At 41.5% G+C, this 288,358-nt stretch overlaps 2 protein-coding genes across 3 annotated transcripts in view; both read left to right on the top strand.

Annotated features, from left to right (window-relative positions):
* Positions 1–109,058, top strand: part of ttc27 (tetratricopeptide repeat domain 27) — a 140,949-nt gene extending 31,891 nt beyond the window's left edge. The window contains exons 8-20 of the mRNA XM_071899853.2: positions 7,478–7,590; positions 15,787–15,853; positions 41,842–41,955; positions 50,873–50,968; positions 68,712–68,834; positions 76,423–76,650; positions 78,936–79,034; positions 80,404–80,456; positions 84,392–84,557; positions 97,055–97,252; positions 99,053–99,164; positions 105,325–105,425; positions 108,279–109,058. Of these exons, the coding sequence (XP_071755954.1) occupies positions 7,478–7,590; positions 15,787–15,853; positions 41,842–41,955; positions 50,873–50,968; positions 68,712–68,834; positions 76,423–76,650; positions 78,936–79,034; positions 80,404–80,456; positions 84,392–84,557; positions 97,055–97,252; positions 99,053–99,164; positions 105,325–105,425; positions 108,279–108,404 (1,596 nt within the window). The 3' untranslated portion in view covers positions 108,405–109,058. The remainder of the gene's footprint in view (positions 1–7,477; positions 7,591–15,786; positions 15,854–41,841; positions 41,956–50,872; positions 50,969–68,711; positions 68,835–76,422; positions 76,651–78,935; positions 79,035–80,403; positions 80,457–84,391; positions 84,558–97,054; positions 97,253–99,052; positions 99,165–105,324; positions 105,426–108,278) is intronic.
* A 16,141-nt stretch (positions 109,059–125,199) lies between these two features.
* On the top strand, positions 125,200–278,306 carry ltbp1 (latent transforming growth factor beta binding protein 1). 2 transcript variants are annotated; one of them, XM_078288598.1, is made up of 32 exons: positions 125,200–125,906; positions 129,343–129,413; positions 142,258–142,612; positions 160,404–160,546; positions 171,970–172,137; positions 185,798–186,004; positions 187,203–187,507; positions 188,725–188,827; positions 197,437–197,496; positions 206,453–206,575; positions 218,087–218,257; positions 220,804–220,826; positions 221,509–221,611; positions 223,776–223,862; positions 230,954–231,079; positions 232,016–232,141; positions 234,464–234,589; positions 235,048–235,167; positions 236,038–236,157; positions 238,842–238,964; positions 239,500–239,625; positions 241,470–241,598; positions 247,826–247,954; positions 255,788–255,925; positions 259,536–259,697; positions 261,099–261,188; positions 262,711–262,839; positions 267,478–267,618; positions 269,174–269,353; positions 271,571–271,699; positions 273,670–273,819; positions 276,498–278,306. In XM_078288598.1, exons 1-32 carry the CDS (start codon positions 125,536–125,538, stop codon positions 276,677–276,679), a joined length of 4,716 nt encoding a protein of 1,571 aa, XP_078144724.1. In that variant the 5' UTR covers positions 125,200–125,535; the 3' UTR covers positions 276,680–278,306. The 2 variants fall into 2 exon arrangements, with proteins under 2 accessions (XP_078144724.1, XP_078144725.1); XM_078288599.1 differs by lacking the exons at positions 220,804–220,826; positions 221,509–221,611.
* The last annotated feature ends 10,052 nt before the right edge of the window (positions 278,307–288,358 follow it).

Raw genomic sequence — 288,358 nt, 5'->3', positions numbered from 1 at the left:
ATGGATAAACTGACGCCTCTGGTTACTGGTGTTACTGGTGTCAAATAAACTGAAAATACAGGCGATGGTAGCCGCCATATTGGTCTGAAGTAAACGTTACTATGGTTACAGACATTATTTCCAGCCATCGTGAGATCGGACATGCGCAGTCACTCTCATTCAAAAATTCTGTTGTCCCCACCAAATTCTGGTAGTGTGAACATTTAGTGACATTCAGTTATAAAAGCAGCCGGCCAGACAGATGTGAGTAGATGGCTAAATAGCCGGCAGCCGGCGCTAGCAAGTTGTGCAACTCTACAGACTCTACAGGCATATATTGGGCATATATTAAAAGATCGATCTCGGGATTTTATGAATCGATATCGGATCATTCAAATGAAGATCGATTTGAATCAGAAAATCGATTTTTTTAAACCCAGCCCTAGTATAAGCCCTAATATATACTGCTGACATTTTCAACACATTAAGTAGCCTACTGTAAAAGTGGGTATCGGAAAGAAATGGATTACTAATATTTGTCTTCTTCTCTCAAGAAGAACAAACGCTTATAATGAATAAATGTCAGTATTAGAAAACATTACAGCAAAAAGTAACATTTTTTTCTGCTACTGGAGGAACTGCCCGTCATTAGGACACAGTTGGGCATATTTCTATTGATAACATAATTTGTGGAAAAGTAACATGTTTGCCTACCCCTGGTGGAAAAGTATGAATTTGTTTTGTTTTGTCTTTGGCTCTGGCTATACGTCAGTTATAATAGGGCCACTTCATCAATACTAGATGTCCATTTTTGATAATGGAATAGCAAATAAACGCTCCCAAATGGCCTCTACTTTCCCTTGCTCCCACCTCTCCTCCACTCCATTCCTCCCCTCGTCTCTCCCAAGTTACTTCCTGGTCAGAGAGGAAGTATTAGTGAAAAAGTTTTGGGATGCACCCCTGGTCACCAGGTGATTGGCCAGCCCACCCGCAAAGTGCCTGTCCACGTTGGAAACAGCTTGGCACCCAGAAGAGTCACTGAGAGGAAACAAACTACTGGTCTATTAGCTGTGCTGGAATCACAACACACACACACACACCCCTACCTTCTCTCTTATTCCCCCTGCCCATTTTTGCCTTCTCTGACACACACTAAGAGACACACACTTGCACTCACACAATTTCATGTACAATTACACAAAGTACACACTAGCATCCACCCACTGTCACTCATGCACAAATAGACACACATTCGCGCACTTGCACAATTGTACACACACATATACGTACACAGACAGACATGTACGTACACAGACACGCACCCATTCACACACACATACGTGCTACCTGTTGGTCCACATCGTCTCCACTCAGCGCTGCGAGGCTCCTCATCCGCTGGCTGCCTGATCCAACCAGACTCCTCTCAGGCCACATTTTCTTTCAGCCTCTTTGTTCCAAATCCAGTGAGGCGCCGAGCCACACTACAAGGTCACACAGCAATGTGATGTCAGGCTAGGGATGTCTATACTTAAGACTCCCCCTTCCTTATCTTTTATCATGATTGCGGATGTGCACATGCTTATTTTGTCATGTTCGACTGTTCACTGCGTGGTCTATACCAATGTTCAAATATTCAGTGCGTGCCCAAAACAATGCCAGAAACAGGTGGAGAAGTCCTCTAGTGCCTGGTCTACACCACAGCTCTTTGAGTGCTCATTTCAACAGTTCAGTCCCACAATTCATTGTCCTCCACACAATAAATGGATGGATGGTGGGGTGGATAGTGCAAATCGATTCCACTCCCTCTGTAACTTAAACTAAGCAGAACTTGTCTGCGCTCTTTGTCGTAATTTACTTTCTCTGGTGTTCATGCCATTCATCCCTCATCCCATATGTTGAGGAGGCATTCCACCTCGCCTCATCTTGACTCCAAGTTCGTCCTGTTTTGTTTTGTTCATCTTGTTATGCTCAGAGAATAAGTAACTGCTGGCTATCAGATGTCAACATCTGTCTCCTTTCACCTATAAACCTATTTCCTGTAGTTTATTCCTGTACAGTTTGCTTAGAGGAGAACGAAGACGGGCAATTTCAGGTGTCTCGGTATGATTATTTGGTGCCACCTGAGTTCAAATGGCATTGTTCTCACCTGAAGAAATGAACTACACTATAGGAGTAAACACTCCAGAGTTCGAATAAACCGCTTCAAACATGCTTAGTGTGAACACACCTTTACTAGGCCATTTGAGCACTACTTAGTTCGTTCCTTCTGCTAAAATTATTTTAATTGCATTTCAATATAAAAAAACCCCGTTAAGGTTACGTTAACGTAACAGTTAACGTAATGTCTACCGCCAAATTACAAAAGTCAACATTGATTTCTGCAGACAAATATTAAAATATTCATTTATTATGACCCACCCCTAATTGTAATCACGTTATGTTCCTACATATGACCTTTCACCTTTCCTTGACAATGCATTATGGCATTCAAGGATTATGACATTTATGCTGTAAAGGAATTAGTTCCACGGCATCAAAAATCTGGACTTGTTTTTTTGCCCTCACAAACTGACTTGACAGATACCGAGGTCAGGGCCGAAAATCTGATTCTCATTTAGGGACCATGACCCTGCGTTCCCCTGGCCTGAAGTGATTTGTAACAAACCCCTCTATCATGCCACTTGATAGTTTTATGGTCCTGCAGCATCAAGTGACTCCACATACCGGCACCCCCATCCATGGCTGTTTTCAGCAATTGGGTCTCTAAAGAGTTTCATAATAGTAATGTTTTCATAATAATGTATTCATTTTAAACTTGCTCACTCAGTTATACAGTTTTTAATTCATCATGAAGTGCACTGAACTTAATATAAATAATATATACAATATACATATACAATAATAATAATAATATATACTATACATGTTATTGTTTCAAAATCAGTATTGGCCTGTGTGGCGGGTGACCGTTATTGCTAAATTTTACCAACATTTTGTGCTTGGCAGGTGTTAATTCTGGACACTGGGTTCAGTTGAAACTGTTTACGTGATCCTTTGATACCTTGTCATTGAGTCTCCCTGTTGCTATGAATAATCCAGTGAACAGAACGTTCCCCCTGCCTCTTTTACCAAGTATTAGGAAGTTACTTCTAAATATGGGAAAGAAATCATCCCATTCCAATAGTAATCTGTGCGATCTTCTTGATGCTCCTGGCAAACAACCTGATGTTACTGTAAATTCTACTTTTCAACATACTTAATCACAGACTTTAAGAACATCAGGCTATAGTTTCTGCTAGAAATGCACTCACCCCTGGAAATTTAAGTTAAAGTTTTTTATAGCCCATCCCAAATTTTGATAAAAAGCATTATAGATGCACCAACCTTTCACCTTCTCTTGAAGATGCATTATAAGATTCAAAGATGATGGCATTTATGTTTCAGAGTCAGTACTGGTGAGAGAAAAGTGCACAGAGTGTTTACATGCCACAGTAATATGGGAGTAAACCAGACATCTTAACTGGGTTTCTCATAATCAGAGTATGAGCTTAACCAGTTATGACGTTTACATGTGTCAACCCAAAACTAATTTCCTTGAGGAACCGGGTGAAGAAGGGAGTCCATGGATGGACACGTAGCCAGTGGCATTAGTCCTAAGAGTGTTGGGTTAGACTGATTTTTACAGGGTGTATATAGACCTGTATGCAATGCCTTTCATTTGTGTGTGGCGTGTTGAAATGTGAAATAACCCATTTGTATCTGTCAAGACAAAATAATATGTGGTCACTCTGAAATACTCATTGTTGGCATTTAGTACAGCTACATGGTTGAGAGGTGCTGCAGATACCCCCCCCCAGTTGCTAGACTCACCCTAATACCCAGTATGAGTCACCCACCTCATGATGAAGTGCCGATTAGAGGCCCACCACAGGGTGCTCACCAGCAGAAAAGAGCCGGACGGCAAGCACCTCTAAGGGCCTCACGGTGCTGTTTGGGCTTAAGGGAGGTGAGAGGAATGAAGGTGTTTGTGGAGAGTCTTTCAGACGGACACACACGCAATCTCGCGCACACACACTCGCAGAAAAGCCTTTCCAGATGTTTGAAGAGGAAGAGTATGACGTGATGAGGGACCAGGGGGGATGTCGGGGCAGGGTCAGCAGAAGTATCTTGTTGTTTTATTTAGTTTAGCCCCCCTTCAGTCTTTTCCAGTGCTGTGATTTGTCTCGTTTTCCTCGGTCATAACTCATAATTCCCTCTTTCATCTCGTCTCTGCATTTCTCCAGTCTACAGAGGGTCCATTTTGGGTCCCCGCACACTAAATCACTCTCCCACTGACTCCTTTGGACCCTTTTTTGCCGGCGGTGTCTCTGTGTGTTAAGTGTGCTTATATACAGCAGGTTCACTGCTTGGCGCTTCTGTCTGCTTTGGCCCCAAGCCACCCTTGTCAGAAGTGGGGAATTGATTCATAAGAGCATAATTTTGGTCTGACAGTGAAGGGCTTATCTTTAATACACATGCTAGTACTTCATTTTCCTGTCGTTAACTTGTCTTTGGACTATGTCCTCGCGCTAGCTAGCCCCCTTGTTCACCTGCTGTCTCTGGTGTGTTATTTAAACCACCAGGATATTAAGATATTCCCAGACGGGACCTGAACAACGGGGAGGACGTGCTGCAAAGGCTCTGCTTGGCCAATACAGTGGAAATAATCTGCTGTTTTTTTTTGATTAATCATGCTTAAGAGCTTACTCCTCAGGACGCCTCCAAGATGCAGAGAGAATGCCTCAAGCTAGCAAAGAGGAAGAATCTTTACGGGGCTAATTCTTATGCTCTGTGCACTGTTTGTCAAGATCTGAAAGTATTTGAACAGGGTTACTAAGTAAGGCACCTATAAAGTCCATATAGGCCATTACAATAATAATCTGCAACATTTTTACATAAATAAATCTCTATTTTACTATGTCACAATAGTGATTCAACCTAAACACCCGGTGTCTGGTAGGTCTTTTCTGGGGAAAAAAATTCTGTGGTGTGCAGGGAGTGCATTTTACGTTTCTGGGAGCAGCAACAGTGGTTTGTTTTTAATAAATAGAAGAAGAACTGGTTAGTTAGCATCAGCAGCAACAGCCACCATGGCTGAACTGACAAAGGAAGGCCACCTTCAGAAACTCAAACTTAAGCTGAAAATCCAAGGAAGAAGATGTCACAGTACTGGCCACACTGTTTGATTGACAAGTGATCTGTGGGAAGTGCAGTGCAAAAACACCTCAGCAATGACTGTTTGGCACCAAAGATATAAACAAACAAAAAACAAGGAACAACGGATTACTACTTTAAGGTAATTGCGATATAATCACCCTGAAGAACCGAGGGATGAGCCAAGGACAAAAATTCCTCTGGAAATGGACTCGTGTCTCCACATAAATCGGCCTCCTCTCCTTGTATACTTTCCAAAATCTCCCAAAACATTGCTGGCCCTCGTCCACGGCTCCCTCTGTCTCCTGGCCATGGCCGGGATCCAGCCCGGCTCCTTGCGCTCTGCTCAGACCACTAATGCCCTCATTACTGGAGGAGGGGGAGCAAATGGGCTCAATCAAGACTGCCATTAACCAGAGCTCACTGCCCGTCTGGAGTGGACAGAATGAAAGGAGAGAGGGAGGAGGGAGGAGAGGTTAGGTGCTCTTCATCACTGGCCAATCCAAATCACTGGCGGCAGGGAGATCAGGTCCTGCCTGTTGCTGCGGGTTCTGACTGTATTTGGCACTCAGTCTGATTGTAATGAAAGCAAGTCACATTGTCACAGCTTTGGGTATGGAGTCATGTTTGCCATTGGCAACGTGATTTAAGATTTGACCAGAGGAATGCAATCGACTTGTGTGATGCAATGTTCAATCCAAAAGCTCTGAAGGCCTCAAATTTTAATTCATATTTCAAGTTTGTGCACATTGCTTGAAGTTTTAGAAGTTGCAAATAAATCACATATTTAAAGAACAACCCACACATTCTCTGCATAACTGCTTAGCCAGCTCCTCATACCGATCGACCAACAACCTCAGCTCCCTGTCTCCTTTAATCAAGCGCCAAGACTTGAGTCTTGAGCTGCAGACAAAGCATTCTGTCAATCAACGGGTCTCTAGGAACTAAGAATCCTCTCTGAATGTGAGATAGACCTATATTTCCTTTCAACCCTATCGAAGAGCGCTTTCCGTTCCGCACCATCGGCAAAAGGGAGGTCGAGACTGTGAAGTGCCGATGAAGAAGGAGAAGGAGCACTCGATGATAAAAAATACAATATGGGATTAAGCTCCAGATTTGCGATTTGCCACAGATGGCTGCCTCTTTTATCAGGGCAGAGCAAAGCAGACAGAGGTAAAATGATTAGGTGGAGAACATCCCAGCGAAGGAGCAACGGGGAGAATTACAATACAGAAAACAATGAGAGCTGGTGCTTCACTGTTATCTACGAGCGTATGCAAGGTGCGCGTGTGCCTGTGTTCTTGCTCTTTGTGTTGAAGCAGGATCATATCTGTTTGAGGTTACTTACAAGTGATGTGTGTGTATTTGCAGTGAGCATGCTCGTCCAACTGTCAGTCTGTCTCGCAAGCTGACGTACATTATCATCTCTGTGATGCAGGCAAAGCCATCTGGCACTTAATCGGATACTCAACCAGGAGACCACCAAACTCTTCAGGCTCCAAAACTATTTCAGCATGGTCGTCATTTCTCCCGGGTGTTCTTGGCAGTAAAATCCCACGTGTTCACATTAAGCTGTTTTCACCATTTTTGTGCATTTTTCTACATCTTTGCTCGTTTACAAATCAAAGCACCGGATTAATGGGGTAATCCCTGAGAACCTCTTTTTTTATTTTGTTTTTATTTTCCCAGGAAAGACCTACATGACACCAGATGTTTAGAACAGCAAATGTAAAAACTTTCATGAACTGGGTATAGGTTGAATACTACGGTGCTCATAACACTATTGTGTTATATCGGCTGGCTGTAGAGCAAAATGGACATGTATCTATATGGAAATGTAATTTCTCAGTTGCTGTTCCAATGCCCAGACTTAAAGCTTTGTTACTTGGTGGTTGAGTGGTTCTTTGTAATACTGTTTGCCCCCAGTGGGCAAGTTTCGGGTGGATCAGTTGGGATAACACCCCCCAAAATAGCACCAATTATGGATTGTTTCCACCTTCTTACCAGCAAATTTTAGGGTAAAATACCCACCATCACACAATTTCGAGACCCACTGAGTTTGTACAGCATCTTTGAAGGATTCTGTTTTTTAAACCCAACTATTCCACTTTGAATTAAAGTGGCCACAATATACTGGGGCCCCTTTAAAAGATGTCCCAGTATATTGTGGCCTCCATCATTTTCTTAAAGATCTGTAATGCACCTAAATAAACTGGCTTACCTGGTGGCTTGGTTTACTCATATGCCATGGTTTATGGCTGAGGGGTGTGTGTGCACATCTGACTGTGTGTGTGTTTGTTTGTAGGACCATGACCTCGGCGATGACACTGTGCTGAATCAGATCAAGCTAGCTGAGCCGGGTCAGTATGAGGTGCCTGACCTCAGCGCTGAGGAGCAGGCCGTCATCCTGGGCGTCTGGTAAGTCCTCTACCATACAGCACAATGCTTTTTTATCACACCGTCAGGGTGCTCACACCTCTTGGGGAAAGCTGAGAATTTACACTCTTTTACCTGTTTTGTAAAATGAATAAATTGTCATGGAAAACTTTGAATGGTCCTGGAAAATCTGAAGGTTACACGTCTTATCTGTCACATCACCAGAAATTGGCTCTCAGGCCTGGAAGCTATTTAAAATAATTTCCCATCATCTGCTGGATCCATTTAGAGCTAATGAACCACCCAATTCAATCTGCCTTAAACTAAGCATAACTATTATGTGCCGCCATATACTCATAACTGCTTTTTCCTGATGTGTCACTGTAACATTATGGAAATTACAATGATAAAATCTTGAACTGAAGGGACTTCGATTACGTCTTGGAAAATAATTTCCTAAGAGTGGGTACCCTTCGCTATATAGAATATCACAAGCTTACTGCATGATTATTTGAACAAACTAAATAGCCTGGATACCCAATCTGCCTGATTTCTTTTTTTTTTCTAACTCCCAAACACAAAGCCTGGTAGCCTTACCTGTAGACAAGGGCTTTGTAAATTCTTGGCGTGGCAAAAAACACCACACAATGAGTCAATGTTTAATTCCCAACCATTATCAGTTAATGGGGGGAAGAGGGGTTGCTACCATCAGAAGGACGGGAAAGCTCAAATGAAGGTCAACAGAGGAGCCAGTCAGATTGCTGGGAGGTGATTGACGAGCAGCAGGTCCAACTGCTTCTGTCCCCATTTGGTCACGGCTGGAAAGTTCACGTGTGCGTTTGTGTTGGAGTTCATGCTTCCACTTGGCTGGCTGCCACTTTATCATAAGCTGTTTTTTTCCCCCATTGTTGAAACACGTATGCGAGACTCTTTGTCCCTAACTGTCCTTGCTTGTACGCACGGATGTATCGATGTATTAAGGTATGGATGGCATTAAGGGTCATAGTTTATATAGCGGCAGCCGAAGCACAAGTACACTCGCGTGTTCAAGTTCAAGTTTTTATGCCACAGCACCTGTTTTAGGGCACAGGACATTGCCCAAGAGCCTGAAAATGTTGCCCTGCGTCTCATTGACTTTCAATAGGGAGGAAGTATTTTCTGGAACCTACATGAGAAGAGGGTCCAGTATTTATGGACAGAAAGTCATGGGTCAAATGTTTCAGTTCCTGACAGACAGCATTCCCCCACAGGCTGCATTCGTGGTCCGGCTCAACTAGGCTTGCCTAGTCTTGTTGTTTTTTTCTGCCTTTTGTGCGTGTCACAGCTTCATTTTTTAAAAGTCTCCTTGTCAGGGGAAGCAGCCAAATGCTCTTTTTACGAGTATAGTTTTTGCAGTGCTTTTGGAAGAGCCCGCATTTTCATACGAAAGAAAGAAGACATGTCGAGATAAATTAAACAACTTGACCAGCAAATCTTAGAAAAATCTTCTCAAATTTTTTCACAGGGGAGTTTATCTGTTTTTGTGCTTTGTAGATAGGTTGCTTCTTTCTTTCCATCTGTGTCCGTTTTCTGAAACTTCCACTGTAGTCGGCATGCTCATGCATACACACTCTTCTCCTCCCGGCCAGGCGTGGAGTGAAACAGTAGTAATCCTATGCGCTTGCTTTAAGCTGGTTGCAGTACCAGAGGGTGGAGAGTTTTTACTGCATCTGGACAATTCATATAGCAGCAGTAGTCATCCATCATGGATTATGCTCAGCAGGGATGAAGTGGTGGGTAAACTCACCTACACTCAGTTCACTGCCTTATCAGGCTGAGATAAATCAGGTAAATTTACCATATCCATCATAGTAAGTTCTATGGAAATAAGGTCTTGTATCCAAAAAAGCATAAATTAATAATTTTCTGAAAATATATTTTTTTTATAATATTTTTTTTTTATTATTAACAGAGAAAAACAATGCACAACCATAAAAAACAATAAGAACTGACAAATCAAGACTGGCAAAGAGCATAAGAAAAATCTGTGCCCGCAAATAAAAGCAACACAAAATATTGATGGTTGTTTGCCTCATGCCGATTACTTACGGGAGGTGATAGTTTATCCTCTTTTTTAATTTAACACTACATCACTGATGATCTCATATTCAAATGCAATCTTGTAATTTGGAGAGACTTTGTGTTGCTCATTGTGCTGCCCTATGTGGAAAAGTAGGGCTAACCCCATAATGTGTATTGAATTGTATCGTGAGGTAAACATATTGTCCCATCCGTATGGAAAACCCTACCCATCTGATATCTATGCAGGGTTAAAACAAGCCACGAAAACTATTCCTGAATACAATTAGACCCACGATTCCCTTTCTTATTTTCTCCCTTACTTTCTCCCTCCCACCCTCTGCCCTCCTCCCTCTCCTCCCCCTTCACCTCCTCGGAGGTGAGTCAGAGGAATGTCGAGTTCACGGAGGAGCTCTCAGTGGAACTTCCAAGCTCCCGGTGACAGATGCTGAGAGCTGGCTGCAGGCGGTGACGAGGGGAAGGTGAGGGAAGAAGCGCCAAAGTGGCAAAGCTGAACAGAAAGGAAGAGACAGGGAATGGCTTTGGGCTTTCGTAGAGAGAGAGAGTGAGGAGAAATGGGGGGTGGGGGGTGGGGTGAGTTTGAGTCCTCCAGTTTCCTCCAGACCCGGGTCAAATCACATTTTATAAAATCTTCCTAGTGTTTGTTTTAACCTGCTCAGAGCACCGGATGGGGTTTGTCACATAGGGCAATACAGGGAGCATTATTGTTGATATGAAATCTAAGCACTGGTCATAAAGTTTGACCTTTTAAAATACACAAAAAGTAGTTACTGCTAGTAATACTAATGTAAGTCCAGTGGAGCAGGTTGAAGGAGATTAGCACTCATTGTGATCACATTCATTCAGTGATCAGCGAGAGGTCCCTCTGCTTTGAACTAGCTGGGTGGCTCTTTCTCATTCTCCACTCCTCATCTTCCCTCCTTCTCTCCTCCATCACCAGCTCACTACCACAGTGTCTACTGGTCCTTAAAAAAAGTCTTTGTTTTAAATTATGTAAACTCAAGGCCTTAAATGGTCTTAAAGTGGTAATCTTCAAGACTCGTTTTTGCACTACCCAGAGATCACCTGTCAATCAAACTTTGTCCAGTTCTGTGACGTCTTTTTCTTTGGATTTTGTTTAAGTTTCTGTAGGTGGCACTCTTTTCTTTGTCTGTTCAGCCATGGTGGCTATCGCTGCTCATGTTAACTACCCAGTTCTTCTTCTGTTTATTCCAAACAAACCGGAAATGTACAATGCATCACTTCCTGTGCGCCAGAGGATTTTTCCCAGGAAAGAGCTACCAGACACCGGCTGTTTAGAACAGCAAAAGGAAAAGCTTCCATGAACTGGGTATAGGTTGAATCATTGTTGTGTTATATCAATCAGACATAGAGAGTAGGTAGAGTAACAGACATTTATTAAATGAAAATGCCTGTTTTTTGCCTGGGGTTTCAACAGTGCAGTTACTGTAATATTTTGTTAATTTAAGGGCAGGTGCCACACTGAAGTATTTTGACTCTCCCTGAACAGTTTTTTACTTTCCCCGGGCAACTGGGCAATCGTTATTGTTGAACCCTATAAAGAAACAAAATACTAGATCTCAAACTTGACCAATCCAGCCGAAATTGCCATTTTCACCTGTGGCGCCTCGCCTTAATCCTCTGAACCGAGCCTTGTCTTCAGACACTGCTGCCACACAATTTCCTTGCCTCATTAACCTTAACTAACATACAAAAGCTGTCCTGTCGTTCTTCAGGGCTGATGCAGCTCTTTAGTTGGCCATGTAGCGAGGAAGCACCGAGGGTTTGTTGCTTACAAAGGTCCTCAACACGCTCGGCTGCCATTAAGAGTGCGGGAGAGGCAGGCGTGGAATAATTAGCAAACATAATTACGCCAAGGCCAGAATATAATTGGATTGACTGAGCACTCGAGGTGGATTAAGAGGCTGGTCTCTGGAGTGGGAGATCGGCGGTGGTGGTGGTATATGTTGTGTGTGTGTGTGTGTGTGTGGCATCATGCAAACAACCCCCTTTTTATCTGAGAGCAAACAATACACTAGATTCCCCCATCACTCTGTTAAATAATGATCCTACCTCAGCTCTCAGGAGAGTTCTGCATAAATGACTTTTGGGCTATAAGGAAGACAAAGCAACATGTTCTGTGGTGAAAAATGGACATGTAATCGCTCTTCATGAAATGCATGAAATCTCTTTTTTTTTTTCTTTTAGTCACCCCTTTAGTCAACTGACTGAGGACTCGCACATAAACCTCCTTTTCTTGGCTCAGGCAGCCATGCAGAAATGCCGAGGTGGATCCCCCCCCCCCCCCCCCCAAATATTTCTTTTTATGTATTTATTTGATTTTGTGGCTTAACCTGCATTACTTCCCGAGCAAGGTATTTAATTTGTGACAAAATCACACCTGCTTCAAACTCCTTAACCAAATCACGGTCTTGTCGAGAGGGGATTATTTCGGGTTCATGCTCAGGTTTGACGAGTGAAACCAGTAAATAGCTGCGGCACAATGTGTTCTGCCAGGCTCACAGCTAAACAAGCGGTAAGAGGAGCTGAGCAAAGTCTTACCTCTGAAGGTGTGTAAATTTGATTAGTCCTGGCTTGAGGGGGGGGTGGATGTCAAAATGAAGTGAGTTCTGATCCGCAGAGCAAGGCTTAGGTCCTCTAAGCAAACAGTCAGAAAGAAAAATACTCTGCAACAGTCACCCACATGCATATTGCATATGGACTGTAAAAAGAATGGACACAGTAAATTTTGCTTACCTTCTTCACTCTGTACAGTGAAGAAAGTGATGACATTTTCAACACAATCAAAAATTGTGTTGGGAAAAAAAAAAAAGTGTGAAAATCAGGTCCGGGTTGAAAATAACCGGAATAATCCTTTAAGGAGCTGCTAACCTTGAAATAATTTCATTAGTCTGGGTTCCAATGGAGATATGTTGCAGACGCTTTTCCAACCTGACAAGAATAAAATTCTGGGGGGGAATATTTTTTGTCAAATTTAAAGATCTTGAGTATTGGCGCAGTACATTCAGCTGCAGTACAAAAATATCCATTTTCGCCTTTGTTCAATGAGACAACACATCCCTGTATCAACTCATAAGGCTGCACACTCACTTTTATAAATGTGCATACATACAAACAACGATGGAAATTACGCTAGAAAAATTGACAGATTTCGAATCAAAGTATAGGCTGACGTCCAGAATCCTCAAGTTCCATACCTGCATATAAACATATGCTATAATGGAAGACTGATGCTCTCTGTATACGACACCAGTTCTCCTGTCTCTCTTGTTCCACAGGTCTAAAAATTCATCTCTTTTACTATGCGTCAGGGGCATAAAATAGGTCGCAAAACTGTTCCTGGTGGATCCCCCATATGACAAGAGCTCTATTATGTTTTAATGAGCTCACATCCCAGGATGAGGCTACTTTTTATTGAATTTTGGCTGGGGGGGCTTAAAAAAGTTGAAGAGTCCCCAGTCAAGAGGATCAGAGAGTTGAGTTCACCACGCTTCTCTGAGCTCTGGGAATGTGACCTTGTCTGGAATCCCTCTTTTCCCTTCTGTGGACATGCTGAGCACTTGGCAGCTCTTGGCCATATCTCTCCGAGTAGAGATCCCTTTCAGAGTAGGGACATTAAAAAAAGCTCATACCGAATTCTATATTTGATGTAGAATTATATAGTTTTTTCTCAAATTGACAGACGTTAGGGATTGATGCAATTTGAAATCTGATAAATGGCCTGACGCAGGACCGGGATCCTCTCAGCCAATTAGTGGACTGTGTTTCTCTGTCAAGTAGTCAAGTGCTGGTAAAGTTAGCCTCAGGGTATACCGGGTATACCCTGCCCACTACCTGGTCATTACAGGACCCTGGCAAGGTACCAGCAGCCAATTACACCCAGCCAATCTTTCCTCCGTCATCAAGTCATCGTTGGGGAGTTGCGTTGAAGCCAGACCTCTTTTTCTGCCTTCTCTCTCTTTCTTTCTCTCCGTTTCCCTCTGTCTCTCTCATTCTCCCTTTCTGCGGGTCGTAATTAATCACACAGTGTTCGAAAACTTCGAATAAAGACTCATTACCACGATAAACACGATGTAGTCTTTAAGGGAGAGGAAGTAAATAAATTTCATTGCACCCCAACTATAAACTCATAGACCCTTCACTGAATCAAACAGGCTTCACTCTATAGGCAAACTATTTGATTTATTTTAATCGAGTGAAGTAAGCCAAGTGCATACAGTAGTTGACCAAAAGTAGATGTGCAGTCGCTTGATTTGACAATTCCGACTGTAACAGAAAAGGAGGAAACCACAATAAACGCTTGAAAAGGAATGAAATATCTAAATATTATTGCTGGTTTGGCTCATTGTGCAATTTATCATATTGAAAATTCCTCTGTAATGTGACCGTGCCTACTCAGGATGAGCATGGCGCGCCAAGAGAAACCCAGCAAACTCTGTGGCTTTCCCACACTCATAACACACGCGCACACACACACACACACACACACGCACACACACACACACACACACACACACACACACACACACACACACACACACACACACACACAGGAAGTAGTCGTTTCTCTTATATAGGCCGTCCTCCTGATGATCCTTTAATGCAGTGATTCATAAACACAGTCCCATTGCCATCACTTTGCTGATACACATCTCCATCCTGGCCACTGTTTGTTAGATTCTTCCTGAAACCTCCAGCATTCCCTTCCAGAGCTGCACCCATAGGCCCCATCGGCCTTCTATCCACTTGTCTAGTGCTCTCTCCATGCCTCTGCATTGACTAATCAGTGCTGCCTGGTAGGATGAGCACTGTGGGAAGGGATGAGGTGTGGACAGGATCCAAGGACTCAGCGCCACAGGAGCCTTGTATTCCATCCACCTGGCAGACTCGATGGTCAGCACTAACTGCGTTTAAGTGGAAAAATAATAAACAAAATTTGCAAAGGAGCGCTGGTTATTATTGCGCCTAATCTCCCTGAAATCCAAATCCTCTTTGGTCTGGAAAGGAGCCTTTCTCCTGAAACCAATGTCTGCCTTTCTGCCGGTACCTGCACCAGTTGTGTAGCTTAGCAAGATATTCCGACAGTGTTTCCATCAAAGTTGTACACTTTGATTTGGTCAAAGTGTACAAATGTTTTTTTGTAATTTCCAAATCCTGTAAAGCACAATATTATGAATCCTCACAGTCAAGAAAAGCTGTCAAAATTGTTGTGGTGCATTCCCAAACCAAGAGTTGCAATAAATACTTCCAATGGAGAAGCATATGCAGTAATGCCAGAGTAATGTCCAAATTTTTAGATAATTTTTATGGAAGGATGGAAAAGAGAGAGGCGGATGACATGCAATAAAGGTCCCAGGCTGGATTCAAACCCATGATGTCGTGGGTACATGATATGCGCTTTAGCCAAATGAGCCACCGGGATGCCCAAAATTAGTTAAATTCAAAAGTTTGAGCCACATTGGGTGTGTAGGTTAATATGTTGGACAAAACTTATTATAGTATTTTTTGCAGTTCACATGAAGGGCATGAATTTCAGAATTTGCATTAACATCAAGGATGTCATCCTTTCTCATCCCTGCTCAAATCATCCCCTGGTCATTGTAACTTACGCATGTCTGTTGGGAAAATTTGTACTAGAATTGTAGTCTATGAATTCACGCAATTCAGATACACAGGAGGGTTTGGTAATGCCAGAGCACGCTCAAGCTCTTCATAAAAACGAACAACAAACACGATTTGTTCTGAAATCAATCGCCCCTCTTTCACAGATGGTTCAGTGATATAGATTAATGGTCTTTTAGACTCAGGGGGACAATGAAGGGCCTTTCCATCATAACACAGGCACCTCTGTCTAATGGCCAGATCACTGATGGCTCGTCAGCCCATATCGGCTAAAGTACTTGACCGTTAATAAATCAATACAGAGGAATAAAATCACGTCATAACACGATGATCTATTTGACGTCTTTCAAAACAAGCTTGCATCTGTTTGCTGCTGTTTGAAGATTGTATCATCATGTCAGAACGTGCCATGTATAGATCATTTCAGATTGCAGTGCAGTGTGTAAAATGTGTGTATTGTGCATTGAAGATTCTGTAGTGTGCACAATGTGTTGATCAGAGTGTTTTGTCTTGTAGCACTGACTTCCAGAAGAACAACCCAGTCCACAAATTGACAGAGGAGGAGCTCCTGGCCTTCACATCTGTAAGTCATTCTCATTACCTTGAATGGAGAAATTTGAATATGAAATTGAAATTTAGATTTGTTTTCCATCTATTTCTTGCAAACCTAGATAAATGCTGAAAATTTCCCCCCATAATGTGACAAGTGCCTAGTGAAGAAAAATAGCATATAGAAAATACCCAAGTTCTAATGCTCCTACTCAAAGTATAAAGTCGGAAACCCTAACCCTAACCCTATTCCCTACTGTTGTCATATTTACAACCTGGTGGATGGCCATGGGATTTAATTTGTCCAACCTAAAATACTGTTCCCCAAGCAACAGTTACTGTTATGTCTAGCTAGTTTGCATAGAATGTTAGCAACTGTAAGTGTAACTTTACATCTCAAATTTATGTCTCACCATTTACCACACAGGTGTTTTGATGGATTTAAGGACATGCAGTGCTAAAAATCAAACTTAAGTGTATTTCGAGGATTATAAACCTGTTAAAAGTAATGCTGTGTACCGTTTACAGTGTATACCACCATGTTGACAAGATGTAGAATAACTGCATCTCGGAAACCTTGAGCGAGTTTCCTACTTTGAATTCTGACTTGAGGGGCCGTTTCATTGCATTTTTACTAATAAGAAGTTGGGATTTCTGACTTCCAGACATATCTGGAACACAGTATAACTGTTATCATATCTCTATGTTAGTGCATTCCCCTAATGTCCTCCCACTTAGTCTCACGAATGTCATCTCTTAAGAATTTCCACTTCTTTCGAGTATTTCCATTTCTTTCCAGTATATACTGTAGCAACAACAGAAGAAGAATCATGTAGAACAAAAGTTCTCAAATATTTTCATGTCAAGGACCCTCAAATGAACACACATTAGGCCACAGAACCCCATTTGATACAATTTTTTCCTAGGGACCAATATGGAAGGATTTTTGTTGTTGATTTGCTATTGAATGTATTAATGTCTGCATAGGGAGATAATAGTAGTGAGAGCGAAACCTATGATTATAATACTAATTTTGTATATTCTAATAAGGTAGATCATATTTTTCTGAAATTAAACAATTACACTATTCCTCATTATTCTGGGAACCCCCTGGAAATCTCATCAAGGACCCCTGGGTGTCCTCGGACCCCACTTTGAGAACCACTGCCGTAGACACAGGAGTCAGAGAATTATTTGAAGGATATATACGTTACAGCCTCTCTCTATCTTGATCCCACTCTAAGATGAAGGGTCATGTCCTCTCTTGTCCGACCAGGAGGGAAGTATAATTTCCTCTCCGCTCATCCCTCTTCTTCCTTGCACCACCACCCCCATCTCCCATACCCATTCGGTACACAGTGACACACGCCATGACATCTCTTGAATACCTGCACTCTGACCCATCTGGTGAAATGTGTACTGGTGTATCACAAATACAGGACCTGTCCAAAACCATAAGAATATCATGTGAAGTGCTGAAACGAGTGTTATTCTTCTTTTAAGGAAAGGAACAGGACTACGTGCCTTGGCTGCAGTGCTTTTGACGGCAATTTCATATTTCCCCCCCTTTCCTCCTTTTTGCCGGCCCGAGTTTTGGATATTTTTTATTTGTTTGGAATGAAAAGGATGTGGCAGACCTCAGAAACTCTTAGTTGCTGCTGCAGTAATATTGTTTCCACATGGACACGGTCAGAACCTGTCCTTACTTTCATATATATTTGACCGTCCATCTGTTCTTTTTACTCTTTGTGCCGCAATATAAAGACCCATCTAGCGCTCCCAGAGAACTTGCTATGACGTATAAGACAAATGACATCTCAAACAGAAGAGCAGAGTAAAATACTTGATGGCAGTACACAAACTACAATTAATGTACCTTGATACAGCTGAGGTTCAATTAACTTTTCTTATTGGCACTGTGCTCTGATGTGAATGATTGATTAGTCTTTTGGCTTTAGTAGTGTCTTCTGGAATAGCAGCTCTGGAGCCAAAATTTCCTCACAGAAGCTCCAAGTATAATTTGAATCGCCATTTGTTGATATAAACAAGATACACATTTTGGAATTTTACTGTCCCTATTGGCCATGTCCTGTATAACTTAATGGGTAGGTCACTACCAGGGTTAGAGATTCTCTCCCCACTGGCACCATTCATACCAAAAATGTACTGCACTACTATACATGTACCAAGTAGTAGAGCATTAGGCAAAGGTAGGCGACTGCATACTGACTAGCCCCAGCAGCCAGGGGGCCCCACAAAAGACAAGAATTCAACTAATGTAAACTTAATCAATTTAAAAAAAATGTATTTATTGAAAAACACCTATTTTTGTTACAATAAATTATTTCAATCTTGAGTCATGGTCACCCTCCCTACTCAGACTACAGTGGGCTATTCCACTTCTAGTGCGGTTTTGGATTAAAAAGGGCCCCATGCTTGCCTCTGCCTAGGGCCCCCAAATCACTAAGTCCGCCCCTGACCGTAAGGTGTTATGACCCAATTCAGACTTTCACTAAAGCACTATGCAGTGGTGCTCAATTCAGTTTGTACCTACTACCTACATGTCCCACTCTGCCAATTCCAACCCTGGATTTACATTCGGGGATATATTGCCTCCTGCAAGATGCGACCTTGAGATGATGAATATGTAAATCAAGGTGCGTCCTGAAAGTGGAAGATACAAGGTTACATAATTCACCCCTCCCCCATGGTAGCAAAGAACTATCTCCAAAACAATCCACATCCTTGGTAAAGATGACATTAATTTAATGTGTAGAAAATCATCATAAGTAACTACTATATACGGGGGAGTTTCCTGGTGAATGTTTCCAAAAACGTATTATTACTAATTTTCCCCCCAAAGTCCAATATTCCGTAGAAACATCTGTTCACCTTCACATCTGGATGTAGTACAGCCATTCTTTTAAGATGATTTACTAACTTGGACAAACTTTCCATACCATGTCGTGTTTCAGTAACCTGCATAGTCCATATTACACCAAAGTAAATCACATCCATTGACCATAACAGAAATCAGTTGAGAGTAGTTGAGAGTAATTCAAATGCATATGTCCGTACCTGGGACTTGACAGAACATTTCATACTAAGATACCATGACTATCATGATCTAGACGTGGCTGCTATATTAAATCTTATGGAATAAAGCTCCTGACATAGTTTATCACACAGAATGTATCTCATTGTTTGTGGTGTATTTTTTACATCGTTTCTGGCTCATGTTTAGCAAAGGTGCCAATAATCCGTAACTGTAGTATCTTTTTGAACGTTCTAGTGTCAGCATTTAAAATTCTCTATCTTTACCCCTGTCTCTCTATATCCATGTTGTAAATGGATAGTATGCCACATGAATTGGATTAGGTACTGCCTCCCATGTACTTCTTGAATGCCAGTGGCACTCTCACCATCTCCAGTAAGTGAGACTGATATAATTTACTACTACATTAAGGAGCAATTTGCAGGGCTATTGTTTAGGCTTGTCCTTGCTTTTCTTTCCCTCCCATTCTTTAATTTATTGTGGATTTATTGCACTCCTCCAGCCATAGTTTAGGAATATATTTGCATTCATAATAAGCGCTCCGTCGCCTGTTTCTGCAGGAAAAACACTGCCAACTCTTGAGTCCCTGATTGAACCGTGATATCTGGTATATTCTGAGGAGGGGTGACCTTATCCTCTAGAGTCCTGGCATTAAGTCTCAATGCCGAGCAGACTGTCTAAAACATATAGGGGTTTATGCCATATCTCTGCCTTTTAAAAATCTTGGAAATAAATTGTATTATTGTTGGAGAGGCAGCCAGCAGATGCCTTATCCAGACCAGGAAGAGGTTGCAGCATCCCACCCAGCATCTGAACCTGTTCCCCTCAGGCTCAGGTGGATGCAAGGCCACCCTGTTGCGATGGGAAGGGGTCCTAATCCATGAAATTATCCCAAGTACCACAAGAGAGAGCAGGGCTGGGCGCACTTTTCTCACAGCTGTGCTTTTCCATCGCAGTAACTTTGGATGTTTAGCAGTTTTGGCCGAGGTTTCAAAGACGAGCCAGGCTCCTTTTTTTTTTTTCAGCGACTATAAGCTTGTTCGGAGACGTTCCTCTACTCCAGTAACGTCATGTACAGTAATCAGATAGCTCACTTGGCCGAGGCAGTGAGTGGCCTCTGGAAGAGCGTTGCAAGGCTATGAGAACCCTTGTCCATTCAGTGTGATGAGAACCCTTGGCGGAAGGCGGGACAGGAAATTAAAAGCAAAAAGAAAAGAATAAAACAATAATTCTCTCGAGGCTGACCCGCGGGCTGGCACAGCCTTGGGCCAAAACTCCCTGTTGCCTTTTAAAGCTAAAAAAAAAAAGTCTCTCTGGAAAAATAATCACTTCTTTCCGAGAGGATCTGTGAATTTAAACTTCCTGCAACTGCACACTGACATCTTAGCTGCTGTGCCCCAGGCAAGTTGGCAAGCTGATCAGGGAGAGAGAGGTGAGACAGGGGACTGGATGGCCACTTCTGCTCTGTTGCTGCCATCAAGAGCAGCATGCTTAAAGGAGTAGTTCACCCAAAAATGAAAATGTGGTCATCATCTGCTTGCCCTCATGTCCGTCGAAACATTGGTGAAGTTTGTATCCACATAACACACAGCAAGTTTGGCAGCGCTACTCCGTATCAGCCTTCTCCAAAAGAACTAAAGTGACTGGGATCTCTTACTGTACTTGGATTCCATGAAAGATGATTGCATTTGCCTTCACAATTTCAAGTACTCCTTATGTTATGCCAGGATTAGCCCAATTTGTTATTGTTACAACTAATGTCATTATGAGATGATAAATCAGACGTGTACAAAATCTTTTTCTCAAAATCCTTTTTTTTTTCTGCTCCTATATCAACTATGAACCTTAATGTCATCTATACCTTAATACATCCGTGCATACAAGCAAGGACACACCAAACAGTAAACTAAATGAAATGACGATAGCTTACCCCTCGTCTGCAGTTAGCTATTTCCGAATAAACAACAGCTCAAGGGTAAATGTGGAATAGTTATATCGATGGCCTACACAAAGGGACTTACATTAGTTACTTACATGAATTACCACAAGGTAATGATATTGCTTACCGGTAAAGTTTGTAGGGCAGCAGAAGACGTGGACATTAGTAAATTAATGGCAAAAGGTGGGACTCAAAGACGCCCTCTAGAGGCCATCTCACTTAAAAGTTTACCCATTCCAGGCTAATGCCTGGAATGCACTTGCGGCTGCGCTGTGGGAATAGTATTCTTCAGCTGTCTAATTAGAACGTTAGCAAAATGTACTCAGGTGTGGAGTATATGTACATGGAGCAGTGTCAAGTCACTTTCCTCAACATCCATATGATCTAAAGAGAAATCTTATGAAAAATAAAAGTAACAGAATCAATTATTTTTGGGGAACCATCACGATATGTTTGATATATCATAGTGATTATAGCTGTGATTAAGGTGCCTCTTGTTTAGCTTTTATATATCTTTTTCCCTCTATTTTATATATATATATAAACATATATATTTAGCCCAATTTGGATCTCCCACCACTTCATGTAACTCTCAGGCATAATTTAGAAATGCATGAATCGTGATAATGAGATAGATGACAGAAACCCTTACTCACTTCTTGGGATGGGAAGAACAAAAGAACCAAAGCCAAAGACCTACTGAATGGACCCTCATCAGCTCACAGTTCAGAATATTTTTTCCCACATGACTGACGGCTTACTGCCATTTTATTCTGTCTCATATTTAAATGCATGGAATGCACATCCTATTTTATGGGGACAATGGAGTCCAAGAATAACCAGTCCAGTGGTGCAGAAAGAGAGGTGAGATTCATAATTCACTGGGGGATGCTTCTAGTTTTCTCCATCTCTTCTTTCGGATGAACTTTTTTTGGGGGGGGTTGCTGAAGGAGCAGTAAACGATAACCCAGCTGAGCTAGCATTTCTGCTGAAATTAAACCCAGGAGACCGCTTCCATTACCTCAGTTTTTAAATGCTGTAAATAACATTTTGGAAACTGTTGATTTGACTGGGCCGGACTGTGGTAAATGGACTGTGGTAAATGGAATGGCTTGTAATTTCTAATGCCATACAATGACAATGTATTCTTAGACTATATGTGGAGCTGGTGGAGTGGGAATGCATTAGGGCGTGTGAGGTTGGACTTTTCTACCATCAGTGTCTGCGCCTATCTGCAGAGTGTGGGATCTACAGAAAGGTTTGGTTCCTTTATGAATGTAATACAATGTACTCATTCGTATGATTATTATGGCCTATCCTATTCATTTGAATTTAAAGGCAAGCGCTATCAAATTGCCTCTGCTATGAAATAATCCTTGCACATGTGATACTAACATAACATAACTAACTCCTGAGCGAGCTATAAATTTAACCATCGAAAAAAAAAAAGATGCCCTGCCAGTTGCCTTGAGTCACCTGCTGCTGAGAAATTACATTTCCCATAACACAGTTTAAACATGTAAAATTGTTTGTTGCCATGATCACTGTAGTTACACCCTTGAAGGCCCCCAAACTGTTATGATTATGATATGTCCCATTGTACTATTACTGAAAAGGTAATGATCCCTTGGACACAGGGCTTGGCTGCCACTCCCATCAGTGCCATTTACTTAAAACTTGATCTCATGGATTACAATTCCCCTGCTATATGAGGCCACAGAACAGTCAGGATGTCATGGCTTGCTTCCTATGTCAATGACGTGATGTGTTCTGGTCCACAGCCTGGGTGGCGTCATCATCTGATCCAAGTGTTGGCTCAGCTAACCTGGACAGCTTTTATGTTTTGTTTTTTTTTCTTTTTTTCCCTCACTACTCAGCACTTTGTGTCTTGTCCTGGCAACGGGAGCTCTGAGCTGCCACCCATGGGTGTGTCACCCAGTCCTTGCCTTGCTTGCATCAGCAATTTATTTCCTATTATCATTGACTGCTTTGGATCAGCTATGTGGGCCCTACGTTATATTTTCCCAGACTGCTGGAACAATGATGGTGGGCCGTGTCAAGCAGCCTTGGACCGGTTTTGTTGAATTGGGCTGCTTCCCTGGTCTGAATCCACTTTACACTCCCACTATTGTTGATCTCACTATCAAAGCCACGCCAAAGGCAGTGCACTCCCATCAGTTTGATGATGCTTACTGCAAATAAAAGACAGCTGGAGGTAAAAATAGAATTCTTTGTTAAGAATACAGTGAGGGCTGGTTATATTGCATTCTATACTGATAAAGAAGATAACTACATACTTGATCTTCTTCATGGTCCTACCACCTATATCAAGCACTTGGCCAGGTTTGACGGAGGTGTGTACACAACTACCTTGCCGTAGATATAAAACACTGCTTGGTGATGCCAGTTTCTGAGAAAAACCTAACAAGATTCAATTCAGCTCAACCTTAGACGTTTGTTTGGAACACAGATTGACCGAGACATCCATTTCAAATTATATCATCAGAGTGGCCTCAGGGTTGGAAGAAAATAAAAGACCATCAAACACTGATCATCCCTGACCTAACCCCTGTGAAACAGCAATTTTCTCCTGAAGGAAGTTATTGTGAGTGGTAATGCTGTCTTCTCGTTGGAAGTTACATTTTTGTCCTGCTGAAGGAAATATTTTGTCCATCTCTCGCTTGGCTGCTCCCACGCTCTGCCAGACACAAGTCAATTAATGAGAGAGGAATGAAGGGGAAGAGTGTGAGAGGGGGTGAAGGCACTAATTGATAGGTGAGAAAGTGAGTCATGCTGCAGTTTCCCTTCTTGCTCCATCTGTGTCTGCCACAGCTCACGCAGTGACTTCCTTTGAGATGTTAAAAGCATGAAAGACCTTTGGCGATGAAGAGGTAATTACTCTCAGTTGAATTCCAAGCCATCTTTGTAAACCTCTCAACAGGCCACAGCAATTGATTTTTATTCTCAGTTCCCTTTGTTAAATGAAATGTCGAGGCTATAGAGATAATTAACTTTTAATTGCTATTGGATTCTTAGCATTTGTGCGGAAAGTTTAATGATGGCCAAAGGCTACCTTTCAACAAGCCCCCGACATTTTTATTAGTACAGTTTGTTTGGGGAAGTTCTGCTTTAAGGATGTGCAACTCAAAACTATAAATGTTAAGTAGAGGCTGTATCACATAGTATCTATGATGGCTTATAATTCAAGGCGGAGTATGAATGGTAAGTGGGTGGTAGTAGCCTAGAGGTTAGAGAAGCCAGTTTGTTACTGGTTGTACTGGTTAGCCCCCAGTGGCAACAGTGCATGACTGTGGTTATACTTGGCAGCTTTCAGGTGTGAACGTGTAACTAATGTGAAACTGGGTGTTGTTGCAAAAGAGCATGGTGCTCTTTGAATAATAATGGTGAAAAAGTGGCTACAGTTTCTCATTATCTGGCCCCTAGCTGTTGGACTACACCTATGACCAGTGATGAATGCAGTCGATTATGGTCGTCTATGTACAGTAGTGGCTGTGTAGATATAACGGCATATGTTTGTATGTACATGCATGCGTGTCTCTGTGCATGTGTGTGCTCATTTCAGTTAACGGGAGTTAAATTCTTAGAATTGGGATGGTTCCCCAACCGGAGATGAGTTTTTAGAAAAACGCACCTGAGTGATTCTCTTACCTCCCCTTGGACAGCAACTCTCTGGCTGTATAGGTGATTGATTGCCCCCCTGCTATTAAGAGGAAAGGAGAGCTGAGCTATATTGTACATGGGCATTTACAATCCAAATGCTTATTCCATTACAAGGGAACAATACAAGCTTGTTAGAGACTATATAGGGCTTTTTGTCTACACAAGATCACTAATGGGTAACAGCTGGTGAAGAGAGAGGCATTCACTGTGTTCAGTGGAGTTTATGGGTGCGTTCACAACAAGCTTGTTTACTCTTTTAGTTCGGGTTTGTTTGGGCCAGTGTGTGAACAATGCCATTTGAACTCGGTTGCTACCAAATAACTGCACCAAGGCCCTCTTTACACCTGGCAGTAACATGTGTCTTGTATCCGGATTGTGTCTAGATCTGATGTAGCTGGATTACATTTACACCTGGCATTAAAATGTGTCTCCGGTATACACATTGAAATCCGATTTTTCTTTCCCTCAACAGGTGGGCACACATGGCCTTCCTTGTAATATTTACATTCTTTAAAATTGACAGTAAATACCTTGTCTCGCTTGTTCCCCATCTGTGAGACAATCCATTTTTGGTAATATGTTACTGTCCAATCTACATGCTGCCTGTTTATTTTGCTTGTGCTTCCTGGTTGGATCCACACAAAAGTTTATTTCCATTTACGTACAACAGCTCCTGTATGTGGGCTGGAGACGCATTTGCATTTGCATTTACACTTTATTGTTAATGTGGCCAAACGCTTCCCTGACCATCTTTGGAGGTGGTTTGGGTGATTGGTTTACAATTCGGCCTCAGCGCATCTTGGGTGCATTTACACTTGTATTTATTTGTATTTATAAGCGCTACCCAATTACACTCCAATCACCCAAGATGCATACTAATTCCAGGTGTTAAGGGGGGTCCGCGACCGCCTGAAAATGCCGGTCTCAGTCCTCTTCCAAGCAAACTGCGGTGTGGATGTTAGGAGTGAGAATGTAACCAAAACCAACTATAAGAAACAACCACAAAATGCACAAAACATGACAGATGTGTACATCTGATAGCAAGCAGTTATTCATACTTACTGTAGAAAGCCAAGAGGGCAAACCGCTCCTGCTCCTATTCAGCTACTGCTTCATGTGTTCTTAACTGGTACGAACTCCAGAAAAGGTAAATTATATCAAAAAGTGCAAGCAGTCCATCATGCTAAAGTTAGAGCAGCTGGACTCGGATTTGTTTTGACAAGCCACTTTGCCAAAATCTCTAACCTAGCAGGATGAAAGGTTACCAAACTCAGTCCAATAAAAAAGCTACTTTTGAGTCCATGTGACTTTTGTTTATAAGCTTGTAATTGGGCAGTGTGAACCTCAATTAACCAAATGCAAAAATGCAGCAAAGTAAACTTTTTACTATGGTTCAAACCAAAGAAAACAAACTGTAGGTGTGATCGTACCATATGATGTTTTTTGTGAGCATAAACGGTGCAATCCAGCTGTGGTCACCTCAGAGCAATTGTTGCACAGTGCTTTAAAGAGCTCCTAATACCATCATAAGAAACAGTCCAACATACTTCTCTAATTATCCATATTCTAGGTAATGGTACTGTCCAAATGAAATTGGTATAAGATGCAGGGAAAAACATTTTGTGGGGACAATTTAACATATGGTAATCAGGCTCTTCTATGCTCGTGACTGTCTCCGAAGTTGGCCTGAAGTCATTGTCCATCCATCCAGCTGTGAGCTCAGCTAGAACAATGAGCTGGCATAGTATGTCTCATTGTTGCTGAGTGGGACTGGAAAGCTCCTGGCAACTGCTGGCTCTGTGAGCAGGCATCTTCCCAGCCTACATGTAGATCCAGGAATCTGCAGGCTGGTTAGATGGTTGTCACATGTCTGGCCCTCCTCATCAACACCCTACTGTCGCCTCCCTTGACGACCATCTGGAAGTAGTGCTGATGTGTCAGTTATTGTCTCAACTTTCCTTGAAAACTTTTCACCCACATACCAGCAGTTCTTAGTCTCGATTTGAAATGGCACTCTCTATGTATAGTGCTTAATGATATCCACAAAAAAAAGAATGAGGTTTGTGTCATATCCTGGCTAGCTGCAGCAGGTTTATGCTAAAACATTGGCACTTTCACAGACAATTATTTAAATGAGAGTAGATGGGAAATGTTGCTGCCAAGAAGTTGTGGTGGATTCCATCTACATTCATGTATTTTTGGAGAGAAAGGATTAAGAGAGGTTGGCAGAGTGCAGAGGGTTGAATGTCCAGGGGCAGTGGCTACCTCCATGCGTCCCATCTCCACACCTACAGGTGTTGGAAACCAAATGGAGAGAGTGCTTTGTGTCCAATTCCTAGCCCAAACCTCAGGACCATTGGGCATCCACCCAGCTGCATTTCCCCTTGGACTCTTTGAACATGTCAATCCAACAAGAGAAATTAAGAATGCAGCAATGCCATATCAGATCATAAATTGTGGACTAACAGCTAAGGCCCAGATATATTGAACTCCTCTAATGGTGTCGATAAATAAGATGTTCCCTGTAAAGTTTTTGGAGCCTTACACTAATAATGTATGATATTGTCTGCCATTGCCAAGTTGTAGTTGAAGTGTTACAGATGCAACTGGTGAGCTAAGTCAAGGTCCTATACTCTGATCCAGTATTTCAACAACCATACTTAAGTTAATGTAAGTATACGGTTTGTTACAGTGCTTTTTTGAAACACTATTGGAATCATAAGAAATATATTTCTCAATTAAAGGGTACCGAAATGTTACACAGCAATGTAGGTGTTAATAAATACACCATGGGAGCATTAGACAGTGGACTTTGTTTGCTTTGAGGGGGGAAAAAAAAAGCCCAAGTCAGAGAGAAAGCATTAAGTTAGACATGGAGGTTAATTTATTGCCCTGGAGTTTGTGTGGCTTTTATGTCCTAAATCTCCTCAGTCAGCCCCAGTCTAATGTCTTAACCACAGCTGCTTTTTTCATGTATATTGTGACATATACATTTATCAAAATAGTTTCAAGGAGGGCCCGACGGATAGGAGATTTTTGTGTCCAATACAGATAATTTGGAGATAAAATTTACGATAACCGATATGTGGGCTGGCTGATTTTTTTTATTTTTTATTTTTAGCCAGAGTGGCTCTCTCTTCTGAGTAAGGCATTCACTCATTAAAGTGATAGCAACTAAAGTGCATATTTTCTGGAGAACTAACATTACTGAGATAATTAGTGTGTAGTCTGTAATTTTATGCTGCTGTGGTAGTTTTTTGTCCCATATCTGTCGCTGTTCAATGATGTTTCAAAGGTGTGGTTGTAGTGCTAAAAATGCTCATATGATGATCAGAATTAAATCATTACTTCTAAAACATTTGGACTACACTTATTTTAGTTTTAGATGATAGTGGGCTAAAGCTAAATTACAATGCTAATTTTAATTTCACATTTTCTTGAGCAATGGTAGTAATTGCCTTGCTGTAGTGCTGCACCACTGCTAAATGAATACAATGGGTTAAGGATTAATTACTTGTCCTTACCTACAGTGGCAGCAGTGTGTCCAGTGGAATCCAATGATGAACAGGGACAATATGCCAGTCTTCTTTTTACTGTGCTCATGTTAACTATCTGAGTGTTGGGTAGTTTTACACATCTCCGATTAGAAAGTGTCAAGTTATTGTTTACAAACACCGTTATAAATACACGCGAGTTTGGAGAAAATTGTGGAATTTAACTTTCATATTCGCTTTCACGGTGTGAGGCTCTGTCAGATTGAGTGCATTGCCCAGGTAAAGCCTAGGTCTGTGTATGGGAAACACTGTGTTCAGCATGGTGAATAGGCCTGGCTCTACGACTCATGTAGTTGTCAAGGGTAGTTACTTGGTCCTACTTTTGCTGACCAAGGTGTGTCCATCATGTCATCTGCTGCGGAACTTTTGCCGAAACTGATATAGGCCATATCAGCGTGACGTCACAACAACAAGGAACTTACTTCCGGGTGGATAACGTCGGTGGTGCTGCATCGGCGCTACAGTATTTTTCGTCTTATTTAACCCAAGTAAGACCCCTTTTTAAGCTCTTGTGATTAGAAATACACAGACATTATGTAGTTATGGCTGTCCACCAAAAACGAGACGTTCCTGATGTCGTTGCTGTTGATATTTGTTAGTGTATAACCTAACATAACCTAAATATATAGCCTATTTAAGCATTTGTCCACAAACTACTATTTTTTACCAAAATGTTTAGAAATGCTTAAAAGTTCTGTTTTGGCCACTGTCTTATACAAATTAACCATAACTTTATGTTTTTATTTTATATTCTGTTATATAGCCAAACAGTGACAGCCAGTGACACAAAGTAGGCTATGTTAGTGTGATTCAGCGAGCAGAAGTTTAAATTCAAGTGCTGATCTAACAAAGCAACCTCAAACCAGTCATTCTTTAGTGTTTTGCTTTATAGTAGAAACTGTGGACTGTTCGTTATTTACTTTCAGACTCGATTGTAAAGCATCTTGACTGTAAAGCAGGGTGTGATAGCAAAGCCAGATCACAAACCACTGTGTGTGTTGTGCTACTTGTTCTGTGCTAGAACCGCTGTCCATTAAAAACCGTGCGGATAAAACATTTGTGGCACTTTGACAATATGTTTTACTCGTGTAACAGAAAATGGCTCAAGGATTTCAGAAAGCTTATCATGTTGGCAAAATTTCGGTCAGGAAACCTTACCTACATGAAGTGAAAGATTTTACCCGAACGGTTTTTAATGGAACGCCTTGGGACTGGCAGTGCAGTGCCAGTCACAACGGAGCTACTGCTGTGCTAGACCCGAACGAGACTAGCAAAACCGAGAGACTGTATTACTGTCACTCTAGCAAGCTTGCACGTTATGCTACCCAACAGCGACGTTTATAATTGTTATTACTGACCTGTAAGAAAATGCCTGCCGCAAAACCCGGTCATGAGTGGTTGCTGCCAGCCTGTCCTCAGTTCTGTAGATGCAGACGGCCTGTAAACTATTATCTGTATCCACCGATTCCGTTAGGTTGCTTTAAAACTGAAAAAGCCTAAACCTAATCCATTATGTACCAAGCTATATTTGGCATTACAGCCCCAAACACAACCCGATTTCGGCATAATCGCTAATGTTTTGTTTAGTTGACTCGTATTTACCGCTGCTTAAAACGAACCATTTCCGCTGCCGACAGGTGCGAGTTATCCACCCGGAAGTATAGCCAATCTGTTTGTTTACAAACATTCTGATTTGGCCTATATCTGTGAAAGGCTGATATCGGCTGATAATATTTGCTCACCGATTCATTGGCCGAGCCCTAGTTTCAACTGGTTTTCAAAATTTATTAGAGCATTATCTTGTCCATCTTGAAGGCAAGTGTGCTTATACATTTTAGTCCCAGGCAGTCCTTGAGTCTTCATCAAGGTTAGATAAGGTTGTCATTTTCTGCAGTTCATGAGAAATGAAAAGTTTCCACACCATCTTGCTGTTCTCTGGCGCCATTGAAAACACACAGCCAAGTCACAAAATTCTGTGTTGTTCCCCTTTGACACAGCTTGCCTTGTCACTTTTGTCACATCTGAATGTGTTTATACGGCTCAGTGCACACTGCGCAACCCATCCCAGAAGGTTAAATTTCCCCGCCTCTCACATGTCGCCTCAATTTCGATCACCATACCCAGCACCTCAAAACAAATTATTCCTCTCCCTGCCAAGGCAAGTCTCCAGCCAAACAAAAGTGTGTCTCCCCTAAACTGAGTCAGAACTTGGTTGAGAGAGGCGCTTGGGGTTTTGAAGGCGGCCTTGTCTCTCTAAATTAGAGACGCTGGTAGTGTGATGGTGGACTGTTGCCATACCTCCAGACTCTCCAAGAGAAAGACGAAGACATTGTCTAGTCCAATTGGCTCCAAGACCCCTTAGGCCAGTAACATCTTTGCCTCTCTCAGTATGCCTAAATTTTCTGTTGTGAAGCCACTGAACATGAATCATAAATGAAGCATCACTGCAGTGTATTTTTAAGGGTTAGATTATTTTTTGTTTACTGACAAATGCCAACTGAAGTTTCAGTTAGACAGCTCGACATCTCTTGATATCAAGTGAGGCTTCCCAGACAGTGCAAGCTGAAAAGTCTGAAATCTGCCAGTGATTTTGTATACTTATTTGGTTACCTCAAGACTATTAAAAGTGCCCATGATTGTCAGACCAGCCATGTGGGCTGTATACTTAGACTTAATAGTTGGTGGTAAAACAGGCTCAGTTCCTTTTGTCAAAAAACAGCAACAAAACAACATTCTCCTTATTAATATGGCTCCACAACCATTCCTTCAAGCTTGCCCATTTAGTTTAAAGAATCTTAAGGTCACCTGGATTTTCTAGAATAACCTATTTCTAAGAAGTTGCATGAGCAGTCCTTCGTCATCTGTAGTTATGTCCAATAACCTCTCCTTGTTTTAAAATGTCACTGCAAAAACAAATGATATGCCTGCTTTTTACATGGAGTCACTGATTAACAGTTTTTTTTTTTGTAATATAATTTAATTTGGCTTTTACATCACGGATTATTCAAAATGTAGTCATGTAATTGACCAAGCATGAAAACCACCAGCTAGACTTTGCGAAATATGTGGCCTGCCCCTTTGGCCATTTTGTTCATGAAATATGCTGATAAATCTGTGTTGGCTATGAGCCCATGGCTGATGATTATCAGGTGCTCGGGAGGAGCACCTCTGTTAGAGCCAGGCTCTCTGTGTGCGTTTGTGTGTTCGTTTGTTCGTTCATTCATGTGTAACGCTTTTTGCCATGTGCAGTGCTTGGGGGAATTCCGACATGCATGAGGGAAATGCAGTGTGCGCTGGTACACCAGGCATTATGGTAGAAATCACACAAGCGCTAACCAACTGGAGGCTGGTGCGCTGTACATCCACATACCAGGAAGTAACTTGGTGATTGAAGGCAATGCATGAATTCAATATTTTGTTCAGCAATTCCCTTAGTTAAAACACTGTGCTACCACCGCACTTTGGTGTTAACAGGTGGAGTTTTTAAGGTGAACGTAGTTTCACTCACTCCAATTATGCATACACCCCCTCTCTGAGCACCTAAAAAGCACAAGCACACTTTGATATGGTCTTTATCTTGGTATGTACACACTTTGCCCTTGCTCTATCCACTCTGCTCAAACTCAGTAGAATATTCCATCAGTACTTTGATTGAGCACTCAGCTTCATATGGCAATTGGCCAGCTGACCGGTGGATATATTTGAGACAGTGGACTAACTGTCAAGGATAGGTCTGGAGACATTTCCCAGGCTCATGTGTCGGTACACATTCAGGGGCGAATTCACAAAAGGATTGCGCGGCTTTTGCTGACGCTAAACCTGTGCAAATAAGACAAAAAGAAACCGTGTAATTCACAAAGCACTCGCAAAGGGTGAAATGCCCCGCTAACTGCGCTGCCACGCAAATAGTGTCTCGGTGCTCCTGTGCTATTTGCACGTATTTAAATTAGGTAATATGCATACATTTGGCGCAAAATTGTCCCCTTTCTATGCAAATGAGCCTCATTGCAAAAACAGTCCAATTCACAAAGCTCGGCGCTAATTGCCACACGCAGTTAGAGTGAAATTATTAGCGTCTTCAGAGAGTTGGTGGTAACTAAAGCGCATTTATAAGGGGTGTCATGCCCAGACTTTATCACTTGTTGATTTAACTGAGAATTGAATTGAATTGACCTTGCAAATGTCTCTGCAACAATTCCACCTTTGTGTGACCTAAAAAATAAAATTGTCTGTAAATACAGTCTGTAAATAATATTTTGACATTATTATTATTATTAGTATAGAACTTTAACACAGATTGCTTCACAAACAAAAGCAAATAAATCAGTACAACCAAACAATCAATACAACTCAATTTCTCACTCTGAAAATATTTTCACTTATCTCACTAGTCAGCACAGTGGGCTTTATTTTGGCCTAAAGATTCAACACCATGGACAGCCCCGCTCAAACTCATTTACAGTATTACCTCCGCCAAGGAGGTTATATTTTCGGTGCCATTTGTTTGTGTGTTTGTCTGTCTGTCAGCAGGATTACGGAAAAACTACTGGCCCGATTTTCATGAAACTTGGTGGAAGGGTGTAGCTAAATTTTGGAGTGGATCCGTATATTGGTTGCGCTTGCACATTTGCATATCATAGAAGACTGGATTGGCCTTGGCGGAGGTCTGCGCTCTCCGAGTGCCCTTCTAGTTTATTTTGGGATGCAGTGAGATGCAATGACAAACAAAGGATGCAGTGACAGGATGCAATTGTGTCATGAAAAATAAATGAATAAAGCTCCCCTACATTCTCCTTTGTTCTCTACTTCAAATCATGCCATCTTCTTTTGCAGTCTGAAGGTGTGCGTTTGGAAACACCAACAGCACTGACAGACTGGAGTATTAAATCCCAAATATGGTTTCTCGCAGTCCCGGTTAAATTTCTTGCCTGAAGTTTTGAGGAATGCCTTTGCACCTTGTCCGTCAGGATTTGCAGCTCGAGGTCTAAAAAAATCATTTTTCTCTAAGGCAACATTTATACTTTGCCACATTGATAATTGCAATCAGACGCAAAACAGGTGCAAATTGCACTCAGTTGCAACAGGTTATGGGCGTGTTTGCGCTGGCATATCATTAGCGCAATATCTTTTGTGAATCGGTCCTTGAGACGGAGCAAATAGCGGTTGCAAATGATACGCAATTCATGGTGCTATTAGCGGCCGCAATCCATTCTTTGTGAATTCGCCACTCAGTGTCAAAAAAACTTGGCAGCAATATATGTGGCCATTATTTCAGAAGTATTTCCCTTGCCAGCGAAGTATACAGAATATTTAGAGGAAATATTTTATCGTGATTATTAGCAAAGAGCTGAATGTAGTCTTTGAGCCGTAGAGCTGTGTGAGCACTTTGCAGATCAAAGGTAAAATGGACAATGTTCTGCTTGGCTTTTATTATTGATTTGTCAAATTAATTATGCTGTTTCAGAGATCTCTTTCATTAATTGGCTTTATTCTTCCTTGATTTTGTGTACCTTTTCTGGAACATGGGCCTTACTTTGCTTGCAGTGTACTTCTATTCAGAGCTTGTTTTACTGCTACTGCTTCCTACAGACAGCGGCTATACTGTCATGTTTCTCTGAACCAGCAGTGTCCTCAGTTCCTCGACAACCTCCTACAGCTGGGGTGCAAATCAGTGCTATACAGCCAGCTGCAGTTTGTGATCCTTCTAAGAAAAGCCTTTAAATTAAGGTAATAAACAGCCCATGGGCCACTGAGCAGAGCCACTTCTTTGGACACACCAGTCCCTTCAGCAGACACTGTGCTCTGTGGACAGAAGCCTTGGGCTCTGCTTTGCTTACTCTGCTAAATACTGTTTTAGGCCTTCATAGATAGGTGTTACCAAACATCAGCTAAAACACAGTGTACTGGGGATGTCCAGGTGGGTCAGAGGGTCATGGTGCATGCTATGTACTGAGGATATTGTGGGTTTGAAGCTGTATCATGACATTTTTGCATTTTGTCCTGTGTTTCTTATTCCATTCATTCCTGTCATTCTCCAGTGTGTATTATCAAACACAGCAGAAAACGGCTTTAAATAGCTTATTACATGTTACTAGTACACTCACATTAAAAATTTGTGCTGATTTCCAACTTCATTCATTGTACATGTGATGGAATTGTCATGGTCTGTAATTTCATAGACCTTGCTTTTGAGAAGTGCTTATTGCTTGTTTGTGTGATCGGCTGCATGACAAATGCTCGGCATGGTTATCGCTTCCTTTTAATTGTCCAATGATTAATTTTGCTACTGCGACAACTGCATAACGAGCAACATTTACTGTTGCGCTAATGGCTCATTTGAATTCCAGCGTGACTTGCTAAGTGTCCACAAACATGTGATTAGTGTTTGCTCATCTCACCTACAACCATGCATCACTTTTCCTGCATATTTCCATTGTCATCGGTGTATGTAGATAATCATCGCTATGTGACATGTTATGTGTTCTGAGTAATGATGAAGCAAAACCTGAGTTCAACTCAAATGGTAGAGCCTAGTGGGTAGAGCCGTCTAGTGGGATTTCTATCCACCAATATATCCCTTCTAATAAATGGGTATGTAAGTGTAGAGTCGAAATTATCAAATCTAGAATTTAGTAAAGGCATGAAAATATGAAACTTTGATAAAGATATCAATTTACACTCGTAGGGGGCACCACCTTCGTAGATGAAGGACCTTTACTTATACTAATCAGTCATCAGTCTAAAGATCGTGAAATCTTTTCAATACAGGGATTACTTTACTCTGCAAGTAAGGAAACACATAACAACTTCTCTGTAATAAATGGGAATATTTATTTAACTATACAAGCATAACAAATTCAATGAGGTAAGCAATATAAGGCACGTATATTGATCACCAGAATGAAGCACGGAAACTATAGACTAAACATAGACATGAAATGCAATGAAACAAATTAAGAATGACAGGGAAATGATAATGAAATATGGGAATAAGAATTGGCAGCAGTAAATGGAGGTATGTATGGATCAATCAACCAGAGAAACGAGGTGGAAAGCTACGGGGCAACTAAACTATAAAAGCCTAACTTTTCCTGATCTATTTAAGTAATTTGAATCTAAGCTGTTGCATCAACTCTCAGCAGTAAAGACGTGGATAATCAGAGCCTACTTTGTTCAGTTGAGAAGTCCTGCCGGGTCGGGTTGTCTGGTCCAGCTGAGCTCGGAGAGACGGGCTCGGCTTGGCCGGTTACCTGGCAACGGCAGACGCTGGTGGAACAGCTGGTCTCTGATGTGTTATCGTCACGTCGAGGCAAGCAGCGCTACCGGCTTTTCACAGCTGTAGACAACAGGCCTCTCTGGATGTGGAACACTGCGGCGATGTTGCATCAGTGTTTGACTGCTGGTCTTGGAAGAGTTGACGTTTCTAGCTCTTCTAACTGTTATAAAACTAAATTATCTCGTTCCTAAATAGCTTCGAAAATGATCTTCGCTTGGCCGAGCGTTGATAACTTCTTGACTATTAGAGGCGAGGTTCAAACTTCTTGTAAGAGATTCTTAAGTTCATCTGGAGAAGACGTCTCTAACTCCAGGTTCAAACTCTTAAGTTTCAGCTAAGGTCGAATTGTAGCTAAATTGTTGGTCTTGGCTTCAGCAGGTTTCTTGGTGAGGGCGGAATGTTGAACTGTCTGAAAACCCAGATAAGAACATTTTATAGCTCTTTGAATTCTCAGGTGTGGTTTGCCATGCAAATCACGCTTCGCGCTCTTTTTCTGTTTACTAATTAATTTCTTTGTTTGAGAGGATTTCACCCCGAACTGAGAGGGAGGGGGGAAAGGAATGCAAGAGGAATCATTCCTCTAGTCTATTTTATTTTGGGATCTATTACTAAGTGATCTTAATAAAGATTCCTTTTAAAATAATATGTCGGTATTTTACATCTCCACCAATTACTGTTGTCAATTGATCGAAATAATAAAAACCTGTCAACTTACATTCAAACTTATATAGCTAGCACATCAATATAAGGACATCAAATACCTTCCTGGTACAATCTGTGGCTATAAAGTCTTCATCAAGTTAACTCGTATATGTGACTTGGGTCTCTAACTTCGTGATCAATATGAGAAAGACAATTTAAACATTTAAGACATTTGGACGCACTGACATTTTATACGGACCTGTCGTCGCTATAAATGACCACAAGGTGGCAGTGTAGGACCATGAAAATAGGAGAGTGTCTCGGATGAATATCTGATACATTTCAATCATTTAACGCATCATGGTCTGTCCATTCGACACCTTTATGGCCACTTGTTGTGATAGGCCATTTGGTGTTGATTCAAGAAGGCAACAGAAAGGTTGTGGGCTTTCTGCAAATGTCTCCCTGGTATCGCTACATAAGGTAGTACAGTAAAGCTGCTGAATTGCTAATATACAGGAGTTTATCTCCATAGCCATGCAGATAGGGACCTGGAGACTTTATAATAACCCTATCTCTACAGTATACCACTGACAGACGGGCTTAGAGAGCCCCCAGTTGATTGAGATACGATCAGAGAGCTGGGAAGGAGAGGGTGGTGGCAAAGGGAAGCAGGGTCTTTCCTATAGCTGTTGCATTCCAGCAAGTTGTGTAGAGATCTCTATCTGACAGTCATGTCAGTGCAGGCCACCCCCATTCATCCATTGTCTTTGATAGTCGTATGAAAGCCTTTTCTGTGGCGATGAGACATTTGAGACAAAACCTCTCTTTTTTTTCGATCCAGGTTGGAACTAAAGAGGAGAAAAACGTACATTGCTGTGACAGAAATTAGCCTGTTCAATCGGCAAGGGTAATCTTTTACCCATGTCCATTATTTGATTTGGAAAGCTTGATGTCACTGAATGTATCTCACTCCAATGAGATACTTTAGAGAGGCAAAAATAAATGTTGGTTCCTTTTTTGGTTACTTTCTTTCCTTGAGAAAAAAAGTGCAATTTTAGAGTAACCTTTTTCTTATGGTCATCTATTGTTGCTTATTATCCTTATTCATTTATAATATGATATAATAATATTGAGAGAGAACAGAATATAAGATTGACATAACGATGATTCTGATCATTTCACTCTCCTCACTGTTATCTTCCTAAAGATTCTGTACTAAATCAGTATAACAATGAAGATTTGTGATAGGTGCTTAACACATCTGTCAGCTTGCTACAGTAATTGCTAGTTTTCCTAGTAGTTGGAGTTTTTTCTAGACCAGGGCATAACTTTTTGGAATGGTTATTGAATTAAAATTTCACTTTTAACATAAATTTGCATTTGTAATTTGAGGAGGGGATTGTTTGATTTTAGAGTATTCCCTGTATTCTCTCATTTGAATTTGAATTTATTGAAAGGATAGCCCCTGTTCTATTTGTTACTGTGTAGGCTTTCACATCTGGCACAAATTGGTAGCTCTGCTTGTTCACTGATCCCTACCATGTCGGCTTGCTTGGAATGTAATAATGAGACAACCACTAGCCTTGCATAGGTTTTGGATTTGCCTGCCACAAAATAAAAGCACACCCAGTAAGTGGTTTGATACTAGTAGCGGTAGTGGATCAGCCTTGACTGTGCTGATCTACTACCAATCATATGTTTGGTGCAAAAGGAAAGTCATACAACCCAAACTGGTATCACTCACACCCTCACTCACACAGGTATCACCTGACCAATCACAAATTAGACCAAAATCGTATTTTCTAAAAGACATTTTTGGCTCCGACGAAATGAATGGATCCAAGAAAATCAACGAAATATATATATTTTTTCTTCATCGTGGTAGGAGGGGTACCAACATCATCTGGGAGGGCCGTGCTCAACCCAACTCACCCTCCCAACTGCAGGCTCAGCACTCTTTTCGAAGGCTTGTGCCACAACCTGATGTACATAAAGTAAATAAGACGAAGGACGAGTTGGAAAAAAATTTACAAATTGCCTTGCAACACACTCTCTCTCTCACTCTCTCTCTCTCTCGCTCTCTCTCGCTCTCTCGCTCTCTCACTCACTCAAACACACCCCTTGGTCAGCTTCAGAAGTATTTTCCGGATGTCAGCAAATCGCCGGGGGTTATCGCACTGGGCCTGAAATAGGATTTTCTCTGCGTCATTGATAAGAGGCAGTCAAATAGAGTCCAGACCACTCCTCCTCTTCCTCCTTCTCTCCCCCTCCAGCTCCTTATTTCTACCCAGATGTGGCAGCCCCACGTATTACATCACCCAACTCAATAACGGCAGTTCTAGGATCCGCTGTCTGTCCTGTAAACGCCGCTTCTCTCCGTCCGCCTGTCTCCTCTCACCACCTTCTCCCAGGAGCTGAGTGGTGGACGAGTTGCCACGGCAACATGAGGGGATGTGGGAGGTGGGGGAAGGAGGCAACTCCAGGCTTAAATTCGAATTTCTCTTCGAGGAAGTCCCCCCCGGGAGGAAGTTGTTTGTGATAATAATCTCGCAACTTGGCGAGGAAGTTTGCGGGAGGAGAGAAAAAAAAAGCAGAGGAAAGGCTTGTCCTGTGAGGGGGGTTTTCTTTCCAATTCCTGACTCCTCCAGGCACTGCCCTCCCCCCACCACCACCACCGTCTGCACCATGTCATCACCGTGATGCCATCATCATATTTCATATACTCCTCATCTCCCATTTGTTTTTTTCTTCATATCCCTCACTTTGCCTGTTCTGCACTCAACCTCTGGAATCCATCTGGTAGAAGGGTAGACATCTCGCCTAGTCATCCCTCGGTCCCCAGACGGCGACGTTGGCCCCGGCTACTAACGCGTCTGACTGCGATCTGCTCTCATGTTCAGACGAGGCCCCTGCAGGCCGGCCCGGCCTGGAGAACGCCCGGGGGGAAGCACATGTTGATTCAGACATAGAGGAAGTCGGCCTGTGAAGGAGACAAAATATCCCGTTGCCTTTGCGGCCAGATATGAAAGCTCAAAGCACAAAGATTGAAACTCAGCTGGAACAATCACACTTCTGGGGATGTGATGTAATAGGCTATACACTACATTTTACTATTTTCCACATTTTAGAATAACAGTAAAGACATCAAAACTATGAAATAACACAAATGGAATTATGCAGTGGCCAAAAAAGTGTTAAACAAATCAAAACTATCTTATATTTAAGATTCTTTAAAGTAGCCGCCCTTTGCCTTGATGAAAAGGCAAAGGCTTTGGAAAGAAATTCGTACATAGGCATCAACTTCACTATTTATATTTGTCTAAGAAACACATGGGCAGTGTAAGTTGGGAGTTTTCCTTTTTCACAGTGACCTGTCTTGCGGTATGAGGAAATTTGAGTGTTTTTTTAACATAACTATTTATCGCCAAGCTTGCGCTCTTGTTTTGAACTAAATGCATGTGGAAGTCATTTGAGGAAAAAGAAGTAGATGCCTCTTTGGTAACAGTTGATGCAGTTTTGTCTGCCCCCTGGACTTTCGTTAAGAGGAAACAAATGGTTCTCATTGCCGAGTTGTTGTGTTGACTTTTTAATCCCACTTTCTCGTCTCCCAGCCTGTAGATGTCTTGATGCCAAAATAGTGTATTGATGCTTTACAAGCCATGTATTAACCATTAACTAGTAAACATCAGTTGCAACAACAGCGACCCAAAAAAATCATCAATTGGAATTTTATGGCGACACAAAAAATGCTTATGTTTAAAAAAAAAAGTGAACCTTTAACCAATACTTAATGTAGCATTTATTTGTTTAACCAAGATAATAACAAACTGTTAATAAATGGTTAACAAATGGTTAACTAACGTAATCAGGAAGCAATTATCACCTCTTATCAGTTATGATACAATATATAAATGATAAGCTGTTCTTTTTTTATTACATTAATTATCAAATTATATTATTTATAGCATTTGCTGATCCTTAGTAAACTGTTAAAAAATAAAGTAGCCATCAGTTAGTTGATAGTTAACAAAATAATAATATTTAACTAATGTTAAATAATGATAAATTCATCATTTATTAAGGATGATTATTATAAACTGTATTACCTTTCATTCTTATACTCAAACATCTCTCCAGGCAAGGAGGACACAGTACAGATTATAGACTAAATATTTCTCAGGACGCAGTCTGAATGAATCATCTATGAGTTCACGAAGAGGCCAGTAGGAAAACATGAGCTTTAAGTTGATGAAAAAATGTTTTTCAAGGGAATTGATTAGTGCTTTGCATGTCCACATTGATCCATTTGATCCATGTTTCACATTTACATTTCACATTTTGTTGATCCACACAAGTCCAGTTCTCTCCTTTGCATTTTCTTTGATTATGACTATCTATGAATATTCCCCTGCACCCTCATTTAAGCTGCATCAATATGTGTAATGCTATCAATAATTCAGTTAATAAAAGAAGTCCAACATAAAATCCAACGAATAAGATATCACAGTACTGGCCACACTGTTTGATTGACAAGTCATTTGGACATGATAGCAGACACACACTTACTCCCTCGGCCTTCATAGCCACTTCCACTACCATCTCCTTGCTCCTTTATTTCTATGGCAATCAGCCTACAGACATTCTTTGCAAATTTCCTCAGCTACTCCCACTGAGCCAGTCAGCCGTTAGATGACCAGTGATGACTCATGCTTTTATATGGGCCTCTTATGCCCTGTGATGTCTGCAGCCAAACACACTGCAACCTCAGTTACTGTAGATACTTACTGCTCGCTATGTGCTCTATGCTAATACTGGTAGTAATTCATTACTACAGCACTTTATTCAGTGGTTATTAACTATATATTTCATTTAGGCCCAAGAGTTTGCAGCTTTTCATTCCAACTAAACATTACACCAGCTGATTTCACAGATTAGTTCCTCCTTTCTAGGTGAGGAGGTGCAAACACTGAATTCAGCTGCTGTAGTGTTTGACTGGAATTAGAACCTGCAGAGTCTTGGGCCTCTTGAGAAGCAACTGCAGCTTATTTTGTTTGTAGCAGCAATAGCAGTAGTAGTAGCAGCAGCAATAGTAGTAGCAGGAGTAGTAGTAGTAGTAGCAGTAGTAGTAGGAGCACCAGTACCAATACCAGAAGTAGTAGTAGTACCAGTAGTAGTAGGAGCACCAGTACCAATAGTCCAATGCCATGGACAGGAAGAGAGGCCCGCCTACTTCATCCTCCCATGCACAGAGCAAATTGCATGCGTTTCATGAACACACATACACACACACCCCTACGTTAGAGCTTTCTATCCCGCTCTACATAGGGCCTTGTTGTGAAGAAAGGGGCTTAACAGGGGTCTGGAGATCCCCAGGGGTCCTTGAGGGGGTTCCAGGGTGTCCCCAGCCAAATGAAGAAGAGTTTAATTTTACTATGATGAAATTCACTAGAAATTATCCCAATTTTCCCAATCTATGGAACAGCCTCACCCTGAGTGTGAGATCAGCAACAGTTGAGTGCTTTAAACAATGTCTCAAAACTCATCTGTATATGTTGGCTTTCCACTGACATTATTGTCTATCATTTCGATGTTATGCTTCTTTGGCTTATAGTGGCCTTGGAGGTCTTGGTTATGTCATCATGAACCTTCTGTCCTCTCGACTAGTTTGTTTATCGAATGTATAGTTAAGATCGCTTGCATCATATAAGCAAATAAGGTTTGACTTCCATTCAATCACTGGATTCGCACAGACGGAGAAAGACGTGAACACATTTCAGCATTTGCTTCTCAGCTTGAATGACTTAACTGTTGGGTTTTTACTCTTGTGTGATTCAAATGTGTTTTTTTTTTTTCCACCCATGTCTTTCTGCAGTGTATACTGTCTCAGCCCAAGTTCTGGGCAGTGGAAGTCACGGCGCTTTGCCTCAGGACCAAGCTGGAAAGGGGGAGCTCTCGGCGGGTTGAAAGAGCCATGATGCAAACCCAGGTAAGAGCGATATGTGGGTGGATCGTTTCTATGCATTCATTACATTTTGCATTCCAGTCTCACAACCATATAGTCCAGGTAAGGCACATAGAATGCAATTTTACTGCCGATGTTTCAGATGTACAATTTTAATGAAGACGATGGCATTGAATGCAGATAAAGTAAGATGACTTTGAAGTCTATGGTAGTTTTAATTGGTGCTTTCTGACAGCAGTCTGAGATAGTAACTCCCATCAAGATGAGAATGACATGCATAACAAATGTCAAAATCACTGGTTATCTCCTGTAGTTCATGAATGTGTGCCTTATCATTAGCAGAACTCAATGGTAGGATATTTGTCGGGGGTCAGACGTTTGCAAAATCAACGCTGTTCTAGCCTCACCCAGCAAACAGGGGAAGGGGGGGGGTGCATACTGATAATTTACTGTGGAACTGGCACCCTGGGGATATACGGCCCCTCCGGGCTCTGTGATAACACAGGAAAGACGGCTTCCTTCAGCGGAACCCAGGTTATTATTTACTTTCACTTGATGTCACAGCTCCCATCGGTGGCCATTTTGCAGCAGCCGCTTTATGTCTCAGCCCCTAAGCATTGGGTTTAAATCAGTGGCAGGAAAAAGAAACTCACTGCAGGGAAAGGGCATTGTGGCATCATGGCCCTTGTATTGTGTTACTTGTGTTACTTTTTTCATTATTACAGTATGTAATTTAGTGCAAGGTTTTATAGGGTGCTGTTTTGCTGTCAGTTGAGTATTCCCATGTAGAAAATGAATACCTTGATCCATGAATCTATTCACATGAACAGTATCGCGGTTTCTGTGCGACTTTTGAACTGCCGCCATCTAGTCAGCAGTAATTATTGAGAGGGAAATCCAATTGAAAGCAAATAAAAAGGCTTAAATCACTCATCACTGTGTATGGTGGTTTCGTTTTTCATACCATATTTTTTTTTCTTTCTCACTAACTTCTCTCTGTTTAAGTCTCTCTCAATGTCTATTCTTACACTCACAGCACATGCAGAAAGGTATCACACATCATTGAGTGTGTGCGTGATTCTCCAGGTGCCAACACACTGGCCATTCACTTTTTGAGACGACAACATTGAACACCTCAGATACAGTGTTTGGTTTTTGCTTGTTCTCAAACTTTGTCCCTGCTGACCACCGTACACTCTCTCTGACTGTGGGCCACTTAAATTCAAGCAAAACAATGGCTTTGTATCAAACAGGCTCCTGATTGGCTGCCTGGTACACTGGCTCCGCACAAAATGGTGGCATCTACACCTCTGTTTATCTGATGTCTGAATGGTTAGTAGTCTAACATTAGTTCAAACTTAACGTAATTCCAAAGTGGCGATACATAGCAGGTGTGAGGCCACCAAAAAGAAAAAATGAAGACAAAGGCAGCCAGAAAGTACATTTTGGACACGGGTGGGTGGGTTGGGGTGGGGTGGCGAATGTTCAAAGAGGCTGCGGGACAGAAACCACCCTTCCATTGTGGCAGGAGGAAGACGACAAGCGCTCCCCGAGTCCCACCGCTGACACAAAGCCACACCCGGCCGCCACGGGCCTCCGGTCCCCCCAGTGTGACAAACACACTCATCCAACCCCCAGAAGAGAGTACCGTTACACTGGAAGATCGACACACCGATTGGCTGAGGAAGGAGGTGACATTTTTTGAGCGGGAGGAGGGGGTAGGGGGTCACCCTCTGCTTTGTTTCAGCGTCTCTCTCTCTCTCCCTCACCGCAATGTGTTTGGACTTCCCCAGGCTGCCGAAGGGAAAAGAAGAAGGGGGAAGAGGAGGAATATGCCATGTGTCGAGTTCTTTCCTCTCACCATCATCGCCTTTCCTGTGTTTGGGGCAATATATTTATCTCACGATACGATTCGATACGCAATATGGGGTTCACGATTCAATACAATAAAGAAAAAGAATGTAAACAACAGTTTAAAAATGTCAATACAAAGTGCAGATAATGTAATTTGGATGAAGAGCTTGTGAAATTATGATGGTCAAGCATCTCATTTGTGATTACTACAGCAGAATAAAATGTAGCTAATATCACAATTAATTTTTCTGCCCCACGATACGTATTGTCACATTTTTGTATTGAGATATATTGAATTTCGATATACCGCCCCATCCCTAATAGCTAAGCTACAGTTGTTGGTCAACTCCACTTGGTTTGCAACATTATGACTCACCCGCATGAATCCATTTGTTTCCATATCCAGTTTGTTAATAAAAGGGTATATTCCATTCCTTTTGAAAACTAAATATTGAACATTTCATTTCTCTGCTTGCTTTTGGAATAAAAACAAGCTCAGAACAACTTCCCCAGCAGCAGGATTTCAATGATATTATTGTCGATTGCGCTGCTAGATGTAGTTCAGATTCCATGCATAATCCTAGTATGAACTGTGCTTCAGTGGATGTCTGAGCTTTTACTTAACAGAACGAGATTACTGAAGTCCATTAGTAGTGATTACAGCGCCGCGGTGTCCGACTCAGCTGAGGGTGCCAGTGGCCCTGAGTTATTGAATAACCTTGTTCTCCCATTCAAAACAACACAGAGCACAAATAATAGCATAATTCACCGCAGCTCCAAATGTTATTTTGGATGTCGATCAATAATACCCCCCGAAAACCGAGACGCACAGACACAATCGGCAATATGGGATTTTAAAAAGCCAGTGAAGAAGTTATGAGACTCAAATACCTGGCTCGAAGACGACAGCTGCTGAAAGAAATGAAACACGGATGGGTTTTTTTTCCAGACCTTTTTTCCTGCTGGAGGCTGGGTGCTGGGGTGTAAAATAGTAACCGCTAAATGTCAGTTTCTTAGAGAGCTGCAATTTACGCATTTGTGTTCCGAGCGGTCGATAAACGGAATGAAAACTGAGCTCCCGGTTGTGATTAATTGAGTTCCCGAGCTAGATGTAGTTTGTGTAGTTGGAGTGCATTCCTAGAAATGGCCCAAGCTTATATTTGAACATTTTCACTTGTGAAACTTAATAGGAAATGCGCTGTCCGAACGAGGGTTATTATTCATTTTTTTCCCCTGATGTGAAAGACACTATACCCATCTTTCTCTACACAAACTGAAATTATTCTTTCATGTCAGGATAGTGTTTTCCTTCGTTTTTTTCCTCACACAAAATCAGCATAATATATTCTTTGGTTTGACTGATATGGGTTTTTGACTGCCAACAGGCAATTGTTTTCTGCTGATATTCAACATCTTAAAATGTGACCATTTTATCACAAGTATTTGATGTTTCCCCCAGATTTGTGTTTTTGTCAGGGTGGAAAGACTTCTGATACATTTAGACCTTCATAGGACACTAAAACTCTCCACTGAACCCCACACTAATGTTAGTTAATTTAACAAGTTTGCAGCTCGTTAAAGGGTAATTCCGATGTTTTTGTTCTTAGGTTTGTGCCAATTGTCTAGGTTGCCCTTTTCTTTCACGTTATTCCTAGTGGTTTCTGCACACAGTCAGCATAGTTGGAGATATCATGGCTTGTTTTCCTACCTTCAGAAGAAGCCATTTGCTTCATTCTTATACAGAAACAGACTACAAAATAGCCCAAGGTACATGATCCATCACAGTAAACATGAAGCCTTAATTTGGTTTAATCAGAGCTTCTGTTTTATTGTAATTTCACTGTGCCCGAGTTGAGTGCTCTCATATCGATGCGTACATTACGGTACACACTGCTTGCTGTGAATCACATGACACCCACAGGAAGAAATGGAAGTCTCCTCCAGGAAATAATCCCTCAAACATGTTGCCTTACAAAGATTATTATCACATGCATGTCTTTTTATTTAGGGTGTCTTTGTTAGCCGAGACAGCAGTTAACCATAAAGTTTGTATTTTAAAAACTAAAAAATATAATTACATACGATATGCATTGCAAAATGATAGGGGGGGAATGTAAACTAGACATAGACAGTAGTAAATGGGCTGTAACTGTAAATGACACTGGTATTCTTTAAGTCAGGGTGATCCCATCCCACCTTATTCAATGGTAGGGAAAACTCATTTAATTCCTTTAAATGAAGAAATAATTTACAAAAAACACATTTAACAATTAAAAGTAAAAAAAAGTAAATGTGCAAAGAAAATAAAATTTGATAACAGGTTTTACCTGATGTTTTTATGTAGCTGTGGTCAGGGAGGAACCTCCATCATATTGAAAGGTCGATAACCAATATTTATTAAAGCAAATATCAGCAAACCAATATACGGTCTAACCTTAATGTTTACACTTTGATCACTCAGAAATACATTTTCTGTTAGAACAACTAATAATTCAGTTGAATGATTCTCAATTAGTGTAATTCAGCACATTCCACCCTCCCTGTCTGAGCTTCTCTTCAGTAGCATAATCTTGCTCTGTTTATTACTGGTTTACCAGAGCCCACCATATGGCACGCTGTGTTTGTGCTTTGACGGTGTCCATTTGCAGTGGAGGAGGAAAATTAGTTATTAGTCTTCTGCAATCTGCTCTCAAACAAACCCGCTTTTGCCATTAAGGAAAACCAATTGCACCAAGTCAACTGGAAATTCCATTTCCAGATGAGGTACATGTTCATCACAATGGATAATCCTCCTCCTCCCTCCTCCAACGTGGAATAGGAATGGCTCTCCAACACAGCCTGTCATGGAGCCTAGTACCTCACACAGCAGTCAAACCTATACCAGCCATACTAAACCAACGGTTTCTTGGCAAACTGTGTTTTTTTCCAGTCTCTCGACACTCAGAAATGTGCTCTGCACAGCCCTCCCCGACTGTGAAATGTAATGCCGGCAGATATCAGTGGGTGATTGACACATCCCATTTTGTGGAGGGTGGGCGGAACCACAGAAGAAACATTTCATGCCGGAGTGTCAAAAGCTCCGTAGCCAAGAGCTCTTTCCTTTAATCGTGACAGCTGATCAGCTTTACCTCCGCGGAAACCTTGTTTGAGCTCCGGTGAGGATGTCAACCTGCTGACTGGATCATGACAGAAGGACATTTGGACATTTGACAAACCTTTGTTTCTCCTCTATACCTCAGTCAGAGATGCCATCTACCAGCTAACATTGTCGTATGTTGACTCCTAGATGTCCTTTACTCTTGAATATCAGAAGCCCTTTGGTGTTGGAAACTCAAAACAGTTTATTTATTATTAACAGATTATTTTTTGGGGCATTTATTAGATAGTTCAAAGTAGAGAGATGGGAAGGATTGGAAGGATGAGAAGGATGCAAAAAAAACATCAACAGTAAAAGTCAGGTTTTGGTGTCGTCAACTAGATCAGTGATTCTCAACCTTTATACTCCTAATTTAGTCCACATTAGGGCCATGGACCCTCATTTGATGAGATTTTGTCTCTCGACTCAAATTTGAGAATATTTTTATTGTTAGATATGATTTTGTCCAGAATTCCATGACTATCTGTATTGCAGGTAGAGAAATAACAGTGAAACTATGATCAATTCTTCTACATTCTCTAATTCTCTAATTGTGTTAACTTCTTGTAAATGATGACGTTTAATAATTCATCAGTTTGCTGGGGACCCCCTGGAACCCCCTCAAGGACCCCTGGTGGTCCCCGGACCCCACGTTGAGAACCACTGAACTAGATCAGCGACTCATCGGAAGTCTCTGCTGAGCTGATCAACCTGACAAATTCATCCAACGTTCCAATAGAAAAGTTGACCAAAGCTGAACTTTTGGCAGCCACTGACCAACAGCCAATCAGATTTTTGTGTCTACTCTTTTTCCTACCGATGTGACGACAATTCTGTAAATGAACATTCTGCCTCATGACAAAAAATAGATGATGAGAAGTTGATCACCACAATCCAGGCTTTTCCTGTGCTGTTTAATTATTTCTTAAAAGAATACAGGAGTAAAAGATTTCTACTACTTTGACCTTGAATTCGCCAACTTCTCATTTTATAATCCAGGACCAAAAATGGGATTTTTTGTGTCTCTTTCAAGGTCCCCACGGGTCCTTGAAATCCTTGAAAGTTTGTGAATTTGATAAAAAAAAATCAAGGCCTTGAAAGTTTTTGAAAATATACATAAATAGACATGGGTCATTGAAAGTGCTTGAATTTATATTGTATGCTGTGCTGTGTTAGATAAGGCAAGAGACCACATAGTCTGCCATCACTAACACAGCACAGTTGAGAAGTGTTCACACATTCAAGCCTCTCTCTCTTTTTAATTGTTGTCTGTGAGCTTCTGTAAAGCCTGCTAGTTCTCATTATAAAAATTCTCAGTGTTGTAACAGTAATTAACCTTGATCCGTGTCTCAAACTATGCCGTGTTGGGTCCTTGAATTTGAGGGAATTGGGCCTGGAAAGTCCTTGAAAAGTCCTTGAATTTGATGTTTAAGAAGGTGTGGGAACCCTGCTCTTTTTTCACCTTAGAGGTAGCCACCGAAACAGTGTAGCGGGTCAGTATTCATCACAGACTGTTATTATACAGGCATGGGAGGCAGTAGATGCCTCTCTAGGGAATTCAAACAGAATTCCCTAGGAGCTAAAAACAAATCACTTTTTGATCTTCTCTTGAATGGGAGATCTCTTCTATGTATATATATATATGTATATACTTATGTGCTTCTATTTTTTTATTTTTTTTATTTTCCATCTCTGCTTCTGTCCAGAGAAGGAAAAAATGTATTGTCATTTTGAATCACCAGGCACTATTCCTTCCATCTTCCCTTCATGTGAAATGTTGTCTGTTATGCTTATACTTAAATTTCCTCTTCATTTCCTATGCAAGGAGCCCACTCACATCTATGTCTGCAAAATTTAGATGTCATTTGTGATGCATGCAGAACCAGGATCATTTTAAATTGTCTAACTTTCCCTCATATGAGGTCAACAATTATGTTTTTTTTTACCTATTTTGTAAAAATGGTTTGGTCTGCTGAGCATGCCATATCAAAAGTTGAAACAAGATTGTAACTGTGTCATAGGGTGAGCATGCCTTCAATAAATTGACACTAATACAACAGATTGATTGTTTTGGAAATCTGCTATACGCCTTTAAATAAAGAGCAACCAAGATTGTACAGGTGTGGTAATTGCTGGCATGTTTGGGTTGGTTAGGTTAATGTTATTTTATTTTATTGCACAGCGGTAGAGGAGAGCTTATTGTCCGTATGTGAGAAGGTTAATTGGTGAGATTGAATGGTCTAAACTAGAGCTATTAATGCACAGCAATAATTTTGAAACATTCATAAAAAATAACAGTTAATTATGACGTGACGTAGCACGTACGCATGCACGCACACACAACACATAAGCACCTTGCTTGCTGAGATTGATGGAGAAGATGGATGAACTGGTAGGCGGAAAGTTTAATTTCAAAAAGTTGCCCGGTGGCTTTTTGGACAAAACAAAAGTTATATGTACAGTTTGCAAAGCTGAGTTAAGTTACCATGGAAGTACTTCATGTTTGATATATGTCACAGCAAAACATCCAGGTGATGTGACTACTGGAGGGCGATTAGTCACGAATCACGATTAATCACAGCAAACATTGAGCTACTCCTTCAGAGAGAGGAAAGCTCTTGTCTATGTGGGTGCGTCAATTGGATGCATTCTGTTTGTGTGGTATCACCATTGACTGTCATGTTCACAGTTGGGACTGGGGATGGGACGGGGTTAGTCTAGGGAGAGGGAGGCCCACAGGGATAATTTTATCTCTGGTGGGAATTCCACATGGGGACCCTGCCCAGCTGGAACCACAACACCTAGCCTCGTCTAGGAATGAGCTTCTGTATCGCCTCCTCTCATCTCCTCATCACTGTGCGAGTCATAACTGTGAGTCGAACCCAAATTAGGCATTTGATAGACAAATGTACCTCTCTCAGAAAGATCTGGGAATTGGAATGGGAAATGTTGCATCACAGCACTTGGATGGAACAGCTTGTACTGGTCAGAGATGCCATAGTTCAGTGGTTCTCAACCATGTGCCATCGAGACCAAAGAGTCTACAGGTTTTCTTTCCAGCTAAACACTACAGCAGCTGATTTCACTGATTTAGCCTTCAACCAGAGATGGGGAGCTTATCACCTCCCACTCCCATTCTCTGATCTTTCCGAGAGAATGTTTATCATTGTGTAAGAGAGAATATTTGCCTGCTGTCGAAGGAGACGATAACAACTGGGGTGGCAGTCAGCTGTGGCTCATTTGACAAGGCAGCCCGAAGAGAGAGAATTGTGTTGACTGTTTGCTCCTCGTCTTTGCGGATGTTCTCTGCCAGCGTCCATCGAGTGCCTAACAACCCCCTACGCCCATCCACCTCCATCCTGTAAACCTGTCAATACCCAGAGAGATAAAGCACAGAGATGAGAACTAGATATATCAGACCTTGGCAAAAACCAGTCAATGAGACTCCACGCATTTCAGAAACACATCTCAATTGATGACAGTGAGTTTGAAAAACATTCTGAGACATGGGGTGATTCATCTTGCAGGTAAAAAAAAGAAAAACTGTTCTCACTGGATAATGAAATGCACTTTTGTTTTGCAGTACACACTTCAGTTCTGGGTTTGCCATTTAAAATGTGTCTGAAAGATCATGGTTTCACCTGTATATGAAGTCCATATATACATATTACAACTGTAAAATTGCAGTAGGTACCTGACAAATAGATATGACAATTTCATTGTTAATACTTAGGGTTAGGGACTGTGGATTTACAATATTAAAATCAGGATTTGACAATTTGCAGTTTGCAGGAAAGCTTTAATTTCATGGGCAGGTACGCTCATTTGAGTTAATATTACTAATAATAATTGTACAGCTCTAATTGCCTTTTCATTTATGTATCAACTTCTGAATGTTTTTTTTTTTTTTTCAATACGCTGAAGTTTATCTCTTTTTTTCTCCTCCACCAGGCGATAGTGGACTACTTTGAGGACAAGAACTGTCCCGTGACAGAGCGCCTCAAGGTCTTCTACTGCTGTCATGCTCCGCCCAGGTGGGCCGTCCAGGTATGAAACACCTTATTATCATCAACACATATGATTGGTTCGCTCATTTTATGTTGATGGTTTCTTAATTGCAATGTTTTCCATGTTGTGAGTCAGAATGTTTTTCACATTATAGACCAAGAGAGGCTGTACACAATGTCTAGCACTTCGTTAACATCTCCCTGCATTTGTAGTCATGTCCATACACACAAAAAACAGGAAAATATTTCATGTTTTTTATTCACTATTCGTAATATTTAGAAAGCGCACAGTATGTTCAGTTTAGTTTGTGCATCTAATCTTCCACCACAAAGAATTCGGGGATGACTGTGTATCGTAACAGACTGATTGTTCTGTGCATAAATTTGCAACCAAGTTGACCTAACAAATGAACGTATGAATGGTATAAACAAGGGGGTAAATATGACAAATATGGGAAATTCGAAAGTCGGGATTTTCTATGATCCTCAAGTTCCCGAGATGTGACGTTTATGAGCAGAGAGCATGGAAACCTTGTCAACAACTGATGGTAAAATGTTTTTATTATATTTTGAATTAAAATATATTACCCCATATACAAAATGCTAACTCATTTTAAAGATTCTAAAAATAGACTATAATAATACTTTATTCTCTAATAATACTTTTTTTTTTTTTTTTAATGATTGGCCCAAAGGGGGCGCAACTTCGTTAGTTTGTTCATCCATGTGTCATATGCAATTGCAGGCACAACTGATCACATTTTGACTAAATGGCAATGATAGATCTCACCACTGCACTCCAGCATTTAAAAAAATTAGGGGGCGCTACAATTACAGTTAAGAACAAGGTGACATATTTGTTACTGATTGGCTGAGAGGTGGGACTGCATCATTCACCAGGGACAATATATTTATTGTTGCTTTGTTAGATGCTTCTGGTTACACTCTTTTCAATGCGACTTTTATCATCCAATCACACCAGGACGCATAAACCAGGCAGGTCTTAACATTCCCAAATCATATTTTATTCCCGTGAGCCTGACCACATCCTGAGGTGTGATCAAACAATAAAAATTATATTCAAAAGACAAGTATTATCGCGGCATTAGTTGCCATGGAGCTGTCAACTGACCTTCGCCCATAATAGGGTTGAGGCTTTTTCCCCAACTGTTCCCCCGTCTGCTGCTTAGGCAGCTCATGGGAATTCAAGAGTGATTTCACCTCACATTCGCCATGTGGTTCCAATGTTATAGTTGACAACAAGTAATGAGCCACTCCTTTGTAATTTCTAAGGGAGTTGTCCTAGTAGTCCCTCTCTAAAGCCAAGTCTCAACAGAGTGGTGGAACATTCCGAAAGTAACCCACTAATGCAAATCAAAATTAGTGAGTTAAAAGGAAGGTTCAGTGATTTTAGTTTATCACTATGTCCACTATTATAACATTCAAAACATTTTTACATCAGAGTTTTTGTCTCTGAGAAATCAGCACCAGCCTCCTGTTAGCATGTTAGCAATGCTAGTGCAAGTCAATAGGGTATGAAACCACTGCTTTCAAAATCTCATTCAAGTGCTTTGAAAAGTTCTATTACGTATTCTTGCTGCAGCTATGGAAGTATATGGAATGGCTTGCAAGTAATTTTAAGAGGTGTAGTTTCATACTCCATTGACTTGTGCTAGCATTGGAGGAGGTGTTTGCCGATTTCACAGAAACACAAGCTCTAATGTAAAAACATTGTCACATTGTAAGAGGGGACTTCATTAGTGATTTATAAGGCAGGCTTATAAAATCGCTAAACCTTCCGTTTAATCACATCAGCTGTGATTTTTACCGTTTGGCTGTAATATAAAGATTTGATTCATGTTGGGATTTTATGTTTCATTGTGTCAACTAAATAATCGAATAGTTGAAAATCGGGATAATTCACTAGTCACACCACCATCTTGGACCAAGCCAGCTGGGCCGGGATTGACGTTTATGTTAGTACCCTACCTCTGATTGGCAGAGCTGACTGAAGGCTTCACTTGAGTGTCAAATTCAAAGAACTTGAATTGATAGAACGGTCATTCCCATTCAAATCAGCGTTTCAGGATGATTGGAGCGGTGGCCAAATTTATGTATACTGTTGGGCTAGCTTCTGTATAAACCGACTTACGGCAAGTCACTGATAGGAGAGGTTTTGTAGCAAGGACCAAAGGAGCTTCTCCATCGCCTTGCTGCCAATGCTAATGTTGACTAGAAGAGCTAGCAAGAGAAGTACAATCTTTGATACTGCTATGTTAACCTTGTCGCTAACGTCAGCTTTCAGTTGAGTATTGACAGTTTGCTAATCACTCATGTAACAGGCACATCTGCACAGTTCTCAAGCAAGTGTGACGCACTTTACGGCCTTAATGCCCAGACTTGTGTTGTCACCATAGCAAAAATTCCATAATCGCCATTTTATGCTGTACTAGCCAAAATACCATGGCAAACAGTGGAAGGACTGTTCAGTCCATTAAAGTTCTCTGGTCAAAATACTACTAATTGGTGTCGGTGTCTATAGGCTCTTGACTCCAGAATGCCATAATGCAAAAAGGTATAATAGAATAGCTGAAAACTGATGGGAGGCTGAACTACAGAGTTGCATCTGCACGATTTCTAAACGGATAAAGGATAAATAAAGTTTTCCAGTAAATGCATCGAGGAAGGCAATGCAGAAGTCTTGGTTTGCAATGGCATGAAGGAAATAATTAAAGGTATTACTTACTGATGGAGCTTGATACCAACATTTTAGACAGGCTATGCTAATATTACGGTTTCAACATTAGCTAAAGTTGTAACAATTAGGCTAACTTTACTCACACAATGTGATGCTCACGAAATAATATGCTGCTCATTGGTCACAAGGTTGCCTTTGGTCAGCGGATGTCGCGGTTGGGCGCTTTGTTCATTACTGCTTTGAACTCAATGAAGACGTGCATAAATAATAATTGGGCTTTTTTCATAGTTTTATAGTCAAGCCTGTTTAAACCCTGCAGAAAACCCTGATCTGTGTCCTATATATTTCAGACCCAAAGACACCACTATATCTAGTCTTGTGTCCTTTGGATCCATGGCCATCCCGAGGTCCGTGTCCACTAATAGAAGAGCTATCACCATCTATCAGTGTCGGGCCACTCGTCTTTGATTAGCTACTGTGCATCAGCGGCCCTCTACTCTGGACACTTGGCATTCAAGCTATAAATCAGCTGCAGGCCTGTTTGAAGTAGAGGCCGCTCGATGATCTGAACTGTTAAACAGAGACAAGTACAGTACCCTTTTGTCCTCCGTCAGCTGCCAGTGTTGGAGGCCAACAGGTTAGCCGAGTGTGTGTGTGTGTGTATGAACAAGCACATGCTGAAAATATCCATACCTGAGTTTTTGTGAGCCGTGTGTTTGTTTCTACGTCTGTGTATATTTTTGGGAGATCTCGATTGAGCAATGGCTGTTTTTTGTTTGTCTTTATTAGGAATTCCTGGTAAGATGGCTGTGTCGAGCCTGGCTGTGTGTGTTTGTGTTGCTGTAAGCACCTTTCCTGCCACGTATTTCCAATTTCTCTCCTCAGCTCTATAGAAGCGGCAGCCCCCTTGCCAGGTCATTCTTAACACTGGCCGTTTTTAGCTCTGGAGGTCTCCAGTGTTTTTCAGAATACCTTTCAGCTACTCATTGAATAAAGCCCACTGTGTGCCAATGTTGTCATATTCTGCAGCGAGAGCTTCGATGTAACCTGCATTTCTAATGGAAGCTGCAGCGAGTTCTGGAACCTCAGCCTCTAAACTAGGACTAAGTATCTCTTAATCCAAATCCCCTGCCCCTCTCAAAAAGGATTTGGGTTTTTGCCAGGCTTTTGTAAATAAAAAAAATGTTCTTAAATGACTTGCCTGATTGAGTAAAGGGAACCCAGGTAGCATTTATTCATAAATATATTGTTCTCAAAACAGTGGTGTCAGTGTACTTGCAAAAAGCAACTATTACAGTCTCAATCTGTTGCCAAGACAGGCTGCTTCATGCTTTCATTCGGAGAGAGAAGGGAGTTTCAGGTACGATATTCAGCAAAATCTGAAGAATTACTCTCTCAGTCCAGTAAGTGACACCTCCAAAGCAACAGATAGGGGGAAAATTAGATTTGCAGATAAGAAGCGGCGCACAGGGGTTGTAGAACTCAGCAGTAATGGTCCTTTCAACACTGGATGCATTAAGCGAACCACAAAGCATCTTTAAATTGAAATGAAAACCTCAGTTGTCAGGATTCATCTTAAAAATCCAGGCACAGAGATTCGAGAACATAAAGCCAACATAAGGCCACATGCACAGAGCTGGATAGGGAGGAGAGTTCAGAGAGAGAGAGAACAGTAAGTAGAACTAGCAGTAACAGAGAGATTTAGACCCGTAGTCCAAGAGATGGAGGAGGAGCGGCAGAGAGAGAGAGAGAGAGAGGGATCAGTCGGGAAGGAGACATCGCCCAGGCGGCATGTAATAACTGAGAACAGCAATAAAGCTGGAATTGAAGAAGCCCTATTGCCGCCTGGGGAATTGAATGCACAGGCGAGGCAGAGGAGGATCGCAGCAGCCGCCATGATGCATTTCCCCACACTGGGGAGAGGCGTGCCCTGCATGTAGCACAGCTCCGAAGGCCATTTTGTGTGTGTGTGTTCTTATACTTCTGCCTTTATGAGAGCCAGTTTGAGTTTTAGACCTACGGAGTGAGGACATTTTTGCAAAGTGAGGTCATTTTGGCCGGTTCTCACTTCTTCAAGGGGCTAGTTTAGGGTTAAGATTAGAATTAGGATTAAGTTTAGATTAGGGTTAAGATTAGAATTAGGATTAAGTTTAGGTTAGGGTTAAGATTAGAATTAGGATTAAGTTTAGGCTATGTTATTTTAGGATTTGGGTTTAAGGTTAGGGTAATGGTTAAAGGTGTGATCAGGCTTAGGGTTTAGGGAATGAATGTTGTCAATAGAATGTCTTCACAAGTATAGTAAGACAAACTTGTGTTTGTGTCTGTGGGACTTGAGCGTTTTCTGATTTTTATTTTTGTATTTATTATATTATATTCCTGATCACATCCCTTTGTTTGTGTGTGAGCTTGATGAAAAGATTCATCAAGTTGAGAGGGATTTGGTTTGTAGAAAAATCGTCTTTTCAATTTGATTTTTAAGCATTAATACAAACAGCCTTTTGTCAGTATAATGCAACGCTTGACTTGTTCACATCCTGCATTTTGCATTAGCAGGCATTAGCAAGATTCTCAAAAGTACTCCGGAAATTGAGGTACAGGGAAGCTCCTAGCACTCAGCTCCATGTGTTCCGTCCCCCATCTGCGTTTACCCAGTTTACCATTGGTGTCACGTCTTTCCGGCCATGTCTCCCTCGTCACATGATGCAGATCGTTGACAGAAAGAGGGATAAATTCAGATTTATCAGCCCTGTCATTGCCCTGGGGGAATGGGATATGTCACACACCATAACCAGGGAAAGGTGTGTGTGTGTGGTGGGGGGGGGGTTAAAGAGGCCAGGAGGTAAAGATAAAAGCCAGAATCCCTGGATTTACTCTGTGACAACCCAGATGATCAAGACTTGACTACTCTAGTTAAGTTGCCAGGCGGAGTTTGTAGGCAGTTAGGAGGTGTGTGTCGTGTGTGTGTTTGTGCTTGCTGGTGGTCGGTGGATGCACACGTGTGTGTGTTCTTGCATGGGTGACGACACAATAGAAAGAGGTCTTAGGTCAAATGAGAATGTATGGGTGCTTCATAGATAATGCCTTCCAGCCACAGCTGGGAATGAATAGAGTAGGGGTTTTGTTTGTTGGTAGGTGTGTGTGTGTGTTTAAGATAAGATGAAACTTTAATGATCGCTGTGGGGAAACTGGGTCACTGCAACAGCAAATAATTGGATATAGATAAGAATATGACAAATAGAACATTTCGAAGATAATACAACAAATATTTACAACAATAAGAACATATTGAATGTAATAGAACAAATAGGACATATTGAAGATAAAGATACAACATCCTCATCATGCTAATACAGAACTCTATGGAAAGACTTGGAGGTTAACAGATGTTTGCAGTTTATAGATCTTAGGTTTATGTTCAGTCATAAATTATCTGTTTTGCCAGTTGTTGTTTTTTGACAAATCTCTTTATTGGTGAAAATAGTACTGATACAATTCAATTCAGTTTCTGACAGTGTTATCACCACTTTTCTTTTAAATCCCCACCTTCACATCCCTACATAGATCAATCAAAACAAAATAGAAACAAATAAATAAATAATAAATAAAAAAGAAAGAAAGAAATGGAAATCAATAATTAAGATGGGGGAGAACTCTTCTTTAGTCTAAGCCAGTAGGTTACAGAATATCCTTTGACCAGACAGATCAGACTGAATAGACATAGAAGGTACCAGGTTGTCTAACTCAGTGATTCTCAACCTTTTTCATATCAAGGACCCTAATTTAGTCCACATTAGGGCCACGGACCCCCATCGTTAGATATGATTTTGTCCAGAATCCCATGACTATCTGTATTGTAGGTAGAGAGATAACAGAGAAACTATAATCAAAACAGTCATTCTTCGACATTCTCTAATTGTGTTAACTTCTTATAAATGAAATAATGCTGAAGTTTAACAATTCATCAATTTGCTGGGGACCCCCTGGAACCCTCTCAAGGACCCCTGGTGGTCCCCGGACCCCACGTTGAGAACCACTGGTCTAACTGAATGAGTATTAAAACTAGATGTAGGGAGCAGGCCTGTTTATCAGAGTACTCTGTGTCAACACTGTCATCCTTCAAAAAAGCCCTCAAAACCCACCTTTTCACTCTTGCTTTTGACCTCTAATCTTCTACCCCTCCCCTCTCCCCCTTTCCTCCCTCTCGGTTCACGACTCACATTTTTATATTTCCCTTCTTTTCTCATCTATTTTTATCTTTTTATATGTCTATTAAAATTGTTTTATCCTGTGTTTGTAAAGCGTCTTTGAGCACTGAGAAAAGCGCTATAGAAATGTAATGTATTATTATTATTATTATTGTTATTATTATTATTATTATTATTATTGTTACTCTGGGGGAATATTAGGTAGATTATCAAAATCAACAAATGGTTGCCATACCTTGGAAAAACTGTTGTTGGTGCCTCTGAGGGCAAAGTAGATTTTTTCTAAACGTGAAAAACATCACATCTTCTAGCCATGCAGAAAACGAGGGGGGTTTTGGAGATTTCCAAGCTAATAATATTCTCCGCCTGGCCAGAAGTGTAGAGAAAGCGATGACATTGGTATCGCTAGACTTGCATGGTAGATGCTCAGATGGCACCCCAAATATTGCACCAGCTTTTTTTTTTTTATTGTTAAATTGATCTTAAAGAGTAACTAAACCCCAAACCCAAATCTTTGGTGAAGCCTGACACCTAATGTTGAAAAGTAGGGTACTGAACTGGCCTTCTGCCATTGGCTGGTCTTTGTGCCATGTGATGTCACCACCTGTTGTACTCAAGGGAAAGGTGACATCACCTGGCACAAACACCAGCCAATAGCACATGGCCAGTGCAGTACCCTACTTTTCACCATTAGGTGTCAGGCTTCACCACAGCTTTAGGTGGGGTTTGGTTACTCTTTAAAGCCCCTACATGTAGAATATTGACCTCAATATGTCATTCTCAAATTAATTTTGATAGTATAATGGATGTCAAGGAATGTAAAATTAGTTTATTCAATGTGTTGCTTTCTATGTGTTTACTCTATGTGTCCCGGGGTACAATCTGGCACAAAATGTGCAGGACTTACGGCACAAAGGGGCCTCAACCAAAACAGGAAGAGGACTGCCTCACTCTACTTGTTTGTAGCATGGAAGTATTACATTATATTATCGTTGAACAAATACACAGACTTGGCATTAGTACAGACAAGTATTAGCCTGTTAGCCAAAATGTTTCGTTAGCTGCCCAAACTGCACATACTGTATGTAAGGCAAAACTGCTTTGCTAGCTCAATCTAGTTGAAGCTAAAATATTCACCAGCAAAAGTATCTTTTGTCACACAGATTAGCAATCAAACACACAGTGATACAAACACCTTGCGAGCGAGCATTACTGAATACGACGTGAGCATTAGCATTGGACCAACTTAATAAATTCCAAACCTTATATGCAAAACCCTGCTTTGCTTGCTCAATCAATCATACTGTATCATCAAAAATATTTTTTGATCATACAGTATAAAATGTAAAAAAGTAAAATAAAACTAAGCATCTTTGACTGACTGACAGACTGACTGATCTGAATTTATCTCCTGATGAACACATTTTGTGCCATAGGAAAAATAACTCTCCTCCTTACCCAAGTTTATTCCAGTTCCATTAATCAGTTTGCATTAGAACAATTTCACGTCACCTCCTCTGTATACATGTCTTCAGTTGGGATGGGGGGGTGTGAGTTTTTTTGCGACAGCTGTCGTAAAGTACTACCACTAACGGACTCAAGGGGTCGCCAGAGTCATCAAATTTCAAATTCTACAGATAGAATTTGTCCAATTCCAGGTAGCATTGAAACGGTCTTGAAAAGTCTTAAACTTGGGTTTCTGAAACCTCTCTCACTCTTACCCACTCTCTCTTTCTGTCCGTTCTCCCTTCACTGCTCTCCTCTCTTTCCTTCTGTCCCATCGGTTACCCAGGCTTGTTCAGATAAGCCTCATTAATGACCTCTCAGCATTTCACAACAGCCATCCATCCCTTTCTCTGTTGGCCAGAAACAATGGGCCTCGTGCAAGAACATTTTCGTATTCTTATCTTAAATTTCTTGTACTTTTTTCGTGAGATGGACTCGTACGAGTGTGCCACGTCAGATTCACCAAACGCTTGTATCTTCAGAAAACTGTAGTAAATGACCTGCGTAAACATGATGAATGGCACCTGTTCTAAATGAACGCGCGTTCACGAGAATTGTGAATTTGCATAATTGACGCCCCAATAATGCCATATAAGGTTAGGCGTCCAGCCCATATGTCGGGAAGCTTCATTCATAAAAATGACACGGAAGACTAAGAAGTCTACCAGCTCTGAGACTGAAGTCCTACTATCAGAAATAAGTCAACCAAAGCATATAATATTTAATATAATTCAATAATGGAATCAAAGGCCCTGCTAAAGCCAAGGAATGGGAGAAAATAACTTGTGCTGTTAATGCAGTGTTGTCTGTTGTGCGTTCCCTTACGAAAAACAACTATAGTATTCCTATACATTTTAGATGAATACTAAATAAATATCCCAACAAAGCTAATTCCCTATAGGAATATTATAGTGATACTACAGAAGACAAAAATACCATGATAAGGTCACTATAAACTCACTATTGAGTACCACAGACACTCTTAAGTCCATATCTGAGTATTATAGGAATATTATAGGACTATAGTGATTTGTCATTAGGGCACCGTCACAGAAATAAAAAAAAAGAAATGGCTTGACATGAAATTAGATGCAAAAAGCAAGGCGATCCATGACTACAACAGGAGGGGGCCAAGAGGAATTCTCCGTTACACAGACAGATGAAAGAATAATACCTGCCATAATTGGCGATATAGCAGTGTCAGTTGTCCAGCGATGGCGCCCTGGACAGCGACTTGCGAGGTGCAAGTCGCTGTCCAGGGCGCCATCCTGGTAAGACCTAAAGCCATTTCTCTTTTTAAAGTTTAGATTCACTTGCACCCACATTAACGTTATCAACTGGAGTAAAATAGCCTAGTAATCAGATTTATCTCCCTCTATAATGTATTTCCCCCAATACAATCTAACCTTGCCTTTGTCTCATCTGAATGTTTGTCAAATAACCTGGCAATTATTAGTGTTTTTTGTTTTGTCTTTGTATTGAGCGCACTTATAGGCTACTATGTAACCCGCATGGATACTTATGAGATTTTATGCGGCTCTGGTAAAATACATTACGCCCTACCTTCTTTTGAAAAAGCCAACAGTGCTCCCTTGCTATTTTTCCTATGACTATAACCACTGTACTGGTTAATCTCAACATGATTATACATTACTTTACAATGTCATTTATATATTCAAACTCAACATTCCTTCAAAGTGACAGAGATACAATCCATTAGTCAACAACAAATGTTTTTTTTTGCTTTGGAGAACGGCAGGTTGATTGTACGTGACTCGTACGACAGGTCTGGACCACTCGTAAATTTTGTTCGTACCTAAGAGAAAATTCAAAATACGAGAAAATTGGTGAATGCGGCAAGTTCTCTTAAGTTGCTCGTACGAGTAATTTAAGAACGAATCTGGTCGTACGAGTGGTTCTTGCATGAGGCCCAATGTCCACCCCAGTCAGATCTCTCTCACCCCCCACCTCCTGCTATGCGGTATCTCCCTCCCCTTTCCCCCATCCCTACCTCCCTCCCTTTATCACTCCATCCCTGCATCCCACCCTTCTCCATTCTCAAAAGAAATGTTTATGGAAATGGGGAAGGAGAAAATGACTGCAGTCTAAATACTGCCAAACAACAAAGCACATTTGCAAGTCTGGAATGTGTCCCCCATCTAAATAGAGAGAGAGAGAGGGAGAGCTATGTCATTAGCTGGATTTCCATCAAAGCATTTTTTTCAAGTTATGTATCAAATTAGAAAAGCTGAATGGAAATGGCAAAAGTCAATAAAATGTTCTCAATATCGCAAAAAGGTTTTTATGCTCGCTTGAAGCGGAACGTTTTACGTCAATAAAGAAATTCTGCAATAAATAGCAATGGAAACACATTTGTTGAATAAATAATGACATAGGCTTGGCGTGATTGCCCCAACGACTGGTTCGGTTTCATTACACAAAAGTTCAAAAGTGGCTTTGGATCAGTCCATCATGACCTCCCAGAAAAGTCATAACTGCTGTCACTCCCATGTACAAAGTTGTGTGGTACATTAGCATATCATACTAAAATGTAATCAATTATACATGTTGTTTCTAACATGTACAAGTCTCTGCCGTGGTTGTATGACCATTAGTTGGTACATTAGAATTTTGCTTCTTTTTTTTCTCTTTTTCAGATGAACGCATGTAATATGACCAACATTAGCTGACACTAACGGTGCGATCACACCTACAGTTTGTTTTCGTTGGTCCAAACCATAGTTGAAAAGTTTACTTCACACTGCCCAATTACAAAGTGAACCAGGGATAGTAAACAAAACTCTCATGGACTCACAAGTAGCTTGTTTATTGGACAGAGTTTTTGTAACCTGTCATCTTGTGAGATTAAAGATTTTGGTAGCTGGGGAGCGGGAGAGTCAAAACAAATCTGAATCAAGTTCCTGTAACTTCAGCTAAGCATGACGGACTTGTCTTAGCTCTTTGCTGTAATTTACCATCTCTGGTCTTCATACCAGGTAAGAACACATGAGCCTCGTTCACACACAAAACCCATAAAAATGCTGTTTTAATTCTTCCAGTAAAGGTAGCAGTTTCTGTTGTTCACACAAGACATGCCTTTCCGGTTTTTTAACATTATGCTACCATTCACGCAACACTGTAAATATCGTTAAATTCCACTGCTTTCATTTCCCGGAAATTACATTTAATCTTCTGAGTCACTTTGAACTTTTTTTGTCAGTTTGAAAACATGGCGGGTGAAGACGAAATCTCTTTGTCTGCCCGGACTCCGAGGATCTCTCTTATTTCCACATCTGTCCAATTCAACATTTTCATCCAAAAATAAAGCTGCAGCCCAATGTATAGTGGTTTGTATTTCCCTCCTACAGTTCGACAACAGAGCGTCCTATGTCAGAGCGTCCTAACGTTGTGCTGCTCGTACTGGTAATGTTATGGCATTGTTCACACATATGGTCGATATGGAAGTTTACCAGTAATGTCACAACGTCTTGAACAGTGAAATTGGTGGAACTGATTTACCAGCATTTCAACACCGGCTCCTGTTCACATAGGAGCCCTGTGCTGGTAAATTTATGGAACAGGCCACATGTGTGAAAGGGGCTATGAAGAAATAGCTAAATATGATCATCAGTCTAGGCTGCGGTTTGTCCTCAGTTAATTTTGTTAGACTAGGCTTTCAAAACGTGAGTAGACTAATCTCAATGTCATCTTCCATCTCCTTATACCCTTAAAGCCGCATAGAATGACGGTCGAACAGCGAACAACATACTCACAAAAACCAGATGTTTTGCGGTGGTTTCGTGTAGTTGGTACAATTATGTTCTCACGCCTAACAACCGCACCACAGTTCTCTTAGAAGAGCGTTGAAACGTGCTTTTTCCGCTTGCAGTTATTTGGTGCACATCTGAGGTGAAGTGTCATTGTTCTCACCAGCCCAAACGAACCAGAGTAAAGGAGTAAACGCTCCAGAGTTTGAATGAACCGGTCCAGACATGCTTGGTGTGAACGTGCAACAACAACTTGAGTAATACTAATCCATTCTTGAAAGACTTGTTTCTTGTTTTTTGGAAGACTGTTTGTATGCTTGAACCCAGCTGAAGGAACCGCTAATTCGCATTGTATTTTTTGCGACATTTCAAAGGTTTGTGTAAAATTCACTTGACAGTTGGATAGAAACGTAGCGAGAAGGGCCTACGATTTGAAAGGGACCTTTTATTGTCGTGAAATTTGATTGGGGGCATTAACGATAGCTTGGTAGACTCTGAGTTTTGGAGATATAGGTTGGGGAGAGATTGAAAGTGAAAGGAATGTAGCTAACTAGAATCAGAATCAGAATCAGGTTTATTGTCAATTAAAGTTCACAATACAAGGAATTTGCCTTGGTATGTAGGTGCATACAATAAACATGGAGAAAAATAGGAAGTAGAAGTAAAAAAGCACAACAAGTACTGTAAGTCAAGTCAAGAATATAAATATATATAAAAAAAAACAAAAAGAGATATTTACAATACAGAATGTGAAGAAAAATATAATAAAAAGAAACGTGCAATATATCTGCCATTGAAGTGACATGGAAAATGGGAAAGCTGTACAGTTAGTGCAGGGATGTGCAAAATATTGGCCAGAGGAATGTTTACTGTACAGAATGTATAAATAAATGAACGCATTGAGTCGGATGTGGAGACTGTACGTTTCTGTAGCGTGTAGTGCCTATGGGGGGAGGGGGCAAGAGTCCGTGTCAGTGGGGGTCCCGGGCCTTGTTGATGAGGCCAGCTGCAGACGGGAAGAAGCTGTTCTTATGGCGTGAGGTTTTGGTCCTGATGGACCGCAGCCTCCTGCCAGAGGGGAGTTTTTCAAAGAGTTTGTGTCCAGGGTGGGAGGGGTCGTCCACAATCTTTCCTGCTCGCCTCAGGGTCCTGGAGGCGTACAGGTCCTGGAGAGATGGCAGATTGCAGCCAATCACCTTCTCAGCGGAGCGAATGATACGCTGCAATCTGCCCTTGTCCTTGGCAGTAGCAGCAGCGTACCAGATGGTGATGGAGGAGGTGAGGATGGACTCAACGATGGAGGTGTAGAAGTGCGCCATCATCGTCTTAGGCAGGTTGAACTTCCTCAGCTGCCGCAGGAAGTACATCCTCTGTTGGGCTTTCTTGGTGAGGGAGCTGATGTTCAGCTCCCACTTGAGGTCCTGGTTGATGATGGAGCCCAGGAAGCGGACGGACTCCACAGTGTCGACTGGGGAGTCTCTCAGGGTGATGGGGGTGAGTGGGGCCGGGTTCTTCCTGAAGTCCACAACCATCTCCACTGTCTTTACAGCGCTGAGCTCTAAGTTGTTCAGTCTGCACCAGGACACCAGGCAGTCGATCTCCCGCCTGTAGGCTGACTCATCCCCACCAGAGATGAGCCCAATGAGGGTGGTGTCGTCCGCAAACTTCAAGAGCTTGACAGACTGGTGACTGGAGGTGCAGCTGTTGGTGTACAGAGAGAAGAGTAGAGGGGAAAGAACGCAGCCTTGAGGGGAACCGGTGCTGACGGTCCGGGAGTCAGAGACGTGTTTTCCCAGCTTCACGTGCTGCTTCCTGTCCGACAGGAAGTCTGTGATCCACCTGCAGGTGGAGTCAGGCACACTCAGCTGGGAGAGCTTGTCCTGTAGCAGAGCCGGGATGATCGTGTTAAAGGCAGAGCTGAAGTCCACAAACAGGATCCTGGCGTAGGTTCCTGAGGAGTCCAGGTGCTGGAAGATGAAGTGGAGGGCCATGTTTACTGCATCGTCTACAGACCTGTTGGCTCTGTAGGCGAACTGCAGGGGGTCCAGGAGTGGGTCAGTGATGTTTTTGAGGTGTGACAGCACAAGGCGCTCAAATGACTTCATCACCACAGATGTCAGGGCGACGGGTCTGTAGTCATTAAGTCCTGTGGTCCTTGGCTTTTTGGGGACGGGGATGATGGTGGAGGTCTTGAAGCAGGCTGGTACGTGGCATGTCTCCAGTGAGGTGTTGAAAATGTCTGTGAACACCGGAGACAGCTGATCAGCACAATGCTTCAGGGTGGATGGAGAGACAGAGTCTGGCCCGGCTGCTTTGCGGGGGTTCTGTCTCTTGAAAAGCCTGTTAACGTCCCTCTCCAGGATGGAGAGAGTCGTCACTGTGGTAGGGGGGGAGGGGGGCTCTGAGGTGGGCAGCTGTGGAGAGGTGTCAGGACTGTCCCATTGTCTTTCAAAGCGGCAGTAAAACTCATTCAGGTCGTTGGCCAGGCGCAAGTCGTTAGCAGAGTGGGGGGCTCTAGGTTTGTAGTTGGTGATCTGTCTGAGCCCTTTCCAGAGCAGAGTCGTTGGCTGAGAACTGGTGTTGGAGTTTCTCAGAGTACAGTCGTTTAGCTTCTCTCACCGCCTTGCTAAACCTGTACTTTGACTCTTTGAACCTGTCTCTGTCCCCACTCCTGAACGCTTCTTCCTTCTCCGACCTTAGCTGTCTGAGTTTGGCTGTGAACCAGGGTTTGTCGTTGTTGTACCTCACTGTGGTACGTGATGATACACAGCTGTCCTCACAGAAGCTGATGTATGAGGTCACAGCCTCTGTGTACTCGTCCAGACTGTTGGTAGCAGTCCTGAAAACCTCCCAGTCAGTGCAGTCCAAGCACGCCTGAAGATCCTCCACAGCTTCACTGGTCCACTTTTTTGATGTCCTCACCACAGGTTTGCAGAGTTTTAATTTCTGCCTGTATGCAGGAATCAGGTGGATCATGACGTGGTCAGAGTGTCCCAATGCAGCGCGGGGGACGGCGTGATAGGCACTGCTTACTGTGGTGTAACAGTGATCCAGAATGTTCTCCTCTCTGGTCGGGCATTTTATAAACTGTCTGTATTTGGGGAGATCATGGGTGAGATTTCCTTTGTTAAAGTCACCGATGACAATAACTAAGGAATCTGGGTTTGTCCGCTCCACACACAGTATCTGGTCGGCGAGCGTGCGCTGTGCCTCCTGCACGTTGGCCTGCGGTGGAATGTAAACACCGACCAAAATGAATGAAACGAACTCACGAGGGGAGTAGAAGGGTTTACAATTGATGAAAAATGATTCCAGATCAGGAGAACAGTGCTGTAGAATCACTGACACATCCTTACACCATCCGCGGTTTGTATAAAAACAGATACCTCCACCTTTCGTCTTGCCGGAAAGTTCCTTGTGGCGATCCGCTCTGAAGAGTTGGAATCCTGCCAGCTGTAGCGCAGAGTCCGGTATCGATCCACACAGCCACGTCTCCGTGAAGCACAGAACGGAAGATGAAGAAAAGTCTCTGTTCTTCCCAAACAGTAGCTGAAGTTCGTCCAGTTTGTTTCCCAGTGAACGCACGTTAGAGAGAAATATTCCCGGTAACGGTGTGCGAAGTCCGCGTCGGCGGAGACGCACAAGCGCACCGGCGCGTTTTCCTCTCCTCCGTCGTTTCACTGTGTTCACAAAGGTGAGTGCACCTTTGACCAGAATGTCCAGTAATTCCACAGATGGGGCAATGAAAGTGGGAAATAAATCCTCAGGGGTTGAATCCCTGATGTTCATGAGCTCTTTTCTGGTGAAAGAGCTCCTGGTACTGTAGCAAAACACTGAATTTACGAACAAAACAAGACAAAACAATGCGCACCAACACACCGAGGCAGCCATCCGCGGCGCCATCACGATGTTAATCATGAGAGGTTGTGTGTGTGCATGTTGTGTGTGAAAAGACTGAATACTCGACTTTAGAGTTTTTTATTTAAAGATATGGAATATCGGCACAAAATATTGTCTATTGGGAGCTTCAATCCGGAGCATCGGTATCGGCCTTCAAAAACCTATATCGGTCAAACCCTCGTGAATCTGAGCATATATCACAGAATTTCCTTCTTATTCCATAGTGAAACATACAGTAAATGTGTACTGTGCCTTCTATAGAGTAGTGAAGGGAAGGAGCTCAACCGATTCATTTTTCCACTTCTTTCTTTGTTTACAAGAGTCACCAGCTTCGACAGTCTCATACCTAGTCTCTACTCTTTCTTCCCTTCCGATTCTCTCTTTCTGTGTCTCACAGTTTCTCTCCTGCTGTCTATTCTTACCTCGCTCACCAAACTCTCACCCTGTGTTTTCTTTGTTTTTCTGCTCTTTTCCCTGATATCACCTTTTCCTTTCTGTCTCTCTAGGGGGTGGGAATGAATCGAGAGCTACCAGTAAAATATAATCAAGATGACTGAGCCACAGTTCCACCTTTTCTGTGTATGGCAATATACTGTGATTTACCTCCTTAATTTGTATTTCATTTGATGACAGTAAGACGCTGAAATCAAATCCCTTAGTGCACTATCATGCCAAAATCAATTCCACATATCAGTAAAAAGCCATGAATCAGTTATTAGATGAACTTTGGGCAGAGTATCCGGTGGTGGTTTTTAAATTTGTCTTAAATTCAAATTAGTATTGAACAGGTACTAAAAAGTGTTCAATTTGGCTTTCTGAAACCTGCACGTATCCTGTTAAGGCCTTTCAGACTTTCAAGCGCTCGTTCAATACGAATATGAGAGAATGGAGAGTTGTTAGTAGTTTGATCATGGCCGGTATTAAATGTGATCTTTGTGTGACAAATTCAATGTTGTGCTTGATTTCATAAAGCAAACTTAAGGACCGATGTGCTTCGCAACCTGTAACATCTAACAATGTCGGCCTCGGGCATATCAAATAAAGCGATTGACCTTCAGAATATATGTTCTCTTGAGCGTCTTTGATGTTGACGATGCCTTCGCCTTGCCACTACCACTGTCGCCATTGTAACCCTTTTTCATATCATCAGCACAAAACACAGCTGAGACGCCCTAACATAACACAGGACTTCAGGAAAAACACAAAAAATCTGGATCTTTGCTGGGACATCTTCACCATTTGGAAATTATACAAATTAGGGTTCTTACAAATGAATGTTTGAATTGAAACTGCTGATAGATATTTTGTGTTTAATATCTTTTAAAAGTGGAAAAGCCTCTGAAACAGCATTTAGACCATGGGACACTAAAACTCAATGAAACCCAGGATAATAATAATAATAATAAGGGCTTCCCATAGACCACCAGTGTAGTATTGATCAATTCTACAATAAATATGCAATCAATCAAACTGCATCATATCTATCAAATCGGAGGTGGACAACACTGACTGACTCATATCTGATTTTTAATAAAAGGCCAATATCGGAAACCAATTGCCGTCGGCCTTACGCCAGCTAATAGCATATTTTGTACCTTTTTAATTTCACATGTATGATGTGGGTATTGGCGAAGTTAGGAACCCGTCAGTAGGGATTTGAAGCAGAGCAGAGGGTCGCTTATCATTGTTTTTCCCCTCCGTCTACAGAAGCAGCTGGCCAGCCTGCTGACGGACCTCGGCTGCACCAGTTCAGCTCTGCTCATCTACGAGAAGCTGGAGCTCTGGGAGGATGCGGTTATCTGCTATGAGAAGATGGGCCAGCACGGCAAGGTACACTCAAACACACACACACACACACACATAGAGAAATACAGAAATACATTCACACGTATCCAAACAAGTATGCATACATATGTGCAGAAACATTTCACTTGTTCACATAAGCCAGGTCTGAAAAAAGTTTTAAATTATCTAAATGTAAGGCCCTTTGTGCTACATGTCCGCTATTAGATTAATGCAGAACTGGGTGAGTAGTACAATATGCATCCTATCTGCTTTTCTAAGTCTTATTGGACTTCATGTCCCTGAATTAATTTCCTGGTGTCTGTTTTCTTATTCTGCCCATTCCTAGTTTCGCAACTTTCATTAGTGACGTTTGCTCAGAAATAGACTGGTTTTGCAAGTTTTTTTTCTTTATTTTGTTCTTTAATTTTTCTTAAATTAATTTCTAGGAGCATGAAAAAGGTCTTAAAGTCTTGAATTTGGCATATAGCCTGGGCACTCGCCACTTCAGATTAGTTTCTGGATGTATGCAATTATTCACATACATATATGCACACTCTGCCTCTCACAGGGAGGGGTACACACACACAAACACGCTCACACAGTTAGATCTCTGCCCTGTGGGAGCTCCTGCAGAGCTTTCCCAGTGTTCAGCTGAGGGACCACTTAATACCCAATGCTTCTTGGTCCAGACAAGCCCATTTTTCACACTGAATATGGCTGCTATCACCACACACACAAACACACACACACACACACCTTGCACACCGAGCAGGAAGCTCAAAGATAAGTTAATCTGGTGTTTGATGTGGCTGAACTGGCTGTCTTCCTTCACCTCCCCCATCCCTCCATCATCTATCAGTCTATCTGTCCATCCATCTGCCTTGTACAGCTGCATATGCACTCGTCTGGTCTGGCAGATGTGAGAGCCAACGCACACACACACACACACACACACACACACAGAGAGAGACACAAGAGGTCTGGGCAGGTTTCACTTGGAAATATTATTAACCTGTCTGACCCTGTGGAACACCCTTGGGAGAAACACACACACACACACACACACACACACACACACACACAAAATCAATCAATAGATCCAGTGTACTGCACAAGCTTCTAACTCTCTCTCTCGCTCTACTCTTTCTCTCGCACGCACACACACACTGTCCCAGATAGACAGAGGTAGTGTGTTTGACTTGGATCTCATTCACATCCACTCTCCCAGGATTCAGGTTTTCAGCCTGCGGTTTGCTATCAATTAGCTGATTGATAAAACATGGAAGGTTTGTACTGATGTCATTAGGAAACACACTGGTCCTGAGTTTGTTGCTTTGTTTAAATGTAATATCTTGGTTGATGGGTATTTCTTATTTTTTACTTTACCACATATTACCATATTCCTTAAAATCTATTGGTAACCTGTATTAAAGTAAAAAAAATGGGGGAAATATATCTCCAACTTGAAATTTACTTGTGTACATTTCAGGTGACTCGAGTCAGACACGAGCCACGTGAATGGTTAATGCTGCAGTACCCTGAGAATAGATGAAACAAACAATCCTGTGGTCCAACAATGACCCCATATAGTAATATAAAGTGCTAGGTAAAGAAATAAGAGCCAGGAATAAAGTTATTTCCATTATGGGAGCCAGAGCAGATGTGACTTGTGTATGTAGAATGTCTTTACTTAGGCATAGGAAGAAGAAAGAAATTGTGCCTACAAAGGGCATTGTCATCCCGTCCTCATTGTATCCAGATTCTTATCATTGTATGTTAGTCCAAAATAATATAAATGGAGTAAGAACCTGCAGCTGTGAGGGTGTCTATATTTCCATCAAGTACATTTTTCTCAAATCTTTGAAATGTCGCAAAAAATAGAATGCTAAAAGTTTCACGCTCACTTGAATTTTGTTTCGCTAAAGAAATTATGCAATAAATAATAATGGAAATGCATTTGTTAAATAATGACAAATAGTTCAAGTTCATTGCCCAACAGTTCAAAGTAGTTTTGGACTTTCTGCAGTGTTGTTTGTAAGAGTGTTGTTTGTCCACCGTGACCTCCCATGTATGAGTGGCTGGTTTGGTTGTATGACCTTTAGTTGGTACAGTAGAATATCATGTCTTGTTTCTAACATGTTTAACCCGTTCAGGAAGCCTATTTATTCACTTCAACCCAGCTGATGGAAATGCACCTAAGTTTTGCCATTTTCAATTCAGCTTTTCTAAATCGGTACATTATAATTCACAAAAAGATACATGGATTGAAACCAGTTTATGATTGATGCTAAGGAACACCTGACTTAACCCATACAAAAACAAAAGAAAGTCAAAATGTGGCTTTTGGCCAGTTTTTGTTATTGTTGGTCTGCCTCTCATTGCATATCTCTCTCTCTCTCTTTTTGGCATTTAGTTGAAATGCGTCAGTGTTTGTACAGGTGCATTTTCTTCCATTCCCACCTTTGAGTGCTCTGTCCAAATTTACCTTGCCACACATTTGGCCAAAAAAAATACTGGAAAACCCTATATCACCCATTCTTATTCAAGGACCATAATGGGTCATGGGACTGCATACATGGGAGCGTCCTGGCAGCTCAGGGTTCTAAGGCGCATACCATGTAAACGTGACGTCCTGGATTTGAATCCGGACTGGGACCTTTATCACATGCTATCCCTCACTCTCTCCCAATCTTTCCTGTCTCTCTCTACTTTTCACAAACATGGCTACCGTACTTCTGCAGGGTATAGATCACTTCTCAACTTTCTGTCGCCCATAACTGTCTGTGATCACTTATTTTGTGTTTCTCCATAATGTATAACACAATACAGGTGTTGTCACTGACATATCTTTCTGTTTCTGTTGTCAGACAACTGCAAAACTATTAAAACAGTGATTTGATGGTATATGTGAGAACATTTTACTAGTGTATATGAGCCTAAAACATTTCAGTAGTGTATATGAGTGTTTTAATAGTGTGTGGGAGAGGTTTTCAATAGTATATGTAATAGGGTTTCAATTGTGTATGTGAGCATAATACATTTCAGTAGTGTTTGTGAGAGTGTTTCAATAGTGTATGTGTAAGTGTTTCATTACATTTGAATGTGTAAGCATCTCATATGTATGTGAGTGCCGCAATTTGTGTACACGCAAGGTATCGCGCAGGAATTATGGCCTATACGGCACCTCGTAAGAGACCTTCAAACCTGGTCAGGACCTCACATCATGGCAGACGCTTGTGCTGTAACCACTGACTGTGCCAAGCGGTGTCGACTCAGAGGCTAAGCTCCAGCGTCATGACGTAATGGCCATCTGGATCATCTTAGACTCCGATTCTCACAGTAGAGTGGGAATAGATTTGGTCAGCCATCGTCCACTCAGTCATCGACCCGAAGCACTTGACCTCTTGGCCGGAGAGAGCAGATGAGTTCTCATAAACACTCATTAATGGCTACGTTAATTATATCAGTTGTTGATTTAATTTGAACAGGCCTGTATTTTTGTATAGACTGGAATCATCCAAGTGTACCATTTCTTTTATTCTCACAGATGCATTCAGATGTACATATATACAGTATGCATCCAATGTGGCAATAGCAATATAATTGGAACCCGCTGAGACAGTCTCAGAGTATACAATATACAGCAGTGTTATCTATCCATATCTTTACTGGCTGATGTTAACGCATGCACACTGGCAGCCTGCTTTTGATAGAATTATAAACCCACAGACGCATACAAACACACTCACTGATTACAAATACACATTGCGTCTGTCTAGAGATTGAGTACTGACCTGTACTTCTAACCGATCCCCCTGTGTCCCAGACCCCTGAATGGGACTCCTGCAAACTGGCGGGCCTCCCTTATTGAATTACAGCTTGTTTTGTCTCTCCAATTTGATTACCCAGGTGCATTTGGCTCAATAATAAAAGTGTGCTGCTCTATTCTGCTCTCGAACTGTAAGCTGCGGCGGTCCCGGCCAACATGCCATGTAACACAGTCACCGGGGATACAAAATAGCAAGCAATCCATTTGTCTGGAGTGGTTTGGTCTCCTTCCAGTGCCGCTTTGCTCTTGTTGGACAAAACTTTCTGTTCTTGTCTCTGTTCTTTATCTCTCCTCTCACTTTCTCTCTCTTTCTTTGTCTGTCTCTCTCTCTCTAAATTCATGAGTCCGATCCATGCACGCCTGCTGAAAGAGAATTGAGGATAGATTGGCGGGATGATGAGCACTCGTTTCAACTTTTTGTCTTTTTAATCTCTATGTCTGAGTACCAAGGTGTACCTATACAGAACACTGACACAAATGTGTTCTTTTTACATTGATTTTCAAGCTCAGGAAATATATAGAATATGTATACTGCGTTTTTCTAAGGCACAGTTTGATTTGTCTACATTGTAATTTTCTGTGAAATTGATGGTGTATCGCATTGTCTTCAAGCTGAACGAATTCTCATCTCATGAAACCCTTGCAAATTCCATTTTCACAATCATCGACTTTTTCACGGTTTACATCCACTTTCTATCGCAAACCTCCCTTTCATTTTCACGGCTTGACAAAGTTGTAACGCCTCCCTTGTTTGGGCGATCTGTAATTACCTTGTTAGATTGTGAGGGAGAATGCTGTTTTCTTGTCCACCAAGCATAGGCCAATCAAAGAAAAGCACAAGGACATGCTCACACACCCTCAGCACACCGCCGGGCTTGTGTGCACACTGGGAAAACATTTTATTTTTCGATACCAGTGACTCGTTTTCACCTACTGATTTCCCCGACTGATTGGTCGCCATGTACGCTGCTTCGTAATCCAGGCTGATGCAGTACAATACATCCCGAATGCATAGAAGAAGGTCTAATACCATACGTGCTTGGTGGACCATATTGACCTTAATAGTGCTCCTACAGTTGTGGTCCAGGCATGAGTTCATGCAAAACGCGGTTCATCATCAATATGGTAATAACCCAGTCCAAAATGCAAGATTGTGAAATGAATATGTAAGATTGGCAAATGTTTTAAGCACCTCTGCACAGCACAAATGGGATAGTTAATCGTACATCAATATGCCTTTCCCCCCCTCCCCTTGCAAACAGTGAAACCATTCACACACACGACATGTTCACAGCACATAAATGTTATTCAATTTATTGAAATAGTCAAAGCCTGATTGGATTTCCCCCCCTCAGTGTGCTGCTATAGTGTGGAAAATTACACTCATCTTGCAGAGAAGGGGGCCACGACTCGTGCTGCGAGACGAGGCCCATTCAGGAGACCGACAGATATAGCCGAGGGTTGATTCCACCCGAACCCTTTTAAACAAAGGGTCAGCGAGTGCAGTGAACTGCCTATACAGCCAGCCTGGCACAATGAGGCTGCCTGCGTCTCAGTGAACTTCGAGAGATACTGAATCCCTTCCATTTCTCTCTCACCACACCCCGCTCTCTCTCTCTCTCTCTCACTTTCCCTCACTCTTCTTCAATCTCTCTCTCTTTCTCTTATCCCTTTTCTATCTCTATCCAGAGAAGTACACAAGGGGATTCTAAACACTGGCGATGCCCCAAGGTTATAAAAACCTCGCCCCCTTTTTTCCCTTTAATTCCCCTCCCCTGAAAACCAAGCCAAGCTCATGCACTGCTTTACATCCAGTCTGTCCAAAAAGCCAAGCCCATTGTCCTGGTCGTGCTGTACAAAGCATGAAAAGGACACACATAGCTAATCAGCTAATTTGTTATCAGTAGGCAACTCACTGACATCTTGGCCTCTGTAACAGCTTTTCCTTTTTCACCAGAATACTGTGAATTAGTTGGCTGTCATCTAGAAGTGGAAAAAAAAACTAGGACAGTATCATGGTGTGCAGTGAGACTCGACAACACATGCACAGTGGCATGTTTTATCCACTTAGTACATAAATAATTGACCAGGCCATTGAAAGCTCTCACTGGTTAGGTGTCACATCACATATTTGTGCCGGCTCCCTCATGACGTTCAGCAAATACATTGCGGTGTACAGAGGGATTCACTGGGGGTCCTGAAGGACCTTAACTGCATCTCTCACCATGACTGGCCACAACACATTTTCTCCCCTTCTAGGCTGCTGTCACACATTTTCTCTCACTCTCCTGGGTGATCCGGCACATTTCCAATTACCTGAAAAGCTTCAGCCATTCGGCGTGCCCAACTGCTCACCGTAAAACTGTTGGGAAGATTTGTTGAAGGCTGGGCCTTGGATAGGCTCCCTCCCAGTGGATGTGCACAGTCAGGAAAAGGCCATAGAAACTCAGATTCTTATTTGATTTTGATCAGCCATGCCAGTTGTGCTGATAGACTGTGGCAATTTGATGCCCCTGTAGGCTATATTGATGTTAGAAGGCAAATCTAAGGTATGGTTCTGCATGGTACAATCTACAGAACATAATTCTTGCCACAGGGGATTATGGATATATGTTAAGCAATAACAAAATCTGTGAAAAATGCAATATAATGCAATATAACCAAGAACTCCTAATACATCTACTCTAACTTTATATCATTAAAAGGCTCAGCTGTGACAGTCGATAATGATGGGCTTTCCTAATATAATCCTCCAATGCTTCAAAACAAATATCGCATCAATCATCATCAAAAGTGAATAAGACTAATAAAAAAAACTAACACTCCAAATGTTGAAATGATCTTACATATTTGATATGACAAGCGCTTTGCAGTCCAGAAGATATTCCAATTCACATTGATGGATTTTGCATTGTAGACAACTATGAAACCGATCCAGAGTTGAGTAGTTCAGATAAGAATGATAGGGTTTCTTGTTCAAAGTCTCTTAGGCGGAGTATGCTCTTGGCCCAGCATCAGGCCCCGACAAGGGGATCCAGCAAAGGCATGCAGTGAAAACCAAGACTCCCTCATGCCTTGACCTAGCGGCGGTTAGATTGGCACACTTCACAATCTCAAGTCAAGCTAAAAGGATTTGGAGAGCTAAGGAATCTATTTGTTATTCTACTCACACTACAGTGTTTTCACTTAGTGGGCCTCCTTGGAAATCGGCCCCGCTGGAAAGCTGGTGTGTTGGCTTTGGTTTGGCTTGGACAGGTACAGAGGACCAGGGAACCACTAGTTGTTGATTCAGACGGCATGGATGCACTTCCTTACTGGATGTACTATGTGGATTTATAATGACACTAACCACCCTACTATTATCACAATATTAACACAGTTCCAATTGGAAATCAGGGCATTATGCATAATGACATTGTCCTGTTTATAAGTGGGCAGCTCGCTTGCAAACGGAACATTCCAAATAGTTGTGATTTTCTGGCACTGAGTTTGCTGCTCTGATACATCAAGTAGTGTGGATACATTGACACGAGTGGACATTGAATATGTAACAGCTCATTAACATGTTGATTTTCCACCTTGTTTTTATGTCAAATGTTATAACTCCTTCCTTTTTCCCCTCTCTTTTGTGCTCTTCAAATTTCCTCACTTTACATCTCCTTTCTTTTCCTAAATACGCCCTCACTACCACCTGACCCTTCCCTCCTTCCAACTTGCTCTCCCCCTTTGATTTCTTCCACTTTCCCTCTCTATCTCTTCCTCCACCGTGATCCTCTTCCATCTTCTCGGCCTTCCTCTTCTCAGGCTGAGGAGATCCTGCGTAGGGAGCTGGAGAAGAAGGAGACGCCCAGTCTATACTGTCTGCTGGGTGACGTCCTGAGGGACCATCAGTACTACGACCGGGCATGGGAGCTGTCGGGCCACCGCAGCGCCAGAGCCATGCGCTCCAAAGCCCTGCTGCACCTCCGCAACAAGGACTTCCAGCACTGTGTCGAATGCTTCGAGCAATCCCTCCGCATCAACACCATGCAGGTACAAGCAAAGCACTGACACTGCCAGGGTTAAGGATAAGGCCATTCAAATGCTTTCAAAGCATCAAGAGACATTATAGCTGAATCTAGGGTATCCTTAGATGCATATATTACTTTAACATTACTTTGACATTTTGAAAGGCTTGGTGCCCTCTAACAAAACCATTTTGGTCTACAGTAATCAGACAGGAGATATATTACTCTTATCTGAGAGAAAGAGCTTTTGCTATAATTTTTTGGTCAGAATGTAATAACAAGATTGGTCTATTGGAGTCACATTTGGTTGGTTGTTTTCCTGGTTTTTAATGCCTTTTGTAAAGATGGGGGAAGGTAACCTTTTTGGCTCCGGTGCCCCATACTAACACTTAAGCATACACTATGCTGAGTGATCAGTAGGCTCCATGCTAACACTTTAGCATACACTATGTTGAGTGATAGTAGACCAGTGACCTTATCTCAAATGTGAGGAAAAGCAGCTCTAAACCTATGGTCAATAATTTTAAACAATGTGCATTTTTTCTGGAGATGATTAAAATTTATACGAAATATAATTCAGAAACAAAAAATCATGTTATTTTGAACTACCAGGGACTTTTCCCTGTTTCTGTAGGATGTGACGGTGTGGGCAATGGGAGATTGTACAGCTAAAACCAAACACAGACTACATCACATCAGCCATACTGAGTTAATGATATTTCATTTTTAAAATGTATGAATCTACAGGTCATATAATAAAAAATACACCAAGTTTTTATGACTAAAAGGTCAGTCTTCTTGCTTTGAGTAATGCTAGTGGCCTACTATCACTCAGCATAGTGTATAATATAGTGTTAGCATGGAGCACCGGAACTGATGACCTTCCAGGGACACATGGCTGATTTTGATGTCTATGCTCTCATCGCTTAACAGCTAAACTGGCCAATAGGGCAATCTCCCAAAAAGTCAGTGCATTCCCTTAAGAACAGAGAAGAGGAGGAGTAGTATCAGTGAAAGAGAAGGGATGAGAGGAATAGGAAGGGGAGGCAGTGCTAGCAGTATTTTCCCAAGGGGGAGGAGGGAGTTGAGCCGCTTCCTGTTGTCCTGCTCTTTCCTGCCCTCTGTCCATATTTAATCAAGTGGATTGCCCCTCAATAGGAAGTCCGAATTTAACTTGTTAGGCTGTGATGATCTAGTGTCCATTTTTCAACCAATGTGTTGATTGAGTTATAGAGGACTTCCGGAAATTGACCCTTTCAGCGTGCTATGACTTTATAGAACACAGATGAAGGTCCATGCAAACATGCTAACGCACACAAGACGCGCAAATATCTCTCACAGGTCAGGTCAAACACATCAGTGTGTGCTGCAAGAGGAGAGAAGTCTATCATCTAGAGTTGGAGTGTTTTCTGATATATTAGACCAAAATTGGACATTGGCCATTCAGTGTCCACCTCTGATATGATGGATATGATGCAGTTTGACTTACTTATTGTAGAATTGATCAATAGTACACTGGCTCTCTATGGGAAGGCCTTAACCTCATTTGATTCTAATGAGACATTTTGATTAGATTCCACACAAATAGGCATGATATATTTTTTTGTAGTAGTAGTATCTTGGGTTTCAGTGGAGAGTTTTGGTGTCCCTAAATGCTTTTTACAGGCTTTTTTACCCTGCTAGGAATAACATTCTGGGTGAAACACTGAGTACTTTTACAGTTTTATGGAATTTTGGTATGCAAATGGTAATATTTAAAGATACTGAATATCGGCATCAAATATCAGCTATCAAGAGCTTAAATCCAAAATTATTGGTATCGGCCTTCAAAAACCCATATCGGTCAAACTGAGGATGAAAATGAAAGTGGGAGGCAGGGAATTCCTGAAGACTGACACTTGGGCTGATTTGCATAACCCGGGGCTCGGTCGGTCGGTTGGTCGGTCCAGCCAGCCCCGTCACTCTCTGCGTCTGACAGATGGGCCGCCGCCCAAAGAAAACTCCCCTCACACTGAGATTTCCTTCAGGCTTTATTAAAAGTCTCTATATTTATGTCCTGTGTGGCGAGGTACTGAGGTATGGAAGGCAGGAGTTTAAGAAAGCAAAAGAGGCCGTGTTTGGTTTTCTATCAAAAAGAAGTTGGCACATCAACCCCGCAAAGCTAATGTGGTCATATGTTGACGTGCTGGGATGGAATAGTTTGGTTATCCAATGTGTTTTTTTAGCATTTGAATCATCTTATATCAATTTAGAACTACCTGTTTGACCCTGTTTGTTTGTGTGTGTGTCTGTGTGTGCGTGCTTGGATAGCTCGGTGTGTGGTTTTCCCTAGGTTGTGCCTACTTTGCCCTGGAGGGCTATGAGGGAGCTGCCAAGGCCTTCCAGAGGTGTGTGGGACTAGAGCCAGATGTAAGCACCTACACACACACACACACACACACACACAAATGTCAGCAACTACATCATAACGTAGAAAAGGACAAGCAGTCAGTGCACCAGGGGAACATAACAATGCCATAGCTCTCTCACTTTATCACCCCCATTTCCTCGCTTACCGGCCCTTTCCATTAAACACACACACACATATACAGGCTCAAATACACTCCCCCTCCCTAACTTCTATCCATAATACTGCCAATCCTCCAGCAGCCTTTCCAATTCAGCTTCATGACCCATAAGGTACCTGTGCATGCATGTGAGTGAGTATATGTGTGTGTGTGTGTGTGTGTGTGTGTGAAGGCCTATATCAACAGGCAAGGAATGAATTAACTAGCATGTCTTCCCTCTGCTGATCATTCTGTGTCAGAATGAGCACGTTTACCTGGACATCAATAATCCGATATTAACCCGATTAAGACAATAGTCTGACTAAGTAATTGCCATGTAAACAGCTTTTTCCAATTACCTTAACCAGAATAAGGTCATAGCCGGAGTAAGCATAATCACAATAAGACGTGGAGTATTCTGACTGTAGTCGCATTATTTAAGGGCATTTTAGACATGTAAACACCTTAATCCAAGTATGACTATCGGAGTATTCGCGGCTTTTTGCGACACAAGCAGCGATCCAATTGCTTGACGACTCTCGCTCTGCCTTCCAGCGGTTGCAAACTTGTTTACAGAGGAAAAAGATGACTGACACCAGCAAAAGGAAACCCCAACATTTTTGGGGTGGGGCTGAAACTATCACCACTAAATAATGGTGTCACCACTGCCTTTGTCGTTTCTTGACTCTGATGAAGAAATGTTAGTCTTTTTGCACCTTCAATAAAGGCTTAAACTGTCCGTGTACTCCAGTGATTCTCCTTTGTCCTGTTAATCAGACTTTGCCCCGTAGCACATAAACAGCAATATGAATGGAGTACTATAAGCAACCCATGTAAACAGCTTAATCGGAATATTGTCTCATTTAGAATAAGTCCAATAGTCGGATTATTGCTTTCCATGCAAGCGTAGTAATTGTTTTTTATCCGTATTGTTTATTTCCAGTGATGCATCGTTGATATGTGGACATAAGTATTAAAATGTGTTCTTGTGTGTGTGTCCGTGGCATGCTAAGCCAATGTCTTTTAGCAAGCCACACAGCAGAACTCATTTGTGCTCGGCGAGGCCTTTAATGCCGTGGTCACTCCACCGCCACCTCCTGAACAACCCCTGTGCTTACTTGTGTGTAAACTTTAAATTGTGTTTTTCTCTACCTTTCCTCCTCCTTCCCTGACACCTACTCCTTCTCCCCCTCCTCCTCCTCCTTCCCTCTTTTTTTCCCTTCTCCTTTCAGAATGCAGAAGCGTGGAACAACCTCTCTACAGCCTACATTCGCCTCCAACAGAAGTGAGTATGAGCGTTGTCCTGGGGCTGTTAACCCACAGATGGTTGCGGTATGCGTGTGTGTGTGTGTCAATATAATAGAACAGAGGAAGGATTAAGATTTGTCTTAGGGGGGTGTTGTATTCAGTACCCAGATGTCAGTTGTGCCCATGTATGGAACAATGAATTTTAATGAAGAAAGTCCACTAATACAGACAGAAATGTTCTTTGGCCAAATAAGCATGTATTTTTAGCAATCTCCAATCCGAGTAATATCTTCTTGTCTTTTTCCTTGGATTTTCTGTTGATGCAGTTTGAGTTTCTGTAGGTGGCGCTCTTTTCTTCATCTGTTCAGCCGTGGTGGCTATTGCTGCTCATGCTCACCACCCAGCTCTTCCATTTATTCCAAACCGCTGTTGCTGCTGGAATTTTGGAACTCATCACTTACTGTGCGCCAAAGGGTTTTTCCCGGGAAAGACCTACCTGACACTGGGTGTTTAGAACAGCAAATGTAAAAGCTTTCATCAACTGGCATAGGTTGAATCACTACTGTGTATCAGTTGGTATAGACATTTAGTTATATGAAAATGTCACTGATTGTTACTAATTACATGCACACATTTTATACCTATTTTCACACTTTTTATGCAACTTCAGTGCATGTTTAATACATCATATCAGACACAATAACATGTCATGTGCACAAGTTAAAAAAATATTTTTTTTACATACAGGATGCCAAACAACACCTACATATGAGGACCCATGTAGCTTCTCTCCACTATGGACTCACTGTCACTCTCCCTACACACTGTCCTATACTATTCCCTTTCTTTCTCTCTTTCTCCTCTCTGTCCTATTTCTTTCCATGCCTCTCTCCTTTTCTCTTTCCGTCTCTTTCTGCCTCACAAACTTATGTACAGGAACACACACACACACACACACCTCAGACACTTGTGCAAGCAGAGCCACCGCATCCACATTCAGCTCGACAGTATTGATTCAGGATGCCAAGTCTGCAGTGGAGCTATCAGAGAGAGGGGGAGATAAGAGGTTAAGAGAGGAGGACTGGAGAGGAGATGCGAGGGGGGACACGGTCTCTGATTGAAGCGGGACATTACCGCGTATTTATCAAACACAGCATCAGCTGGACACAACACCAGCAGCGGCGCTGCTAGAGTTGATTGATTCACTCAACAAGGAGCTTGGATTGATGCCTTCATGGTGCGGTCCACACATACAGACACACACACACACACACACACACACACACACACACTGAACAGTGGCCCAAATAAGGGGATGAGTTCTTACTTTGTTGCATTTATGTTTCAGTTTGGTTACATTTCATATAGCAAAATTTCAAGTGAACCACAATTTATCAACAGAAGCCATGTGGGAGTTGACTTTTCTTTCATTGGATAGAAATTTGGTTTACCTGGACTATCTTCCAGGTAAACCATCGGCTGCATTTGTGAATCATCACACATATGCGGTCAGTCTTTGGTCAATATACCGATCAGCGGTATGTGAGCAGAATGACGAATATGAGCATATTTCGCGACTACACCTCAAAAACAAATGTGTTGCTTCAATTGATTCAAAGAAGAGGATTCTCTGGCTCCAGATGAAGTCACAGGGAGAAGGCATGGTGCAATGAGTGGTATAAGCTATAACCATACCCTGACGAAGAGTGTTGCTGTCAAAACGTTGGTTTTTTAAATAATAAAATATTCTGCATCAGAGCTATGTGAGTGCGCCCACAATTTTTTACTTTGAATTTTTGTTCCTGTGGGCCAGCACCCTACTAACACTGGTGTGCGTTTCAACCTACTTCCAACATAACCTATAACCTAACTTGCCCTTAACCCATAATGCAGTAATCCTGTAGTTAGGATCACAGTCTGATCACATTTGGTCTTTCTTCTGTGTTCTTGTGTCCTCTGCTACATTTGACGTAGTATCTAATGGCTGAAGTACCACTCCAAAGCAAAAGAACATGGAGGATGGATGAAGATCCCAGAAGTTTACTTCTATGTGTCTTAATTGATCGTGCAACGTCAAGCAAACAGTTCATCTAAAAACTGTAAAGATGTTTGGTTCTTCAGTCCATCAAAATCTGTAAAGATGTTTGGTTCTTCAGTCCATCTAAAACTGTAAAGATGTTCTGTTCTTCAGTCCATCTAAAACTGTAAAGATGTTCTGTTCTTCAGTCCATCTAAAACTGTAAAGATGTTCGGCTCTTCAGTCCATCTCAGACTGTAAAGATGTTCTGTTCTTCAGTCCATCTAAAACTGTAAAATGTTCTTTTCTTCAGTCCATCTAAAACTGTAAAATGTTCTTTTCTTCAGTCCATCTAAAACTGTAAAGATCTTCTGTTCTTCAGTCCATCTAAAACTGTAAAGATGTTCTGTTCTTCCATCCATCACAGACTGTAAAGATGTTCTCTTCTTCAGTCCATCTGAGACTGTAAAGATGCTCTGTTCTTCAGTCCATCTCAAACTGTAAAGATGTTCTGTTCTTCAGTCCATCTCAAACTGTAAAGATGCTCTGTTCTTCAGTCCATCTCTAACTGTAAAGATGTTCTCTGTTCTTTTGTTCTTGAGAAGTTCATTCTCTCTGAGACAACTTGAGAAGAACATTCTCCACAAGGACGCAAGTATCAACTTGGAATTATTGGTCTGAATCTGGGTGTGAGTTTTCTGACTAAGCAAAACCATCTAACCCGCCCAACACCGAACCAGCTGGAAGAAGCTCATAAATGACCTATGCTCCCCAAAGAGCAAAAGGGTTTAAGTAAGTAAGTAAACCCATCTAAGGGAGAAACCATTCTAGTGTACTGCACTAAACCAACTAGATGTGAAAATGCCTGGAGATAGCAAGGGACATCTGTGCATACCAAGAGATCCAGACTTGTTACTTGCCAATTGTTTTTTTGCATTACCAACTTTCACCTATTGCTTTTCAACCACTGCAGTAAATGACACAACACCTCATTTCGCGCTACTGATTCCAACATGGCTGCCAGCTAACCTCTGCTTATCCACAAACACAACCACATTTGTCAAACTCATGACTCTGATTAGCACACAGTTGCCCAAATGGAGCTTACCAGGTGTGTTCTGGTACTTCAGTATGTTTTTTTTAATCCTGGTTTTCAGTGGAGAGTTGAAGTGCCCCCTGGTGTTTCAAAGGCTTTTCCATCCCGCCAAGAAAAAAATTCCAGGGGAAAACTGCATACTTTTTAAGTAAATTTTTTGTCATGAAAGTGCTCAAATACTAGCACAAAATATCAAATATCTACAGCTTCAATCTAAAAATATTAGTGTCAGCCTTCAAAAATCCACATTAGTTAAACCCTATGTTCATGTGAGATGACTGCTGCTGCTCCTTTTCACCCTGAGAAGTCGGGGTGAAAGTTCTCTGGTTTCTGGAACTGGGAGAGAGTTGTTCACAAATAATAGATCGGACTGTCAGACCACAGCGATGACACACATGAACTCTCAAATCGAGCGCTATTCCTCTTTAAAACCGTTTCTAGTGGCGTTTTTCCCGGCAGGAGGAGGCTTTGTGCGAACAGAAGAAGCCAGTGACTCCTGTCTGTCTCTCAGTCCCTGTTCAAATCAGCCTTGTGTGCTTTCAGGCCTGAAATTAAAAAGCAGGGAAGCTTCTATTTAAACCTGGTTAGCGCTGCTGCTAATTCAGCCAGAGCGCTTTTTTTTTTCTTAAATGGGTGTATGGTATCGGTGTGTGGTACCAGTCAGAGAGAAGCTCGCTAGGGTGTGTGTGGGTGGCAGCAATGCATCTTCTCAATCAACAATTCCATCACCAAGTGTTGAATTGAACATTATATGTAACTGCCTGTTTCAGTCTGTTCACTCACTTATAATGACTGATAACATGGGATTTCTCTTTTTTTTTATTCTGTCTCTCCCCCTTTCTCTCTCCCTCGGCGGCAGGAACAAAGCCTTCCGCACCCTGCAGGAAGCCCTGAAGTGTAACTACGAGCACTGGCAGATCTGGGAGAACTTTATCGCCGTGGCCGTCGACGTTGGGGAGTTCGCCGAAGCCATCAAGGCCTACCACCGCCTCATGGACGTCAGGGAAAAGTACAAAGACGTCCAGGTAAACGACTGCAATGAATGCGTTCATGATAGTGATCGTTTTCTGGTGAGGGGTATTCATCTGTAACACCGCACTGTAGGCTTGGGCGATATCCAGAATTTAATATCACGATGCTGTCCCGCCAAAATATCGCGATATACGCTATTATCGCAGGGGAGGGGCGGTGGGGCCGTTTTTTTTGTTATTTGTTTTTTCAGTTTTTTTTATTTTTTTTATTTTTTTCAAAATTACATAAAATTTCTAGGCTATAATAGTAATTATTATTATTACTAACAGCCTAGAAATTTAATCTTACTATTGTATAATTTGCTCATTCCTGCTATTTCCAGAAAAACGGGCTGATTGTGGAAAAGGGAATCTACTTGAATTAAAAAGACAAATTTTTCACTTCAAGTATGATTAGGGCCCGAGCACCGACCGGTGCGAAGCCCTATTGTATTTCAAGGAATTATTATTATTCTCTCCAGTGAATCGCATTTTTGAGGGGCTAAAGGTGCTCGAAAACTCACCAAACTTTGCACATGCCTCACAAGTGCTGAAAAATTTAATATTTTATGGGTCTTGCGCATGGGTGTGGCAAAATGGCTCAATAGCGCCCCCTACAAAATTTCAACTAAATACCCCTCGCCGTACGTTTCACCTACATGTACCAAATTTTGTAGGCACATGTATCATGTCCAGACTTAAAAAAAAAAGTCAATGGGTGCCATGACCTCAGTCAGCCATTTTGCATTTATTGTGGCAATTTTGGCCATTTACAGGGGTCATACTTTAACAAACTCCTCCTAGGAGGTTAATTGGATCCACCTCAAACTTGGTCAGCGTATATAACAGACCTTGACGATTAAAAGTTAGTATAAGCTTGAGTTTTCGTCCAACGGCGTGGGCGTGGCGCGGCGTCGAATTTCCATGTTTCGCCACGAAACAGGAAGTGCTATGTAACTCGACTGTACATGGTCAAATCTGCCCCAAACTTCACATGTTTGATAAGTGTCATGGCCTCAAGACATCGACATGGCAATATTCACTTATAGTCATAGCGCCACCTACTGGCAACAGGAGATGCCATGTTTTATACTTTGATGTACTCCTCCTAGCGGGTTGACCGGATCCACCTCCAATGTGGTCAGAAAAGCCTTAAGACCTTGATGATGCTTCATTGTGAAGATTGGGAGTTTTCATCGAACGGCGTTGCCCTGGCGGCGTGGCGAATTTTGATGTTTCGCCATGAAACAGGAAGTTGTGTTAACTTGAGTGTACATTGTCCAATCTGCACCAAACTTAACATGTTTGATGAGCGTCCCGGCCTGAAGACATCTACATGCCAATATTCAGTTATCGTCATAGCGCCACCTACTGGCAACACAGGAAGTGGTTTGTAACTCGGCTGTACATGGTCAAATCTGCACCAAACTTCACATGTTTGATGAGAGTCCCGGGCTGAAGACATCGACATGCCAATATTCAGTTATAGTCATAGCTCCACCTACTGGCAACACAGGAAGTGGTTTGTAACTCAACTGTACATGGTCAAATCTGCCCCAAACTTCACACGTTTGATGAGAGTCCCGGCCTGAAGACATCTACAAGCCAATTTTGAATCATAGTCATAGCGCCACCTACTGGCAACAGGAAATGACATGTTTTATACTGAAAATTCAGAGCCGCGTCGACTGGTCGGTGTCCAGTAACGACGCTGCGGCTGCGGCACACCCCGAAATGCGCAAAGGTGCGAGGACCCGATCATCGCTGCTTGCAGCTTTAATTATTTTTGTTTTTTTACTATCCTACCGCTAGTAGATTATAGGTTTATAAGTTTAAAAGCTTGTACAATTGTGATCTAAGCAACACATGGTCAATATCACACATGGACACATGGATATTTGATATTGCGGGAAATATCGTGATATTCAAGAAATATCGCAATATTTGATAATATGAAGTATCGGCCCAAGCCTACTGCACTGGCTGACAGTGTATAGTATGAGGGATTACTGTAGGGATTACTTTAGAACCACTTCTCCACTGGGTCCTATCTTATTTGCTTTATATATGCTTCCCCTAGGACTGATTATTAGCAAATTTAAACGTATTTCTTATCACTGCTACGCTGATGATATTCAGCTGTACATCTCTTTTAAGCCAGATAAGACTGACAAACTGTCTGTTTTGCACGATTGTCTGATTGCCATTAAGGACTGGATGGCCAACAACTTTCTACAGCTTAACGCAGACAAGACTGAGGTTCTTATTATTGCTTCAGACAGTATCGTTTCCAAGGTTGCTCAGTGTATTGGGTCCCTTTCCTCAACTGTACGGTCTAACCTTAGAAATCTTGGTGTTATTTTTGATCAGGCTATGTACTTTGATCAACATATTAAGTCATTGTCCCGTACATGTTTTTTCCATCTTAGAAACATTGCCAAACTCAAGTCTGTTGTGTCACAAGCTGAGTTGGAGATGATTATTCATGCCTTTATATCATCCCACCTGGACTACTGTAATTCCCTTTTCACATGCCTCAGCAAGTCATCCTTGGATCATCTACAAATGGTCCAGAACGCTGCTGCAAGGCTGTTGACCAGGTCCAGCAGGACGTCTCACATCACACCCATCTTAGTTTCCTTACATTGGCTTCCCATCAAGTTTAGGATTCAATTTAAGGTTCTTGTAATCACATATAGAGCCCTGCATGGTCATGCACCTGTGTACATCTGCGACCTACTCCATCCCTACATTACCAGCTGGTCACTTAGGTCTTCTGACCAGGGCTTACTGGTTGTCCCTCGCTCTAGGCTCAAAACAAAAGGTGATCGAGCCTTTGAAATTGTGGCACCTAAACTGTGGAATGCTCTTCCACTGGACTTAAGATCTGCGGTGGCCTTTGTCTAGCCTCTTGTGTCTGTATTTCTGTGTGTTTTCATGTCCTTTGTTTTTATGTTTTATTGTTTCTTACTATTTGATGGTCTTATTTTAACTATTTTACTCCTGTGAAGCACTTTGTGACTTTGCTCTGTGAAAGGTGCTATATAAATAAACTTTACTTACTTACTTCTCAGCCTTACAGGTGACATTCCTTTTATCGAGTTCTGAAAATTGAAATCAGACATCTGCTTTGAGATTTGCTCGCACTTGATTAACAGCACCTGCCAGTAATATGAAACAGATGTCGTTTGGTCAAGCGGGGCCTCTACTTCTCGAAGTTGCTGTGAAATGGATCCTAGAGCGCCACCTACAGGAGCGGAGGTCTTCATAAAAGTGAAAAGATGACATGAAACTTTAATGAATGACTGAAACCGGCTCTTGTATAAATGAACGAGGATTAGAGCTATCAGGATTTACACAATCGATTCTAAATTGGGAAAACAAAATTGCAATGTGTTTGTGTATCGATTTTTTTTTTTTTTTTTTTTTTCCCTCCACCCAGCCCTAATCCCAACACAGTTGCACGCAGTAATGAAATTGGATAAGGTGAAGCAAGAGAATGTCGAGTGGAGTTGGAGGCCTGGGTGGTAAAAGAAGCTGAGTTTCTAAGTAAAATGAAAAGACAATTGGCAGAGAGCCCATCATTTTTTTTTATCACCGTCTCCATCATTGGTGAGATGTATTTTTCACTGGGAAATTATTCTGTGAGCGTTAGATTTGACAGTGCGATAGGCCTATGATCCCTAACCAATTATATGTACATTTCTCTCACCATCTCCATCATAATCTTTAGTGGTGAAATCTCATTAAGTTTTGACTTAGAGTAATTACTTGCAGGAGTTGAATTTAACTATAGTTTAGCTATAATATAGTTATAGATTTTTCTGATTCTGAGCGAAGCGTTCCAGTTTTCTGAGATTGGGAAAAAAATCATCGATATATTCTCCTCCACAATATTTAGCAAATTAGTCTCTTTTGAAGTGGAATATTAATACAGAAAAATAACTTGCTTTGCTCTCAATCCCCCATATGTCTGAAGTTTATTTTGGCTCATAGCTATTCAATTATAAAAGCTATAAATTGCGTTTGAAATAGACAAGGAAGAAGCCTTGTGCTTTCTTTTTTTTTAGTTCATAAGGAGAGCAGGTTTGAGAGCACTTCAGGGAATGGGAAATATATGAAGGTGGTTTGAGCATGGCAATAGGCTAGGTGAGAAAACATTAAAGAGATGCCACTCACTACAGTGGCAACTCTTTAATGTTTGAGTGACTATGGGGTCAGGAAGAGTCTTTAATGGATAATTGGGAGGTTCAGAGGGTGAACTTTCATTTTGAGACCTGAATGCCAATATGTCTGCCTCTCCACCCATCTGACACGCTCCATTGGCTGTTAAACAGATAGTTTGTGTGTTTAAAATCTGATTTATCAAGATCTGGGGAAAGTTTCAGTCTTTCCAAAAAGTGCTCACCACCAGATCTTTGGAAGCAGAATTTGAATAATTATCCTTACAAATCAGATGCAATACATTCAAAATATTTTCACAATATAATTAACTGTTTTTACAGGATTTAAATTAGGACATTTTCAAAGAAATGATTTTAGCTCTATTGACTTCCACTAGCATTGCTAACAAAAACATCTGCTTGTGATATCTCAAAACCCACAACAGTGGTGAACATGCTTTTTGGAGTTTGCGATAAGCAAGATAGGTGTCTAAAAAACACCTTGTTAAAACCTTTAACAAGGTGAAAGCTCTCCAATCGCGTGCAAATCCCGTGTGACATACCCAGCGGGTAAAACGTTGTCAAAAGACAAACTAACTGTATTTTCTTTCCCGCAGTGCTAATTAATCTCTTTCATTGTGGTTGCATTTACAAAAACGGAGGCAAAAAGCCTCATTGAATCACGTCTCGCTAATTGCAAATCCGCCAATGCATGCTAAGTAGAAAATTAACCATCGGCTTCAAATAAACAAGGCAAAAACAGCCGACAGTATAGTATTTTCAGCGTTATTATGTCTGTACTCCGCCCCTGTAATAAATGTGATCTTGTAGTTTCTGAGCAATTAACTTTAAAAGAAGACATCTTTTAGCCCGGCCCAGTGGGAATGGTTGAAATGATGATGTTGAGATCTGAGGCCTGTGTGTGTGTGTGTGTGTGTGTGTGTGTGTGTGTGTGTGTGTGTGTGTGTGTGTGTGTGTAGGAGGGGGTGCTCCTTTGGGGGTCACCACTACCCCACCCTCCCCTACCACCTCCCTCCTCCACTGTACACTAGTTAACAAGCGTCGGGTCTGTCTTTTAAAGCGGTTTTGCTGCTTTTCCTAATTATCTTTTCCAGTTCTTCGGGGAGGTAACGAGCTTTTCCGTTGTATTTTTCCTCTCCTCGCCAACATCCTCCTCTCTGTCTGCCCAGCACGCTCATTTATGCCAGCCGCGTTGCAAAGCAGCCTTATCAATTAGGCCGCTAGATGTAAAAAGCGGCTGAGTTGAAAAGGTCAACACCGGCCCGCATGCCGCTCGCCCGCTCGACTGAAGTACATCTCTGAGTAATTGGGATTTGGCTTCGCTCTCTCAAATCTCTTGTTTTCCTAAAGCTCCCCACTCCTCCACGCCTCTTCTCCTCTCATCCGCACACTTCTTCGCTCCCATATCGCGTCAAAAGTGGGAAGAGGTCGCTCCCTCGGGTCTACAGTTTATTTGGCCTTTCCGCAAGGCTAATTAAAAGATGTTCCCGTCCAGCTTATTCACTTTTACAATAGCTGCAGGACAGATTTTCCGAACACATCGCAGTTTTTACATTTACTTCTATCTCCTCCACCCCTCCTTCTTCAAAAACCTGTCAAAACTTCACTTCGAAATGCCACTTAAAAGTAGTTTTATTTCAAAGGGGGCTGTTCTATATTTGCCGTTCTATTTTTACCGACGCCCGACTCGCACCTTTGAAAGGTGCTTTGCATGAACGGCGGCGACAGTCGGCGTCGCACCTCCTTTAACCGCTTAATCAGATCTATTCTCGGAAGCATTCGTTTGTCAGGCGACGTCTCCGCTCCTCCTTCCTCTCCCCTTTCAGTCGTTCTGTTGCTGTCGCTGCCTCCTGCCCTCATGTTTCATGTGTTTATTTTTGCTGTCTTTTAGCACAGACAATGAGATTGATGACAAGTGCTTTGACTGGCTGATACATGTAACACATGGCTGAGCTTTGTGCCTCATGGGGTTAAATGAGATATATAAGAATCCTCCAGTTGTGCACGGTATAGATGCATGGCTATCTGGAGCTTCTCATGCACTATACACACAGACACACACACACACACACACACACTGCATGCAGGCACTATACACAGTACAGAATCCCTGGAGACAGAAAAAGTTGGGCTTTTTCCTCTTCTCCATTGTTCTGATATAAAAAAAAAGACTTCAAAGTGCCATTCAAAATGAGCATCATAAAGCTTTCTAGTCCGTCCATTTAATTCTTTTTCTCTCTCTCTCAATGGGGAGGATATTACTTTTCCCTCTTAATTTCACGCTATAACCGGATCCAGCAGGAATCTGACTGAGCCATCCATTCAGTTTCCGCCTTTTAATTTGTCACTTTTCACCACATTGATGGGCAGCATAGGGAGAGATATATAGAAAAAAAAAAGTCCTATTTACGGATTTAATTTCCTAACACATTCTCCTCACAGAAGGAAAAAGTCAGATCAAATGGATTGACATCAGAGACACTCCAAGCAGAAATTACCCCCCATAGCTAAACAAAGCTACCCCCCCTCCCCCCTCCCACACACACACACACACACCACCCTTCCCCTACCCTTTATGCCCCCTCAGCTACTATACTGTTGAGGCTGGATGACAGCTCATTGATAAACTATATCAACCCCTGTGTGTGGGTCTATGCACCAGTACCTTTGGCCTCCTCTGCTTTCTGCTAATACTATTGAGGATGTGCTGTATTTGCTATCCTAGTCATGCCAACAGCAAATGCAATACGCCCCAAAGCGCTCTCAACATCATTGCCAATTTCAGGCAGGGGTTTAGGCATGTACACACTAACCTTGTGTTATTTCTTATGTCTTTCATCTCATCTCATTTGACATTTGTTTTATCTCCTCATTTTGTATTTGCGCCTTAGACCAGTGATTCCCAACCTTTTTCATATCAAGGACCCCTAATTTAGTCCACATTAAGACCACAGACCCCCATTTGATGAGATTTTGTCTCTCCCAAATCTGAGAATATTTTTATTGTTAGATATGATTTTGTCCAGAATTCCATGACTATCGGTATTGTAGGTAGAGAGATAACAGAGAAACTATGATCAAAATAGTCATTCTTCGACATTCTCTAATTGTGTTAACTTAAATGTTAACTTCGTAAATAAAATAATGGTGAAGTTTAACATTTTAACACCCCCTCAAGGACCCCTGGTGGGCACCACTGCCTTAGACCACCAAGACACACCCCTCCTTTTGTATTTTACCGTTCTTGTTTTTTGTTCCTTGCTGTAAGTCTCTTTGAAAACACTGCTTTTGGATAAATGCTATTAAAATTGTTCATGTTGATTATTATGAGGTATGGAAAAAAGTAATCCTCGGACCACAAATGCATACAGGCGCCTCATTGGAGGGTCAAGAGGTGTGTTTGTGTGTGTGTGTAGAAGGCACCAGTATGGTATGTGGACTGGAATTCAACCAGTGCTTCAAACTACTATAGTTCACAAAGAAAAAGTGTCAATGTGAAAAACTGGAGATGTGGGGGAGCCGGCCACTGAAAATGCTCAGCAGCATCCAGCAGGATTTCTAATATTAAGTTTTAGACTTTTACTGCTCCATAGCGTTCCAGTTGATTTATCTTAATTGTCACTGCAGCGAAGGGGCCTCCCAGTCGCACCCCAAAGAAGCCTGGTAGATGGTTCATTTGTTACTGGTGGGAGGTGGAGAGCTTATAGAAAGCAGATCTCAGCGAGAACTCAACTTGGGAGGCCTATAATTTTCTTAAAGGGAGGGAAAGAGAGAGAGAGAAAGAGGGATGTTATTTTAGGGTGTTGAGACGGCAGGTTGAGACACATGGGTCGATTCATCCTCCCCTTTGCCTATACGCTGTCCCTGCAGCAGACCACACACACACACGCTTGTATTACTATACTTGTGATGACTTTCCATTGACTACGTTGGTTAAACCTAATCCTACTTCTAATCTTAACCCTAAACCCAAGTAAGGACTGGCCAAAATGTCCCCAAAGGTCTAAAACTCAAACTGGTCCCCAAAGATCCAAAACTCAAACTGCTCGCCAAAGGTCTAAAACTCAATCTGGTCCCCAAAGGTCTAAAACACAAACTGGGTCTGACAAGGATAGAAGTACAAGAACACACAGACAGTGACAGGCCTTACGTAAGCGCTCTCCTTTTGCCCCATAGGTCTAGGATTTATAGGCTTCTCTTGGACACATAGAGGCACGTCCGCTCAAATTAAGCACCAATGGAGCGTTTCACAAGCTGCCTCTGTACTCGCAAAGGTACCTCGTCTCCAAAAGAGCATTCATGGCTGCAAGGTTCACCGTGCAAACGCACCGAGTGTGGGGGGTTGGCTTGCAAAACCAAGGTTGTTGGTTTGTACAGGGTATCTGCAGGTCCTTAAAAACCTGAAAAAGTCTTAAATTATCTGAATTTAAGGCCTTAAAATGTCATAATCACCATGTATTGACATTAATACAGTATCAGGTTAGTAGCAGGTTAGTGTTTTACGAAACACAGTTGGATTTCATGTCCCTTCTGTTTCAGAATTAGCCTTAAATTCAATTCCAGGAAGCATTAAAAAGTTCTTAAAAGGTCTTGCAGGTACCATGTTGCATACCGCACAAGTATCGTGTTATTCGAGCATCATAAAAGAATAGTGGAACTGCTGAAATTAGTTAATAGAAAGCAGCTCATAAGGGCAATGGAGCCTAACACTGATACTTGCTATTAGAATTCATTTGGTAATGATATATTTCGAGGAAATCCTACATGGGTTAGTTCCCGGCTGCCGCTGCGGTCTGACTGCTCTGGTGAAATATGTACATGACTGTGTCTCAGAGGGAGATGCCAAGAAACAAATTCCTGTGTGTAATCTGGCGATTGGGTACTCTAAAAAAAAAAATCAGAGAAGACAAAAGTATCTCTTCGCAATGACAGCTTAAAATAATATTAAAGTAGAATTGGACAGGCTAGACACAGATAAAAACAGGGGTGTATCACCTAGTGCAGGATGTTAGTTGGAAGTGAGAATGGTTTGGACCAGGTCCAGGCCTGTCATCCAACACAGCATGGTTTGGAACATGTCTAGACCTCCCCATTAGACCTGTTTATACATTCACACTGGTTTGGAGATGTCAGATCATCTTGCTCGCAAATGCACGGATCATGAACAAAACAGAATTAGTGCATTCGGTGTTGCCTGCTGCTCAGCCCATTCAATGAAGCACAGGGTGATTATACCTCTCTCGCTGTTATGATCCTTCATTGTGGAGATTTAAAAAGACTCTATTTGCTGTTTAAGGTGAAGGACAAGGTCATTAAGTAGAAGGATTGTAGAATTTCCCTTGTTGCCACTGCTGAGCTGCCGCTTGACAGCTCCGCAATGCCCCGATGCCTAACAGACATCGGCTAATAAACCGTGAGCTTTCCATATTAAAGAGCAATCAAATGCGCCGCGTTTCAGACACGTTATTGCATTTTAACAAAGCCATCCGTTCCTGCCCATTTAACTCGTGATGTACAGTAGCCGCTGCTAACAGCGAAGGCCCACCGTGAGCGAGGCATCGGGTTTCCCGTGACCGGCTCCGATGCTCGAAAGGGGGAATCAGAGGGGAAATTATGTTGAAACCCTATATCCCAGCAAACACCTGGGGATCCTGCTGCTCGCCGTTAGTCAGGGCTACAGCTTCAAAGGAACCCGATCTGGTTTCTGTCAAGTGACACCCACCTCCCTTCCATACATTAACTCTGAGAAGACGCACCCCTGACTTCACGCCGCACATGCACCATGCGTGCTTTAGAAAGAAAAGAAACTCCTCCACACACACTTAACCCTAACCCTAATCCATACGTACACAACATGCTCTAACTAGATTCCACTGTGTACTCAACTCTCTGCTCAGTTCACAAAATCTTCACACCAACAGCACCAGAAGCTTCGCATAATCCGCAACATTTTCAGATGAATAAATGTCTGTTTGGCTACTCTCTATCACCAAACACAATAGTGATTCAACCTGTAGCCAGTTCAGGAAAGTTTTTACATTTGCTATTCTAAATAGTCTGTTTTCTCAAGACCTCACCCGCTGCTATTCAAGTTACAGTTCAAAAATGGCTTTAGTTTCTCTGTTGTCTATAAAATATCTGCCACCACGACTGGCAGAAATGTCATAACCACTGTCACTCCCATGTATAGAGTGTCTGTCATGGTTGTACATTACCATTCTTATACATTAGAATATCATACATGTTGTTTCTAACATGTGTATGTCTCCATCGTTGTATGATCATTAGTTGGTACATTACAGTATCGCCAAGTGCATTTCTTTGTTTTCATCTTCAGATGAAAGCATGAAATAAGACCAACATTAGCTGGCACTAAAGAACAAGAGCAACTTGGCCAATACTAATCAATTCTTCAAAGGCTTTCTAGTTTTTTCTAGTGGATTTGTCTTTGATATTCTGGAAGCTTATTTATTCACTTCAAACCAGCTGATGGAAAACGCACCTAATTTGCATGTAGGTTTTTGTCAAATTCACTTGAAAGCTGGATGGAAATAGACACTGCTTTCTCCCACAAACACAGTTTCTCTCTCTTTTAGCACAAACGCTCTCTTTCTCTCTCTCTCAGCTCCACCTCTCCTTCTCCCTTTTCTCTGACGGTACAAGCGTTGATATTCTTGGCGGATGGCGCGGTCCCCTTCCTAAATGACATTCCCGGCGTGGACAGACAGGATGAGGCCCCGAACGCCATGGCTCTTCCTGGGTTTTAGCGGGAGAAAAAAAAACCTCACAGATGTCTCCTTCTGATGCTATCTCTGCTTCACCGACTCGACAATGTGTATTTTATAAAACGCATGTGTTGGGCTATAAATATCTACGTGTCTCTGTAATGTAGTGGGTTCAGGCATGGAAGTGAGAGTTTACTGATGATTATGGCTGTTGGTATGTGTCTCTCTCTGCATATACAGTGGTTTTTGCCTGTGTGTGAGTAAAGTATGTGGATTTCTGTGCATTATCCATAATTCTGCGTGTTTTATGTGTCTGCACTTCTCTAATTTCCCAACTTCATTTAACTTTTTAATCAGATGAAACTTGCCTCTCCATTCCCACGAGTGAATATTTAATTCATATATGTAAACAAGGGGGGAGTGAGAATCATGTTTTGTTATTGCTCAGCCCCGCCGGCTATTTATCCAAGCTGTTTTAATTGCCGTATGAAAATCATGACTACACATACATTACCAATTTTGTTTGCGATGGCAAATGAGCCAAGCAATGAGTTTTATTTGCTCCTCTCATTCACCGATGCCACACATATTGAATGCAAACAGGTCAAACACTGCAGTTTCAGTTGAGTGTGGCGATGTGGAAGTGAAGCTGAACATAGGAACGTCCCCCCCTCCCTCTCCCTCTCTCAGATGGTGGGCTTACAAGTGGAACCAGGCAGAAACTGCCCCTGCAGACGCATAGGAAATTCATACAGGTCCAATATACACTGGGGGGAATCTAGACTGTAATGCTATCCAGTGCGGTTGGTTTCACAGCTCTAGTAATCATTCCTCATTATGTGTCACTGCTTGCAACAATGGCAGTCCACCCACTCTTAATGTGACCAGATGGAGTCATTCTGTTTGGTTTGTGTTTTTTTCCCCATGGAAAGAGCCTGAGGTGGTGGCTTATTGGAAAGTTGCAGTAAAATAAGTGCAGGTCGACAAACGCAATACTCAAACTGTATCCTCTTTTACTCATATCCTCCAGTTAAGGCTAGAATTGTCCAAGTGTGTGTGTTTGAGCTTCAACATGTTGAAGTTCGGGACCAGTACACCCGGCTGCCATTCAGGACTCACACAACGTCTTGAAGGTGCTCCTTGTGTGATTTATAAACATCATTATATCGTTGTCAAATTAATTGTGATACCTTGGTATCGCCAATGAAAGCATGGTGGAGACGATCGGTAGCCTCTATCTCACACCAGTGGTATTGTTGGTGCTTGTGTTTCTCAAAATTAGGATCACATTTCCCATAAACCCTGTTGCTTCAGCAAGATTTATCGATGTAAAAATACCTACATGTAGCACCTTTAAGGGCAGGTAGTGTTCCGTTTTTAATAGTAATTCTGTATTATTAGACTGTATAGTGGAGAGTGACGGGGAAGATGGGAGAATGTGAATGAATAACATAAAGCAAAGGTTGTCGTATACAAACCCATGACATCACATAGCGTATGGCTCAGCCATACGCTATGTATGGCTGAGCCACCAGGAAGTCTGTTTTACATGTGAACACAGTTCTGACATTTAAATATGAATCATACATGTTTCCCTTTGCAGGTTTTACAGATCCTGGTGAGGGCAGTGGTGGAAAACCTGACGGACAACCGTGGCGAGCAGGCGGCGTCTCTCCGCCCGAACCTCCAGGAGCTCCTGGGCAGGGTCACTTCCCGCCACAGCACCGACTCCCAGATATGGCAGCAGTACGCCCGGCTGTACGGCGACGGCCACAGCACCAACCCGGAGGACAACGAAAAGGTCGGCACTTTACAGAGAATGAGCCTATGTAGATGTTCCGTGTATTTTTTGGTCATTCTATTTTCTTTTCTAAATTAGAAAATGAAAAACTAATGGTGATTTGATTTTCATTTTGAAATCCACAAACAAAAAGTGGAAATAGAAGGCATTTTTCGGTTTCCTGGTCAGAAATGGCAGATACAACATTTCTAAAGGACTTGATTTTCCTTTTCTCCTTTGTAAAACAGAAAATAAAATAGTAATAGTAAGAAAACAAAAACGAAAAAAGCCTGTTTTGGGACTGAGAAGTAACCGCTGCTGTGTGCAGCAGCAGAGCGGAAAGAAGAGAGAGACAGACAGGGAGCAAGAGGGAGGCGCTGTTCAATTCAGTCATAACAACAGTAACTTTATTTCTGATAGAAAATATGTTCAAAGACCATTTTACTAATCCAAAACGTCACCTTCCTATTCCTGAGTGCTGCGAGAAAAGGAAAATCAAGTCCTTTATAAATGTTGTATCTGCCGTTTCTGACCAGGAAAACAAAAAATGTCTTCTTTTCATTTATGGATTTTGAAATGAAAATCAAATCACCATTCCTTTTTCATTTTTTCATTTCTGTTTCTGAAAAGAAAATAGAATGACCAAAAAGTACAAACAAAGCACAAGACACACTATAGCAAGTTTTAGCAAGACACAAAACCTTCGAAAAAAATGTTTCTCCATCACTCTCACATGTTCCTCACAGCTTCCCCATGACATTGTGCTGTGACAAACACCAGAGATGATATATCTCTCATACGGTCTGAAAGAGTAATTCATACAATGGACCATTAATAAGCTATTTATAGGCTCATTAATAACTGATAAGTAATAGTAACAAGTGTGAAGCAGATTAATTTCATGCTGTTGCACGTGCCTTGTATAATGATTGATGGGTCCCACGTCTAAATGCCATAAGCAAAGAGCTGTTAGTGATATAACAGATTTTGAATTGTGGCCTCTCATGGCCTCTGGCAATGGCGTGCGATTTGTCATTGCTCTTCCCCTCTCCCTGCGACAGTCTCACCTGATTGGCTAGTCAATGTTGTCATGGGCAAGATTGCTGCCATGACTTCATTTGCTGAGTTTATTTAGTGGCAGTATTTGCTTGGATCATTAGTCCAATAGAGGAAAAAGACAGGCTTCATGGTACAGAAGTTTAGCAAGGAGTGTGTAGGTGTAGGCTCCCAATCTAGGATGTCTTTTTATGAAGGCAGCAGTAAACATGTATTCCTCCATGAAAGATTCAAGTTTACTGTATAATGTAACAATCCAAATACGTTTTGCAGGACCATTTGCATTGTCTGCTAGTCTTGATGCAGTCACCCCTTGGGCCAACCAGTAATTCCATGGAAAAGCCTTCGAGGAAAACTGGTTTTCAGGAAACTCAACATGGTGTAAAATCCATTATGGCGGACAGTGATGGTCCTGGAGGAATATATAGCGCTGGATATGGGCACCAAATTTCATGTCATTCTGGTGTGCAAGATAGGACTGGTCATTAACATTTTTAATTTTGACCTGTAATTATTGTTTTAATTTAAGACAAACTGTCACAAACATGCAGCTTTACCATGCTGCTTGAATCATGTAGTCAGCTGAACCAATGGAAAAACTGACTAAAAAGGAAACGTTTTAATTCTCTTAAAACCGGGCTATAATAGCCTATAAAATTCAGGGGCAAACGAGGAAAGGGAAAGAGAGAAAAGAAAACCATGACTGTGTTTAATGTTTGAGTTTGTCGTCCAAAGTAACAATGGTGTTGGTGTGTGGTTTTGCAGGCGCTGCAGTTTCTGTCCAAGGCCCATCGCTGCGAGGTTCAAGCCAGCGGCTGGGAGAAAGACCCCGGTGCCTTCAAGGACGTGATCAGCAGGGCCGTAGATATAGGCAACGGTGAGAGCCCCGTCCTGCTTAACACACACTCTGGTTAAAGTCTTGTTCAGGTTAATCTGTTTCCATGAACCTTCCATACCCTGTGATTGAGTCTCCCTGTTTCCATGGATACACCAGTTAACAGATTCCACCTCTCTCTTTGACTGAGCAATAGTATCCTAGCTCTAATACAGGAGAAAGAAATGATGACCCTAATAATAATAGTAATAAGAAGTACCCATAATGCTACGTGAGACTGAGTTTGACAGATGGTGAAAACCACAGTGAAAGCAGTAAGATGTTTCCATGCCACAGCAACCAGTTTAATATGGGAGTAAACCAGACATCTTAACCAGGTTTCTCATAATCAGAGTATCAGCCTAATCAGGTTTTTCTAACCCAGTTATGTTGTTTAGATGTGTCGACCCAAAACCAGGTTAGTTAAGTAACCAGGTTAAGAACGGAAATCTCTGTGCTTGTAAACATAGCTACTGTCTTTCACACACACATACACTACAGCCTACGTACACATACCAACACTCACACACACAAGCACACACCATAGCAGTGCTGGGATCAATCCAGTTATTAAGAGGACTAGGTTGATTCTAACCACTACTGTAATAACAATTCTAAATCACTGTGTTGATGCTATGTTGTGAGTGATGACACCAGTGATCAGCCAGTCAGGCTTTTATGATTTTGGCTGTGATGTTTGCTCTGCCAATCGTTTCTGACCAGATATGATGTGAGTTCATAACACAGCCATTTTATTTTCTCTCTCACTTACTCTCTCGCCCACTCACAAACACATTGTTTCACACTCTCTGTCCCTGCGATTTCCTCTACCCTAATAATTCCAATAACGACATTCCTCGGCACACCTTCGCCGGGCGTCATGGGTTTTCGGATGGCGGGCGGGGCGCCACTCCATCAGGCTTAACGCGGCGTCTCCCCCCGGGTGCCCCCTCCGGCAGCCATGATGGATCGGCGACCGCTGCCGGTAAAAAAGAAGACAAACAAGCCGCTTACCCCCGCCGCCCTTGGCCCCGGTCGCCATCCACTGACCGAACAATTACTCCTGAGCTTTTCAGGGGTGGAGGGCAGAGGGAGGGGGGGGGGGGGGTAAAGGATGGAGGGAGGAAGAGAGGGAGGAGTAGGCGGCAGCAGTGCGTCCTAAAGCCTGACTCCAGTAAAGTTGTTAATCTCCAGAATCCCCAGGTTTTTTCATTTCAGCAGGACACAGCGCTGAATTAAACATTAGACAAGGAGTCAGGAGCTAGCCTGAAAAGAATAGCAATGTAGCCAGGTAGCAGTGTGTTTGCTCTGTCAGTTAGTCGGCCTCTCTCTCTCTCTGTCTCTCTCTCTCTTGCTCTCTGTAGATAGATAGATGCTCATTTTTACTCGGGTCACGCCTGGTTCATTGTGTGCTCACTATTACATACACACACCCTGTTCTCAGCAGCCCTCTGTTCTTATCCTCCATACACGCACCATATCACTCAAATTTTTTTCCCCACTTCCCACTTTTATCTGGCTCATACACACACGCATACACACACACACACACACACACACACGCACGCATGCACACAGGAATCCCAATGCCTCCAGTTCCACCAACACCCCTGTGTCCTTCAGCCAGGCAGTAGGAGAGCTGCTGATCTTAATGATTTACCCTGCAGTTACACTGGTATATGGGGCCGATATTGGCCCTTATTAAACATCAGATCTGGTCCGGTCAGTGTCGTCCACCTCTGATATGATGGATACAATTTGATTGATTACATATTTATTGTCAAATTGATCGATACTGCACTAGTTGTCTGCGAGAACCCCTTAAAGGAACAGTTCATTCAAAATGTAAATTCAGTCATGGTCTACTCACCCCCATGTCCTTTGAAACTCCACTGAAGTCTGTACAACCACCAAACACACAGTGAGTTAGCTACTGCAGTTCCATTTCAGCTTTAAAAAAAAGAAAACAATTGAAATGAATGGGGTCTGGTTGGTCACAGTTGTAAAAAGAGCATAAAATGACAATATAATCCAAGTGTTTCGCCACCAAACAAATGCACTATGAGTCCAAAGTGCCTATAGTTACCCCAATATCTTTTATATGTTTAAAGTGTAAATCGTTTCAACCAGAGGTGGTAGAAGTGCACAAATTCCTCACTCAAGTAAAAGTGCAAATACTCATCTAAAAATATACTATGGTAAAAGTACCATTTCAAATCCTTTACTCAAGTCAAAGTATAAAAGTATATGGTCTTAAATTGACTTAAAGTATAAAAGAAAAAGTAATTTCTAATGTACTAAACTGGTTCTCTGTTGAACATTCCTCTGAATCACGGATGAGAAAGTGTCTGCACTTCAAACCACTAATGTTAATTCTAGCACAGCTGAATTCACCGACATTAATTCTAACACATGGGTGAGGTCACCCATATTGCTGGAACCCTAGGCTGATTATCAAATCCAAGAACGCCAAGTCGATACTTGTGTCCTTGTTTAGAACATTCTTCCCAAGTTCTCTTGGAGAGAACAATCTTCCCATGAAAGTAAGCACAGAGAAGCTTCAGTTTGAGATGGACTGTGCGTGATTAAGACGCACAGCTGTTAATTTTCCCACCTGTTAACCGACTCTGTACTGTAGACACAGTGCTGCTCGCCGTTGTTGCAATGAATCTTGGGGCTTTCAGTTTGTTCTCGTCAGTCAAGTCACCATCCCATGCATCCTTGATATTTTGAGGTTGGCAAAGAAACTTCCAGGCTTTCTATCTGTCCTCCGTCCAGTCGTTCTTTTGCTTTGGAATCGTGCTTCGGCGGTTAGATATTACGTAAAAAGCGTCACGGACACAAGAACGCACAAGAACGCGCATTGATAATCAGCCCTAGTGTGCACAAGGGAGTATCTCAGTATCTGAACCCTCACTCCACCCCTCCGCCCCCGGCCTCCCAAAGCTTCCACGCAGCCCCACCAAACCCGCGACGGGCCCCGGACGCCGCTCCCGCAGGGGACGACAAGACTCAGAAAGAAAGCATAGAGGACAGATAAAGCCTAACGGGAGGGAGAGGGAGGGAACCGCCTTCATAAATCACGGCAGTTTGACCTTTCCCATCAACAGCCGAGGCAGAAAAGGGCCCGCGCTGCCAAGGCGAGGAGCAAAGAGAGATAGAGCGAGAAGAAAGGAAACGGCACCAGCACTTTTGTTTTTCCTTCCCAGCGTGCGAAAGGAAGATAAAAGCTGACTTGTTAAACATCGAGATGGAGGAGGGCAACATTGCGCGGAAATGGCCTATCAATATTCTGGCCTCAGACCAGCTGCTATGATACAACACTATTATCATTTGTTTTGGAAAGCTTCTTACGGCATCTGGATGAAGTGCAGGAGCTACTTAGTCATTTTTAATGTGTTTCAAATATATATATATAGATAGAGATCTAAATATGGATATGATTCATGAATACTATACAACTTTATTCCATCTGTTTTAAATAACTTCTTAAAACACACTTTTATCGATTGGTTTTTCGTAATTGCTTTTAATCTTTCATTTTACATATTTATTCTTCTTTTAACCAATTTTCTCCTGAATGTGTTTCCTATATTCTCTCCTCTTATATTTTACTATTCTTGTTTTTATGCTTTCCTATAAAACACTTTAGATATTTGCTTGAATAGAGTTTATTCTAAGTTTATTATTATTAGAACAGAGCTCATACTGTAAGTAGAGCACAGTATAATTCAATACAATGCAAACTTTAAACCTTTTTTGACCTAAAATGTATATAATTCTATTGGGGTGACTGCTTATTCTTAGAGTATATAGAATACAGATGCCTGTGAATTGTGTAGAATACAATAAAATACAATACAGACATCAACGTTTCTGCCATATTTCTAAAAGAGAACGTCACCGGCATCTCATTTGCTTGAGCGCAAATGGACTGAGAGGGTCACGCAGCTGTCGAATATTGAATCTAAATGCCATTTTGATGGTGTTGTCAGGAACGGTGATCATGGGAGTGATGAAACAGTCCCGGCTGGTAAAGGTCACAGTCTCATTATTAATGCGCGAGTCGCCCTGCAGGATCCTGGCTCTCATACAGTCACTTGGTCTTTCACTGCTGTCCTCCTCCCTCTATAATTGTATCTCTTTCTGTCTCGCTGTCTTCCTCTCTGACACTCCCGCACCTTTTCTCATGCACACAGTTCCACACAAACGTCCAAGTAATAATCAGCGACATTGTCACATAAACAAATGTCCGTTTTTCTTCTCTCTATCACCAATTGATGTAATAGTGATTCAACCTATAATTCATGAAAGTTCATGAAAGCGTTCACTTTTGCAGTTATTTAGTTCTTTTATTGATAGTTCACAGTGCAGTGGAGAGAGAGACAGGAAAGGTTGGGACAGAATGGGGAACAATATGCGACAAAAGTCCCGGGCCAGATTCAAACCCAGGATGTTGCGGTTACATGGTACGGACTTTAGCCAACTGAACCACCAGGATACCCCACATTTGCTGTTCTAAACACCCATGTTGGGTTAATCTTTCCTGGGAAAATTCCTCTGGCACACAGGAAGTGTTGTGTATTACGTTAGCATGAGCAGCGATAGCCACCACGGCTGAACAGACAAAGACAAGAGCTCCACCTACAGAAACTCAAACTGCATCAACAGAAAATCCAAGGGAAAAGACGTCACAGTACTGGACACACTGTTTTTTTTTTTTTGCACTGCACTAACCAGAGATCACCTGTCAATCAGAGCAATAACCGCTCAGCACCAAACATGGCAACAAAATTAAAAAAAACAAAAGAATAAGATCTTGCATATTACCACTTTAGTGCAACTGAGAATTCCGCAATTAAAACATATTTTTATAGTAATAGTTGTAGTGGGAACACAGACATTATATTGACATAGAACGATTTCAGTCACTTTACAGTTATAGTTATTGCTCTAGATGTGAACAGGCCAAAATGAGGCAAGTAAATGTGACTCAAACGGAACAAAAGATCACTTTCGGCTCATACAGACATGTGCGTAAACGGCCTAATTGAATTTTTGTCCGAGTAAGGCCAGTAATGAGATTATTGTGTCCGTATGCAGTACATAGTCACCCCTTTCATCTTTCTCACGCTTTCCTCTCTTTGTCTTCCATTCACATTCCTCTTTATTGTCTCCATCTCTCTCATAGTTCTATCATACCTCTGTCTTTCTCATTTACCTGTTCTCTCAGTTCTTCCTCAACTCTCTCACCCTCACTTTCAACCGAGGGTCTTGAGGTGAAGGGTGACCGCTTGTTGCCCAGCCTCAGGAGAGACGGTGCACCCTTCCATACATGCATCATACCCAGTAATGACCATGACTTTTGGATCAGCAAATCCTGTTGTTAACCATTGGAGAGTTGTTTATGAATTGAACAGGAGGCTTTTGTTAGAAGACTTTGTGGGAATGGGGGTTAACAAGGGCACAAGTATATAAAAGAGGTTTTTTTTCTTTTAACCTTTACCATCTCCCATATGATGGATATGGTGCAGTTTGATTGATTACATGTTCATTGTATAATTGATCAATACTAAACTGGTTGTCTGTGGGAAGCCCTTAACCATCTAATTCTAATGACATTTTGATCACATTCCACATAAGTATGCAAGAATATGCTTTATTATTATCATCATCATCATATTATCATGGTTTCAATGGAGAGTTTTTGTGTCCTATGGTCTGAATACTCTTGCCAAAGCCTTTCTTGAACTTAACCGTTCACCAACCTTTTCACGTGATGAAAATAGCGTATCTATCTCAATTTGTGGTATTGTCACATAATCCAATTTGTGGTGGAAAAACATAATCTTCACATAATTCGTGTCCACCATTTCAGAGTTCATGCTCTCAAATTTCACTACATTTTCTGAGACTGTGTTGTGTGATCAATTTACATATTTACATTTTTATTATGGAGAGTTCAATAGGTGCGGATGGATAGTGTCAATACATGCAGGTGTTTTCTCTTTACTCCATGGACAAGCATATCAAAATAATAGCATGGTGCAAAACTAAAACCAGGACAAGAACAAAATACAACACAACAGAGACAAAAGCGGAAGCAAATCCACCAAATGGGTCTTCATCCATCCATCTAAATGCTCTCCTCTCTCTCTCCCAGTTACCATCAGTTGCAGTAAGAAGAAGAGTAATCCTCAGGAAGCTCTTCAGATGCTCTCCTCCACCCGCCTCAGCCTGAGGAGTCTGGCCACCAAAGCCAAGGTACGATCCACCAGTAACAGTCCAGTGTCCACCCTGAAGACCAGTCCTCCTCTCCACAGACAACACTGCTTCCTATCACTCATGGCTGGTGGTAGCCCAAACATATGATGGCCTTTTTAGGGCCACTGTAAAAAGAAAAATTAAATCTAATATTTTGAGAAAGAAGTCATAATATTACGAGAATAATGTCCGAATTTTGAGGAAAAAAGTTGTAATATTACAAGAATAAAGTTATAATATTACGAGAAAAAAGTTTTAATATTTCGAGAATAAAGTCATAATATTTTGAGAAAAAATTCTAAATATTGCCAGAATAAATTATCAGCTCTACGGACCTGACATACTTCATACTAACTGACATACTAAGTCCTGATAGCTGCCAACAGACGTCTTTTCACCTGCAAATGACAAAGCAATGTTTACTAGGGCTGACAGACAAAGTTGCAGAAGTAGTAGGGCTTTTATTTTGAAAGAAATGCACTTCGACGACAAAACCTGAAATGAAACTGTGGCTTGTTTCATGGTCCTGAGTAGTTGGCATATTTTGACTGCCAAAATATTATGACTTTATTCTTGAAATATTACAACTTTTTTCTCATAATATTATGACTTTATTCTTATAAATCTCAAAATATTAGGCCTACGTTTTTGTTCTCGCAATACTATGACTTTATTCTCGTAATATTGCGACTTCTTTCTGGAAATTACGACTTAATTTTCGTAATATTAGACTAGAGAATTTTATTTTTCTTACAGTGGTGCCGTTGTATAAACGGCCTCAAGATGTCGCAGCAATTTTTTTCACATCTTGAGACCAACATGACCCACTGAATATCTTGGAGGAAATCTTGACCACATACCGTGGCGACAAGAAGCGGCTGGTTGAAGACTGTATATGATGCAGTGACTCCTCCTTAAAGGATAAGGCTGGTGTTTTTTAATGCATTGCTTACCGTCAACAAATCCTATGAAAATAACAAAATCAACAATGCGTTTGCTCTACTCCCGTTACTTTCTGACTTCCCACGTACCGTTTTTAGCCGTCAACCCAGAAGTCATTGGCTACAATTGTAAACTAAAAACCTTTAAACACAGCTCACAAAGACGTTGTTTCAATTTTAAAAATCACTAACTGTTACCATGAAAAGTCAGACTGTTGTAGTTATTACCAAATCAAATTCAAATGGGAATAAATTCTTCATTATGCCGGGGACTATTTTCTGTGCTACGGAACTACTTTCCTGAGATCGCAAACGTGTTTACAGCCAACTTATTAAGTTGGCTGGCCCGGTGCATCGCGATGATGAAATATGCTGCCCAGAGCAGCAGCATGGCTCTTTGACGTGTTTTTAATCGTTTTTTTAATACAATGGAGTTCTATGGCTGCTGGGACATGGCTTCATTGGGCACCGGCTACATGGACGAGATTTGTTAGCAAAACAAAATAATTTCTGATTTTGTTATTTTCACAGGATTTGTTGACGGTAAGCAATGCATTAAAAAACACCGGCCTTATCCTTTAAGCCTATACAACTATACAAAACGGATAGAAGCAAACAATAGACATTCAGAAGTTTGATTTCATAGATGGAATCAACTTTGAACTTCTCAGAAACAGAAACCCACCATTCACCCTACTACACAAGCGCTGTTTTCTGCGACACAGCTCTGCCTCTAGAACACCAAGACAAGATTTTAAAAGTCCAAGTGATACACGGGTGAAACAAACCCAATAAACCTTTGCATGTTACGGCATTATGATATTGTGTCTGTGTATCACTTGGACATGGAGTTTTACATTTTTGAGGCAATCAAAGTTCATTTTTACTATGGATCTTTCGTGTGTTTTCACTTCTGTGCCCTGATCTCGTATTCCACCAGCCGCTCCTTGCTGCACGAAGAAAACGCAAATCAATGGCAGAAATATCTTGGCTTTGAATGTGTTTTTTTTTTACAGTATATGCGATAACACTTTACAATAACCATAATTAATAAATAGAGAATCATTATTTAATATTTATGAATTATCATTTAATGTTAACTAAAGTAGGATTCATTTCTTCAATTGTTAATTACAAATATTAAATGTTATAGTGTACATTTAATCATTAATTAGTGGCATTGTAAGAAGTCAATCATTTACACATACTGTAGCAGAACTATTGAGAAATTAATTGTTCTATAATTAACAATGTGTTCATTTGTTACTATCTAGGTTAAACTCTTAAATAATTAAGTAGGCTATTAGTAAATGATTAACAAATGATTTGTCAAACATATATTAACATTATATATGGGCCCCTACTATGAAGTTGTAACTGATCATGATTCATTTTCCATTTTTAATGATTATTTTAAAGTTTCACCCTGCATTCTTTAAACCAGTGATTTTTCATATCAAGGACCCTAATTTAGTCCACATTAGGGCCACGGACCCCCATTTGATGAGATTTTGTCTCTCTGACCCAAATCTGAGAATATTTTTATTGTTAGATATGATTTTGTCCGGAATTCCATGACTATCTGTAGAGAGATGACAGTGAAACTATGATCAAAACAGTCATTCTTCTACATTCTCTAATTGTGTTAACTTCTTATAAATGAAATAATGGTGAAGTTTAACAATTCATCAATTTGGTAGGGATCCTCTGTAACCCCCTCAAGGACCCCTGGTGGTCCCCAGACCCCACGTTGAGAACCACTGCTTTAAATGATGTGCGATGTTCAACACATCTGCATGTGTAGTACATTTAGTGAACAAAGCCATCAATACGGGAAACAGTGTCATCGGCGTTGTGTCTTTAACAATATGATGATAATTTCAGCTTTCTTCTCCTTATCTTCCCCTATCAGCAAATGCACACAGACGTGGCCACCGGGGAGATCCACGCCGACCTGAGGGACGGCGTCGCCGAGCTGGAGCAGCTAATCACAGAGCTGCAGGAGCTGAGCGGCACGCTGCGCGGCCAATCAGAATGAGCCCCCCCTCGCTGACACGCCCCTTGCTGCAGTGACTCTCCAGTCGTGGATACTCAGAAGAGACTGACAGAGACTCTACAGCGCTTCCAGTCCTCCGCCTTACACTTGAGAATGCCTGCTTTCTTGAATTGAAGTCAAGAGTGAACCCACAGATTTACTTGTGATGCAAGAGAATAAAAATAGGTGAAAGTACAAATGTAAAGCCAAAGGAATAACTTTGTATTCTTTCTTTTAAATGTCAAGTATATATGTATATATATATATTGTGACACTTGTGTGAATCATTGTTGAGGGTTTGTGGCTTAACCGATGATGATGATGATACTTTTTATCCACTTTGGAATATAATCAAAAAGTAGTAAAAAACTTTCAAAAACTTGGATTCTCACTGTGTAATCTGTTTTCCAAAATAATACTTTCAATTTCTTTTGCATATTGAAATGTGCCTTCATTCATCATAGACTGGGCTTGAGGAAGGTATTGTTTGTTGAGTTGGTATGAATAATGGAGTGGGAATGAAATGGCCAAGACTCACCCTTTAGTCTGTTTACAACGCAGGCCTTCATGCTCAACTACAAATTGCTGCTCATGTCTGATTGTTTTGGATGACTTTTCATATCTATTCTAGGATGTAACCCATATGCAATACCAATATCAACTGACTGATGTGGAAAAGACACGTGTGCAGAGAATACAATATAATAAAATACAACTTTATTGTCCAACCAAGGCTGGAAATTTGTCTTTGGTCTCACTACAGACTGTAAAAACAATTGTTTCAACACATTTCAGTTACGGTGTGTACCTTCCACTTTTGACTGAATTGAGCCGTCTCCCCAAATACCAGTCAAGTTGGATATTTCTATTTTGTACCAAATCTTTTGTACCAAATGCAACTCCATGCAGTTTTTTGCTGTTCACACTGTTCAGAAACCATCAGATCTTTGACACGAGGGGAAAAAAATCTGAATTGGGACACTTTCAGCTGCAGTGTGAACGTAGCCTTACAGCAACTGCCTTGGGCCCCACAAAAGACAAGAATAGAACTAATGTAAATTTATTTTTTATTAATTTAAAAGAAATTTACTTATTGAAAGATGCCCCTCTATTTGTTACAATAAATTATTTCAATCTTGAGTCATGGTCACCTCCCGTACTCAGGCAGGCTACAGTGGGATATTCCACTTCTAGTAGCTGACAGAGAAGTAAAAAAATAAAATAAAATAGGCAAAGCTACCCAAGTTTATACACTACCAGTCAAAAGTTTGGACATACCACATTTTTCTTTATTTTTACTATTTTCCACATTTTAGAATAATAGAATAGTAATAAAAGACATAAAATAAGTGAAATAACACAAATGGAATTATGCAGTGACCAGAAAAGTGTTAAACAAATCAAAACTTTTATATTTTAGATTCTTTAAAGTAGCCACCCTTTGCCTTGATGGAAAGGCAAAGGCTTTGGAAAGAAATCCATACATAGGCATCAACTTCACTATTTATATTTGTCTAAGAAACTCATTTCAAGCATTTAAGCAGAAGCCTTTAGATCAAAATGGCTTTAAGAGAATGAAAAACATTCAATCAGGTGTGTCCAAACTTTTGACGGGCAATGTATATAGAAAGGATGCATTAAAAAGCAAGAGAGGTGGGATTCAGGGGGCCCCATGCTTGCCTTTGTCTAGGGCCCCCAAATCACTAAGTCCGCCCCTGCCCACCATGAACTCTACAGTTTTAAACCAGCAGAAATCAATCATAAAGTGTGCAGGAGTGCGGCCTTGCCAAGCCAGCCTATATAGCCTTATTGCTGCACTGCACTAGCTCCTATAACAAGTCCCCACCTCGAGCGCTTGGAAACTTGACTCCCGACCCCCCACACCCACCAACCCCCACCCTAGGGCGACGTGAGGGCGATGTCGCCGCTGCTGTGAAGATGAAAAGTGTGAAAGAATGCGAATGAAATCTGAAGAGCTGATCCAGAGACGGCGGTCCTGACTCTGGATGTTCATCACCGCAGAGGCAGTGGCCCATGAAAGTGTCATCCTGAGCGACCGATCACACACACACACACACCCACAGCGAAAAGAAAATTCAATTCTCACCCACACATACTTCTAGTCGGCCATGATGGATCCAACGCGGGCCGCGTCCCTCATCTTCTCGCCCCGAGGCTCCGCCAATCTCTCCTCCAATGTGTTTTCTCACCCAGCAGGAAAATGACCTTGACATTGCTTTGGTTTTTTATCTTTGCTGGGTTTTTTTTACGACCATCGCAGAGCGCATATTTTCTTTCGCCTGGGTCACTTTGTCACAGCGAGCGGTGCTTCTGCCTTTGCTTTTGAAGGAAAAGCCTTTTGTAGCCGGCTGATAAGGATGTAAAGGACATTTCTAAGAGCAGATAGCAGTGTGTAAGTGGTGTTTGTGACTGTTCATGGATGTTATAATGTGTTGTGTTTTATCATGTGATGGATTGGATTGTCAGAACAACGTGCCACATACTGTATGAATCCACAGGTACTGTTATGTTGAAAAGATGCATACTAATGCCCTGGCATTAGTACGTATATAATGGTATTGGTTTGTGTATTAGTCCAGTGGTTCTCAACGTGGGGTCTGGGAACCACCAGGGGTCCTTGAGGGGGTTCCAGAGGGTCCCCAGCAAATTGATGAAGTGTGAAACTTCACCATTTCTTCATTTACAAGAAGTTAACACAATTAGAGAATGTAGAAGGATGACTGTTCTGATCATAGTTTCTCTGTTATCTCTCTACCTACTATACAGATAGTCATGGAATTCTGGACAAAATCATATCTAACAATAAAAATATTCTTAGATTTGGGTCTGAGAGACAAAATCTCATCAAATGGGGGTCTGTGGCTCTAATGTGGACTAAATTAGCGGTCCTTGATATGAAAAAGGTTGAGAATTACTGTATTAGTCTATTCCCACTGCAGCACAATTGTCTACATACCAAACTGTATGAGCTAACACATACTGCTAATCAGGATATGATGCATTATCAAGTCCAGATTTCCAGCCTGAAACACCAGTCATGGAATAATAATGATGAGAAATAATGGCTCATTCGGAGGTCTGTGTCATCATTCATCTCCACATTATATCACACATTCACGAAATTAGTCACCGAACTCTGTCTCGTAATGGTACTGTAAATTTCCCAAATGCTGTTCCCACTCATTAGACTGATTTGCGGCCTTGACATCAGAGCCTCATGGAGGACTTTGATGGAAGCGGACAGAGGTTTGCTTGTTCTGCCTCAGATTCATTCGCCCAGAATTGCGGGTATTCCTCCTCAGTGATGATCCAACAAGGTCCTCTGAAAGCAGCTGAAATCCAGAGCTGATGTAACTGCGAGTCAGAGAAACACCCCATGACATCACGTTTTACCTTTGTAAATCAGGTATAAATGAATAGCAAAGACCCAGTGTGGTAAATGTGGGGAGGGATACTTTTAGTTCAGATTAACTCATGACCAGAATCATTTTTTTGGAGTTGGATCAGAATGGTTTCCCGTCTTCCATTGCTTTGCACTTAGGATATTTTAATGCCTTCAAGTTTTTGTTCGCTCTTACTGTTCATTTGTTCATCATTTGTTGAGATTTATTGTTTAAGCCATGCAGGTGCTTCCTTAAAGGATAAGGCTGGTGTTTTTTAATGCATTGCTTACCGTCAACAAATTCTATGAAAATAACAAAATCAGCAATGATTTTGTTTTGCCAACAAGTCTCGTCCATGTAGCCGGTGCCCAATGCAGCCATGTCCCAGCAGCCATAGAACTCCATTATATTTAAAAAAAAGATTAAAAACACGTCAGAGAGCCATGCTGTTGCTCTGGCAGCATATTTCATCATCGCGATGCACCGGGCCGGCCGACTTTTTCCTCAAACAACTTAATAAGCCAACTATAAACACATTTTCCATCTCAGGAAAGTAGTTCCGTAGCACCGAAAATAGTCCCCATCGTAATGAAGAATTTGTTCCCATTTGCATTTGATTTGGTAATAACTACAACAGTCTGACTTTTCATGGTAACAGTTAGTGATTTTTAAAATTGACTTTTCTTTGTGAGCTGTATTTAAAGGTTTTTAGCTTACAATTGGAGCCAATGACTTCCGGGTTGAAGGCTAAAAAGGGAATGTGGGAAGTTGGAAAGTAATGGGAGTAGAGCAAACGCATTGTTGATCTTGTTATTTTCATAGGATTTGTTGACGATAAGAAATGTATTTAAAAACACCAGCCGTATCCTTTAAGACTGGCTTTTTCATCTCACAAAGGTAGCTCATTTCATAGTGGGGTTGATCACCATGGTTGCATGTTCAGGCTATCTGACCCAAATGTAAAAAGGCCCGCCAGCCCACCAATCAACTCTCTGGAAAAATTACATCACCACTCACTTTTTTTAATAACCTTTGTTGCAAAAATTCCATTTACAAAATACAACACGAAGAGAAACATTACATTCAAATGAATGGGACAAGTAATTTATAATTATTTTTTTCTCCGATACCCAAGTCTAGGGTATGGGAAAGTCTAGGCTACTTAACGTGTTGAAAATGTCTGCAGTATTAGAGCCTATATAATCCCACAATTAGGCCTATTTATAGTCTATGTCTTCTACTATTTCTATTGCTTCTTTTTATATTCTAGTTGTGTGCTAATAATCTATATCCTTTTCCCCGCTGAATCAGTATGTTTGCCGCTGCAACGACCTAATCTCCCCAAGGGGATCAATACTTTCATCTTATCCTAAATTGTCTGATCTGGATCTGTCCTTCTTGCATGTGATTGGCTATTTGTTACAAATCACGCCCCTTGCATACTAACAAACTCATAGCTGGATAGGTAAATCCTGGGTTGACAGAGCCAGTTGATAGCCACCTTTGTGAGTCCAGTTGTCCGGCATTGCCAATGTTGTCCCAATGGTTGCACCTTAGCAGCTGTCCACATTTTGAAACTTTAAAAATTCAATAAAAATCTGTTGCACAAACCATTACTTTCAAAATACATAAAAATCCTGTCAAGTAGTTCTATTACTTACTATAACTAAAGCTACTAAAGTATTTGAAATGGCTTGCGAGCTGTTTTGAGAGAAATGGTTTCATACTCCATTGACTTGCACTAGCATTGCTAACAAATGCTAACAGGAGGCCGGTGCTGTTTTCACAAAAACAAAAGCTCTAGTGAAAAAATCTTCTCAAATGACTTTACATGTGGCTTTAGTGAGTAACAGGATAGGCTGAACTTCCCCTTTTAAACCTAGTTAGCACACTAAGCCATAAGGTGCTAATACTTTTATGAGTGATGTCAAAGAAGGTGGACATGCAGGTCAGGTGGACTGGAGACTCTAAATTAACCTAAGGTGTGAGTGTTTGTGTATTTTATATGAGGTATATGATGTATTATGGAATACGTACTGTATATGATGGTATGTTAAGCCCTATGAGACATGCTTGTGATAAAGGGCTATATAAATAAACATGACTTGACTTGACAAGTGCAACATGGTTTAAAGTTTCAACCCATAGAGAGCAGTGCAGCAGCAATTTTCTGCCTCATGTGATTTAGTACTGATTTACACTTTAATGGCGAGAGCTATAAAGTTCTATAAAGGTTAGCACTTTCAATCATATGCTGCAGTATTATAATAATTCTCCCTTTAATTATTTTACACACATATGTATAGCCTCCTGTAGACCTGGTAATGTGAACACCAGCACAGGTTCAAACATCCTCTATATATTCAGTGTTTGGCATACTGTCTTTTCAATTCAGTTCAATTCAAAGAACTTGGTAACACTTTACTTGAATTGTTGGTTATAACACATTGTAAGTCATAATACGCAACGTGTGTCAAAGGCACATTATTATTACATCGTAACCACATCAGAAAATGTCATAATGTCAATGACCCAGATATAATTAATAATTAATTATACATAAATAAAAATAATAAATAAAAAATAATTTTATAACCTGTCCATGCCAGATTCATGATGCATTGTGGTGTATTATATTTTCTGACAAAGTTATGATGTAATTATAATGTGCTTATGATGCATGTATGATAATGTGTTATAACCACCAATTCAGGAAAAGAGTTACCAGATTTCCCTTCCATCACCAAAGCAGCAAAACATAGATAATATAGGGAATGTTCTAACTATAACTCATCAATTGAACTTTGACCATTTAAGACAGAATTATTTAAATTTGGTTATTCAATTGAATGATGTACAGTAACTACTACTACCACTACTGCTACCACTACTGCTACTACTACTACTACTACTTGGAATTGTCAATTACACATGTTAATATAATCCCCCACTTTCTCTGTTCTGATTTATTTCCTATTCTCATTTGCTGCATCCTGTTACTATTCGCTACTGCAATGACTACATTTCCCCACCTGGAACATTAAAATCTCATCTCATCTCATCTTGGGACGTCTTGATGCCAAGATGTCCTTTCCTGCCCCTGTTCTGTGACAAATAATACTACTACTATACTTCTACCACTACTACTACCACTGCTACTACTAATACTACCACTACTACTATTACCACTACTTCCACTACTATTGCTATTACTACCACTACCACTGCTGCTATAACTACTACCGCTACTTTGTCTACTGCTAAAAAGGTAAAATAAAGTCAAAAGTCCTCCTTATCTCGCCCTGATGTCATTTCCTGCCCCTCTCCTGTGACTCCTGTTTCCCGGGCAGACGGACACTTTGGTCCTCTATGAATTCTATCTCTGTCCCAATGACCCAGTTACAGGCTGCCTGAATCGCAAATTGCATCTCTGTCCAACTATTTAACATTGCATCATCGGTGACGATTATACATCCTGGCTGCAAACCTTTCAGAGCCTTGCCATGTCTTTCCCCACAAATTTGGCAAACGGCTCCCACCCTCCACCCTCCAAGCCCCTTTTCCAGAGGATGCTGTTACACAGTCACTGGGTTCTGGTTACCATCACCCTTCATGGGTCAAATTCAGAGCAGCGTCCTCCACCAACTCTGTCTCACACACGTCTAAACCCTCTAACAAACACTCTTCACGCACAAACACTTAACACACACTTTTCTCTCAAGTGTTCCGTCTCTTTCTCCCTCCCCCACGCATTCTGGAGAGAAAATTCTTGTGGGTTTAATGTTTTTTTTTTTCTTCTATATATACGAGTTTAGGTTGTGTCACTGCTGTATCCACCCACCCACTCCCAAGCCCCAGCGGAGGCCACAGGGGTTTTCAGGAAACAATTACGAGCTCCCTTTCTCCAGAGAAACAGATGTCACAGGACGTAACGTTACTGTCGTTTTTTCCCAAAGCACACACACACTGATTCAACAGGGCTTCGTATTGGTTTTAGGTGTGGGACTGAGGTGAGGACCTCCGCACAGTATCTGTATCTGAAAATGTAGTGGGATGTGGGGGTCCCCAGCAAAATAAATGATAAATCAAAGTTATTTCATTACAGGTTATTCAGAGTGGGAATATTTCATTAAGTAGGTATGTAATACTCTATGTCTTCAATAGTCATTTCATTTACAGCTGCACTCGACAAGATTTGTACAGGTATGTAAAAATCCAAGGTGTATTTTGGTGTGTCCACTCTCTTATATTTGTTGCTTTTTAAAATATGCTTTTTGAAAAATAAAAGTGCGTAAGGTACCTAAATAAATATATTTTGGCATTATTGGTGGCTCCCTCCTCCTTTTTTGATTGCATTTTCGCCTTTGTTTTCCATGCTATTTTTTATGTAAAAATCCAGCCGTCTTTTCAGACTGAATGGCCATTTTGTTTCCACTCCATTATTCAGTCTGACATTGTCTCCATGTTAGCCGTGTGTGGGCGGGGTTGATTATCACTAGTGACTGACGTATCCGGCCACTCTGACGTTATTTTCAGTTACACTGATGCTAACTTTACCAAGAATGTCGGTCGTTTTTGACAAAAATATTGTCTTCGCAAAGACAATGTGTTGATAAAGGGGTGATTTCAACAAATATTATTCTGCCAAAACAGCAATGAAAAGCCGTTGCATGAACGGTTCAAACTTTAGTCCCGCCCACAAAGGCAATGATTGGCCCAATCGTTTTTCCGATCGAGAAATCGCCTTTGAATAGAGCAACACCAGACCCTGAATCGCTCGACCAAATCTGAAGAGTGGGCGGGTTGCGAACCTAAGGCTAACGACCGAAATACATGGGACACGGACGCGGCGCGACACGTCTGCCGCAGAATGCCCGCAGCAGAGCGCGTCCAGTATAATCAACTGAAGCTGCTATACGGACCACGGAAGTTCTCTAGTTTTGCGCGTCTGGTCTATTTTTTCCCCTCTACGCGCGGCTACGCGGCCCTCAAACAGGTAAAAACTCCATAGAACTGTGTAAAAAACGAGTACAATCTGTTTAAAAATGATTAAAATAAATACCTCATTGTACCAGAGGCAATGTGACGCAGCAGAGCAACCTTGTGGGTGCTTTTACATTGCACATTAAAATAAATCAATCAAATCAATGTGTATCCATGATCCTGTAGTTAAAACGATCTAGTTAATTAATTCAGTACCAGTTAATATAGCCTACACTTCCAAACCCTGCAAAACCAACTGCATTATCACTTGGCAAAACTCAACTTGATATCTCCTCAGAAAACCACGGCTGGCACGCAACCACACGCTACAAAGACGGAGTCTGTGTAGCAGGTAAAAAACCCCGCTCCGCCCCGCCTACGTGACGCGTTGCGTCCGTGTCCCATGTATTTCGGCCATTAGCCGTCTCATCAACCTAAAACACAAATGTGGCTGCAACAGAGAAGAGCGTCTTATCCACCCAACTGAGATGCTGTAGATTCTCCCAATTTGCCCAGATTCAATTCTGGTGTTGGCATGGTCACTGGTGGGAAATCTTCTCCACACATAAAGTAATGAATCAAAACTTCAGTGAAATCCAAAAGTGTCTCCTAAATAGCAGTGAGCGAGCGCTCCGTCCAGAGGAACCACCTCCACCCCACCACACAGCTAAGAAGACACTTAGGGGGCGATCACACCGAGAAGCGTCGCTACAGGCGCATCCACTTCAAAAACGCCTAGGCAGACCGCGTCGGGCAAAACAGCTTGGTGCCTGTGGAGCAGGGCTGCGTGTGCGACCGGGTTAAAGACCGCTAATATCAGCTTTTCATCTGTGTTTTCCTCTGTCCCACCGTTCCCATCACATCAAACCGTATCAAAACAGGAAGGAAAGCCCGCCTTCTGCTTGATTTGATTGGCTGCCTGGCCCAAGTGTGACATTGATGAGTGGTGTGACTCCGCGCCTTGCGCTGAAAAGTTGAACATATTTAAACTTTTATGCACGCCTAAAAACCGCCAGAAAAACGTGTGTCGCAGGACAAGAGCGCGCGCCAGGCGCGTCGTACCATTGGACAACAATGGTTTTGGTGGCGACACGTTTCTAGCGACGCTTCTCAGTTTTTTTTTCTTTGATTTGAACCATAGTGGAAAAGGGGGGTCTCCTCCATTGAAAACGAATGAAAGTAATTATTTTTGGGCAGAACTGCAGTTCCTTGACCAGCCACTTGGTTTTGCGTTTGGAGGTCATGTGCTAATCCCTGACCACTGGCTTCTCCTGACTCGCACCGTCATATTTATGACCTCGTTGTCCCTTATGTTCCCCGTCATGCCCTCCGATCACAGGATGCTGGTTAACTTACTGTCCTGAGAATCAAGAAGAAATCAGCAGGCAGTAGAGCGTTCTCCTACTGAGCTCCTTATCTTTGGAATCAACTACCTCTTGCAATTAAAGAAGCTAATTCTTTGAAAATGTCCAAATCCAAACATTTGACCAATCGTAACTGAGCTAGTTCCGGACCAACACAGTCTCTTCTCTTTTGGGAACCCAGTCTAGAACTGCCTCTTAGTCTGTCTGCATCATTACACTCACTGCCTGTCTACTGTCTGTATGAGTGTGTACGGGGGTTGAATATATCTGTGTCCACTTCCAGGCACCTGTTGCACACAATGATTTTACCTGGCAGTTGACGGGGGTGCTGGGCCTAGATTCTGTGAACGCCAATGCTGCCCTAGCTGGCTGAACCCCCATCTATCTGCCTCATCGTGTTTCTCTTTGTCTTATTTGTGTACTGATAACAGTAGCTGTCGTAAAGACAGGTTGAATTGACTGATGATTGACGGCTGTCGTAAAGTGTGTGGTAACTTGATCATCATGAGTAAAGCAGCACTTACCAGCACAGCCGAGTGTGAGACTATTATTTATCTATTAATATAACATTACATGGTACCAGGATTTATAGAACGCACGATAAGGACATACTGCTACGATGGAGGGAATAAAACCTCCTGGTAATCTGCAACTAGAAGGAAATGTGGCCGAAAACTGGCGTGCATTCAAGCAGCGTTTTCTTCTCTACATGACAGCGATTGGTGCCTCGACTACACCTGGAGCACGTAAAGTAGCTTTGTTGCTAACAGTGGCTGGCCCGCAGGCTATCGAGATGTATAATACATTCACATTTGAGGCTGATGATGATAAAAATGATCTGGATAAGGTGCTGAAACTTTTCGATGAATACTGCACACCTTGAAAAAATGAAATCTATGAGAGATTTGTGTTTCGCTCCCGCGTGCAAAAACATAGAGAGTCCTTTGATGCTTTTTTGACTGACTTGAAAACGAAAGCGCAAACGTGCAACTTTGAACAACTCAAGGACTTGATGATACGTGATCAAGTCGTTTTGGGATATTCGACAAGAGGGTGAGAGATAAAATGCTTAGGGACAGTGACCTAACTTTGAATGGTGCAGTGAAACTTTGTCACACGAGTGAACTTTCTGCCATGCACGCGAAAACATTTGGAGGGAGTAGCACCACAGTAATGGGCGCAAGCACGCCGGGACTGGAAAACATGTCGGTGGACGTTGTAAACAAAAAGGACACAAGAGGGCCTGTGGAGCTGAGGAATATGATGCCTTACGACTGCAGACGATGCGGTAATAGACATGTAGCCAGGCAGTGTCCAGCGTACGGAAAGAACTGTGCAAAATGTAAAGGCAGGAATCACTTTGCTAAGATGTGTTTTTGGGAGGAAAAAACTGAAGGTAGGAAGACAGTCCATGCTATTGAGACGGAAGAGGCATTGTTTATTGGAATGGTGCAAAGTGAGTCAGAACAGGTCAGAGATGAAGCAAATGAAGAGCATTCTGTAGGACCAAAGAGTGAAACTTGGATAGCTCCTTTGCTCGTAAATGACACCATAGTTCCTCTTAAGCTGGACACAGGGGCTAAGGCAAACCTAATAAGCTGGAGTGATGCACGGAATCTCAAAGTGAGACCCAAAATACGAAACAGGACAGTGCCTTTGAAGGCATATAATGGACAAAGCATTGAGACAAAGGGAACATGTAGGCTAAAGGTTAAGGGTAAGAATCGCATTCACCACCTGATGTTTGTTGTCGTACCTGATGGACATGAGTCGCTGTTGGGGGATAAGGCATGTGTGGATTTGGGCTTGGTAAAACGAGTCTATACCATCAACGAAATGGCATATATGCAGAGTGTCCAACAAAACAGTACAAACCTGACTCATGATGCTATAGTACACAAATATGCGGATGTATTTCAGGGTTTCGGAGCACTGCCCTTTACATACTCCATCAAACTGAGAGAGGATGCGCAACCTGTGATTCACGCACCCAGAAGAGTTCCAGTGGCTCTCCGGGGCAGACTGAGGGCAGAACTAGACCGCATGGAGGGCCTGGGTCATAAAGAGGGTTGAAGAGCCCACTGACTGGGTAAATTCCATGGTCTGTGTCAACTCAAAGACAAATGATAAATTGTGTGGATCCGAAGGATCTTAACGCCAATATCAAAAGAGAACACTACCAGATTCCGAAAAGAGAGGAAATAATCAGTGAAATGACAGGAGCAAAGCACTTTTCCAAGATGGATGCCTCGCATGGATTCTGGCAGCTGAAGATTGATGAAGAGAGTGCTAAGCTGTGCACTTTTAACACCCCGTTCGGCAGGTGCTCATATCAGTGTTTACCCTTTGGAATTAGCTCCGCCCCAGAAATCTTTCACCGCGCAATGGAGCAAATTATTGAGGGGCTGGACGGTGTGCGGGTGTACATGGATGATCTGGTCGCATGGGGCTCCACTCAGAAGGAGCATGACACCAGACTGGAGAAAACACTCAGGAGAATACAGGAATATGGACTCAAACTAAACAGGGACAAATGTCAGTTCAGTGTCAGCGAGATCAAGTTCCTCGGGGACAAGATCTCCACGGAAGGGGTCCAACCAGACAAGCAAAAGTAAAAGCCATATACGACATGGAAAAGCCACAGGACAGGAAAGGGGTGCAGCGGGCCCTTGGTATGCTTAACTATCTGGGAAAATTCATACCGAATTTAGCAGTGAAAACTGCTAATCTGAGAAAGCTGTTACATCAAGAGACAGAGTTCCAATGGGGACATGAACATGAGACAGAATGGAAGGGGCTGCTACATGTTCTAGCAAGCGAACCCCTACTGAAGTTTTTCTGCCCCGAAAAGAGAACAAAGGTGTCTACAGATGCCTCGAAGGATGGGCTAGGGGCTGTCCTTCTGCAGGAAGATGAGGGAGCATGGCGACCAGTGGCGTATGCGTCACGCTCCATGACGGCTACAGAGTGCAGGTACGCACAAATCGAAAAGGAGTGCCTTGGTTTGGCTTTTGGGTGTGAAAAATTTCATACCTACATCTATGGACTTCCTAAAGTTATCCTAGAAACAGACCATAAGCCACTGCTCGGGATTGCAAAGAAAAACCTGTGTGACATGTCGCCCGGACACAGCGCCTAATGATGAGACTGCAGCGTTATGATTATGAGCTCACATATGTGCCGGGAACACAAATGTTCATAGCGGATACGCTGTCCAGGGCTGCACTGTGTGTCACACACAACAATGAGTCAGAAGAGGATGTGGCTCTTCATGTGGATATGGTCTATGCAGCGTTGCCCGCCACACAGGAACAGCTATCAAAGATAGCCTCAGAGACATCGAAGGACCCTGTTCTGAAGAAAGTGATGAGAAATCTCCAAGAGGGATGGAAAAGGGGGTCATGTAAACAATATTATCACATTCAGTCAGAGCTCTCTGTGGTGGACAGCCTTCTGCTTAAGTGTGATAGGATTGTGGTGCCCACATCTATGCAATGAGAAATGCTCACGAAGGGCAAACGATACACGAAGGGCACCTGGGTGTAGAAAAGTCAAAAAGAAGAGCATGTGAGGCTCTCTACTGGCCAAACATGAACTCTGATATTGACCAGCTGATCAGGGAGTGTGCCACATGTCAGGAGTATCACTATAAGCAAACAAAGGAACCCCTCATTACCACAGAGCTCCCATCACAGCCTTGGGAAAAGGTAGGAACTGATATATTTCACTATGAGGGCAAAGACTATATGTTAGTTATAGATTATTATTCCAATTATCCGGAAATGTATCTCTTGTCCAGTACCACATCAAGAGCCATGATAACTCAATTGAAGTCAATCTTTTCCAGGCAGGGCATCCCTCTGACTCTGGTTTCTGATAATGGCCCTCCCTATGCCAGTCAGGAGTTTCAGGCGTTTGCTTCAGAGTATGAGTTCAATCACGTAACCTCCAGTCCTCTTTATCCTCAGGCCAACGGGAAAGCAGAGAAGGGGGTGCAGATTGTGAAAAGACTGTTAAAGAAAGCAGCACATAGCAACACTGACCCGTACCTGGCCCTGATGTCATACAGGGCAGCCCCGCTGGAAAGTGGCAAGTCTCCAGCCGAGCTATTGCTGGGTCGCAAGATCCATACTCGATTGCCCAGTCATGGCACACGCATGCCTGAACACAGAGATGAGGTGTGGCCAGACAAAGCCAGAAGATTACAGCAGAAACAAAAGACGTGTCATGATCACACAGCCACTGCTCTTGCACCTCTACAGGAGAAGGATGTAGTTCGCATGGAAGGGCCTAGGTCATGGGCTAAAAGAGCCACTGTTCTGCAACAGGTAGCTCCCAGGTCATACAGTGTCATGACAGAGAATGGTGATGTCTTTCGCAGAAACAGGAAGCATCTATTGAAAACCACGGAGTCATTGCAACCACAGGGGGACAGAGAGGATGACCTGATAATGGAGGGCAGACTGAGTGAGGATGAGATAAGAGCAACGGCACAAAGTGACGAAGGACACAATGATGACGAAGGACACAATAATGACAATGTGACAGAGGTCCTGTGTGGTGCAGACATGACCGTAATGGACACATCTAAGGTGGTTCAGCGTCCCGTTCAACTGCACAGGTCAGAGTGGACCAGAAAGCCTGTGGTTAAACTGGACCTGTAGTTGTGGACTGAAAAGACTGTAAACAGTTCATTGACTCTTGGGTGTGGGTAGTGTTCATAATTTACCTGCCAATGTTTTGAACGGTGTAGTTTGTACTTGTTTTTTATATGCTTATTAGTGTTGTTGTTCTCTTCTTATGATAAGCTGCCTGTTGTATGTTGTCTTCATTGAGGGGGAAAGATGTACTGATAACAGTAGCTGTCGTAAAGACAGGTTGGATTGACTGATGATTGACGGCTGTCGTAAAGTGTGTGGCAACTTCATCATCATGAGTAAAGCAGCACTTACCAGCACAGCCGAGTGTGAGACTATTATTTTTCTATTAAAATAACATTACAATTTGGTTTGTTATCTCATTGTAATTGTCCATGTCATTGTCCATTTTATTGTTTTGTCATGCTCAGCTGTCCTGGTGGGGGATCCCTCTTTGAACTAACCTGCCCAAAGTTTCTTCCATTTTCCTAATAAGGTTTCTCTTGGGGAGTTTTTCCTTGCCTTCACTTCATTTTGGTAGGTGTGTTCTTTGTAAAGTCCTTTGAGACATGCATTTGTGATGAAGGGCTATATAAATAAACCTGACTTGACTTAAACCTCAATGGGTGGAGCCAAAGAACCAGTTTTTAGCTAACTGGCAAACTTGAATGGCAGAGAGTGAAAGACGGATTCTTGTAACTAACTCATGGGCTGTCCAACAGCAGTGAACCGATTCAGGACCGGTTTATTTGATTCACAACAACAACAAGCTTTGTCCTGAACAATCGTTTTGTGTTTACAAGTGTGTTGGCTCGCTTCAAACTGTACAGAGCGCAGTCCCATTGAACCAATTTGAAATTTTCACTCGAACAATTGATTCGTAAATCGAGCCATCACTACAGAGAAGGAACTCTGGTCAAAATATAAATAAAAAACATAAATGGCAATTACTTCTTTTTTTTCATTCATTCATGACCTAGGAAGGTCAGCAGTGTAGCTGGCTTACCTAGATAGCAGCTAGTATGGCTAGTTTGAACTTGGAAGGTCAGGAATTTCTGGCTCACAGGTCATAGGCCTGCAAGATTTTCTTTGTCGTGACGTGATGGGTGTTTAATGTTAGTGTATGCTGCCATGTTGAGCACCATGGGCGGTTAGTGTTAAGCCCCTTTCACACATGAAACCCGTAAAATTGCCGTTTTCATTTTTCTGGTAAAGGTAGCAGTTTCTGTTGTTCACAAGACATGCCTTTCCGTTTTTTTTTAACGTAATGCAACCAGTCACACAATACTGGCAATACCGTTAAATTCCACTGTTTTCAGAAATTACATTTAACTGCCAATGCAGTTTGAAAACATGATGGGCTAATCTCTCCGTCCACCCGGACTCCGAGGTTCTCTGTTATTGGTCTGTCCAATTTGACATTTATATCAAAAAAGTACAGCTACAGCCCGTTGTATAGTGGTTTGTATTTCCCTCCTACAGTTCGACAACAGAGCATCCTAACATTGTGCTGATCGTGCCGTTAATGTTACAGCATCATTCACACGTACAGTCGATACGGAACTCAATGTCTTGAGCAGTGAAATTGGCAGAACTGATTTCCTGGCATTTCGACGAAATGCGATTTCACACATGACGGCGTGCCGTCACATTTACAGAACAGACTGCATGTGTGAAAGGGGCTTTACAGCGTATGCCGCCATGTTGACGTGATGATCAGACCCCTTTGGAGTAGCGCAAATTGGCATCAGACATACTTGTTGCCAAATGCTTTGGGAGTCAACACATTAACATTGTTCCCCATGGTAAAAGTTGCTTGATTTATCGCTGGTCACTCTTGAAAAATAAGTCGGCAGGAGGTTCTGAAAAGTTGCTAAAGTCAGCAGACACACTTTAGTTGGCAACATTATTTGACTTCAGCTGGCAATGTTGCTTTGTTAGAATAACTGTTTTCTTTGGCCCCGCCCACTGAAGTTTAACTCAACCAATGAGATTAATTCTGCCTCCAGAGCAGCTGCCTCAGAGAATGTTAGTATAAACTTGCAAAAATGACTGCTATTTTTTTTTTTAGAGTGTACTTATTCAAACTCGATCTCACTATCAACTCATTTGAAAGTGAGAAACCTGACGGGAGAGTTAGTGTGTCGGGATGGGTGGGTGTTGGGTTGCTTTAATATGGCTCCCCTGACACACTTGGCCCCCCCAAAAAACCCCTCAGCAAACTTTTTTTTTTCGGGGTAGTGTGTAGGCTCCCCCTCCTGACGTCATGTCTGGAGGCTGGCTGCTCAGTCTGACACTTTAACTCCGCTTCACCTCTAACAGCGAAACTTTACTGGAGTTTTCAACCTCATCTGACTGCGGACCAAGTCAAGTATCGCTCACAGGAAGCCGCGGCAGCCCGGATCCCCTCTATACCCCGCTATAAGGAGACATAGAGCCGTGCTGTGCTCAGGTCTACACCCTAGGAACAATTTTTTCCCACATGCACTATTTTATTTTTTAACTTTCCCAAGTTAAGCCTGCGTTTTTTAGTTGGATATTTGTGTATCCCCATGCCGGGTTGGAGGTCGATGCCTAGAGGAATATGCTCAGGAATATAGAAGTTTTTCCTTTGCGTTAGAAGTGACAGGAGTTGTTCTTTTATACGGAGCTGAAAGCAATAACTCCTGTTTAAGGAAATTCCCCCCAAACTTTTCTTCTTTTCTTATTCTTTTTTCCCCCCCTCAGCGGACCCCAGCGTGTGGATATGGCTTGGATTAGATGGGACCTCTTACTTTCCATAGGTTTGTTCGTTTTCCCGGTATGCGTGTCCGTGGAGCAGCAGAGCCAGAGCGGCTTCAGGAGGTTGTATGTGCTGCAGCCCGGACCGGGACCGGGACAGGGGCCGGGCGGAGCGGACGGGGTGCGCGTCAGCTCCATCTCGTCGCGTCCCGGCGCGGCGGGGCAGCCGCACTCGTACAACGTGGAGCTCACCGCCAGCTTCGGCGGCCAGATCCGGACCCGCCGGATGGGAAACCAAGCGAATCCGATCCCGCAGTTCAGTCAGCATCAGTCGGTCATCCGGCACAGCAGCAGCCAGACGGGACACCAGCAGAACCAGCAGATGAAAACGACTGGGTAAGAAACTCCTGGAGGGGTTCAGAGCTCCGGGATGCAGTGGGAAATAAAACAAAAAACAATCATAATTATGAACACAATTATGTATTCATTTATGTATTATTATCCTTAAACAATGTATCTTCATATAACTTCCATTAGTTTGACACTAGGCTATAGGCCCACTAATATGAATTTATGTCATAAAGATTTATGTCAGCCTAAAAAGGTGTGCAGATTCTATTCTGCAAATAAGAAAGTGGGTAAACTGAGTTTAGGTGGGTTTCCCCTCCACTACATCACTGCACATCAAATTTCCAGTGTTAATAAGTTGATTTTTCAGTTATTTGGAGTTGTTTGTCCACTCATAGAGCTGATATGGCTTTGGTGTGGCCGGTCCAAACTATCCAAAGTGTAAAATGAACTCTGTCAGCTGAGTTACATTAACTTACATTAACTGGATACTACTATACCATCAATTTAGGCCATAAAGATTCATGCCACCCTTAAAAAGTGGTAAACTCTCTTCCTGCAATTAAAAAGGAGGGTATAGTGAGCAGACTGTAGCTGCAGCAGCTTATTCTGTCAGGTCAAAGCGCTTACTGTGAGGCACTGGTTCCCAATATGGGGGTCCCAGGACACCCAGGGGTGCTTGAAGGTGCTCAGAGCAGGGGTCTCCAGCCAGCAACATAACACTTAGTTGAGTTCAATTCACTCACTATAGAAGTTAAGTTTAGTAGAAGAAACCCTGGTGTAACAGTCAGAGCAGTATGGGGTGCGTAAAGCATCACAATACATGTCCAGCAACATTATACACACTTATCCGACTTATACAAAGTGAGAATTCAGTGTTGGGTAGACCAGTGGTTCTCAACGTGGGGTACGGGGACCACCAGGGGTCCTTGAGGGGGTTCCAGGGGGTCCCCAGCAAATTGATGAATTGTTAAACTTCAGCATTATTTCATTTACAAGAAGTTAACACAATTAGAGAATGTAGAAGAATGACTGTTTTGATAATAGTTTCTCTGTTATCTCTCTACCTACAATACAGATAGTCATGGAATTCTGGACAAAATCATATCTAACAATAAAAATATTCTCAGATTTGGGTCTGAAAGACAAAATCTCATCAAATGGGGGGTCCGTGGCTCTAATGTGGACTAAAGTAGGGGTCCTTGATATGAAAAAGGTTGAGAATTACCTTTAATTTATTATTGAGGAATTTAAATGCAGGAATGAGCTAAATGAGCAAGTAGTGAGTATTGCACCTAAGTAAATAAGTAGGTATGTAACGTTTAGTAAATCCATACATGAAAGTCATCCATACTCTTTCCCATAGGTCCCACTCTTAGTCTTCTCAACGTGCTGAAATTGTCGGCTGCACATGTTTATATAACCGCAATACTCTATGTTGTATTTTAGGTTTAGATCCTATTTTTCTTTCTGTATCCTATTACTATTTTCTTGCTGCAACAGCCCAATCTCCCCACAGGGATCAATACGTTTTCATCTTAAGTAACCAGATTTACGTGCTTAAAAAAAAAATCTAATATATTTAAATGAAATGGTTTAACAGCATGACTCTAACTCTTCAGTTAGTGATTAGTGAGCACAGTTCAGATGTGAACTTCACCTCCACTGAAAGCAAATTCCTCATACCAGAATGTTACAAGGCTCGAGGGGACAGGTGTGTGTATGTGTGGGGTGGGGGGGTGGGGGGGTAGGCCCACCTGTGGTCATGCCTTTGTGTGTGTGTGTGTGTGTGTGTGTGTGTGTGTGCGTGTGTGTGTATGTAATTCCATACTTACGAGAACCAAACGTCCTCACAAGGATAGAAAGATGAAGAAAATCCTCCAAAGTGAAGACATTTTCCTGCTCCTCACCTCTTTAAGGAGATAATTTAGGATTTATCTAAAAAGTTAGTTTAGGACTTGGGTTTAGGGCTAAGATTAGAATTAGGACTAGGTTAGGGTAGGGCTGGGTGTGACGATATTTGACGATATTTGGTTTTCCAATATGAATTACACTTAATGAAAAGTACATCACTCTAGGACACCAACCAATGGGTTCACCCAAGTTTCTCCTCCAGTCAGGTCATTCATACTATGCTGAAGTAAAACTGAACCAAAAATAGTTAAAAAATGAGCTTGTTCTACAAAATATTTATGTCAGGGAGCGAGCAAATGGTAGAAATTTAAGTTTAATTTTTGTTTTGTCACATTGAGTGCAACGCTAGTCGTCTACTGGTCTGTCCATCGCCAAATGACAGCTAGCTCGATGTTCAATGCATGGAAGAAAAATAATTCTCCATTTGATGTATGATTATGTGAGAAAAAAAAGTTTAGCCTCTGGTGTGACGACATAATGTGACAGTGTTAGAGATCAATTTAGATCAATATTCATTTAACATACTTTTTAAATAAAAAGCAATACAACACCGTTGACGACAGCATTTTATGTTTAACGCATACCTTTGCATGAATTCATACCTGTTCAGTATACCATAAAGTAATGTACCGTAAAATAAGGTATAGCCTACCGCCCAGCCCTAGGTTAGAGTAAGGATTAATGTTAAGCATGTAGTGGAGAGGGTTAAGGTTAGGGGTTAGGGAATTAATGTAGTCAATGGAAAGTCCTCACAGGTACAGTAATACAACTGTGTGTGTGTGTTTGTCCATTGGAAGCCAAAGGAACATATGCTGCCTTCAAGTGTTCCTTGTGCGCTCCTACTTTCGAGTTTGGAAGTCGTAAATGCAACTTGTCTTTAATGTTTTAACACTGGAATTTTAAAATTGAAATATCTCAGCTTTCACAATGCCTCCCCCATGGCCATGACTTTTCCTCAAAGCACTTTCTGTCGAAACCACTGTTTTGAAAATTACACAGGGAAGTAATAATAATTATAATTAATTCTATATAATTATATCTACCCTCTTCATTTGATGGCTCGTTGGCTTTCTCTTTGACCCTCAAAATCCATCAGCTTTTCTAGTGTTAATTCATTAAAAACAAAAATGTGTGATAACTAAAAGTTACACAAAGAGCAAAAACAGAAACCCACAACAATACTAATTATAGGATGTAATCAATACGATAAATAAATAAATAAATAAATTCCATGCTCTCCATCCCCTAAACATTACACTGTGGTATCATAGAAAATTCCCACTTTCCAAGTCATATTTACTACTTTGTTGGGTTGTTCAAATGCAGCTCAACTCATAATTCTGATATTTCCGACGGCACCTGAAGGCAGCAATAGAGAGAGAGGGAGAGTGAGAGAGAGTGTTATATCATCAACAATTTGTTTCTGGGTCAGTGTGTGAGCAATGAGCATGAGTGTACCAAATGTGCGTTTCTTTGAGTTCGTGGCCCTCTGAGTGTGTGCGTGTGCGTGTGCGTGTCTGTGTGTGACCGCTCGTGTTTCATCCCCCCTGTGCTTTCTTTGTATTTGCAGGGTAAATGTCTGTGGAGGGCAGTGCTGTCACGGATGGAGTAAAGCCCAGGGATCGCAGCGTTGCACCAAGCGTGAGTTTATACTGAAGTCCATAGTCTCCACATTACACACTAGTACAGTAACTCCATTACACACACACACACACACACACACACACACACACACACACCCTGAATGCCAGCCAAAGCGCTCCAGGCACCCAACCATGTTCTTTCCGATGCTCGACAACAGCTTTGAAACTCTGCACTCTTGTAGTTTTTCTTTTTTTTTTCTGTTTGGCACTTCACACCCTTGTCATCCCTTGGAAGAGGAGGAGTAGGGTGGGAAGGTCAGAGGGTTTAAATGTGGATAGGAGGAAAACTCTTTGTCCCTGTTGTTCACGCACTAGCTCATGTTAACATCATATTAACACAGAATCGTCTGTCCGCTGGAGCCTCCGTTACACTGGTGGACACAATTGAACAATATATCAAGTATCTAATAGGGAATAGGGCTACTCTTTGCCTTCAGAACAGCTTCAGTCCTCCTTGTCCTGCTGTGATGGGATATTGGACTTTTCTTCAAGAAGTACATTTCTTTGAGGGATGAAGGAGGTGGAAATCTTCTTCCCATAAAGGTTCAGTGATGTCTACATCTGTTGATTGGGGACATGAGAGGAGTTTGATGCATACATGGGCATTATCATCTTGGAATATGGGAACATCATGAGGGAACAGTGTTGGCGCCATAAGGTGCTCCTGGACCTATAAAATGACCTCATATTCCTTGGCCATGCAGATCAATCATCAGACCTAATGACTCCCAGTAGATGGCGCTATACCAGTACAGATCCACCACCATGTTTACCAGTTTGCCAACAAACACTGCAGGTTGAAGGCTTCCTTTGTCTTCCAAACAGAAAGCCGTCTGGATGGAGGAAAAAGGCTAAAACACTCATTAGACCAGATTACTTTTTCCACTGCTCAGCGCTCCGGGTTTTGCGCTCCTTACATCAGGATATGCATCTTCGTGAACTGGACTTGGATAGAAGTGGTTTCTGAATCCCTGCCATAAACACCAGCTTGGTGAAGCTCAGGATAGTTTTTGTTGAGACTGTGTCACAGAGGTGTTAGTGTAGTCTTTGAGTCTGTAGTTTTGTGGTGTTGAACAACCGTCTGTCCCGTTAAGTGTCTGTCTATCCCAGTCTCGGAGCGACCGCTGTTCCTCATTGCTAATGCAGTTTGCTGTGGAACTGTCCTCGCTGCCTTATGCTGCTTTGAAAGCTCATGTAAAAGTGCTGATTATCAGGCCTCCTTGACAGCTGACACATACTGCTAATTGGCATTGAACTTCATTTGACTTGCTTGTGTAGCTGCCTTTGTAACTGTGATTTAGCTATTCAAGGTTCTTTCCATTATATTGTCCAACCCTCTTTACATAAACACAGTTTAGTATACATACTGTATATATCATACACACACATATAGAGTACCTAGATTATGTCCTGAGGGCAGTATTGCTTAATTTGTTGTGACAGATTGTTTAACAGTGGTCAGCCTTTATAGAAATAAGGGCTATTTGGCTGACCTGCTGGGGAACAATGACTGGCCTGTCAGTGTTTTCAGTCCCTGCCTCTGCCGAGTCATGAGAAGACTGTTATTACACAGGACCGACTGGCGAGCGCATGTGTGTTAGGGGGCGAAAGAGAAACAGGTTTGGAATGGATTATACCTCTTGGCCCGGGCCTGTTGCCCAGATCGCTTTCTTATTCGACTGCAGGGCCTTGCCAACTTGTTATATAAGAAGCAGACAGCTTTTCTACATCTCTGGCCCCAGTCAGGTGGAGCTCCTAGGGGGGAAGACTGCTAATGTTCAGGCTGTGGGGAGGGAACAGGAGGACCCCAGGGCTTCTGTGTTTTATAGATCCCACAGCGTCTGGCTCTGTCAGTACTGACCTAACGCTCAAATTCCACTAAACGCATTGCGTCGCCGTCAGCGTGGTGTCAATGTGTTGCTCTACCTGCTCCGAAGAGTGCTTTTATTTTGAAAGAGGAGCAAAGGGGAAAAGCGTCTGGACAAAATTCATCAGTACGCAGAAGTATAGCTTTGCTATTTTTTCGCTATTTGAACAAATGGAAACAAATTACAACACAGCCACAAACTACAGCCAGACACTGGTATAGTTGGTCACTAGGGATGGGACGGTATATGGAAATTCAATATATCGCAGTACAAAAATGTCTACAGTATGTGAGAGTACGTGTCTATATTGTATCTGTGTGGGTGTTTGTGTTTGACGATGTGTTTATGGCTCAGTGTTTTATCAGCCACGGTCCATTAGGAGCAGTGGAACAGCCTGTTGATAACATACATGAAGGTTGGGAGGGGTTTGTGACCCAGGTTTCCCACAGCCGGTCGCTTGCCCTTGGCTTCAGGACCGAGCAAGAGGGCAGGGTAGGCAGCAGGTAGTGAATGTGCTTTTATTAGTAGTATTCAGTATCAGATGTCTGACCGGAGAAATCTTTCCACCGTGGTGTGGAAGGATTTTACTCAACAGTCTGTAAAACCTGCAATGAAACCCGCCTCACCCTGCCTTAAGGAGCTGCTAACCCACCTACAAGAATCCCAGCAAACATGTTGATGTTCAGTAGATGTTGATATCTCTCCGATATCAGTGCAAAACAGTTTCCAAAACTGTTTTAATTGAAGGATTTTTTACCATAATATCACATTTGTGCTCTTTTAAGTTGACATTGAATCTGCACATCATGTAAACCTAAGGAGTCAGACTCGGCCTCCTCCTGCATGTCGCGCCCATAAAATGTTTACTAGAATTTAATATATTGGTTTCAGTGGATAGTTTTCGTGTCCCATGGTCTAAATGCTGTTTCAGAGGCTTTCCCACCCTGACAAGAATACAATTCTGGAAGAAATAGTCATTTTTTGGTAATGAAAATGATCAAATTTAAAGTATTTGAGTATCGGCCAGAAATATCGATATCAGCCTTGAGGAACCCAAATCGGTTGAACCCTAGTAGACCATGGGCAGAGGGGCTCTTTGTTTACATGGGCACAGGAAACGCTGTACAAGCCTTCTGGGCAACGACCAGACAGGACTGTAACCCAAGGGGCAATGCTACGCTACAGAGATTATAACATATAGTGAACGTGTTGAACAAAGCAGTCATTTTTTCATGGATTTATATCCCTGCAGATGTGTTCTTTCAGAGAAAATGAATGTGAGTTCTTAACAATTGTTCTAACTCCCCTGAGTTGTATGTTCAGGTCAGGATATTTCTTCTGTATTTCCAGTATGATATGAATGAAGGACGGATTGATCTTCAGCAATGGACTGCTATAGACAAGCCTAATAAATATGATAAATTACGCAACTGTAATTGATGAATTTGAATCTCTTTGTTCTTTCTCCACATGGACAAACAGGACAATAAGTCACTCACTGCCTATAATCATATTGTCAGTCATTTCTTTAAGGTTCTTTCTCCATCCCTCCATATATTTTTGGCTCAATGTCTTTTTCAGAATTGTCTCTTTTGTCTTCTCCCCATGAGATGAATCCCATGATGCCTGAATTCTTAATCGGAGGTTTGATTTCCAGCACTTATGCCCCCCCCACCCCAAAAGTGTTAACAAGAGAGTGTCTTAAGAGAAATTAACTGTTTTTGTTCACTGCCTTACACGTGGCCGCATGAGCACATTAGCCCCCGATGCATAAAGTCCTCTTTCAGGTTGTCAGTCACACCAACACCCCCCCCACCCAACCTCCCACCAAGACAGGCTTTTTTAATATTGTGGGTAGCCAAGTTAAAAGCTGTGAAAATCTCACCCTGTCCAGTGTTACCAGCAGCAAGTTTAATCCTGGATATTTTCCATGTTAAGTCACACATAATACACACGAAGGGCTTTACAGGGCTTTTAGCATGGCTTAAGAGGACTTCAAAAAACAGGACTTAGACCAGGGACAGAGATGAAGAAATTCGATTTTTTCCTGTCTTTACATAGCATGTCTTGTAATTCCCACTTCAAGTTTTCCTTGTGAAGCTGTTCCTAGCATTCCTCCTTGACTGCCATAAGTAAGAGAGGTATGCACACAGACTTATTTTGGACCTTCAATTACTGCTGTAGAACATAGATTTTTTGTGTTTGCTTCTTGTTTTTGGCATCCACAGTTCAGGACATGTGATTTGAATGTCCAACTCATCTCGTTGTCCATAATGGACTATGATTCAATTAAATGACGAGGAGACATTCCAAGTACTGCAGTCTCTTCCAGACTCTGTGGATGAAGTCAAATGTCTGCAGATTATTGAATTGCAGGGCAGAATAGCGCTCTGTCGAATCCACCTAAAGTGAACTCATCATGGCTATCTCTAGAAACAAAATGCGATAACTTTGTGGAATTGCCCAATTTACTTGCCTGAAAGAAAGTAGCAGAAGTGTAGTGAGGAGGACTGGTGTATGGACTACAGTACCTCTGTAACTGATTATGTAACTGGGCTTTCAGATGATGCAACACATAGGTCCTTAGCTCTTAACAGTGGCTGTGAACAGCTGATTGCATTTCTAAATGTGCAACGTCTCGTCAGCTAACTGTCATTGTCTTGTTGTTAACACATCTGTTTGGGCACTAGTTAATGTATCTAGTAGAAGCTAGCATTAATAGTGGCTTGTAGCTGTATGTTAACATTAACATTGGTTGCTTCACTAAATTAGTGAAGAGTGTTTTGGAGTAAGAAGGGCTACAGACAGTTGTAACCTAGATTTTGGAAACAAATCTAATTTGTGGTTTTGGTTAGTAGAAATTTCACTCTTCTAGTGCCCAAAATCCTTAAGTTCCACACCTGCATTTACACATATTTAGCTGCTTAATGTCAATGTGACCAAGTGTTTCAAGCAAAACACTTTCTGCTCTGGTCTTTGGCTGAGTACTGCAGTTCAAAACTCTGTGGATTCTATTTCATCATCGTTGTCATCATCACTATTATCATTATCATCATCATCATGAGGCTCAATCAACCGGCTATAGTGAGCACAATGCGGAATCACACACTTTGTCTGCCCAGCCCCATTCCTCCCATCACCGACTGTTTTTTACCCAGAAAGTAGGCAGAGCTGGCCAGACCAAACAGATCATGACAAAAAAATCAGCTCGCTTTTCATTCTACAACACAGGAACCGCTTTAATTTTTCATGAAGCTACTTTGTCTCGCTCAAAAAAAAAAGTGCTGCCTAAAACTTCAGAATTAAAAGATTGTGACAACGATTTCAAAAATTTCAGCCCTTGTGCCTTTTCCCTCACTTTTTTTTTTTTTTTTTTTCCAAAGACGTCAGAGGACGCTGGAGGCAGCCAAGTAATGCTGACTGAGGATGAGAGGAGACTCATAAAAGTGTCTTTGTGTGCCTTCATCTCTTTGCTTCGACTCGTGTGTGCTCAGGGGGAAGTGAGCTGCTCTTCGGAGGGAAAACCTGTAGATTAAAACATACTCTTGATAGGTTCAGGAGATCCTTGTAACCTCGTTAATTCCTCCCCAATCTAATATACATGTAATATAATACACATCAGCGTTCTCACAACTTTAGTCCGTGAAAATCCCTTCAAGTTCTCTTCAACTTTGTGCCTCTCTTTCTCGCCAGGAGGATTCTGCCTCCTATTTCAGGCTTGACTTCTTTACATTTTCATAGATTTCTTTGGTTCCTCAGAGCCTCCAGGTATGCTTAGTCTCTGGCTTGGCTGTCTCCTATGCATGCATACTTTGCATTTCTCTCTGATGGCCGCTTCTCGCCAATACCGAAAATCAGCACATCTTGCCCTTTCTTTTTTTTATCCAAACGGGAAAGGAGTTAAAACGAGAGCGAGCGAAGAGCGCCGCGAATCTTATCGAGGAAAATCGGGGTAAAATTGAGTGATGTTAGCTTTACCACCTGCAGTGAGTGATTAGCTCTAGATGGGGAGGAAAGCATGGATGGCTGCTTCTATTGTCGCGGAACCCATTCAGAGGCCTCGTGTCGGGAATGGCGGTTAAGTGGGGTGAGCACGGACTTCATCCAGACACAATACCCGGCGACAGGAATGTCTTAATCGACTCGACTCTCCCGGTGGCCCCGCGGACCGAAATGTCACGCGCTTCGCCGAGTGCTCGCCGCGCCGCGCCTCCCCCACTTCACTTTATTGCAACTGCATTCAGCACAGAGCCCTCCTGTGTCAACGCCTGCTGACGGACACAATAATGAGCTGTAATGGGCTTGGCCACCAGGCGAAATGAGGAACAAACCGCTTGAGTCAGCAAGTCGCCAGGTGTTCTTCTGGCCGTCCCACATAGAGAAGAAATGGTTTGCCAGAGAGAGGAAGAGAGAGAGAGAGAGAGAGAGAGAGAGAGAGAGAGAGAGAAAGAACTGTCAGGCAAACAGTCCTCTCTTCTTTCTTGTCAAACATTGCCATACGTAAAAAGACTGTAAAAAAGACGGACGAGGAAGAAATATTTACTCCGGGAAAACTTATTCCACTTTACACACTCACCATCAGCTCAAATAGTATATCAGATTCTTATATCTATTTCTCATAAGTGTGGTCATTAGGCATTGGGAGTGCATTCTAATTCCTTATGAGCGCCCTTATAAAGCGCTATATACATATGGCAGCAGGGATGTAAACCAAGCTAAACCCAGTTTACCCAACTTTTTATTTACAGATACAATTTACCACCTCTTTACACTGACATAAATCTTTAAGACCTAAATTTATAGCGTACATCAGTGGGTCTCAACGTGGGGTCCGGGGACCACCAGGGGTCCTTGAAGGGGTTCCAGGGTGTTCCCAGCAAACTGATGAATTGTTAAACTTCACCATTATTTCATTTACAAGAAGTTAACACAATTAGAGAATGTAGAAGAATGACTGTTTTGATCATAGTTTCTCTGTTATCTCTCTACCTACAATACAGATAGTCATGGAATTCTGGACAGACTCATATCTAACAATAAAAATATTCTCAGATTTTAGTCCGCGAGACAAAATCTCATCAAATGGGGGTCTGTGGCCCTAATGTGGACTAAATTAGGGGTCCTTGATGTGAAAAAGGTTGAGAATCACTGTTGTATATGATAGTACATGGTATCAAGCTGATGTAGGTTATATAAAGATAGAGGAAAAGTATACAAAGTATAATTTTAGTTTTATAATTTTTTTGTGTTGCTTTGTGGTACTTGGAGATCATCTGTGGTAATGTAATAAATGATCAATAAAGTAATAAAGTTATTACATTATGGGCAAAATTGGTATTACATTACAGGTTCAAGATTTTATTAGTTATTTGATTTTATTACATTACAGGCAGTTATTACGTTTTGGTCAATTATTACGTTTGGGGCCTTTACATGGTTGTTTGCCATATGATGATCACCAACTGTTGGTCATAGTTTACCCAACTTTTTTATTTACCGCTACATCACTGGATGGTCGTCATAGAAAGTGTGACTGAAACCATTAATTGATTAAGTGAACTCAAGTCAAGCCAAAGCGGATCCAGTCTGCTATTGTGGACAACTGGGATATTTAATCTTATTGGGTTTATATAGCGTCGGTGGAGGCCAGTGGAAAGATAAGTGTGTCTCTCGCCTGGAGGGATTAGCGAGGTCCACAGGATCTCTACAGACAGGTGTCTTATCAGAGCTAATCTGGACCTGAGGGCCCAGCGGGTGACTCAGGTAAAACGGAATGCAATATCGCGCATATTGATGTCATACCTTTCCCCTCGATGCCTGCTTCTCAACGCGGTGAACATCTGCCCCGGCCATATGCTAAAGTTAAACAGGCTATCTGTCGCAGTTACCCATTTAGTCTAAGCAATCCCGTTCCTTCACTTTGGATTTTTCAGGTCTTGCATCAAGGCAGCGACACAAAGAAAGTCATTATACGCAGACGTGCCTCTTAGTTTATGCTTCTCACCTAGGCTCTCTACCACATGAACACAACCACACACACACACATACATATTTTTAACTCTTGCAGACCTCGGGGGGGGGGGGCATGCTCCCTGCATGCCGGCCGCAGTGTAGTTTGATCAAAAGGGCGACGGCGTCACCTTGACTGATCTATTTCCTGTCCCCAGCTAACAAGTAAATTGCCGTCACTTAGTCCGTCACCCTCATCACAGAACAGAGCTCTTATATAGCTGACCTCAGAGAGAGAGAGAGAGAGAGAGAGAGAGAGAGAGAGAGAGAGAGAGAGAGAAAACTATTCACAAAACAGATGGCAGCCTCAGCTCCAGGCCAGAGAGGGGTTGGGGGGGAAATGAAAACTATTTACGCTAGTCAGAAAAGAAAGCAAAAAAGCTTTGCCCCAAGTGGAAAATTGCAGTGCGGGGGTATTTCAAAACTCAAACATCACTCAGCGCCAAGGGGAAAAACATAGGAGTGATGTAATCTTTGAGGTAATCGTACCTCAATGCTGCCCATGGAAGGCGGTTTGGGGGGTAGAGCTTGACTGCTATGGGTTGTTGAAGACACCCATGCAGATATTTTTGGATTGAAGTTGCCGCTAGCTGACATTTTGTGCCAATGTTCAACGTCTTCAAATTTGACCATTTTCATGCCAAAGTATTCCATTACACTTCTGCGGCAAGCAAAGTCCCAAACGTGTTAAAGATCTTACACAAATTAATATATTTCTTTAAACAAGTGTGGTACTTGCGCTGTTCTGATCCGCTCAGAATCAAATTTTGCAGATATTTTCATAGTTAGGCAAAGATCTGCACTATTGTTTTTTCCCCCAAATTGAGCAAAGATTGTTGGTGCAGTCCACCAAACTTGTCGCAGTAAGATCTTTTTGGAACAGCACTGCCATGTTGTTTTCGAGGCTACTGCCCATGATGCCTTGCAATGTGTTTTTTTTGCAAGGTGCTATTCAAGCTGCTGAAAGCTGATATTTTGTGCCGATATTCATGCCAAAAAGTTCCAAAATTATTCCCCTGATTTTTCCCCAGAATTTTGCCTCATAGAATCAAGCTCACTATCAAAACCCAGATTATTAATAATAATATGAAAAAGAAAGCATATTCATACATACTACAAATTGAATCACATCAAAATCCATCATATCAGAAATAGATGACACTGACTGGACCAGATCTGATTTTTAATAAAACGCTATTGGCCCCATATATCAGCAAAACAATATATCTTCTTGCAGTGGTTTTATTCATTAGGGTCCCACACATTTGTTGTTCTTGCAGAAGTTTTGACACCCAGGGAGGAGGAGAGGTTTTTTCCCCCCAACGTGGTGGCAGATGTCTTTAGTTGGCCTTTTCGTTTCTCTTTCATTAATCATTTTCACAAATCACAAAGCCACTAATTAGGCTAACAAGTTTAGTGAGGAGGCGACACACCCTCAGGGACCCTGGGGGATTATGGGAGGGACCGGCCTCTTTCTGACTCATTTCCCCTGCCAGCTTCACACACACATACACACACACACACACACACACACATACAGTCTTTTGCATTCAGCAGAGCATGTTGTGTGTATCTGTGTGTGTGTGTGTGTGTGTGTGTGTTCTTGTACTTTTATCCTTGTGAGAACCAGTTTGAGTTTTAGACCTTCAGAGTGAGGACATTTTGGCCGGTCCTCACTTCTGCAAGGGGCTTAAGGGTCCTGACTTCTTTAAAGGGCTAAATATTTATAGTATATAGTAAATATTTTGAAATAAACACCGCCTAAATATTACAAGTCACTCCCAGTGAAGAAGAGGGCGCAGATTTTAAGCCGTAATTGTGTAAAATCAGGCTTTATTTTCTGTTTAATTTTTCAGACTATAGCTTGCAGCTTGCGTGTTGCTTTAGTGTCTGTTGGCTTGAATGGGCTGCGATTGACAGAAGGCGGGTCCTAATGTAACCGCAGACAACGTTAGCTATTGGTTGACACTTTATGTATGTAACTGATTTAAAAATATCTTTAATCGTGGCACATGCATGTAAAAACAGCCAGAATTAACATTAAATTGATAGAAAATGTAAAAAAAAACTGAGCAAAAACTCAAATCACGCTGGAATTGTCCTTTAAGGGTGTGGATTTAGGTTTAGGGTTAAGATCAGAATTAGGATTAGGTTAGGAATGAATGTCGTCAATGGAAAATCCTCACAAGTATAGTGAGACAAGTGTGTATGTGTGTGTGTGTGCAGGTGCGTGTGATCTACATCTGCTATCAAGATCCTTTGTATATTTTCACCAAACAAATCTTTGCGTGTATGTGCATGAGTGTGTGTTGGAGTGTGTAAACTTTGGCCACGTTGTCCACGAGGCAGGCTTTGTAGTTGAAAAATGGAAGCCCCTATCATCTGCCTGGGGAGAATAGAGCCCAGTGTAATTACAGGCTGTCTGCCAGCCTCCTGTACAAATACAAGACACACACACCCCCACACACACACATACACACACAGACTTCCGAACCCCATGCCCATAATTTCATTGTTGGGTCCAGGAGTAAACAAGCAATTGATTGCTGGACTGGTCAAGCAAATTGACTGCAGGACGAATAAATACAATCAACTCTGCTTATGAAAAATGAGCATTATGTGTTGCAGTTTGTTTATAGTTGATGTCATGAATATATCCACCGAATATCCAGTGTCCAATATGAAGCTGACTTTGCTCTGGTACGTGAAGCCCACAGCTGAGTGCAACAAGTTCATGCCCATTCTTTGTGGGTTGTCAAAAGGCATTGTGGGAAACATAGGAAATCAGAAACTGAAGTAGAAGTTGATGAGGCAGGTTGAGGGGAAGTGGGTACAACAAATGGAGCATTGCTAGTCATCTATCAGCTGAGCGCTACGCACACCACATCACAATCCATTCTCATAACAAAGCGGTCTATTTAAATGACCTCCTCTTACACTGATTCTTGCTACACCTTTGATAGTGTGGACCATTCTTAACCAATTGACACCTTGCTGAGGGTTGGCTTTGGAAGCAAAGCAGTTGGTTTCAGAGTTAACCAATTTGTAAGGAACACAGTTTGTGAGGTATGGGAATGTTAGGTCTGACCCAATTGTTCTCGCGAAAGGTGTTCCCCAAGGATCAATCCTTGGTCCTCTGCTTTTTCTTATTATTTGTGCTGAGAATAATGACAATATGTACCATCTGTATGCTGATGATACGATCCTGTATTTATGTGCTCCCTCTGGAAAATCTGCTTTTATGAAATTACAGTCTGATTTTAACTCCTTGGAACATGCCGCATTACATTGAAATTTGCTTTTAACTGCAAATAAGACAAAGGCAATGGTTCACCTCCTGCTGTACAAAGGCTTCTAACCTCGCGATCAAAACTCTAGAGAGTATTCCTATTGAATTTGTAGATAGATATAAATACCTAGGTATTTAAATTGGATGGAAATCTTAGTTTCAAATGTGTTTGTCCAAGAAACTGAAGTTCACGCTTGGCTTCTTTATCAGGTTTAAATCATGCTATCCTATGGCTTCATGTAAACAGCTGGTTGCTGGCCTATTCCTGTTACAGCTTGACTATGTGGTACCATTTATAGATTTGCCTCTTTGTCTACTTTGTCCAAACTTGACTCACCATAGCATGCTGCTTTGAGATGCATTATAAATCTAGGTTCTAGGACCTATAATTGCATACTTTATAGTTCACTTGCTGCACGTAGGATGCAACACAGGTATGTTTTTATGTATAAGGCCATCCTTGGCATTTTCCTATGTACATTAATTCTAAAATTTTATTGACATAAGACATAATCGTAGATCCAATAGATGGCTCTATTGCAAGGTACCAAGTGTTGGTACCAAGAAGAGTTTGTTTTATTTTGGCCCATGGTCCTGGAATGAGCTGCAACACTCAAGCGTGAGTCGCTCATCTCATTGGCTGGTTTTAGAAGGAAATTAACTGGCATTGTCACTGAAAGCTGTTCTTGTTTCAGGCTGTATTTTTTTTTTTTTTTATCACACTACATTATGTGTCACATGGCAGATTTTATTTCCATTTCAAGTTTTAAATTTCATTGTTCTTTTTTGTCACTTGTGTGGTGTTTGTGTTTAAAAGTTACTATTGTTAGTGCTGCCTCTTGGAATGGTCTCCCCTGTAAAAGAGAAACTTTTCAGTGAGACTAGGTTGGATTTCTCCAAGTAATTGCAATTTGCTGTTGTGGCTGAAATCACCATCTTGAATGTTGTAGCAACAAAATGTCATCCCGTTCTACTGCTTCTTCCGATTGCAGCCCAAAGAACTGTACAATCCTAAGCATTGCTGTGTGTGCGTACACGCTTGCAAGTGCACATCTAACTTTGACATGTCAAAACTGCTCAGTAGGAGGTTTTTGAGAAATAATGGCCCAAAACCCTCCATAACCAACTTCCATGATAAATGATAAAATTACTGCCAGAGGGATCCCTGCCATGACATCACACATGTGGCATCTCGCATGGGACACTGTGTCAGATTTTGGACAATCTGTGTGTGTGTGTGTGTGTGTGTGTGTGTGTAAATTAATTGTTAAGTGACATGAAGTCCAACTGTTTAGTAAAGCAAATAGGATGCATATTGTACTACTAACCCTGTTCTTTTTTAATTTAAGAGTGAACATGCAAGGAAAGCTGTCATTGCAAAAAGACCCCTAATAACTGGATTGAAGACATTTTAATACTTTTTCAGATCTGAAATTTAGATACTGTAAGATGTCAGATGTTTCGATAACCCTGGAATGCGTGGGTTTATTCATGTGCATGTGTGTACATTCAAATTTATGTAAACTCATGTCCAGTTTGTCCATATGCTTGCATCTGTTTCTCTGTTTTTGTATGAGTGTGTGACCTCGTATCCTCATCACTCGTTCTCATCCACTCTCTCTCTCTCTCTTTCCTCGTTCTCTCTCTCTCTCCTCTGTCTGGGCTTTGTGCTGTAGCCAGCTGTATCCCCCAGTGCCAGAACGGAGGAATGTGCCTCAGGCCTCAGCTCTGTGTCTGCAAGCCTGGTTCCAAGGGGAAGGCATGCGAACAGAAGACGGTGCCCACCCCCTCCTTCCCAGCTCTGCCTGGGAATGGGCCCACCAATGGACACACCAACGGACACACCACCGGTCACACCAATGGACACACCAACGGACACAACGTGGTACCCCAGCGGCCCATACCTCAGCAGGTGCCCCCCCAGGGTTACGCCCCTGCCCCTGGCCTCCCTCCAGTCAGCAACATGGCCCAGATGAGACTGACTGTCAAGCAGGCCCCCCAACTAGTCCGACCGCAGTACATCCAGCAGCAGTGAGTATCACCCTTTTATTCTACCTTTATTTATCCTGCGACGCCCTGCTTCGCAGTCATACAGTTCCGCGCATTCAGACTGGGAGCTGCCCAGTGCAGAAGACTGCGAAGACCGGTACTCAATGGTCATTTTTGCGGTAGGGTAGAGTGATACTCGTTCACTTTCCCTAGCCTGTTCGAGGGGGTTTTGAACAGATGACCCTTCAGCCACAAGCCCAGATCTCGAACGTCTAGGAACGTCACGAACTCCAGGTCTTTGGATAATTGGCAACTCCCGCCACTCCTAATGAATCCCAGTGATGTCCTTGTGAAGCGTTGTTTGGCTAAGTGTCACGATGTTGAGAAAGTGTAAACCCGGTGTAAAGAATCAATCCCCACCAATCTGGTTTTGCTTCACATTCCCTTGCAGTTTATTGATGGATTCCCAATCGTATTTCACGTCAAGCATCGCCCCAAGCTGGTATGAGAGCTCATCTGTTGATAATCATACAGGCGGTGTGTTTAGTGCCGTGCTGACTGTTTGACAGTGTGGTGAATGGCAAGGCCCCCCCAAGCCAACTCTCCATAACAATTAGTTTGACATGAGCTCAGTGAATATTAATGTTTTCCTCAGGACCTTTTTTTAAACAAGGATCCCCCACTGCGCAGACTGTGTTATTGTGGTTTATGTAGCTGGCGCACTCTCATTATCGCCATCCGTCAGTGTGATAGGTAGAATTTCTCCCAGCATTTTAATAAAGTGCAGTTGAAACGCCACTAAGTCCTGCTGTGGTTAACTGTTGGTTTGTTTTGCCTGTCACTACAGTAGATGGCTGGAAAATGTGCAATCGCATCAGACACACCAAAAAAAGGCCCCCTCGCCTTGTCAAGTCCAATCGGAGTGAATGCAGACGCGAAGCAAATCTCCGCTTTTCAGACGAATGTGGGGCAGCCTGTTGATGGAAACGTCCAAAATTACCTGGCAGAGCGTCCAAGTAATGTTGGCACAGATCGGGCCAGACTCCGATATTGATGAATGATATTTAAAATGTTAATGAATACGTTTTATGTGCTGTGTTTTACGTGCACTCGCTGTAAAACGTCAAGGGTTTTTATGCGCTGCACAGGCGAGAGTAATTGCTACCAGATCTGTGTCCTCGAAAGCTGCTCTCAATTTCCAGTGGGGATTTATCTCTCACAGGGAGCTATTCTCCCATTGCTCGTAGCAACAGTGGAACTTGTCATCTGATAGGATGAAAAAATATTGCAATAATCTCCAGGTCAATAACTCCTAATCAGATCAGTTCGGTATGCATAAGCAGCGGAGAGAAAGCGATAGACAAGTTTCATTTTTGTCATACAGAAAGTATTTGAACAAGATCTGCCCAATATGTCTGCAAATTTAGCAGATTTCAGATAATATCTTAAGATATTATTTTGATATTACCGCTAGAGATTATCCAGTGATACAGTATTTTGGCAGCCATCTATAAAACATCAAATTCTCCTCTGAGTCTCAAACCTCTCTGTCTACATCTATCAGGCATAGTAACCCTACCAAACCCCCTTTGTACCAAATTAGGGCAAATTATGATCTTAAATTCATATCACAATATCATTTGAAGCATTGACAATAACGGTATATCATACTATATATGTTTTTATTTTTTAAATGTCAATAAAAATGGTCCTGAAAGTGTGAAAGAATCTGGTATACAGCCTTTAGATCCAATGTTTTCATCATTTTGTTAAAGCTCTCTCAACTGTTTGAAAAGGAAGCATGTCCTTACATAGATAAAGTTATAGTATGTGTAATGTATCTCCACCACTTGCTTTTTTCCTAATAAGGACAACCTTTAGAAAATGCTTGAGCAAGTGACATCTGACTTGTAGAGCAAGCATTTGTTTTCCAACTGCTATAGTCAAAATCCATACTGTAGAGCAAACTCCAACCGATATACCTTTATACCATCAATACTGCCCACCCCTAGCCCAAATAGAGTAAATATAGGCTCATTAAAATGTGCTAGTACAGTGTGGGGACCCAAAAACAACAGGCTTGTGATGCATTTGTGCTCCCAACCCAGTTTAAGAAAAACTTGGCTATGGTCTTCAGTTAAAGGTGTCCCGTAATGGTTGTAGTTCCCGTTTCAACCACCTCATTTCTCCAAACCCTCATTACTGGACGAATACTCAAAGTTTGGCGGCCGCTTTAAGAGAAGGAAAAGCTACCAACCTGCAGTTACAAATGAAATGGGAAAGACAAATGTCCAGGGGAAGCGTTTTGTCTGTGTCAGCACTGCGATGAGCAATTGCAGCGAGATGTCAATGGCACTTTCCTGGAAATGCACGGTTAAAGGGTAATTCCCATTCAGTTTATGTGTGGTTATAAGGCTAAACTGTGATGAAGAGTGCTTCCCCATCATTCTGGTCCAAGCCATAAATCACGGGAGACAGGTTAATGCTACTGTAATGGCTGTCACTAAGGTTCAGCTGCTAGGGTCAAATGCTATAGCCGAACGTGCAGGCGCTTTACGACAGCGAGCCTCTGCTTCTGGTAACCCTTTGAGCTGTCACACCAGGGAAAAAATAAATGGATAAAACATGTTGCCGTTCAGAATAATGCAATTTCCCTCAGGAAGAAAAAGGATAAACATGGGGTTTGATTTGGAATTTGAGCAAGAGAAGGCCCATTATTCGGCACGGGTTTCTACAGCTGACCTCAGAGAAACCCCAGATTAGTTGTTCCGATGCTTGGACAAACGGAGTGAGATTTGTTGGCTGATCTGGGCAAAAATATATTGAAATGAATGGTTTCAGATATTGGAGCTAGTTGAGCTGCACTTAATTTAAGATGCCAGTCAAACTACCCGAGATGTTGACTAAATAGTGTAATGGAGGTTGTAAGCTACACTGGAATGCATCACATACAGGCATACAAGCGCTCCTCATGTTACAGTATCAGTATACGTTCAGCAGTTTTTTTTATGTCTCTTGGTTTTTTCTTCTAGAGATCAAAGAGTAGTTAAAGGGGTTTGGCCATGGATCAGGTTTCTTTATTTGGCTTAACAGGGGAATGAGGGCTCAAGATTTAGAGCGGAGACATTGATGTGCGTGTGTGTGTGTGTCTGTGTGTGTCTGTGTGTGTGTGTGTCTGTGTGTGTCTGTGTGTGTACGTAACCATGTGTACACTGCTACTTATACTGTATCTGCTTTTGTATGTGTGTGTGTATGTGTGTGTGTGTGTGTGTGTGTGTGTGTGTAGTATTCAGTCACATTTGGTGAACATTGAAGAAGGAAAACCTTTACTGAAAGTAAACCAACATGTTTTGGCTCCTATAGCCTTCATCAGGGTAAAAGAACAATAAGACAATTTTCAAAATACATAGAATCAAGCTCCAATCAGACATGGCCACCTATGGCCAATCTGACCAATCATATTGTAACACATCCAAGTCACTGGCTTGGAGGGAATTTCAAATTTAACCCTTTAGAAACATACCATAACACAGCTTAAAAAGAAACAGGACTACAGAGATGTCGAAAATAAATACATAGGATATTATATGAATTAAAAGAGGTCAGTGTGAGGCTAAAAATTCCCAATAGAAACCCAAAAAAACAACAGATCAGGAGACGTTCCAGTACACAAAATGAAGTAATAAAATGAAAACCAATAAAAAAGGAAATCCTTGATATGGAAGTCCTCATTCATCCCATTTGGATAGAGACATTTAAAGTTAAAAATCCAAAAAGCCTCTCTGAGTTGTCTAAAATAATCAACATCTACTCCCCGTTGTCCCAGAGAAATCTTCTCTATACCTATAAAAGAGAATCCAGATAAAGAGTGTTTGGCTTCTTTAAAATGACTGGCTAAAGTATTTTAACATCTTACCTTTTAATAGAACTTCTGTGTGCTGCGATGCATTCCTTCAAAGACTGTTCAGTTTCACCAATATATACTTTACGACAAGGGCAGGAAACCATATAAATACCATTTTTGGTTTTACATATAATAAAACTCTTTATCTCCATGGCTTTACCAGAAACTGTGTGTGTGTATATGTAATGGATGTGGTTAGGGGTGGCATGTCTTCAGTAGGTAGAACCTTATCCATACAGGAAAACAGTGAGGAACATGAAATAGCATTCCAACATACTGTATGTGACGAGAGGACGACACAAATTTCAGGTTTCAACTTTCTTGGTCCCAATCGGCAATCAGGCATAATAGTCAATTGCCAATGTAAGGTGTTAATCCAGAGTTCAGGCAATCAGCAAAAGACAAATCATCAGAACCACCACTGCCATCACCACCAATCATTGCCATCATGATCTCTCTCCCTCCCCTCCAACATTTAGGAGGTCAAAGGCAGTAGACATAAAGGAGTCCTCTACTCATGTTAGGAGGTCTAAGGTAGTAGGATAAAGGAGTCCTCTGCTAATGTTAGGAGGTCTAGGGTAGTAGGGATAAAGGAGTCCTCTACTAATGTTAGGAGGTCAAGGTAGTAGGAAAAAGGAGTCCTCTACGAATGTTAGGAGGTCTAAGGTAGTTGGAATAAAAGAATCCTCCGCTACCAACATTTATGAGGTCTAAGGCAGTAGGAATAAAGGAGTCCTCCTTTACCAACATTTGGAGGTCTAAGGTAGTAGGATAAAGGAGTCCTCCTCTACCAACATTTTGGACGTTTGAGGCAGTAGGGATGAACATTTAGGAGGTTTAAAGCAGGTCTAAAGGAGTCCTTTACCAACATTTTGGAGGGTTCAGGCAGTAGGGATAAAAGAGTACTTAAGCCTGTTTTTCTTGGCAGTAGCAAGACCGATGCAATGGCCAGAGGGTTGTACCTTATACACAGAATGTAAGGGATGGCTATAGTCAGAGATGGCAGTTGCTTTGTTTACCACCTGCCTGCTGTATACGAACTGTACTCCTGCTATCTTACTGGCCACCTCCACAATTTTTGCTTGAGCATTCTTCTCTCTAATGCCAAGATTATCAACCAACAAATAACTGAAAAAGTCAGTACTGTCTTTTAAAACAGAAAAAAATATTCAAAGCATAGTAGGAGAACAGATTCAAAGTGCAATTTAGTTAGGCTGGCTTTCCATGGTACAACTTGAATGCAACTTCAGTTCTGTGCAACTTTGTTGTGTTGGAAATCCATAGTACAACCATCCAATAAAAACCATGAATTGGGTATGTGTCCTAATTTGGAATGTTCTGGATGAGTTTGGTGATGTAGCAACTGTAAAATATGCTAATTTGCAACTAATTGCACGGAAGTTGCATTGTGTAAAGCCAGCCTTAGGCATGAGGCCAACATATACAACAAAAAATGGCAAAAATATGGACAAGAGCCCATATATTACTGGTTACTGTTCATGCCTGAGGGGTGAAGACATACCCCTCTGTGCTGTGCTGATGAAGGGAAATTACATTTTGTGCTTACTTTCTCTTTAGCTACTTAAGAAAGGGAGGAATAGATGAAATGAGGCGAAAGGACCGATTAGAAAGTCGGGCCGCACAGGTGCCTCTATAGGCGGCTTACTTCTCAAATCCGCTGGCTTTACCAAGTAAGCGTAAGGCCTGTCTGTCTGTCTCCTTCTCAGCCCTGCATCCACAGTGAGAGGTTTAAGGATATCCGTTGACACCCACACTATAAACTGTTATGGTCATTAAGCCTTAACTGTATGATGTTGCTTGACTAATGGAGTTTCTTTGGTCAATGCTTGTAGTGTGTGCTGTTCCAAGGGCAAACCTCATAGCTGCCTGTCTGAACTTGCATCCCTGCGGTTTGCAGAGTCCTCACCCTTTGAGAGGGTAGGGAAACATGTCAAGCACTAGGGATCCTGTTAGTAATGTATGAGTCCCTGTTCTGGAGCTGGTCATCGATGAGCATTGTCTCTTTTGCAGCATCTGTCTCTTTGCTCTTCTGCACTTTCTCTCCTTCCCATTCTATTTTTATCTCTCTCAATCCCACTTCCGTCCATCTATGCTTCTCTTTTTACTGAGGAAACCCCCCCTTGCTTAGTGAGTAGGCTACGTGTCATAGACCTACACAAGCATAGGATAACATTCCTTGTTTCCTGTAATCACATCTACCATTACAAACTTTCTATTCCTCTGTCATGGGTGTATTCTTACTCCACTATTTCCTCATCCATTCTTTGTCCTTTGATTTTATTGTTGGGGAAGACTATGGGTCAGTGTCGATTTATTTGTTTGTTCATTTGTTTGTCTGTCCATCACTGCTAATCGGATTTTGACAAAACTTGGGAGAATGATACACCTCAGTACTGCGTTCCAGCAATTTCAAAATGACATTGATTTACCCAAAGGTGGGCGCTACTTTGCTTGGTCCTTCATTGGGCCACGTGTCATACACAATATCACTGATTGAATTTTGACGAATTTTTCCAGCATTTTCAAAATTACACTGATTGGCCCAAGAGGAGCACTGCAATTACAGATCAAAACAAGGTGACGTCTTTGTTACTGATTTGCCCAGAGTGGGTCTGCAACATTCAGAGGGGATGACATGTTTACTGTTGCCTTGTTAAAAGTGGAGCTGCTTGTTGAGGGGTCAGGGTCAGGTTCAGGTTGAGGAACCTCGCCCCTCAACACTGGTGAGAGTAGCAGCAGCAGCAGTAGGCTGAGTCAAAAGAAGAGAGAATACAGCAGGATGACTCTATCTGTCCCATTCCACACACTTATTTCCCCTTGCTTTGGTCGGTGTTGTATGAGCCACAAGAGCACGGTCATTGGGATTTTACTGATGTCCAAGTTTTTTTTTTTATGGGGTGTGTGTGGAAGAGTGGAACCCTCACTGACACAGGAATTTCTTCGCGCAGCCGAAAGCCCGTCAAGTTACTACATCCTTTCAACCTATTTTTCATGACACATTGGCTCAAAAAATGTTGTCTTTGTAATTCACTGGACTGCACTGGTCCAAACACCTGTGCGGAATAGGCAGGGCGCTGGTATTGGTTCAATCAACCAGTCAGAGACCCAACTAGCCGGAACGAAGCGTCGACATACAGGGATATCCTCCCTTTCCCTCTCTGCATTCTGCCTGCCCTCACGTTGTAGTATTGTTATTATCCGAGAGGGCTCTGGTGAGGTTCAGCGGGTTCATTACGGTAGACCGGAGTATGTCAGCTCTCGTGGGGAGGAGGAGGACTTGGAAGGCGAGAGTGTAGAGGCCGGCGGTGGAGTGTGAATGTGGCCAGAGAATTCAGCGCAATGAAGGCCGAGACTGAACAGATTCACCCCCCTGCCCCGGCCCCACCCCCCAGTCACCAATCTGTTTATGCAGAAATAAGTAAGATCTCCTCTCTGATACTCAAGACTCGCAGGCTCTTGTAACCATTCCTTGGACACTGTTCAAAATCTTCTCTTTCTTTCTCTCTTTCTTTTTTTAATTTAATTGCACAGCCATCGCCAACACACCCGGTCGTGCCAGATATTTTGTTGAGACTGGAATGAGGTCCTATGTTTATAACTTCTCTCTTGCCCTCACTATTTCTCTCTCTCTCCCTCTCTCTCTCTCTTTCTCAGCTCAGATTTTCAGCTCTTTCTTGCTGGCATATTTAGGGCTGAGCTTCTGTAGAAACGATTGTATTCATCTGACGCCATAACAATATGCGTACCTGCCACCGCTAGTGAAATCCCTCAATGCCGTGGCTAAACCCTGATTCTTACTGGATTGTACCTTTGTGAGAAATGTTCGGAAACCCCTGACTCACACACACACAATCCTGCATCATTGTTTATGTTGTTCGCTCTTTGCAGGCAGAACAAAGCATTGACCCCAAACCGACCCCGCAGTACACACTGGGTGACAATAGTCTTTCCTCTGCTCCAGACTTCTTAACCACACTTGAATGGTTCAGTCTATAGCCAGCTTAGGAGATGAAGTCAAAGAGATAAATAATGAGGTGATGAAACTTAAGTGCAATAGGAAGACCTGTGCTAAATGTAGACAGACATACAGGGAGAGGTAGAAAGCAAGGGGGTACGGCAGACAGAGACCCAAGGCAATGATCCACGGAGTTTAGCAGCTTAGACAGATACACAGTGGTAAATGACGCCTATTCTCATTTGGCCCGTAACACCCTCTATACTCCAGAGACATAAGATTGGATGAGATTCTTCAGTGATTCCTGTGGGAAAACTGTCATTGCAGAAGGAAATAGTAATAGGATACAACAAGTATCCTATTACACACCAGGACTCCCTGGAAGAAGAGATCCTGTATCTCAGTGGGACCTTCCTGGCTAAATAAAGGATAAATAAAAATAAAATATAAAAAAAGAAGAATAAGATATACATAAGAATATAGCAAATGGGGGTATTACTCTTTTCAACTGACATTTCAACACTAGAACATGTTAAGTAGAATATATAATGTTATATTCATCTCCAAATAGGCTTGGGCCGATATTCGATATTGTGGAATATTTCGTGAAAATCACAATATTTTCCACAGTGTTGAATATCACCACCCAGCTAACATTAGCTAACTTTATGGAACAACATCATGGATGTACGCCTCAGTCCAGTTGCTGTAATCCTTGATTTGGACCTTTTCCAGCTCCAAGTGTCTCCTGACGACATTGAAGGATTTTTTTGGTGTATATTAGTAATATTAGTATATTTATATTTTTTTCATATTTCATATTTTTTTTATCCAAAGACTGGTTGAGTTTGCGTCTTTTTCCATCTGCTTCACTGCCTGCTTCACTGCTTCACTTCCTCATGTCTCCTACCCCGAGTATGACGTAAATCAGTTATAGCTGCAGCGAAAAATGTGAATTCCCACCTTCCAGGAAAAGAGCGAGGGAGAGAGACAGGGACAGACAGAGAGCCAGAGATGGGCACAGACAGAGCCTCTTTAGCTAGCTAGCTTGCCTTATGTCGGCAGGTATTGAGCTGAATCAGCAGAGTGAGGCTGAGGAAAAGCCCTGACCTCTAACCCCCCCCCCCCCCCCCCCCCTCAATGGAGGATGGCAAAGAGATATACACCCCACTCTCTATTCTAGGAATGGATGGCTGACAAACACACACACACAAACATGTGGACTTGTACACACACAGTTGCACACACGCACAACAACAAAGTTGCTAGACTTTTCACCTAATCACACACACACACACACACACTCATACACACAGGCATGTGCACTAAGTGAAGAATCACACACAAACACATACAAACTCACAAAGAAACTTTATCCTAACATACTGTCTAAAAGCAGAGGTGAACATCCCATACAAACAATCATACTTGTATACGCATTATACCATACAGTAGACTCACACACAGCCTACACATACTTGCATAACATCAACAGAATAGCTATTTAAGACATTGTGGGGGAAAGTGGAGCTATTTACAAGGCTATCACATTCTGTTTATTTATACTATGCCAGAGGGGCCTATCGTATGGATGGGCTGAAGATATGAGCCGGTTGCCAAATGGCTGAGTCTTTCTGTGGCCCCTCCACTCTCTTCCCACGCCCCCTTTTGAATCTCCATGGACCTGTTAGGTTCACATAACCCGCAGGTTCAACGTCAACACAAACCAATCCTGTAATCCCTACCTTTTCATAATTGTACATGTTCTGAAATATATATTTTTACATAACCTTTTATTTTTCTTTGTTGCATCCTATTACCATGTGCTGCTGCAATGGCCTATTTTCCCCACAGGGATCGTTACATTTTCAACTCATCTTAGTGATAATATCATATTCATCAGTTCATCATCACTTTTTCTAATGCTGCACTGCTTCACAGCCATTCAGTTACAGGCATTCACACCTGGAAGCTACCCAGTATAGACAGTCTTCTACTGTTGACCATTGAGCTGCTTCACTGGAGAGCTTGGGGGGTGAAGTGCCTTGCTCTGCTTGTCCTCCTCCTTTTGTTCCCGATCTCATCCTATAGCATTCTGGGTGTTCTCATCCATGTCCTGGTTTTCTTTAGACTCCTGTGTAAATATTTGCTCTTTTGGGCAGGGGTCAACTTTGACCTGGATTTGCTGTCGTGGAAGGGATTCCCCTCGTTGTCCCACTGGTACACTTTGCATTTACATTTGCTTGTGAAATAGTCCTACTCACTCCTATCCCTCAATTTACTTTTTAAAACTCTTTTTAATATTTATACAATTTCTCTCTCTTGCTTTTTCTCTCTCATTCTGCCTTTTTTCTGGCTTCCTTGTATAGAGGCAAAGAGCCTGACCTTAAGAGGCGATCGTCTCTTCCCCAGTTTCCAGGCGCACGGTTGTTGGAAGGCCTTTTAATCTTTCCTGGTGTTCCTTAAAGACTAATTATTCTCAGAAAAGGCCTTTGAAATGTATCAGTCATGCCTTATAAAGATGGAGGGAGCCTTTCTACTTCCATTTGTGCCCTTCAACTTCAGCGCAGATTAGCCATTCCTACGCCGCTCCCTAGAAGAGAGGGAATTTGCATTAATTTGGCCCAGACTGACATAAGAGATTATTTGAGGATTTTATAGTCAATATAAATCTAGGCTGAAATGTTCTTGTTTTATTGGCATTGTGCTTCCAAAGTGACCATTTTCATGATGTAAATTACTTGCAGTTTTTATGACTTTTTATCCAGTGCTGCAGACAACATAAAAAGCTACTTTGGGAAGGACTTACTTGCACAGTGGCAGGCTCCTCTGATTTGGTCATTGAATGGATGCATTTGGGAAAGATGCAGCAATCATTAGTCACTATTTTGTACATTGTTAACACCAGAAAATCCCCTGGATTCATTTCAACAACCTTCCCCTTTATCTGCTGGTGCGTGATTCATCTCTGGAACTAAGTGGAGATAAGCTGCTTATCTCTAATAAAGTCATACTGCATGATCGCAATTCAGAGCACATGCCCCATGTGACTGTGAGTGAAGCTCTGGCATTTAGTCTCTAGGTAAACAGGGCTGGGCTGTATATATCTGACCTATTTGAAAAGATAAATGATGGGAAATACAGTACGTCTCCAACCAGACCATGTTTAAATATTAGAGGATGAAGACGATGTGCGGTTGAACCCGTCGCTAACAGCTGACCAAACAGTGAGGAGCAGAGATAGATATATTCAGATTGACTTTTATTTTTACCGCAAGCCCTTGCCAGGAGGATTTGGGGGCTCAAATAGATTTACTGATTATTTTCGCTGCACTCCTGAAGTAATACACAACAGGGTCCAATCTGGCGACGCCACAAGACGACGGAACCTCCAAAAAAACGTCTCAAACTTTGAAAGGCAATGAAAAATACAGTTTGCCTATTCAAAACGTTGTAGCTGCAGACCACACAGGCCCGTCAAACCAAGCAGCTCGCAGTGTGAACAAGCAGTGACGGATTCTGCTGTCTTATTTGGGTCATTATTGCGGTCTTTAATGAGTCATTAAATCCAGCCCTCACACTGAGCTTCACTGTAGACTTCTCCTTACCTGCTGGGGAAGGCCCAGTGGGATGTGGATGCTCAGCGGAGGAAGGAAAAAAAAAACACCTTGCAGAAAATCTGAAAGGCTTTTGTTCAAGAAACTTGACTTGCACTTAAAAAGAAAGTTCCCCTCTGAAGTGAGTCATCGTTTCCTGTTGAGGAGAAAGAGACGGGCTGCAGGAAAGCCACTTTCACAAATACACTTCGGTTTGCGCCTTTGTACCATCGGTTGCTTTAGGATTTATTAGTGTGTGTGTTATCCACTCAAGGAAGCCCTTGGTGCTGTGTCCCTTTTTTCTGCCACTGTACTCTGACATGGTACAAAGTGACTCAGTGCAATAACATTTTGTCAGGCCACAGTTAGTGCTACAATTGAGAATACATAACGCTGGGTGACTCACTGCCTCAGGGAGCAGCAGCTGCAGCCTGGGGAATAGGAGCGTAGGGATACCCACTGCTGCCATACTGCCAGCTCTGCTCACTACTGTCCCCATTTAAAGCAATATTCCACTTAGTTTTAACATGGGGGTTATTCGGCACTTGACCGCCATGAAAACCAGAATATAAACTAATCATAAAGATCGGATGTAGCTGGACGAGTTTGTAGCGTACAGATTTTTACTTCCCATTCATTTGAATGAGGCCACAAAAATAGCCTGAAAACTGACATTTACCACATTGGTGAAACATATTCAACAACAGATTCCGCTACTGTGATTTTCAACTGACTGTGGGTCCAACGAAACATAATTTCTCCAAATAGCATTTTTATTGATAGACGAGAACATAGCGGAGGGATACAATTTAGGAGAGATAGTTCCTGTTTGGGAGACCGGATCTAGTTTTATTTTTAAATACTAATTATAGTGTAAACCAAGAATAGAAATGCAAAATAATGAAGGACCCAAGATTGCTTTATTGTCTTAAAAGCAGGGTCTGTTGTTGAATCTGTTCACCAACGTGTTAAATGTCAGTTTTCAGTCTATTTTCATGGCCTCATTCAAATGAATGGGAAGTAAAAATCTGAACACTACAAACTCGTCCAGCTGCATCTGATCTTGGTGATTAGTTTATATTCTGGTTTTCATGGTGGTCAAGTGCTGAATAACCTCCATGTTAAAACTAAGTGGAATAGTGCTTTAAAATGAATGGCATTAGGGTGTCCTGGTGGCTCAGTTGGCTAAGGCACATCCCATCTGCTCGCTATGTTCTGGGTTCCAATCCAGCCTGAGATCTTCGTCGCATGTCATCCTCCCCTTTCTCTCCCATGTGTCTCTCCACTGTCATCTGTCTGACAAAGCAGAAATGCCAAGCATCTTTAAAAATCAATGATATACTCTCTTAGAAGTAAGGAAGCTACTTTTGAGAGGTTTGGAAAAATAAATGAAGCACATCTCAATTCACTTTAATATTTGAAACTGTACTGAGAGTATGGCTGTCAGATATATTTAGCCCAGGTGGGACTGTATGAGCTGGGTGGGATACACAGAAGGTAATCTCTACTGTTTTTTTGTTGAAACTTGAGGTAACACACTTTTTATTTTGAAAGATTACTTTTGGGCATATGGGCCTAAGGATAGTAGATTCTGATATCAACACAAGCATAGCATTATCACCTGATGCCAAACTCACGGTCATGGTTTTAGTTACTCCAAAGATATTTTACAGCTTGTTGATATCTTACTCGGCAGTGATTTGTGTTCAAACCAGCCTTCGGTAACACGTGGAATGCTGTTCTTACTGTATGTGCACGAGGCATCGTCCAAGAGCAAAATGCAATAAGTTATGAGGGGATAGATGTCCTGAAACAGCCACGCACAGGTGCCGAACTGTCGAAGTTTTCCGAGAAATGTATAAGAGCGGAGCTTCCGTTAGGGCGGGTTCGCTCGTTCGTGTCCAAACTTCTGTCAGCGGTCCGCAGAAAAAGCTCAGTTTGGATCATGCTGTGTTGGGCTGAGAGAGGTGGGATGAGGAACAGGTATCACCTCACCCATCAGGGCCGAGAGAGACCAGCCTGGGGACCAGCAGTCCAACATGGCTCGACATCCATCTCCTATGTGATGGATGTCGACCCTCGCCACCTCATGCCAGCTGGCCCAGGCCGACGTTCCGCGATAGTATTCCTCACTCCTCGACTCTTCACGGGCAGGAAAACCGAGGGAAGAGAGGAGGAAAATGGCAGACGCCCATCAAACTCCCTTGCCACGGGGTAATCAATTGTCCTGCAAATAGTTTGAAGCTATTTTTCTCATGTCAGCTTTTCATTGCCGCCGTGTTTCGATTGACTGTCAAGGCCGGCCATCGCCCCCGGCGCTTCTTGGTCTTTCTGGAGCTCAGTACAGTTCGGCGGGAGCTAAGTATAGTAGCCTTTCGTTTCCTGTTCTTAAGTAGGCATTTTATTTGAAGGTGTAGTAAAAATGGGAGGGTGATTGTAAAAACATTCTCCCTCTTTTTTTTAATACGTTCTTTGTGTTTTCACAGTTGTTTTTCTTCTTGAGCTGGGGCCCAACTGAAGTTTGGCCAACAGGCCTAAGTGAGTTATGGTCTTGTAAATGAAGAATGATACAACAGAGCCTTTACACCTGGGCAAGAGCAGAGAAGAGATTTGGTGGGTGATACAGTACAGTGCTTGGCCTATGTATCTGACATACTCCTTGGTGACAACCTGGTATAGTAAGCAGAACTGAGAGCATCAACTAGTCGCAGAAGGCAAATACAGTTGATGACAGTTTTTTGTCAAAAGATACTCGCTGACCACCTTTCACCTTACAATGATGCAATGCAAGATTTATGAATTCTAAAGCAATTCTGAATTCTGAAGTTTTAGAATGTAATACAAAAAAGTGTGGTGCTCTCCTGCCATAGTCATCCTAAAAATAACATTTTCTCTTTATCTACTCCGTCAGTTCACAATTGAAGTATGTACAACCATCAAACACACAGTGAGTTAGCTACTGCATATCCAAAAACATAAAATTACCATAAAACAACTTGTGCAGCATAGTCCAAATGTTCTGTAGCCAAAGCATTGCTAGATTTACCTCATTACTACGAGCAATATTATATAGTTCTACCAGAAACCTCTGCTCATCTCAACCTCCTCTATTGGTTGGTCAGTTGGAAAAATACATTAAAAAGGTTAGCCCATTTCCTTGTTTTGGTTGCCACTCTACCTAGAATAATGATAAGGTAAATCTAGGCCTTTAGGACTTTCAGTGCAAATGTTTGGCAACAAAACACTTGGGTTATGCTGCAAGAACTGCTTCAAGAAATGTTATGGGCATTTTTTTTTTTTGCTGTTTTTGGATGAGTAGATAATGACTACTCTTACAAGTACAGTACATTATATGCATATGAGCCACCAGGTTGCATAGCCACTAGGGCTGAACGATACTGACAGAAAAATAAAAAAAGTTTTTCTTGTCATACATTTTTTTTTGTTGTTTAAAGAAAAGTGATTTAGTTAAAAAAAAACATAGATGTCTGTGTGCAGGATTTACTGAGTTTGAGTCTGATGAAAGGTTTTCACCAAGTTTGATTCATGGACCATCTAAAACACCTTGTTTAGAAATCCATTTTGGACGCCTCTCTCTCTGAAGCAATTAATTGCAGCCTCTGTGATTTGGAAATTGCAGAAGTTCATATTGTGATTTTTTTTTGTATTAATTGTTCAGCTCTTAATAGCCACTGAGTTTTTTAATGGAGAAATAAATTTAAGACTTCCTTTTCTTTGCTGTGCATAGTGGAGATCAGGGTTTATTATCACTTATCACAACTTCTCAAAGCGGGTTAAGTAATTTTGACGTTGATGTACACCAATCCCTTCTCTCATCTTTCCCTCTTGTGAACTCAATCAGAGATACAAGGGTACAAGGATGCCCTGCCTCTACGGGGAAAACGTCCTTATATGTAAATTACATATACACACCACCCTCAACACACACACACACACACACACACACACACACCCTGTCAATTTTTGATCCGGCTCTCTCAGGAGGTCTAAAATATGACTGGAGGGCTGCAATATATTTCTCCTTTGCTCAAACACATTACATCAGGCAGGCATTTCAAAATGGCAGATCACGCAAATTAGATCACTGCAAAAGAAAGACTAGGGAGAGAGACAGACAACTACCTCTACACCATGGTCCACATTATTCAATTCAATCCTGTTCTTGCTCTCTCTCTCTCTCTCTCTCTCTCTCACACACACTCACTCACACACACTTTATCTCTATCTCTGTCTCTTTCCCCTGTCTTTCTGTTGTTATCCTGCCTCTCCTTTTGTATTTGACTTTCATTGGCAATGACACATTTGTTGTAGTTTTAAGCTCCACCCTCTATGCCCCGGCAGATTTTCCCTGAAAAACATTACCTTACAATTTTGTGGAAGCGTCCTTGCCGGGAATTGAACACAGGTCTCCCGATTGAGTCTGCAATCGAACTCCCTGTGGCACACTTTCACCCACGTGACCAACAACTGTATTCATCCACTGTGTAGTGATTTTTAGCTGTACAGTCTCCCATCGCCCACCACCTTCACTTCCTGGAAACAGGGAAAGTAGTCCCTGCTAGTTCAAAACACTACCATAGTTCATCATATTTTGTGTAAATTTGACCAATAACCTCCACAAAACTGCCAGACTTGGCCACATATCATTTAAGATTACTTACCATTTAGCTTAAGAGCTGCTACAAGTCCTCATTTTCTCACTTCTGAGATAATGCTACTATCACTCAACAGTGCATGCTAAAGTGCTAGCATGCCAAAGTGGAGCACCAGAGCCAAAAATCTTCCAGGGACAGGGTTTTACGTATTAATCTCCTATTAATCCCCCTTCGTGCGCACACACCAGATTCAGAAAGCCTCTTAGCCATATTGCTGCAATAAGACTGTATTGAAATGCACTGTTTTTGACTTTTCATCTGTGCCTTGGCTAACTAGAGGATTTTTCTTGGCCCTGCGCTCTTCAGTCTCCCTCTAGACGGAGAACAATCGGCCCACGGAGCTCTCAGATAAGCACCAGTGTCTCCAATGTTGTGTCACTCTACCCCCCACTCCCTTAAACCATTTATCAACGGCTCTCAACGCCACCCATATTGCTGTCCTCTCTCTCTTTCTCTCTCTGGAAGGAAAAGTATTTGACTACTTATTTTTGTCCTCTTTTGCCAGTGACCCAAACGTGTCTCTATGATTTTCAGTGTGGTGGCTGACAATTTGATACGGTCATGCAGTATGAACAAATTCGTACTAGCGTTGTTTATTGCTTAGTGCAGTAGACAGGTTTTCACTCCAACCGAACACGTTGATTTCGCTGGTTACTTCACCTTTAACCAGAGAGGAGGAACTAATCAGTTGAAACAACTGGTGTAGTGTTTGGTTGGAATGAAAACCTGCAGACTCTTGCAGGTTTTAAAAAGCAACTTTTTGTGATGAACCTTTTCAAAGCACATTACAAGTGCAAAGAAGACAAGGTGTGGTTTCCCAGTCCTATTTTTTAAATGGGCAGTCTCTTTGGCCAGCCTGTGCCTTGCCAGTGCTGGGGGCTTGAGGGGAGTCGCACCTGCTCAGATGGACCTAATCTGGACTCAGAAAGTTTGCCATGAGTCAACAGACTTCCAAAGGTTACTTTTAAACAAAATTGCGCTTTTGGGTGATTCTTTTTGGGATATATAAGTGTTTTGTATGTCCACGGAGGAAGGCATTGTGTCAGAATCGGATGTTGACCAGCTGCTTTCTGCTGCACGGCATCTGGTCAAGTTTTACTAACAGGAAAACAGCAGGCCACTCAAGGTGTGAAGGAAAGTCAAAACTCAACAGTGCCATCTTGAGTCTGTGGGGCTAGCTTATGTGTTAGCATGGAGCATGGAGCCAACAATCTACCAGGGACACATGGATGATGTTGACCTATGTTCTCATCACTTATAGCCTGGGTAGGCAACTTTGGAGAAATTAGCAAGAATTTGAAAGTATACAACAACAACAACAAAAAAATCCCTATCTATGCCCGTCAGTTGAGAGGGGCAAACTTAATAAATTACAAATCTATGCAAAACACAGCTCTGCTAGCTCAGCTTTAACAGCTAAATTGGTCAGTGAGACAATTTTCCAAAAACCTGGTATATTTGTATGTATAATTGCATTGTGGCTATTTAAAGTTACTGCACTGATGCTTTGTTTCAAATGCACTATCAGTATGTACAGTTACAAATGAGTGTATTGTTTTTTTTTTTATTATTTCTTCTGTTCTGGTGATTGTATTTATGTGACTATTTGCACTTATTGTAAGATGCTTTTAAGAGCATCCACTAAATGCCTAAAATGTAAATGTGTTCTTTTCCCCTCCAGGATCCGACCCATGCCCATGCACCCGGGTCAGAGCCAGCAGTATGTTATCAAGCCCAAATATTACCACACACACACCCAGACCCACGTGCAGCCCCAACCTGAGAGGCCAATCCCCCTGACAGTGGGACACAACCCCATCCATGGTGAGTAGATCACGCTACAAATACGACTCTCCTACTCTCAGAGATACAATCCTGAATTTATTTGACCCTCTACATTTTGGATTTATTCATATGTTATTGAAGAGTTGGAATTTCAAGTGGAAAATCTTTAGCCTGGCATAGCTCAAAATATAGGTCCATTAAGCTTTCACACATTTTCAGTCCATCTATCAAAAGTTCAGGTATAAGACAAGAACTTACTGAGACAAAGAAAAATAAATTAAAGTATGTACAAGATGAAAAAAGAAATGATACAGTATGAAATAAGTACAACCCCCCCCCCAAACCCCCCCCCCCCCCCCCCACTATACTTCAAATTATGAAATACTACTACTCAATATTGTGAATCACTGTCAACAAGGCCAGTAGTGGGGTGACTCAAGATAGGGCCTTTAAAGGAATAGTTCACCCACCCTCTTATCAGTTGAAACACTGGGGAAGCAAGTTAGCTGGTGCAGTTCTTGAATGAAATGGTTGAGGGCATTTCAAATTTGAGCTTGTTTTCAAGGTCAGTCAGTCAGTCAGTCATCTGTCGCTTCGTGAGATGGCCTCTAGAGGGTGTCTTTGACTGCGAGATGCAGTGTTTCCCATACAGAGGCACAAAATCAAAAGTTGGTCAATGTATAGAAATTGATCTAAATCGATGTGAACATCACGTCATGTTTGCCATTTGGCGATGCACAGACCAGTACACCAGCAACACTGTAATCCAACAGAGTCGCCCAGTGTGAAAATTAAAATGAAACTTGACATTCCACAATTTGCTCAAAACTCGCCTCTGTTTGTAACAGGATTTGTAAACAGTAACCTGATAACCCGTCTTCTGCTGTCCTACAAACTTTAATGGTAGGTAACGTTATTACCTTGTGGTATTTAAGTTACAACATGGGAAAGAAGTTTCTCATTGGCACTTCTGTTGACCAAAAATGGCTTGTTAGTATTGTTAGCACTTCTCATTGAAACCAAAGGGTACTATTAACTGCAAGATAGCTCATTCACTTGTACTGGTTTCAATAGGAATGCTTTTCAGTTAACTGAAAATCCTATGCAGAAACTTTTCACACTGTGAAATTCATGGTGAAACCTGGTGAAGAAAAATAACAGAATTTTTTTTTGAAATGTCAAATTCTTTTTTTTAGAATCAGGGCCCTGGTGTGTGTTTTCAGAAAGAGTTTCTCCACTGGATGCCAAGCAAAGCTATGACAGTTATTAGGACTGCACCAAAAGTAAAACTAAACCCAGTTGTATATCAGAATTCCTGTTGGCAAATGAGGTTCTATTTATTACGTGATGATTTTGTTCATCTGAAGGCATTCCTTTCATGGCAAGCAAAGTCCCAAACGTGTTAAATATGTTCCAAAAACGCCAAAAATGACTTTAAAAAGTGTTTTTTTTTTTGGCTCAGTATTAAGATTTGTGAGCTTTCCTGGACATGGTAAGGTGAGTGGATGGAGGAAGACAGAAGCCAGATGCAACAGTAGAACTAGTGTTAGGATTTTGAGAGTCAAATGATAGTTGAAACTTTGTGTCACTATTCAGTATATTTTGATTTGACCATTGTCATGCCAAAAAAATCCAAGTATCCAGTGTTTCCCCCAGAATTGTATTCTTGTCAGGGTGGGAAAACCTCTGAAACAGCATTTTGACCTACATGTGGTATTATAATGTGATCTGTATCTGAATGTCTTATCTGGATAAGGAAAATGCATGTTAATGCAAGGTGTAAATGGGTGACACACATTGCAACTGGAATGTGATTGGATCTCAGCCAGAGTCAGTCAGGTGGAAATGCAATCCATACGGTGTGTTTGCATTAGAGAGAAAGTATTCCCCCATGTCTCTAACCACTGGTAGAAACATCATCATCACAGGTAGAAACGTCATCGCAGCAGGTAGAAACGTTGTCTCTGTGGGTAGAAACAGCACCTCCGTGGAATGAAACATCATCGTTGCAGGTAGAAACGTCGTCTTCATGGAAAGGAACATCATCGCTGCAGGTAGAAACGTCGTCTTCATGGAAAGGAACATCATCGCTGCAGGTAGAAATGTCATCTTCATGGAAAGGAACATCATCGCAGCAGGTAGAAATGTTGTCTCCACGTGTGCAAACATCTTCGCTATGGGTAGAGACGCCATCACCGCAGGTAGAAACATTGTCTCTGTGGGTAGAAACGCCGCCTCCATGGAAAGGAACATCATCGCTGCAGGTAGAAACGTTGTCTTCATGGGTAGAAATGTCATCAACATGGGTAGAAACATTATCATCACAGGTAGAAACGTCATCATCACAGGTAGAAACGTCATCACAGCAGGTAGAAATGTTGTCTCCACGGGTGCAAGCATCTTCACCATGGGTAGAAACGCCATCACCGCAGGTAGAAACGCCATCACCGCAGGTAGAAACGTTGTCTCTGTGGGTAGAATTGCCGCCTCCGTGGGAAGGAACATTATCGCTGCAGGTAGAAACGTCGTCTTCATGGGTAGAAACACCATCTCTGTGGAAAGAGACATCATTGATGCAGGTAGAAACGTCATCGCCGCAGGTAGAAACGCCATCAACATGGGTAGAAACATCATCGCTGCAGATAGAAATGTCATCACTTTGGGTAGAAACATCGTTGCTGTGAGCAGAAATGTCATCACTTCTGGTAGAAACGTCAGTGCTGCTGGTGGAAACCTCATTGCTGCAGGTTGCCAAGTTTTTGATGCCACCTCACCACCTACTCGCCGGCTTTGCCAAAAATTAGATGTGGACAGTATGCAGACAACCAGAACGCATACCAAGTGTAAATGAGGTCCAAACTCTCCCTTGAAAACCATGCTAAAGAAATTACTTTAGGTGGGTTAGCAGCTCCTTAAAGCAGGGTGAGGACACCCACATGTATTCAAGCCAAAAGAGAACTTACTGTTGATTCTGGGAAGGTCTCTGATAGACACTCTCTCTCTCTCTCTCTCTCTCTCTCTCTCTCTCTCTCTCTCTCTCTCTCTCTCTCTCTCTCTCTCTCTCTCTCTCTCTCTCTCTCTCTCTCTCTCTCTCTCTCTCTCTCTCTCTCTGAGCAGCGACATTATCCAGTGTTCAGGATCCAAGTAAGCCAATTACATCAGAGGCGGCTTGTTATTTCAGGGCTGCTGGATTGATCCCCGCCAACCATTAATCACTGCCAAATGGACATGGTTGCACCCGCTCTACTTTGGGTCGGCCTGTCATTATTTTAGATCAGTGGGTTGGGCGGCACCCTGTTTCTCACGTTACGTACAGAAGCTAGGCCGATTTCAGCGCTATGCCACAGCCTGACGACCTCCCCCAGACCCCCACCCCCCCTCCACCCTCCCCCAAAATCTTCTCCAACATACACATACCTACATTTATGTACACACACACATACACACACCCACACACACCTCCCAAAGGAATGGCTGCTGCTATTTGCTCATGTCAACAGAGTCAAATAATAACACACCGTGGTCTAATTGGGGAAACTAATTGGGTGTGTTTGTGGTGGTGGGAGATGTGGAGGTTTGTTATTATTATACTGAACTACTTCCCGGTAACAGAGAGAATCAAACTGATTCAACATCTGAAGATTCAATTACAGAATGGTAATTATTTGAGTGTCACTTGCGGTGATACTCAGATAACACATGAAAATAAGTGAAAAGTAGCTTAGAGCTAGTTTCAAGCTTGCCATCTGTTTTGTATGTGAAGCTGATCAATATAACACCTTAAAGTATCAAATCTTAGTATATCAATTGTACATTCAGATTTCCAATAATTCCCAACATCTAGGCTAAGCTGATGACATCACACAAATGACAAAAATGAAGACCCAAGGCAACCTGCTTAGGCATATAAATGATTTTAGTCTCAGAGGGGGTTAATTTTGAAGTGCATGACACATTGCACCCCTCCCAAAAAAAGCATCAACAAAATCTCTCTCTCACATACACACATACACAGCTTCCCTTGAATGTCTCTCCACAATTCTTTCAAGCCTAACCACCACGTAAGTGGCTCACTTGCGCACAATACTACAGATGGATAGTACAGATGAATTACTGACCTCCTCTGTCTGCCTGCCATAGTCCATTATTCCAAGTCCAGGCCTTAATTTTTCCTGCGTCTAATCCCACCCCACAAAAACCAGACTAAAAGCATCCAGCAATAGTCTGCAAAACATTTCAGTGCAAATGTTTTATTGATGACGAACATGCATGCAGACTGAAGTTTTTTACACTTGAAATGTTGCGCGACTAAAGTATGAACTTTCATGCAGCAGAGCAGCGACAGCCAGACTAGCGTTTGATTGAGGTGTTTTTCTTCAGTGTTTTTTATTATTTACCTCATTATAGGTGAGCCATGCATCAATCGGAATGTTGTTGATTTCTTTAAATATTTTAATTGGTCTCCCCCCTCACATTTTTTCATAAAAAATCAGGAACCTGAACTCCTGGCACAATATAAAGGTTACTTTATATATTAATTTATAGGCACAGATAAGAAAGAAGGCTACATCGTAATCTAACCCAGAGAAATAAAAGGTAGGCAAATACAGCCTATTATCAACTGAAATTTTGCCGCAATAAATAAAGAGATCATTTAATATATTGATTTTCTATTTCTTTATTGTGTATAGATACACACACAAGTCAAAATAGTATATTTCCACACAGCTATTGTTTTTGCGGCAGTACACTTACAATGAGCTGAAGATATTCCCACTTGTAGCTGAAAAAGCTCAAATCAATAATATCAATACTAGCCTTTGGCCAAAGCGGAGTGATGCATGCAGTAGGAATATGGGCTCTGATTGGGGGCAAAGACAAACGACCTACACCAAACCCAACACATCAACCTAATACATCACAAGCACACCACTAGGGCTGCAACTATCGATCAATATCAATCGATTAATCGATTAGTTGTTTGGTCTATAAAATGTCAGAAAATGGTGAAAAATGTCGATCAGTGTTTCCCAAAGCCCAAGATGACATCCTCAAATGTCTTGTTTTGTCCACAACCCAAAGATATTCAGTTTACTGTCATAGAGGAGTAAAGAAACCAGAAAATATTCACATTTAAGAAGCTGGAATCAGAGAATTTTGACTTATTTTTCTTAAAAAATTACTCAAACTGATTAATCGATTATCAAAATAGTTGGCGATTAATTTAATAGTTGACAACTAATCGATTAATCATTGCAGCTCTACACACCATTATAAGTGGCTCGCTTAAAAAAAGAAAAAAAAGATGTTGGCGTGAAGACGAGTGGTTTCTCCCATAAGAACATATGTCACATTTTGGCTATCAATTGCCTGTAGTTAGATTTTGTTCTGCATGTTAAAACCATTCAATCTTTGTTTTCTTCACTTTGTTTACCTTGACAATTGATAAAAAAGCGGGTAATTGTTCCTCATGGGCATACACACACACACACACACACACACACACACACACACACACGCACAAACACGCCACATCGCATCTGCTCTAATGCTGTAAGGGTGTGGAGAGAATGTGGAGCTTGAAGTTGGGCAGCAATTGGATTTGTTCAAATTGCAGCCCCAGCGGTAATGGCATAAAGACTTAAGCATTGCCTGCTGCGCGGGGCTGTCGAAAATGAATTATTAGTCTCATTTTCTGAGGGCAATTTCAGATAAAGGCGGGGAGTGTGAGAGAGAGAGAGAGAGAGAGAGAGAGCTAGAGAAGGAAGAGAGGGAATAAAATGACAGAGCAAAGGCGATAAACTGTGTCATCCAGGGGAGAACCCCTCAATTGCTGGAACAACAAGTGCCTCAAATGGATATGAATGGGGGGAGTGGGGGTGGGGGTGGGGGGGTGTCTGGAGTGGAGCTACTGAATACCTGTTATCTGCTCCCCGTTTTAGGCTCTCATCTACTCAATAGCCTTGCCACAGAAGACATATTGTCTCCCATTTACAGTGTATGGTGGAACCCGGCAGTTAAATGGCTTCTGAAACACAAAGCCATGAATAGACCGCCGCCAGCGGCCGGGAGGCTGGTTGGGTCGGAGGCTTTCAATTTATTACCTCCCTTTTCGTGATATGTATTTATAGTCATGCACCTGATTCGGCATATTTCCCCACGCGCTTTTGCCATACACTGCTCAGTTTCCCATGACTGGCTCCATTGGCTCGTGGCTTCGAATTTAAACCAGACACTTTTTACTTGTGAACTGACCAAGTCATTTTTAGAATAGAATAGACTGTTTGAATCAAGTTTGGCTGCCTGCCAAACTGTCTCATAGAATTGACAGATCAACAACAGATAGAATTTACCAGCTTTTGGTTGGTGGTTGTGGCTAGTCACAATTTCAAGCCCTGATTCCAACGTCAGACTTGTATGTGTCTATGAATAAATATTTTTTTTCCAAGAATTTGTAGACTTAAATTTGAGTGGTTCTACCTCTGTCCACACAAGACAGACACTAGGTTAGTATTGGAAAGGTTAGCAGACACAACGGTGTTGACGGTTGTCTATGGCTGCACTTGTGTAGTCTAAAGCAGACCTAGACCTGGCCACAGTGACCCACAGCTACAAATAAAGTCCTTAGTTCACCTTGATTCAGCCAGCAGGTTGTAGCCACCAGAGAAACTGCCAGACATCAAAGGTGGAGAAGAAAGAGGGACAGAGACAGATAGGGAGGAGAGAGACAGGAATCAAGGTAGAAGGGGTGTCAATTCACTAAACCCTAACCTATGGAAAAGTCTTTGTATCTTATATAATTGGCCCGCAAATCTTCCAAACCCTTCATGTCTACTAAATTTCTGAGGAAAAAGTATATCGACTGATGACTAACAAGATATTATTATGTGGTCAGTGCCTTCCAAGTAGATTTCTAGGCAATTTGCTTGATCTTTCCTCCCCATTATAATTATAAAAACTACCAGACACATTTTTTCCACCTTTATTTATTCTGGGGGAGTTTCACTGAGAGCAATGCTCTCTTTTTCAGGAACGCCCAGATCACATTCACACACACATTCACACCTGGAAGCTGACCAGTACAACCACAGTCCGATCTGCTGGCCACTGAGCAGCTCCACTGGAGCAGCTGGGGTTATGGGCCTTGCTCAAGGGCACCTCAGTGGTGGTAATGAGAGAGGGGCAAGCGCTGCTTTTCACTTTTCCCCACCCAGATTTATCCTGCGGGTCCGGGGGATTGAACCGACGACCTTCTGGTCACAAGCTCGCTTCTCTAACCTTTAGGCCACCACTGCCCACTGCCCACCCATTTTGGACACCTTACCATACCCAACTGACGCCTATGCAAGGTAGCAAGGATAGAAAAGGATTGTAATGTAATAATGTGGAAGTTCAACATCAACCCAAACAAGCACGCAGACAAGATTTCACAATATGTTAAAACGGACATCTCAACTTCATTTCTCAACTATATTTACACAGGCTTTCAATGTTGGTGCAGGCCATCGTATTAACATCTATTCAGTGTCAAAATGTTAGGGTGAAGAAACACCTGGGAGAGCACAGAGTGAAATCCTTGGCCAAAGTTGAGCTGACCCACGCTGTCTTGTGAAACACTTACAGTAGAGTTGTGTCCCTGCAAATAGCACTTTGGGCCTGAGCCTAAATTACCGAGGATGTCACTGTTGGTTTTAGCCCAGCATGCAGTTGGCGCTCTGCTTGGTGTGAGTAGCAGACATGTTTGCACTCCTAAATCAGGAAGCCCACAGCCTTTCTGTCAGCCCTGTCCCACGCGACAGACAGCCTGTCAGCAGCTAGCTATGGTGCCACATCTGGAAAAGCCATTCTTCGTCTCTCTTCGGCTGGCCCTCAGCTCTCCCACACTGACTAAACACCCCCAGGCAAAAGTTAGGACTCTCAGGCCCAGAATCACTAAAAATTTGCGCAAAGACGATCGCGTACTATATCATCAAAATGACCAGAATGCCATGCTAATCACTAACTGTGTGCAATGAATGGAAAGCATGCCAAATAGCATTGGTCAAAAAATAAAGCCTCTTTGCGCCTGTCATGGTCATGCATATGTAAATTATATGTGCCCACATAATACTTACTTGTAGGCGAGGCATGCAAATTGAGATTGTGCCCAATTCACTAACACTTCACAGTATCAACTCCCCCAAATTATTGTAGCACATATAAGATCCTTTGAAAGGTGGTGTAAAGAATCTGACAAAGAGTTTGTCCATTCAGAATGGCTGTTATCATTGCTAGACACAGACATCATTGCCAGCGAGTCAGGCAAGTAAGGGAGAGGGTTTTCCAGAAACTCAGATCAGATCAGATCAGAGAATGCTCCAATTATAAAGGGGCTTTAGGTGCATCAGGGTGCCAGCCTTGGATTAGTTTTAAAGCTGAAGCTCGCATTTTGTGCTTACAATTAGTGATGAAGTGGGTATTTGCCTGTGCAGTGCACTTTTCGAAGGCAAAAAAAAAATCTGCTAAATTGCGCAAAAATTGTGCTCTTTACTCAAGCAACTGAAAAAAAAAAAGCGCAAATTGCTGTTGCGATGCAATCTTAGTGAATCTAGACCTCAGTTTCTGTACTGAGACCTGTCCTGGCCTCTATTGCCTCTGTACATTTACTCATCACATGAACCTCAGGTAGTCCACTGGAAAGCCCGAGAGAGAAAGAAATTACCCTCCTTTCTTCTATACTTCTGCTGTCATCCCTCCTCTCTCTTCCTTCCAGCCTGGATGAATCTCAGTCGTCCTTCCATGACTAGCTATATCGTCTCTCGACGTTTTCCTCCTCCAAGTTGATTGATGTCTGTGTTGTGTCTGAGATACTCTCCTGACTCCCTCTCCATATGCTCGACACAACTGAAGAAGTCTGCCAGCACCGTACAAATGATCTGGCACACTTATGGAGGCAAAGAAGTGAGGATGGAGGCAGAAGGGAGGTTTTTGAGGGTCCAGGCATGTTTTATCATTGTTGTGGCCAGGGAGTTTCTGCTCAGAGCAGAAACAAAGTAGTTAAGGGTTGTGTAGAACATGGTGCTGGGGGGGAGCTGTCTGAAAACAATACATTCCTCTCCAGATCTCCATGTGGTTTGAAGTTGAGGCATTTTTCAAGGCGCTTTTCTCCCCTGCTGCACATATCTATGCCACCTGTCAGCAATCATATTCATACTCATTGGGGAAAACAGCCGTAAAAACCCAACTCAAAACTTTCAGACTGATTGGATTCTATGTGACACTCCCAATGCTAGGCCTAAAAGACGTCAGTATTTAAAAAAATATTGGGATCTGATTTAAGACTTGTAGGGAGTGCAAAAACTCAAGGCTGCAAAACACCTGAAGGTCGAGGCAAAACTTTTTCTGTCTTTCCCTAGAGAGAGAAAGAACTGCTTTTTCAGGTCACATTGAAATGAGGTGAGAGACAGAAACTGCCATAAGACAGAGAGGTGGAATGATGTGAGAGGTGATGTCTAAAAAGTGACATTGGGCTGGCGTGGAGAGTTTGAAAAACCGCCTGGACGGTGTGTTGTCCCAGTATAGCCAACACCTTGAGCCCCAGTGGGATACATTTTTGCTGAGGTAAAAGAATGCAGAAGTTGTCAGCAGGCAAGAAGCAGTTGATCCAGAACTTGATGGACCTCTACCAAGACTCACAAGCTGAGTGGAGCCTATTATGTCTACAGCGGTTCTAAAACTGTGTTGGGTGACCTCCAGGGGTCCTTGATGGGGTTCCAGGGGGTCCCCAGCAAAATGAGGAAAAGTTTTTATTCATTATAAATTATCATTAGAATGATCCCAAATAGGAAATGTATAAGAATGAAGAATGTTCTGATCATAGCTTTCAGTCTCACCACTAGTGTCTCCCCACATACAGTGTAGACAGTTATACAATTCAATACTAAGTCAACAACAACTCGGACAAAATCTTATCAAAGGTCCTTGACATGAAAATGTTTGAGAACCCCTGGTCTACAGGACCTTAAAAATGGAGGTTGTAAAAGAAGTAAGACCCCTCGCTTTCCCCATCAAGAGTTCCGCTGCCAGACTCTTTTCCCTGTTTATTTCTCTTTGGAAATGGTCTTCCCTCCAAAGCCAATTGAGCAAACCATGTTTAAACTTGTTTTTGAAATCTTGGATGTCTATATATAATCCTGGCAGCATTTTTGAAACCAACTGTCTATTGGCATTTGGCTTTTAACCACTACATCATATTACGTCCCCCTTTAATCTTCATCTTTTTGCACCTTATAGCAAATATTTAGGCAGCCCGGAGCTTCTAATGCAGTGGTTTTCCTGCCTCTCAGGTTTAGAAAACATCCCTCTCGCTGCTTGACTTAGCTACATGCGTCTCCACTCTGTCTGGTGTGAACAGCTGACGGCCGCAGACAAAGCGTTGAACACTGGAGACTGGGGTTTTTGGGGGGCGGCTTGGACCTGACAGGGGGATGCCAAGAACCACCAGGAGGTAGTAGAGGGAGGGAGGACATTGAAAGATCCAGGAGAGTTGGCAATTTGAGCAGGAGATGGAGTGAATAAGAGGGAAAAGCAAAGGGGATCCAAGGAGAGGTCGAAAAAGAATTTATGTTGTAGGTAGAAAGAAGGAAAGTTTAGAGTAGTTCGAGATGGGATGCGGTAGCCTTGGGAGAGTTTGTGGTCCACACTCCTCTCTTATTCCTCCTGTCTCTCTCTCTCTGTCTGTCTGTACTGAGGGCTGGGTTTGGTGGGGAGGGAGGGGAAGAAGACTGGGCGGACGGGTAGACGGGTAGATAGGGTAAGTTACAGTGCTTCTATGGGCAGCTGTGACTTCGTCGTGATCTCGGTGTTGACACACAGCAAAGGATTTCTGGAGCCCTTTATTCTTTGTTTTAGGTGCCAAAGTCCCTGAGGATAGTTTGGTGGAAGTCAAGAGTAAGAAAAAAGACGGAGGCAGAAAGTGAGAGAGAAAAACTGCTGAAGAAAGAGAAAGCAGGCACAGAGGCTGAAGCTGCCATGCCCACTATTTGTCCGTTTTGGAATAAAGCATGGCATTGTGATATGCCAATACCCACCTCTCCGAGACTTTTGATGAAGAATTGGAGTACATCCCAGAGTTTTGTTTGCTGAGTTCTCTCTCTCTCTCCCAGCATTTTTTTCCCCTCTGTCCCTGCTCATGTTTCAGAGACGCCACCGGATTTAGGAGCAGTGGGAGTGAAGGAGAAACAGATAGAGAGGGGCCACTAGAAGTATACGAGTACAGGGAGGAGACACATCACAAGATTTGCAAAAACAAAAATTACATAGCGGCACCTTTTTGGCATTGTTTTGACTGGAGCCTCAACAGTTCTTTGTGACAAGCTCGAACTTCAAAGTGATTTATCTTTTACCAATGGATCTAAGACTAACTAAACTCTGTCTGCTCTCCCTCCCCCTCCTCTTGGTTTGCACTATGATTCAACTCGCAGTGGGCAACCATACAGGAAGGATCAAGGTGGTCTTCACACCCACTATCTGCAAAGTAACCTGCATGGGAGGCAGATGCCACAACAACTGTGAGCTGGGCAACACCACCACCATCATCAGTGAGAATGGCCATGCGACAGACACCCTTACAGCACCCAACTTCAGAGTAGGTGAGTGATCTTAGTTAGTTGCTCTCCTCCTCTTTGCTTGTATCTCACTTCCTCATCCTGTATCCCCTTCTACTGTATGCAGGATCTGTGACTGCTTGTTCACACTGCGTGCAACTTGATAGGGTTGATGGGTTACTCTGTTCTGACTGATTGTGGGCAGTGCGAGAGGCTCCATTTGCATCTATGTTGTGGTCTGCAGCTACAAAGTTCTGAACAGGCAAATCATGTATTTTTTGCTGCTTTGGTACGGACTTTCATAATGTTACTAGCTAGCTAGCTAGCTAGCTAGGTAGCATTCCTCGAAGATAAAGAGAAAAAAACTCAATAAAATAACTTCAGAGCTTACCATCCACCCCACTGATGGATGCAGCCGTTCTCCAAGCATTGTTTTTGAGATGTTTATTCCTGTAGTCTTTCAAATAAAAGTTGTAAAGAACTGGGAAGCCAGGCGGAACTCTGATTGCGCGGAAATCTGGCTGTTGATGGCCCATGACTGTGAAAAGTACAACCGTGGCCAACTTTTCTCGGCCGACAAGCTTGTTGACCATTCACACATCGGTTCACTCTCCCTGGTCACTCAGCTCTATAGGAAATGAATGGTTGTTGATCGTGTTAGTAGCATCATGCGGTACATCATTCAAGGCTGGGAAGAATGTAATATCTATGCTCTCTCCTGGCTAGCCTATGGGTGTGTCTGTATATATCTGTATTTTTGGATTGCATCCATTTGAGTCTGCTTCAGAAATCTAGATGCGTTGTCTGGAAGTTAAGTATGAAGAAGAAAAATTAGAAGCATGAAGAGCATGGTTTGATTTGTCGAGGAGTAAATCAAGAGAGTAGGGGAAAATGCCCCTGATTTGAGTGCATACAGTAAGACCGCAATGTCAGGATATCATGAGACGACTGCTCTATAATGGAGCATATTAGGTGGGTGTTCTTTAATGTGTTGCACAGACCCTGGCAAACTGTGGTGTCTTAACCTGCCTCAGTCCTTATAAGGAGCAGATCGGTGTCTCCTGCTCTGACACATGCAGACACGTGGGAAGAGCAAAATAAGATGAATTCCTGTCTGACTCAGCAGTACACATCAATATAGCTGGAGCTACACCGGTGCAGAGAGAAAAGAAATCTGATTGTTAACCCTCTACGGCCCAGTAGGATTCTTGTTCTTAACACTTTGTGACCCAGATCTGATCTTTTCATTACTGGATAAACAGAAAAAAAATCAAGACTGCATCAAATAGGGTTAAAAGTCAGATTTTCATTTATATGCTTGTATACATCCAGCTGTAAGAGAACTCTGATGAGTCATTTTTACATTGTACATCACCTAAAAGGTTCCAGACCTGTTGTTTCCCTTTGTTTATTACATTAAGCACAACAGCTTTAGATGCTCTCCATTTTTATCAGTTTTTTGCAACTTTGAACTTTGTTTTCTCTCTGAATGCGCATAAAATATAAATTCATAGCTGTGTAAAGAAAATAACTTTTCATCTGTGCATTTTCAACTTCACCTCAATTTCGCTAAATGGCTAGATACTATCAACATCGAATATAAACTATTAATAATACCAAAGTTATGAGATCATTCTCATGCTTAATTTATTGACCAAATTCACAAGCAGACCTTTACTGTGTGTGATAACAGTATTAAACAGTGTTTGTCAGATGACCAGTCCTCCTATCTGAATAATGCAAACATGATCCAACACCAATGGTTTTAAGTAGTAGTGTTATCGCTGTTAAAATGTCAGTGCTGCTGGAGATTGACAGTAAGCACAAATGTTCCACTATGGGGCTTATTTAAAGTGGTAATCCCCATATTCTCACTTTCTCAATTATATTGCCATCTTTGGTGCTAAACGCTTATTGCTGTGGTGGTTTTTTGTTTTGTCTCCATCTTTGGTGTTAAGCGCTCATAGGCCCTTTTCACAAACATGGCCGCCGTATGTCCTCAGGGTATAGCTCGGTTCTCACCATTGCCAGCAATGTTAAAAAGCCAACTTTCTGTCGCCCATAACTCTGTCTGTGATCACTTATTTTGTGTTTCAACATAATGTATAACACAATACAGGTGTTGTCATTGACATATCTTTCTGTTTCTGTTGTCAGACTGCGCAAGTAACTGTGATCGAGAGTCACAAAATGGTAACTGGCTAACCAAGGCTAACGGTAATTTCTGTACTGTTAGCATTTTGAAAGATATGTCAATGGCAACACCTGTATTTTTTTTTATAGTGTTTCAGTCGTCTGACATCAGAAACGATATGTCAGTACCATGTTCGTGAAAAGGGCCTATTGCTGTGGTGTTTCTGCACTGCACTTCCCAGAGATCACCTGTCAATCAAACAGTGTGTCCAGTACTGTGATGTCTTTTTCCTTGGATTTTCTGTTGATGAATTTTGAGTTTCTGTAGGTGGCGCTCTTTTCTTTGTCTGTTCAGCCATGGTGGCTATGGCTGCTGATGCTCATCCTGGGAAAGACCTACCAGACACCGGGTGTTTAGAACAGCAAATGTAAAAGCTTTCATGAACTGGCTACAGGTTGAATCACTGTTGTGTTGTATCAATCAGACATAGAGTAAAACGGATATGATATTGTGGCAGATTATTTAAACCTTCTGTTGATATTTTCATACTCAAAGAAAATATGTCATCAGCCTGAGATTGAAGGTGCGAGGTGCTGAAATGGAGATTCAGCCTAAACCTGTCCAGGCATGCAAGCCTCTCTCTACTTTCCTCCCCTTCCCTTAGCCTTTCTTCCTTTCCTCCTGCCTTCTTGTCTCTGTGATGGAGTGTAGACCTGAGCCGAGGAACTTGGAAGCCAAACGTTCATTTGCAGTCCAGATCCAGCTCCAAGAACCGAGACGGAATAAATCACATTTGTCTTATTTATCATACCTACCTGATGAGAGAGGCGTTGAGGGAGGAGTGTCGCTCTATGATAAGATGGAAGGAAGAGGTGGATGTGTTTCAACTTGCCCACAGCACACTCCGTGTTGGCCAGTTAACACAGATATCAAGCCCGTAAGAAAAGGATTGTGTTGTTATGGGGTTGGTGACTGATCTGCAGGTCCTTAAAATAATCAGAAAAAGTACAAATAATCTCAATTTAAGGCCATAGAAAGTATGAAAATGTCATAAATACATTTATTATAGGTTATTTTTTCACAATGTAATGCAGGTTTATTTTTAATTAAGTGTCCTTTTGATGCAGCGGAGGTATTGACCGATTCTTTACATCAAGTCAAGTTTTGTCAAGGCAGAGTTGGAAAGTAATAAGGAAACTGAAATAAGGCAAATGCCATGAATTGTGTAGTTTCACCAAAAGATGTGAATGGAACCAGCAGTGGTGTGGGTTTTATTTTCTTCTGTTGTATGTCACATATGTTGTATGACCCACATGCATGTTCACTCACACATTTAACTTCATGGTGTCCTGTTTCTTATCATTAGCTATATTTGGTGCAAAATAGCCTCGTTTTGCCAGTTTTTTGTTTCTTTGTTTTGGTTGTTAAATTGATGTTAAATCCAATTCCAGGTAACATTAAAAGGTTCCTAGAGGATATAATTCTGGTTATTTTCAACCTGCGTTTAATTTTCCTAGTTTTTGCCATCATGACAATTGATAGGCCCTTTTCACAAACATGCCTGCCGTAGCCTACTTCTGCAGGGTATAGATCGGTTCTCACCATTGCCAGCAATGTTAAAAAGCCAACTTTCTGTCGCCCACAACTCTGTGTGTGATCACTTATTTTGTGTTTCAACATAATGTATAACACAATACAGGTGTTGCCACTGACATATCTTTCTGTAACGACTGCAAAACTATAAAAAAAAAAGTGATTTGATTGAGGGTCAGTACAGAAATTAGCGTTAGCCTTGGTTAGCCAGTTAGCATTTTGTGACTCAATCACAGTTACTTGCGCAGTCGTCCGACAACAGAAACAGAAAGATATGTCAGTGGCAACACCTGTATTGTGTTATACATTATGTTGAAACACAAAATAAGTGATCACAGACAGAGTTATTGGCTTTTTAACATTGCTAGCAATGGTGAGAACCGAGTTATACCCTGCGCAATTATGGCAGCCATGTTTGTGAAAAGGGCCTATTGTGTTCAAAATTTCGTCACTTACTTCACTGTAGAGCAATACACACCCACAGGGCCAACACAATCTCCAACATTCCGGATGTGTTTTAATCACTTTTTGGGTTTGACTGTTGAAGATTGAGTTGTAAACAGGATCTGTCCATTTACTTGTTTCACTTACCATTGTACACAAAATGAAGTTGTTACAGGGTAGAGGGCTGTCAGCCTGTCTGGACCTTAAATTGCTGCCATTTTCAGGAACTCAAAACATATTGTGTCCACTAGGAATAGGAATCAGAGCAAAATTGGGGAAATAAAGGCATGGAGATGGGAGTTTAAAAAAGCACTGGGCTCTTTTCTTTAAGCAGTATCCGGCTAGTTTACAAGACAGGAGCTCCACTTTTCACCACATTCCTTCTGGACAGTGATCCTGCCTCGTCAGCGCTGAGGGCTGCAGGCCTGCCTAGTGGGTTTGGGCTGCACACTCACACACATACACACACACACACACACACACACACACAGCCACCAGCCCAGTCTGTGAAAACCCCTTCACCATCCGTCTGTCTGTCTAACTGTCTTCAAGCCTGACTGGCTGTAGTTCTGTTTTGGTTGTTTCTCTTTCTTTCTCTCTCTCTCTCTCTCTCTCTCTCTCTCTCTCTCTCTCTCTCTCTCTTTCTCTCTGTAGTGCTAAATAAGTTGGTGGGGAAAGTGGGGAAAGACACCCAGTCAGTGTTCGTCATAAGCAAACAACCACCAATAGAAACAAAAATCAATTATATTTTTAGAAAAGCATTAATATCTGCCCTTTTTTTCCCTGCCTTTTAACATTTTTGTATTACTATCTATGGCAAGCAGGCATATGGGAAAAGGTCAGTGTTCTCACTTCTCTTAAAATTGGAACTTCATTGTATTTCTTTAGACAGTATAATTGAATTTGCCATTACATGATGATATAAACAGTGTATTTTTTTGGCATTTCTGCTTTATGGGACAGTCACAGTGGAGAGAGACAGGAAAGACGGGAGCGAGACAAAGGTCCTAGATTGGATTTGCACCCTGGACGTAACGATGCATGTTGCATGATGATATGAACTGTTTTCCTCAGTACTATTATATTCCTTGACCCTCTAAACATAGGTGTAGACATATTTTTCAATCCTGTCATGGTCAGTTCAACAGATATAAGGGAAAACCCATTACTTGGCAAAGGTGGGAAAGAAAAATGGCGGTCACGGTCTGAAATTCTGAAAATATTCAGGGCATCAAACAGTGTATGTATAGTACCAACTGTGGTGCTTTTACGCAAATCTGAACGATTCGGCCTGCTGTATTTCTGTCCTATTTGGCCTGCCCTATTCTCTGAGGAGTGAATTTCAGTGTTGTTTTTCCAACTCTTCTGACATATTTTCTCCCAGGTGAGTGCAGCGGCTGGCCAAGTGCTGAGAGCTTTCTGGCTCTCGGCTCTCGGCTCCCTTATTAAAGACGCCTATGGCTGCCAGCTCGTTTGTGTCAGTTGCGGTCCAGACAATATCACAGCATTTACGGTCGGATTAAACCAAATTGATTTTTTGGGGGAGGTCGGGATGGGAGGTGAGTCGAGTGTGGAAGGGAAGGAGGGGCGGGGGGCGGGGGGCGGGGTGGGGGGCTAAGAGGAATAACAGAGGGAGTCGTACTTTTTTTTAGAGAAAAGTATTTTCGACGTTCACCTCCTCTAGCCTTTCATTTTATATATACTGACTCCTGCAAATAATGTGACATTTTTTTGCAGCCATAGACAATGAAGCGGGCTGATTTTCCTTTTCAGTTCCATTCGTTTCTCAATTCCTCAGGTAACCTCTTTGAGTTTGTGTTGAGATGAGCAGGGCTGAAATGGAGGGGATCCTATTCCTTCATTTTGTTTTTGTTGTCCTGGGGTGTTGACTTCGGGCGGAGGGGGTGCTAAGTGTGTGCATGTGTGTTTGCATGCGTGTGTGTCTGGAGTTCTGGAAGAGACTTGATCACTGTAATGGGCATAATGTTCTAATAGTTTCAGGGCTAGCAGACTGCAGTCAGGTGTGGTCAGTGCAAAACTGGCCACAGGTATTAGTTTGTGTATGAGTGTGTGCGTGTGTGTGTGTGTGTGTGTGTATGTGGTGGTATTAGTGAAGGTGGAGCTTTGGTGGCTCTCACATTGCCGCTCTATAAATGATGGCCCCAGATATCGAAGCAAGCATTTGACATGCAGCAGGAGGCCAAGTCAAACCACTTAGGTTTACATGACCTGCAAGTTCAACATCAATCCAAACGAGCACAAAATAGTCACAATATGACCTTGTGACATGACAAAATCATATTGAAACAGCTTTGCAAACTTTTTTGAACTGATGTCAGAAAGGTATTTAGGTCCTGATTTCATTAAATGATGCAGGTCGCAGCTATGAACGACATTTTTTGTCAAAATGTCAATGTCAAAATGTGTGCTAGGACTGAGAGTGCGAGAGTGTGATCATGTGATCATTCGATGGTCAATAAAAATCCATATGGAGCAGTGTCTGAAATTACCACTGGCCAAGCACCAAATGCCAGTAAAATTTGTGTTGGTGGATAAATCAGTAAGGGTCACCCACCACAGTGGCGGCTAACTTTTGGAGACCATAACATTTAATATACAATACAAAAATGTCTATTAATTATTTTGGCCAGTAAATATTGGCATGTAAATCTGTTTAGGCCACCAGGCTTTGGCAGATGAGCCCGAAAGTTCATTTCGGACACTGATGGAGTTGACAGTGGAAAGGCAGGGAGCAAGAGACTATGAAGGTTAGAGAGAGAATGAGAGAGAGCGGAGTCCAGCGCTGGGTTGCCAGGTTGGGAGTGTGCTGGGGAGTTTATTAGCTGTGCAGGCCCAGCCTTATAAGGAGCCTGTGATGGCTGGAGTCAACTGCTCCTCTGGTAGCCGTCATTTCCTCCTTGTCAGGTTTCATTAGCTTCGAATCGACACACTGTCAGTTTTTCCTCTATCCCCATTTTTTTCTACATAAATTACTTTTTTGTCATCCCTATACCTGGCAGCCACAAGGGGAGGGGGGAGTGTGGCCCCTATTTCACTCTTTCAATAGAGTCCACTCCACCCCACCACAGGCTTTTAAAGAGCTGCTGGGGTGACACACACAGACACACAGACACACCAACCCCGTCTGCTTGCCTAGCTGTGGTGGAAGTGGGCTGGTGGGGGAGGTGAGATAGAGGGCTTCTTGGGTTGCCAGATCCTGTACCAGTAGTGAACAGTAGGATCTGGGCTGTCTGGTGAGTCTAGGGTTGCCTGGTCTGGGCCAACCTGTTCCACTACTCCAACCACTAAGTGGGATTTTTGTGAGAATTGCCAGGCAGACGGGGCCGTCTTAAAATCTCATTAGGCACCCAGGGGCCTGGAGACCCGGGCTGCCGTAAGCACCGTCTCCAGGCCTGGAGAGCACTGGAGACCAGGGATTTAACAAACCTCCAGACCCCCATGCCTCCAGCGCTCCATGCCTTCAGGGATCCAGGGCTCAAGGCCACCATGCCACCAGGGCTCCATACCTCTGGGGCTCCAGGGTTCCAGACCTCCTCCAGGCTCCTTTCACATTCACTAAGTTCCATATAATAAATAATATAGGCATGAAATGTACATACACTTTCACTCACTCACTTTCATGTGTGTCTTTGCGTACATGCACACACACATTCTCTCTCCCCTGAGTATACAAATTGACTCAGCTCGGTTGTGTATGGTAGTGAGAGTGTGGAGAGCTGTCTGGATGTGTGTGTGTGTGTGTGTGTGTCACCCCAGCAGCTCATTAAAAGGCTTTTATTGGGGTTCTAGCCAAGGGCCCCATCTGGATCCTATAAGACTGAGCTGATCTGGGCTCTGAGGTCCAGTCGCTCTCTGCTGCTGGTTAAAACATCATGTCTTCTCTTCACATTACAGACGCACCAGTCTACTTCTGCATCAGCACGACTAGTTGCATTTGTCACACAATTTTGTTTGTGAAGTTTTCAGAGCAGTTTTACAGAAATCGTCTCTTGTAAAAATAGGGAAAGTCATGGAAGGACATTCTGAAAGCTTAGATATTTCAATGTTAAATTCAAAACAACTGTCAACTGACGGCGGATTGGCCTGTCTTGTGTTAACGGGTAGAGAAGCTGAATTGTGACTGGAATATTGACCAGGCAGGCAGGAAAAGTGAAGGAGTAAAGGCGCGGTCACACTAGCAAGAAACTATGTGGAAATCACTTTGCTTCCCATTGACGGCAATTGAAACCACGCAAAGGACAAATAAAAACAATTGCTTGTGGCTGCGAATTGCCTTTGCGCAGAGTTCAAATTTTGTGAACTTTGACCTGTTAATTCGCACAGCCGGCCAGTAGAAACACTTGTTTGGCTGTGTCGAAGAAAAAAATCGAACATGGAGGAATCCATAACATTATATAATATAGATGGTACATTCATGGTTTTCCTGTTGTAGTGTAGCGTACAGTTAACGTTAGCTTGCTAACCACATATAGTCGATTGATTGCTACTTAGCTATGTTAACTTTCCAAATACCATAGAATTGGAGTCCATTGATAGCTTGTTAGCTACTTAACCAGCTACTAAACAACGAATAAACATTGAAGCGAGGTTGTTCACAAGGTGTAATTTATTGTAGAAACCATGATAGTTATATTCTAGCGGTCTCTCAGTGGTTGTACTGGTCAGCTCCCAGGGTGAATGTATGGAACTGTATGAATGTGAAGCAAGGAATTAATGGAGAAGAGCATAGAGCTCAGCAAACTTTCCCTGTTTAAAAAAAGGTTTTTAAAAAGAATATAAGACAGAAAGAAATGCTTGGCTTTTGATCGGGTTTATTTGGCAGCCTACATCTGGCCACAAACGCCAAACCACTCCCCTAGTCAACTCGAGCATGTGCATTTTTCCCGTTTTTCTTCTGCATATTTAATACTCATCAAGTAATCATGAAAAAGGAATTAGTGTACTTGATGTGGTCCTCCACATGTGCTCTAAATCTGGCCACAACAGCCAAATCACTCACTATCTGAGTCAACATCAGTCTTACTGATAAACCAAAAAGCAAATTGTATCGGATGACTCTTATCACTTTCCCGTGATTTACTATTATATTTATATCCTGGTCATGACTTTGATTTCCCGCAAGCGTTGAGATGTGTGTGATTCAGATAAGATGAGAGTGTTTTGACGGCTCTTTGAAACAGTGCTGTTTTTCTTTGCCACCTTCAGATCTTTCACCACACTGAGGGCCACAGTAGCATGTGGTCTGGCCACAACAAGATGACTGTGTAACCATTGTGGCTTAGGGGTGGTTGCTGCTGGTAAGAGATGACTCGTAATGAGCTCCACTGCATGCGGCAGGGAGGGGCTAGTGGCCATTTTACCATTTTAGAAATCAGTCACTCTTTTAGGAATCAGTCATGTCTTGATGAGTGTCTCTACCATTGCATGACCGCACACGAAATGGTCAAAACTGCTGTCATCCAACAGGAGGTGCGTGTGTGTTTAAGTGTAGGGGAGAGCGGGGTAAGATGAGCCGGTTTTTACTCAAAATGTTATCTTGGCAAGGAAAAGTGAGACAGAACTAAAACAAATGCTCCCACCTGTATTTCAAGATGTTGACTTTCAAATTAACTGGTAAGAATGCAGCTAAACGAAAGAAGAATGAAAATACAACTTCTTAAAAAAAAGTGGTCCCTTGGCTCAATTTGCCCCAAGGTGGAGGTAAGTTGATCCTAGCAAGGGGGTAAATTGAACCACTGAATTATTCATGTTGGAGTCTGGATAAAATGCTTAGTAGTAGACCAACATTTATTGTGTTTGAATGTAGCTAAATTTGTATTGAGCCATTCAACAATGACTAACAATTTTACTTTTTGTTGCACAAAACAGTTTTATGAGCATAAATATACTTACTACTTGTCCTATGCCCTGGTTCTATCACAGCCATATTGAAATGGAAGTCTCTTCCTTAATGCCTGGTCACATGACACATAATGCTTACCATTGCTAGGATACAGGGAGTGGTTCAACTTACCCACTGGCTAATCTTACTCTGCTTTGCCCTATAAGCGATTTTTTGAGGATTATAAACATATTAAAAGTAATGCGCAGCATTTACAGTGTATGTCACCATGTTGACGTGACGTCAGATCGTCTTGGCAACCTCCAACTTATATCACGCACCATTCCATTGCATTTTTCCTAGTGGGAAATCAGAATTTCTTGCTTTCCGACATTTCTTGAATGCAGCATGAGTTACACATTATCACCTAACACTTCTTGTCATACATCAATTTAGGAAGGTTGGTATCTGTGAAAACGAAACCCACTGTTGTTTTATGCGGCTTATGCCCCTTGACATGATTGCTTCGTTGATTACGGTGCATTACAGACACAAGTACCAAATAAATGAGTTTGAGTTGAAATTTAGATTCACACTATCTGTAACTTATCTCAGCTTATGTGAACTGCGGTAAGTGGTAGTAGCCAGCAGACTTTCTCTACAACACAAGAACTGGTAGAAAGTGGATAGGAAAACACGCCGATATACTCAAAACAGACTTTTTGATGAGAAAGGAGAGAAAGGGGGAATGAAACAAGAGTTTGAAAGTGAGTGAGACAGACAGACAGAGAAAGAGAGAGAGAGAGAGAGAGAGAGACTTCAAAAGGTAGAGGAGAGAAGCTTTGAGCCGCAGATGGCATCAGAGACGGGGATGAGGTTTCTAACAGTGTTATTGTCACTGTAATGACTGGGTTGGGGAGAAACAGATTTATTACCTCTGTCATTATGTGTCACCGCTGCAAATCCTAACAAACCCAGTCCTTTTCTAGAGGGAGAAACACCAAAGTAAACAAAAGGCTGCGGTTTTGTAATTGTAAAACAGTTGGGGAGCTCCGCATGCAAGGCTCCATGCCCTTATGAAAGAATAATACCTCCTTGTTGTGTGGTAGCTATGGCTGGAATGATTGTGATTGCTGTAAAACACACAAATGTAAAATAAAAAAGCAACCAGGATTTTGAAACAGTAGTAGGAAGCCAGTTCCCCCGCTTGCCTTTGAATCTCGCATTTAGGGTGCGATTAAATTACCACACGACACATCCCAGGAATTTCTTTGGATTTGTTTGACGTATTCTCTGACAGCATATAATCAGAGATGTAGTGGAGGGTAAACCCACCTGAATACAGTTTACCCATCTTTTTAAAATTACATAAATCTTTAAAGGACCGGTGCAATGAGAATTGCATTTCTCAAATTATCAATTCTCAATCCCAATTTTATGATATAATTGAACAAATGACCTGTTAATGCAAAGTTACCCAAATTATTATAACTGTCAGCATTGTTGAAATTTGACTAACACCCTTTGAAAAACTCTCCCTCTGGTTGTCAACAGAATCTAACACCACATCTTGGTGTAAATGATGTCACCTAACCCTAACCCTACTGCTCTGATTGGTTGACAGTATGCATAGTTAATGAGGTGTCCCACAGTGAATTAATGAATAGCTGCTATTTTGTTCTGATGTTCGATATCTTTCAAAAAATAAAAAAAAATGACAAGCATTCAGCGTTTCCACAAGAATTAGATTCAGGGACACACTCATATGCACACACATGCATGCACACACAGATACATACATATACACACATGCATGCAAACACTGACAGAGACACACAGGCAACTAGAAACAATGCATATACATATGCCCCAAGACAGTCTTAGGGCTTGCAATTATTGAAAATGGCTGCCAAAATAGAGCCATTAATGGTATATGTACTGTGTATATTCTATTATTCATTTAAAGGTTCCATACTATTCAGTTTTCATAATTTTGTTTTCAAATATACTGTGGCTCAGGATAAAGATAATGCTCTTGACTCTTGATGATGTTTTACAAATAAATGTAGCTTCATTAAAAGGGTATTAATTGAATGAATTTGACGATTAATGCCACATTTACGTCGTATCAGATTTACCGTAAATACAAGCTGCCGACTAACCCTTAATCGCTCAGCCTCCTAGTGGTAATTACATGTAGGGGGAACTTTTTGAAGGTTCTGATATCTCCCATTTGGCTTCACAAATTGCAGAAGAGTGTCAACACAGGAGGCAAACATGTTGGTTTTGCTCCTCACGGTCTTTCAGAAGGAGATAATAATATGGGTTGATTGTAAAATACGACAGTTAAACACGTGAAGGTGTAGCAACGAGGTGTCCTCCTGTTCTTCTGCTTCTTCTGATATGATGGGAACGTGGCATTAGTCCTCAATGGCAGAACAATCACACAATCGCATTAACATTTGAATATAGTTAACAGTACGCTTCCATAAAAAGGGTGAATTTTTAAAGAATGCAAGAACTTTAAATTGAACCACTCAAACAAGATCAAATTGTAACAATTTCTTCATGAAACATCTTTGATTATACATGTATATTAATAGAGGAAAATTTGAATTCCTATAATAGGACCTCCCCCCCCCCTCTTCATTCAAATTTGGCTTGCGAGGGAGTGTGCTGAACTAAGTGGGCTGGGTGGTGTGCACAGCGCATGTGGAGACTAGCTGGAGCGCTGAAGGAAATTCCTTTGTGGGTGAATAAGCCTTTGGGTGGCTGACAGCTCTGAGAGACAGACAGACAGACAGAAAAACAGACAGACACTTTGAGACTGAATGTATGGTTTTCATAGCAGACTTAAAAAAAAAAGGAGGATGGCTAGAGTCTGAACTTGCTCAATTAAGCACTTACTTTCCATGTCCAAAGTGGTACTTTTGAGCAAAATCCATTGTCGAGTGTATCATTCAGTTCTTCATTGACTAGCACTGCTGTCACGGGGTTGATTCCCTGTCATTTTGGACCGACGCCTCAGAACAGCCTTATCTGGGCCTGAACACATATTCTCCTTAAACAGGCACTGCGCGCCTGGTGTCAGCGCTAAGCTGGCAAACAAACCCTCCGACTGAATACATGAATATATTCCTAGGCCACTCAATTAAATGAAGGTTTGCTGAGGAATTATGCAGTCTGCGGGCATAATGGATCATTTGCCGTCCGCCCCACGGTGATGAATATTGATGGCGGGGGAGTGGGGGTGACGGTTTGGACAGCCAGCTGAATGCGTAATGGCGTGGAAACCCCTGGTAGATGACTGTAGGGCGATGCGAGCCATGGGCTGCTGTACAGGGCTAGATCTTTTTTTCATGTTAATCATTAGCATTGGGACGTTCCCCCGCGCAAGACGTCCAGGTTTCCTTGGAATGGAGAGATAAGAACAAAGGAGAGACTAATCAGCGGGAGAAAAGAAATAACATTGGAAGAACTCAGGGAGATGTCAAACAAAGTTTTGAACCAAGTGTCTGTTTTGTCTACGTGTCTGGGATCTTTGTTTAAAGTTTCTTCAGAATTCACAACAGGATTTGGAACAGAACCTGTATGTCGGTGTGTGACTTTTTGTGCGGAAGGCCATTACTTGCGGGTAGTTGGGATGCAGATTCTAAGCATTACATTCATTTGTTTCATTTTTCTTTTCTCAGTGGTGTGTCATCTGCCCTGCATAAACGGTGGCAAGTGCAGCGCCAGGGACAAGTGTCAGTGCCCACCCAACTTTACTGGAAAGTTCTGCCAGATGCCCATTCAGAACGGGCACCAGCAACACCAGCAAACGTCAGGCGGCTACAGCCAAACTCAGGTCCACTCGACACATACGCTGCCTCTGACCTACAACAATGGGCAGAATCCTGGTAAGAGAAAGGCAAGACACTCAAAATACAAATAGAAGACTGTGGTTGTACTGGGCAGCTTCCCAGTGTGAATGTGTGGATTGTGAATGTGAAACACGGTGTTACTGAAAAAGAGGATGCATTCCCTACCAAACTTCTGTGAATGATTAAAAGTTCCAAAAAAAACATCAAACATTTCATGAAATAAAAGAAGAGAGCATGACATTCAGCCAATGCATTAGCCATTGTAGTAGTCCATTGTAGTGCACTGGCATTGCTGGATTTTCCAAGGCCTTTCTCTTGAGGTTGGTACAACAGTATAGCAGTATTGTAGGAAGCATTTAAAAAGTGGGACTTCTATGATAGCTACATCTGTAAAAGGCCTACCTCTTAGATGCAACACAAGCATCAAAATATGGATTTTAAGTTGATTTGCTTTGTTTTTTAAGGATGTAGTGAGTTCTTTGCAGTAATGTAATGCCACGATTCCCTTCTTTGACATCATCCATGTCAAACTCCTTGCAAAGATGCCCTGACTTTCTTCTTTGTCATCATTCAGTTCAGTACTAATGATGATGCACTTCTAGTAAAGTTCAACCCCAACATTGTGAACATGCACATCAAATATTATATTGTGTAATCGCAACTAATTTCACAGGAATATATGAATGAAAACCAGTGAAAACTAGCTCAGCACTAGGTACATACTTGGCAGCTGTGAGCATCTTTGGCAAGTAATGTAAAAAAAAATCAAATCAGCACTAATAGCTCACTACTAGGCTACAACTTACTAGTACTTACTAGTTAGTACCGTAACTGCTAACATAGACTTAATAAGGCCAGCTACACTAACATTACATCCTCAACAAAGGATTAAATCCTCTTAAGAAGTCCAACAAAAATATGCAAAACCTAAATCAAACAATCTAATGTTGACAATGACACAACTTACTTTATAAGGAAACCAGGGAACTTGAAATGAATCTTCTACTAGCTAGCCAAACACTTCAACAAGCAATTCGAATGCAACTGCACTGAACCACCACAGGCATTTCAGACATTTCAGTTAAAAAAAACAAAAAAAAACTACAGTCTTTTAGCCACATTAGCCCTTATGGAAAACATGAAAACCTAAACCTAGCATATTTAAAGATGCTCTACCATTTGTCTTTAATGATAATGTACTGTAATAATGATAATGTTCCCCTTCTGCCTCCAGTGAAATTCAGCCCCAACATTGTCAACATCCACATTAAGCATCCTCCAGAGGCCTCAGTTCAGATCCACCAGGTCTCTCAGTTGGACAACTACCACAACAACGGCCATAAGATCAAGGGCCCCCAGTCGGGCTCCTCTTCCTCCACCAGCTACAGCTACCACCACACAGAGAGCAGCCAGAAGATCCAGCACCATGGCCACAACATGGTCTATCCCGGCCAGCATGGCTACCAGCTTCCACAGTACCAGCCTGTCACCTCCAAGAGCCAGCTGGGCCGCTGCTTCCAGGAGACCACAGGGAGTCAGGTAGCTACACTGCCAGAAATGTCTTACGTTAGCTGAATTTAGCTGAAATATAAACCTGAGGTAACTAGTTGGGAGTAGCAATTATGTTTTACATATGTGCCCAATTTAACTTGTAGGAACTGAAGTTGTCACTAATGGAAATAACACTGAACTGAATTCAGTCTAAACAAATAAAAATTTGCTTAGCACCAGTTACTTGCCAGCTGTGAGCATCTTGGCAAATAAGGTAATAAAATCAAATCACTAATAATAGCTCACTACTACAATTAACAACTAATGTTACTGCTAACATACACATAGCAAGGCCTGCTACACTAACGTTACATCCTCAGCAAGGGATCAAGCCCACTTACAATGAAGAAGTCCAACAAACAATATGCAAAACATAAATCAAACAGACAAAAGTTGTAATGGCATTACTTAGTAGCTAGCCAAACGCTTCTAGCTAGCCAAACACTTCCACAAGCAATATGAATTGTAGGGAAATATGAAATGGAAAAATGCCCTACAAGTTCCATTTGAATAAATCCAATCGGAGAGCTTTTTGGTTTATACCCAGAAAATGAAGATCTTATCTAAAATAACCTTTTGTGTGCATGAAAATAGTCATGTAACCCATGGCAACGCTTCAATCCATCCCACGTTATTAATCCCACTTATCTGCCTCAGATCACCATTCAATTTGGTTTACAATTTGCAGTCAAATTGTTGCTGTAAAGATAAGGGTCTGTCAGCGAGTGAGGGGTGGAGAGGGAGAGAGGTGTGTATTCTTTTCTGTGTGTGTCTGTCGGATCAAGGCTGGATGTGTGTGTTTGTGTGTGTGTGGGTGTGGGTGTTTTGTCATACAGCTGAGTAAAGTGGGATACAGATTTTCCCATTAAAATCCTGAGATTTGTCACTCACTCTTACTTTTCCTCCACCAATGCCTTTTCTTTATCATTTTCTCTCTCTCTCTCTCTCTCTCTCTCTCTCTCTCTCTCTCTCTCTCTCTCTCTCTCTCTCTCTCTCTCTCTCTCTCTGGCTTTTTCCTCCTCCTCTCATTCTTCCCACTGCCTTCTATTCCTCTCTTTCATCTTAACTTTCCTCCCATCTCTCTATCCCATCTTCCCATTTCCATCTTCCCACTCTGTTTTCCATGCGTCTCACTGCGTTTTGTCTCTTTTTTCTCTCCATCCTACTCCTTTCTCTCTGTATCTCTGTCCATCTGTATATATCAGTGTGGGAAGGCTCTGCCGGGTCTCAGTAAACAGGAGGACTGCTGTGGGACCATTGGGACATCCTGGGGTTTCCACAAATGCCAGAAGTGTCCCAAGAAACCATGTAAGTACAGTAGCCAGCCAGTGTTGGGATTCTACAGATTTTGTTCAGGCTTTCTGTCTTTTTGGACACCCGACTCTGATTCATTTCTGTCAGAAACTCCCGCTTTCCCGCTCTCCCCTAATCTTTTGCTGCTTTTTGTATGTTGTCCTAATCACATCCCTGTGTACCATTGCAAGCGTTTCACGGATGGCGATGTGCAGGAGGAGGCCAAATTCACCATTAACCCAAACGAGCAGAAAATGTTCATATTATGATATTATGGCACGGTAAAAATTAAAACAGCTTTGGAAACTGTTTTGAACTGATATCAGAAAGAACTTTAGGTGCCAGTTTCACAAAACAATGCAGGTAGCAGCTGTGGACGACTACAGAACTTTTGGTGCTATAATTACATCTATTCAATGTAGTAGTAGTAGTAGTAGGAGTACTTCTAGGACCTGGTTCCTAAGCTTCATCTTAGGGAAAGATGATCATTATACAATTGTTCAAATGTCTATGGTAAGTGTTCCCAAATTATTCTGTCTAGAACAAAAACACACTTGTACATTTGTCATGAAGAGAACTGACCAGGACGAGGACCGCAACTCTTTCCCGATCCTAACGCATGGGTTAAGAAATTCTGGTCTCTGGAACCGAAATGATCTTACTGCTAAGAAGCTTTTGGTAATCTGTGACTAAATCTGATCAAATGGGGTCTGTGGCCTAATGTGTGTCGATTTGGGAGTCCTTGGCATGAAAACCTCCAGTCTAGACAATCGCTGCTGACTTCATACGTTTAACGATCATGCTCAGTCCAGTTTACAAGAATTGCACTCAACAATTCAGCCTCTTCCAAGAGAGGAGGGAGCATTTTGACACATATTGAAACAAATCGACACACTTGCAAACATTTGGAGGGAGTGCGTGTCTGCGATTGGGCAAACAGTGAAGTTCAGTGAACACATGGGAGCGTTACTGTGCTGACTCACATGGCAGAACAGCAACTCCAGTCCACAGTCCTGTACCGATTTCCAGGAATAATCCAATTCCTCTGAAACATGACCCAGTGGGCATTACGTACTGACTCACTAACTACATTCTTTCTAGAGAATCTCACTTCTCTGTCATCCCTCAACTGTTGGTTATTCTTTTTCTTACAGCATAGCATTGTGATGTGCTGTCCTTTGTCCATATTTGGATGTAATGCCGTTTGAACACTACAGATTCCTAAACCCAGACATAACTTGATCTCTCCCACTCTCCCACTGGTTAGAGTTTGGGAACAAGGGTATGCTGCAATGTTAGCAAAGTTCCAGGACCGAAAACTGTGAAAACTAGTCTCAGGCAGACAACAAAGTACATACAAAAGCTTTCATTTAATTCATTTCAATGGGAGTGGCCATTTAATCTCATACCTTTAGAATTTTTATTGTAAAGCTGCATATGCAACTTTTTTCACATTAAGATAACAATATATAATAAATATAGCTTCAAACAGCCATAAGGTGGCCAGTAACAGCTTAGCCATTTGGTCATGAGGAAAATATGTGAAAAAGGAAATCTCTTAGGCCTAAATAATGTCCTAAATCTATTAGAGGAACTTATAGATCAAAACAATAGGCTCCATTAGTTTTAGTATATCAGAATAGTCTTGGCGTGGAAGATTAGCATAGTATTATGAGTAATCAGCGGGCATCATACAATGAGCTATTACCATATTACATATTAGCAGAAACAAAAATGATATGCTGTACAATAAGATCATACTGTGAATACAGCAACCTAGGGCTATCAAATGATTACTAAATCCAATATTTATTGGATTGTCATAAATTCAATATTGAAGATTCATATAAATAATACATTCTGAAAATCAAGGCACTTTATATACATTTTTTTTGTTATTTTTTGTATTATGTATATATATATATATATATATATATATATATATTTTTACAATTAAGGAAATATAGACATTTGAAAATGCTCCAATTTCCCATTGACTTCCATTGTGTACATGACAAGATGAGATATCATGATGAAACTGCATACAGGTTATGTCTACTCAACATGTAATTTAATTTTAATTACGATTGGACTCATAGTAAGTGAGAATTTACAGTAGATGCATATAGTATTGTTTACATGTGTACATTAAGACATGCACAGCTCAGTAAGTTTTGCAGATACCGACAAGACTTATAGGTTGTTTTTGAAATAGTGCATGAAGATGCCTGTGAGCAATTTTGGTGTAAAGTGGACATAGAGTAAAAAAGTTATGAAAGTTAATTCGTTTTACAGTTTTTGAAAAACTCAGAGTGATGGACTTCATAATTTCCAAATACATGTACTGTACAAATGTTTTCTCTGCACTGAGCCAACAACTTCAGAAAGTTTCAGGCATGTAGCACATTTGGCTGATTTATTTGTGATTTGTTAAAGTTTTAAACTTTGAACTGTTACTGTAGCGCTACCATTAGGCCAATTGTCTCCATATTTCAGTATACCTGGAAAAGACTGTACTTGTCTACAAAGTTTCATGCATTTTCATTCATGGGAAGGCAATTTTAGTAAGAAAGAAAGAAAGGAAGAAAACATACAATAACAATAGGCTGGCAGGCCTATGGGCCCGGCCCCTAAATATAGCCACCAGTGGTGATTGGAGGGTTCAAGCACCTATAGGATTCAGAGGTGGAACCTGAAACCTCTGCCATGATGAACAGATGCACTAACCAGTGCATGAAATAAAGGGATACTTTCTGTGACAGTGCAACCTATGACATGGAAAATCTGGCCTTTTAAAAGATTTGTGATGTTTTCACTTCAAAATGTGCTTCTTTCAGTCACTGAATTTCCAACCATTGAACACGTTAGATGTTGGACATGGAGTAATTGGGATTTGAACTCTGAATCTTTTGTTTGATGGACAGACAGTTTATCCATTAGGCCACTGCACTGGTGCTGAAAAACTCAAGTTTTGTGATAGTGCAACCAAAGATATGGCAGATCTGGCTTTTAAAAGATTTGTGATGTTTTTAATTTTTAAGGTGTGTTTGCCTATATGTTTACTAACCTTTAATCATCCAAATATTTTTAATACTGGACAAATGGTTGTTGAGCTTTGACCACTTTTCTGCATAGCCACTGCCATTTCACTGGTGAATGGCAGCCATCTTGTTTATCTAATTGTTCTCATTTATAGTACATTTTTGTATCTAGGTCTATTTTTTGTGTCAGTTGGTCGAAAATTTACATTTGTGGCGCACCCTAAATGTCAATTTTAAAATACTTTGGTAGGCGTTTTTCTGTCCTCAAGATACCAAGTTTTGTGAAGACTGGACAGTCAATGAGTTATGGCCAATTTTGTGATAGGCCACGCCTGCCAGGAACTTCATTGGCCAAATCATGTAAGATATCAAAACACTAAATGCAATTTTTGATCAGCTCCGTCCACAGATGGTGGCTGCAAATTTTGAATTTTTCAAAATGTATGGGCTGCAGATTATTTGGAAGCTGGTTTGGAGTCATTTGGAATTGGGAGGAGGTTGACTTAATTAGTTTTACACTTTATGCTTAAAAAAAAACAGAGCGATTAACTTCATAATATCCACTAGGTAGCAGTGTACAAATCCTCAGAAAACTGCACTTTGCAGACTAATTTAAACTTTGGACGAATACTATAGCGCCACCATCAGGGAGATTGGCCTCATATGACAGTAGACCTGGCAGGACATTAACAGTCTGTGTATTCATGCCTGAATCTCCTGATTCTACCTGAATTTGGCTTTTCAGTGCTGTTTGGGACATATTGGGGCGTATACCATTTGCTATGGGTGTGGCCAGCGGTGAGCTGGTTGTGGCTATCAAGGTGAAGTTTACGGCTGTAGAACAGGGACGTCATAGCAACAACTTAATAGAGGAAAGCAGGAAGAAACGGTCTCTTTTTCTGTGTCCACCTGTTCTTCAGCACTTTACGGATGCTGGTTACCTCAGTCTCAGATGTCGTTTCAAGGTAGACAGCTGATCAAGATGAGTGAGTAAGTATTAGGGCGGGAAGTGAAAGGGATGGCGGGGCTAACAACATACTTTCCTCACTCAAGGCAAAAAGTTGCATATCGTACCTTTAAAAAGTATAGCAGTGGATACATTCTTTGCTATAATGCATTCTCAAGGTACCTTAATGGGGGTGGGGTCAGGGGCAGGGTTGTAATATATGTTTTCCCAACTGAGCCACTGAGCAACTGGCAGCCTTCCTATATTACCATTCTGGTTTACACTGATATAACATTAGCACCAGCTAGACCCCACTATACGTTCAGACTGACAACCTTAAGCCACTGTCATCCTGCCTCTAAGAGATACACCAACACAGTATTTCACAAATATAGTTTGAGGAGCCTTAGCGTAACGTCTGGTACATCCAAAGCATCTTCCCTAGACACAGTCGGAGCCAAAAGGTCCAGCTGCCCCGGAAATCTACACCCTAAAATGTGTCTTAATGCAGCTTCATCAGTTGCTCTCTCAGTCCTTCAGACAGTGCATCAGTGCAATGGGCAAAATAAAGATGTCGAGTCACGGCAAGTTGGAAACATTATACGACCCTTGTGTTTGTCTGGGTATAAAAAGACAGGCGACTTTCACCCTGGGAGTTATTTCCAGTGGGGTAAAAGCGCTAAATGCCTTGGTGGCACTCAGCGTTTCCCCCCTGCACCTCCTCGCTTCCCCGGCTTATTTTAGAGAGGTTGTTACCCAGAGGAAGCAGGGGGGAAGAAGGTCGGGAGCCCGACTGAGGCTCTGCTCTGTATGTGGTAGCTGGTAGCTATTCAACCCCACTCCATTTATAGAACTATGGAATTTGTCTTCGAAGCCAAAGCTATGGGATCTAGAGCATGAGAAGCACACATGCTTGTGTGCGTGAGCGTGATCTCTTGTGTGTATGTGCGCTGTTTCCCCCTATTCAACTAAAGGGGAGGTGTGGGTGGGTAGTTTCACATGAATAGCTTCAGAGGAAGTTCATAAAAAGCTCATTTGTCCAACAAAACAGGCTGTTACCCTGCAGCCATGAGACAGGTATCAAAGCATCATATCCCATTCAGCTCAGAGAATAATCTTCTGCAAACTGATTAAACCCTTTGATTTGATAGCTATCAGATAATCGCATGACAGCTTATTTAGTTATTACACCGTCCATAGCCTCCCTCCGGTATATCTACCATCTTGATCCACCTCGGAATATGAGATTTGATTCACTTTGTCTCAAATGGCTTTGTACAGATATTGGTTTTCTCCTGAAACTACATTCCTGGTTTGGTTTACACTGATGGCAATTGAAAAAAAACTTTCCTCTTACAAATGTGCAGTAAGAAATAAGTTATAAAAATATGGAGCTATATTTTGCCCGAACAAATTGTATGTAGACTCAACATTGTGAAATGCTTCCAGCGTAAAAAAAGTGATTTGAAAACCCAAAGTCAGTTCTAGAAGTCTATACAGAATTGTAACAGGATCGTAACCTATGTTTTGCAGGTACAATCCTCAGTTTACATTTACAAATCACTATTTACGTCTATAAAGACAGACACGGATTGTGTTTTACAACTCTTGAAACACTCGATTACGTTTCCGAGTTTCGGCGGGTATATTTCAGCCAAAAGAGAAGCGTAACTCATAAGCTGCTTTTAGTCTACAACAAAACTATTACATTGTGGGACATGTAACCTTCAGCGGGAGAAACATCTGGCAAAGCAAGACTGGTAACCGGCGACACTTCTCTGTACATACGGTTAGCTTAGCTATTAGCCTTTATGCACGGTCCTTCGCTAGGTTTGTCTTTAGGGGCCTCCGTAGTACAGTAGCTTTGCTATATTTTATTTACAAATGTGTTGCGGTTTCTGTCACCCTCTAGTGGTCGGAAAATCGCTTATTGCAGCTTTAAAGCTTTCATGAACTGGATACATGAATCACTATTGTGTTATAGCAATCCGAAATAGAAAGTAGCAAAACATAGATGTACTAAAATGTTGTGGATTACTACTTTAAACTCTGCCAACCTTCCTAAATTTCCTCTACTTCCCTAATCCCCCTTCTTTCTATTCACAGACTTCAGTGGGAGGTGCTACAAAGCCCCAGTGTTCTCCTTCCCTCTGTTCCTCCTCAGGAATGACAGGGGCGTAAGGTTAGCATTTCTGTTCTGGTTTGCCATGAACCGCCCCATTGTGCCCCGGAGACACTTGTAGCTGGTAAATAAATTGGCTTTAACTGTCAAACAAACATTGCCTTGTTGTTGCCCGTTGAGCAAGTTAGCAATCTGCTTTCAGGTATTTGGGTACCACCCCTCCACTGGTGCCTTTGTTCACTGCTACAGTAGATCCTAGTCTCTGAACAGTAGCAGAGACTTACAAGGAGAGTTTAGTTTGACTTTCTCAGTCTGTAGCTTTATTGTGAGCCAGCGGTGGCGAGGCTGTTTCAGTAGCTTTCAGTGCTGTGGGCTCAGGCTCTGCCTCTTTCAGTCTGTCTTGTTCTCCCTCTCTTCTCCTGCTTCTCTATCTCAGCTTCTATCAGTCAATTCAGTTCAATTCAGTTCAGTTCAATTCAATATGCTTTACTGGCATTACTTATAATAATAATGCCAAAGTTTCAATAACAATTGGTGATATGATAAAATTCAGTAAAGTAACAATTGATCCCTTCTCTTCCCTTTCAGTATCTCTCTCTGTGTGTGTGTGTGTGTGTGTGTTTGTGTGTGTGTTTGTGAGCATCTCCCATACACAGTGCAGGGTGAGCATCAATGGATCTACAGTGAATGCAACTATATGTTAGCAGTCTTTCTCTCCTTTCTTTGCCTTTGTCTCTCTCTCTCTCTCTTTCTCTCTCTCTCTCTGCATCTTTATTTCAGCTTATCTTCTTTCATTTATCCACTGTTTAGTGTAGTCATCCTTTAAAATTTCAGCCTGATTTGGATGTAGCCAAAATGTAATTGCTCTTTTTTGAATTTGGATATTCAGGGGGAATATCCCAAGTTATGCTCCACATGCATTGTTTGGGGCATTTTGGAGAACTTTTAATATAGTTTTCTCTCTCTTCCTCTGCTGTTTTCTCTCTCTCTCTCTCTCTCTCTCTCTCTCTCTCTCTCTCTCTCTCTCTCTCTCTCATTGGAACCCAACCAAAGTGCTTGTCAACAGATGTTGGCTCCGTTCTATGGCATTTTACAATGCAAGTAATTAACGTCAACCTTTCAGAGATGAAATAGCGTGGATACATAATGTTTGGCAGCAGGAGGAGGGAGGATGCTGCTTTTACAGCTTGTTTTGTCCTTGAGGTTCAAAGGCCGGTGGGAAAAAAGCAGGTTTCAAGGCCTGAGTGGAAGTGGAAGTGGAAGTGAGTGGAAATACACTCATGTCCAAGTTCATCATCAACAGTGTCTGAGATGAACTTGTTGGCTCACCTGCCAGGGGCTGGTAAATAAAATATTTTTTAGAGCCTGATGTCCTCTATATTCACCATTTGTGGATTAGTATATCATTCTTTAGACATCTGCATTGGGCTTCTGTATGAATACTCACCCTGGATTATGGCACAAGGGATTATAATATGAAATCCTATGCACTGGTAAATGCCACATTGCTTGTCTGTAACAGAGATATTCTCCACTTCTCTGGTCATTCAATGTATGTGCTCTTTTCATTGTTCATTTCAATGAATATTGCATGTTTCTGGATATTTTTCTGTATGTATTGTATTCTAAGTCGTGCTGTAAGACAAATTTCCCATTAGTGACAAAGTTTTGAATTTGAACAGGGTCCAAAATTGCCATCACCATGTGCCAAATACTGGTATAATTTGTCTTGGTGGTTAAATGAGTAAGCATCACCCACCACACTGGTTGGTAACTTTTTGAGACAATAATATTTGAATGCCTCTGTATTACAGCAGTGTTTCCCCTATATTCCCCTATGGTAAGATCATAATCCCCATGCTAAAAATATTTTCAAAACAATTTTATATTTGGCTGAAATGGTCTCACTTGGTAGGCTAAGCTGCTGTACACTGAGGACTGTTAGAAGCAGTGTTTCTATAGTCATTCAGTAGCGGCACCGCTGCTGAAAATGCACAGGATTTATGTTTTTTTATTGATCAAATGTATTTCGTACCTTCATGATCAAAGTGAAACACTGATACACAGTCTTTGATAATATGATACAGGATAAGATACATACAAACTTAACTTGATCCATTGCGTAAGTGAGTGAGCAAGTTTGAAATTAAAACTCTAAATCTGCTCTTGTCACGTTATTGAATGTTTGACGCAGTACCTAACGTTTCAGAAAAAAAAAAAATCTGCTGATAAAAACATGCACAATACAAGAGAGGCATCTGAGATGGAGTTTTGGTGCTACATTATCTCCATACAAGAGGGAACATATCAGGGTTACATCTAACCAAAACCTGGAGAAGTCCGTAAAGTAGATTTCTACAATGTGAAGCATGGAGGAGTACATGCACCTCCATGCTTTCTATAATTGCTATAAACAATTCATGAAATGTTTGGGTGAAACAATGACTAAACTCTTGTTCGCCTCTCTCTCTCTCTCTCTCTCTCTCTCTTATATTCTCTATCCTCCTTTCCTCAGCTATCCCTTTGATGGACTGTCCTCAGGGTTACAAGCGCATCAACAACTCTCACTGCCAAGGTAAGAGCATGGAGCACAACACCACACTAGGGCTACATTCACTACTATTCTGCTTTTTTGTAGAAAAAAAAAAGATAATTTTGTGCTGATCATTTGAAAAGTTGGGTTGTGGGAAGTGCCTTTGCTCCCGTAATGACCAGTTGCCACTATCAACCAACAGTACTGATGCCCAACTGTCAAACACTTAAAAGAAATGCAGCACAGGCAATGTGCTCCATATTGACTTTATGATCAGAGTAATAACTACGACCAAAACTAATACCGACGTTTCCACCGCTGCTTTCTCCATTTTCGCTCTAGTTGTTGGTGTCATAAACTGTCTGCTGCCTACATAGCGTGAAACCCCATCTCTTCTTCATTACGATTGGTCGTCTCACAAAAACGCTGTCAACATTATGTATTCTGTAGGCTAAATGCTGAACTTTTCTCAACTTTAGAAAGCACTCAGCTCTGCCTAAAAAGATGCCATTTGGGGGCATCCTTGTTATACTGTCTAATTATAGTTTCACAAATGAAATTAGCTATGTTCAATCAGAAATAGGCTGAATTTGCCAACTTTGTTTGTTTTGGTTTTTGAAACGGTCAATTTCAGTGTGATTTTGCTTACCCTTTTTTTTTTTTTACATTTTCCATCCCTTTAATGTTAAAGGCATACTGAGCAGGATATTCCCCTTTGAATTAGCATAAATTCATTCAAAAATGATCCTACTCAATCATTACTTATGGCCCATTGGTAGTCTGTGACAGTGTGTGTGTCTGCAGAGAGCCTGCCTGCTGCCTGGATTTTATTATTTCTGAATGTTTTGGACATTTCTGGGCATCAACCTTTTGGCAGTGGGTGTGTCCGCCTACAACCAAAACCACTGCTCAATCCTTTTATATATCTAAAAGCCTCGCTGGCTGCAGTAGCAGTCCTGAACTCTAATACAGAGTAACTGGAGTTCTGGTCAGAGCTAGTGTGTGTCGTGAGCTGGCAGCTAGCTACCGTTGTTAGCGTAGCTGATAGCTAAGCTAACTCTGCGTCGCTCTTCATCCCCATTCTCTCCTTCAATACTCTGCAACGGGTGAAAGCCAACCCCAGATTCACTCTCGTTTTGGAATGAGCCTTGTCTGCTTGGCGTTTCTCCTCGCTGTACTTTTTATGTACTTTTTTACTGTTTTTTACCATTCTGGCAACCGCGTTCAGGGGGTGTGCGCTTCGCGTCTTGTTGAGCTACAGCGGTCAACTTTGAAAGTTGTGTTTACAAGCTACAACTGGCAAAATCCTACTCAGTATGCCTTTAATTGTGACAGTTTTACATGCATGCGCCACGATTAAAGATATTTTTTATATCAGTTTTGCCACACCTCTCAGGCTCATTCACTCCCATTCAGTTCCAAATGGCGTCGAAAACAACTCCAGAGACTTCTAATTTGGTCAGTCAAGGTAATCCATCACTGAGAATGAGAAGCCAGCAATCGGGTTTTGAAAAATTGCATCAGAATGGTAATATCAGGCGATAAACAGTTACATTTTGAAGGAAGTTCCGTTCACCGTTTCATATTAATGCACAGGAGGGGTGTCGTACTTCCGCTTTCTGCTTCTCTGATTCCTGGGTTTTCCTTTCCGAAATAAGTGTCCAATAGCTAACATTCTCTGCAGTTACATTCTGTCAGTCACAACCCACAAAAGCACTGGAAAACGATGTACACTGATGTAAAACAGTAAGGGAATGCAGGAAATTAGCCAAAACTCTAATCACGCTGGAACTGACCTTCAAATTCAATTCCAGGTAGCATCAAAACGGTCTTTAAAAGTCTTAAAAGATAACGCTGGTGTTTTTTAATGCATTTCTTACCGTCAACAAATCCTATGAAAATAAGAAAATCAGCAATGATTTTGTTTTGCCAACAAGTCTCGTCCATGTAGCCGGTGCCCAATAAAGCCATGTCTCAGTAGCCATAGAACTCCATTGTATTAAAAAAACGATTAAAAACACGTCAAAGAGCCATGCTGTTGCTCTGGGCAGCATATTTCATCATCGCGATGCACCGGGCCGGCCGACTTTTTCCTCAAAGAACTTAATAAGCCGACCGTAAACACGTTTTCCATCTCAGGAAAGTAGTTCCGTAGCACCGAAAATAGTCCCCGTCGTAATTAAGAATTTGTTCCCATTTGAATTTGATTTGGTAATAACTACAACAGTCTGACTTTTCATGGTAACAGTTAGCGATTTTTAAAATTGAAACTACATCTTTGTGAGCTGTGTTTAAAGGTTTTTAGCTTATAATTGGAGCCAATGACTTCCGGGTTGAAGACTAAAAAGGGAACGTGGGAAGTCAGAAAGTAACGGGAGTAGAGCAAACGCATTGTTGATTTTGTTATTTTCATAGGATTTGTTGACGATAAGAAATGTATTTAAAAACACCAGCCGTATCCTTTAAATTTGGCTTTCTGAAACCTACAGATAGGGCCTGGGAACTTTGTCGCATGTCATCTCCCACTCTCTGTTCCATCCTTCCTGTTTCTTTCTGCTGCCGACTATCAAACAAATATCTAAAATGGGAATAACCCATAACCACCTTCTGTCCACCTTGCGCCCACTCCCCCATTGGCTTTCCTGTTAAAAAAAGAAAAGGTGCTGGCAGTTTGAAAAAAAAGCATAACAGTGTGAACTTGCCCCTCCTCGATGCTGTTGTTTGCTCTCAGCCTGACGCTCACAGGGTCAGAAAGAAAAAAAGAAAGAAAGAAAGAAAGGAGAGGAGGAGAAGGAAGGGCTGGAAAAAGTCAAAGCCTGGTAATGTGGAGACGTCATTTTGACAGGAAGGCGATCTCCTCTCACTTTGCGGCTTGTGTTTGTTTTCACATGTGGTTCTTCTGCCTGACGCCATCGCCGGAGTGCTTCATGAGCTCTACCTGTAGAGAGCGCCATCTAGTGGTGCTGCACTTCTCATTGGTTCACCATGCGTCCTCATCAGAGGGGAGAGGGTGGCGATCCTCATTACCACATCAACGTGACGTCTGTTGTCTCCCTACAAGTCATGAGAAATCCATTTTGGATTGCAATACTTTCTTTCTTTCTTTCTTTATCTGTCTTTCTCTATCTCGGTCGCTCTCCTTTTCTCTGAACTTGATCAAGTCATCTGTTTTCTCCCTACAAGTCGTGTGAAATCCGTTTAGGATGCAATTCTTTCTTTCTTTCTTTCTTTCTTTCTTTTTCTGTGTCTTTCTCTAGCTTGGTCGCTCTCCTTTTCCCTGAACTTGACTTGAGCTTGATCAGTCCCAGTTTATTCAGATCTAGCGACATGGCAGAGAGGCGTGGCGAGGGAGGAGACTATAGCTGATACATCCCTAATCTGTATTGACTTTGGATGGGATAAATGCAGGTGGTGACAAACCTGAGAGGCAGAGCATGTCGGACACTGAATCAAACCTGCTCCACTTCAGTGGCTTTCGCCCTCAACCCGTCAATCACAACCCTCTACTCAAGAGGACGAGAGGGGAGAGTGTGTTTTGGTGTTTCTGCGTATGTGTTTTTCTGCGCAGGCATGAATAAACAGGCCTGTATTCTTATGTACTTGTGTGTGTGTTTGTGTGTACATGTTTGTCCCCGGGTGTGCATATCTTGGTGTGAACCCAGTGGGACAGAAGTGCTGCTTGCAGCTTCAGAAATCATTTATGAGCCCTGGAGCGCTTCCTCGAGCTGGAGAGCAGGCCTTTGCAGTGCTTGGCGTAGGCATAGCTTGTTTGGAAAGGAGGGTCTGTGGTCTGCTCTGAGAGAGAAAGAGAGAGAGAGAATTATAATGCCTCCAGTTAAAACGGCCTATTCCTGAAGGGAATTTCGGGTAAAGATTCCCTCAAATTCACCAAAAACCACAAAACTCTAACACTTTAGATTAGGGAACACATATTCACTATTAATAAGTTGCTTATTAACATGCATATTAGTAGTTTATTAGTTAATTAGTTCATTATTAGTCATTACAAACCACTTATTAGCACCATATTCTGCACTATTGTATTCTACGAGTATAGGCAATTAACTATGAGTTTTCCCTCAATCGCCTCCTAATTAGCGCATGAATTGGGCTTTTAGTCTGCTTTGCTCAGTATGGGGCTTATAAGGTGCTAGTATCACATATTATTGAGAGAAATTATGAAACTATTGAGGGAAAACCCATAGTTAATAGTTAATATGTGTTCCCTAATCTAAAGTGTTACCCATTTTTCCTATGTTCCATTGCATTTTTCCGACGGATGACACATCATGGGATCTTGCTAACAATAACTAATCAAAAAAAAGGCAGCAGTAAGCATGTTATCCTCCACCAATTCTGAGCCAATCTGTACCAAATACATCGTCTTGTTTTGACCTGTTATTGCAGCGCCCCCCTTGGACCAATGAGTGTCATTTCGAAAATGCAGTAGTGATCATTTCCGATCATTTTCCCCACATTTTGTCAAAATCTGATCTCTGGTGTCTGAGATATCACTCGTGACACATGAATGAACGAACAAATGATGTAGCGCCCTTAGGACCAATCAGTTTAATACATAAAATGTCTGTGGTGAGATGCATAATTTCTCTGAGTTTTGTCAAAATCTGATCAGCGGTGTCTGAGATGAATGATGAATGAACAAACAAAAGGACGGAGACCGATCCTTAGAACACCCACTCCAACTTCCTAAATATTATTAATTCCTAAATATGAATACGAAGGCTTGATGTATTAAAATTTTTACACCATAATCAAACTTCCTGGTTAGATAAAAGTTAAGTAAAGAGTCAAATCATTTTTAGTATCCACAAATTGGCAAGCAGAAGATGCCTCACCACTACCACAATGATGTAAGCTTTGTGGTTCCTCACAGCACCAACAGAGGGCGCAGGATTCACCGTCACCACCAGCCGGCTGTGGCACAACGCCACGCCACCCTGGTGTTTGCCAGGCCTGTGGCTGGCGGCACAAGCTCTCTGAAAGGGGAGCTCTGTGTGTATGTGTGTGTGTGTGTGTGTGTCTGTGTTTATTAACCACCGGATGTGGTGCCACTACAGTATGTCTGGTAGGAGAAACAGACATGAGGTCGAAGTGGAGGATTCCTCTGGCTTTCTTAAAGTTAGTGTGAGTGTGTGTTTTATTTATTATTGTGCTGGTAAGGTCAAAGTATCTCCAAAAAAGCCAGTCTGTGAAAACGATATGGTGACCAACCGACATATTTATATCCACAGCCTGGACCATTTCCACTCAGTGAATAGTCTTCTTCCAAACTCTACTGCTTACAATCTGACCTGACCGTCCGCAAAACTAGATCACGCTGTAACACGCTTGCACCCGTCTGTGCTGTGACAGAGTCAAATAGTTCCATGATTTCCTGATTAGTGAAAGTGTGCGTAATGGAGGAACTGTGTTATGTTTACGCTCAACTCCCATGTGGAGCCTACAGATGGCTTTTTGAGATATTTTGACAAACCCCAGTTGGACTCATTGTTAGCAGCAAGAGAGTTCGCTGTTTCAACCGACAGTTGACTCTGGAGCCAATATTTTCTGTGGGTCCAAGTACTACAGGTATGTTAGAGAAAAATTATATATATATATATATATATATATATATATATACACAGCCATATACAGCCAAAGAAGAAGTGTGTGCCACATAGCATCTGAACATTAAAGGGTAAGTTCAGCGATTTTGGACCTATATATATATATATATATATATATATGTGTATGTGTGTGTGTGTGTGTGTATATATATATATATATATATATATATATATAGGTCCAAAATCGCTGAACTTACCCTTTAATGTTCAGATGCTATGTGGCACACACTTCTTCTTTGGCTGAACTCAATCTGAAAATAGTCATAGTGATGAGTGAACCATGATCTCCACACTTTGCCTGTGCAGTCCAGGTCCTCCGCATGGTGGCGGAGGTATGGCCATGAGATTGGGGGTCCCAGCATGCATTGTGTGGAAGGCAGGGAGACACCCTGGACAGGTCACCAATCCATCACAGGGCGAACACAGATACTCCCTAAGGCCAATTTAGAGTCTCCAGTCCACCTGATTGTGGGAGGAAACCCAGGAAAAGATGCTTTTTTTTGTCTTCATTTTTATTTTAAGATCTTAATCCCCCAAAGTTGAATTGTTTTCCCATACCTTCTTAATCCACCAATGGTTGATGTGCAGGGCCCCTGGAGCAGGTTGGGGTATCTTCAAGGGTAGTTCAATAGGTATGACCTAACCTGCTGTTTGGAACCTGGGACCTTCTAGTTGGGAAAACCACTAGGATCGCCTAGTGGTTAGTCTCAAAATGTACTCACAACATCATGTCATTGATATGGTCCAAAGTATACTGGAGCACACGGATTAAGGCAACAAACTTTATTGCAGGACTAACGTTTCGACGCCAGGTGCGTCTTCATCAGAGTCAAACAGTACAAAGGCTTGTATTCTCTTAAATAACCTCCCCTAATTAGGGACTAATCCAGCACAGGCTGGAAGAATGGGGAGGGGACAACAAGCTGCATGCAGGGTTCCCAACTATGCAACAAAAAACAGCAGTAAATACATAAATAGATACATAAATATGATATTTCATCAGTAACCACATCCAATAAACTGTATCAAGATATCAGTAACCATAATAAATAACTTGTATCGAAACGATATACAGTATATTAGTCCGGACTAATATATATCATTTCGATACAAGTTATTTATTACTGCTGTTTTTTGTTGCATAGTTGGGAACCCTGCATGCAGCTTGTTGTCCCCTCTCCATTCTTCCAGCCTGTGCTGGATTAATCCCTAATTAGGTGGGAGGAGGTTATTTAAGAGAATACAAGCCTTTGTACTGTTTGACTGATGAAGACGCACCTGGCGTCGAAACGTTAGTCCTGCAATAAAGTTTGTTGCCTTAATCCGTGTGCTCCAGTATACTTGGACCATATCTCTGAAGTCCCTCCTGATACAAGATTGCTCTACTCTGAGAGCACCGGACAGGCCTACTATTCCTTGTGAGCTGGTTGAAGCGCGTTAAACCTCTTCCAACATCATGTCATTGTCATTCCCCAATGTGTGCTCTCTAATAAGGCAGAAATATCATTAAAATTATCTTAAAAATGACATACCCAGAGATAGTCGAAGGTTTTAAGGCCAACACCTTTGGATCCACAGTGTGCCTCTGCTGGTCTAGGATCGAATTCCACCATAACTTTCTCCCTCTCTGCTTTCCAACTTACTAAATATCTAAAATGACACTAAAGCTGAGTGTACTAGCCAACCTCTTTAATAAATAAAATACACAAAATATGTCATCCATCTTTTAGATTATATAGATTACAGTGTTTTGGAGAAAATTGAGGAAAAATGATGGTTCTCGCTAGTGCTCGCAGATTGATACCAATTTCCTCGCTCTGCTCAGTTCATTCCAGAGGCGATTTACAGCCTCAAGGTAATTTTGATATTGATATAACATGTTCCGGTGCTTTATTTAAACAGGATGCGATAACCGCCGGTCATTGATATTCCTGGTGACGGGATGTTGTGAACAAACGCTGACACTTTTCCTCATCTGACTTTGAGGTTTTGTATAAAGGAGATTTGGATCATCTGTCCCGCGAGGCGAGCGGGGCTGAAACACCCTTGTTCTCACCAGCAATAGCATTCACGGCTTGGGTCCAAGTGATTCTCACACTGTTAGACAGTACAGAATGCAAAGTCCTCTGTGGTGAAGGCATGGCTATAATATATCCCCATAAAATATTAATAGTGCCTGAAACAACTCTTCCTCTCATGAACTAACCGCAACCCAAAATGATCTGATATATACTGTGTGTTATTATATTCACCCTGGTGCTGGAACAATCTCCAGTCAATCAGTTCAAACAAATTATCCACAGTCGAATGCAAGATGTTTGCTCCTGTTTCTGATTTAAATTGTGATCTTTTTTATTGTACATATTTTAATATTTTTGTGTTTTCTACTTTATTGTATGTTTTATTGTGTAACCCCTGCTGCCATTTCCTGGCCAGGTCTCCCTTGGAAAAGAGATTTTGAATCTGAATGGGAAAATAAATCACATTTCCTATATGTTTTATTTTAGTCTGGCATAAGGTGAAATTAAAGCACAGGGAACAGGTCTGTGCACAGCATCCAGGATTATTGAATGCTGGTTGCCATCTTGGACCTTTTTACAGCAGAGGAAGTTGAAAAACAACAGATGGCATCCTGAAACCAAAATTTTTTGGCGGGATCATCAACATCAACACATGCTTCAAATTCAAGCCTCGTCTGTAACAAAATTCACATTGATAAACTGGAAATACCAAAACCAATTTACGACTTGTGTCCACTGCCCTAAAGCAGTGACTGATGTTGAATGGTCAACAGAATTTTCTGCTCGTCTCTGCTGATAAAGCAATCCGCTGAGGAGGCTGTTCTGTTGACTTTCTTCGCTAACTCAACATGCTTTGCAAGCTGTTTGCTTGTTTCTCTGACTAATGTGGATGAATGGTCAGAGTGAGTCTAGAGTTAGCCCTTAAAGGGCCAATAAGTACGTTTTTTACGGTTTAGAGGTCGATAGATTGCATGATACCCCTTTAAAGACATGAAGCTACCTGCAAAGCCAGCCCTGTGACACTGAACCTTGAGCTGAATCAACCAGCTCATATGTTGAAAACAAACACCAAGATTTACAACCAAGGCTTCGAACTGTGTTGAGGTCCTAATTTCTGAATGTAGAATACTAGTACAATACAAAACTGCACATAAATGAGGGTCTTTGAAGGTCTTTTCAAGACCGTTTGATCAATTGTGTTCCATGCATCAGAAATGGCTTGATTGCATGCAGAAAATACATTTTGTCAAATTGAAAATGGAGATTGACACTGTCAGAGTCAGATTGTGTATTCCATAAGTGAACTGTATTGGCATTGATTGTGTTTTGTGTTATTGTGTTGATTCACAGATGTAAATGAGTGCCAGCTGCAGGGGGTGTGTCCTAACGGAGACTGTCTGAACACCATAGGCAGCTATAGGTGCATATGTAAAGCTGGCTACATGCCTGACCCCACGCTCTCCACATGCATACGTAAGTCCTAAAGTCTAACACTGTCTATCACTGTCTCTCTCTCTCTCTCCTTACTTCCACATTCATAATCAGCCAGACCCAGAAGATCCAAGAGTGCAGTGGCAATGCGAGCAGAAATCTTATATTGACATAAATAAATGCATTACATTTGCATGGCAGTTTTCTGAAGTTCAGATTTGCAATTCAATAGCTTTGCTATATGACTTTGATATTTCCCATTAAGACAAAAGACATGGGAAATATAAGTTGTATTTTTCATTAGTTCCACCTGCTCCAAAATACAGGCATAGCAAGGATCGCTGGGAATGCTGCTAAAGCTGTGTGTTTGATGATATGCATATGAATGTGGGAAACAAATGAAAGTGCATGAATGAAAGCATGGTGTTTATCATATCAATCAGATTCCCTCCCTCAAGCATGGAGCACAAGGCACAACATATTGCCAAACCCAATAGATCTCATTTCTCTCAGCTACAAAGGGGGAAGAAAAGGGGGGGGGAATGGAAGAAGGCAGGAAGGGAAATGAGGGAAGAAAGTGTTAGATGAGTGACTAAGATCCTAGCAAAGTGGGTTTTTGGGTGGAGCGTGATTGATTAGCAACGTTGATCGGCAATGTCCCCTCATGTCTTGCCCTGTTTTGTCACAACCATGAGTTTGTGTGTGTGTGTGTGATTGGTGGGGGGGTCGGGGGGGGGGGGGGGGGGGGGGGGGGCATATTTATCTTATGGCTAATCAAAGCCGAGTGCCATTCATCACCATCACCAGTTAATCCAAGGAGCCCGGCAGCCGGCTTGTCCTTACATGGAAAAGGGAGACTCGAGAAATTCATCAGAGACAGTGGATGCCACCATTGACCTCCCAACCTCCCCACAAACACACACACACACACACACACACACACACACACACACACACACACACACACACACAACAAGTCCGATTCCAGTCCCTGTATCTTTAGCTAAGCATGATGGACCTGTCTGCGTTCTTTGCTGCAATTGACCTTCTCTGGTGTTCATACCAGTTATGAACACACAAAGAAATAGCTACATATGAGCATTAGTCCAGACTGCTGTTTGCCCTCACTACATTTTGTTATGCTAGGCTTTCCAAGCATGAGCAACTGCTGCCTATCAGATGTCAACATCTGTTTCTTAGTACTCATAAACCCTTGTGTTTTGGGGTCTTTCCTGTAAGTGGTTCAGATTATGTTCTCACGCCTAATGGACCACACCACAGTTCTTTTGGAAGAGAGTTCAAATTGCATTGTTCTCACCTGGCCAAACGAACCTAACTATAAAGGCCCTGACACACCAAACCGACGTCAAAGAACCAGCGGCGACGAAGGCCGACTGTTGCTTTGTTGGTCCAAAAAGTAGCACTTGAACACACCGCAAAGACTACAGCCGACGGCCAACTAGCACGTACGTTCTGCGCCTGCGTGAAGGGAAATAACCATATGTCTGATAAGAAGTTGCAAATGGCACTGGCGTTGTCAGCCCTTGGTCTTTGGTTGTGGAAGAAGAAAGGAAGAGGCGGAGGCGAAAAATAAATAATACCGCACTAAATGGGTGAAATCATGAATAACGTTACTCCAGCGACAGGCTCAAGGGGCTTTCCCCAACCTGTGTCGAGAGCTGGAGATAAATGAAACCTCCGATTTTAAAAATTTCGCTCGGCTCTTTCCTGTTCAGTTCCACATGTTGAAGGAATTTATCAGTCCAATCATCCAGAGGCAAAACACAAACTACCAATCAGAGTGATCTCTCTCACCGACGGCTCCGACGCCGATTCAACATGCTCAATCGGCCGAAAAGCCGCCAACAGGGTCCGACTAGTGCCGACGGTGCGGGACACACCGCAAAAACTAGGGACACCGACACTTACCGACGGCCCAACATTGGCCGACGGCCGACTGTCGGTTTGGTGTGTCAGGGGCTTAAGACACAATCCAGAGTTCAAATAAACCATTGTAAACATGCTTGGTGTGAATATACCCCCAGTTTCTCTAGCACTGTGCCACGACAATACTTTGTATCTAAGGGTGTGATCACACCTTTGTATTTGGTCCTTTTAAGTTTACACTGCCCAATTACAAGTGAAGCAGGGCTTGTCAGCAAAGGTCACAAGTAGCTTGTTAATTGGACAGAGTTTTGGCAACCTGTCATCCCAGCCTGATCTCCTGAAATGTTTTGAAATGAGCATAATGTCTTAAAATGCAAATACTTGGTGCGAGAAATACATTTTCCCACCAACGTGAAGAAGGCACAACTAGAAACAGGTAGTAGTCTGACATTGAAATAGTGTGGTGGATGGGTGTAAACATTTGCCTTTAACTCTAACGACCCAGGTTCAATTCCCAACTCATAGCAAGAGAATTTCTACTGTGAGTGAAGTTTTAATTTTTAAGTTTTTCTTATTTAACCATGACCAAAGCCTTTCCCTAACCTTACCCAACTTTTTTAAATTGCCTAACGTTAACCTTAACCCAAACCTTAACCAAAGTTGTTTTTTTTTTGTTGCCTAACCTTAACCAAAGTTGTTTTTCTTGCCTAAATGTAACTGTTAGTTAACCTTTACATGTGATGAACAGATGTCCAATTTGTTGGGGAACGTAATCTTCACGTAATTTGTGTCCACAATACGTAGTCTGCATTTCAGCGCTTATTTCATGAAATTTTATGAGACCAAGTTGTGTCATTCCTCAAGATTAGAGAGTTTGGCAGCCAGGAAGAGCCAAAGCCGATTCCTATCCCTGTAACTTGAGCTAATCATGATGGACTTGTCTGTGCTGTTAGCTGTAATTTACTACCCCTGGTCTTCACACCAGGTAAGAACACATGGAAATAGCTGAATTCAAGCATCAGTCCAGACTGCGGTTTGCCCTCGATTTTGTTATTCCGGTCTTTCAAAGCATGAGTAACTTTTGGCTATCAGATGTCAACATTCGTCTCCTTATACCCACAAAATTGTGTGGAACAACAATTGGACAACGAACAACATTAGGTTTGGGTATCAAGAACTGGTTCCAATTTAGTCTCGGTTCCAAATTGTAATTTGACACGTCATTATTTTATTATTTTATCATAATAATTATCTACTCACCCTCATGTCAGTCGAAAACACCAGTGAAGTTTGTATGTCAAAATAATATACTGCTAGATTGCAACACAGTTACCTTGGAGTTCCAAAAACAGCAAAAGAATGACCATAAAATGACTCCAACTGCTTGTGTTGCATAGTCAGTGTTCTGAAGCCAAACGATTGCACTGTGGGTCCAAAAGTCCAATATTTACCTCATTATCTCCAAGATTTTCCACACTTGTTCTGCACCCCGCCAACAGTCACAGCAGTAGCAAGTAGATGCTGCATTCAAATGCCGTCGGAAATATTGTAATTACAGGTAGAGTGCGCCTGAACGACCCAATAAAGTGGTACAAACAGAGTCGGATCTTACATGATACTCAAGATGCCAAGATGGGACATTCTCACTCTTTGTTTAACTTTTAGATGCATGTACAACAACCTTTAGCCAATAAACTAATTAAGATATCAAAACTGATGTGAATATCCTCCTCTTCATCCTACTGTTGTAGCAGGTTATTTTCAGATAATTTTGTTTTGTTCAGTGATGTTGAAATTTTTCCACTTGTTTTTGTATTGTTCTCTCAAGTAAGGCATTATGCCAAATGTGCCTTAGCTGTTTTGAAAAGTAATAAGTAAGTAAAGTAAGTAAAAGTAAGTCTTGAGTAATAAAACATTTAAGTGATGTTGAACTTTGGTAGTTCCTTGGGTTGTGTAGCTTCCTGGAAATGATATAACCCCAAAATCGGTATTAGCCATGGTTGATAGACATAGCCATGGTGATGCTAATGCTGGTGACTAATAAATTAATGCAATCCATGTGTAGTGCTGAGTCAAAACACATTCAATCCTTCTCCCCATTTCACCATTGGGACGAATCCGTACAGTAATTGTGAAACTATTCCGATGGCACAAGACTCAACTTTTCAGACAAAGTCGTAGACTAAAAAGGTTAAAAATACACAAGTAATGTGCGTTTGAAATTCATATACCACGTGCGATTCAGATCCAAATAGGGTAACGCGATGTGGGATCAAATTCCACCACCGTCTAGGAATGAAGAAGTGGACATAGCAGGGTCATCCAATTGGACTCTCGTTCCTTCCCTCCCTCTCCCTCTCCCTTTTTCTATCTCTACCTATCTATCTTTTCCCTCTTTCTCTCCCTCTCCCACTGTACTTGGATGTCCTCCAACTTCTGATAGGGGTAAAAACCTCTTATTGAGTCATTAGTGGACCTATTTAATCAGATATGCCTTTTGGGAGCTGATAGTGCCAATAGAAATTCGAGCCATTTCAGCTAAGTTTGACACTGTCAGGCCCGTTAGATACAGTTTTGGGAGCAGCCGCAGTGGGAAGGCTTCGGACGTATTAATTAGGGACTTTGGCGAGGGTCTGTGAAAGGCATGTATGTGGGTGGTATAGGAGGATAGGGGATGGTGGTGTGGTGAGGCAGGTAGGGGGGTGGAGGGTCTAATGGGGTTTTGGCAGGAAACCAGAGCAGTGGATGAGAGTATCTGTGTTGGCTAGCACAGGAGGTTTTCCCAACCGATCCTTGAGGTTTGAGACTTGGTGGCGCCGTCACAATTGTTACTGAGAAATCGAGTGACAGGGTTATCACTGTTTAGAGTGTGGTGGGAGTTTTCTGTAATAAAGAGACTTGGAGATGAGAAGTTGTCCTTCTGATATCTTTATTGCTTGCAAGCAAGGCGCAATGCTCACCCAGCGAGTGTGTGAGACAAAGAGCGAAGCAATGAGCTTTGTCCACCCTTCTTATAATCATGTAGTAGAAACAGCTGAGTCATGAGAAGTCCGGCACATTCTTATACTTGAAACATTCTACGATTAGGGTACATCTGTGCAAAACAAAGATAAACGGGCTAGAGTTCCCAGGGTCATCTTCACACAGTAGCCATTGTCTGAAGCCAGTGGAAATGTACTGAGAGCAGACAACATAGAAATAAGACAGTGCTTCATGCATAGAGAAAGAGAATGGTATAATATAATTTCCACTACATAGAGCTTGTGTGTGTGTGTATCTGTATTGATACTTTCTCATGCATATATGTATGGTAAATGGACTGCATTTATATAGTGCTTTTCTAGTCTACCGACCACTCAAAGCACTTTACAACAATGCCTACATTCACCCATTCACACACCGATGGCGGCAAGCTACCACACAGGGTGCTGGCAACCATCGGGAGCAATTTGGGGTTCAGTATCTTGCCCAAAGACACTTCGACATGCGGACTGGAGGAGCCGGGGATCGAACCACCGACCTTCTGATTAGTGGACGACCCGCTCTACCTCCTGAGCCACAGCCGCCCCTGTATGTGTGAGTTGTGTACCCATTAGAGTTGCACTGATATATCGGGCTGATATTGGCTTTATTAAAAATCGTCCATCTCCAGCATGATGGATATGATGCAGTTTGATTGATTACATATTTATTGTAGAATTGATCAATACTACACTGATTGTCTAAGGGAAGACCTTAACCTGGATTGATTCTCATATAACATTTTGAGCTGATTCCTCACATTTGCATTAATGTGTGTATTATTTTCTTGGGTTCCAGTGGAGAGTTTTAGTGTCCCATGGTCTAAATGCTGTTTGAGAGGCTTCTCCACCCAGTCCTACACATCGGGTTGGACATTACACGCAAACACCTCTGCCCCAACAGAAAGTGAACAAGTCATACGGACGAGTCATATGAGCTGGCGCTACTTGCTACTTTGCGGAAGTAAACAAAACAACGTGAAAAATTAAGGACAGGAACGGCAATTTAGAGCAGAACCTACAGTTCATGCTCACGAAATACTACCCCGGATTAAGGCATTTCTGCATTTTTTCTCACATGTGCCAAATCTTAGTGTTGTTGTTTTTTCCCCATACAAATTGAACAAATAATCTTCTACAAAACTGTTCCTTCCATCTTTAAGACCCTACCTTGGAAATACTTACCAAACATGAGTTGACGCAGCTAAAACATTTTGCTTCTATTAACGTCCCTGGCATCTGTTCTGCCATGTTTGGTCATTCAACAACGTGTTGGTCTTGGAAATGCGTTATGTCCATGGAACGAAAATGTATCTCCTTCCACAGACAAAATAGTCAATTTACTTTTCGGATATATATATATATATATATATATATGTATCATCAATATATGAAATTCCAAGTTATTGCTGCATTTTCTTTCTAAAGAATTTGGATGTGGAGGTAAGTAAATTGTTACCGTTATAAGGCTCTTTCTGTCTATGTGACGTAGAGTCTGACAAAAAAATAAATTTTGAAGGAAAACAATGATTCCTTGTTTTTTTTTTTGGCTTGAAAATTGCTTAATTTGAAGATATGAATATATGAATATCAGCGCAAAATATCGGCAACATCAATCCAAAAATCTTGGTAATGGTATGGTCCTCCAAAAAATCCTAATACCCATAAATGCATATACACTCTTTGTATCACAAACACACACACACACACACACACACACACACACACACACATACGTAGCCACACTTTAACATAATGAACGGAAACTTGAGAATACTTTCAATCTGTTTTGACAAAATTGTAGCACTAAAACTGCCCAAGGGGCTACATTTTAGCTGAATTAAAACCTCAGAACAAGCGTCAATAACTTTTTACTACAATTAGTCCTAGAAATGACTTCCTCTCGGTAACGTAGTTGACAGAAAGGAAAAGTTAGACTGTCATAGCATTCTTCTTCGTTCCCCTTGGAGGTCAGTGTTCTGTCTGTGTTCCACTGGTGCTTTGCCATAGAGCAGTTTCCAGTTCCCATTTGGTTTTGAGGATGTTGAGAACTGGTGTACACCCCCTCATGATATGTAACACTTGGAAAACACTGACTAAACCAAGCTCTGCTGCATGCCTACATTTGAGCCAGCGTTTGAGTTGATTTGATAGTGCATGAGGCATTGGCATGGAACCCTAGATATTTTCATGTTTTTTCCCTAGAAGAACTTTTTGTCTGTGCTTTTTCTCTGTGTGCGTATGTTTTGTGTTCAGCTTCCACTGTTTTAATGTAGTTGCTCAGAAAATCCAGATGAAAATATGAAATGTCTCGGTGGTAGTCCGACTGTCACCGTGAGATTTCATATATTTTTCTCTTTGCACTTTAAATGTTGTTGTAGAAATGTGTTAGAACTGTGTTGGGGGGGGCCGGGTTTTTGTACAGATGGGAAGGGAGGGTTGCTTCGGTGAAGGGGACCTCTTTATTTCTCCTCCCTCTCTTTTTCTCTCTTTCCCCAATGTATGTGTCTTCTACACTCTGGCGCACCTCCTCCTACGCCTCCCTCCCCCTCCGCCCTCCGCCCTCCGCCCTCCTCCTCTTCGTCCTCCTCCTGCGCTCCTCTTCAGCCAACACGCCTGCCGTCCAAGAGGAGAAAGGGGCTTGCTTCCGTTTGGTCAGCTCGGGGAGGCAGTGCTTACACCCGGTGTCTGCTCAGTTGAGCAAACAGCTCTGCTGCTGCAGCGTGGGCAAAGCCTGGGGGCCTCGCTGCGACAAATGCCCCCTCCCAGGAACAGGTAAGGCCCCGAGCCATGTCAGATCTCAGCCCTGTCAGAGCTCTCTATGGGAGCTGAAGTCCCGGCCTTCTGTTCTCTCTAGTATGGAGAGAACGTCATGCCAAACTCCATTCAACAATCTGGCAGTTCAGTGTGGCCTTGCAAATCGGCAAATACCTCGTAGAACATGGCTTAAGACATTTTACGGATCATTAGGGTCTTCTGCTGAAATGATCCACCGAGCAGCACTTTATGTCTATAAAATCTCAACTTTTAGAATTGGTTCACATTACTCGCTACCGCCCTCCACAGTGTATTTTGTAACAGGTGAACCAGTTATAAACAATGAAATTGTATTAGAATAAGTGCTGCTTGGTGTATTTATCTGATTTATTGAGGAGTGGCTCCTAATGATTCGTAAAAGGTAAAAGTAATGTTATTCTAGGTATGTACAGGTACATTTGCTGATAAGCAAGACCACATTAAATTGACAGATTTTTGAATGGATTTTGGCATGATTCTCTCTCCATACAAGAGAACAGAACGTACTGGGGCTATAAAAACTAATGAAAGACCTCTGTATAAGAGTTGTAGAAGTGGATCTCTATGGAAGTATAGAAAGGATTGTCTTTAAGAATTATGGAAAAGCATTGCTATAAGAAATATAGAGAGGGTTGTCTTTCAGGCATCAGAGCTGTTATTTATTTGGATCCTTTTGAACTTTGAAATTAACAACTGGTATAATCAATAGAATTCCAATTAAGACAAAATTTAGCATCATGTAAGCAGAAAACCAGCTCAACAATGGTCAATTTGTTCACATTTAACAAGGGAGACGAACAGGAGTTAGAACATTGTTTTACTTACATTTGAGGTCCCCAATCAGTATTGATTACAACAGGTAGAGTGCCCCAAAAAGCAGCCTTTTACCTTCACCTGCCACTACTCTGCAGCTGGATGAAACACAGAAAATGACGTCTGGGATACAAAAGATCCTTGGTGTGTCCTATTCCTCTGTCCCCCAATACACACTTCCTGTCTGCATGAGTTTCACAGCTTTGCTAAGTAGTTGCTTTTAGATTTGTTATAGATGCCTTTTACACTAGCTATCACCACACCCACTTTGCTACACTCCCCTTTGATATCTTCATTTCACTGCCACATGCCATGTTATGTCAGTACAATTTGATTGACACATTCTGGACGCATTTTGAATGAGCCTGTGCCTTTTTTTTCAGTGGTTTGGTTGTGGCAGGCACGCGTCTCCAAACTATGCACCTCATGTTTTGTACACAGTGCGTTTTGTGGCGCTGCCCTGGGCGCTCCAAGTTGAACATGTCTCAACGTTAGCTGCGTTGCGCATTACATCAACATCAATAGTAGACAGAGAAAAAATTAGCAGTGCCTGGAGGGAAACAAGCAGCCTCTTACAGTAAGTGAGTAACGTTAACTTTAGCTACTTCCTCCATTTCTGATTGGGCTCCTATCCTCTTACTTCAGGTTAGTTAGCTGACACTAATTAGATAGCTTGCAAGATGTTGAAAAGCTTTGTGTTGCATAGCAACCAGAACGATGTAACGCTCCTTGCGCCCTTTGACCCTTGCTCTCTCTGATACGAGCAACGCTCACAGCTGAGCTTTGCTTTTCAGCAGGAGAAAAAAGCTCCTAGTATCTGATCAAAGCCTTACTGGGAACGTTGCATCCTTTAGAAATATATTTTTTCTTTTATTAGATTGAGGTAACTGCATACCATGTCCTCCACGCAGAGCAAACAAAGGGGTGTTTGCTGCTTCTTCACACTTACAGTTACACAGAAAAATATTTTTGTGTGTTGATCAAGCCAAGCCAAACATTCCATTACGCAAGGGAATTTAGTCCTGGAACAAGCATAAGCCTAGTCTCTGTCTGTGCCTGAGTTGTCTGCACTCCTGACACGTTCCTGGATGCCTTGGCCTGATTTCAATTAGAATCATTGGTTTTTAGATTCTTCAGATTGCCAGATCCCCTGGTTTGCCAGTTCTCTGACAGTTGCCAGCACGGTACAGTAGCCTACAGTAGATGGTTATGAAGACTGGATACAGTCAGGAGATAATTAATTGCAAAGGAAAATGTCAACTTGATTAACAACACCTGTCTAGAATATTGTGGGGTTGCCAGTTATTTTTGGGTTCCCTAGGGTGGTGCAGTAGGCAGTGCAGGGGAGGATGCTTGGCTTGGAATGAACCCATTTTCTCCCTTTTCCAAGAACGGGTCTATAGGCAAGATTAAGGAGTTATAAAAGTAAATAAGAGACATGTGGACTGTAATGTGGTGGCAAACCAGCCAGCTTGAATTAGTGGAACAATTTCATGACTAACTTTGGTATGAAGGGCAGCACAAGTTCTTTTTCCATCTTCTCTCCATGGGAATGCATTGTTTTGTGGTTTGGCGTTTGATTATTGATTGATCTTTGTGATGTGTTTACTATCTACTGTTTTTGTAATTCTTATTAGTTTTTCTCTCGTCAGATGTCAAAAATGTCTTGATTTGTGGGAAATGTTTTGTAGGTGAAAATTGACAGACTTGTTTAGATAAGAGTACAATGTATTCTTCTGAAATGTGCTGATATGAAAATAGAGAGGCGGAAAAGATGGAGCTTTGTTTTCCTTCCTTGCAAAATTAATTGAGACCCTTGGCATTTGAGCCATTCCCACATACATGTTGTCAGGTCCTTTATAAAATGTTAGTTACAAGGATGGAACCGAGTGTGACTTAAGCTCAGTTCCTTTATCAGCAAATTCAAGATGAACTGTTTCATCTTCTCTTACTATTGAGATAAAAGCTTCAAAGCACACAGTGCTGAGACTCAAATTGGTGTTTAAGGTGAATGCATAACATGATTCTGAACAGATTTAGCGCCAATTTGGCCATCCCACGCAAAGTTATAAGATTCAAATAAGAATCCCAGATACTGTACTAGTATTTGACAAGAGATTTTGTTACAGCATCCGAATCTTGGAAATTTGCCTGGGATGGCGACTTGAATGCTTAAAAAATGAAAATTCTGTCATTATCTACTCACCCTCATGCCAGTTGAAACACAGGTGAAGTTTGTTAGTCCATATAACACACAGGGAGGTTGCCAGCACAACTCCGTAGCAGCCTTTCTCCGAAACAACTGAAGTCAATGGGGACCGGTTCTTTAGAGTTCCAAAAGGGCAAAAAATGACCATAAATGAGTCCATACAGCTCGTGCAGCATAATCCAAGTCTTCTGAAGACGAACGATTGCACAGTGAGTGGAAGAGACCTGTATTTACACCATTATTTAGTGCAAATCTTCATTACAGCCGTTGTTTTCTAAAATGTTCACGCTTGCACGCACCCAGACCTTGCGCGTTCACGTGAATCTTCCCCACTTGAGCTTACACTCACGCATACGTCTACCTTACAAAAAACTGCGTCACACAAACTGGCAACCTCTCTGTGTGTTATGTGGACAAAGAAACTTCACCCCTCAACTGGCATGAGGGTGAGTAGATAATGACAGAATTTTCATTTTTGAGTGAACTATTCATTTAAGTACTGTTTCAAATTAGTACTTCTAAAAACCTTGTCCAACCAAAGGAAGTTCTCTAGACTCTGTGTAACCTCAGAGAAGCTGTCACACCAAAAGTCAATGTAATGTGTAAGCTAATGTAATGCAGTACAGTAGACTGTTAATGATTTCATCTTGAACAGCTAGCATGCGCCTTGGGTAAGCCCCTCAAGTTGGAAATTATACCATCAACAGATACTGTATATAATTAACAACATCAGCAGAACAATTTATGTGAAATTGAAAAGAATGTCTTTTTTTCATCATGTTCTGCACTTCTATTCACATAGTATATATATTTTCTTTTATCATGTAGCTAAGTTCAAAGAGATATGTCCTGGTGGGATGGGCTACACTGTTCTGCCAAAGCCGCCTGTCAATAAGCCAGTCATCACCTACCAGGAGCCCGTGGCCCTGCCAACCCCAGAACCCCTGCCATCAGAGAAACCAGTGGAGGCTTTTGGGAAACCAGAGGGGGTTGTACCAGGTGAGTTTATATCATGTAATAATACCAGCAGGTGTTTAACTTAGTTTAGTTAAGTTTGACGTGTAACAAGTGAAAACTAGCTTAGCACTAGCTAGATGCTTGCCTGCTGCGAGCGTCTTGGCGAACAATGTAATAAAACCAAATTGAAGTTTATTTATTTCAGTAGCAGGATAAGCCACTTGAGATGAAGCATCTTGTGTTCGAGGGGGCCCTCCAATAATAGCTCGCTAGTAACTTAACGTCTAACGTTACTGCTAGCATGAACTTAGCAAGGCTAGTGTCATGCTCCAATATTATGGCACACCATTGCCTCAACATCTCTGAGAACATACTGTTTATTTGGCTTGAACTTGTATACTACAGTGTTTCTATTGAAGAGGCAGGATGTGCCATGTCATCTAGAGGTGCTATCACACAGCTTCTAAGAATTTCTTTTATATCAGTTTCAGTGGAGAGGCTTGATTTTTGTAATGAACAGGTGGAAACTAGATTAGCGCCAGTTACATGCTTGCCAGCTGTGAGCGTCTTGGCAATTAATGTAATAAAATCAAATCCCCAATCACCACCAACTACTACAACGTTAACAAGACTGTTAGGCTACTGCTAACATAGGCATACATGCAACATTAGCATAGCAGGCCTTAGCAAGACCTGCTATGCTAATATTACATCATCAACAAAGGTTTAAGCCCTCTTACAATGGAGTCCAGCAAACAATATGCAAAACCTAAATCAAACAATGTAATGTTGTTAAATGACTTACCTTATCAGGAAATCATGGAACTAGAAATTAATCTTATACTAGCTAGTTAGCTAACGGTTCCACAAGCAAAGCAATCTTCCAGTGTAACTGCAGTGAAAACTAGTGTCAGCAGGAGCGTCAGCTGGTCTATAAAGGTTACTACCACAGATACTTCAGACATGGCAGCTCAATAAGGGCCTACAACTACATAAAAACTCGGTCCACGTAAAGAAGCCATAGACTTAATTCTATTGCGGTCCTCAGGAGGACGGGGACATGATAATTTTTCTTTTTCTTCCCAGATTTGACCTTATATCACCATAACACAACAAATGACATTTAGTTTATGCTCATAAATGGTGTCGCCATTACCTTTCAACCACCCTTCAACTTGCCCCGAGTGCAAAATTACAGCCTCTGATTCGTATCTACAGAATTAACCCTACAACGGTTAGGCCAAAGATTTCCAAGATAGTAAAAGACATTAATAAACTTCAGGTGTATTTTACTTGGCACTCTCTTGTGACTGAACGCAATGCCATTTTTGAAGGATTGCCATTAAGGCAGTTGGAGACAGAAACTTCATTCAAACGCTATTGTGCATGACTGATGAAAAAGTAACTGGCATCAAACAGTGTAACAAATTATGCCCACCGTCTTATGTTTTTTGTGCGGTCTCATTGATGTTGATTTATCAACAACACTGTGCCAGTGGGCCACAAAAAATGTCTATGTTATGGGAGGAACAGCAATCTCCATTTAACAAATAACAGCACTCAAGTGACACCAGACACCTTTATTTATGATCCTTCTTGCATGTGATTAGGAACCCAGATCTTTCAAAAAAAAAGAAAAAATCCTTCTCTTTCGTGACATCTGTTTGTAGAGGACAAGGATTAAAGTGCTTTGGCTCGCCTCGCCTTCCCCCCACACCCACCCCACCCCAAACCCCTTCAAAAAAAAAAAAAGAGAGAGAGAGAGAGAGAAACCTGGATGCGGATCTAGGAGATGGAGAGAGGGGAAGGAGCTTCACCCTCTCCTGTTATTATTCAGGACATGCTTGGCAGCCGGCAAGGGAAAGAGAAACTTGGCAGCATCCGAGCCAAAGCCAGACAGAGTCCAAATTACTGCTAAGCTTCTCTGGAGCAGAGGAGTGCCGAGGATCCCAGGCGCAGAGGACAGGCTTCGAAAAACAATCTGACAGAAATCCACTGCCCAAACCTGTGTAGATTAGTGTTTGGATACCACCAGAGGCTAATGTGGCGCCTGGCAGCCTTACACCTTGGCATCTTGGCACAGCAGCGCTCAGAACCTTGCTGGGTATGAGGATGAGAGGGAGGTTTTTTTTTATATCCTCAGATATGTTGTGTCTCAGACCTAACAATGTGATCTGAGTTGGTTTTTATGACCTTTGCAAGGGGATAACGTGAAAACTTGAAGCCCTCTGAATTATGACCTGGCATTATAAGGAAGGTCCTTATTTGCTGATTAACATTAATCCAGTAGTTATGGAAAAGACAGATAGCTAAAATGACTCCAGAATTGAAAATGGTCAGGTCTTTGAATTTCATCGACATCCTGAATAATATTTTAATTGGTAAAGTCAAAGCTGCACTAGGCAAGATTTTTGTGTAAAAAAACACTAGCCATCTTATCAGCCGAAAGTGTGTCCTGTCCCAACTAAATGACATGTTTTACCCAAGATCAATACATCCAAGCAATGTTTTTTGGGTTGTTTTTTTTTTTATTTGGTTCTATTGCAAACCTCTCTTTACATTTTGTTTCATTTTTGTTTTATGGTCAGTAGCGACAACTGCACCAGATCAGGTAGGTTGGGCACTTTTCAAAAGTTGAAATGTAAAAGCAGTTTGCATGCATAGAGACACTCCTTTTTGCCTCCAAGGCCTTCAGGAGTCATCACAGCATCACCTCTGCATGAAGTCAGCAACGTTGCTGCATGTCTTTGAGCTGCTCAACACTGCGAGCACTGAGTCACTGAAGAATATCTTAACGTTTTGTCAATGATCGCTGCTGAGTCGTCGCTCTTTGTGCTTTTTACGCAGCCTCTTCTTCAATATGTAGATGTATGAAAAGTACCAAAAACGAGACAGACACTGATTTCGCAAAATGTCTGTGTGTGTAGTACATCTGCTCGGAGCCTTTTAAATGTCTGGCCAGGATCTGAGTTTAATTCACCTCAGACAATAATCCTGGATGATATCCAAAACAAACTTCAAAAAGATATTTCAAGTCTGTGTAAAAGTGGTAGCCCTGTTTTTGCTTTGCGTCTTGCTCTCCAAGCCGTCCATTCTTGCTCTGTTCTTATTCTGCAGTCGTTTGCCACGCAAGCCGAATGCTAATTTGCTTCCTGTTACACCGCCTATATCGCATGGCAGTAGCAGTGTGCTGCATTGCAAAGCTGAAAGGATTACAGCTAGACTTACGGATACGCATATGGTGCATTAATGACCTTGACCCTTTGGCAATATTGTCTGTCTTGTCGTTGAAGGAGCTGGTAGTTCCTGTGGTTAGTGATAGGCCAGTAGTTGAACCTATCCTGCCCCAGCTCTCTCCTGGTGTGTCCACTGTCAGGATGGAGGCAGCCTTCCCAGGTGTGGCGTTATTAGTATTTTATCTCTTCTTTTTTTTGGTCTTCAAGGGCAACTGGAAATTAGACACTTTACTCCTCTGTAGCTGAGCACTGTGAAACTTCATCACGGTTTGGTGAAAATCATTTTGTACAACTCAACTCTGTTCTTTATCAAGTGATATATAATTAATAAAACAAAATATAAGTTATATTGTGATGAAAATTTAACTTAAGCTATATATCTTCACACCTTAGCTGTGATTTTAATCTCACATAATCGGTAACACTTTAAATTAAAGTGTTCATTAACTAATGTTAACTAATGCATTTATTAACATGAATTAAACATGAATAAGAACATTAAAAGATTAGTTAATGTTAAATACACATGAACAACGGCATTCATTATTGTTATACATGTTTGTTAATGTTAACTAATTGTTTGCTAACATTAATTAAGTATGAACATTGACATTAACAAAGATGAGTTCATATTAAATGCACAATAAACAACTGCATTAAGTAATGTTGTTGTACATGTTTGTACATATACATGTTATACATTAGCTAAAGTGATTAAGTAACAACAGGTACACCAAAAACATGAATAACACACTATTCATGTTAGGTAATGCTTGTTGTGACTTAATCACTTTAGTTAATGCCAGGATATGTTTAAGTAAAAGAGTTAGGGTTTCAATTTAGACAATGCATTGGCATTATCAAACATGTATAACAACATTACTTAATGTAGATGTTAATGGTGTATTTAATATGAACTCATCTTTGTTAATGTCACTGTTCATGCTTAATTCATGTTAGTAAACATTAGTTAACATTATTAACAACATTAATTAATGCAGTTGTTCATGTGCACTTAACATGAACTAATCTCTTTTAATGTTGTTATTCATGTTTAATTCATGTTAATAAATGCATTAGTTAACATTAGTTAATGAACACTTAATGTAAAGTGTTACCCCATAATCTTCTGTGTATGCAAATGAGTTTCAACAACGATGTGAGAACGTACTTCTGGGTTCTTCATCTATTAATTTGCATGGATACAATACCTGCGACATAAGTGATATACTGTATATGTAGCTAAATCGGTAACACTTTAGATTAGGGAACACATATTAACTATTAATAAGTTTCTTATTAACATGCGTATTAGTAGTGTATTGATTCATTATTAGTCATTACAAACCTTTTTCTGCACTATTGTATTCTACAAGTATAGCCAATTAACTATGGGTTTTCCCTTCCTAATTCGTGTTTATAGCAGTCAGTAAGGAAGTTGTTGCACATGAATTATGAAGTATTGAGAGAAATTATGAAACTATTGACGGAAAACCCATAGTAATAGTTAATTTATGTTCCCTAATCTAAAGTGTTACCGCTAAATCTTTTATGATCATAAGACAACACCTACTATAATGAATCGCATTGTTCTATATATGTATGTGATATGCTGTAAGCTATGTTTGCTAACAGTTCAGTTGCTAATGTTAACTAGCTAGCCAAGTAGCCGACCATAACTATATTCTCCATAGAAGAGATGAAGGCAGCTGATCAACTAGGAAACCAGAGAGCTGTGATCACATCAAATATAATGATACTGATAGATAATTAGGTGTTTATGTCACCGCCACGATTGCATGAATGTGGGACTGCACACAATTTGTCTCCCGCGATGAAAGGGGGGAATATGCGATATCAGACTCAAACTCAGGATTGGGGGGAATGATGCATCTCTCCACTACGTTCCAGCATTTTCAAAATTTCACTGATTGGAGCAAGGGGGATGCTAAAATTACAGGTCAAAACAAGGTGACATATTTCACCTTGTGAAATATGGAGGGGGGCTGCATCATTCATGGGGTACGACGTCACATATCCCATGACATGTATATGTTATTCTTTATCTCTATATTGTTCGTTTTTTATTTGGGCTCATTCATTACTTCATTCATTATTATTTTTAACTGTATTTGTTGAATTTTTCAACGACAATGTGATGAGGAAAATATTTGTCATAGTTTTGGTTTGTGTTTCCTAAGTCTGTTGAATCATCAAAATACCATGTTTGTTAACTCTCAGAAAATGTGTTTAATCAAGAAAGAACATATTTGATTACATTCATCTCTTCTACTCTTTTTTCTTTCTGTTTTTTGATTTGTTAGAGGTTGTTGAGAGGAGCTCTCCTCCTGACCCGGTGGAGATCCTCCCATCCAATGCAGGCCAGGACATCGCTCCCACCCAGTCAGCTGGTAAGACGACAACACCCATGCTCTCTTTTCTTTTCTTTTTTCATTTCTTTTAATTTCATTTCATTTCTTTTAATTTCATTTTTCTTTCATTTTAATTTCTTTTCTCTTCATTTATTTTTTTGTTCTCTTTTAATTTTTTTTTTTTAATGTATTTTCTTTAATTTCTCTTCTCTTCTCTTCTCTTCTCTTCTCTTCTCTTGTCTTCTCATAATCTATTCTATTCTATTTTGAGATTTGATAAGAGACTTTACTGAACAGGTGAATGCACAGCTGACAGGTTCATAATAGAACTGTCCTTGGTGCATACCTGACCTCCTCTACACACACACACACACACACACACACACACACACACACACACGCTGGTCACTTAAAAAGCATGAATGAAGCGTGCCATGTGGGATGGTTGGACAGACGCTGGGTTCATAAATACCCACGTTGTTATCTGTGTCACTCAGCCATTAACGTGTCCTTGGTTTGTGTTGAAGGCTGCATATGAGTTCCTGACAGGTCAGTGGCAAAAATAGTAATGTAAGAGGAATTTACACTGAAATAGGAGCATGGTGCTTTCTCCACTTTCTCTGACCTCCGACCTCCTGGTTTTGTCCTTAGAAGTTTCTGTCTCTCTTCTGCTGTGGGAATATTTCCAGCTCTGATATATATATAGCAATGATATGGTACCTTTTAAAGGAAAACTCCACTCTTAGATAACACAGTTATACTGACCATACACTGTAGGACTTTTACAGTCAGTGACGTCAGGCCCTCTAATCTTGTGGGAACTTGCACGATCCAATGTGAATCAGTAGAATAGAATAGAATAGAATAGAATATTATCCCACAGGGAAATGTGTTTTGCAAGAGTAGTAGACATTGGCATGCACATACGTATACAACATGGTACAAAAGATCAGGACATGGACATGCAAGACATGACATGTAAAGTAATTATGAGTCCTTGTTAAGAAAGTTGATGCTGGTTGGGATAAACGATTTGCATGCCCGGTTTGTTTTACAAAGGAGACTTTTGAACCTTCAGCTAGAGGGTAACAGTGTGTACTAGTTGTTTAGTGGGTGAGTGAGGTCCTGTATGATTTGTTTGGTCTTGCGGATGGTCCTGATTTTGTAGAGGGATGCTATGTTTTGGCATATGGTGCAGCACACCTCACTTGCTATCTTGATTATTTTGTATGTGTTTAGTATAATACCATATAAAGTACTAGAAAATACATTTCCGGGTGAAAATGTGTGAGCCAACTGTAAGCAGCTTACACATTTAAATGTTAGAAAACCTGACATTTAAATGATTGCTAGGGTGTACTAGGTGGTTGCTATGGTGTTTCTAGGTGGCTGCTAGGGTGTACAAGGTAGTTGCTAGGGTGTATTAGATGGCTGCTAGGGGATTTCTCCCTGTATGATTGTTGAACGTCTCTTGGTGCAAAATGGCGGCTCTAGAAAGAAGCCCTCGCTCTTTGATTCTGAGGGACTGACACCAAAACCTGACGTTTTAGATAGCTTGTCTGCTATCAAACTCCATTGTAACTGCTGGAAATATCTCAACATAATGTTAAGTTGTCTACGTTTGGCCAAGAAAAATACACAACAACAAAATGGGCCCAAAAATTCAAAGTACATCACCAATAGCTGTAGTTTTTTAGGTGGTATTTCTCCTTTTAAGTAATAATCTGCTACATTATCATAAAATAAATGTGCACTGAATCACAATAGTGATTCAACCTATAACCAGTTCATGAAAGCTTTTGCTGTTCTAAACACTCTGTTTGGTAGGTCTTTCCTGGGAAAAATCCTCTGGGGCACATAAGTGATGCAATTTACATGTCTGGTTTGTTTGGAATAAATAGAAGAAGAACTGGTTAGTTAGCATGAGCAGTGATAGCCACCATGGCTGAACAGACAAAGAAAAAAGCGCCACCTACAGAAACTCAAACTGCAGCAACAGAAAGTCCAAGGAAAATGACGTAACAGTACTGGACACACTGTTTGATTGACAGGTGATCTCTGGGTAGTGCAGTGCTGAAACACCACAGCAGTGAGCGCTGAGCACCAAAGATAGAGAATATACAATTTTTAAAAATGAGGATCTCAAGGATTACCACTTTAAAGGCTATTGCAGCCTGCTGTATGTGGACATAAATAGTCAAATGAGGTGTACATCAGCCCAGTTCAAATCCTGAGAACTGCCTTGTTTGTTTCCTATCTTGAGCCCTGAATAGATTTGGATCTCTGTATACTTTTTTTAGATGTTGTTGTTGTGGTCATTCCACAGACCCATGGGAGTAACAGATTGGAGTTACTGCTGACACCCACTGGTTTTTATTTTGGTGCCCTCGGCAAGAAATATAGGGGAGCTTTGTGAGTGGTGGTGCTAGTGGGTGATAGAGAGAGAGAGAGAGAGAGAGAGAGAAAGAGGGGGAGAGAGAGATCAACAAGGAGTGTCAAGAAAACAGGAGGAGAACTGTGCTGTGCCATGACCCACTAAAACCTACTTGGACCAATCAGCAAACCGCAAGAGATATTTTGGTGCTTTTTGCTAGGCGGATATCCAAACCCCCAGACCTCTCTTGGTGTGTGTGTGTGTGTGTGTGTGTGTGTGTGTGTGTGTGTTTCCTTGTCATATCCTGCTGTCCGGGAAAGGTGACACCATATTAAAAAGCCCGCAGAAATGTTATGCGTCTAGCTGATGACAGACCCTCTTTTAACGAGGCTGCATAATTACTGTGCCTTATTCCTCTCTCTGTTTTAATCATCCTGTCGCCCTCGCCACCATTAGACCTTCATTGTTCCACATGCCTTGATGCTCACTAATGATTGTGAAGCTGGAGTTTTCTTTTAAAAGGCTTCCTTTGTAAAACTCAACAACAGTCGAATTGTATTGACCTGCTTCAGATGTTTGAATGGGGCCAGCCTGATATTATTCTTGTAATTAAGTGCCTTCTAACTGTACTTGCACTGTAAAAACTCATAGTGCAATTTAGTGAAATCAACTCATCTTTATTTATTAATACAATGTATATACGTAGATTGTCAATTTCAACTTAAAAATGCTAGTTATGAGCTTCATGACTTAAAATCATGAGTTCACATCTTGTGACTTAAAATTATGAGTTGAAAGAACATCTTATAAAGCATTCACTAAACTCAACACTGTTAGTTTATTAGCAGACTTCCCAGTATGCATTGCATTCGGTTTAACTCTCCAGAAACTCTTCCTTCTTCTGGTTTGAATGAAGTTACAGGATAGAGACTTGTTATGTATGTATGTTTGGTGAATCATAGGTCAATTTCTGATTAAAAAAAAAAAAAAACATGATAAAATCTACTATCTATCTTATCTATGTATCTGGGAATTCACAATGAAGTAAGTTTCTCTCTGATGCACCTGGCAAGTACAATCCACTACAAGTAAGTGTATTGCAGCTGCATACTATATGCTGGACTGTGTATTAATCATGTGATACAAGAGGAACTCAAATTTAAACCTAGCAAACCTTGTGAAAAAATAAATAACACTGGATTTCAGTTCATCAATTAATGCATTCAACTTGGAAACATGAATAAGCATGACTAGACATTTGTTGATTGAACTTATTGTCTTAAGTTCACTCAGTTAGCTCTTCTACATTAGAACAACTAACTAATGATCTTTGACCGAACTATTAAGTAGTACTTCAGTCAACTCACAAGTTTAAGGCAGCAAGGAAACTTATGTTTTTAAGTTGAACTGCCTTCATATTTTTTGCATTGTGGTTTATATTAACAAACATGTAACTATGGCACATATGGTGTGGAACTATAGTTATATTCATTCATTCATTCATTCAACCTTTATTTATTCAGGTAAAATCCCACTGAGACCAAGATCTTATTTGCAAGAGAGACCTGAATTACATAAAAAACAAACAATTGTGCAACTATGGCACATATGGTGTGGAACTATCGTTATATTCATTCATTCATTCATTCATTCATTCATTCATTCATTCATTCAACCTTTATTTATTCAGGTAAAATCCCATTGAGACCAAGATCTCATTTGCAAGAGAGACCTGAATTACATAAAAAAATCATAAAACTAAAAAACAACTCATAAAACTAACAATTGAAAAATTAATAAAATAAAACAATAAAAACAATAAAATTCAGTACAAATAAAATGCAATAAGACAATACAATGTAATAAAAGCATTAAGAAACAAAAGAAAAAAACAGACCTCTGGTTGAAAACAATTACATTCAGCTCTAGAAAGACTTAAGATCTTGTTTCTAAAATGGCCAAAGGGAATCAGAGAATCGAATTTTAAAATATGCTGTAGCTCATTCCATGTATATGAAGCACAAAATCTAAAAGCACTAAAAGCACATAGTTATATAGTATTTTTGAAGTGCTACAAAATGGCACCGAAATGGTATAATGTAACTTCAGCAATGATGCCCAAGAGTGATTTCATGGAAAAAAAAACATTGATTGTATTCATGATTGTGATCATGTATTGATTCATTCATTCAGTCAGTCGATCACTAATTTCTCCTTCCAGCTCTCTTTTTCAGCTGTGCCCTATTTACAGAAATCTGCAAGAACAAAATAATTTGCAAATGATTAAACAATCATTAAAGGTGCTACATATACAGTATCATTTTAACATCAATAAATCCTTAGCACTTAGCACTAGAGAATGATTGCTGCTTCCTAATTGTGGCTTTAAGTGGCTCATATACAGTAGTTGTCCAAGACTCTACAGTAATTGTAGGGTTCTTTAACTATTTAAAGTCACAAGGAAAGAACATTTTGATGGTGTCTTGCTTCCGCAATTCGACATATGTCCGGTGAAACAGGATATTGGGCTGGGAAATAACACAGGGAGGGACTGTTCCGAAGTGTTTAAAAGTTCAAAAATGCTTTGTACTTAATCTTGAGCTTCACAAATTCTAGATTATTCAAAATGAATAAATTCCAGCCACTGTCATTTTGAAAGTTGTATGTAATGGAGGGGGGGGTTGTTAAAAAATCTTTGATGGTGTTATTGGTTGGAATGTTTATATACACCTAATGGTACACCATGAAGAAGCCACTAAAAATGTGCTGCTTTCCCGGAAGTAATGCTAACAAAATGCTAACAAGCTAGCAAACTTCCATTCAAGACAGGAGTCATGTAGGCATTCTGACACCAAAAAAACATTTTAATGATCTTGCTGTTGTTTGACAGCCATGAAAAGGTAACGACAAATTATTTACACCATATACATTTTACATTAATTATTAGAACACAGAAAAAGCAATCACAGAAAATGTTGAAAATGCCACGTCATCGCCATTCTTGTCTATAGGATTTCAATGAATACAAGAAAAAATACAAGAAAATACAAAACTTGTAAACTTTTGTAGCATTTTTTGTTAAACAGGCGTTCGTTATGGAGAATTAGCTAACATGGCGAAAAAGTCATTCTTCATTTCCCTGTGACTTGATGCTGGGGACCCAAGGCGTAACCTCCTGTGCTGTGACTCAAGCTTCTCTTGTCATACAGTGACCCACCAGAAGAAATCCTGTGACGCATAATATAATTAACCAGGGAGTTGTTCAACTTTACCTGCTAAAGAAATCTGACACTTTCTTTTTTTTTATCTGGCATGCTCCGTGCAGCGAGAAGGCCAAATCATTAACAAAGGCGTACTTCAGGGAGACATAATGCATTGTTAATATGCTCTCAATCCTGCTGACATTTTGACTGCCATTTCCCACTCACACAGTAATTCTTAAGTAATATATTCATAATGTCTTTTGATGTAATGCCATGTGCTCAAAGTTGACGCTCGCCAATCTATCAGCGTCGGCTTCGTAACCCCTCAGGATCTGAAACTGCCCGTCGTCTTCATAGACTCCACAAGTTCTCCAAAACTTCGACGGAAACAGAGAATTTCCTGCACTTTGTGTGTGTGTGCTTTCATGTGCATGTAGTATAGGAGTCATTTCTCCAGAAGCCGACCTCTGTCAAAACAGGACAGATAGATTGATGCGTAATGAGAGCTGTCTTATCACGTGGAGAACATAGCTGTATTTCTGTTTACTGCCAAGAGGATTTATCATTTTGATGAAAGCATCTTCCTGGGAAGAGGAGAGAGCGTATGGTAATGAATGAGATAGTAGTCTTCATGTCAAAAAAAAAAAAACAATCCTGGCAGCAGTAGTGTGTTGTTGAGCTACACAGGGAATTTAACTTCTAACCCTGGCAGTGTTAATGCCTTGCTCTGCCTATAGGCTATGAAATTGATAATACAACCAAATTAATAACTAAATTAATATACTGTATGTGAGCAGTCAATGTTAATTATCAGTTGAAAACAGCGAATTAATACAATAATCAAACTGTTCAGAAAGCAGTGAAATGACATGACCAGGTTCAAACTCGCTCTGAAATTAGAACAGCCACTTAAAGAACGAATGGGTCCTTTCTCTATTAAAAAAAATAAAAAGCCTGTATTCAGTTACTGTCAAATGGCATAGGAGCATAAATGTACATACAAATGTATGACAAACTTATTTTTCTCTGAATTCAGTTAATTTCAGTTCAAATCTGTTTTATTGGCATAACATAAGAAGCCAGTGTTGCCAAAGCAATATACTGTAGTTTATCAATTCAGGTAATATATGTTGACATGTTAACAATGTTAACAAAATCAATAAATATCAGTGTTATCAGCAAAAACATTATAAAAAATTAAGTAACAATTCAATTCAATTTAATTCAATGCAATTAATTATAATGTGGTTCTCCCAGTATATATGGCTACCTATGTGGTTCTTTGTGGTACTTTTGGGTGCTTTGTGTTTTTTTGTTGTACATATTGTAGTACTTTGTGGTACTTTGTGTGTTTGTGGTACTTTGTGGTACCCTTTGTAGTTCTTTGTGGTACTTTGTAGTATGTTTAAATGTACTTTTTGATTCTTTGTAGTACATTGTAGTACTTTATGGTACTTTGTGGTTGTTTGTGGTACTTTGTGGCGATCAGTTAGACCCAGTCCTAAACGTTGCTGCTTCATAAATACTCTGCTTTTCTCTGTCTTCTGGTCCAGAGGTGGACGAGTGTCAGATCAACCCTCATATCTGTGGCCGGGGGGTTTGTTACAACACAGCTGAGGGCTACACCTGCCACTGTGACGAGGGCTACCGCCTGGACGACGCCCACAACACCTGTGTAGGTGAGGATGCCAAAGGTCGATTTCATTTGTTGGGGGGGGGGGGGGATGAGAGAAATGAAGTATCATGTTATTATTTATCTGCCCCATGGAATAGAAGATTTCAAGATTTATCTCCACGGCTCTGAAAACGCAGAATTTTGTTTAATTCGATTGGTTTGTTCTCACTTGTTCCTGATTTAAAGGAATAGTTCACCCTCAAAATTTTATTATTTACTCACCATCATGTCAGTCAAAACACCGGTGAAGTTTGTATGTCCACATAATACACAATGAGTGAGCTAGCACCAGAGTTCCAAAAAGGGCAAAAAATTTATAAAATTGAATAAAATGACTCCAAACAGCTTGTGCAGCATAATCCAAGTGTTCCGAAGCCAAACGATTGCACTGTGAGTCCAAAACACCTATAATTACACCGTTTATAATTTCCATGTATAATTTCTATAATACCCATTTCCATGTTTACACTTCTACACAGAGGTCTACGTCACAAAATATTGTTTTGCATGAACACTTTTCTCAAGAATAAAAGTGAGACTAATTTTCAGAAAAGTGATGTGAGGTCCAGCGTGAGTCCCATAATGCCATTCCTGGTGTACTGCTTTTGTTCTGTTGCAAGAAAGCAGTTTGTTCCATCCTGTGTGGTGTATCTCACACCACATCATAATATGCACACAATATACACACACACACACACACACACACACTCACACTCACACAGGCAGTTTATGCCTTAGGCTGTGTATCTTTTTCCCCTGCTCAAACACAAAGCACTGCTTTGAGCGTTGCTGGTAACAGAGAGAGCAAGAGGTCAAAGGGCAAATAACTGGAAAAAATGTTGCAGGTGCATTCCAAAACGCACCCTATGCGATGACGACCTTAAGCATTTGCTCCATTCCAAAAGTGAACTAATGTCGGTGTCCTATGTTGCGTCTCCAGATGTTGATGAATGTTCAGAGAGCCCGTCTTTGTGCTTCAGCGGTCGCTGTAAGAACACCGCCGGCAGCTTCGTGTGCGTCTGCCAGCTGGGATTCATGACAGATGAAGAGCGCACCAGTTGTATCGGTAAACACATCACAACTCATACACTCAATGCACGATTGATCCCTCTCTGAAATACTCTCTCTCTCTCACACACACACACACACACACACACACACTCCTTTTCTCTCTCTCTTTCTCATACACACATTCTCTCACATGCAAACACATACACACACACATGCAGCAGAAACAGATGCCATGAATTCTAAATGTGGATACATTCAAGTGATATGCACACCCACCTCTTCCACTCGTGCCGGTGGATTTACTTGCAAAAATCGAAGTAGGTCTGCATAACATTCTTGCTTCACCAATTTTTATTGTGACATTTCAAATGAACTGGTCTTCTTCAGGTGTGTTTGAGAGAGTACCCACAATCCTCTTTAAAACAATATTTCACTTAGTTTTAACATGGGGGTTATTTGGCACTTGACCACCATGAAAACCAGAATATAAACTAATAACCAAGATCAGATGCAGCTGGATGAGGTTGTAGCATTCAGATTTTTACTTCCCATTCATTTGAATGAGGCCATGACAATAGACTGAAAACTGACATTTAACACGTTGGTGGACAGATTCAACAACAGACCCTGCTTTTAAGACAATAAAGCAATCTTGGGTCCTTCATTATTTTGCATTTCTATTCTTGGTTTACACTAAAATTAGTATTCAAAAATAAAAGTAGATCCGGTCTCCCAAACAGGAACTATCTCTCCTAAATGGTATCCCTCCGCTATGTTCTCTTCTATCAATAAAAATGCTATTTGGTGAAATTATGTTCTAAAACGTTGGACCCACAGTCAGTTGAAAATCACAGTAGTGGGATCTGTTGTTGAATATGATCATCAACTTATTAAATATCAGTTTTCGTGGCCTCATTCAAATGAATGGGAACTGAATGCTACAAACTCGTCCAGCTGCATCTGATCTTGGTGAGTAGTTTATATTCTGGTTTTCATGGTGGTCAAGTGCCGAATAACCCCCATGTTAAAACTAAGTGGAATATTGCTTTAAATACCTTGTTAGGACATCACATGATCTCATAGTGAAACAACACATACAAGTTCAGCATGAACTATAAATCCCCCCCCCCCCCCAATATTTTCAATATTTCTCTGTTCCAGTTTGTTTGTTTGTTACATCTCAAGTCAGGGATACTATGTACCACCATCATTTTCTGACACTTCAAAATATTCTAAGCTTGCTCACTAAAAGTGCCTACTGAACCGAATTACAAGCGTACGTCAGACATAGCCCGTCTGGTATTTCGGAGAAGACCGGGGACCACACTGCGTCGCCCATTACCAGTGTCTGCCCCATCCTCCTCCCTGCCTCATTGGGATATAAATACGAGGCACTCTGTGATTAAGTGGTTTCCTGGCGTTTCAATGAAGGTTTCCCCACCCACCAAAATTATACTAAATGAGGGCTGTGAGGGCAAATAGGCCCGATGGTTATTTCCCCCCATAACTGCAATGAAACTCTCCTCTCTTCAGCGGTAGAGGAGGAAATATGAAGATATTATTTATGGCTTTTATTTGACGGGTTTATATGCATGTGGATATGTGACCAAGTTATCTATTATTAAGATTAGAGCAAAACCAGGCTTAGGAGGACAAATACTTTCATATTTTTTTGGGAATATCCAAGGAGAGTCATTACACTGTGCTGCAAAGTCAACTAAACAAGCTTTCAAAGCGTACTTTTTCTGACTTCTGACCTTGTCTGCACTCTAATTGTGAGTTGAACACTTAGTATTAAAAGAGCGACAACTAGTCATTCAATGAAAGATTCAGGTTTGCCAACTGTCATGCTTCTGGTATCAAACTAATGCTTTTAGGATCTATCTCCCGCAGCCACGTCTGCAAAGGAAATCTCAATGATCGCCAATGACAGCTTTAGTCATTTGAACAGTTGCTGGCTAAATAAAGCATAGACATACTTCAGCGGTTATCAGTTATTTTAGCTAGAATGTTTGCCACTCGGAGACAGATGGACGTGGGTCTACAAAATGAAGAATCTCACACTAGGACAGAATCCAAATGATGAAGAAAGAAATCAGAGAGAAGGGGGCTTGATTATCTTCTGCATTTTTACTCATCTCCCATAGCAAGTCCAGAGAAAGAAAGGTAGACGTACTAGAGATAGTATGTGAATTTGCATCTCTACATGTGTGCATTTCCATGTGTCCATGCATGTACAGTGAGCTTGGGAACTAATAGGCATTCTTCAATCACCTGTATTCAATCAATGTTTCTGTCTCTCCTGCTCCCTCCTTCTGCCCTCCCTCTTTCTTGCCTCCTTCCAATCTGTCCATCACCTTCCTCCGTCTCTCCTCAGATGTAGATGAGTGCCAGACGCCTCACGTATGTCCAGAGGGAGAGACCTGTTTCAACACCGTCGGCTCTTTCTTCTGCCGCGGCTGTCGGAGCGGCTTCAGGTTAACCTCCGCCGGAGTCTGCGAAGGTACAGTGGCATGGAAGCACGGGACCTCTGACCCCCCTGTGGAGGGGACAAGAGAAATAAGAATTTCCCTGCAGGGATCAGTAAAGTGTCACATTACAGTCTTCAACCCCATTCAATAGGCAAAACCCGTAACTCACACTGGCCTTGATACCACCCACGCCTTTCTAAAAGTAATCGTGTGTTCTCCTGACCGTGACTTTGTTTTTCAGCAATCACTGGCAGTGTCCCAGATATGATCAGTGATAATGATTAGTGATTCCTTAGAAACAGGGTTTTCACACTTTCCAGCCAGGACTGAATGAGAATTTAAGCCTTATGCTCTGGGACCTAGGCTGATGAAAATATATTACACTTGTGGGTGTGCCGGAGGTTTTTTTCGGGGTCCCAGAGTTTACTAAGCATTGCATTTAACTGCAGGATGCATTAAAGGGGTTATCGTCATTTCTTTCTTTTTCCAGATATTGATGAGTGTGAGAACAGGTCGGTGTGTCCGTCTGGTATCTGCTTCAACCAGCATGGGAGTTATGACTGTGGCCCCTGCCCTCAGGGATTCCAGGGACAGGGAGGCCAGTGCATAGGTAGGTATATCACTAACCTCACCCCCATCTACTCACAACCATCGTCCCCTGTCTACCTCAACCAAGAGAACTGAAGAAATCCCCTTAAATCCATTTGCTACATCTTAACACTATTACACTTACAGCTCAGTGTATGTAATAGATAGTGATAGATAAGTGCACCTAAACTGGAGGCAGTCTCCAAGCTCAAATGTTAGTGAATGCACTATTCTAGGAATAGTGAGATTATTTCCTAACCCCATCATGCATAATGTCAACCATCAACACATACAAAAAACAGCTCAGGAAACAGATGCAGTATATAAAACCCCGCTAATCAAGCAATGAAACCGATGAAACTTTCCAAAAAACACACCGTGTGGGCCCACATTTTCCTGGAAGTGGGGCATTTCTACCGAAAAACCACAGGTGTGCCCATCGCTCCTCTTTCAGAAGGAGCAGCTCGCTCCGTATTCCATGTGGCAAAGGGTGAGCTGTGAGGTTTTGAGCATTCACACACCATGCAAGGCGAGCCAAGCCACAGTGGGGTGGCAATGAATGGCGGTGGCGGCTAGAGGAAATAATTAGGCCATGCGACAGAGTCCACAAGTCTTTATAGAAGCAATAACCCAGCTCGCAGATGTTTAAATGACACTGCCAAACTCAGAGAAATGTCAAATTTCTTCGACTGTGTGTGTGTATCTGTGTGTGTGTGCAAGAAGGGAATCTGGTGTAGCTCTACAGCTTGCTCACGTCTGTCATGAATGGCATGCTTGTTGCCCAAAGCGATATTTTGAGTGTTTGCATGTTTGTCATTTTGACACATTACTAAACATTTCTTTGCTTTGTTACTGATTTTTCATTGTTGCCTCCCTCCTTGACCCCTTCCAGATATCGATGAATGCCTGGACCCAGCAACCTGTGCCAATGGAAAATGCACCAACTACGAAGGCTCCTTTGCTTGTTCATGTAACGAAGGTTTCCAGCTGCTTTATCCAGAATCTTGCCATGGTAATAATGTTTTTCATTCTATGCACTACGGTCTAGTCCTCTGTAGTTCTGATGGGGAGTTTCACCAAGGGCCCTAAAACAAACAGCATGAGTCCTTGATTTTGGGAATTGTCCTGGGATTTTAGCCAAATGATGTCATTGCTGTAAGACTTGTACTGTAATCATTACAAATGCCCTCTTTGGGGTACAATGATTAAGCTGCTGGTCAGGGACTCTGGTGGTCAGGAATACCTTGTAAATATAAACAGCATAATAACTGCAAAAACCTAGTGCTATAAAACTAAGCTGCCACCTCATAATCACTCATTTGTTTGGGGAGTGTTGGTGGAAGTGACATAATGAATGGCTCTCCCATTCGAAGCCCTCTGCTTAGCACAGAGAAGGACTCTTTTTCACCGACCTTCTTCCAAAGTGGTGTTCATGCCACTCACATGGAGCCTTGCTCGAACTGGAGGCCTCAGTTCCCTGGTTTATAAATCTTTCGGGCCTCAGGCAACACCGACGTTCTTTCCAGAGCGACCGTGGAGCCCCCACCCACAGAAAAGCTAGTGGGTCTTGCTCAACAAATGATGGCATTTCAATATTTGCCCTGCAGTTGTTTTTACTTCCAGGTAAAATATGAAACATTAAAGTTTAATTAGTAAAGGCTGCCACTCAACATTGCCATTGTATATCAATATAATATTGACTAATCACAATATCCCACTCCAATAACTCTGGCTGTGTTTACCTGAGTGGTTTAGCCCTCAAGCATTTAATGAGAACAGCTCTCAACACTGCATATCAAAACCTTTACTGCTCCCACAATATGTGTGGAAACAATACGATCAGTTCCCAATGCTAAAGAAACTTCATGTTCAGTATTCTTCACAAACTGTCCATCTCTGGAATGGACCTCTGGAAACCTGGATCATGGAAACATACCCATGTTTAAGTATGGGATACAGCGAGCCGGTCATTATTGCGAAAAAAAAAAAAAAGGTCTCGCTGTACATTATCAAGCTTATTACATAGCTACTTAGCAAAGACATTTATGATTTGACACAAAATATTGGTGAATTTTTGGCACAAGGTGTCACTAGTTAATTTGATTAGAAATTAACAAAATCGAGCAGACGTCTTGACTGCATAGTGATATTAGATAGAAAAAGTCAACACACCCATGTAATATACAATTAGAAACCAGATCACTCTGGTCCTCAGTTCTGCTTGGCTGAATCACGTTTGAAGCTGTTGTAAAATAACCTCATAACCGTAAATTTGAATATTAATGCACGGAACGGAAATTACCACTCTTACCACATTGTTTATCTTCTGTTGAAGAACCAAACTGCTAGGCTTAAAAATAGCATTTTATTATTAGTGCTCAAAAAATAAAAGATTTCTTGAACATTTGCATTCTAAAGTAATATAGAGGCTACCAATGGTCTCCACCATGGTCTCATTTGTTTACAGCAATTAAACCAACATATCACAATTCATTTGACAATGACATATTGATGTTTCTGGTGAACTGCTATTGCCATAAAATCTGAGCTTTAGCTCCATTTGCAGTGGAAGAACAGTGTCCTCTTCCTGTTTTGTGCCGTAAAGCAATCCAGCAGATTTCCCTCCACATTGGACTAGTGTCACACAGTGTAAAACAGCAGTGTAAAGGCTGCCAATGATCTTGGCAATGATCTCACTAGTTTACAGTAATTACACTAATCTCTCAAAGTGAATGTGATAATTAAAGGCCCTGACACACCAGGCCGACGGTCGGCCGTCGGCCAATGTCGGGCCATCAGTAAGCGTCTGTGTCCCTAGTTTTTGCGGTGTGTCCCGCACCATCGGCACTAGTCGGACCCTGTCGCCGTCTTTTCGGCCGATTGAGCATGTTGAATCGGCGGCGGAGCCCGTCGGTAAGAGAGATCACTCTGATTGGTAGTTTGTGTTTTGCCTCTTGATGATTGGACTGATAAATTCCTTCAACATGTGGAACTGAACAGGAAAGAGCCGACCGAAATTTTTAAAATTGGAGGTTTCATTTATCTCCAGCTCTCGACACAGGTTCGGGAAAGCCCCTTGAGCCTGTCGCTGGAGTATTCATGATTTCACCCATTTAGCCATTAGCCAACCATTTAGTGCGGTTTCTCCTTATTTTTTGCCTCCGCCTCTTCCTTTCTTCTTCCACAACCAAAAGACCAAGGGCTGACAATGCCAGTGCCATTTGCAACTTCTTATCAGACATATGGTATGGAGAGTTATTTCCCCTCACGCAGGCGCAGAACGTACGTGCTAGTTGGCCGTCGGGTGTAGTCTTTGCAGTGTGTTCAAGTGCAACTATTTGGACCAGACGCAGGCGACGTGAGGCGACGCAACAGTCGGCCTTCGTCGCCGCTGGTTCTTTGATGTCGGTTTGGTGTGTCAGGGCCTTAAGGTAGTATAGTGACGTTAAAATGCTACACAGCACCATAGCTTAGTTAAGGATAATTAAAGGATAATTCTTCCTTTTGTAACACATGATATTTAAATAGTTCTTCTGCCTGGCAGTCACCACACAAGCGTCAGCAAAATGTAGCCACTGCTAATGCACTGTCATTGAGAGTGCAAAGTGCCAAGTATTTTAACAGTTTTTTTGTTCTAATTATGAGTTTATTTTAAGATGTGTGTGACGTAGTTGGCTGCTGTTTGGGGTGTTTCAGATATAGATGAGTGCCAGGATGAGCGGGTCTGTACCAGAGGCCACTGCCAGAACACAGAGGGATCCTTCATCTGTAACTGTGGGCCGGGCTTCAGGGCCTCGCCGGCTGGAGACCAGTGTGACGGTATGATGTCACTCTGAAATACTTCTCACACACTGAAACGCTAGATCACTAAAATATAAGATTAATTAGCTGTAAATAACAACTTCCCTTCCTCTTTTTGACTATTTTCGCTGCCTGCCAGATGTCACGGTTTGTTGCTGACGCAAAACAGGAAAACATGTCTGTGATGTATTTCTGTTTTATTGCTCCCACTAAATCCTGACGGAAGACATCAGTTGTAATTAAAAGCTAAATTTGACTTGTGGTTCCATCACCAGAATACACACATCTCCTCGATCTGTATAGTGTGTGTGTGTCTGTTTGTTTGTTTGTGTGCATGTATGTCTTGTTTGTGCAAATGTATGCATGGGTTATTGTGTCATGAAGTTATTGAATATTGGCACAAAATATTGGCCATCGGCAGCTTAAATCCATAAATATTGTTATCGGCAACGTTTTCTGGTGTTCCCGGAACATTTGTGTTTGCTCTATGACCACCATCTGTTTTTTGCATAATGACTGATAATGACTGATTGTGTCTGTGCGGGTCTTCCAGATGTGGATGAGTGTATGGAGGAGGCCAGGCCCTGTGAGGCTGTAGGACAGTGTGTTAACAACATGGGCTCCTATACCTGTAACTGCCCCCAGGGATACCAGCAGATCAACGGCACCAGCTGCCTAGGTAAGCACCTCACTAGCTCTGTTCCAAACCGTTCCCTGTTACAGAAATAGTGCACTATATAGTGTGTTCGCCATTTTGTACTAGTGTCCGAATTCTCAATGGTTAATTTGATTAACTATATAGTTCACTATAAAATACCCACGATGCACTGCAAATTGTAGTGAACAGACGATGTACCCTACAATTTCTCCTGTATACCGTAATGCAATGCGATCGTGTCGTACAGAAGAAGAGTAGCTAGCTAGTCGCTAGCTTGTGAGCTAGCTAACGTTAGCTCACAAGCTTATTGTTTGCCAAACCAAAACAGCTTAGGAGACAGCACCTTCGTTGACAAAACCACACTTGCACATGATTAGAATTTCAAAAATTTATGGTGGACTTGGTTTGTTTATGAGATGCTGGGTGCGTCCAGGTGCGTCACACGAATATCCGGTGCATTTCTTTGAAGCAATGATGTTTAATGTAGTGTCCGAAACTTTGTTCGGTCGTTGCCTATATAGTTCACTATGACAAACACTGCATAGGGAATAGTGAGTGAATGAACGAGTCAACCATTCTGAACGCAGCTACTAGGAACACTGGAAGACACACCTGAACACTCACACGAACACACTTACTTATGCTCGTCAATTGAAAATGAAGCTAACATCACTTCCATTTCTTCACCCTATCCTTAACCCTTAAAAATACACTACATGGCCAAAAGTATGTGAACACCTGCTCATTGAACATCTCATTCCAAATTCATGGGCATTTATATGTGGCTAAAATCCTAACCGATTTTAAAACATATTCCATCACACTCATAACAACGAATTTTGCACATTTTTAGTCTTAATAGTACACCTGCTCACACCAGATGATTAGACAGCACGAGGTATCACACCTTGAACCGTGTATCTGAGATTATCCTGCTGCTGACGTCACCACCTCTAATATGTGCACATGCACATATTATTGAATATGTACACGTGTTTTTAATGAAAAAAAAAAAGCACAGAAAAGGACATTTCAATGAAATATTTGAGTGAAATGTATTCCCCAGAGGTGGGGACTCGAGTCAGATGACTTGGACTTGAGTCACAGTTTTAATTGCTTGAGACTTGACTTGATGCATGAAGAGAAGACTTGAGACTTGAATTGACTTGGGTTCTGGTGACTTGGGACTTGACTTTGACTTGTACTTTGATGACTTGAAAAGGTTTCTAAAGTCTTGACAAAAGATCTTGTGTTTGTGTAAAATAAATTTGGTAATCTACATTTAGACTTGGGACTTGACTTGAGACTTGTGCCTCAAGACTTGAGACTGACTTGGCACTCGAGCAAAGTTGACTTGGTCACACCTCTGATTTCTCCAACTGTTTTTAAAGCAACGTCCATTAAGTATTTATTTTTTCCCTGATGGAATAACAGAGTAAAACATCCAAACTCTAGGTTGGGAACAAAATCTAAATAGTGAAATTCCTACATAAAACAGTCCTAAAGTAATGGAAAGTAATGCAAGTACTAGTAGTAATTTAAAGTATGGAAAACACATTGCACAGAGAGAAAAAACTCTAGTGCCGTTATTGTCTCTACTAAGCAAAAAAAATTGGTGACATTTTTTTTCTTTTACCTCTTGGGACATAAAAGTTTCTTTATGTGCAAATGTATGCACACATTTCTGTGTGTGTGTATGAGTGTAAACACTTACCATGGGCTTATGTGTGCACAAAAAACGTGTGTGTGTGTGCAAGTGTGTGTGTGAACATAGGAACACACACACACACACACACACACACACACATACACACACACATACACACACCTCTTTGGGGGTTTCTCTGTCTGTCCTTCCCTTCCAGATGTTAATGAGTGTGTGGATGAGCCGGAGCTCTGTTCCCCCAATGGAGAATGTCTGAACACAGAGGGATCCTATCAGTGTGTGTGTGAGAGAGGCTTCGCTGCCAACGCCGACACACACTCCTGTGACGGTAAGGCTTGAGTACAAAGAATAAAGTCACACATACACACACAAAGACACACAGTAAATATTTTTTTCACCTTGGTTCCACAACTGCTGGGACACTCCATTCAGTAGCTTTTCATCTTTTTAAAACTAGCTTGTCTCTTCCCGTGCCATTAAAAGCGGCGCTCTCCCCCTCCCATTCCTGAAAACAATTCTGGTAATGGCGGAATCGATGAGGCAAGTGAGTAAACTTGATAAACTAGTAAACTTGCTGCCTACTTCTTCACTTGTCATTGTGGGACATGTAACCTTCAGCGGGAGAAAAATCTGTCAAAGAGAGACTGGTAACCGGCGACACTTCTCCGTAGGTACGGTTAGCTTAGCTAAGCCTTTATGCACGGTGCTCTGCTAGGTTTGTCCTTAGGGGCCTCCGTAGTGCAGTAGCTTTGCTGTGCTTTATTTACACATGTGTTGTGGTTTCTGTCACCCTCTAGTGGTCAGAAAATCGCTTATTGCAGCTTTTAATATTGTCTACTGTATGTTGAAGTTTGTCTGATTACATATTTATTGTAGAATTGATCAATAGCCTACGATACTGGTTGTCTATGGAAAGCCCTTACCTTGAATTGATATTAATGCCATATCAATGGACGGTCAGCAAAGCCACATGAACACATCACATTTGCTAATACCATCCTTACCTCCATTCCTCCTTCCTTCCTCCATCTTCTCTCGCTCTCTCCATCCCTCCTTCCTCCCTCCATCCGTCCTCACTTCCTCCATCTTTACCTCCACCCCTCCCTCCTCCCTCCATCCTCCCTCCATCCTTACCTCCATCCATCTCTCGCTCCTTCCATCCTTACCTCCATCCCTCCTTCTTCCCTCCATTCCTCCCATGCTCCTTCCATCCCCACCTCTATCCACCTCTCGCTCCTTTCTCACCTGCATCCTTCCTTCCTCCCTCCGTCTGTCCTCACTTCCTCCATCCTTACCTCCATCCCTCCCTCCTCCATCCATCCCTCCCTCCTCCCTCCATCCTTACCTCCACCCCTCTCTCGCTCCTTCCTTACCTCCATCGCTCCTTCATCCCTCCATCCGTCCTCACTTCCTCCATCTTTACCTCTATCCCTCCTTCCTCGTTTCTTCCATCGATCCCGTCTTCCTCCCCTCATCCTTACCTCTATCCCTCCTTCCTCCTTTGTTCCCTCCATCCCTCCTACCTCCTTTGTTCCCTCATCCCTCGTTTGTCCTTTGTTCCCTCCACCCCTCCTTCCTCCCGTCCATCCCTTCTTCCTCCCCTCATCCTTACCTCTATCCCTCCATTGCTCCTTTGTTCCCTCCATCCCTGTTTCCTCCTTTGTTCCCTCCATCCCTCCTTCCTCCTTTGTTCTCTCCACCCCTCCTTCCTCCTTTACTTCATCTCTTCTTCCTCCCCTCATCCTTACCTCCATCCCTCCTTCCTCCTTTGTTCCCCCCTTCCTCCTTTATTCCCTCTACCCCTCCTTCCTCCTTTGCTCCATCCATCCCTTCTTCCTCCCCTCATCCTTATCTGCATCCCTCCTTCCTCCTTTGTTCTCTCCACCCCTCCTTCCTCCTTTACTCCATCTCTTCTTCCTCCCCTCATCCTTACCTCCATCCCTCCTTCCTCCTTTATTCCCTCCACCCCTCCTTCCTCCTTTGCTCCATCCATCCCTTCTTCCTCCCCTCATCCTTACCTGCATCCCTCCTTCTTATCTTGCTCCCTCTATCCCCCCTTCCTCCCTCCATCCTTCCATCCCTACTTCTCTCTATCTATCACTCTCTCTCTCTCTCCCTGTCGATGCCTTGTTGTTTCTGGAAGAAGAAAAATTCTTTAATTTCTTTCACATATGCTGCTGCTATTTTTTCCACCATGGCATGAGCCCCGGCCCCCCCATGCCAGAGCTGTTTTTAATGCCCTTTCCTGCCTTAGAAAAAAAAACGAAAGAAAAGAAAAAAAATAAAACAAGAGAAAAAGAAACAGAAGGAAGCCTTTGAGCTCGCTGTCTAGACAAGAAGGGATATTTGCCGCTCCGCTCTCTTCCTCATGATTTATGCAGGGGGCTCAGTCTCAAGTCGAAGTCTGTTAGGTGTGTGTGTGTGTGTGTGTGTGTGTGTACTTTTATGAAATCTGTTTATCCATGTCTATGTTCCTTACACCTGTTTGCACCATCTGCTTCAATACCGCAACCAGTGCTGACACTTTTCTCTCTAATCCGCCGCATTCAATTTTCACCTTACATGTAATTTCCTTAATCTGTCTGAAAGGAAATAAGGGAAACAAATGGCGAGGAGAGGATGCTTGTATTGCTGTGTGTGTGTGTGTGTGTGTGTGTGTGTGTGTGTGTGTGTGCGCGCGTGCGTGTGTGTTTCAGTTTGCATGCACACAAGTCTATAAAAGTGACCATTATCATGAATTAAGAGGTCAGATGGCTTGTACAGGTGGAATCACCATGTTTTAGGAGGGAATGTGATTCCAATTGACAGTGGGAGCTCTTTTCCTGACTTCTTCCCACTAGTCAGAACTTGATTTAAGGCTTACCGGGGTTTGTTTTTTAGTTTTGTTAAGTTTACTTGCATAAACAATTGACAAAATGCTGAAAGAAGGCACGGGGAAAAACAGCATACAAACGTTTGGCTGATTGTTTGTTCCGTTTTCCAGTTCCAGAAATTTTGCTAAACGAGCATGATGACTTATACATGGTAATGTGCAGTTACGTATAAATGAAACTTTAAGTTTACAAAAAATATATATCTATGACAAGAAAATGTACTACTAGAACATCTAGTTCTGAATAAATCCATGACTGATTACTGTCAGTGGCGCCGGCAGCCGTAATCCTGTACGCATCGTGCGTACATTTTTTTTTATGATTTTGTTCGTTTTTGTTTTTTTTAACATTCTATCTTGAAAATAAAATTGTGACAACAGCAGATCCTGTCTTTGAATTCTTTTTTTTATTGAATAATGTGCTTGAGATGCATTTTTGGCTGCGTCCACTCACTAACATTACCCTAAGCCAACGAACACTCAAGCCGTTTGACGCAAATACATTTGAAAGCCGATGATTGGTGTTAACGTCACTGGCTATAGGTCATTGCATGATCAACATTTCTGGCGCTTAATCGTGTCGTTGGCAATGTTGGATTTAGCTTACCGGTATCTTGTGTGCAAATAAGTAGCCTAGAAATGAGCAAACGAAAACAATTGAACATTTTTCAGGCTTTTGAATTTTTTGAATTGATGCAGAGGCCGTTCTGCAAGAGTTTGATGCAACGGGACGCAGAATGAACTTTAAATAGGTAGGAATACTATTTCATTTTATTTTCTCATCTGGCATCTTTTTGGATTGTTTATTGTAGCAGCTTGGTTTGGTCTTGCTGTTGCATATTGTTGTTACTATCTTTAGGCCTAACTGTTCTTATGATGATGCTGCTAAATGAGGGAATCCGTTGCTTTTGCGCTTAATGCCGACTTTTATTGCATGTTTCTCTGGGCTATTTGTAGCCTGTTATTTAGCTGGCTGTTGTTGTTTTTCAGGCCTGTTGCCTGGTCTTTGAAATGCGTGCGGTAGGCTAATCAGAGTTTTATGGTGGTGTTGTATCGGTAACGTTAGTGCAAAAAAACATGAATCAATCTCTCTCTCTCTTGCTCGCTCACTCGCTCGCTGAGTAGACTGCGTATGTGCGTGCGTGGGAACCTAGACGTTAAAGGTAGCCTACAAGCGGGCGGAAGGTTCTTGTGCGTACGATGAAATAGAATCCTGCCGGTGCCACTGATTACTGTAACATCAATACAGGTAAATATTACTCATATGACATCTGAAATGCAATACTTCTCCATCCACCAGTGGCTATTTTTATGTTTTATACTAAATAAAGACAAAAAGCAAAAGAATGTACTTCTAAGAATACAATGTTATGGTACATAACATTAAATTATTTACATGAATTTGTGATATAAAGCAAATGAAGAGACCACATACCTGAATGAATAAAAAAAAATACAAAAACAGCAAGCTCGTAAGGCAAATTGCAAAATGCTCACTTATGTATAAAGAACTTATAACAATGGCATGTGGACATCGTGAAAGTATCAAAACGCACGGTAGCCAACTAAATCCACACAATCCACATTAGAAAAGCGAGCCTCTAAACGAGCAGTTTGGACTTCCGTAACTTTGTGGCGTCACAAAGGTTCGCTCATCATCATTTTTGTAAGAAATAATAGACTAACAAAGTGTTTTTTTCAAAGCGGTTGAGCGGTTGTCATTATTTTTTACCGGAGAGTTTTCCCTACCTGTAGCCGCCGGGCCGCGGTGTCTCACGTTTCACTCTTGAAACGGTTAGCCAATCAGAACAGAGGGGTCGTTAATATTAATGAGCCTTAAAGACACAGCAACAGAAACAGCTTGTTCTTTGTAAGGCTCAGAGAGATGCTGGAAAATGTAAAATGTAAAATGTGTAAAAATGGATTGAGAGTGTTTTTGGTACATGACACCACACAAACAGCTTTTAATGGACCTCAAGATATAAAATAAAACACTGGAAAGTGTAGAATATGGGACCTTTAAATAAAAATCAACGAGGGATTTTCCGTGAAATGCATTATATTCTTTTTATACCTGCTACATGACTATGAAACGTAAATATGGAGGTTGGACAAACACTACATGAACTTGTTCTGGGGGGAGGGTTTAAAGGTTTGGGCGATAAATTAATGAGAAGTATGCTAGAGTGGATATGTTGTATGTGTTATGTATGTCCACATATGTACGTACAGTATGTGCTTGTGTGCTTGAGATGTGTCAGGTATTTGGTCAAATGGGCGGGCTGGGTAGGTAATAAAAGATAGAAAAGGAAGAGAATGACAATTTACCTGTGTCCAGCTCTGTCCACTTCGTTCACCTGCTTCACAGAAAAGCTGATATTCAATTACCTGATTCAAACCTCATTGGCTACACATCCACCGCTGTAATGTGCTGGCATCTGTTGTGTGGCAGCTTCCCATCTGTCTGCTGTCTGGGGGTCAAAAGGCTTGTTTAGTGTACTGTGTGTTCAGTTTACCAGTCTGAATGATTTGTTTAATTTGTTGTCTGGCTTGTTTCGCTTCATACTCTTCATAGATTAAAGTCAGAATTCTGAGAATAAAGTCAGAATTCTGAGAATAAAGTCAGAATTCTGAGGAAATAGTCAGAATTTAAAGTCAGAATTCTGAGTTCTGACTTTATTCTCAGAATTCTGTCTTTAAACTCAGAATTCTGACTTTTTTCTCAAACTCACAACTCAAATACATTTTTCAAATGTGGCCGTAATCCTCTTCCGTAGCTTTCAGATTCTCAGAGGTTCGTTGACGTTTGTAGGTGATCCAAGGCCTTTGGCTGAAACAGTGTGGTTTGGAACTGCGTTTTATTGCTGTTTTAGCTCTGGTTCTGGGTGCCTGCTGGTTGTGCATTGTGCTCCAATATTATGGCACACGATTGCCTGGACAACATCTCTGAGAACATACTGTTTATTTGGGTTGAGCTTGTGTACTACAGTGTTTCCTCTACTATTGAAGAGGCAGGATGGGCCAGTTTCATGCTAGAGGCTTGATTTTCATAATTAACAATTCCCAGCTGAGTTTCTTGGAAAATAATGTAATACAATCAAATCACCAATAATAGCTACCTACTACAACTTAACAACTAACATACACTTAGCAAGGCCTACTGTAATAACATTACTAACCCTAACCACATCCTCAACAAAGGATTAAGCTCACTTAACCTAACCTAAACCCAAATCAAACAATCTAATGTTGTAAAATTCCACAACTTGCATTATCAGGAAACCATAGACCTTGAAATGAATCTTCTACTAGCTAGTCAAACGCTTCCTCAAGCAATTTGAATTGTAGGGAAATGTGAAATGGAAAAACAAATATCTTCCAATGCAACATCAGTGAAAACTAGCATCAGCAGGAGCATCAGCAGGAGCATCAACTGGTCTATAAAGGTTACTACCACAGGTGCTGCAGACATGTCAGTTCAACAAGGACCTAATGAAAATACTACAGGCTCTTAGACACAGCAGCACATGGAGATGTTGGCCCCTCTGGCAAGCATCAAAAAATATAATACAGACAATGGTTGGTCTTGCATGAAGGAGTTAAGGTCCCTAAACTAGTGAGTGTTCTACTATTGAACGTACAGAATAGACAAGCATTGGCTGATCCTTTTTCTTTCTCTACAGATATTGATGAGTGTGGGATCAACGAGACCCTATGCAGCCCTCATGGCTACTGTGAGAACAGAGTGGGCTCCTTCCGTTGCCTCTGTGACCAGGGCTACCAGGAGTCCCAGGATGGCACCGGCTGCGTGGGTAAGTAAGGACTTTGGTGTAAGATGGAGGGGGGAAGGGGTGGGGGCAGAGACTAGCATGTGATGCAGAAAAAAGCATTAGCTGTCATGTATTCAGTCCACTCTAATTCTTCCTATTGAGCAAAACTGCAGATGATGAGACTGTAGAAATTAATACAAGATACAGTACAAGAACTAAATTGAGAATACAATGCATACTGTAATAATAAATATATACTGTGCATCAATAAAAGGGACAGCAAATACAATAATAGGAAATAGGATACACACCACACACAAATACATACTTCTCTTCTCACTCTTGTTCTTGCACTATAATCCATTCTAATTCTGTTGAAGTCACAACTTTTCAGTGGTGATTTGCACATGGGAAATGTGTGGTTTTGGAATATTTTCAGGTATTTAACATGTGGAAAAATCCCATGTGAAACACATTACATCACATGGGCAATATGTAGAACATATGTGATTTGCACATGGGAAATGTGTGGTTTTGGAACTTTTTCAGCTGCTCCACATGTTATAACATGTGATAACATGATTACATGGGATTATCACATGGGAAATTAATGTGGGTTTTCTAGGTACGTCTGCCGATTTTATACATGGACCTTACAAGCTTTAATCTTGAAAGCATTCAGTCTCCATAACCCAAACAGCTCTACATTAGTGACTCAAACATCTGGTGCCCATCTTGAAACCTGTCCTGCAATATTGCTGTGACTGCTGAATGAAGGTTCACTTACATTAAGCCTTGGCTGGGCAGTCTGCCATGGATATATCGGCTGCCCATGTGGAATACCAACCATAACCTTTTCAGATAAGATGAAACTGAAATGATCCCAGTGGGGAAATTGAGTTGTTACAGCGGCAAATAGTAACAAGATACAGCAAGAAAAAAAAGAGAATATATAAACATAAAAACAAGCATATAGCAAATAAACATATACAACAAACACTTTCAACATATGTTAAGTAGAATCTATGCATGAGAAGTTTGGGAAAAAGTCTGGATTACAGCATTATGAGGTTTTGCAAAATAACCACAGACAAAGAATATATAAAAATGAATAGAACATTATAAAGATCTAAACATATCAATATCTGTGCAGTACGAAATAGATGGAATCACTGTAAAAGCATCAATATGCATGCAGTATGTAACAATGAGAGGAATATGGGAATATGAAAATAGCAGATATGAATTTACAGCACATACATCATGTACAATGCGCATGGTATTCACATTAACAAGTCTGCAGGAGGCCATAGCTACAATATGTACAGGGAGAGTCACTGTGTGTAGCCAAAAAACGATACGCCTTGTCATGCAGATGCAGATAACATATGTTATGTTGGGAATATGACACATATTCATCTTGGATACATTTTTGATAAATAAATCACATTACAAATGTGATAAATTTGTAACTCGTCAATTTGTAGCTCGTCAAGTCTAGTCAAGTTTATAGAATAGAGAGACTTTATACCTGGTTATAGAATATCAATCTCTGTAAACACTGATTATTATCTACTTCATCAATAGCTTCTGTTTAATTATGGATCAGCTTATCCTCAAACGATTTGTACTGTCTTTTAGCCTGTAATCTAAAGAGTTGCCCAAATTCCTAACAGATGTTTAACAACGAAGAACCAAAACTGATGTATGCCACTTGTACACTCCAACTTTTTTCTTTCAGTAACTGGACTGAACATGAGTTAAGGCGCGCTTCACTTTGAGACAAATTGATAGGAGTGTTTAAGGTACTCTGCCTTCCCTCAGACTCTTGTTTTTTGGACAGAAATTTTCCCTCACTCCTGCGAGAAAAAAAGATGGCAGAAGCTTGATTGATGAGACCATTTATTTTCATTCAATTTGAAGGTGTGCTTGCGCGCGCCTCTGCGACGGTTTAAACATTTACCGCTGCTCAGAGCCTGGGATTGGAGAAGGCGCTGGAGCTTAGAGTCAAATGGCATTTTCCCACGCACACACACACACACACACACACACACACACACACACACACACACACACACACCATTCTCAAGTGAAAGTAATGGGGTCGGAGACATTAATCTATATTACTGCTGAAAGCCGTGTGTGTGCCCAGATGTACGGTTCCTGTCTGCTTATCCCCACTGAAAAGACAATTCTCCGACACAGATTAAAATTGTGTATACCTCTCTAACCGTGTTAGGGTTAGACCAATATGGGTGTTTAAAGGCCGATACCGATATCAATATTTTGTAGTGAAGCTGCCAATAGCTGATAACTTTATCTTTACTTTAACAATATTATTCAGTATTTCTCTACGAACCAGTAATCCCTTAAAATAACCTTACATTTACATGAATGCACCCCTTAATTCAAGCAAAATCCCCTTAAAATGAGTTAAGGGAGTTATTAATGGAGGAGACCCCATCAAAACCACGTTAAACACCCCTTAATGTTTGACTGCTTACTTCCTAATTTAATGTAAAATTCAGGGAGTCAGGAACTTTCCATTAATAACCCTGTAAACCATGCACAAAAGGAATAAAAAATCCCTTAATTTCTAGTGTCTCCGCATACCAACCCATGAATAAATCCCTTATAAACCCATGATACTAACCTTACTTTTTTAAAGCTGTTATTTTTAGTGGATAATTAACCTAAATCTGTGGTGAAGCCTGACATCCAATGGTGAAAAGTAGGGTACTGCACTGGCCATCTGCTATTGGCTGGTCTTTGGTGCCAGGTGATGTCACCTTCTATAGAGTACAACAGGTGGTGACATGGAGGGGATGGGACGCTCTTCTCTGTTGCAGCCCCACTTTGTGATTTAGGGCAGGGTTAGGGTTCTCAACGTGGGGTCCGGGGACCACCAGGGGTCCTTGAGGGGGTTCCAGGGGATCCACAGCAAATTGATGAATTATTAAACTTAAGTATTATTTAATTTACAAGAAGTTAACAAACATAGTTTCCTGATCATAGTTTCACTGTTATCTCCACAATACAGACATGACTGTCTGTATTATAGGTAGTCAATTCTGGACAAAATCATATCTTACAATAAAAATATTCTCAGATTTGAGTCCGAGAGACAAAATCTCATCAATTAGGGGTCTGTGGCTCCAATGTGGACTTAATCCTTGATCTGAAAAAGGTTGAGAATCACTGATTTAGGCTGATAAGGCTGGATTTTTACATTGAAATCTTGTTTTAAAGTGGTGTTTAATTAAATTCCCAGTAGGATTGAAAAGGTCTTAAAAAGTCTTAAATTTGGTTTTCTGAAATGTGCAGATAGCCTGTCTTGGCCATCAGGCCCAGTATGAGCTGGAGCTGGTGGGTGCTGGTGGTTTCCCCAGGCTAACTGGGCCCATGCAGCTTCCATCTAGTCCAATTTCCTCCAGCAGGAAGGGTTGTCAGAGCTGGCTTCCCCCTTCTGGACCCTGATAGAAAACTTCCCCCAAAACACACTCTCCCAGTGACCTACCTAGAAAGCACACACACACGCACGCACGCACGCACACACACACACACTCACTCTCTCTCTCTCTCTCTCTCTCTCTCTCTCTCTCTCTCTCTCTCTCTCTCTCTCTCTCTCTCATACACACAGACTCAGGCAAGTACGCGTTCATAGACAAACATGCAACGAGGCACACTAAAAGTACAAACACACATAGATGACCCCCGCTCCCCCCCCCCACACACACACACACACCTACACACACACACAAAGTACATATTAAGTACCAGCATGCACTCATTCACACGCCGCAATATGTACTCATACACACTTGCACACACTTCCCATCTGTACTTTGGCAGTGCTGCTGGGTCCCACCCCAGTTCAGTCCAGCCAGCTGCCTCCTCTCCACTGCCAAGCCATCACTCCACTCCACTGTGGCTAGCACAGATGGACTCACTTACACACACACACACACACACACACACACACACACATTCTGACACACACACAATCCATGAAAACCAGCGGTAGTGGTCCACCACTAACCATCCAGAATGCGTATCGTCTCCCTGTCTTCCTTCCCTTCGTCTACCCCTCTTCTCTCCCCTTATTTTCTCTCCTCTCCCTCCATCTTTTCCTCCTCCACTCTCCTGTGCCCTTTCCACCTTTTCACTGTTCCTGCCTCCATCTTCTCGCTTCAGACCATAAAGAGCAATGTTAATGTGCTGACTGATAAATCGGTACAGCTGATGCCATGTAAGTACATTTGCACTGCTTGTGGGGGGATGTAGCAAATACATTCATATGCAAATTAGTGTATGATGTCATCTGGCTACTTCTAGCGACTTTTTGAGCAGCCAATAATAACTCTTCTCTGTTAAAGCTATCTGGAGCTCAGAAACCGTAAGACTCACAGCAACCAAACTTAGGTAGGTTTCAAATCTCAGCTGCTACGCGGGCAACACAAACTACACCAATCGGCCAGATGGTGGCGCTATAACAAGCCACTTTACGTTTTCGGCAATAACTTCTGAACCGTTAAAGTTAGGTGCACATACTGTATTCAGTTTCCACCATATTCATACGAAAAATGGCTGTTTTTCTGCTTCTTCTTTCACAATTTTAGATTTTTTGCCTCCAAAATTTGTACACCACACTATCTAGCTACACAAGGATTAAACTTTTTTCCCCAACGACATAGCCACAATTAACTAATGAACGTGACCAGGAATGTTGCTAAGCAGAAAAATGGCCATATCTCATTGACTGTGTATCCAATCTTTACCAAACTTGACACTTATATGTTGAAAAGTGTTCATCAACTATAGCACTTTAAAATTATCCAATAGGGGGTGCTAAAACTTTTAAAACTTTATTTCTCACAAGTGATGTACCAAATCTCATGAAATTTAATACACATACTGAGTGGACAGGTACTAATCACAATTCTAAATTTGGTCAAAATTACTTCCGGTGGGCGTGGCCTATGACATTTTAGCTTATAACTTTGCTTATGATTGGACGATTGCTATGAAACTTGCTGAGCTCCTCAGTAATCCTATTTTTTTCATCCCAATCGGTGAAAGTAAGTCTGAATGGCAACGATAATCATTATGGTGCACTGATGAACTGTATAATCTTTCAAAATGAAAGCTTTCACCTCATTCACTTCCATTGTATTTATAACTCAAGCATTGTTTATAATCTCCATTGCACTTTTAAAATATTCAGTGTGGCATGTTTATCAACTGTGTTCACACTCATAATGATAGCATTTACAAATGTAATTTTCAGTATTAACAGCAACAACCTTTATCTTAGCAATATGCCAACTATGTCAACAGCTGCAGTCAAGGTGCCCCTGAAGACTGGGCAGCTCCCAGGTATGAATCAGTGTAACCGTACGAATGTAAAGCAGGTTGTTCCTGGAAAAGAGCAAAGAGCTCAGTTGACTTTCCCAGGATAAATGAAGATTGAAAAAGAAAAAAGACAGACCTCAGCTCAGTCAGTTCCTCTCTCTGTCCCTGTTCCCTGTTTCCCAGATGGAACAGAGCTATCACTGTTTTTTCCCTGCTGTCTGTTTTTGCCGTTTTTTTGTGTGGTTTTTTTTGGTTCAGGTCTGAGAATCAGACGGTATCCGTACTTCTGTTTCCCGTCACAGGGACGGTTTGAAAAGCTCTTCCTCGACTGCTGGGGTGATTTAAGTGATCTGTGAAAGTCTTTCCTCCCTGGTGTTTAGCTACAATTCGGATCAAGATCTCAGGCCAGTATCCCCTTTGGTCAGACCTCCTTTGCCTCCTGAGCCAGACAAAAAGGGAGTGTGTCAAATAAAACTCGAATGGTTTTTGTTCTCATTTTAGCCGGCCTCCGTGCCTGGGCAGAAATTGAACCCCATCAATGGCGGTGAAAAACCCCAAAGGGCATTCCGGGTCGCGCCACATAGATCCGTCATTTAATTAGGGCTCCTGCAAGCGTGATGAAACCAGTAAAACCATGCATTTTAATGTCACCGATGAATTATAGATTCTGGGGAGTGAGCTGGTGCTGAGGGAGAGGATGAGGAAAGGGCTTAGGAGTCAAGGCGGCAAGAGAATTGGAGGGTGGAATTAATTTCAAGCAATCCTCTTCCTGCTTCATGTATACCTGGTGGGGTTGGTTGTTGGGCTTTTGATTTATAGTGGTGGCGATGACAGATATATGCAGTGAGCCAAGTTGGCGGCCATTACTGGAGAGGAGAATGCCATGGCCATCTGCGCTCTGAGTCTCACAATGATGCAGTCACCATGCCTCCACGGACCAGGGAATACCTTTGTGTAGTAGTCACATAGCCACATTTCTAATCAGTGAATTACACACAAATAGATTTTACATGTGATTGTGTGTGTGTTTTTGTACTTATGTCCATGTTAGAACCAGTTTCAGTTTTAGAGCTTGAGGGAGAGAGAGTGAGGACTCTTTTTTGAAGTCATTTTTGTCGGTCCTCACTTCTTCAAGGGGTTGTATTAGGATTAGGATTTGGGTTTAGGATTAAAATTAGAATTAGGATTAATTTTTGGTTAGGGTAAGGGTTACGGATAGTCTAGTTTAGGGTTAAGATTAGAATTGGAATTGGGTTTAGGGTTAGGAGTTAGGAAATGAATGTAGTCAATGGAAGGTCCTAACAAATCTAGCACAGTAAGACACGTGTGTCTGTGTGTTTCTTTCCATTAGTATGTGTGCTTGCCTATATCATGGATATCCCCATACATACTAAACAAGCTGACATTTTTCTGCCTCTATATTTTCTAACACAGCATTTCCCTAGCTCCAACATATGAAAATATCATTTTCACAGGCCAGGCCAACAGATATTTAGAGTATGGCCAAATGGAGTGTATAACCCAAAAGAAGGGGAGTGAAAAATCCTAGCTCCAGACTTACTTTTGCTATAGTCCTATTCTCCACAACTGGAAATACCCTTAAGTATACACAGTATATCACCTCTTAAGGGGCTACAATCTGTCTTTTCCATTGTGGCCGGGGCCGGGGCTGCTATCCCACTTTTACTGATCCCCTCTTGTAGCACACCCACTCTTTCCATCCCTGCTGACTCCTTAACACTTTCTAGCTCATTAAGAAGCTGGACCACACCGCAGTGATGTGGAGAGAATATAGAGCCATGCTAGATGACTTGAGATGGAACAACATTATTGTCCTTTTATTGTACCCCACAGTCAAATCGGGGGAGGGACTATGGATCAGTCCTGGTTCCGTCCGTCCATCCATCACACATAATATCTCATATGCCACTGATTGGACTGACTAATCTAAGTATTGGTGCTACAACATTTGTTGCCACAATGTGGGGGAGTCTCACCACTGTGTTCTCATTACAATGATCAGCCCAAGGGGGGGGGGGGCTCTACATCATTTGTTCGGTCATACATGTGTCACACACAATATCTCAGACACCACTCATCTGATTTTGATAAAACTTGGGGAAATGATGCATCTCACTGCTGCATTCCAGTCTTCAGAATTACACTGATTGGCCCAAGGAGGAACTACAATTAAAGCTCAAAACAAGGTGACATATTTGTTACTGATTGGCCCATATGGAGGCTTCATCATTCGTAGGGGACGACATGTTTACCTTGCCTTGTTTGGGTTGATGTCGAACTTGCCCACCTCCTGCACGTTGCCATCTGTCAAATGCTTTCTATATCCCCTGCAATCCTGCTCCAATGCGTAATTCTGTGATGACGTATGGACAAGCCTACCTACGCCCTACTTATGGTTGCGCGCAGTGCAGCACGCTCGCAATAGGTGGTCGCCCAAAGAGGGTAACGACAGTTATTAGTGCTAGCCACTTACCAACATGTTCTCGTCTTCCTCCCCAACAGATGTGAACGAGTGTGAACTGCTGAGCAGTGTGTGTGGTGAAGCCCAGTGTGAGAACGTCGAGGGTTCCTTCCTCTGCGTGTGTCCGGATGGCCAGGAGTACAACCCCATGACCGCCAAGTGTAACCCTGTTCCCACAGGTGACCCACCTTCAGCCTTCATGCAAACCAGTCCACAAAGAGCCATCTGAATTTACACACAGTTATTGTCCTGCAAAACCTCCACTACAATTTTACCATTCTTCTGTCATTGACAGCTGATGTTGTCCTCCTGCCAAGTCATGTCATATCTGCTTTACTGTAAATATGAGCTGCCAACTGGGAATTTTTTTTTACATCAGCCTCCTAGTGGTAATTAATAGTAGAGTTTTAGGCTCTGAAAGCTTCCTTCCCATGTCATGGATGTGGAGGTGACAAACACTGTAGCAAATCCACCAATGTCTGCAGTCCAAGGTAATAAAAATCAAAATTATCAGTTATATTCCCAACCATTCAAGCAACTCTACTTAGGAAAGTGGGTAATGTCTGTTACAGTTTGTTTAAGGTTGATTTTAAAGTAGCAATTGACCTTCCAATTGCCATCTTGAATTGGGCATTCCAATAAATTTAACGTGAACCATTCCAAGTTGTAGCAACAAGATGTTCTTCCACTTCTTCCTATATGACGTGACCACGGTATAAACCAAACCGTTGATGATGCAGTGTAAAATGACAAAAATACATTCCTTTCAAAGGGAAAAACCAACCAGTATTTTCTCATCTCCTGAAAAACAGACACTAGAAAAGCAAGGTTTCTACAGGACACTGACAGCACTATACTACTATGTACCAAAGAGAGTTTCAGCTAAACCCACTTTCAGTTTCAACTACTATTTATCAAATGTCTGTATTTAGACTATACATCTAGGGTTAAATTGTCCCCCTCTCATCAAGTATCCAAATGTACAACAGATTTTAAACCATTGTACAAGAATCTTAATCTTAAAGGAATAGTTAACCCAAAAATGAATATTTTGTCATAATCTACTCACCCCCATGTCAGTTGAAACACTGGTGAAGTTTGTATGTCAATATAACACACAGCAAGTTAGCTGGCTCAGCTTCATAGCAGCCTTCTCCAAAAAAATTGGAGTGAATGGAGACCGTTTCTTTAGAGTTACAAAAAGGACAAAAAATGACCATGTGACCAGTGACATTTTTTCTGCCATTGCAGCACAAAGTAGCTCTGTACCACTTTGTTTCTAAAATACTCACGAAAAAAGCTACTTTTGTTTCAGGGTCCATTTTGTTATTTCTGACTAAAAAGTACTTGAATACACAATGAGTTGTATTTATGACTGTAAAACTCGGAAGTACGAGCTAACAAGGAGCACATGAAGGCAGCAAGACTCTTGCACCAGATAACTGTAGGGCAACCAGAGCTCCGTGAGTGGGGAAAATCTAGCACCCACATCTATTGCACCTACAGTGCAATCGTTTGGCTTCAGAACGCTTGGATTATGTGTTTAGAGTAATTTTATGGTCATTTTTTGCCCTTTTTGGAACTCTAAAGAAACAGTCTCCATTCATTCACTGTGTTATATTTACATACAAACTTCACCGGTGTTTCAAGTGACATGAAGGTGAGTAGATAATGAAAACATTGTCATTTTTGGGTGAACTATTCCTTTAAGGACTGTTAAATTCCTGCTATTATGAGGCAATTAGTTAATTTGGTAACTTAACTCCTTCATGTGAAACCAGCAATGTTCTCTACTATCTCTTTTTTGGTTTTTGTTTATAATCATAGAGCGATTTCTGGAATGCAAAAAGGACCATTTCCATGTTTTTGCTACTACAAGCAGTGTCTTGTCTGCGAATGAACAATTGCAAAACAAATGGCTGGCTATCTGTAATTATCTCTGGCATTCAGGACTGAAACCCATTACTAAGCAAGGGAAAGGGAAGTAAATGTGCATAGGTTCGTGTGCACCTGCGTGTGTTCGTGCATGTGTGTGTGTGTGTGTGTGTGTGTGTGTGTTGCTCTCCAGGTACATGATTAAAGCAGTGTGAAGCAGATGTGTGCTCTGAGGGTAGAGGCTGGCAACATCCATCATGGGGCCGATCTGCTCTACAGCCTCTAATTGTCCCACTTTACAGCCCTGTATGGGAAATGTCACCCGGGGAAGGAAGGGGGGGGGGGGGGGGGGGGGGGGGGCAAGCTGCAGCTTTATTGTTATGTGTTTCTACAACTGGTTTCTCAAACTGTGGATCGTAACAGAAAAAGGATCACAAGTCTAATTCTGATGGGTCCCCTCATGACTTTAAAATCACTGAGGGGGACAAGAAGGGGATAAGCTGCCCAATTTCAAGCACACTAGGGCTTGTAAACAAAAGTCACATGGACTCACAAGTAGCTTTTTTATTGGACAGAGTTCAAATAAACCGCTCCAAACATGCTGGCTGTGAACGCACCCTTGCTAAACTAACTAGTCCTGTGGTCTGGTAGCATCATTACTGGATTTAAAAGACAGAGATGCGAGGTACAGGGGAAGTTTCAACAGTAGAGCCTTATGTAATGCAATGCATTTCCCTTGTCATTGTTTAGAAGACCAGCAATTTTCTGATACAAATCACAATGGTGAGAGTGAACACTGTGGCAAACTGCATTCAAAAGCTTCAAAGTAGAAGGGGCAGCATGCATATACAAAATGACTCCATAATCAAATCCAGTCATGACTGTGGACTGTATGAAACATGCTTTGTTTCTGTATAAAAATCCAAATTGAATCCTCAGTTTTTCGGTAAGGTATTCCACATGGGTCTTGAATGAAAATCGTATTAGTTATCTAGGCACTTTTTCCATGCTTACCCAAACCCAAATTATTAGTTTTGAACTGATAGCCCCCACCATTTAATTTTGGTTGTCTCATTTTCAGGTTATATTCCGTTAGTTTAAGCAATATTCTTCAATAATTCTGTCCACCATATTCATAAGAACTTGAACTGCTCCCCTCCCTCAACTTTCAATCAATTTCCAAATTTTTCAAGAATTTATTCAATTCAACTAAATTCAGTGAGCTTCATTAAAATGACGCACGTGTCCATAAGATAAGAGATAAGATAAGATAGCACTTTATTGATCCCCTTGGGGAAATTCAGGTGCCACAGCAGCAATTGACGGACAATACCAAAGAAGTAAAGTATGTCAAGTACAGGTAATAAAGAAATAAAGGGAATAGCTATGGAAATAAATAGTACATATTGCCAAAGAAGAAATTCAAACATAACAAACAAAACTTTTGTTTACTTTTGTATTAGATTCCCCAATACAAGGACAAAATAAATACATCTGTATCTTCCTTATATTAATTACTGATGGATGATCAATAATTAATTATCTAATTAAACTCCTAGTTTAATTACATTAATCTACTCCCGAATACTGGCATCTTATCTTTGTGAAGTCTACCTAAATCTAGTCAACAAAGACACTGGTTTTCAACCATGTGCCATCGTGACCAGAGAGTCTGCAGCTTTCTATTCCAACCAAATATTACACTAGCTGAGGTCATTGATTAGTCCCTCCTCTCTGATTGAAGATGTGCTAATCAGTGAATTCAGCTGCTGTAGTGTTTAGATTCTTGTCATGTCATCATATGGCTTTGGAACCACACGCATCATATTTCACATCTCATCTTGTCACGTTGCCTCCCTCTGTCTGTTCCCTCCTTTTCTTCTCCCCTCCCTCCTTCCCCCATCCATCCTTCAGTGTCGTCGGTGGAGCGTAAGGAGTGCTACTACCGTCTGAACGACGAGAACCTGTGCGAGAGCGTGCTGACCAGCCACGTCACCCTGCAGGAGTGCTGCTGCACGCTGGGAGCCGGCTGGGGTGACAACTGCGAGGTCCACCCCTGTCCTGTCAACGGCACCGGTGAGGAGGACGAGAGGGTGGGGGAGGAGGAGGAGGGAGAAATCTGGATAATAAAGCACAGATGCACTCAGTATCCACTTCATTAGGTACACCTATAGTACCAGCTAGGGCCCCCCTTTTGCCTCCAGAGCAGCTTCGGGTTCTAGATTAAATCAGGTGCTGAAAATTTTCCACAGGTAAAAAGTAGCTCTGTACCACTTGGTTTCTAAAATAGTCAGCAAAAAAGCTACTTTTGTCTGGCTAAAAAGTGAATACGCTGTCAAACTCAGAAGTATGAGCTTAGAAGGAGTACATGAAGGCAGCAAGACTCTTCCACCAGATCGCTGACAGCCAAAAGGCCCGCAAGAAGTTTCCTTTCTGTTGACTGAATGCATTTGTTGGATCATTGCATTTGGTTTGTATTGTTTATTGCTATTTAAATTTATTCTAGCCTATTTAAAACATGTGTCCGGTAAATGTTCTACTTGTCCGGAATCCTGAAATCTTACCAGCTTTGTTTGCCAGCAAAAAAATGTCTAACAGAAACCCTGGTCTGGACTGAACTGAAGTCACTGTCATCTTCCTGAACCATCCTTATTCTGCTGGAAGTTTCTATTTGACAAAGGCTAGACTGGGCCTGGTCAGCAACGATGTTTAGGTTTCACTGTGGTGTCCAAAGTAGGCACAATAGGTATTAAGGGGTCTAATGTGGGCCAAGAAAACATTCCCCACACCTTACACCACCACTAGCCTGTACTGTTGACACCAGGCAGGATAGATCCATGGATTCGTGCTGTTAACCATCACCATGTTGCAAGAGAAACCTGGATTTGTTGGACCAGGCGACGTTTTACACTCTTCAATCGTCCAGTTTTGGTGACCTTGTGACCACTGTAACTTCATCTTCTTGTTCTTAGCTGACAGGAGTGGAAGCTGGCTTGGTCTTCTGTTGCTGTAGTCCATCCACTTAAAGGTTGGACCAGTTGTGGTTCTGAGATGTCTTTTTGCACACCACTGTTGTGCTGAGCTGCTATTTGCTGTTAGCTTGAACCACTCTTACCATTTTCCTCTGATCTCTCCCATCAACGAGCCATTTTAGCTGAATGGATGGTTTTCGGTTTTAGTATTATTTTCGGTAAACTCTAGACATTGAAGTGCCAAAATCCCAGAAGGCACCAACCATCAGACCACTTTAAAAGTGTTGGCCAGTCTAACAGTTAGCTGAACAGCAACTGAACCTCTCCACCCTGTCGGCATGATTTGTACTTTTGCTTTATTTATCCATAACTCACTGTCTGGTGGAGTGAGCTGTTTTGTGTACCTAATAAAGTGAACACTATATGCATACATAGATATGCACGTAGTGTTCATGCATATGTTGATATGCTAAACCTCTGTACCTATGTTTCTGTGCCCTTTCAGACCAATTTAACCAGATGTGTGCATCCGGAAGAGGTTTTATCCCTAATGGAGACTCTGTGTATGGAGTACCCACGGCTGGCAGCTACAAAAGTAGGTTTAACTCATTGGAACATAAATTTCATCAGCTTGCTCACCCCTGGAAACTGTATTTCTAGACTAGACTCGCTGTGCTAATGCCAAAATACCTCATTTTGTCTGCAGTTTTACATCAGTTTACATCATTTGAAGCAAACCGGAGTTGTTGGTCCAAGGCTAGACGTGTCAGTGTTGCACAAAATATGGTTCTTAATTGGTTCTTTGGCTGCAATCATAAGGGAACCTGTTCTGGTGCTATAAAGAAACTTTTTAATAATTTGTTGGTACAATATAGAACCATTTTTCGTTATCTTTTGGTGCTATGTAGAACATTTTTTGAGAACTTTTTGTTGTTACATAAACTCTTTTCTGATAACCTTTTGGTGCTAGATAGAACATTTTTGGTGCTATGTCTTGGTAATGTTTTACTGCTACATAGGACATGATGTGATGTAGCAAAAGCACTGCAAGCTGCAATCTCTGTGTGAGTGCATGAGTGAGCGCTGAAACACTTGGCTAGAGATGTCAGTCTCAAATACTAGACATATTATCTCCACGTGTTCACTTCCCCTTCACTCTCACTGCCTCTCCACCATTCTATTCTCCTCTCATTCCATTTCATCCTTTTCCTCTCCTTTTATTCTATCCCATTTCCTCTCCTCTCCTACCCGCTCCCGGACGTAAACAAGACATTGTGCCTTAACACAAAAATTAATTCACCGGCCTTAGTTGAATAATTGAATTTTGAAGAAGCGGCCGAGTGGAGGGAAATCTGGCGGTCACTGAATATGGGAGGGATGGAGGGAGGGAGGGGGAGAGAGAGAGAGAGAGGGAGAGAGACAGAGAGAGAGAAACAATATTCAGGGACATGTCTTCAATTAGGGGAACTGTTCTCCACTACCAACACCAACACCCAACCAAACCAACAGCAGAAACACACACACACACACACACACACACACACACACACAGGAGTTCAGGTACTGAAACAGAGACCTTTGAGGATTTTCCAGTCAAAGCCTTGTCTCTGCATGCTGGAACTACATGCTGCCACTCATCTTCTACACTGTGTTCTTTTTTCCACTTTTCTTTTCTTTTCTTTTCTTGTTCATGTTCCTGTGTATTTTTTGTGTAAATAGATGACAGGTTATCCCTGACAGGTTTATCCATGATATCATGTATGTTTGTGTGTATACCTTCACACCTGTGACTAGAATAGAGGACTAGAGGAATTCTATGTGCAAATTAGCGTATGACATCATCTGGCAACTGCTGACTTTTTGAGCAGCCAACAGCTACTTGCCAAAATAAATCTGGTGTGCACAGGCGTTTATTTATGCTAATGCTATGCTAATGTTACAGCTACGCTACATGTGTAGCTCCTGGGTCTCCATTGTAAGTCAATGTAAACTTACGAAACCAACGATACAGCCTCTCCTAGTCGGTGATGGAACTTTATATTCTGTGTGTGTGTGTGTGTTTGTGCGCTTGTGTGCAGTAGTAAACCCTTTGTTGCCCTCTCTCTGCCTGTTTGCAGATGCAGATGAGTGTGCATTGTTTGGCCAGGAGGTGTGCAAAGGAGGCTTCTGTCTGGATACTCTGGGCAGCTACGAGTGTTACTGCAAGACTGGCCACGACTACGACCCCACCAAGCTGGAATGCAGAGGTCAGGGTTAAACAAAGCTCATCAACTTTATTGTATTTGTTGCATTTAGACCATCACGGGACACTAAAATTCTCCATTGAACCCGAGGATAATAATCAATTTAGGTTAAGGGCTTCCATTGATTAATTCTACAATAAAGGCTACAATTGGTCTAACTCTACTTATGATTAGAATAGTCATTAATTTAAACTCTCTCTACCACGAAAGCACCAGGAAGTCTTGAATGCATTATGGCAATGCAGAGCGGCAAGGCACCTGGTCCAGATGGCTACCCAATTGAATTAAAAAAAAATTCTATGTTCAAAGGCTCACTAGACTGGAGAGCCTTGCCACATACAATGACTGAGGCATCCATAACCCACTTGCTCAAGCCAGGTAAAGACAACCAAACTGTGGATCATTTTGGCTCTCTATCTCTCCTATCGCTTTGAATAATGATGCTAAAATCTTAGCCAAAGCACACGCCCTACGTCTAGATTTACATCAAAGTCAAATTGGCCGGCAGATCATCCACAAAAAGGGTCGGTAAGCTTCAGAATAGGATCTGTTCATGCACGCATGGCTTGGTAAAGTAGCGCAGAACATGACTGAACATGACAGGTAATCCTTGACACCAACATTGCACTGTGCCGCTGGATTGGCGCCGACACACCCCCTACTGCACCTCTCCTCCCACTTCAGCACTTCGAAAATACCACTTCGTCACGAAAATAGGGCCCTTGGTGTTATTCTTGGGACTGGAGAACATGAAATTTGCACTGAGAGTCAAATAGTAAATTCCACTGAAGTTTCATATCTGGATGACTGACTAAAAACTCTGACAATCAATGAAGATGACCATCACTGTAAACACTTATTTTCAGTGTTTATCGATCCTATTATATGAAATGGCAACTTTAATTTCAACAACAAAAACAAAAAAAGGAAAAAATGTGAATGTCTCGAATCTTTTTTGTATTTCTAAATGCTTCATGATTTGTGAAAAAAACACAAAAAAAATACTCTGACTCTACAACACCACACACACTGACACATACAGCACACACATACAGGAATACACACATGCAAGGATATATATATATACACACACACACACACACACACACACACACAGATGTATATGCACGCAAATGCTTCATTCAATTCATTTACACAGGTGCACTCCAGGATAAGATGAAACTTATAGCAAATGTAGGTTATGTTATGAGCAGTAACTCCAGCATTCAGTACCGCTCTCATGTCGAGCTGAGTTTGAGTATTCAGTATACAGGTTACGTACGTACTGAAACTCGAGAACCCAAATGAATAGCTCGCTCAACAATGCACTGCTTCCTCAAAGAGCGGGTTTGAAAGTGAGATGTCTTTGTTTGTAAAGGTACGTGGCGATCGTTGACAGTGGTACTGTGGCTCACTGTAGCATGTACTTTGATAATTTACAGAAGCCATTTGTCTCAGTGCATAGGCTTGAAAGAGAGCGGGTGGGGAGAAAGGCAACTAGCCAGACTTGTTCAATGAGCTTTGCTGGAAACTCAAAGTGGGTGGAACATACCACTACAGACTCTGTATGTTTCGAGCTCGAGAATGATTTGTTCAAAATGATTTGTTCGTTCTTTTTCGCCCAGCACTAGTATGGAATACAGCATTAACATTGTGTGAGGAAAAACAGCAATAGCACTTAACTAAGGCAAACAACGAACAAATGCAAAATATGTAATATACGAAAATCTGCATCTATCTAAATAGTGATAAAAATGTCAATATATGCAATATGTAACAATGGAGAAGAATAGGAGGTAACAGTTCGTGGAATTAGTGTTACTCCTACATCAGTGAACTCAGATCAGCCTTAGATTAAGTCAGTGGTTCCCAGCCTTTTTCCAGTCATGCCCCCTTTTGAACATTTTGAGAACGTCACCCTCCCATCGTTATAATAAATGTATTTCCTAGGTAAGAAAAACAAAAGAAAAGATGCAACTAAAGTTCTGCCTGACCCATTTATTTCAACTTGTCCATGTTTAACCAGTGGTGTTAGTCTGGTCAAATATAAAACATTTTTATGTTATCATAAAATTGGTTCCATTTGATGGTGTCACAGTGTCTCAGTGATTAGCTCTGTGTCCACACAACCAGAAGTTTGTATTTTTGATTCCAAGTCCTTTCTGGCTGGAATTTACATGTTCTCCCCATGTTCTCTAAATTGTCCATAGGTATGAATGGGAGTATCTATCTATCTGTGTTAGTTCTGTCATAGACTAGGCAGGGTGTCTCCCTCCCTTACACCCAATGCATGCTGGGATAGGCTCCAGGTGGTGAAGGACCTTGCGCGACTCCAGCGCGGCCAGTCGTTTTGGGTGCAATTGCGTCATTTTGAACACGGCCACTCCGTTGTGTCCATTTCTGCGTGAAGCATGTACCAGGCACAGGAAGGCCCACCAGCTTACACTAGACCCTAATCAAGCTGGGACTAAATAGATCACACTGTGCTCCCTGACCAACACTAAGGACCTGCCTCAGCCCAGAGTCTTGTGGTGTTCTGCTACATTAGCGACATATTATTTAGACAGGACAGGGTGGAGAGCACAGCGGCTAATGCAGGAGACCAACCACAGGGTGGATGCATGTCTGAACCATGAGGAAAGCACATCCACGTATGGCATCAAGGACCAGCCACTGGCACTGGTACCAAAGCCCAACCAATTACCAGTTGACTATATTTTAATTCTCTGATGTGAAAAACACAAGGTTCTATTACAAGTCTATTATATTTGAATTCCAGCACTACATAGTTGCTGCAAAGCTGTGAAGCCACTGTCGGGCAAAAATAAGATTCAGGCTGCTACCCCGAATGGTTTCTGTGGCAGTTTGGTGGATTTATAGAATAATTTCACCATGCATGGCTCTGGGCGACCAGTGTAGGACTGGAAAATACTGAGCACCAGTCTACAGTTCCTTAAATAGTAACTGAACCCCAAACCCAAATATGTGGTGAAGCCTGACATCTAATGGTGAAAATTAGGGTACTGAACTGGCCATCTGCTATTGGCTGGTGTTTGGTGCCAGGTAATGTCACCTTCTACAGAGTACAACAGGTGGTGACATCACCTGGCACCAAAGTTCAGCCAATAGCAGATGGCCAGTTCAGTACCCTACTTTTCACCATTAGATGTCAGGCTTCACCACAGATTTGGGTTTGGGGTTTAGTTACTCTTTAAAAAGTCTTAAAATTTTACATTTTAATTCGGCCTTAAGTTAATAATCTGCGACACCAAAGATGGGTACAAAAATATAAAAACACCACAGCAATGACCACTTAGCACCAAAGATGGAGACAAAATAAAAACAAGACTAAGAGTCTATTGAATTTTGTGGAAGCATCCCTGCCAGGAATCGAGGACCGGTCTCCCAATTGCGAGTCTGCAATCTAACTCCCTGCGGCACACTTTCACCCACGTGACCAAAAGTAGTGAACAGAGCGACCGTCCGACAGTGCGATCCATAGCTAAAAAAACACCACAGCAATGAGTTCTTAGCACCAAAGATGGAGACAAAATACAAGTTTTAAAAACAAGGTTAATGTTGCATTTGATTCTTCAATTTGGTTTCAGAGGTCTTAAAACTTAAACTCAGTTTCTCACTACTTTTCAAGTGAGAAATCTCCCTGGTTGCACAGATCCTGTTCAGATTCTGCAGGCTGCTTTGGGAGTTGAAGTTGCTCCTCAATTTCAACTGAACTGGCATTAAAAAAGGTCTTCAAAATTTATATTGCAGATACCTGGAGCACTTGAAAGCAGGATGCTTCATTATTGTCATCTTCCGTTATTATCTTTATTTACTTATCATGTGGTCTTTGTGGTAAGGACATGCCAGGTTAGAACTATTTTATTGAACAAAGTGACGGGACAGGAGAGGACTGGGCGGAGAGCAAAGCCCAGTGGAGGTTTGGGTCTTGGCTGGCGTGGTTGTCTGTTTGAGGCCCATTATGCCTGACCTGAAGAGTCATAATACAATTTAAGAAAACCACCCCAGGTCTGGCCTGAAGCCTCTGTGCTTTATATGTGCAAGTGTTTTTATATATCAAGGAACAGATGGATATTTTTGAAATGGGCATGGGCCAAATGGCTATTTCAGTCATGCAGCCCATTCAGCAGCTATAGCCACAATGTTGATGTGTATCAAATATGCACACTGGCTATGTGTATTTATGAAATGTATATATACCCATTCTATACATATTCCTAGAGAAAATAAAGGGGGCAAATGTTAGCTTTTATTCCAGGGTTATATTTCTGTGATATTTGATACCTGAATTAAGCTGATCCAGTTGTAGTCCAGCTATAATTTGATCACTTACTTGATGTAGGCTGCAAGACTTTAACATTTACTGATTTCCTTGTGACGGCTGAAGTGAACTGTTGTCAGCAATATAAAACTGGTTTTGTGTGTGCAAGCATTTGTGAGTGAGTGGGAACTAAATTGTCTAGGTTAATGAATTTTAAGCTAAATGACTGTGTGTGTGTGTATGTGTGCATTTGTGAGTGGGTGTGAAGAATCATTAAGTGCAGCTGGCACGATGCAGAAAGTCCTCTGACCAAGTTCTGTTGTTTTTGTGTTTTTTTTTTTCGTCTTTCTTCCCTCCAGACATCGACGAGTGTCTGGACGAGTCGGTGTGTGTCGACGCAGCGTGCCTGAACACAGATGGCTCATACATGTGTTTCTGTACACACCCCATGGTGCTGGACCCCGACAGCAACCGCTGCGTCTTTCCCCCTGAGGTGGCCGGTAAGACGAGAACTCTTTTAGCAACTTTACACAAAAAAGAGCATGTATGTCCAGCAAGCATCCCCTGGGTAGATTTAGATGAAAAACACATAAGCCACTTTCTATGTACATTTACAGAATCCAAAATGTCTTACAGCACTGAGAGCCCATACATTTGTAGCAATGGCTGGCTCCAGTTTCTGTATCTTTCAAAAATAATAGTGTGTCACTTTTATTTTGTAGCCCTCACTGTGGTAGTGAATATAGAAGACCCCTAACACTGCCTCTACTGCATTCATACAGCTGGATTTTCTCTAGAACTGCAACAATATCATATATAACTATATCAATAGTTCAACTTCTGTGATGACTACATCTGTGATTGATTGCACCTGTTTTATGAGTTTTTAGTATTATCAGAGTCTAGTTCTGGTTCTCCATCCACTTTTTACGAATAATGATGTATTGAATTATAAACGGTGGAGGAAACCGAGACTTGAAGCAGAACGTTTTTTGGTGATCATGTGATTAGTAGCAGTGGAAACGCATTTAATAAATAATTACGCAGGCTTGGCGTGATCGGCCGGACGAATAGTTCAAACTCGTTGGACAACAGTTCAGCGGCTTTGGACTTTCTGGAATGTTGTCTGTCAACTCACTTGCAATATTTTTATTTAAAGGTTACAACCCTGGAAAAACTCAGTTCTACCTGATGAAGGTCTGAACACCAAAACGTTGTAACCTTTAAATAGAAAGATTGCAAGTGAAAGTGTGCAGGACTTCTTGTTCTTGTCATTTTTCCTCTGAACCAGTCACAAGAATCTTAAGGTGTGCAAGGAGTGTTTCATGAAATGTTGTCTGTAAAATGTCTGTCCACCATCACCTCCAGAAATATCATGTGTTCTAACATGTGTAAGTCCCCATCATGGTTGTATGACCATTAGTTGGTACATTAGAACAGTGATTCTCAACCTTTTTCATGTCAAGGACCCTAATTCAGTCCACATAAGGGCCACAGACCCCCATTTGATGCGATTTTGTCTGATTCAAATCTGACAGTGAAACTATGATCAAAATAGTCATTCTTCTACATTCTCTAATTGTGTTAACTTCTTGTAAATTAAATAATGGTGAAGTTTAATAATTCATCAATTTGCTGGGGACCCCCTGGAACCCCCTCAAGGCCCCCTGGTGGTCCCCGGACCCCACGTTGAGAACCACTGCATTAGAATGTCATACTGTATGTGTTGTTTTTAATGTGTGTAAGTTTGAATGTTGCCAAGTGCATTTCTCTGTTTTCGTCTTCGGATGAAAGCATGAAATATGGTCAACATTAGTTAAAAGTAAAGAATTATGACTTGCCCAATACTAATCAATACCAATTAATACTAATGAAGTCTTGATTCATTCAATTTATTCACTTCAATCCAGTTGAGGAGAATGCACTTAATCCACATTTTTATTTTGTGACATTTCAAAGGTTTGTATAAAATTTGCTTGACACTTGGATAAAAACAGAGCTTATGATGTGGAACTCTGTATGTATCTGTGTGTGTGTGTGTGTGTGTGTGTGCAGACAACCGCGAGGCAGAGCAGACAGACTATCAGGGTATCTGCTGGCAGACGGTGACAGACAGCACGACCTGCACTCGGCCGCTGGGTCCCAACAACAGGAAGACCACGTATACAGAGTGCTGCTGTCTGTATGGAGAGGCCTGGGGCATGGACTGTGCCCTGTGTCCACCCAGAAACACCGGTACACACCATGCAACACACACACTGCTTTAAACACTGGTACACACCACACACTGCTTTCAATACTGGTACACACCACACACTGCTTTAAACCAAATCTGTGTAAAGCCTGACATCTAATGGTAAAAAGCATGCTATTGAAATTGCCATCTGCTATTGGCTGATCTTTGGTGCCAGATGATGCCACCACCTGTTGTGACATCACCTGGCACCAAAGAAATTACCGAAATAAAATGACCGCTTTGCCGGCGCAAGGTCACTGTGCTCACGGCTAATATCTTATTTATAAATACGGATAAATTATAAATTTGGACACTGGAAACTTTCCTTTGGGTCTTGGCAAGCTAGGTGAATCATTCTTGAGTGTATCTGACAATTTTATTATTTAGGCTGGGGTTACGCTATTTTTCAAAGCAGAGATTTACATGTACATCTGGGTCTCCATTGTAAGTCTATGTAAAGCCAATGTTACAGCTATGCTACATGTGTCTAACTTACGGTGACCAGACGTCCCGGTTTGTCCGGGATTGTCCCGGTTTCAAGATGGGTGTCCTGAGTCCCGACAAATATCTGTAAAACACTAAAATTTCCCGGTTTTCAACATTCACTACCAAATTGTCCCGGTTTTCACCACAATTAAAATAATAATAATAGTATTATACTTGTTTTCAGCGCTTACATAGACGTTTATCATGTTCTGTCCTGCTCATTTTCACCTAACCCAATCAAAAAACATAAACAATGCACCACGCGTCTGAATGTTTTGGTGGATTTTTAGAGACAAAACATCATTTTTCGTTTGCTGAGGCACTGTCCATGGTGTTGAAAGGTGCAGTCACTAGGTGTGCTAAGCGCTGAAATAATTGTCCCCCATCCTGATGAAAACGCCTATGGTGCGTGCATAAGCGCATACATGTGCGCGTGCATGAACGTGCGGTACACTTAAGGGTCCCGGTTTGGGGGTTTGAAAATGTGGTCACCCTAGTCTAACTCCTGGGTATCCATTGTAAGCTTATGTACATTCATGCTGTAATCTTAGAGGTTGGGTCAGATCTTACAGGACAAGGTACTGGTTCTTTAGGATATTGTTGGTTTTACATTGTTATAACCTGGTTCACTAGGCCTATCCCTTTCCCAACACACACATACACTCATTCACACACATTCCTGATGAGGTAGGCCAGTGGGTTTGGGAGTGCAGGTGTATCAGATTAAAGTGGAACGTCAGGCTCGCACACTACAGTTGCCAATGGACAGAGTGTGTGTGTGTGTGTGTGTGTGTGTGTGCGTGTGCGTGCGTGCATGCCAAAATCTTCATTTAGAGGGGAAGTAGGTTGCTAAGCCAGTACCACAACCTGAGTATTCTCTTCCTCAAATCCCCCTGTTTGCTAAGCTGTGGTGATGATGGCAGTGTAATTACTTTCAATCTCCCTGGAAACTATTGACATTTGTATTGGTGCTGCTGCATATTAAACTGCAGCAGAGGAGCCCTTGCTAATTTTTCAAAGCTATTTATGGCTTTTGTGTGACATTCATGGTCTTTATTGAAGTATTTTAAGAAGACAAATTGCAGCTGTGTACTTTGCTGTGGTGATATCTCTTTTTCCTCTATGAGAAGACGATTATCTCTGTCTATTTCAAGGTCTTTCACTATCTTCCCCTCCCTCTTTAATCTTCCTCCGCCTGTCTCCTCCCCCATCTCCCCTTGATATTACCAGCAATTGCATTTGCTAGTAATAGGAATAATTAACATGCTCTTCTTTCTTTCTCTTGTTCTCCTCCTCCCTTTCTAAGATCAGATGAAACTTTAATGATCCCTGTGGGGAAATTGCATCATTGCAGCAGCAAATAATAGTAGGATATAGCAAAGAAAAATAGAATATAAAGTAGAAAAGCTACATTTCTGAAGATTTCTGAATATTTGTGTGCTTGTGTAGGCAGTGTGAAGTAGTTCAAATGTGGTCTTGTCGAGTTTAAGTAGTAGTAGTAGTAGTAGTAGATTGTTACATTTCTATTATTAGAATACTTCTGTTAGAATAATTAGATTTGCATTACTAGCTGTCCACCGTATCAAAAACTCACAGAGAAGTGACAATGTGCATGGATGCATGTATATTGTTGTGTGTTCCTGTTTCTTTCTACAGCTTTTTTTTTTTGCATTTGTTATTCAATCATTATGATTTATACATCCTTTCTCCCCGCCTGGCTCTTTTCCCAGAGGACTACGCCTCCATGTGTAACCTGCCTATGGGTGGTGGCCGCCCGTACGGCCGTGATGCCCTGGTCGCCGGCCCGGTCCACGAATATGAAGTTAGCCCGGACTTCCCGCCTTATGAGGACGAGGAGAGTGAGTATCTGTGTGTTATGTAGCCTTTACACTACCAGAGGAATAGCGCTGAAACCCGAGAGCTGGAATAGAAATCTGTGAATCTTTTGTTAACACTCTACAAAGAGCGTAGGCCTTGAAAGAAGTGTGGTTAGGAGTACACACAGAGTTTACCCTGCTCTTTTTCCAAATTACTACTTACATGTATTGGATGGTGGGGTCTCAATATTACAATATTATTCCCCAGTAATGAATATAACAGACTTTATTTATATAGCACTTATCCAAAAGCAGTGTTTACTAACCTTTACAGGAAGGCAAAAAAAACAAGAATTGCAAAAGAAACAAGGTGGACATAAAAATGAGGAACATGTTCAAAAGAAAATAGGTAAAAAAAAAATACATAAAATGGAATGAGAATAAAAAACATAAAGATTAAAAGCAATCAATCAGCATCAAAGCAAGTCTGTAAAAATGAGTCTTAAGAGGTGATTTGGAAGATGGTACTTATTTAGCTAGCTACAATGACAACTTTACCACTACAGAAGTTAAAAATTCAGTAAAATCAGTCAGAAATGTTATGGGAAAAAACCCCACAGATGCCGTTGTTTCATAGATGCTCAAACTCTAGTAATGTTCAGGAATATCATTTTGTAAAGCTAATTGTAGCTGATTTTAGAAACCTAAAACTACAAGCTTAATAAAAAAAACAAAAAAAACAAACATCATATATGTTTGACCCCAGAGGAAAGCACATTAAAGTGTTACTTAAAAAACATGTATTTCCAATGTGGTCCTTGATGTAATGACTAAATAACAACACAAAACAATAACAACACAATCAAAAGATCATACACATGCGCTGTACTAGCAAAACTGTCTTAGTACTGGCCACCTCTCAGTTGGTTCCAACGTAAAGTTCTCACTTCCTTTCCAAATGTAGATTTGGTAGGACAGTTTTGGATTCTCACATTGGAGATGATGAGGATGTCAGTATGTACCTCCATGGTGGCCAGTGGACAGGCGTGTTCTTCAGAGAGGGATAAGACACAGAGAGCAGGTTCAGATTCCCACATGACGCCAGTTAACTTGGATACTAGTGACAGGGCTTTGCTGCCATCTTGTGACTATTCAAGTAACTACATTACTTGCAGCTGACTCGAGGTAAAGCAGTGCTTCTCAACCATGTACCACCGAGGCCCAGGAGGCTGCAGGTTTTCATTCCAACCAAACCAGCTGATTTCACTGATTAGTTGAAGGTGTGTTAATCAGTGAAATCAGCTGCTGTAGTGTTTGTTCTGCAGACTGTTGGGTCATGATGGCACATGATTGAGAAGCATCTGTGTTTGCACTCTGTCCAAATTTTGAATGCAGGTTTTATTTTTGAAGTGGTTATTTTATGATAGGAATAGGTTTTACTTTTTAAAATATTGTATTCATTAAAGGTGCTACATGAAGAGTTTCTAAACATCAATGTATCAATGTCACATTAATTGTGATACCATGGTATAATTACTGTAAACAAATAAGACCGTGTTGGAGACATTTGGTAGCCTCTATCTCACACCAGTGGTATTGTTAGTGCTAGTGTTTCTCCAAATGAAGACCACATTTCCCATAAGCCCTATTGCTTCTTGTAACCCCTCCCTGGCATCTCTGTCTTTAGTGAAGAGGATAAACATGTTGGAAGTTTTTCCCATCAGTCTTTCACTCCTTCCACCATCTGCTGTTGCCAGAAACTCTGAAAGCTTTAGCTGCATTTGCGGTGAAAAAGCAGCACCCTCTTCATGTTTTGTGCCATAAAGCAGTATCCCTTTCTGCAGTAAAGCAGTCCGGCAGATTTCCCGCCAAATCCGACCCAGTGGCCACAATGTAAAATGCAGTGTAGAAGCCAACAGAGGCTACTAATCTTCTCAGCGATGGTCTGGTTTGTTTATGGTAACTACATTAATGTCTCAGATAAAGTAGCAGATTATTTTTTTGTCCCGCAGACCCATACGAGGCCTTTGAGGGTTTGCGAGCAGAAGAGTGCGGGATACTGAACGGCTGTGAGAACGGCCGGTGCGTTCGGGTGCAGGAGGGTTACACCTGCGACTGCTTCGACGGATACACCCTGGACATGTCCCGCATGGTCTGCACTGGTAAGAGAACAGCTCGAAATAGTCCGAACCAAAGCAAGACAATCTAATGTGAAAGAGGCTTGTTAAAAAAACGAGGCTTGTAAAAACAAGGCTTGTAAAAAACAGAAAAATAACCGATGAAGAAGAGAAGAGCTATACCATAGAATAGAGCAGTGATTCTCAACCTTTTTCATATCAAGGACCCCTAATTTAGTACATGGGGCCATGGACCCCCATTTGATGAGATTTTGTCTCTCAACAATATATTTGTTACATATGATTTTGTCCAGAATTCCATGACTATGTATTGTAGGTAGAGAGATAACAGTGAAACTATGACCAAAACAGTCATTCTTCTACATTCTTTAATTGTGTTAACTTAAGTTAACACAATTTATTTAAGTTAAATAATGGTGAAGTTTAACAATTCATCAGTTTGCTCCGGACCCCCTGCAACCCCCTCAAGGACCCCTGGTGGTCCCCGGACCCCACGTTCAGAACCACTGGACAAGAGGTTGTCAACGGAAGTCTTTGTAGGTCTCCAGCAGAATGAAATGAAAAGTTTATAATCACTAGATAAAGTAGTTTTCACTCTCCCCATTTGATAATTCAAGAAATTAGATTAGAAGCAGTGTATTACTAAACCACATCACATGCATTGTTATTTAAAGTATGATAAGGGACATAATAGTGGTCTGACACACTTCTGGGCCTGATTGCTTTAGCATCAAGCATTTAGGAATTACGCCTCATGTAATTTTTGTTTGTGCATCTTCGCCAATTTGTTTGTGTTTCACAGCCAAATGGTTAGGAGTATCATAATTTTGTGTATTAGCCATAATATAGGATGTCCACATATGCTGTGTGCAATATTTCGTGGAGATTGACTCAACTTTGCGAGAGAAATACCCCCAAAAAAGGTTTTGCATAAAATTCAAAATGGCGGAAAACTGTCCAGGCTGAAATGAAAACCACTATGTGCAATGGATTTGTGTTGAGCTGAGGAATCCAAGAGAAAAACAACTTGATTTAAGTTGCTTGTTATAGCGCCACCATCTGCCCGATCTGTGTAATTTGTTTTGGGGCAGATTTGAAACCTATCCACCAAAATTGATTGTTCTGGGACTGAGGTAAAGATCATTTTAAGGCAGAAGAAGAAGAAGAAGAAGAAGAAGAAGAAGAAGAAGAAGAAGAAGAAGAAGAAGAAGAAGAATAATAATCTTCTACTAGCTAGTGAAAAGGTTCCACAAGTATAATATAGTAATAATATAGAATACAAATAATAGACATTTATGTAGCTTCAAGGTGAGCGCTGCCACTAAGCTCTTCACTAACAAAACACCACAGACTGGACCTTTAACTGGCCTCGGTTGACAGTTTGGTTGCCGTGGGAAACGCAAGCAGCCTCAACTCAACAGGCCTCTCAGCATCAACTACAGCTTGTGAAATGATGCTGGAGTGGAGTGATGCAGTGGCTGTTAGTTGAAGAGTACGATTTGGCGTTATTGAGGGTGCTCTTATCCAGGGAACCGTTTTGTTTTGGTTGTCCAATTATTATGTTTTGGTCTCCACTAGTAGGTCAAGGTCCTCAGTGCATGCCATCTGAAGAGTTAAGATATCCTTTCCTTTGTTCACACAAGCACTGAACTGCACAATGATGCACTTTATGAGGATGTAGTGTGTATATGTAGGTTATGTACATGGATAAATGTGCACTTGACCTCTGAAAATGTTTATGGCACTCATCAGTGAAACAAAACCAAAAAAATAAGGCACAATAAATGATTGATTACTTGAAAATTTTCACCCACAGAATTATGAAAAGTGTGTTAATAGGCTCATTAAATGTCATTTTTATGTGATTTTTTTGTTGTGATTTGTGTGATTTTGTGTTGTGATTTGTGTGATTTAGTATGGGAGGATCAGGCGATAAATAACAATGTTTTACCTCAGTTTTTTCCCCTAAAACAAAGGTAATGCATCACATAAATAGTGTTAACACAGAGAATCACGTCTCTCATCACACCAGTAATATGTATTTTTATAAACTTTATTTGTATAGCATCTTTTCAAAAGCAAGCTTTGTTGTTTTTTTATTAGACAAAAATAACGATACAACACAAAACAGAAACATAGAACAAAATATGTTATGTAGACAGAAAAAAAAAGGTAGAGAAAGTCTGACCAATATATGAAAATACAGGCATAATCATATATGCATATACATATATAAACATACATATAGTTGCCTAAAAGTTCAGTAAATAACGAAATATATTATAGGCTCCATTTACAGTCTTTATAAATAAAGACCAATAAAAAAGACAGAAAAAAATAACTTTACAAAACGCTTTACAGTGTAAAAGTGAAAAAGACATTACATAAAATGAAATTATATAAATGTAGTCAGTAATACAATAAATTAAAAATATTTTTCCATATATGATATGATATGATATTATATTATAGTTTAAGTTTATTTATTTATATAGCACCATTCTTACATAGAATGTAACTCAAAGTGCTTTACATAAAATGCATTGATTAAAATAAATGAATTGAAAACAGTGAAAACCATTACAATAACATTAAAATTTAAAAAAGCATCCAGCATAGGAATGACCCTCTATGCATTATATTATATTATATTATATTATATTATATTATTTAACTATTGCTCTTTCTTCCTCTGCCTCCAGATGTGAATGAGTGTTCGGAGCTCAACAGTCGGATGTCGCTGTGTAAAAACGCCAAGTGCATCAACACCCCGGGCTCCTACCAGTGTGTGTGTCTGCCGGGCTTCACCACCTCCGAAAAACCCAACTACTGTGTGGAGGCAGCGACACACACAGCGTCAGCAACACACGCAGACACGCAGTGAGCGTGGACGGACACTAGGGGAAGACAAGAAACACTAAACACACACTCACACACACAAATTTGTATTGCTATACTTGTGAGGACCTTCCACTGACTACATTCATTCCCTAATCCCAAACCCTAACTACCCTCACCACTACATGCCTAACATTAACCCTTATTCTGAATTTAACCCTAATTCTAAACTTAACCCTAAACCCAAGTCCTAATCCTAAACTAACCTTTACTTTAACCTTAACCCGTATCCTAGCCAAACCTAGTCCTAATTCTAATCTTAATCCTAAACCCAAATCCTAACCCTAAACGAACTTTAACCGTAACCCTTATTTTACCCTAACCTAGTCCTAATTCTAATCTTAACCCTAAACCTGAATCCTAATCCTGAACTAACTTTAACCTTAACCCTTATTTTACCCTAACCTAGTCCTAATTCTAATCTTAATCCTAAACCCAAATCCTTATCCTAAACTAACCCTTTAAAGAAGTGGGGACCGACCAAAATGTCATTATAGCCTTATGAGGACATTTGGTCCTTAAAAGTATAGAAATACAAGAACACACACACATACACATACACATACACACACACACACACACACACACACACACACACACTCTTATTTAATCCAAGCCCATATAATCTGCACTGTATAAAATACACACTAAATGAAACGAACAAAAAAGTAATTTACTTGAGATGAAGATTCAACTTAATCTACTATGTGGTGCCTATGTGGGGAAGAGAAACGCAGCATTGTATAAAATGTATGTTTTTGTCTGTTCCTTTTGTAAGTTTATTTCTTTTATTTTTGTTTTAAAAGGAGTTTTATGCGCGTTAAAAAGGGGGGGTCGTTTTCGCTCCCGCAACGCAAACGACAAACCCTATGGACTCTTACTGGGGGATCGAGTTTTATTTTCTACCCAGTCAAAATGAGTGTGGATATTTAATTCTGTGAAGAGGCCAGCTCTCTGTTCCCTCTCTTCGCCTCCGTCGCCATCCCTCTGTCTGCCGTTAATGGAAGCTTGTTTCTGCGCCGCGGCTTCACCAAAACATGCAGTATGCACATTTTACTGTACTAAAGCAAAGTTGTTAATGTAAAGTCTTTGGAATAAGCTTTTGGGGGCTTTTTTTTGTTTTGTTTTGTAATGATGATAAAATGCAAACATGAAACTACTTCTCTGTGTCTGGGACATTGGACAATGGCAGGTTTTATTTTTCTTAGTTTTTCTTTTAGATCTGTCTTTGTTTCTTTCTTTCTTTCTTTCTCTCCTTTTCTTTCTTCCCGTCTTCCTTGCCTGCCCTGTGGAGCAGTCATATTCCCCTCCCTTCAGTTATTCCTTTAGATGCTGTATTTGTTTTTGTGTCTTCGGATGAATGAAATGAAGTGTTGCTTCATGTTTATTTTTCATACTTTCTCTTGTATCTGCATTTTACTGCAAAGTCTTGCCAGGTTGCAAAGCTGCTATGGGACAGCGGTGGGAGAAAAACTTTTGTACATTTAAACAGAAGAGTGGAGAAAACAGCTGATGTATTTGTAATTTGTACATGAATAAATAGCTGTTGTATGAATATTCATATTACATGTATATTAAACCCCTTGGTAATAAATCACAAATTGTGATATTTATACTGACTGGCCTGTCCATTTTTACTAATTGAAAATCTAATGCTGTATCCAGGGATGTAGTGGAGGGTAAACCCACCTAAACTCAGTTTTACCCACCTTTTTATTTGTGGAACTTACCTGTTTTAGGCTGACATGAATCCCCCCCCCCCCCCCCCCCCCGTCTGTGCTGCAGCAGAGAGAATAATTGAAAAATTATTGAATTGTGTCTTGTTTACTCTCAACTTCCCCTGTGCTGTGGCAGAGAAAAATAGTTCAGTGATTTCCTGACTTGGGAGTCAATATTCTCTGTAGGTCCAAGTACTACAGGTATGTAAGAGACAAATTATATATAGGTCCAAAATCACTGAACTTATCCTTTAATTGTCAAGTAGTCTAGCATGGGTGACATACGGAAGCATACTGGTTCGTCATATTAAAATAAAAAACGCCACATGGCCACTCTAGCTTCCATAGCGACAGGTTTTAACAAAAAATACCGGTCAACTTCTGAAGCGCTTTTCCAACATTGGCACGTCTATTATGGCGTGAGAGAGAGGCAACCAATCATCTCCACCATGATCTCATTTGTTTATGGTAATTATACCATGGTATCGCAATTAATTTGACAATGACATATTGATGGTTAAAAATGATACACGTAGCACCTTTAATACTCCCCAAAACAAAATGTTTGTGAATCTTTTTTACATCTCACATCCAGCACTGATGATTTGCACATAATTGTTTCTGATGGTGATTTTGATTCTGTGTTATTAACATGTTGTTGGAACATTCTGTTGCTGGCCCAGTAATGGGAAAGTGGCTATTAAGTCCCAAGCCAGGCTGAGAATCCATATCAATGATTGGGAATTAAATCAACGTTATGTTCACTTAGCCTCATAGTCCCACTGCCTAATTTTCCTCCTCAGTCTTTACCTCCTCAATTTTCACATCTCACCTACCTAACCCTTTGGCTTAAGGCTTAGTCACACTAGACAGGTTTAACGCTAAGTCAAGTTTCGATTAGTCATTTCCTGTGTGGAGAAGATTTCCCACCAGTAACCATACCAACACCAGAATTTTATTTGGAGAAATAGGGTGAATCTACAGCATCTCAATTAGTGGGGATGGGACCACAGAAGTGGAATGGATAGAACGGTCCTTCTGTTTGTCATGGTAATTTACAGCAAAAGTGACAACTATGGAATTTTAAGGGTTAACTGCTATGGTGACAACACAAGTCCGGGCATTAAGGCCGTAAAGTGTGTCACGCTTGCCTGAGAACTGTGCAGATGTGTCTGTTACATGAGTGCTTAGCAAACTGTCAATACTTAACTGAAAGCTGCTGTTTGCGCCGCCGTTAATGTAGAATTATCAAAGATTGTGCTTCTCTCGCTAGCTCTTCTTGTCAAAATCAGCATATTAGCAAACCTAGCTGGAAAGCATCATCAGACAGGTACCTTTAACTTAATATAGCCGTTAAATGCTATAAACTAAAGTAGCTTAGTCTACCTTTGGTGGAGAAGAAAAGTTAGCATTTGCTAACATGAAACAGCTAACGGACATTGGCAGAAACAGATTAACTCAACTATAACCACTTCCACTAACTGCACAGATGTATAAACGTTCGACCTACTAAAAAGACAGCAGCAACTTGTAAAAGAGCGCTTGCTAGTGGTCGCATGAGTGACAACTTAATTCAGCTGCAATGCCAGTTTCCACTGCTTTGGTCCTTGCTGCAAAACCTCTCGCCTCAGCAACTTTTCGTAAGTCTGTTCACACGGAAGCTAACCCAACGGTATACATAAAAATGGGACCAACCATCCAAGAACGTTGATTTGAATTGGAAAGACCATTCTATCCCTACTTTATTTAGGCTGATAAGGCCGGTGGATTTTTACATTAAAATCTTGCCTAGTGCAGCTTTCAAAGAGGTCTGTACTGAGATGCATCGATGTATCAGCAGTGGAATGTGTATGATGTGTCCTGTCCTTGGGACTGTGTGTGTCAAACCACAACAAAGAACTAGAGCCCTCCAACAGATCACCAGAATAACATGGAGACACAACAAGTGTGTAACAACACGTGTAATCATGTATGGGAAGTTCAGGGTTGTCGCAACTATGTAATAACTGACAGATAATGTAATGACTTTTAATTTAATAAAATGTCCCTTTAAATGGGTCAAAAATGTCATAAAGCCTAATATTGTAATATGTTTTCCTGATAATGTAATGCATTATTTCATTAACCTGTAATTATTCCATTATAAAGGTGTAGCTTTTTTAAATCTTACAATATCAGTATGAAGACGTTATTATGTTATCTGACAATTTATTACATTAACAGCTTTAATTATTTATTTTTTTACCCAATTAAAGATTACATTTTGACATTTTGATATTTGCCTTTTATTAAAAAGCAGATGTCGACCAGTCAGAGTCTACCTCTGATATGATGGAGGTTCCTCTCTGACCACAGCTGACCACAGAAATACCTGGAATACCTGCAGTTAAATTGTATTTTCTTGACTCATTTTATTCAATTGTTCACAATGTTTTTTGTAATTTAATTCTTCATTTAAAGGCAGTAATGTTTCCCAGAATTTCCTCTACCATTGAATAGGTGCAGTGGGTCACCCTGCCTTAGAGTGTCCCATGATGGTCTAAATGGTGTTTCAAAGGCTTTTCCATCCTGACAAGATTAACATTTTGAGGAAAATATTGAATGCTTGGGAATGTTTTGGTATGAAAATGGAAAAATAATAAGAATAGAATCCAAAAGCCAATGGCTGATACTGATAACCAAAATATCTGTATTGGTATCAAGCTTCAAAAATGCATATTGGTTGAATCAAAGTTATTACATTATCCAGCAGTTATTATTACATTATCATTTGCTACAATGGTTCAATGGTTCAGTAGTGATCCGGAACAACCCCCCCCCCACCCCCACCCCCACGCCCCACACACCCCCACCCCCACCCCACTTCCAGTTGACTGAACTGAGGGAATTCTCTGTTGCTAGCTGTTTTGTTAGTCTGACCGGGGGTTCTGGTGCTAAGCTGAATCCTGTAGTGAAAGGTTTCCTTCGCCCCCGCCCCCCCCATCCCCATGTATCCCTGTGGGAAAGACCCGGTGCCAGAGACTGAACTAGAGCACCAGGGACTCATGGAGTATCATCTACAAACTGACACAAATACTCATGTTAGCACACAAAACATGCATTTTGAAAACCAACACCACTTGTTTGTGCAGAGTGGGTCTAGGAAAAGTCAGGGAGGGACATTTTGAAAGTGGAGATGTTCCAATGTGAAAATTCTAAATGGCCTTCAAATGATGGTGGCTTGGCATTTCTAATGTTAACAATGTACACACACACACACACACATGCACTCACTCATGAACACAGGTAGATATCTACTACTACTGATGAGCAAATCGTACAAATCAAACATGATGACTCTCTTTCAACTCTGAACTCCGGACATTTGTTACATTTGATAAGGTGAACAACTATTAATGCTCATATTCAAATCATCATTCTGTACATGTTATCTGTAAAGTGAATATATTTGGAAGGTGTATAGGTTTTACAATGCACATCTACTCACTTACATACATACGGTCATGGGAAAACGAGCTTATCATGTACAGTATTACATGCTGTAAATGTACATGCATTGTTTTTTTTCTTGAATTCCTCTGGCTTGTTATATAATGTGTATATGTTGATTTTTTTTTAATCGTTTTTCACTTATTTCATACTGCATATATTCTATATTATTTTTGTCCTCATAAGTTCTACCACTGTTATTTTGCATAACCTAATAATGCTGGTATCCACTTTTTTCCCATACTTTCATTCATAGAATTTATTCAAATTATCGGTTTGCGACGTTTGCCTTTTTTTTCCTTTTTTTTTTGGCTCTATTCTTATTTATATCCTAATTTTCTTTGCTGTATGCTTTCACTGTTTACTGTTGCAATGATCCAATTTCCCCACAGGGGTCAATAACGTCTCATCTAATCTACTCTTCATGAACAACCTGGATAACACCAGCTCCACCACTAGCAACCAGGCCTTTTCTGGGATAAAAATATTAATAATAAAAAAAACAAAAAACAGTGTGTGGTCATGCAGAGCCGTTCTTCACAAAGGGACATGCCGTCATTTCTGTCTCAGAGTTCAGGGCTGCATGGATCAGTGCAACAAGAGAGGGAACAATGGAAAATGGGGCAGTGCAGAGAGAGAGAAGGGGGGGTAATAGAGGGAGAGTAAGGGGGGGGGGCTGTGAGTGAGGGAGAGAAGGCATGTGCTGACATCATCAAGATCTGTGAGCAACTAGAAAGCATCAGCAACAAGGTCATGGTTGTTCGGGGCTCCTGACGTCGACTAGCTCATTCCTCTAACCACTTTTTGTGTTTCCATAGTTTCCTTTCATATATTATCGTAAAAAAATCATGAATGGTGACAGCCTAGAAATTCAGACGGCACGTTGAATTTCATGTGCAATCACGCAGCGGTTGTCTGCAGCCTAGAAAGATGTCTGTAATAATCATTGCCTTGGCCTTGCTTTGCAGGTCAATCAGTTAATATTCAGTCAAGTGTCATCTGACCTTTACATTAACCCTTAGCCTGTGTGTGACTCTGTGATTGGATGGAAAGACCACAGCATTTCATCTGGTCATGGGGGTCAGTTTCCCATGGGGGTGGATGCTGTATCCCTCTAGCCTAGCGAGTTAAAGCTCCCATTCAGCTGTGTATGGACGGTGACGATCTAGAAACCTGAGAAGGAGCTGAACAACGTGCTAAAGTCTTATTGGTTGCCAGATATGTCACTCAAACAAGGGTAGGCAGTGTCGTTATGTTGCTAACCACCTGGAATTTACCTGTTCACCTGTTGACATTTTCTCTCTCTGGACTAATGACAAGACGAATCAGAAAAAAAATGCTCCAATCACAACAACACCCGCCTCCTCAATAGTGGCGCTATCACTATAGTCAACATCAAAGAAATTCCCAGACTCTCAAAAAGTCAAAGAGTCTGGTTCGGACCAGGCGGGTATCCCTCAGTCCGTGGATGACCTGCAACAGGCGAGCTCCCTCCCAAGGGCTTGGGTGCTTCCCAAGACAGGAACAGCCATGAGTGCTTACATAGAAAAAGACTGCTCCATGGTCCATGGTGAACGCAGGCTGCCTGACTGGCATTGGGCAAACCTCGTCCCGAAGGTCTGGGGGATGCCCATGTGTTCCCTTGGTGGTTTGGTCTGGACCTGGAGGGGTCGGGTGCCAGGATATTTTGGAACTGTTCAGAAATGTAAGATGTGTTGGACTAGTATGTTGTATAAAGGTTAATAGATAATAGAAGTCAAGACATGCAAAAAGTGTCCCTAGCTGAGTGAGAGCAATGTGCCACAAGGATGCTGAATTTACCGAAGTCGCTTTCCAGTCTTTTAATAAGGAGTTTCCGTCCCAGAAACGATCGCAGTCTGGATCCACTCTGCAAGTGACAAAGCCAAATCTGTTAAAGCTGAAGAGTCACCCAAAATATACAGGCTAGAGGAGAAAGGAATGTCTAGACCGATAATTCTTCCAACACTGGCATGGATAGCAAACTAAAATACGTGAATTTTTGTGCACCTCCAGCATCTAGACCTGTCCACCAAACAAACAAGCTTTATTTATTATCTTAAATCGGATTCGTCTTGTTTGTCATTTTTTTGACTTTTTCCCATTCCTAAGAATTCTACCTCATTTTGCCTCCGTAAATGATACATGTCAAAGAAGCAAAGAAGAACATAACCATTTCTAACTTGTCTTACAACCAAGGTGCATGAACTAGAAAAAGGTGGAAAGGAAGAACAAATTCAGCTACTCTTGGAGGCCAATGGATGTTCTAAAAAACTGTCTTTATTGGTGCAGAAAAACCAGCGCGTTTGCAGAAAGCTTTCATCAGGGTTACAGGGCGAAGAGACAATCTTAAATACTATTTAAGATAGTAATATAATAATAATAATATATATATATATATTTTTTTTTTAATATAGTAATAGTGAGTTTTTGTGTCAGGAGCTACAGGTAGGTCATTATGCACCTGTATATGACAGCAGTAGAATCTCAGCTGGTTTCTATCCAGCCTTCATACCAGGTTAGAGCCTTTTTCCATTGCAGAGTTCAAACCATATGGGCTTTTCAGACTGAGCTGTGAAGGAGGAGTATGTGCCAGATTATGTGTGTGTGTGTGTGTATGTATGTATGTACGTGCACCTGTAGAACAGACATACACACAGTCTAGAGGTGAACACATTGTTGCATACTCCATATATGCTGTACTCCTTCACACTGTCTTTTCTCATACTTTTATATTTCTCTCATTGTTATATATGACATATGTTATTATTTGCATATTTTGATTGTTTTAGTACACATTTTTCATAATGCACACATTTTCACATTGTCTGTATCAGTATCGGTTCTGCTGCTACTGATACTACTTGATTATAACTGATTACGGATTCTAGCTATTAGAAAGAAAGTGGTCTGAAGAAAGAGAGGAACAGTGATCATAGAGAGATAGATGGCAGGAGGGAGAGCGCGAGAAAGCTTTTGAATGTCGTACAATTTAGTAAGTAATATGCTGAGAGTGAGAGAATGGGGGAAAAAAGAGAAAGCAAATGACTACAAAATCAGAAAAAGAGAGAGTGGCTATGTATTAAGAGGAGGAGAAGAAACAGAAAATAAGAAACAGACAAACAAACGAAGGAACACAGTTTTGTGGTAGAATAAGAATGACTTGAAATGCATTATGGTGCAATGCAGGTACGTTAGAAGTCGGTTAGAAGCATAGATACATTTTTCTTACAATATAATCATCACGCAAATATCAGAAAATTGCATTCAGCATAACCTCTTCTTCACTGTCGCCCCCGCCACTGGGTCCATCATTACAAACGCAGGTTGCACAACCAAGCTTCTAGTCAAGATAACAAGTTTTCCAAAGACACCAAATGTGTCATGCTGAATTACAGGGAAATGTGTATAAAATTATGCACAAACATCTAGATTTTTGCCATTTGATGTAATGGTGCAGCCATAAAAACATGGCATCTTGTATTTTAATATTTCATTCAATATAAGCAGCTAGAGCTTCAAGAAAGAGTTGGAACGAGCAGATACAGAATATGGACGTGACGTTGTACAGTTAGGAAAAAAACAAACTCTAACTTTGAAGTTGCTTAAGGAGAAATTTAAGGGTAAAGTTAGGTAAATTCAGGGTACAAGGGGTTAAATGTGCTACACCCAGCATTGTTAAATGTCAATATATCATTGTCATATTAATTGTATAATTACCATAAATAAATGAGACCATGATCAAGACCATTGTTAGCCTCTATCTCACACCAGTGGTATTGTTAGTGCTAGTGTTTTTCAAAATTAAGACCACATTTCCCATAAATCCTGTTGCTTCCTGTCCAGGAAGGGGAGCAAAATGAGGTGCAGCAATACGAAGAAGAGGGAGAACAACACTGATGAGAACGTTAAATCATGAGAGAAATAGAGCAAAAACTGGAAGAGATAATGAGAGTTCAAATATGATAGGCAGTGGACAGAGAGAGAGAGAGAGAGCATTTGGAGAGAGAGGGGGAGAGAGAACAGGCACTGAGGACTGTAATCACATGTTCTCTCCCTCCTCTCCCCCTCTCTCTGTCTCTCTCTCTCTTCACAGTGTGTTTCTGTTTGGTCTTTCTCGGCACAGATTGAGGTTCGCTCAGCCGGCGCGGTTCACAATACAAACTCGACCAGAGTCTATAACAGCATGACCACAGCCGGTAGAGCTGACGGGGGAACGTTCAAGAAGACCTCACAGCGACTGAAAGGTACAGTAAAATGCATAAAGTTTGGTTGCAAAATTAAAAATCCACCATTTGACATATGTACTCTAATCAAGGATGTAGTTTAATATTTTGAATAGATTTGACCACCTTTTAAGGCTGTTGTGTGTTTATCAGATACATTTATAGTGCACGTCATACTAAGTAGTATCAAACTGATGTAAGTGTTATGAGAATAGGGTCTTTTAAGGAAAGAAAATGGACATGAATCCTCTTCTGAAAGTATCTTTGATTTTTGCTGATATTGGTGGTTCTTTGCCTTGTGATGAACACTGACTGGAGGTCATGGTTAAACCACCTTTTTATTTACCACTACGTCACTGACTTGTAATAGTGTCATACCAAATGATTGCTGGCATGATATCTAAACTCATGTTGGATTATTAGTGGTTGCTGGCTATTTTAAAGACCTTTGTTCAAAAGTGTGGACATTTCATGGGATACGTTTGAGTCTACTTATTGAGCAAGGAATTCAGGCCAATATTTTGTCCTAAAATGGATATTACAAGACTATTAATGGACTACTACAAGGTTTTGGAATGCATCTTCCATTAGTGATACACTTCAAAATTTGTTGTCAGATTTCTGTAATGTCATATAGTTCAAATAGGCACCCTATAATAGCGTTATGCCTAATTATGTCATTTTAGGTACATGTGAAATCTTTTTTCAAGGAGCACCCCATAACTTTGTGCAATTTTGGAGTAAGTAAAAACTATGGGGCTCATTGAATAATAATAGTAATAATATGTAGCACTTTTCAAAATAACGTTACAAAGTGCTTTACAGAATTAATAAAGAGAGGACAAAAGATAGCAGAAATAGCATAAAAAGAACACACAAAAAGCAATTAAACACCTGAATAAAATTTTAAGATAAGGATAGGAGAGAGAGGGGGAGAGCCCATAGGATCAATGCTCGTCCAATGCTTGTAAAATAACAAATAAAACATAAATCAAGAGGAATGAAAGAGGACATCACGCAAAAGCGTGTGATGATATTGATGATATTGATTTGGCTAACCCTTGGAAATGCCAAGAGAGCACCAGCTTGTAAGGAGTTAAAAGGTATGTGATATAGCCAGGGGCTAGACCACGTCAAGCCTTAAAAGTTCTCAGTAAAATCTTAAATTCTAAAACTAACAGGCAGCTAGTGAACAGGGGCTAAAATAAGAGCAACTTAGTCACGTTTTTAGTTTGTTAGAAGCCTTGCAGCTGCATTTTACCCACCTGCAAATGGGAGAGTGATGAGCGATGGAATAAAAGCATGGGTAACCTTCTCAAGGTGTGCAAAGGATTGAAAGGACCTTATTTTAGAGATGTTCTTCAGAGTCAGGACACAGGACTGAACAACCCTCTTGATTTGGTCATTGAAACAGAGGACAGAGTCAAGTATCACACCCAGGTTTTTAGCGGCTGGCTTATAGATTGCCCTTAAGATTACCCTTAATAATATTGTGTTTGGTGGGCCAAAAAGAACACTTTTTTTTGTCATTTAGTTGGAGGACATTTTGGGACTTCCAGCACTTAATACCTGATAGGCAGGCCTTGAGTCAAGTTAAGCTACTGGAGTCATTTGTTTTAACTAGTATATACAGCTGAGTGTCATCTGCGTAGAAGTGGTATACAATTTGGGGTTTGCAAATGATGTAGTGCAGAGGAGGCATGTATATAGATAACCGAGAACCGAGGACGAAAATTGAACCTTGGGAAACTCCAACAACTATACAGAAAAGGTTCTATTTGTCAGGTAAGAACAGAACCAATTTCAGCTTTTCGATTTGATGCCGAGATTTTATGTATTTTTATTCCTCTGGCAGTTTCTCTGCTATGGGACCTGATTGAAATTTCTCAAAGATATTATTTCCATTCATAAAAGAGATCAGCTATGAGGAAATAACTTTCTCTAAAACTGGATAAAATGGGTACTTTCAAGATTGGCCTGTAATTGCTCAGGGGAAGGGGATTTAAACTGGGGTTTTTTTTCAGTAGAGGTTGAACCATCGCCTGTTTGAAACAGGTGGGGACAGTACCAGTAGTCAGGGAGCTGTTTAAAGGACCTCTTTTAGAAGATAGTGGGAATAATGTCCAATGGGCAAGATGAGGATTTCATTTGGTTTATATGACCGAAGTGAGGGAGTCAGGTACAAAATTACTAAGGAAGATTTCTGGGGAGGTG

This window comes from Centroberyx gerrardi, chromosome 15 (genome assembly GCF_048128805.1).
Source record: "Centroberyx gerrardi isolate f3 chromosome 15, fCenGer3.hap1.cur.20231027, whole genome shotgun sequence".
Classification (NCBI taxonomy): domain Eukaryota; kingdom Metazoa; phylum Chordata; class Actinopteri; order Beryciformes; family Berycidae; genus Centroberyx; species Centroberyx gerrardi.
This window is presented reverse-complemented; position numbering and strand designations above follow the sequence as displayed.

Excerpts from the sequence above, each read along its gene's own strand:
- ltbp1 (XM_078288598.1), top strand. The coding sequence starts at position 125,536 with ATGGCTTGGATTAGATGGGACCTCTTACTTTCCATAGGTTTGTTCGTT. Across the intron at positions 261,189-262,710 it reads CACGGCTGGCAGCTACAAAA|ATGCAGATGAGTGTGCATTG; the intron begins GTAGGTTTAACT and ends GCCTGTTTGCAG. Across the intron at positions 273,820-276,497 it reads GTCCCGCATGGTCTGCACTG|ATGTGAATGAGTGTTCGGAG; the intron begins GTAAGAGAACAG and ends CTCTGCCTCCAG.